At 43.4% G+C, this 243513-nt stretch overlaps 2 protein-coding genes and 1 pseudogene across 6 annotated transcripts; all 3 read left to right on the top strand.

The window, feature by feature from the left end:
• The first annotated feature begins 19442 nt into the window (after positions 1-19442).
• Positions 19443-71555, top strand: SEL1L (SEL1L adaptor subunit of SYVN1 ubiquitin ligase). Its single transcript, XM_059688883.1, has 21 exons — positions 19443-19625; positions 26020-26057; positions 27427-27658; positions 40088-40255; positions 42421-42526; positions 43324-43486; positions 46521-46574; positions 46667-46726; positions 48605-48686; positions 49265-49419; positions 50081-50137; positions 53657-53725; positions 55626-55703; positions 56651-56713; positions 58023-58110; positions 58423-58571; positions 59561-59726; positions 60281-60355; positions 61415-61587; positions 64419-64547; positions 67330-71555. Exons 1-21 carry the CDS (start codon positions 19556-19558, stop codon positions 67537-67539), a joined length of 2385 nt encoding a protein of 794 aa, XP_059544866.1. The 5' UTR covers positions 19443-19555; the 3' UTR covers positions 67540-71555.
• Positions 71556-91916: 20361 nt separating this feature from the next.
• STON2 (stonin 2) lies at positions 91917-228068 on the top strand. Of its 5 annotated transcripts, none has more exons than XM_059688892.1 (8): positions 91917-92064; positions 125643-125914; positions 127892-128170; positions 147365-147562; positions 171929-172108; positions 213310-215145; positions 220742-220944; positions 222722-228068. In XM_059688892.1, the coding sequence occupies exons 2-8, from the start codon at positions 125827-125829 to the stop codon at positions 222803-222805; spliced, it is 2868 nt and encodes a 955-aa protein (XP_059544875.1). In that variant the 5' UTR covers positions 91917-92064; positions 125643-125826; the 3' UTR covers positions 222806-228068. The 5 variants fall into 5 exon arrangements, with proteins under 5 accessions (XP_059544875.1, XP_059544893.1, XP_059544902.1 ...); XM_059688900.1 differs by having other exon boundaries at positions 91926-92064; positions 125658-125914; XM_059688910.1 differs by lacking the exon at positions 171929-172108.
• On the top strand, positions 165677-165803 carry LOC132224813 (small nucleolar RNA SNORA42/SNORA80 family; annotated as a pseudogene).
• Positions 228069-243513: the final 15445 nt, after the last annotated feature.

Raw genomic sequence — 243513 nt, forward strand, 5'->3', positions numbered from 1 at the left:
TCTAGTTTGACATTCCACTTCCAAAGCAATAAACTGCATATTTTGTAACTTTAAAATTATTTTCTAAATTGAACGAAATTAATTTAAAATATGCAACAAAGGTGATATTTGTAATAAAATACAAATAATTTAGAAAAAGGAAATGAAAAAGTTTTTATGACTATGAAAGTGGAAAATTCATGTATAGATACTTCCAAAACAAATTTTAGAAGGCCTATCTTCTAGCAAATCACAGATCAAGGTATTTTCTTAATTGAAGACAGATTATTAACAAATTGAGTACCCAACTGTTATTTTTAAGTTCTCTTTTATATATATATATATATATATATATATATATATATATATATATATATTATTGATTTTTTACAGAGAGGAAGAGAGAGGGATAGTCAGAAACATCAATGAGAGAGAAACATCGATCAGCTGCTTCCTGCACACCCCCAACTGGGGATGTGCCCGCAACCAAGGTACATGCCCTTGACCGGAATCGAACCTGGGACCTTTCAGTCCACAGGCCGACGCTCTATCCACTGAGCCAAACCGGTTAGAGCTTTAAGTTCTCTTAATAATGCTTCAGCATTGAAAAATTTAGAAGAAGATCCATAAATGCATCTAAATATTGCTTTAAGAAATAATTTAAATTATGATATAAAATAGCAACTTTATGATGAGATTATGATACATAATATCTATTCAATAAAAATAATTTATTACAGGCAACCCTATTACAATATTTGAGCATGCTATATAATTCGTGTGATTTGTTTCTGAATTTAAGTAATACTTTAAGTAAGAACTTTATTGGCAATTCAGATTGCTATAGCTTTAGCAAAGTGGTTTCCCCAAATTGGAATTAAAAAACTAAGAACTTCAATGACTCAAGAAAAATGATGTAATTTGTCAGAAATTTTGTGGAGAAAAAATCTGCCTAAATAACATAATTAGAGATATTGCTGAAATTAAGGCAAGAAAAATAAAGATCTTGGAATAAATGTGTAATTTGTTAATTCCATGTCTTTACGTTATGACTCACCCTAACATGACCATCAGCAGAACACCCAGGCATGTGCAATAATAATTAAATTCAGCTGTCTTTGATATTTGCCGACGACTTACAGTTACATAAGACTGTCGCTTTTTTGTGAAGGTATATTTGTGTTGGCAGGAGGATAGATCATAATTCAACAGTTTGCTTAACTTGTAAGGCTTGGTTTGTCAGAAGCATGATATATAGCCTTCCCTTTGTCCTTATGCCCTGAGCCCTGAAATGCTAAGGTCAGGCCTGGTGGATGTGTCTGCAGGTGTCCTTTGGTGGAAGAACACAAGCGTGGTACTCAGCATCCCCAGCAGAAAGCTTCCTTCCTCGCTACTTTTTTTTTTTTTTAATTTCAGGGAGGAAGGGAGAGGGAGAGAGAGAGAGAGAGAAACATCAGTGATGAAAGAGAATCATTGGTCAGCTGCCTCCTGCACACCCCACATTAGATATCGAGCCCGCAACTCGGGCATGTCCTCTGACCAGGAATCAAGCTGTGACCTCCTGGTTCATAGGTCAACACTCAAACACTGAGCCATTCCAGCTGGGCTTTCCTCACTACCTTGACATCTAGCTTGATATAAGTTCACAGTCTTCTCTGCAAGGCCATATCCTTCAGAGAATATTTATACATGAAACGGAGTCCAAACATTATTTTTTAATGTGCCCTGCACCGCAAATAATAAATTGCTTAGGAAATGACTGAAAAACACAAAATTGTTAATATTCAAAGTGACCGAGAGCTCCAGAGAGTGATTTCCTTCCTAAGAGTACGGTACGGAGATGGAAAGAGAGAATTTTACAGTAGAGAGAACTCACAAACATAACCTGAGCCAGGTGGTCAGGATCAACATCAACAGAGATAAATCATATTGATTGTGTGGACCCTGGATATGATGTGATGAGAAGGGTCCTTCACCTCTGTAGTCCTTCTCACAAAACCCATAACCCCAGTCTAATTATGAGAAAAACATCAAACAAATCCCAATTGAGGGACATTCTACAAAACAGCCTGCCAATACCGCCTCAAGATTGTCTATCTCATCCAAAACAAGGAATATCTGAGAGACTGTCGTTGCCAACGAAAGCCTAATGAGATATGATTCAATGCAATATGGTGTCCTGGACTGGATCCTGGAACAGAAAAAAGACATTAGGTAAAAACTAGGGGAAATTGGAAAGGTATGGAGTTGAAAGGTATGAGCCGTATCAATACTGGTTCATTTGCTGTGACAAATGTACCTTAGAAATGGAAGATGTTAACAATAGGGAAGCTGGATGTGGAGTCCGGTGTATGGGAACTCTGTACTGTATTTGCAACTTTTCTGCAAATCTAAAACTCTTCTAAGATTAAATGTTGCTATTTTTTAATGTCATAGAGCATGTAAGAAGGACAAAAAGACCTCAGATGAGGCCTCCTAGCTGGAGAGACCCTACAGAGAGGGAGGTTCTTGTGACACAATCACCCCAGGATTCACACTGTCCGAGGAGACACCTGGTCTTGGCACGGCAGGGCACTGATTCTGGAACCTTCCTGCTTCAGCCATCCTCATGCTGATGGGGAGCATAAGACATTTTTGGGACTAGCAATCTGAATTTGTTCCAGTAACCTGCCTTCTACTGCACACTCTTGCTGGCCGATAATTAAGTCCATTTGTGAACGAATGAAGGTGACGAGCAGCCGGACTCTGTACCTAAGTTAATCAATGTCCCTAATGCACATTCCTGAAGTCACTGCCCCTTCCTTAATTATCTGGCCTTGCAAGACCTATTTACCTAAATACTTCCAATGTACAAGGGCCATAAACCAAGGATGTAACAGCTTCACTAGAGGGAGGTCACCGGCGCATCCAGGATGAACATTAGCTACAATCTAAATTAACTGCTCCAACTGACTCGAGGAGGGCTGTGAGAATCCACCACAGAAGCTTGGTAGTTAGGAAACAAGAAACTCAGAAATATACAGTAGGTCCTCGGGTTACGTCTGGGATCCGTCCCTATGGCCCAAGGTAACGCGATTTTCGCCTTAAGTCGGAACCCACCTACATAAGCACCTACGTCACTCAGGTGGAGCACATACATAGCAGGAATGAAGTGAACCAGTAAAAGAATAAAAAATAAAAAATAAAAAAAATTAAAAGAAAGATAACAATTCCTGACCTTTACTTGTGGTAAATAAATAATAAAAAACATAAAGCACATATGTGCATACGTCGAAATGACAGAACTTTTTTTTAATAAATAATGGGAGATGGCAACGTAACCACAAAACAACATACGTTGAGTCCCACATAACCCGAGGACTGTCTGTGTAAAGAGAAAAATCTCATTGTCCAAGTGGTTCAGGTCTGGATCTTAGAGTCCCCTGACCCAGCAGCGCTGCTTTGAATACAGGCTTTTCCTGAAACCTCCGAGTGTCCAGCTGTCTTCTTCCACGCCAATTCTGTAACAGCGCCATAGACATACTTTGTAGGAAATAGCCATGCGTATGTCACCAAGAGCCATAACCCTGGGAACCTCAGGCTGCTTTCCCTATTAGCCACCTTGAGTGAATCAGTCACTGAGTGAAGGAGCTTCCTCCCGCACGCCCTGAGGGGAACCATGTCAACTGATGGCCACAAGGGGGCACGTGAGACCATCAAGAGCAGCAGGCAGAGCAGGAGGGGATGAGCAGTTTAGGACACAGACCTCGGAGGGTAGGTTTGAGTTCCCCTTCCCCTGGAAGGTAGCAGGCAACAGGAGAATCATGCATTGGATTTCAGGATCCTAAGTAAGGGTGACGGAGGAGATGCCAGGTGTGCATTTCCATACTCACAGCCGTGAATAAACTGCAATACAACTCATTTTATTTTTTTTTAATATATTTTATTGATTTTTTACAGAGAGGAAGGGAGAGAGATAGAGAGTTAGAAACATCGATGAGAGAGAAACATCGATCAGCTGCCTCCTGCACATCTCCTACTGGAGATGTGCCCGCAACCCAGGTACATGCCCTTGACCGGAATCGAACCTGGGACCTCTCAGTCCGCAAGCCGACGCTCTATCCACTGAGCCAAACCGGTTTCGGCCAATACAACTCATTTTAATTGTTGAATTTTGTGCCAGCCATCTCGCTGATGGCAGACAACTTAATTTAGTCTATTAGGGGTTAAGTTTTGTTCAGCCTAATAAAACAAATTTTGGGTGTTTTTTTGTTTGTTTTGGGGGGAGTAAAGTTTAAAACTGAACCAATCCAAGATCTACTCACCCTATTGGTTCTGTTTTCCTAGAGAATCCTAATTAATACACCCCAGTACCTCAGATTGGGGTGTATTTGGACACGGTCCCTTTAAAGAGATAATTAAGTTAAAATTAGGTCATTAAGTTGGTCCCTAATCCAACGTGTCTGGTATCTTTACACAAAGAGGAAATTAGAACACAAACACACACACAGAGGGAAGACCATATGAAGACACAGGGAGAAGGTGCCATCTCATCTATAGGCCAAGAAGGGAGTCCTCAGAAGGAACCAACCATGACGACACCTTGATCTCAGACCTCTAATCTTCAGAACTGTGAGAAAATTAATTTCTATGGTTGAAGCCACCCAATCTGTGGTACTGTGTTATGGCAGCCCTAGCAGACTAGTACAATGACACTGGTGTCCTCCAGAGCCACAGTCTTTCTTCATAAAGTTTAACACACCCAAAGTTGGAGATGCTGATCACAAAGGTAGAGCAGCTGTTTTACCCTAATGGGGTGACTCAGCAGATCAACAAGAGTGTGTGGGCCACACAAGTGTGTGAGTTGCTGCTTCTCTTGTGCCTTCCAAATCTCCCACAAAAATCTGGTGACCCTCCCTAATCCAGGAAACATACAGGAAAGGGAATGCAGTCCAGCCAGGACAGGTTGGCATATGACAAAACCAACATAATCACCCCACACAAAATTTAGCTCCTTCTACCATTTCCATTGCAACAGTGGTTCTAAAAAGGAACTTATTTTTCTTCCATATTTGACAATGTCTAGAGATTCACTTAATTGTCACAACTTTGGGAGTGTGGCATCTAGCAGGTAGAGATGAGGGGTGCTACTCAGCACTTTTTAATGCATGGGGCCCCACAACAAAGAATTATCCAGCCCCAAAATGTCAATGGTCCCAAGGTGTAGAAACCCTGCATTACAACAAATTTCAAGAATTCAAAATTGTAGCGGATGCAATGAAAGCTGAGCTGAAGAAAGGGTGTTCCAGACTTTTTTTTCTCTAGTTTGCAAAATAGCTTTCCTCTTCTCTGAAATTATGACATCTACCCAACATCCTGAAACTCAGGATCCCATCTCATACTCCAAGGAGTTATCAATATATTTTTTTAAACAATGTGACTTCTCCCTCAAAGGGAAATTTGGGTGCCAAGAGGTAAAGTAAAACAAACTTCACCTTGATATATATGAGTATATACCAAGAAATACTAAGGCCAAAAAAAAAAATCTGTAAGTATATAACAGAAAATATTTTTAGGGCTTACTTCTGACTATTGCAACTTTTGAGTTGCTTTCCTTGTTTGCTAATTTATATATCTTATTTTTTCCCCACTAAAAAATACTTTTAGTAAAGGGAAAAATATGTCTATGCAGAAACATGAAAATATCTTTACAAAATACTACAAGAGAATAAAGCACCAAAATTAGCTGTGTATACAGTAAATTCTCAACTTCGTCAATAGGTTCTTGAAATTGTCACTTTAAGTGAAATGAGGTATGATAGAGGCAATTTCACCATAAGCTAATTCACATAAACAAGAGTAAATTTCTGATGACATGTTTCTAGTCACAAAAGCATCACCAAACTTCTAAATAAAGAGCCAAAACACTTCTAATATTAAATATTAGAAGTGTTTAATAAATGTGAGCTATACATACATGTCAGAGAGATTAACAAAAGCAAGTAAGAGAATTATTTTCCATCCTGCTTACCCCAGTTCAGGGTCTCAGGTGGTCAGAGCCACTCCCGGCAGCTCAGGGCACGCCTTGGACAGGACACCCTTCGATTGCAGGGACATTCAACCCTGACCCACACTCACTCAGATGATGGAGACACTAATGAACCTAAGGTGCACATCTCTGTGTTGTGGGAGGAAACCAGAGTCCTCAGAGAAAACTCATGCAGACCTGGGGAGAACTGCAAACTCCACATCGACAGTGCCCCACCCCCAGCACCAGTTGTTTTCTGGTCAATGATACAACAAAACAACGTTAAGCAAAACAACGTTACTCAACAACCTTCTGTGTTGCATTGTATGCCTCCATTTTTTAAGTATTAAAAAAAAACAGGGGGTATAGGGAACAGTAACAAGAACAAATGATTAGAAAAAATACTTCAGCATGTTTGCCTCATTCAGGAAATCAAGTGATTGACAATGCGCTCGGTGGTCCTGCGGATCTGCCTCTAGCTTCAACAGTGCTTGGACGAAACAGACCCAGGACACCCCTTCTTCCCACCTCCCATGACCCTCCAACCTCTTTTCCAGTCAAAACCTTACAAACCATTTGCTCAGCCACCTACAACATCCTGGACCAGCCAAGAGCCAACACTTTTTTGGTTTTTGGTTTGAGGGGAGGGGGTGGTGTTGGTAGCGGGTAGCTGAGCTTTATATTACCCAGCAGCCAGGAGCTCCCAGATTCACCAGAATTACTCCACCCAGATAGAGGCCTGGTCAACCTGCATCTGCGGGCCTCCTGCACCTCCCTCCCTCTGGACCACTTGCCTGCGGATGGCCTGGGGCCACTTCTTCCTCGAGTTGGGGAGAAGCGGGAAAGCACCCGGCGTCTCTTGAAGATGCAAAACCAGCAGAGAGGAGGTGTCCTCTTCCAGGATGTGCAGAAGCCGTTCCAGGATGAGTGGGGCAAAGCCCGGGACGCCATGGACGCTCTGTGGTCACGGAGGAGATCCTGCGCCAGACCCCTGTGGACATGCAAGCCCCGGGGTCCGTCTGCGCAGATGCCCCTTCTAGGCCACTTCCTGCAGAAGCGCTTCGCGGGTAAGGAGGTGAAACTCGTCAAGAAGATGAGTGACACCTGTCTGACCGCCCTGGGCTGGGTGGGAGGTGAAACTCGTCAAGAAGATGAGTGACACCTGTCTGACTGCCCTGGGCTGGGTGGGAGGTGAAACTCGTCAAGAAGATGAGTGACACCTGTCTGACTGCCCTGGGCTGGGCGAGAGTCTCTTCCAAAGCTCACCCTGCCTGGTTTGGCTCGCTGGTTAAGCAGCGGTTCTCAACCTGTGGGTCGCGACCCCTTTGGCAGTCGAACGACCCTTTCACAGGGGTCGCCTAAGACCATCCTGCATATCAGACATTCACATTACAATTCATAACAGTAGCAACATTACAGTTATGAAGTAGCAACGAAAATAATTTTATGGTTGGGTCAAAAATGAGGAACTGTATTTAAAGGGCCAGAAGGTTGAGAACCACTGGGTTAAAACATAGGTCCACACACTGAAAGGTCGCTGGTTTGATTATCAATTACGGTCAAGGGCAAGGGCATGTACCTCGGTTGTAAGCTGATCCCCCACCATGGTGGGGGCACATGAGGGAGGCAACCAATCAATGTCTCTCTCACATCAATGTTTCTCTGTCTCTCCCTCTCCCTTCCACTCTCTCTAAAAACTATCCTTGGGTGAGGATTAACAATAAAGAAATAAATAAAATAAAAAGGCTCACCCTCAAGCATGACTAGGAGCCTGTGGAGCCCAAAGGCTTCTGAGGGGCCCCTGCACTCCCCAGTTCTGCCTGATCCTCTCCCTGCAGCCACTAGGCAACCTTTGAACCACCCTGGAGCCCTCTCCCATACAGTGGACCAAATAGATACAATAAAGCTTTTTTCAGGAAAAAAATAACAAACAAGAAGTAACTGGTTTTCCCTGTTGCTGCTTTTCCTAATTTTTAAAAATTAACACAACAGCCCTAGCTGGTTTGGCTCAGTGGATAGAGCGTCGGCCTGCAGACCAAAGGGTCCTGGGCTCGATTCCGGTCAAGGCCATGTACCTCAGTTGCAGGCTCCTCCCTGGCCTGGGCCCTGGTCGGGCGTGTGCAGGAGGCAACCAATTAATGTGTTTCTTTCATATTGATATTTCTCTCTGTCTTTCCCTCTCTCTTCTACTCTCTCTAAAAATCAATTTTAAAAAAAGTTTTTAAAAAAGTAGTAAGACATACACACACTGTATAGTCCCCTGGCCTAGAGCATGACTGGAACATGCGAATGTGATGGATGTCACTCCTATGATTAGATTACACTATACAGCAAAGGTGAAGGGATTTTTCATAGATATGAGGTCCCTAATCAGTTGGCTTTGAGTTCATAAAAAGGGAGACTATCCTGGCAGGGCCTGGCCTAATCAGATGAGCCCTTTAAAAGAAGGTTTATGGTCCAGAGATTCAGAGAAACAGACTCTCTCATCTGCTGGCCTTGAAGAAGCAATGTGTGTGCTGCCATGAGTTTTATGGCTTCAGGGAGACAAATTCTGCCAATATCCTTGTCAGCTTGGAAGGGGACTCCAGGCAACAGATACCTCAAATGCAGATTTGGGAGACCCTGGGCAGAGGTCTCAGCCACGCTGTGCCAGGACTCCTGACTCATGGAAACTGTAAGATTATAAATGTATGTTTTACGCTACTAACATTGTTGTAATTTTTAAGCATGAATAGAAAATAAATACAACCTACTAGGTTTCTAATGAAAAAAGTGTATTTTAATGAATAAACATTAGACTGGAAACCAAGAGATCTGGGTTTATATCACCACCATTATCTAGCTATATGATCTTAAACAAGTCACCTCAAGCATGGAGTTTTTGAAATATGTTCTATGAGAGATAAAGGGACCACAATTCTATGATTCTAAATCTTGCCACAATAAACTCTGAGTTACCGTGCTTCCCTCCTCCCCACCTCTGGCTTATCATGTAGTCTCATATTGCTAAAGAGGCCTGTTAGTTGTGTTGTCAAAGTCTTTTCATAATAGATTCTCTTTATAACAGTATTTATTCTGCAAAACATGGCACTTGCCTCACTACAACCCAATTATAATTTGGAATAAAATATGTAGCAAAATGCTTAAGATCAAATACATCCAGTCGAGGATAGCACAAAGGAACATTTTACGAAAAGGAAGAAAATCCAGCAAAAGAAGGATTAAACTCCATTTATGCTTCTTAGAATTTAGAATTGGGTTTTGAAAAGGAAGGTTATCAAAAAATAAGGGCAAGCAGTCCAGCCAGAGGAAAGATATAGGAATGTGCAGGGGCCTGCAAGCAGCTTTAGCTGTATCTGAAGCAGAAAATGTGTGCTATGGACTGAATTGTGTCACATTCAAACCTTCAAAAGCCACATGCTGAAGCCCTACCACCCAGCGTGATGGTATTTGGAGACAGAGCTTTGGGGAGGTGATTAGGTTTACAGGAGGTCAAGAGGGTAGCGTCCTCCTGGTGGGATTAGTCCCGTATAAGAAGAGACACCGGTGTGGCTCAGCTGGTTGAGCATTGTTCCATGCATCAAAAGGTCATGTGGGGGCCCTATCAGGAGTACACCAGTTGTTCAAGGCCACTCTGAGCAAGTGAAACAGGCATTTTAGGGGAATATAGGCAGATTTAGGGAATTTTTAGAATTAGGGTCCATGGAAAAACACAGGGCTACAGATGGGGAGAAGGTACATCTCCATAACACAAGGAAGCCAGGTGCAGGGAGCAGCAACAGTGGCATTTACATAAGACAAGGGAGCTGGAAGTAGCCAAAAAGGTCTATATTTACAAAATAAAGATGAAGAAAAAAAGCCAGAAAGAAAAGAACAATGAGGGAGGAGACATCACATGTCCCATGTGGTGTTTGACCTTTGAGTTCAGGAGTTACTATAGTAACCAGTTTAAAGGAATAGTGACCAATCAGAGGGGATATCAAGGCACCAGGGTCTGCAGCCTTTATAAGCCATAGAGAAAAGGAACTCAGTGGGACCCTTTTCCCCCTCCCCACATGGGAGTCCATTCTATGGGACTCTTTCCTTCTCCCCATGTGGGAGTCTGTACTTGTTCTTCAATAAATTTCCACCTTTGCTATACCACCTTCTGTCCGTGGATTCATTCTTCGACTCTGGTGGACAAAGAATTCGGGTTCCAGTCCAAAAATTCCGTTTCACAAGTATACAGTGATTGTATTGTATACACTGCACAGGCATACTTTTTTATAACCCAAATACTGATGTCACTCTTTGGCAAGAAGCCTCTTTTGTCTAAGTTGGTAAAAGGTGTGTTACTGACCAGCCAGTATGAGGCTGCTTTTATGTAGGGCTGGGCTGCTGTGTGTGCTATGGCTCCTATGTTTGCGGCTGCTTTATAAGCTACTTTGAAGAACTGTTTTGTCTAATGGCTGCTTGGTAGCAATGGCTACTTGGTCTGCAATAAATCCTCTTCTATACACCTATGATTTCTCATGTCTTTTCCGTCTAATACCCGGCATCCGAGAAGGACCTGTGCTCCACAGTTGGCGTAGTCAGGCAGGATCAAGGAGTAAGCACTCTGACACTTGGCTTCACAAAAAGGATTTAGGGGTAAGTGCCCCATCTGCCTCGCCAGAGATCAGTTCAATTCTCACTCAGGGCACATGCCCAGGTTTGGGACTCAATCCCCAATAGGAGGCATATAGGAGGCAGCCAACCAATGTGTCCCTCTCTCTTCCTCTCCCTTCCTCTCTCTAACAAATCAATAAAAACATTTTTGTAAAAAAAGGGTTCTCTCTCTCTTGCCTTCTGGTTCCCCATTACTCTATCTTGATCTGTGACCTGCACTTGCTCGCCATGTGGCCTTAAGTAGCCACATGACCAGGGCCATGCGGACCCTACACGCAATGGACAGCAGCTGGGAACACAAGCTAAGCCAGATGCTGGACTGGACTATGCTTTAACACAGAGCAGAAACCCTGTGCAGTGGCTTTCATTCTAGCTCTGCTGAAGACACAGCTGGCCTTTTTCTATGGCAGGGCAGAGGGAGATAGGACCTTGGAAACCCAGGAGTTTAATTCCACACAAATAAATATCATTCACTCTCCCATGGGGGTCTCAGGAAATTCTTTTCCCCGTGGCACTCCAAGAACTCCACTTCCACCAGTAACTGGTGGGGACACAGAAGGCACCCCACTGATAACAGTTCAACTACAGGTGTGTTCCTGGTGTTCTTCAGCCAGAGGGTATTGACAGTGCCCAAAAAGTATTTGTTTAAGAAGGAAGAAAGGAAGGATTATCCTATGAATACAGTCAAGCATGCATAATGACATTTCAGTCAATGACAGACCTGATATACAACGATCCCATAAGATGATAATGGAGCTGAAAAATTCCTATCACCTAGAGACTTCATAGCCGTTGTCAATTCTTAATGTCTTATCTCAATGCATTACTGTTTTGTGCAGTCTCAGTCTATCAATAAAACTACAAATGCCGAGGAGCACTCACCTGCTTCCCCATGCTTGAGCTTCCCACAGACATCTCCCCTTTCTAAACCATTGTTACTACTGGGCCAACCCTGTGGTTCTTATTACATTGCAAGACACCCTTCAGCAATAACATTGGGAGAGAAAAAAAAGTTTATTACTTATAGGCCCTGGAGAACACAAGGCACACCAGGGGGCACACAGTGAGGTGAGAGGGGGATAGGGGAAGAAAAAGAGAGAGAGAAAGAGAGAGAGAACATACCTGGGGTTCTACTTTTATTGGGGTCAACAGTGGTGTGTTATCAAACCCCAATATGTGAGTCCATTTGACTTCCTGCTTTGGCCAAAAGAAAGTGAATGAGCAGGAATTTCAGTGGAAGAAGTAAGTAGTGTTGAGAAGGCTAAAAAGCTAATTCCAATGTAACCCTGATGTTGGCGGGGGGGGGGGGGGTAGCAATCTGAACCTGTGCCAGCAATCTAATGTACATTCTCCATAGCCTATCATTAAGTCACTGCCCCTTTCTCCACAATCTGGTCTTATAAGACCTGTTACCTAAATGCTCACATTTTACAGAGGCCATAAACCATGAACAACACACAACCCCCGGAGGGAGTTATCAGCGCTGGTGCCAGGCCAGACCCTTAGATATGGTCTCAAGGCCCCCATCCTAACACACAGGGATTTTTGCAAAACCCACAAAAGGTCCGGAAGTCCAATCCATATCTGGGGGACAAAGAATCCAAAGGGGATAAAAGAAGAGCTTCCACCATATTGGTTGGCTCAGACTTTGAAGGCAACTCCTCTGAGACCAAAGCTGTGTAATTCCAATTCTCTAAGTGTCACTTGGGTTTCTCCGTTCTTCTACAACAGTTTATTTGTATTGATGTCAATCCAGAGTTCAGGTGAGCTCATGCTCTAAAAGACCCAGCTTCCAGAGGGAAGGTAACTTATACCTTATACAGGGCAAAATCACAAGACACCATGGATTTGGGGTTTGGTGTGTGTTAGGAGCTGATTAGTCAAAGGTGAGATAAAGGTAGCAAATCATTTCTTCAGCCCTGGGATCCCCTGCAATGTTTCCCTATCTGGTTTCATGGAGAGGTTAGTTGAGGGGAGTCATTAACCTTAGGGCTCAGGAGCTGAGACATAACTTAAGTCAAGACATATCTTTAGCCTGCCAGAGGCTCAAACCTTGTGACCCTTAGTCAGAACTGGGCTACTGTCTTCTGCTTCCTCAGGGGTTGCTGATTATCAAGGGGAAAGGCTAGGTTTGTGAAGTGTGCAGAGGAAAAATGACTTTTAAAATGAAGGCTATGAATCAAATAAAAATTATGAGGATCCTTGGTATAGGGACCCTAGGGTTTCATGTTAATTTAAAACATAAAAGAGAAAATTTAAAAGGTGGAAAGAGAAATAAATAAGTAGTTCAAATGGTCAGTTACAGAAATCAACCAAAAGCTCTAAAACAAAGAAGCCTATTTCCATAATAATAGGCAGTTGGGGGGAAAGAGTAGGGGGGGGGGTGTTTATTTAGTCTGTGCTGTGCCAGCATGGCCAAGGGTGAACCTGAGGAGGGGCAGTGAAGGATTAAAGAAGACAGACAAAGAGTACAGCTAGAGCTTGGCAGATCTCCCATGCCTGGATGAGGACACAGAAAGATCCAGCCTGCAAGCCAAGGTTTTATTTTATAGTGAGATCAAAACAAGGAAGTGGTCAACATGTTTACAATGTTCTTGTGAGTTTCACCTTGTTTTGGCAGCACTTGCTGCACCTCCCACAGCCCATTATCTACCTAGGAAGAAACTAGGGAGGGCTATAAGGTTAAGCTTAATTATGCTAAGAGGGCTCTGCCCTCCAAGTTGGGATTTGTTTGTGGCCCTGCCACAGGTCAATCTGAGGCTTGACCCTATAGCCACTCTCTACACTAGTTTGGTGGCTGGCAAACTGTTTACTTGAGATAGGCTTCCTTGAATCAGGTGCCCCTTTAAAATGGACACCAGCTTTGAAGTGGACGCCTCAGCAACCAATGCTTATCTCAGGCACTTGCATTACAAAAGGAAAGCCCAGGGTCAGGGTGTGCACTGCAATCACTCCTGTGTTTGTGGTGATGCTGGTGTAAACAAACCTACCTACTGTGCTGTCAGTCCTATAAAAGTGCAGTTACAGCAGCAGGCTATACCATCTCGGTTTGTGTCAGTGCACTCCATGATGTTGGCACAAGTATGAAATCGCCTAATGACACATTTCTCATTAAGTATCCCTGTCATTAAGCAGCACATGACTGTATCATGTTCCTAACCCAACATTCACACATTAAATGCATCGCCATCTACTCAGGAGTTAAGTATTTTAATTGAATGGGAGCTCCAAGCTATTTATTTCCACCTTATAAAGTTCACTTAATGAAATTCTTATTGGGATTTAGTTTAATCTAATTTCTCACCAGAATCTACAGTAGTTAACAAATCAATGGGGAGCAGGAAAAAGGGGAGACCAAAAGATGCCTGTCCATTTATTCAGGGTATGGAGGTGTCCTGGCTTTTCCTTTGCCTGATATGAATCAACTCCGCTCAGAAAGAATAGACACTTCCAAAGTAAATGTCACTTCAGGATAAAACTTGGTAAATAGAGCCTGAACACACACACACACACCACCTCTTTCATTCTCTTAGCTTCAGAGCTTAGGTGTTTTGTAGTTGTTGTTGTTGTTTTTAATATATTTTTATTGATTTCAGAGAGGAAGGAAGAGGGAGAGAGAGATAGAAACATCAATGATGAGAGAGAATCATGGATCGGCTGCCTTTTGCACACCCCCCATTGGGGTTCGAGTCCACAATCCAGGCATGTGCCCTTGACTGGAATCAAACCTGGGGCCCTTCAGTCTACAGGCCAATGCTCTATCCACTGAGCCAAACCAGCTAGGGCAGAGCATAGGTGTTTTAAGTACACTGCTCTACAACCTGAGACCTATACTCTGACCTTTATGGCACTTGATAATCATGGAAAGTGACAATAAACATTCAAAGCTTATTTATTTTTATAACTAAACTAGAGGCCCGGTGCACAAAATTTGTGCACTGGCGGGGGGGGAGGGTCCCTCAGCCCAGCCTGCCCCCTCTCACAGTCCAGGAGCCCTCAGGGGATGTCCTATTGACGGTTTAGGCCCGCTTGCCACAGCAGTCTGGCCTCCCTCTTCAGGAGGCAACTGGACTGATCAGGAGAAGGCACTACCCCCATTACTTCACTGCTGCTGCCACTGCTGGCCACCACATCCACCAAGGTGTTTTCATCAACACTGACTCCAGTCCCTTCACCACGAAACAATGACAACTTTCTTCAGGCATTTTCAAGATATCTCCTTCATAGGATTTCTTTCTTTCTTTTTTATTCTCACATGAGGATATTTTCCCATTGATATTGAGAGAGAGGGAAAGACAGAGAGAAACATCAATGTGAGAGGCACACTTCGATTGGTTGCCTCCTGCATGAGCCCTGACCTGGGCCCTGGCCAGGGAGGGGCCTGCAACCTAGGTACATGCCCTTGATCAGAATCGAACCCGACCCCCCCTTTGGATTTGTGTCTCCCCTCTGGCCCCAGCAGCCTAGCGCCACAGCCGCAGGGCTGGGGCTGGGGGCTGGCCACCCTGGGGGTTGTGTCTTGCCGGGCACTGGCCACCCTGTCTGTTCTTCTCTCAGGCTCTGGGCCTGCATCAGGCCCCTCCTCCTGAGCTGGTCATGACCATTACAGCGTCCCAGCCTAATTTGTATATTACCTCTTTAAATATATATAGATATGTACCTGGGATTACAGGTGATATGATGAGGTATAAAGCCATTGTCCAGTCCGGCTGTGGTGGCTCAGTGGTTGAGCATTGGTCTATGAACCAATAGGTCACAGTTTGATTCCTGGTCAGGGCATATGCCCAGGTCGCTGGCTCGATCCCTGATCTTGCAAGAGACAGCCAATGATTCTCTCTCATCGTTGATGTTTTTCTCTCTCTCTCCCTCTCCATTCCTCTCTGAAATCAATAAAAATATATTTTAAAAAAATAAAATAAAGCCATGTCCAGCCCTGCCCAGTATGCTAAGTGGTTAGAGCAGCCGTGGGCAAACTACGGCCCGCGGGTCGGATCTGGCCCGTTTGAAATGAATAAAACTAAAAAAAAAAAAAAAGACCGTACCCTTTTATGTAATGATGTTTACTTTCAATTTATATTAGTTCACACAAACACTCCATCCATGCTTTTGTTCTGGCCCTCTGGTCCAGTTTAAGAACCCATTGTGGCCCTCGAGTCAAAAAGTTTGCCCACCCCTGGATTAGAGCCTGGGCCCGCACACTGAAGGATCTTGCGTTCAACTACTGGTTAAGGGCATGTATCCAGGTTGCAGGTTTGATTCCCTGCCGCAGAGGCAGCCAATCTAGGTGTCTGTCTCACATCGATATTTCTCTTACTCTCTCTCTCTCATTTTCTCTCTCTCCCTCACTTCCCCATCTCCCTTCTTCCCTTCCACTCTCTCTAAAAATTAATGGGAAAATATCCTTGGATGAGGGGTAACAACAACAAAAAAGCCATTGTCCATTTATTCAAGGAGATCAGAATGTACATGTGAGATACCAGGTTCTATCTCACAATATGGTGCAAGGATTTATATTTTCATTTACCCATGGAATGGGAACACAAAAATAATGACTTTAATTCACTTCGTGAGTATCAAAGAAAGTATATTCTTCTCCAAGCTATGGTGTGTGTGTGTGTGGGGGGGGATATTTTACTCCTTGCCTCTCCCTAGTTTTACCCTGGCAGATATGTTGATACAAGCACTGGCAGCCTGCCCTCACTGCCAACTCAAATAGATCCCTAAGAATAGCACAGAAAAGGATATAGTGGACTAGAGTTAGCGACAAACACTCCATTCTCAGGAAAAGGCTCTCAGCATTGTCTCACCATCCTTACGTGAAGAGCAAGCTAGATTTAAGTCCTCAGCACTTTCAGGAGGGTCTCAATATTTACTGATTGCTTGATTCATTTCAGTGGAATAAGGTTACATCAGTGTTATCCACATAAAAGGCATTTATTATCTGGGCCTTATGCTGTGCTGTAATGCAGAGAAAACAGGTTTTCTGCAACTTGGTAATCTATGATAATGACTCAGAACACTGATATGGACAACTTAAACAGAGGACAGACAGCTGAGCAAATATTAAAGAAGTCTACGAATTAATAAATAATTTTACAGTTTGTGCTAGTAGAATGAGTACATAACTTTTACTGGGAATGTTGACAGGAAACCTTGAGGAGTGTATGCTGGATAAGGCTATGGAGAATTCACAACCTTTTTTTTTTTTTTTTACCAACTAATTGTCATGCAATATAGCAAGCTGATCAAATAAACCTGGCTTTCCACAATGTATTCAATACCTGCTTTGGAGACTTGAAATTTCCCCCAAAAGTCAAGGTCCTATAAGCAGTGTCAGAACAGGTATATCACTCATTGCTGGCTAAAGACAATAGCTCCAAACCTTTTTTTAAATTAAGGGGATGAAACTAATATTATTCATCTTAATAAAACTAACTTTTTCTTATTCTTTGTTCCTTTGCTTCAACCAAGCAATCAATGAGAAATAATATCTGTAGAACATTCTGTAATGAAGGAAGAACTTTTTTTCTGCATATGTCTTTTGAACCTCACAACAGACCTGGTGAAGAGGGTATTATTAACATACCCATTTTATAGATGAGGTACAGATGAGTGAAGTAAATTTTCTGCATAATTGGGGTACAAATGCTCCTTAATATTTCACTGTAAGACATTTTAAGATTAAACTTATAGTAGATAACAAGTACTTTGAATCTTATTATTCAAATGCTTTAGAGGTAAGACATATCTATCAATAAATAATTATCTAGTCCTAGTAGCTGACAATGCTATATACCTATATACGCTATTTACCTACCCAGTGCTATATACCTATACACAGGATTATATAATTGTCTCTGGGCTCAGTGAGCTTACAACCTATTTACGAAGCAAGCTTCTGAATGTCCTGTGGACACTTAGAAAAATGAAAATTAATGAGAATTGGCCTTGTTAGAGAAGGCTCAGTCAAGACTAAATGCAAGTGAAATTGGAAAGATGCCAAAATTGTGACTAAGAAGAAGAAGAAGTAAGGACAGTGGGGAGAAGGTCGGAGATCCCATGAGAAGGTGAGAGTGTGTTAATGAATGTGGAAATCTGGGGAGGGGAAGAAGAGTTTGCCTCCCCAAAATATGCCTTCTTGGGATATTTATTACTTTAAGCTGGTTATTTTTAAGAAAATAAAAGGACTCAGAAAGGACCTTTGAACCTCCCCCTTTACTTACCTAAACGAACTCAGAAAAACCTGCTTAAAGGAAGGGAGTGATTACCTTAGCATCATAATATGACCTAAGTGTGGCAGACAGGGGGAAGCCAAGCAAAGTCTGTTTGTTAGACTTCCCTCTGTGTCCTATCGGTTCTGGGTGGCCAGCAAGAATTACTTTATCTTGCCAAAACCGGTTTGGCTTAGTGGATAGAGCCTCCGCCTGCGGACTGAAAGGTCCCAGGTTCGATTCCGGTCAAGGGCATGTACCTGGGTTGCGGGCGCATCCCCGGTGGGAGATGTGCGGGAGGCAGCTGATCGATGTTTCTCTCTCATCGATGTTTCTCTCTCATCGGTGTTTCTGACTCTCTATCTCTCTCCCTTCCTCTCTGTGAAAAATCAATGAAATATATTTAAAAAAAAAAAGAATTACTTTATCTTATTTTTGCTCTTTCTCATCTACTTGTGAATTGCATACTTTCCCTTAGAAATTCCAGACCCCTGTCTCCCTCTTGGTAGTCCTGAATGGCATATAAGCCTCAACTGACCAACGTTTCCTGGGGTCCCATTACTCTTAGGGAACCCCTGTATGTACATATGTAATGAGTTTAGTTATTTTCTCCTGTTCATCTCTTTCATGCTAGATTATTAGACCAGCCAAAAAAAAATGTAGAAGTAAAAAAAAATTTTTTTCTCCGCTACACTAGAAAACAGTGAAACAGGCAGGGGTGGTTAATTTGTCCAGGTAGCATCTAGCATGGGGCCTTAAATACAAAGTGGGGGGGGGGGCACAAGTAGACTTACTTGTGAGTACGTTAAATACAGTTTATTCTTGTGTTATTATTTATTAATTATTGTATGGTTTTTTCATACAAACAACTGTTAACCTACTTTTGCCTCACCCTGTACATGGTACTTATTTATCTAAGTTTAAAAAATGCCTCTAATTCAGAGAGAGGAAAACGAAAATTTTATATTTTTATATATATATATATATATATATATATATATATATATATATATATATATATATATATATCCCTAATTCTTGTGTGTTTTTTCCTCAGGGCTGATATCACTATTCCAATTAAAATTTTTCAAATTAAACAAAGAGGAAGAGTTTAACACATTACATTGCATGTTTCTTGATATTTATTTTGGCTAACAAAAGAAAAAAAAGCCCGGGGGTTCAAGGCTTTGAGTTAGTGCCCAGCCCAGGTGTTAGCTAAATTCTTTTAATTCCAACAGCCACCTGCACTTTTAAAGCACACCCCACGGTGGACTACGCCTCCCGAGAGCACCCGACGAGAGAAGCCCATGAAGTGCATTGTGGCACTTGTAGTCTTCGGGGACTTCCCAGCCCCGGGATCCCGCTCTCATTCCGGGCTGGTTGAATCCGGGAGCTACCAATTAACTGGGGCCATGTCGGTGACGCCGTGGCCCAACCGGGAAAGCCGGTGTGGGAGCATCGCATAATGATTGGCCAATGCATGACCCCGTGGGCGGGGCAGGGAGGAGGGCGGGAAGACCGCGGCGATTGGGTGAGGAGCCCGTGGCGGCAGGCGGGGATTGGCTGCGCTCTAGGGCAGAGGGGCCTGGGAAGGGGTGGGGGCAGAGACGCGAGCAGGAAGAGCAGCGGCGAGGCGGCGGCGGCGGCAGAGTCGGTGGTGCCAGAGGCAAAAGCGACAGCTCCCGGGGGTGGCGGCAGCCCCGAGAGCAGGATGCGGGTCCGGATCGGGCTGACGCTGCTGCTCTGCGCGGTGCTGCTGGGCACGGCCTCGGCGTCGTCGGGTCAGTATCTGCCCCCTGGGTCGGAGGCCAGGAGCCACCGCCCCCCCGGCCTCCATCCCGGGCAGGGCCTTGGGGGCTGGAGCTGGAGACTCCACTGTCTCTGGTCTCACCTCGCAGCCACCTGTCAGCCGCTGTCGTTCCGTGGGCTTCAGTGGGCCTGAGCGAGAGAGGGTGGTTAGGGGACTAGAGAATGGGGGGTAAGAAGGGGCGGTCCCCGTGCCCACACCTCTTCTCCCTTAGCAAACTTTACAGGACTCCTCACGAATGAGGAAGTGACTCCCTGGGAGTGAGTGCCGCAGCTGGTTAGACCCACAGTGGCGTGGGAGCCCCCTGGAGCTTGCTCGGCGCTCGTGTGGACTGTGTGTGGCACCGGGTCTGACACTCCGGCTTGGGGATCTGTCTGTAAATGAGGTGTTTGACAACCTAGGCCAGCGGTTCTCAACCTGTGGGTCGCCTAAGACCATCCTGCATATAAGATATTTACATGACGAGTCATAACAGTAGCAACATTACAGTTATGAAGTAGCAACGAAAATAATTTTATGGTTGGGTCACAACATGAGGAACTGTATTTAAAGGGCCAGAAGGTTGAGAACCACTGCCCTAGGCAGAGCCAGGTTCCCCCAAACCAGGATGTTGGCAGTGGTGTATGTAGCCCCTGAGATGGTCCTCAGTCTCTTTGATTCATCACAAAAACCTTTGATATAATTGTGTTAATCCCCTCCCGCTTTTAAAGAAGTATTCCTAAGAAAGCGGTTTGGGTTTTTTTACCTCAGTGTCACAGTATTTGAGTTGTCCCATGTTTGTTGATAGTAGTTTTGTGATTTGTAAAAATAACAACAACAACAATAATAATAACGGTCCCTATACATCTATTTTTTTAAAAAATATATTTTATTGATTTTTTTACAGAGAGGAAGGGAGAGAGATAGAGAGTTAGAAACATCGATGAGAGAGAAACATCGATCAGCTGCCTCCTGCACATCTCCCACTGGGGATGTGCCCGCAACCCAGGTACATGCCCTTGACCAGAATGAACCTGGGACCCTTCAGTCCGCAGGCCGACGCTCTATCCACTGAGCCAAACCGGTTTCGGCAACATTTATAAAGCATAGCAACTAATTTTAACTTTTTAAAAAAATCCTCACCCGAGGATATGTTTTGATTGATCTTACAGAGAAGAAGGGAGAGAGAAAGAAACATGGATCGGTTGCCCCTCTTACACACCCTGGGAATAGAACCCGCAACCAACTGAGCCATCCAGCCAGGACCTAGTTTTAACTAGTATGTAGATACAGAAATTCCTGTGATTTTACAAATTAGCTGATTTCTACGCCGGTTCTAAAAATAATTATTTTTTTTCTTTTAGTACTTTAGTCTCTCTACATCTGGAAACTTCTGTTTTGAAAGTGTGTTTGGTAAAGAAACACTTAGTGTTTCTAAGTGTTGGGAAATAAATAATTAGTACAGTAAAGCTTGTGAATTTTAATCAGTTTTTGTTAACAAGACAGCTGTTCTGTGGCTTTAACATTTTTTTAGAACAAGGCAGGGTATAAATGTCAACTCTTTTTTTTCAACAGAAAATTCCCCAGATGGTTATTTGAATCCCCAAATTGTCTGCCCTAGTTGTATGTCAATGCCATAACGTCATTCTGCTTCTAAAATAGGAGGTCTAAAGCTGAAGTTCTATCCATAATGTGGTTTGAGATACCATTTCAAGAGCAACAAGCATATGCTAGTTACTCTACTGCCAACATCATGCTTTGAGGTCTGACTCCCCCACCTCCCCTTTCATCAATAGTTTAATGACCAAATGTTTAAAACTTGACATAATTCTTGAAGCACTGCTAGCAGTTATTTGATCGAAGGAAGTATGAAAAGAAACAACTGGTGTAGATGGTAGAGTACTTGATGGACCATGGACCACCTGTATCAGAATTGCTCTTAGAGGTTTGTTAAAAATGCAGTTTTATGTCTGGAACAGGTCAGGGTATCTGTAGTTTAACAAGCTTCACAAGTGATTCTTTACACTAAACTGTGAGAACTATTTAAAGAACATGGTATATATCCCTGTAATTCAGTTTGCAGAATTGGAAGAAAATTAAAGCATACAAACACTTTCCTGCATCTTCTTTTGACTAGATTTTATGTACTTAGAGTTTCATGTCCGTGGAGATGATTCTTGAAGTCAGTTAACCAACATTTGGGACTCTCAGTATGTTATAATAGAAAACTGTTAATACTGAAGTGCTAAATCTTTGGGTTGTGTTGATGTAAGTTCAAGAAATGTCTGCTGTGATTTCAGTCGTAGTTAAATTGTGCCAAAACATTTCTCTGGTAGAGGCAGTGAACTAAATAATATAGATGTGCATACTGACAGATAATAAAGGCAGTGCTGGGCTGATAGGAAGTGCAAATATCATAAAATACTTATGTGAGATAGAGTTTTATAAATTGAGTACATGGATTTTCAGTTGACGTTTTTTATTCATTAAATTGCTTATTTATATGGGATGTCAGCCTCAATTTTAGTTTAGATTTAAAGAGTTGTTTCTATTTAAAAATCTGGGTTTGGGTTATAATTTTGTGTTGATTTAAAAAGTGTGAATGTTAATAGTTACCCAGAAGAAGTTGCATTTATTAGCAGGTAGAATATGATGATCAGCCAACAAGAACTTTGATCCTATCACTGTCAGTAGCTATTATCTAATATCTTGTTTTAGAAGCATGTATAAAAATGATACTTTTATGGGGAATGTTTTATTTTCTCTGAATAAATAAATTTAAAGGAGGATATTGAAAAGATATTTCTCCTTTATTTTCTCAAGATAATAGAGAAAAGTACTGTAACTTTTCTCTATTAGAAATACATGTTTTTTTATTTTTGGCAGGAAGAGGCAAATGGTTTACTTTTCTCTATTTGGGCCAAACACCATTACAGCATCTTTTACATTAGGTCCATTACTAGGTATTTCAAGTAATAGTTGTATTAATATCATATATTCAAAGAATAGATTAGAGATTGCAGGGATGTTTCATTGTGCTTTTGTTCCTCAAAAATATTGTGAGTCAACAGGGCAGATGTTATTATTTTCTTTGGTACATTGAGGAAAAGGAGTCTGAGCAAGTTTGCCATGTTGATCCACATGGATAAAATCAATATATAATGAAGCCAGGTTTTGAACCCAGGTCTCCAGGCTTCAGAATAGGAGTAATTCAGAATCAGGAGTATCCTAGAATCCACACAGATTCAGTGGCAAAGCAGAAAACAGGATGTCTCTTTGCACCAAACTCTTAAGATTTTCTGTTTGAAGGTGTATCAGTGTAATTTACATGATGAATTGGAAAATGAATTTGTAATCATTACCTTTCCTGAAAGACTATCCATGGTACTTTGCAGTTTTGTTAGCTAATAAAATAAAAATGGAAATTGATCTTTTTCAAAGGAAGGTGTGCGATTACTAAAGTAATGCAAGCCATTATACTTTGGATGTGATAGTGTTGAGTGAGAAATCCATAACTCCTCGTTGAATCCTTCTGCATTTTTCCTGTTGCTTGATGTCTGTGTTCTGATAAAAGCATTGCTATTTTCGTTTTATTGATGCGTAATTTCAATGTCTTTAATTCTTACCTGATTTCTACACATCAGAAGTTTCAGGTTATAAGCAACTTCTTTAAATGTGTTACGTGAGTAGCTATATCAGTTTGAAAGAGAAAATAGCTTATGCTTTAAAACTACCATCTGGGGTAGCTTCTCCCACTTTAGTAAAGGAGAAAGAATTCTCTTATTTTCCAGTAACCTTAGTATCTATTCCTGTTTGTGAAGAGAAAAGAGAAAGAGAGAGAAGCATGATGCAATTCACATGAAATAACCCTGATGTCACAAGTTTCCATGTCTCTTGGAGTTCAGAAACACATGAATGCCTAACAGCTTGTAGTATCTCAAATGTATGTGTCTTAAAATTTATTTATAGGCATCTGTATTATTTAGTGATTAGGTGCATATGTGCCCTGTTGTGACAAGATACTAAATTTAGTGATTTAGCAGCGGTTCTCAACCTGTGGGTCACGACCATCGGAAAACACATATAGCATATCAGATATTTACATTACGATTCATAACAGTAGCAAAATTACAGTTATGAAGTAGCAATGAAAATAATTTTATGGTTGGGGGTCACCACAACATGAGAAACTGTATTACAGGGTCACGGCATTAGGAAGGTTGAGAACCACTGATTCAGTATTTAGGGATATACCATTTTTGCTCTTGATTTATTAACTAGTTAATGTTTGTGATTAATTAAATACATTCACACATACAACTTCAATATATAATAGAGATGAATTTTTTTCCCTTATCCAAAGATTTGTTGAGAATGGAAATTGAGCCATATGTTAGAACTTGGGCTTTGGGTGATAATTGTGAAGAAGTTAACATGCTGGATGATTATTAATTAACTAGAGGTTCGGTGCATTGGCCTGGCCTACGGGGATCGGGCCAAAACCGACTCTCCTACATCCCCTGAGGGGTCCCGGATTATGAGAGGGCGCAGGCCAGAGGGACCCCACTGTTTCGGTGCACGATAAGGTGGGGAGGGACCGTGGGAGGGCTCCAGGGCGTGTCTGGCCTGTCTCGCCCAGTCCCTATTGGCTGGACCCTAGCAGCAAGCTAACCTACCAGTTGGAGCATCTGCCCCCTGGTGGTCCGTACACATCATAGCGACTGGTCGAACGGTCAGACACTTAGCATATTAGGCTTTTATTATATAGGATTGACATCACTACCAAAATATATAGGCACTGTGGATTAAGACATGCTATACCCTCCCCCCACTCACCAGAACGAAAACATATGTGAAAGGTAATCTAAAAGCAGTGATATGAAAGAAGCTGTAACTTAAGCTTTTTTGAATTGACAGCACTTTTGTATATGACAAAACCTCACTAATAAACTTTTTTCAAATATTCAAAAGAAACCAATACTGTGAAATAGAGTTGTGTGTTTTGAACATAATTTTGAGTTGGTTATATTTCTTAAAGGTTAGCTCAGTGATAATACAAATTCCAAAACATGTTTTTGTTATATCTTAGAATTACAGGTTATGAATAATAAGACCATATGAAGTAAAGATAAGTGGCAACCATAACACAAAATTTTCTAGTAAAAATCACATGGTCTTAACATTTAGTCTACTGGTTAATTTCTCATATAACTTATGGAGCAGGCAAAACTGAAGCTCATTCCTACCTAAAATTACGTAATTTTAAGAGTAAAAAGGAAGCTTTGAGATCCTCTATTTGTTAACTGGCCACAAACACAAAGACCAAACATTTGCATATGGACATGGAGTTGTCAAATGTATTTGTATAAGAACAGGGCCTAGCCAGTTTTCTCAGTGGTTAGACTGTTGGCCCTTGGACTGAAGGGTTGAGGGTTCAATTCTAGTCAAGGGCACAGCGTCTTGGTTGCAGGCTCAATCCCCAGACCCCATATCTCTCTGTCTCTCCCCCTCCCTTCCACTATCTCTAAAAATAAAAATCAATGGGAAAAAAAATTATCCGATGAGGATTAACCATAAAAAAAAAAAAAAAAGAAAAGAACAGGAAAAAGAATAAGTGGCCAGAATAGAAGTAATACCAGGAAAACACAGAATAACAGAATAATAATAATAATAACAGAATAATAATAATTAATGTAATTGGGCAAAGCCAAAGCAGCAGACGTGAATTTGGAAAAAAGGTGTAATTAGTGGTTGGATTGTCTATTTAATATAAGCTATTGATTTCTTAATAAATATATCTTTTGTGAATGAATACATGATAGTATGATGCTACTTTTTACCTGTATCTGGTTATCTCTTCAATAAAATAGAACACAACTATCTCAGTATAGCAACTCTGCTGTCAAATAATAATAGTAGTTCTTAGGGTGCATCTTTAGTAGTCTTAGTGAACGAAAAGTGCTAATCAGCACTAACATAAGCTGGTGTAACTCCAGATTTCGAGCAGAGGAAAAGAATAGAATCCTGAACCACAAAATTAGAGACTAATTTTTATAAATTTAGTAACTCACTCTCGGTAGTAGTCTGAATATATACAGAAGAATGGTATCTGAAGTATCTGGTTTTGGTGTGGTAGTTGTTGGTCTTCCCACCTGTATAACAGATCAAACAAATGTCTTTCCTGGAAAAACTACCACCTCACCCCCTTTTTCTCCTTTCAGGTAATCTTTTCTGAACTGTTGTTGAATACAACCAGCTTTAGAGAATTCTAATTTTATTTATCCAGTGTCTGATTATTATTTGTTGTACTTATCAAATGCTTTCTTTTAATAATACCTGTGACTTCCCAACAAGAAAGATGACTAAGTTGTCTTAAAATTTCTTTACAGATGATGAAAGCAGCCAGGATGAATCCTTAGATTCCAAGGTATGTACTAACATTTGCATTGACTCATATTTGATGCCCGATTTAAAACAAAGGATATGAAATCTACATGTTTTGAGCAACAGAATTGGATTTAAAAAAAGAAAAAGAAAAGATAGCAGGTATCAATATAGTTCTAGTTCTTCGGTAAGAAAAAAACCACTGACCTGTGGGAGAGAAAATAATAAATATTTCCATTAAGAGTGTTGGTTATTAGGTTTAATTTCAACTTGAATGTTCCCACATGTGTGTTTGCTTGTGTATGTGTATGAGCCTTCAGGCTCTTATTGCTTAACTGGTAGCCCTGCGCACAAATCCGTGTGCCAGTAGTTCGCTGCTGCCCTCCAGTAGCTCTCTGTTCCCCCCCCCCCCGCCCCCGCCCCCTTCATAGCTTGCTGCCCTGCCCCCTCCCGTAGCGCTCCGCCTCCCGCTTGTAGCTCGCTGCCCCACCCTCCTGCTGATCCGTGATCCAGTCATTACGTGGTCGGTCGTTATGTAATGACCATTTGCATATTACATCTTTATTATGTAGGATGAGAGATTGATTTTATTTTTAATTTTTAGTTTTTAAAATTTTGAAGACTCTCTACCATTTATTTCTACTTATATCATTTTTTAAAAAATCTATTGAGTTATGCACTTAAAATGCTTGATTGAATGGATAAAGCTAATTATTATGTATCCAAGGAGACCAACCAGTTATAATCCCTGATCTCTAGATTAGAGGGAATATAGATAAGAAACAGGAAGTTATAGTCCAGTGCTATCATAAGGGGAAATATAAGATATGTTGGGAGCATGTATGGGAAGATCCTAACCCAGACTTTAGGAATTAAGAAAGGCTTCCCAGCCCAGGCCGGTATGGCTCATTTGGTTGGGTGTCATCCTGTGGTCCTGTGCACCGAAAGGTTTCTGGTTCACTTCCGGTTGGTGCACATGCCCAAGTTGCGGGCTCGATCCCCATGCAAGACTCTCTCCCTCCTTCCCTCCCTCCCTCCCTTAAAGAGGCTACTGGTATGTGTGTCTTTTTATGTTAGGTTTCCATTTTGCACAATCTACCCCTTGCCCACCTCAGCTCTTTGCCTTATCTGTGTTACTGTCACTTTAGCAGAAATACAGCAGCTATTTGCATCAGAAAAAAAAAAAAGGCTTCCTGGAAAAAGTAACATCTGAGTTGAAATTTGAAGAATCGGAGTTAGGCAGGTGATGCAGACAATGTGATGAACACCTACAAAAACCTATAGAGATGAGCAAGTATGGCACATTCAGGGAGCTGTAGGAGAGATATCGTCTGTATTATAAAAGTAATGGTCAGATTAGATTGAAGCAAATTTTGGTACTGTTGATAACTAAAAATATTTTCTGTTCTCAGACTTCTTTGCCATCAGATGAGCCGGTAAAGGACCACAGCACAGCAGGCAGAGTAGTCGCTGGTCAGATATTTCTTGATTCAGAAGAGTCAGAATTAGAATCACCAATTCAGGAGGAGGAAGATAGCCTCAGGAGCCAAGAAGGGGAAAGTGGCACCGAGGAAATCAGCTTTCTAGAATCTTCAAATCCAGAAAACAAAGATTATGAAGAACCAACGAAAGTACGGAAACCAGGTAGTCTGGACTTTTTCTTTGCTTTTGCCTAATTTAGGAAGGAGATGTCTGAAATTTTAAAGCTAGTGTAAAAACATGCAGAAATCTGTCTGGGTGTAGTGATTATTAACCACATATAATGTATAAAATTTAATTTTACAAGATTTTCACTATCAAAGCTAAGAGTTATTCACTTAACAGATTTGACCCACTTTACGTTGGCCAAATTCAACTGTCAAAATTGAATTTGTATTATATTTATTCTAACATTTATTTTTGGACCCCAGTATGTAATAATCTGTGAGAGTGGTACACACAATAGAAACTCAGGAAGGATTGTCTAACATGCTACTTTGGTTATTTTCAGAATTGTGTTAAGGATTTTTACTGCCGTACCTTTTCAGTCATCCTAAGTAATTTGATTTAGGTATTTATTCCTCTGTAATTGAAGCTTACATAAACTTTAATCCTCTTCTAACGTTCACCTTGACATCCTCTGTTTTTTAATTTAAAACATGATCTTTATCACAGCAGAGGTGTGTCCACTATGCCCTATCCCTCCACCCTTCTAGCATTTTGTTCAAAGATCACTGCTATACCCATTTATTACTCCATTGTTAGCCACTTTCAGGACTTGATTGAGATTTTTACCTTTTAAAAATATAATTTTTAATTACAAATATTCCATACTCATTAATAGAAAAACCAATCTAAAAAATTAAAAATACCTTAATCCCATCAACTAGAAATAACAGCTATTAACATCATGGAGAATTAATTACTCTTTCCAGCTTTTTTGTAGATGTGTGGTTTAAGACTAAATTGGATCAAAATGTACATGCTATTTTACTGCCTGCACTTTGCACTTAACAGTTTATCTTTACCATTTTCCCATATCATGTAAAACTTTGAAATAGGTTGTATATGTATATTTTGCTGGGAGATTATTTTAGATGTTTCTTGTGCACATCTATGAAAATTTCCTGAGAATTGGTTCTTAAAAGTGAATTTGATGGACTAAATGTAAAATTTTAAAAGACATTTGATACATATTACTAAATTCTTCAGAAAAATAAGTTGGTTTACTTCCTTTGAAACTACCTTTTATTCCAGTATCTAGGCCAGATGTCTATTACCATTTTTAAATTTGGGCCAACTATTACAGTTTAATTCATTCCTTTTTCTTGTTTATCTTTTCTTTAAATAATTTTTTATTTTTCAATTACAATTGACATACAACATTATAATAGTTTCAAGTGTACAACCCAGTGACTAGACATTATATAACTTACTAAGTCAGCAATCTTCAACCAATATGCTGGAAGAATTTTTTTAATGTGCAATATCTGATGTCTTTTCCCTTAGATAGTGAAATAAAAAAAATGACAACAGTCAACAAAAAAATAGCCATCCAGTATGAATGAATCAAAATTATACCTTTTTTTGGGTCAGATTGGCAAAAAATATATTTTTTGGTGTGACCCAGAATTTTAGTAATTAGTGCCACGAGATGAAAAAGATTGAAAATCTCGGTACTAAGTGGTCATCCCGATAAATCTTATATCAGTCTGACACTATACATAGTTATTACAATATTATTGACTATATTCACTATGTTGTACGTTACATCCCCATGACTATCCTGTAACTACCAATTTGTTCTTCTTAATCCCTTCACCTTTTTCACCAATCTTCCCAACCCCACTCCCATCTTGTAGCCATCAACATGTTCTTTGTATCTATGAGTCTGTTTCTGTTCTGCTTCTTCTTTTATTTTGTTTTTTAGATTCAATTGTTGATAAATATGCATTTATTGCCATTTTATTGTTCATATTTTTTATCTTTTTTTTTTCCTTCTCCCTCTTAAAGAAGACCTTTTAACATTTCATGTAATACTGGTTTGGTGGTGATGAACTTGATAGCTTTTTCTTGTCTGGGAAGTTCTTTATATATCCTTCAATTCTATGATAGTTTTGCTGAGTACAGTAATCTTGGTTGTAAGGTCCTTGCTTTTCATTTCATCACTTTGAATATTTCTTGCCAATCCCTTCTGGCCTGCAAAGTTTCTGTTGAAAAATCAGCTGACAGACATATAGGAACTCCCTTATAGCTAACTAACTGCTTTTCTCTTGCTGGCTTTAAGACTCTCTCTTTGGCTTTAACTTTTGTTATTTTAATTTTTATGTCTTGGTGTGGGCCTTTTTGGCTTTGTCTTATTTGGGACTCTATGCTTCCTGGAGACTTGTATGTCTATTTTCTTCAGGTTATAGAAATTTTCTGTAATTTTTTTTTTCTTACATAGGTTTTCAATTTCTTGCTCTCTTCTTCTGGCACCCCCAGGATGTGAATATCAGCTTGGGGACTGACAGGTCCTAGGTTCGATTCCAGAACAGGGCACATGCCCAGGTTGTGGGCTCGATCCCTGGTTGGAGTTTTGCAAGAGGCAGCCAATCAATGATTCTCTCTCATCATTCATGTTTCTAACTCTCTCTCCCTCTCCCTTCCTCTCTGAAATCAATAAAAATATATTTTAAAAAACAACCACCAAAAAAACCTTAAAAAAACTTTCCCTCATCAACTATTTGGTTACTCTGAAATATAGTCCATACAGGGAAAGCAGGATAAATGCTTGATTCTTTTCCTGGAAATATTTTCAAATAATAATTTGTGTCCTAGCAGCATCCAAAGGAAACCAGTGAGCATGTTTTTGTTTGTTTTGCTTTTGAGCATCATTACAAATTCATGGGTTTTATATACGGACTAGAGGCCCAGTGCACAAAAATTTGTGCACTCGGGCGGGGGGGGGGGGTCCCTCAGCCCGGCCTGTGCCCTCTTGCAGTCTGGGACCCCTCGGGAGATAACGACCTGCTGGCTTAATCCTGCTCCCGGGTGGCAGAGGGCAGGCCCAATCCCTAGGTGCAGCCCCTGGTTGGGCTCAGAGCAGGGCCGATTGGGGAGTTGGGGCGCCGCCCCCTGTCATGCACAGAGCAGGGCGGATTGGGAGGTTGCGACGCCACCCTCAGTCATGCTCAGGGTAGGGCCAATTGGGGGGTTGGGGCACCGCCCCCTGTCACACTCAAGGCAGGGTCAATGGGGAGGTTGCGGCGCCACCCCCTGTCACGCACAGAGCAGGGCCCATCAGGGGCGTTGGGACTCCATACCCTGTCACGCACAGAGCATGGCCCATCAGGGGGTTGGGGAGCTCCCCCCTGTCACACACAGAGCAGGGCCGATCAGGGGGTTGAGGAGCTCCACCCTGTCACTCACAGAGTAGGGCCGATAGGGGAGTTGGGGCACCGCCCCCTGTCACACACAGAGCAGGGCAGATAAGGGGGTTGGGGCACCGCCCTCTATCACCCACAGAGCAGGGCCGATCAGGGGGTTGGCGCGCTGCCACTGTCACACTCAGGGCAGGGCCGATGGGGAGGTTATGGCTCCACCCCGTCACACACAGAGCAGGGCCGATCAGGGGGTTGGGGCACTGCACCCTGTCACACACAGAGCCGCAGGGCGATCATGGGGTTGGGGAGCTCCCCCTATCAGGCACAGAGCAGGGCTGATCAGGGGGTTCGGGCGCCTTCCCCTGTCACGAACAGAGCAGGGCGGATAGGGAGGTTGTGGCCCTGCCCCATGTCACACACAGAGCTGCAGGGCGATCAGGGGGTTTGGGCGCTGCCCCCTGTCACGCTGATCCCGGTGCCAGGAGGCCTCTCGGCTCCACTGATCCCGGTGCTGGGAGGCATATTACCCTTTTACTACATAGATAGAGGCCTGGTGCACGGGTGGGGGCCGGCTGGTTTGCCCTGAACGGTGTCCCGGATCAGGGTGGGGGTCCCCACTGGGGTGCCTAGCCAGCCTGGGTGAGGAGATGATGGCTGTTTGCAGCTGGTCACACACCCTTCAGGGTGGGGGTCCCCACTGGGGTGCCTGGCCAGCCTGGGTGAGGGGCTGAGGGCTGTTTTCAGGCTGGCGGGTGACTGAAGCTCCCAACCGCTCCTTTTTTTCTTTTTTTTTTTTATTCTGGGCCAGCTTTAGCTTTGAGGCTTGGCTCCAGCTCTTAGGCCTCCGCTGCTGAAAGCAGGTTTCTGGACTTTATTTACCTTCTGTATTTGAAACAATGTTGCGATCCTGCTGGCTGAAGCCCGAAGGACTAAAGCAGGTTTCTGGGGTTTTGTTTAGCTTCTATATTTGTAACATAGTTGCTTAGAATTGCAGCTCAGAGGCCTGCAGCGGCAGGCAGGGAACATTGGAGTCCTCTGTCACTGAAGCAAGCAAGCCTCATGTTAGTTTCAAGCTGCCTGGCTGGCAGCTTGGCTGGCAGTTAATTTGCATATCGCCCTGATTAGCCAATGGGAAGGGTAGCGGTTGTACGCTAATTACCATGTTTCTCTTTTATTAGATAGGATGCTTCATTCTATTGACAAATTGGACTCATGGGAATCAGTTCAAACATGACTAAGATTTCAAAGATACAGTGATTACAACACATAGGCAACGTGTGCAGAAGTTCATGGCAGCCAGAGCTGCTCCCAGATCCTGTCTTGCCTCAATTAGGATGCACTCTGGCCCAGATTTCAACATGTGAGGCCTCTAAGTGATGTGTGTGGAGTGTGACTTCAGCTAAAGAGAGCTATTTCAGTTTTGAAACATCTCCAGTTTATTCTCTAGTAACTGCATAGCTTGTGTGAAATTTTCTAGGAAATCATGCCTTATAAATACATACATCTCAGGTTCATCTCAGTGAGCAGTCTTGACAGACCAGGTCTACCCTGCGAAAGCATTCCATAAGTAGGGACTCCTGGTGGTAAAAACCTCTAGTGTGCTTGTCAGAAGGTCTCTTGTTAGCAAGTTTCTAAGATGATTTGATTGTGACACCTTTCTGTTTCTCTGTTTCTTGGGCAGTAAAAGGAGAGAATGGGTTGCAGGTCTGCTGCTAGCCCTCTCTATCCATCAGGGTTTTTGCTTCTTCCTTTTGTTTGTGTCTCCTTTCCCTGATGCTGAATATCTTGGTACCTAATGACATTAATGTTATATTGCTTTATCCTAACATATATGTATCCATAATTATCTATAATAATAAAAGCGTAATATGCTAATTAGGACAGCCAAACGACCTTCTGGATGTAGCCACAGCTGTTGAGGGCTGAGCCCCCTTGCACGAATTTTGTGCATCAGGCCTCTAGTGTATATCCTATATAATAAAAAGCTAATATCGACCGAACAGCAGAACAACCAGTCGCTATGATGCGCACTGACCCCCAAGGGGCAGACGCTCAATGCAGGAGCTGCCCCCTGGTGGTCAGTGTGCTCCCACAAGGGGAGCGCCGCTCAGCCAGAAGCCCTGAGCCAGCTCACGGCTGACAAGCACAGCGGCAGTGGTGGGAACGTCTCCCACCTCCACAGCAGCACTAAAGATGTCTGACTGCCGTCAGTCAGACATCCCCCGAGGGCTCCTGGACTTCAAGAGGGCGTAGGCTGGGCTGAGGGACCGCCCCCTCCAGTACATGAATTTCATGTACCGGGCCTCTAGTATAGTTAATGACAGTGGCCACCTTACCACTAACAACAGGGACACTGAATGTAGTTTAAGATTCCTTTATGGTTCTTTTTGTTTTTAGTAAATATTTTACTAGATATTTGTAATAGGGTATTATTAAATCACTTGAATAACTTTGTGTAGTTATGCCAACAACTTTATAAAAACTTAGATTCACTTTGGCTTTTAAATATTTTGTTTTCTGTTATTTAGACTTGTTATTAATGTATTATTAATACATGAAAAGCTTATGTAACATAAATTGCATATGCATGGCTTTGTGTGGTTGCAGTCAGACTATATTGGAAGTGGGTATATGGCAATTGCTTCTAGACTTGCTTCCTTTGTCAGCCTCCCAACCATGTCACTGCCATATTGCTTCTCCTAAAGAAGTTCTGCTTCCTATCTGGTGTCCCTGCCTTCAACATCCCCACCCCCACTCCCCATTGTCTAATCTTTCTTCCTGTTGAGAAGCCTCCAGTGGCATTCTGCCACATGCAGAATAAATCCAGCTCCTTACCTGTACTAATGAGGCCTTCCATGATCAAGCCCCTCCTATCTCTCCAACTGCATCTTCTGCCACTCCTCTACTCACAGGATTCCAGCCACACTGCCTTCTTGCTGTGTTCTGAACATTTTAAGCTTATTCCCAATTATGTGGGGGATCTCCAAGACCGCAACCCCAGGCTTGATGATTCTCTAGAAAGACTCACAGGACTCAGTATATAGTGATATTTACAGCTGTGGTTTATTACAGCAAAAGAATACAAAGCAAAATCAGCAAAGGGAAAGGTGCATGGGGTGAAGTCTAGGGAAACCAGACACAGGCTTACAAGGGGCCTTTCCTAGGAGAGTCACACAGTACATGCTTAATTTCCCCAGCAACAAGTGACAACCCATGTGAAATGTTGTTTGCCAGGGAAGCTTGTTAGAGACCAAGTACCTGGAGTTCTTATTAGGGGCTGGTCACATAGGCACTCTGTGTCTAGTGTATGCCAATTGTCAGACTCCTAGAAGGAAAGCAGGTGTTCAGTGTAAATCGTATTGTTTGTATCGTTGGAGTGAGCCACTCTTAACAGTTAGGGTAGCGGGAATCCTTCAGAAAACTGTGCTCCCAGACATCAGCCAAGGGCCAGCCTTGTAAGCAGGCCTCTTCAAGATTGGAAATCTAGGCCTGCTATGTCAGATCTTCTCTGCACAGTCAGCCCCGTGGTATGGTCATTGGCCAAATTGTCTTCGCAGCAAAATTATTATCAATAAGACCCAGAAAGCGGAGCGAGGCCAACCTGCAGTAATAATTTCAGTTATGCCCTTCACAGGTCCTGGACTTAGCCACTTAACAGATCCCACTGATCATAAAGATGGCTTCCTCAGGTTTCTGTGTTAACCTTTTTACCTGGCCCTAAGCACCAGTTCAGGCCTAGCACAGCTCTGGCTGTAAGGTGAAGCTGACCAGGGCTTAGGCGGTGTCGTGGTGGTCAGGGTGCACGTACAGAAGCACTGTCCAAGAGGGCCATGAGAACGATTTGGTAATCGTTGGGACACACAAGCAGGACACACTTCAGGCAGTACAATGTGGCCTCCCATCCTTGGTGTCTTTTCCAAGGGTTTCCAGGACAAATAATTCAGTCCTTGGTTTCAGAGAGACTGCCAGTCAGTTCCAAAGGTTTTGTTGTCCAGGACACCAGGTCATACACCTCATGAGTGTGGACGACATCGGGAGGTTTTCATTTGGGGAGCGCAGGGGCTGGGCCACCTCCTGCTGCCTGCTTTGTAGTCAGCCCTGTGGCATGTGATCATGGGCTCAGCCGTCAGAACTCAGAGCGCTCTCCACAGCTGGGAAAGGTGTGCAGGCGCTTTCCTTTAGGAAAAGGGAGGGCTTCCCAGAAAAAGTTCTGAAAAACAAAGATCAGAATACCGTCTCCCCTCTCTTGTGCTTCTCCAGTGCAGGGGTTTAGGTTTATTTTCCTTGGTTGTTGCCTAATCATTGTTTCCATTCAGTAATCATAATTTCATATTTTTTCACAATCATCCCCTACTCTCATCCAGACCTTCCATCTGGAGGGGTAGTGTGCAAGAGGGGCCAAACACCTTCACAGAAAAACATTTTTGTACAACTGAACTAGAAAGACATCATGTTCAGGAATTGTTCAAGACAGAATCCTGAATTTTCAAAAAATTTCAAAATCAGTTTACATAACCTCCTTCCCCTTATCCAGTGAGCAGCCTAGAAAAGGTCAAGCCCTCTTTGAAATATGTTTTTATTGATTTCATAGAGAGGAAGGAAGAGGGAGAGAGGGATAGAAACATCAATGATGAGAGAGAATCATTGATCAGCTGCCTCCTGCATACCCCATACTGGGGATCGATCCTGCGACCCAGGCATGTGCCCTGACTGGGAATCGAACTGGGACCTCCTGGTACATGGGTCAGTGCTCATCTACTGATTAACACTGGCCAGGTAGGTCCCTTTCTGAGGCGAGCTGCATTGAATAATCCAATTCCACTAGGAGAAAGGTGAGGGAAGCAGAGTCAGGCAATCAGTTGATTGTTGCAAACAGGAGCCCATCAGGGGAGCCAGACACAAGGACCCCACCACAGTGAGACATGTTCCCGAGGAGGTCAGGAGCCTTTTCCCTGTCAGCAGTGAGTGGAGGGTCACAGCCCCTGAGAGGTATCCTCTCCCAACTTGCAGCTTTGGGCAAGTCACAGGTTAAGTCAGTCTCTGTCAGAATATACAGCTGGTCAGCAGCTTGATTTCAAATGGTCCCAGCAAAGAGCAAGCCCTTTCCTGTGGACATTTGTATGTGGCTCAGACAGTTTAGCCCAGCATTCTTGATTTCCTCTCGGTGTAGGCCCCACAGAGAGGGGACCTAATGTGCAGAGGTCACTGTCTGAGTTCTGTTTATGGAGCCCAGACCTGCTTTCAGTTCAGCTCATGCTGAGGCTGGAAGCTATACCAGACAGTATCAGCTTGTAGCTTAGAATCAAGCCCAGGCAGTTAGGATCTGTTAGTTAGGATTTTTTTTAAAAGCCAGAGGCTTTTCTACGGCAGCACCAAAGCCAAGATGCTGCAGGGCCGGAAAGTCCCTGTGGCAGCCAAGGCTTTCCTCTAGCCTTTTGTCGTGTCTTTCTTTGAGTCCAAATTGACCCACAAACCTGCACGTCTGTCTCTAAGGGTCAGACTTCTGCTTTCACAAGCACTCACTAGCAAACTGAATCTGCTTTTTAGAACTTCAAAAGTGTTTTTCCTTCTGTGGATCACCTCTCTTTCTTAAATGTGTCCCTCTTGCCAGAGGCTCCAATAAGCAGAAGTCTGTATCATCCATTGTGTGGGAGAGTGGAAATTTCCCCTCTTTTTCCTCATTGTTCTTCTGGCTGATCTAGTAATCAAATTGAGGATGAGACAAGTTAATAGGAGAAAATAATCACATTTATTATTTATGTACATACAGGGTTTTGTAAGAATCTGGGAAGGATGGGCAAATGGGGCAGTTGAGACTTACATATCGTTTTGAGCTAAGGAGAAGGAGGGCTAGGATAGCGGTTTGGACTTCAAAGGGAATGTAGGCAATTCACTGGTAGGTGGAAAGGAGCAAATATTTAATGAACAAATTCTTGTAGGGCTACCCAGAAATAGTGGGACAGGAAGGGGAGTCTAGCAGACTTTGCTGGGTTTCTCCCTGTCTGCCTCACTTAGTTCTTATTACGCTAAGGTGATCTTCCTTCCTGAAGCAGGAGTTTTTTAAATCTGAATTCCTTTAGGCAGGTAAGGGGTAGGGGGAGGGTAAAAGGCTCTTCTTGAGTCTTTTGTTTCTTAAAAATAACGGGCTTGCCCTAACTGGTTTGGTTCAGTAGATAGAGCGTTGGCCTGCAGACTGAAGGGTCCCAGGTTCGATTCCAGTCAAGGGCATGTACCTTGGTTGCGGGCACATCCCCAGTCGGGGGTATGCAGGAGGCAGCTGATCGATGTTTCACTCTCATTGATGTTTCTAACTCTCTATCCCTCTCCCTTCCTCTCTGTAAAAAATCAATAACATGTATTTTTAAAAAAATAACCAGCTTAAACGATATCTCAAAAAGTCATATTTTGGGCTAGCAAACTCTGCTCCTCCTCAATAGCTAAACCCATCAGTTACAGAAACTTGTCCTGTTTCCAATACTCAGTTTAAATTGCAACCCACTCACCAGTAGCAAACAGCATGGAAACTGTGTCCCTGACACGTTTTTTCCTGTGCAGCTTTCCCTGATCAGGATGATTCCTCTGGCATATATGGAATTACAAACATTTAACATTTTCTATCCATTTTTACCATACATTCAGATGTGATAGCCACAAAATACAATGCCACTGCAATTTCCCCCTTTCCCCCCGCCCCCCATCATTACAAATTTACTTAAAACTTTAGTATATGCTATGTTAGTTAGCATGACAGCTGCCAGGCAAGATCAGGCTGGAATGCAGGGGAGGAAGGGCAGTGGGGGAAGCTACTGCAGCTGCAGCTAGGCTGGGAGAAAACTGCTGGAATGTTACCTCCTTCCCCTTTTGTCTGGTTTACTTAAATTTGGCTCCAGGCCTAGGACCTAATTTAACTCCCTTCCCCTCACCACTACTCCCTACCCCCTGTTTTAATATTTTGACCCTTTCACCTTTGGGAATTTGGGAGAGAGTGGGTGGTCCTTTCTCCTTCTATCCAAAGAAGAGAACAAACCCAAGGGCATCACCACTTTAACCAGGATGGCCCAGAGCATCGGGGACCCAGCGAGCCTGCTCTCCTGGAGCTGGATCTGTTCTCAAGTTCCACAAGTAACTTTTGCCTCTCACACACATAGCGCTCAGCTACTGCTGCATGCCAGGGATGACTCCATAACCACAGGGGAACCCGAGGTTCATCATGCCCTGCCCTTATACTTCCTTTCCCAAACAACGCTCACACTGGATTTTAGTGAGTCAGGGTCATTCTCCCGAATGCCACGTCTGATGTCAACTAATGTTGTCCCCAAGACCATCCCTAGGTTCAGTGATTTGCTGGGAGGACTCAGCATATAGTTGTACTCAAGGCTGTGATTTATTATAGTGAAAGAATACAAAGCAAAGTCATCATGGGGCGAAGTCCAAAGGAAGTCAGGTGCAAGTTTCCAAGGAGAGCCTTTGGACCCACTTATGTCCCGTAGCACATGCGACAGCACGGGAAATGTCCTCATCAGAGACCCAGCACTTGGAGTATTTAATGGAGACTAATCATGTAATCACTCTCTGTCTAAGCATGTACCAAAGTTATAGACTTGAGAAGGAAAACAGATGTTGAGCATAAACCACATTGTTTTTCCAAACAGTTTAGATATAGTGAGTCACTTCGACCAGTTAAGGAGTGGGAACCTTTTATCTTAGTAAGGACAACCTTCTACTCACTTCCTAAAACCTAACCCTGGCAGCTTCCTTGCCTCTTCTCCTCTCATCTGCACATCTAATCAGTCACTAAGTCAGTGATGGCGAACCTATGACACGCTTGTCAGAGGTGATACGCAAACTCATTTTTTTGGTTGATTTTTCTTTGTTAAATGGCATTTAAACATATAAAATAAATATCAAAAATATAAATCTTTGTTTTACTATAGTTGCAAATATCAAAAAATTTCTGTATGTGACACGGCACCAGAGTTAAGTTAGGGTTTTTCAAAATGCTGACACGCGGAGCTCAAAAGGTTCGCCATCACTGCACTAGGTAGTACCATATCTACTTCCTTAGCATCACTTAGTATTTCCACTTCTTTCATTCCATGATCCTCTTTGGGCTTAGATGACTGTCACAACCTTGGATTGGTCACCCTATCCAACCCTCCCTTTATTCGATTATCCACTCTTTTAGTAAAATGAGCATGTCACTCTTACTTGAAACTCTAATGTGAGTTCCACTGTTCTCAGGATGAAGTTCAGACTCTTTAATAAGATTTGTCAGGACCTCCCTAGTCTGGCTTCTTCGTGCTTCTTTAGCTGCTTCTCTCATCTACTTTGGCACTCACACTGCATGTTCCAACTTCCTGAACTCTTTTTATTTTGTCTAATGTACCATGCTTATTTTCTTTAATTACCACACCTGTTCCCTCTGTCTATACTACTCCCCACCCTACCCTGCAGCCTTTCAACCACTCCCTCTGGGACAGTGGTCGCCAACTGGTGGTCCGCAAGGTCCGAAAGGTTGGCGACTGCTGTTCTGGGAGGTTCAGTGTACACTTTAGTTCCGGGGAGGGGAGGCTTTCCTTTCCATAACATTGATCACACTTTTGTTTAATGTCTCTCTTCCTTGTGAGGCAGTTAGTTCTGTAGAGCAGAGACCTCTGCTCCACCTCATTTCTGGCACCTAGGAGATCCTCAGAACTTATGGAACAAATTAAAGATATGGTCTCCACCCTTAAGCTCAAAGTCTAGTGGGAGCTAGAGTATGGTAAAGAAAGAGCCTCAATATGTATTATAAGAGCTCTAATAAAATGCTGGGGGATCATTTTCCTTGTATTACTTTATATTATTGAAGAAATTGACTTACAGCAGTCACATCGAAAAGAGGAGAGTTGTGCCAAGCACTGGAATTGATTCAGTTGCATTTGCCTCATTTTTTGCTCACTAGTTGGGCAGAAGTTGGGCAGTAGACTGCATTCTAAGGTTATTGTATCTCAAGACCTTCAGCAATCCTAAGCTAGTTACAGAGCTGGGTAGTCAGCTAGCCATGCTCACTAAGTTGACTCACCTTCAAGTCACCCCTAAACAGGATTCAAGGATTAGTGCTGACTTTTTGTATATTCCCCATTCCAAATCATGTATCTTCCTCTTTAAATTCTAGTAGCTGAAATTGACAGTGTTAAATCCATGAATACCACAGGTGCTGTTCATGTTTTGATTTTTCTTATCTTTCCAGCTTTGACCGCCATTGAAGGCACAGCACATGGAGAGCCCTGCCACTTCCCTTTTCTTTTCCTGGATAAGGAATATGATGAGTGTACGTCAGATGGGAGAGAAGATGGCAGACTGTGGTGTGCTACAACCTATGACTACAAGGCAGATGAAAAGTGGGGCTTTTGTGAAAGTAAGTGTTGATTTGTAGGAGAAATTTCCACATTGCTCCATGTCTTGGACAGCATCTTCAAGGCCTCTGCTAGCCATCTTTTTCCACCCTTGACAGACATGGTCAGTGTTGATAATGTGGTGATAGCCTTAAAGAACAGACTTTGGCACAGGAAGCATGCAGTGTACTTACTCATTTCCAGCCTGTCACTCAGGCAGCTTATCACACTGTCTTATTTAGAGAGGGTTTTCTGTTGAGCGATGACCTATGAACCAGGAGGTCATGATTTGATACCTGGATTGCTGGCTCTATCCCCAGTGGGGGACATGGAGGCAGCAAGCCAATCGATGATTCTCATCATTGATGTTTCTATCTCTCCTCCTCCCTTACTCTCTGAAATAAAAATAAATAAATAAATTTTAAAAGAAGAGTAGTTAGAAGAAAAATAATAACTTTTAAAAAACACTTTGAGCCCTGGCCTTTGTGGCTTACTTGATTGGGTGTCCTGTGCAATGAAAGGTTGCCAGTTAGATTCCCGGTCAGGGCACACGCATGGATTGCAGACTCGATCCCCAATAGGGGACGTGCAGGAGGCAGTCCATTGATTTTCCTTTCTTGCATTGATATTTCTCTCTCTCTCTCTCTCAAATCAATTTTAAAAAAAATCTTTTAGCCCTGGCTGGTTTGACTCCATGGATAGAGTGGTGGCCTGTGGACTGGGGGGTTGTGGGTTCGATTCCGGTTAGGAGCACATGCCTGGGTTGCGGGCTCGACTCCCGGTGGGGGGCATGTAGGAGGCAGCTGATCAGTGAGTCTCTCTCATCATTGATGTTATCTATCTCTCCCTCTCCCTTCCTCTCTGAAATCAATAAAAATATATTTTAAAAAATCTTTTAAAAACACTTGGAGTAAGATGTGCTGTGCTCAGTAACATTTAACAAATCATGTATGTTTCACCTTCCTGCATGTTAATGTCAGTATAAGGGGGCTGACCTCTAAAGGTATTTTTTCAGGAAAAACTTTGTAACTAATAAAGAACAGAAAATCTTAAACATATCTCCTTTGATTCCAAATAACACTTTCAAAATAATGGCTCTGGTAGATAATTAGGCACTTCTAGAAGATAACATCAAATATAGCCCATCTTGGGCAGTGGTCAGCAAACTCATTAGTCAGCAGAGCCAAATATCAACAGTACAACGATTGAAATTTCTTTTGAGAGCCAATTTTTTTAAACTCAAACTATATAGGTAGATACATTGTTATTAACTTAATTAGGGTACTCCTAAGGCTTAGGAAGAGCCACACTCAAGGGGCCAAAGAGCCACATGTGGCTCGCGAGCCACAGTTTGCCGACCACGGATCTTGGGTATAGGCCAGTATGATTAGGCACTTTGGTATAATATCATCAGATTTTTTATATATAAGAATTCCTGTTTCTATAAATATTGGTCCTAATGAAATACTCAGATATCTCTTAATGAGTTCTAGATTTCTGGTACAATACTATATTACAATAGCAAAATAATTTTTAGAAAAAAAATAAAAACAAAGTGTCCTTTGACTAAAATGGTGTTTTTCTGATTGTTTTTTAAAAATACATCTTTATTGATTTCAGAGAGGAAGGGAGAGGGAAAGAGAGTTAGAAACATCAGTGATTAGAGAGAGAATTATTGATTGGCTGCCTCCTGTACATCCCCTACTGGGGATCGAGCCCACAACCCAGGCATGTGCCCTTGACCAGAATCAAACCTGGGACCCTTCAGTCTGCAGGCTGACACTCTGTCCACTGAACCAAACCAGCTAAGGCTGACTATTGTTTTTTAATATGCTTCTGTCCTCCTGATTTTAGCTGTTTTGGCACATAATCATAATTTGCTACTGAAATTTCAGTTAAATTATATTAAAAGTTTTAGAATTACTAGCAGAAAAGTACCCTCCAAAAGCAGGTTGATACTGCTTTCTCTAAAAGAACGTGATGTAGACAAGTTGTGTGTTTTTTAAGTCTTATCTTTTGTCAGGTAAAGGCCACAGTTAAATTATGTGTCTTTGGAGTCAGCTTTGTAAAGAATGAAAGATCATTAATTGTGTTTGTAGTCTCAAAAGGCAGAATACATGCTGATGCTTGATAAATAATTGGTGTAGAATTAAAATCCATTTAAGTGCATCTAACATTTTGTTTCTAGCTGAAGAAGAGGCCACTAAAAGACGGCAAATGCAGGAAGCAGAAGTGATGTACCAGACTGGGATGAAAATCCTCAATGGAAGCAATAAGAAAAGCCAAAAAAGAGAGTAGGTAGCACTGCAAGTACATGCCTCCCCTAAGATAGGCCATTACAGAGATAAATAGCGAAGTATTTTTTTTTAAAGTGTTTTGCCAAAACAGAGGCTTTGTTAAGTTGCATTATAAGAAGTTTAATACCATATATGGACTTCAGTGGCATTGTTTTTTATCAGATATTAGCTTGTTAGATAAAAAGGTTGTAAATACTGATCCCAACAATGTACAATGAGCAGAATGGAAATAATGGACTAAAGTTGTTGTTTCTGAGAACCAAGAATACATATGCTATTCAGAATTTAAAATTACATAAAGCAAAAAAAGGAGTTATTGTCAGATGTTTGTTTTTTTCGTTTTTGCTTTATAATATTCTTGCAGACAAAGACTAGAACTTAAGAATTTACGCTTAGAAAGAACGTAAAACAAGTGACTGTCTTCTAATATTTTATGTCCCTTTTATTTCAGCAGGCTTATATTCTGTGCAAAGATTTTTTTTTTAAATTGCAGTGGCTATCACTGGATTATTTATGGGACACCATATTATTACAGTTCTTTCATTGCACATGTAGTTAATGTTTTCAGAAGTTTTGGGAATTACTATTAGTGTAATTAGACTATCCAAGATGTTCGGATGAGAGAGAAAACTGGTGTCTTACATAAAAACAAAGTAGCCAGGATGTTTTCTATACATAAGTAACATGACTATAGAATAAGGAAATTATTTATGTTGCATTTCAGTAGATTTTTAAAAAATGTAATAAAAGTTCCAAATTATTGCTAATGTGTTTTTAATTGTTTACATTTAAAGAGCATATCGGTATCTTCAAAAGGCAGCAAGCATGAACCATACCAAGGCCCTGGAGAGAGTGTCATATGCTCTTTTGTTTGGTGATTACCTGACACAGAACCTCCAGACAGCTAAAGAGATGTTTGAGAAGCTGACTGAGGAAGGCTCTCCCAAGGGGCAGACTGTAAGTGCACTTGCGTTGGAGAGTCTCCTCCCACACAGCACTTGTTTATTTTAACCGCAGTTTACTCTTTGTGCCCTGACTTCTTTTGAAAAATAAGAATAAAATATCTTGCCCAGCCAGTGTGGTTCAGTGGTTGCGCATCGACCTATGAACCAGGAGATCAGGGTTCGATTCCCGGTCAGGGCACGTGCCTGGGTTGCAGGCTCGATCCCCATTGTGGGGCGTGCAGAAGGCAGCTGGTCAATGATTCTCTCTCATCATTGATGTTTCTCTCTCTCTCTCTCCCTCTCCCTTCCTCTTTGAAATCAATTTTGAATAAAATATCTTTGAATATCAGTCTTTTTCCTTTGTCTGAGAACATTTATGGTCACTTAAGGCATCTTGCCACAATTATGCCTGTAGTTTTCCAGATTTGATCTGTAGTGAATGAAACATGAAGTAATTGGCTTTTACCTAAATTACTCACCAGTGCATTTCTTTCCAAACTTCAGCTGCTTCATCTCTTATTAATCTTGATGTTTTTAAGCATATACATTACAGAAGCAGTACAGGTCCATTATAAGAAACTAGAAATACAAACTAAAAATGCTAAGGAAGTCAATAATGCATATGTACAACTAGACATGAGCATTGGTAGTATGTTAATGCATGCACAGCCTTCTCGACCTTTTTCTTTGTGTATAGATACATACAAATTTTTGATTAAAATAAGATGTCATTGTCTACTGTCCCATAACATGCTCTTCTCAATTGTTAATCTTCACCTTTCCTTTCCAGTAAATTTCTACAACATATAATACCCGTAGCATATTCAGCTGGTATTGAACAGAACATTTCCTTTATATCAGTTTTGTCCAAACCTAACCCCGGACTATACCTTATATTTGGTTGTTATTTCTAACGTTACCATCCCCTTTCTTTTTTTTCTGTGTTAGGGCCCATTTTTCTGCAGAATGTCCTAACTCAGTTTACCCATTGACTTCTGCATGGTGTCCTTTAGTTTGTTTTTTCATCATCTATATTTCCTATAAACTGGCTATCACAGCTAAAGACTGATGAACTCAAGTAAAATATTTCTGGCTGGACTGCATTATGGGGATGTTCTGCATTCCATATTACATCACACCATTTGATACAAAATATCTGTTTGATTACCTATGGTAAGGTTGACAACTAGGATTTAGGGTGCCACCACATTTATTTAAAATGCCTTCAATAGCCCTGACCGGTTTTGCTCAGTGGATAGAGCATCAGCCTGTGGACTGAAGGGTCCCAGGTTCCATTCTGGTCAAGGGCATGTACCTTGGTTGCAGGCACATCCCCAGTAGGAGGTGTGCAGGAGGCAGCTGATCGATGTTTCTCTCTCCTCGATGTTTCTAACTCTCTATCCCTCTCCCTTCCTCTCTGTAAAAAAATCAATAAAATATATATTAAAAAAATAAATAAAATGCCTTCAATAATTCAGGTTTACTGAAGGTTTTAGATTTGCTTAGTCACAGAAGCCTGTTTTCAGACTATTTCAACATTAGCTTATACTTTGATGTTGTCAAGGCAAAGGATAGGACTTTACTAGTGCATTCTTTGATTGGTTGAATTTTTTTAGAAAATGGTGTGCTCTAGCATTGTAAAGTGACCTTCCTTGACCACTTCACCTTGACCTCTGGCTGCCTCTTTGTGTTCCTGGGATAGTGGATCTTGGCAATCTCTTATCCATTTCCAATGTGTGTGCACCTTTGCGTTGATGTAATGATGTAGGAGTTGTTCTGTCCTTATAATAGTTGTTCATCAAGATCAAGTAAAAGCCATATTTGTGTTCAACCTTGTTTTTCTAGTTAATAAGTTATTAAATTACTAGGGGCCCGGTGCACGAAATTCGTGCACTGGGTGTGTGTGGGGGGGGAGTGTTCCTCAGCCCAGCCTGCCCCCTCTCACATACTGGGAGCCCTCAGGCGTTGACCCCCATCACCCTCCAATCGCAGGATCGGCCCCTTGCCCAGGCCTGATGCCTCGGCCAGAGGCGTAGACCCCCATCACCCTCCGATCGCCTGATCGGCCCCTTGCCCAGGCCTGACGCCTCTGACAGAGGTGTCAGGCTTGGACAGGGGACCCCCATCTCCCTCTGATCGCTTGCTCCACCCCCCGCCCAAGCCTGACGCCTCTGACCCAGGCTTCAGGCCTGAGCAAGGGGACCATCACATCCCCCCAATCCCCGGCTCAGCCCCCCGCCCAGGCCTGATGCCTCGGCCAGAGGAGTTGACCCTCATCACCCTCCGATCACCAATCACCGGATTGGCCCCTTGACCAGGCCTGAGGCCTCTGGCCTAGGCATCCGGCCCGGGCAGCGGGGACCCGCAGCTGCAGCGGCCCCGCGATCGTGGGCTCTGCTTTAGGCCCAGGCAAGGGACCCCTAGCTCCCGGGACTGCCAGCTTCGACCGTGCCCAGCTCCCATCGCTGGCTCCACCCCTACTTCCTGCTATCTCTGGCCAGGGCGGAAAAGGCACCTGATTCTCCGATCATGGCTGGGGGGCAGGGCGCTTAGCTCCCCAGCTCTTAGCTCCCCCCTGGGTTTCCGATCACTGTCAGTGGCAGGGGGCTTCTTCCTGCTTTCCCTTTCGCCTCCCTGCATTGTGCCTACATATGCAAATTAACCGCCATCTTGTTGGCAGTTAACTGCCAATCTTAGTTGGCAGTTAACTGCCAATCATAGTTGGCAGTTAATTTGCATATAGCCCTGATTAGCCAATGAAAAGGGTATCGTCGTACGCCAATTACCATTTTTCTCTTTTATTAGATAGGATCTTTAATCTTCAAGCTAAATATTTTGACTTGTTTAAAGTTGTATTTCATTGTGTAATTTGTAAAACCTTAAATGCATTTCTGAGGCTCTTTAATTCCAGGTTGTACATACTTGCAACAATTTAAATTGTTTCCCATTTAAAGATTCGTTCATCTTTTCATAGTACATAAAACTATGTCTGTCTTGGATAAACTTCCACCAAAGGCAGAATTCTTACTTTTATCATTTTATTTCAGGCTCTTGGCTTTCTCTACGCCTCTGGACTTGGTGTTAATTCAAGTCAGGCAAAGGTAATATTATTAAAACTTTAATTTATATGACACTTTCAATTGAGTACATACATGTGCCTATGTTCAATTAAGTATCTTTTGTTCATTCACAGGCCCTTGTTTATTATACTTTTGGAGCTCTTGGGGGCAACCTAATAGCCCACATGATTTTGGTAAGTAAGACTTAAGTGGAAGAATGCTAACATTGAGTAGCAGAAGAATTATCTGATAAATGGCTCTTTTTTTAAGTTGGAATTGTTTGTCAGAGTCATTTTTTTAGATTAGTTGTCATAAATGTTATATTGAAATTGATGAAGGACTTACTATGTAAAGAACCTACAAAGTTCTTTAAACCTATAAAGTGGTCCTTTAAAGTTCATTACAGAGTACCTTTTATGTGCCATTTGATACCATTGATCATTTAAATGACTTAGTGGTGAAATAGAGAATTTTTCCACTAAATTTTTTACTGTGGTGTATTTAATCTGCCTTGTATTTCATAAACTGACTTTGGCTAAGTCACATGACCTACAACTCATATTACTATGTTTCAAATGAATATATAAATTCATTCTTACAAGAACATAAAGGATAGAGTAAGCAGAAATGAGACTGAAAGCAGAAAAAAACAGGAAAAAATATGGAAAAGAGTTTACAGCTTAGTCATTGATGAGCTATGATACTTAAAAAAGAAGGAAAATCTGTTTCTCTGGCCAGCTGGGTGGGTCCTAACTAATTTTACTCATACATTCCCAAAAATATTCATTGAGTACATGTTGTTGGGATACCAAAGATGATTAAAATACAATCCAACAAGCTTTTAATCAAGAAAGGGAGGCACAGGTAAGGAGACCATTATAGTACAGCACGAGAATGTCAAGGAATCACCTAGAAAGTGGCATTGGAAGGAAAGGGATTTAAGGAGGTACTTCTGAGGAAAGAAGCAGCTAACCCTGTTCTTGAAGGGTAAATTGTGGTGAGTGAACGTAAAAAGCAGAGGTATCCAGGCAGCGGTTCTCAACCTGTGGGTCACGACCATCGGAAAACACATATAGCATATCAGGTATTTACATTACGATTCATAACAGTAGCAAAATTACAGTTATGAAGTAGCAACGAAAATAATTTTATGGTTGGGGGTCTCCACAACATGAGGAACTGTATTAAAGGGTCGCGGCACTAGGAAGGTTGAGAACCACTGATAGAGGGACAGCAACAAGAGGGAATGTGGTGTTTGCAAGAAAACACAAGCACTTCAGTGTGGCCAGAGAGTAGAAAACCTACCAGTAGTTCACAACAGGGCAGGTGAATAGGAATCCCATAAGCAGCTGTATGTCATGCCAGGGAGCATGGACTTGGTCCTGTTTACATGGACTCTGTCTTGTTTACAAGGGTAAACTGCTGAGGGGGTTTAAGTGAAAAATACGGTTTGTTCTAATTATCAGTCGTCTCCAACAGCAGCTTCAGATTAAGAACATTAAATGTTATACATGCTATTATACAGTAATGCCCTAAGGATTGTTAAAGCTTGTAAAGTTATTTTGAGTCTGTGCTAAATGACTCCAGAGAGCTCTACTTTCTGTCCCTTGCTCTTTATTATTAGCTCTCTTCCCCTTATTCTGAAGTCATTTATTGCTGGGCTGCTTCTACTAGTCCCTTGACTTCCCTATTTTGCTCATTTGTTGCTTCTTCTTTGCTAATTTGGAAGAGTAACCCTTTTTTAAAATTGTGTATAAAATAAGAATAAAATCTGTTCCAAGCAAGACCTTAATTTTCTCCTATAGGTAAAATGTGCACACTGCATAAAGTTCATTGCATCAATTTTGATTGCTCTAGGAAATTTATTTTCTAGTTCTTAGTCATTTATAGTCTGCTTGTTGAAGTGGCTAAATAAATTGCCTCATGACCTAAAGCTCAGGAAAAATGGGGTGATGGTGTCCTTGGACCAGAAGACAACAGAATTGCATGCTGAGTATGGTTAGCTGTATTTATTCCAATGGATGCACTGAAGCACCTGAAACCGCCGTCTTCTCACTGAGGCTGTGTTGCAGGGCTACCGCTACTGGGCTGGCATCGGGGTCCTCCAGAGTTGTGAATCCGCGCTGACGCATTACCGTCTTGTGGCCAACCATGGTATCTATGTTTTTGCCTTTCACCTTACAAAACAAAAACCAATAAAACAATTAATTTTAAATACATCTATTTTTATTGCACTACTTGAAATGTCATGAATGGCTCTTTTCAAGTGGAATCGTCCTTACCCTAGTTCAGGGATGGGGAACCTTTTTTCTGCCAACGGCCATTTGGATATTTATAACATCATTCACAGGCCATACAAAATTATGAACTTAAAAATTAGCCTGCTATCTTTGGTCAAACTTTAGTTAACTCACTTCTAATACCTTGGCAGGGCCAGATCAAATGATTTTGCAGGCCTTACAAGGCCTGCAGGCTGGACATTCCCCGCCCCTACCCTAGTTGATTAAGAAGTACTTACCTTTTTTTAAATTTTGCTATCAACTCCACTTCTTCAGTATTTTGTGGAAAAAACTAAATTTACTTTAGATTGCTGTTTTATATCTATAAACTACTATAGGAACAGTTTCCTGTAACATAACATCTGTCAACAATTTGGCAACTTGAATTGTACTTCTCTCTGTGGGACACCTGCTGACTTTCATCCATGTCCTTACTTTATCCCCCTGTTTCAGTTGCTAGTGATATCTCGCTGACAGGAGGCTCAGTAGTGCAGAGAATACGGCTGCCAGATGAGGTGGAAAATCCAGGAATGAACAGTGGAATGCTAGAAGAAGATTTGATTCAGTATTACCAGTTCCTAGCTGAAAAGGGTGATGTACAAGCACAGGTATGTGTTTCAACATCTCATGTACTGTCTTAATGCATTGTGTATTACAGTCTCTGGGGCAAGCACTTATATCTGTAAGTAACATTTTTATTGCTCTTAGCAGTTACTAGCTACGTTATTATTAGCTATATACTCTCAAGACATTCCATTTGGACTCCTCTGGGATATGGACTAGGCATTCATGGTTCCTAAGAGCTGGCAGGGTGACTACTGTGCACCCCAGTTGAAAACTGCTGCTTGAGTGGAGCAGCATTACAGTGATGATGAAGGCTCTTCATGGAGTCGCCAAGGACCAAAACTGCCACATTCTCTATAAACAAAAAGGCTCCGGGGCATGTGGGATTTCAGTTGCTCTTCAGAACTGTTCATGTTTCCTTTGCTCATCTTAGATCATAATTTTCTCATATTAATTAATATTCTTGAGTATTTCCTTTAGAGTAGATTCATTGGTGGCAAATTCAGTTTTGGATTAAAAGCAGATATTTTTAGTGTTTAAAAATGTAGATTAAAGTAGCGTAATATCTTCAGGAGGTAAGGCTAAATCTTTGAATTTTTGTAATAAATAGAAACCTTTTTATGACCAAGTGTTTTCTTGTTGGTTTAATGGTAATCACACTCCAGATGCTACCCTTGACTTTTGCCCCATTTTTATCATTTTCAGGTCGGTCTGGGACAACTGCACCTGCACGGAGGGCGTGGAGTAGAACAGAACCATCAGGTAACTTTTCTGTTCCTGGGGCTTTGTACTTCCTGTTGTAGCAAGAAATAATTCTCCAGGTGTATTTCTGGCTAAGTCAGTGACAATATCAAGTTTGTGTTATTAAGACAGCCATCACAAATGAACCTTTGATATTTAACTAACCCCTGAGGAAGCTGAAGAATAAAAATGTGATTATACCTCATAGGGTTGGGGAATGTTTTATCAATTCTAAAATCTAGTTCTTAATAATGCCAAAAATATGTAAACAATGTATTTTTTTCTATAGATATGTGATTGAAGTATATCTTAAAACTCCCATTAGAAAATATTTTATAGAACTAAGGAAAATCCATTGTTGAGTTTATGAGAAATTAGGAGTACACAATGGTAATAGTCAGATCTATATCCAGTCATCAAATTTTGTCTGCTTTATGTCCTAAGTGTCACCATCTCTTCCCTTTTCTTCCATCGGGACACCTGTCACTTGTGTGAATTACCTACTGCTTAAATTTCCTGAGCAGTAGCCTGTCTTTGTGAACCAGACATCTGATCATATGGCTCCCTTGCTTAAAACTCTTGAGTGGTCCACAGTTTCTCGGAGCTTAAAGACCAAAACCTTTACATGGCCCCTTCGGCCCCATTCCCATCTCCGTTTACCTCACCAGCCCCTTGCTTTCTCAGTCATAGGCACGGGGATCTTTTCTCGAGTCTTTGAAAATATCATGAACCTCTCTGTCTCAGGGCTTCTGGAATGCTGGCCTATCTGGCTAGAGTAAATATTTCCCCACCCCTTTCTTCATATAGCTAATTCCTTGTCATCCTCCAGAGCTCAACTGCAATATCTTTTCTCCTAATGTCTCCTTGGGCCTCAGCCCCACTCCAGGAATAAGTCATGTACCACAGTTAGGATTCTGAAAATCTGTATTCCTTATGGCCCTTGTCCGTTGTAAAGTAGTTAATTATGTAAGTTAGTTAATTAAGTTGTTTCCTCTGCTAGAACATAAGGTCCAAAAGCATGGGCTGCATCTGCCTTATTTTCCAGTCTTTTCCCAGCACCTCACACTGCCTAGCACATTATAACTCCTCTATGAATGCTTGTCAGATTCAAAACACTTTGTTTTTCTCCCATGCCAGTTAAGTATTCTAGTGAAGGTTACTTCATGTACCCATGTCCCATCAACTTTAAGAATTAGATGTATCAACACAACTATGCCTAATATCTACTTTTAAAAATTCAGATGGCATTTTGACAGCTCTTACTGTCTTTGGGTCATTAAAATGTATGTCACTAGGCCAGTGCAGCATCAGATAAAATCTTAATAAAAACATTAAGTGAGAGGACAGAATTCTGGATAAGTTTGTTGCATACCTTTTGCACAACAAATTTTGAAATATTTTTGGTGTGTATGCCACTTACCTGTGAAGCAACTGCACAAATAAATTATTTTACAGGCTATGAAGAGGGAAGAAAAGGATTTCCCAGTACACGTTAATTCAACAAATATTTGCGTGCCTACTATGTGCCATTCACTGCTAGACATTTCAGATACAATGCTTCAGTCCTTAAGTCCTTACAGAGCTTCAAGTTTAGTAAAAGAATTCAATACGTTTTATTTTTTATTTATTTTTTGCATTTACTGCCTTTTAAATGATCACAGCAAAAATAGGTAATAAATTGTGATTGTTGTTACTAAGGAGAATTAAAGCACCCAATAACAGATTACTGAGTGGGAGGTGGCAGTTGTCTCTGAAGAGAGATGGGTGACATTTAAGTTGAGCCTGGAGGTAAAATTATTCCAGGCCAGAAAGAACAGTATGTACATAGGTCCTAAGGCAGGAAGGACAAGACTGGTATGCCCAGAGTGCAGAGAGCAAGAGGGAGCAGTACTGAGATAAGTAGTGCCTGATCATGACAGTATATTTTCTACAGAACTGCAGGGGACTGTAAGGACCAGCATGAAGAGATTTAAGAACAGTCACTTTGGCCAGACCGGTTTGGCTCAGTGGATAGAGCGTCGGCCTACGGACTGAAGGGTCCCAGGTTCGATTCCGGTCAAGGGCATGTACCTGGGTTGCGGGCACATCCCCAGTGGGGGGTGTGCAGGAGGCAGCTGATCGATGTTTCTCTCTCATCGATGTTTCTAACTCTCTATCTCTCTCCCTTCCTCTCTGTGAAAAATCAATAAAATACATTTAAAAAAAAAAAAAAAAGAACAGTCACTTTGGATAACCCCAGAATAAAAAGCAGGGAGGTCAGGGGAGTATTTTAGAAGTCAAGTGAGAGATAATGTAGCTTTGACTAGAATTTTGGTAATGGAGGGTAGAAGATAGATGGATTCAGGATGGATTTGGTGGTAACAGGACTTATTGATAAACTAGGGGCCCAGTGCACGAAATTCGTGCACTGGGTGTGTGTGTGGGGGGGAGTGTCCCTCAGCCCAGCCTGCCCCCTCTCACATACTGGGAGCCCTCAGGCGTTGACCCCCATCACCCTCCGATCGCCTGATCGGCCCCTTGCCCAGGCCTGACGCCTGTGCCAGAGGTGTCAGGCTTGGACAGGGGACCCCCATCTCCCCCTGATCACTGGCTCTGGCCCCCACCCAGGCCTGAGGCCTCTGGCCCAGGAATCATGCCTGGGCAGGGGACCCCCATCTCCCTCTGATCGCTTGGTCCACCCCCCGCCCAAGCCTGACACCTCTGACCCAGGCTTCAGGCCTGGGCAAGGGAACCATCATATCCCCCCAATCCCCGGCTCCGCCCCCCACCCAGGCCTGATGCCTGGGCCAGAGGAGTTGACCCTCATCACCCTCCGATCACCAATCACCGGATCGGCCCCTTGACCAGGCCTGAGGCCTCTGGCCTAGGCGTCCGGCCCGGGCAGCGGGGACCCGCAGCTGCAGCGGCCCCGCGATCGTGGGCTACACTTTAGGCCCAGGCAAGGGACCCCTAGCTCCTGGGACTGCCAGCTTCGACCGTGCCCAGCTCCCATCGCCGGCTCCACCCCTACTTCCTGCTATCACTGGCCAGGGCGGAAAAGGCGCCTGATTCTCCGATCATGGCTGGGGGGCAGGGCAAAGGCGGCCCCACGGCCGCCTTTGCCCTGCCCCCCAGCTCTTAGCTCCCCCCTGGGTTTCCGATCCCTGTCAGTGGCAGGGGGCTTCTTCCTGCTTTCCCTTTCGCCTCCCTGCATTGAGCCTACATATGCAAATTAACCGCCATCTTGTTGTCAGTTAACTGCCAATCTTAGTTGGCAGTTAACTGCCAATCATAGTTGGCAGTTAATTTGCATATAGCCCTGATTAGCCAATGAAAAGGGTATCGTCGTACGCCAATTACCATTTTTCTCTTTTATTAGATAGGATTAGATATGGTGGGGGGGTACCTTGGAGCAACCAATAGGTGTCATGTTGCCATTTACTTAAATTGAGATTCTGCCAGGCAACAAGATTTTTTAACTGTTCCTGAAATAACTATTTTGGTTAAAAACCAAGGGCAGATTCTATTAAAAACTATTTTTAATAAATTCTTTCCTCACAGAGAGCGTTTGACTACTTCAATTTAGCGGCGAATGCTGGCAACTCACATGCAATGGCCTTCTTGGGAAAGGTACTGTACGTCCCATTAATGTATTGTGTAATAGCAAGAGGTGTTTGCAGAGTGAGTACATCCTGTATTCAAGATCTACAATCTACCCAAAACAAACTGGAAATAACATTTCCAGGGCAAATTGTGTCTTGTCCTAAGGCATTTCCAATCTGAGGCAATTTCCTAGGTGACTTAAATGTAACAGCATTTGCTCTTCAGTATGTTAATTCTCCACTGAAATTAACCACCACTATCCAAGCTCCTACTTTTCATATATCATCTATAATAATATCTATAATAATAAAAGTGTAATATGCAAATTGACAGAATGGCCCAACAGCAGAACGACCGTCCAGACAGTTTTCCAGGTGAAGCTGGGGCTGCAAGGGCCGAGGCAGCCACCGAAGCTGTGAGGGCTGAGGCAGCCAGGGCTGCGAGGACCTGCTCTTGCACGAATTTCGTGATAGGGCCTCTAGTACATAATAATGAGGAATCGATGCTGTGCGGGTTTTTGCTAGTCTGTTATAAATACCTGTTAACTTCCATGCTGAATAGAGGCACTTAGATTTTGTTGGAATTTGTCTGCAGACCTTTTCATCATCTTAAATGAGACAGCCATTACCCACCTTTCAGTGCGGTCCTTTTCTCAAGAGGACATTTAAGTCTAGAGACTTAATGAGTAGATTCCATATGTCATAGCACAATCTATTAACTTCCTTTTTCATTATTTTGAAAGCTATTCTAGTGTAAACTAATCAGTATTTTCATCTATAACCAAATCCTAATGTTAGGAAGCTCAGATAGAATATATCTCAAAGGTTTTTCCAAATAAAAAAATCTAGTCAGTATTTGCCACAGGATCACAGTTAATTGGGGCCTAAGAATTTTACATTTAGATTTTAGACAATAGTGGTGTTCCTCACGAATCTTGTTAAGCATTTAAGAACTTTTCATTTGAGCCCTTTCAATCTTTGCTCTAATTACAAACTAACCCTATCTCAAAAATGATGTCTTTGTCATTAATGTGTATATGGATAAAAACAGTATTGGTCATTCTGTTCTTTCTCTTTGTCCTTTATCATGATCCCTGGGACTTTAATCATTTGGTGCTTGAAACCTTTTAGAATAACCATTTAGTTGTTTCTTTTCCTGAACTTTCACTACCTTCAATCTTAGCCTGGGGGAAGTAGTGGTAGAGGAGAACGGAAAAGACATTGCTGATAGCCTTCCTTTCCTCGTTCAATCACAGGTCCCAAGCAATGTGTCAACCCAGTTAACTGCACTGGGATAGAGTGAGAAAATAGATTCCTCTGGGGGTTAAAGATTTCTTCTCCTGAGATTGACCTATAAGTTGATTTATATATTTATGTATTTATATATTTACTAGAGGCCAGGTACACAAAATTTATGTATTTATATATTTACTAGAGGCCAGGTACACAAAATTTGTGCATGGGTAGGGTCCCTAGATCAGGGCCGATCTGTGGGGCAACCGGCAGGGTGATCAGGGGACCCGTGTTGGTACCCGCCGTGGCTGGCCTGGGGCCTGCGGGCTGGGGGCAGCTCCTGCGTTGAGCGTCTGCCCCTTGGTGGTCAGTACGTGTCATAGCCACCAGTTGTTCCACCAGTCATTCCACCTGTTCAGTTGATTTGCATATTAGGCTTTTATTATATAGGATCTTAAGTTCATGGAACAGATGGTCATAAGGTCAATCATAAATTTGATATGACAGAATGTATAATAGTATAAAATGTCTACTTTTCAGGTTTTGCTTTTAATTCTAAAATATCCTTTGGGGAATTTTAATTTTGTTAGAAGATTCCATGAGATCTAACAAAAACCAGAATGAGATGAGATAGGAGAACAATGTAATTGGAGAGAGAATTATGCCTCATAATAAAATTGGGGTCTGTTTTCCAGATGTACTCAGAGGGAAGTGATATTGTGCCTCAGAGTAATGAGACAGCCCTTCACTACTTTAAGAAAGCTGCTGACATGGTAAGACCTTGTGACTCAGTGCATTTAAATGTGTATCACATTACTGTTATTTTAATAAATAAGTTTATTATATTAAAAGATGAATCATGACTGTCATGCCATAAATTAGTGAAAGCATTTATGTAAATATGATTCATGTAAATGAATTGAATGAGGAAAAAAGTTCTCAATAAAAAGCAATTTTTTTAGGGACCAGATTATTATATATTAAGCCTCTCTCAAAATTTTACTGAGAAATGTCCTGATCAGGAAAATGTGATTTTAGTAATAGAATTGAAAGTTACATAATTCTTATCTGTGTTGCATCTTGAGGTTTAAAACTTACACAATTGGATAATTTTGATAATAACAGTACATAATTTAGGCATTCTCTGGTGCAAAGAAAGCAGCCTATGAATACTTAAGACCCTATATGCCTCCAGTGTGTACCATACACATATCTCTTTGCCAACTACAGTCTCAAAACAATGGTTATCTTTGGTTTTGGGCACTTCAATAATCATAAGGATTTCTTTGCTGCCTAATCCCAGTATTGCTGTTATTACATGGTTGTTGACTCTACCCCATGGAGTCTTCCTTCTTGTTTGAGGAGGAAGGTTACTAATTAAAAAACTACCCAAAAAAGTGACCTGTGTGTAGTCTTTAAAAGATGAAATATGTTAGTTATGTTTTATATCATAAATTTATGGAACAGATGGTCATAAGGTAAGTCGTGAAAATTTAATTCTAAATGAATTTACTATTTACTCTTTTTCAGAAAATTTAAAAAACCCCAAATACCTAAAAGTCAATATTATGTTTAGCTTGATGGGAAGGAGAAAATTTTATTTTGACTTGAAAAGTGCTAAGACGGGTTTTGCACATGCCTGTAAATTGTTTATTTTGCAGGCATTTAGTCTTGCCTACTTTGTAATTAATTCTTTCACACTGTTGTCTCTGGTTTGCAGGGCAATCCAGTTGGACAGAGTGGGCTTGGAATGGCTTACCTCTACGGGAGAGGAGTTCAAGTTGTAAGTTTCCCATCTAACATTCTGATTTTAACAAGGAGTCAGTTGGTGAGGTAGGGAAGTATTCCTTAACTAGCTCCCAGCCAGCCTAGGCAGGCCGCTTCATTATAACCAAACCTAAACTGTTTCCGGTTGTCCTTACCATCCTTCACTCTGTACTCACTGTACCTACTGCCTTGTTAGAATGGCTCGGACTCTGGCACCTTCTCCTGAAGCAGTTTCTCATCCTCCCACCAATGCTCTCTGCCCTGTCTACTCTTCCATCTCGCCTAGACTTGTACTTCTTCACTCAAGCCTAAGAAAATGCTCAGGTCTCTCCCATTTAGAGGAGAAAAGCTTTCTGTTCTACCCTTTGCCCTTCTAGCCACTACCTCTTTTCTCTGCAGCCCTTCGCTGCACAGCCAAGTTTTTCTAAAAAATGAACTATATGAGCTGCTACCGCTCACTCATTAGCTCAGAACAGTCAGGTTCTGCCTCATGAAACTGCTCAATACAAGTCACCCAGAAACCTCCTGAATGTCAACTCCACATTTTTTGGTTGTGTATCATTAGCACTTTCTTCCCTGGAGTTCTGTGACTGCAAGGGCTCTTGGTTTTCCTGAGCCATGGTTCTCATTCTTCTGTGCTACTTCCTGAGGTGGGATGCCCTGGAGTCTCCTTGCCATCCCCTTTTTCTGTGGGATATCTCTAAGCAATATGTTCTTTTTATTTGGGCCTGAAACTAAGAGCTAGGTTTGGGATTCTAATCTGTAGGCATTCCTTAGCATAAGAAACAGTAGTGTGATCTCGTTTTTATTCCTTCTAGTCATTTTAGGAAACTGAAGTTCCGTAGCGATCTTTGTTTCAGTTTATCTCTATGGATACATGATATTTGAAGTTTAATGATCGCATAGTGTTCATTATGAACACAGGGAAAGAACGAATAAGGAGAGAATGATTACCCTTATTTAATATTGGAAGAATTGAGGTTTTAAAAAGGATTGGTTGGTTAACAGAAAAGATACAACTGTTTCTTAAATCCTGTCCTTATGTTCCACTGGTGGTGTTTATGCTTTCCGAGAGCCAACATGCAAATTGTCTCACAAAAGCTCGATTTGCTTTTCTTCAACATCTTAAATATAATCCCCCTGTGACTTCAAGTCTATTATTATCTGCTATAAAAATTAGAAGGTATTTCTTTTAATGGCTCTTCAAGACTATTTTGTGTGCTTTATTAATTTTTTTAATAAATTAATCTTCTGACTTTCGAGTATGTCAGCCTTTTGAGGTTTCTCATCATGTGCTTGTGTGATGAGATGATCTTTTTTTACAGAATTATGATCTGGCACTGAAGTATTTCCAGAAAGCTGCTGAGCAAGGCTGGGTGGATGGGCAGCTACAGCTTGGCTCCATGTACTATAGTAAGTCACGGTGGGATTGATGAACACACCAAGATGTAAATCACCTTTTTCCACTAGACGTCACTATGATATGGAAATGAGAGTGTTGCATACTGGCTGATCCATGTTCTCCCAATTCAGTGATCTGTGCATCTTGCTTTTTATTGTGAATTATGTTGATATATATTACTGTACAGATCTGTGTTAATAGGATTCACATTTTTCCCGAGTAAGAATTCTGAATTTTATTTTGTTTTATCCTCTACTTCTCTGATGTTTCAGCTGAATCTTATCTGAGACTGTTCCTGACCTTTCCTGTGATTTTCCTTACAGATGGCATTGGAGTCAAGAGGGATTATAAACAGGCCTTGAAGTATTTTAACTTAGCTTCTCAGGGAGGCCATATCTTGGCTTTCTATAACCTAGCACAGATGCACGCCAGCGGCACAGGTGTGATGCGATCCTGCCACAATGCAGTGGAGGTGAGGGCTCTTCTACCAACTTCTGTACTGGAAATTAATTTTCCCAGTCGGAAGTCTACTGTTTTTGTTTGTTTGTTTGTTTGTTTGTTTGTTTGTTTAACATATTTTTATTTATCTTAGAGAGGAAGGGAGAGGAAGGAAGTGGGAGAGAGAGAAAGAAACATCAGTGATGAGAGAGAATCATTGATTGGCTGCCTCCTGCACGCCCCACATGGGATTGAGCCCACAACCCTGGCATGTGCCCTGACCAGGAATCGAACAGTGTCCTCCCGGTTTATAGGTTGACGCTCAACCACTGAGCCATGCCAGCTGGGCGGAAAGTCTACTGTTTTAATTGTTGTTTTCTTGTGTGATTTCTTCTAGAGTTGAAACAGATTCAGCCTACTGGTATACTGAGGGAAGACGGAGGGTCTGTGTGGGGCCATCACACTTATTTCATTTACCCTCCCTATTAGAATCAGTGTTAATAAGGGCAGATACTGTGTCTGCTGTCTCTATCACCTAAGACAGTATCTGAGACATAGCGTCAAAAAAGCATATGCTAGGATGCTAAATGAATGTTACAAAGGGGTGTGCTAATATCTCCTAATTGGCACTTTAGAGTGACATCAATACATGTTTACAAAGTTTCTAAAGCTCTCTCTGATCCAGTTTCCTTACTTGTAAAATGTAGCTGTTAATAGGACTCACCTTATAGAGTGGACTCCATGGGAGGGTTAAGTGAGTTAAGTTACGTATTATACATAAATCACTAGAACAGTGTCTGACCAGTGTCAGTGGTATATAATTGTTTGCTATTATTTGAATAAACTATTCTAAAGATTAAGTGAAAGCTTCAAATATATATCCCAGACTTTACATATATTCAGTAAAATTACCCAACATTGAAAGAGCATACATAACACTCACATGGCTAATCTGAAAAATGATTTTCTAGCTTATCTTTCTTATTCTTCTGTTGTTGTTTTTTTTCTTTCCTGTTCTCACAGTTGTTTAAGAATGTGTGTGAACGGGGCCGCTGGTCTGAGAGGCTTATGACTGCCTATAACAGCTATAAAGACGGCGACTACAACGCCGCCGTGATCCAGTACCTCCTGCTGGCCGAACAGGGCTATGAAGTGGCACAGAGCAACGCTGCCTTCATCCTTGACCAGAGTAAGGTTCATCTGAGTGCTACCTCGGGTTCAGAATGCAGGGACTCACATCAGGTTACCTGTCTAAAAGGAAAAGCCACAAAGAGCGTTCTTTGTTGCTGTAAACAGAACTTGTCCCTCTTGTTTAAGTTATTTTACTTCAGATCTCACATCCTTCTTAATTTTTCAGAATTGACAGTAGAAATAGATTTGACATTCATCATAAAATTGGCTGCTGCTTTCAGCAAATACATTTTCACAAAATAGCAGATATAAAATACTGTTTTTCCAGCTTATGTAGGTCCCCAGAGTGGCCCAGTACTCAGTCTCATTATTGGTTCTGTGGATAAAACGTGTTTCAGGATGTAATGTCCTAAATGCAGTGATTCCTTGGAACTCAGTATTTTATTCTAGTACTTATTTAATTTTAATACAATATATTTTCCATTTATTATTTGTTATATTCCAATCCTTATTTCAGTTATGCTCCACATACTCGTTCTAGCTTGAAAATGAAGCCTAAAAGTCTAGTGTCTTTCCCTAAATGCCTGCTTTGTGTTACCTCTTTCCCTGTAGGAGAAGCCACCATTGTAGGTGAGAATGAAACCTACCCCAGAGCTTTGCTCCACTGGAACAGGGCTGCCTCGCAAGGTGAGTGGTTGGTTCATCTTAAAGGATAAGAGTTTCACCCAGGAACCTCTCTTTATTTTGTTTTTTTGGTTTTTTTTGGGGGGGGGGGAGGGGGGTGTTTTTTTAAATCTCCCATAAAAATTAAGTCCTGTCATTCCTCGCCTTAAAATTAAGCAGATACTATTGCTTAACTTGTTAGCATCGTGATTGGTATTTATTCTTAAAATGGAAATTCTAGTCCCAGGGCTTCTAAACTGAATTGCAAGGCGTTTGTACTAGACGTTGAAGTCATGCTATGGTTTTCTCTCTGGTTTTTAGTTTGAAACCTGTATATTGTGTAAATGAAAATTGAATAGAATATTAGTCCAAACCCCAAAAGATTTTAACCTTTCTCCACTTTTCCATTTGACTGTTTTTTCTCTCTCACAAACTACTCTCCATGTTGTGTGCCTACCATCCCTTCTTCAAGCATAAACAAGGGTCCAGTTAAACGATTTTAAAATGTAAATGACATCATAGAATAGACCATGATCATTTAAAGAATATTATTGGAGCCTAGCTGGTTTGGCTCAGTGGATAGAGCATCAGCCTGTGGACTGAAGGGTCCCAAGTTCGATTCCAGTCAAGGGCACATGCCCAGGTTTTGGGCTTGGTCCCCACTAGGGGGCATGCAGGAGGCAAGCCCATCAGTGATTGATTCTCTCTCATCATTGAAGTTTCTCTCTCTCTCTCTCTTTCCCTCTTTCCCTCCCTCTCCCTCTCCCTCTCCCTCTCTCCCTCTCTGAAATCAATAAGAATATATTAAAAAATAATAATAATAATATTATTGGAGACATGGGGGGGTGTTGCCACCTACCTTGTTCTACCTCTCCTTGACTATTACAAAACCTTCTTCAGAAGAGTAATTCTATTTAAATTTTTACTGAATTTATAGCTTAGCTAAAGGGTTGGTTGTAAAATTTGTGTACTATAAATTAAAATTCTGTTTTATGTAATCAAGTTAATAGGAAGAGAAATAACAGTGTGATCTGTTTTAAATACTTTATTTATTGGCAGTTTTGCATTTAACTTTTGTTTAAGGCTATACTGTGGCTAGAATTAAGCTTGGAGACTACCATTTCTATGGATTTGGCACTGATGTGGATTACGAGACTGCATTTATTCATTATCGTCTAGCATCTGAGCAGCAACACAGCGCACAGGCTATGTTTAATCTGGGATATATGCATGAGAAAGGACTAGGCATTAAACAGGTGAGCGGTGCTTCAAATTAATGTTTGAATAATATAAACTGTGACTTGGGGAAAGGTCTGCATTTTTATAGAAAATAGGCTTTCTTTGGAATGTGCTCAGATTTTAGATACTAAGTTGTGAGGCAGTTTTGTAATATTTCACAAGATTGCCCCTGCATCTCTCATCTTCCAGCAAACACACATATTGATATCCACACTCTTCTATTTAGAATATTAAGGCAAAAACAGATTCATGAAAACAGAAAGGCAGTGCAGCTTCTACTGATAACTCCTCGTTTGAGAAACTGTCCACCCATAATCAGACAAATTCTATTGCTTCTAAATTTTTTTGAAATGAATTAAGATGGTTGCTATTGATAAACTTATTCCTGATTCTTTTTTCAATTAAAAAATGTTTTGTCGATATTATTTTATATTAGTTTCCATTGTACCACAGTGATTATACAATCACATACTTTACAAAGTGTTCCCCCTGATATTTCCAGTACCCATCTGGCAGTATACATAGTTATTAAAATATTATTGACTGTATTTCCTATGTTGTACTTTACATCCCATGACTGCTTTGTAACTGCCAATCTGTATTTCTCAGTTCCTTCACCTTTTGCACCCAGTCCTCCACCCCCTTCCCTTATTTCTGATTCTTAAACTTACCTAGTGAAGTCTAACTGTCTTTAGACCTTTAGTTTTGTCCATGTACCCTTAAAAATTTTGAAAAATTATATCTTGTGCATTTTTAAGTTGACATTTAAAATTTTTCATCATAGCCCTAACTGGTTTGGCTCAGCGTCGGCCTGCGGACTGAAAGGTCCCAGGTTTGATTCCGGTCAAGGGCATGTACCTTGGTTGCGGGCACATCCCCAGTAGGGAGTGTGCAGAAGGCAGCTGATCGACGTGTCTCTCTCATCGACGTTTCTAACTCTCTATCCCTCTCCCTTCCTCTCTGTAAAAAATCAATAAAATATATTTAAAAAAAATAAAATAAAATAAAATTTTTCATCATAGCCCAGCCAGTATTGCTCAGTGGTCTACACCTGTGAACCAGGAAGTCAGGGTTCGGTTCCTGTCAGGGCACATGCCATGTTGCTGGCTCAATCCCCAGTGGGGGGTGTGCAGGAGGCATCTGGTTGATGATTCTTTCTCATCATTGATGTTTCTCCCTTTCCCTTCCTCTCTGAAATTAATTAATTAATTAATTAATTAATTAAAATAAATTTTCATCGTAAGTTTCAAAGGGTCTAAGTTCTAGCTATTTTAAATAAGAACATTTTTTAAAAAATGTTTAAATTACTGTAAATAATTTGACATGCCCATTATTAATTTTTTAAAAATGTGTATTAAATTCTTTAATTGCATATTGCATCTTTTTCTTTTCTCCCTGAATTCATATTTTAGTCTAGTATTCCCATTGAAATGTTATGTAATTGTTGTGTTTGATGACTAATATAAAAATCACATGTGAGTTGTGACCTTTATAGAATACACCTAGGAATCAAGATGACTAAAGTCGTATAACTCTGATACTACTTTTATAATAGATTATAAAACAAGAACCTAATCCGTGTGCTTTTCTCATCTCATCATTTAATTTGTAATGTAATATGATGTATAGCTTATGTAAATTCTTACGAAAAAGAATGTGATAAAAGGCATCAGAGTGATGAGAGGGAACTCTAGGTTTCAACTTTTAAGAATAATTAATTATGTGTAAAAATAACAGTAAATCCATTCGTTTTTATAAGACATCATAATGACCTTTTCCTTGTTCTTATTTTTTAAATGAAAGAGACATTCCTGCTACTAAAAACTAATCAGCATCTCGTATAACTAGAAAAATATTAAGTATTAAATAAGACCAGGATTGGTTATAAATGAAATAAATAATTCAGGATATATTTGATAGCTTCAATTTAATTACCCTATTTACTCAAACACATATAGCCTGTATTATCACATAGTTTTATTCATGAACTTGAAAAATATGGCAGTTCAAAAAAATGTTAGTTATATATATTTTTAAAAATCAAAGACACTGACCATACTATTACAGTTAGCTGAAGGTGCCTTTCTTTTCAACTAATGACCCACCCCAGGTACATATAGGGAATAGCTGAAAGCAGTTGTTTATATTTAAATATATGGGGGAAAGTCTTCTTTAATGCTTAGCCTTTCTTTCCCATGTCTCGTGGAATTTTTTCCTAGGAGGATGATATTCTTTGACAGTAGTCAGGGTATAGAAGAAGTAAGTTTGGTAAATGAAAATTTCACAACTCCCACCATCCCATCCTACATATATCTGAATACTCCAACCTGTGCCAAAATTACCAGTGACTTGCTTTGCCCTTCACAGAAATATGTCTAAAACAGGGAGACACAGGATGTGCCTTAACGGTGTCCCTTGGGAAATCTTGACTGTCTACTCCAGTTTGAAGTTCACTGCTCCAAACTGAAACCTGGAGCTGGCTGAAGTTTTAAGTAGGAAAAAATTAACTTGCAACTCACAGGTCACCCTTGGAAGTGTCCAGATTAACAGTGTTATGTGTAGCTGTAAGACGGTGCAGCATTTAACTCTGAAAGTCTACACAGCAAGTGGATGTCAGGTTGGGAGGGGAGCGTGAATGAAGTCTTAAAATTTTCAATTAAAATTTTCCAAATTAAGCTGTTAGGTAATTAAAGAACTTTTATCCAATTACAACTTGGTTTTCTTTAGGTAAGGGAAATTTTAAAATGAAACTTGAAAGATAAAATAAATTTTCCTAATGTATAAACTAAAAAAACAATGATTCTTAATTTAGCAAGAAATGAATTTGGGTTTATCGCCTATCTTATAGGATATTCACCTTGCAAAGCGTTTTTATGACATGGCAGCCGAAGCCAGCCCAGATGCACAAGTACCAGTCTTCCTAGCGCTCTGCAAATTGGGCATCGTCTACTTCTTGCAGTACATACGGGAAGCCAATGTAAGTGGTCCACGCCTTTCAGTTAAACACAAATGATGTAACCTCAGTCCAGAGGCTTGTATTTTAAATGTTGGGGGAGAAGGGAGGAGTATCCTGGGAGTGTCTGGTCTCTTCCCTTCTTCCCCCAGGTGAAGTACCCGCTGTCCTCATCGGGAGGGTTGAATGTGGCCACAAAGCTGTTAATAGTTTTCAGGTAGCATCACAAGTGGTTCCCAGTGCTAACGCATTTTGCATTGATGCAGATGTTTTCTGGTTTGGGGAAAACTGAGACTGACCCATGGCGATTTGAAACAGTAGTTAACTAAACATTAAATCAGATGACTGCCTGCCTAGAAGTGACTCAGACCTCCCTAAGAAGAAGAGAATTTAGAAAAGGAGGAAGAAGAAGTAGAACCTGAGAACCTGCCCAGGCTATTGCACTTCAGATTCTTGTGATAGTGAAACATGTTAAAACCACCACCAGAATTTGTTCTCTAAAAGTGCCTTGAACTATTTAAATAAGCTGAAGGCAGAACCTAGAGAGGAGATGGGTTAGCCATTCTCTTCCAAGCTACTGACTTTAGTTAACAACACTTATGTGTTGCTCTTAGGTTCTCCAGTTTTGCATTTTGTTTCCAATACCTAGAGTTCCTCAAAATGGATTAACTAGTACAGCATTGAACTCTGAAAGTCTTCAAATATATGCAGAAACAAGGGCTATTTAACTTTAATTCATTCCAGGAAAGGATGGTGTTGAAATCTTTGGTTAACATCTTTCAGAACAGGTGGATACCTCATCTCAGCAGTGGATTCCAGAATAGAACCCTCCTGTGTTACAAAGATATAAATGTAGTCCGTGCTGCTCCAGCAGCTATAAAGAGAAGTTTGACTTCCCCCTCATGCAGCCCTAGCCCGTGCTACTGAGGGCTCCTGTGTATAGGGCTCCAGAGGACTGAGATGTTGAGCTCTGTCCTACCGATGTCTTACGCATTTGTAATGGCAAATTTATAATTGCTTGGTAGCCTGGGCCAGGGCTGAACCCCTTGCTAATTGACGGGATCTTCGTTCCTTCAGTTAAAAAGCTAACAGTGTGGTAGTGTGCTATTTCTCTGCCAGGACTATTCCAGACCCTGTCTCTCACAATTTTTAAGACTAATAAACTATTGATTACAGTCTAGGATTTGATTTTGCAATAAAATATATTCTTTCTTTTTAAAACAGAAATATAAAGACAATAAAATGCCCTATAATCCTACCATGTAGATATTCTACCTTAAAAAAAAAAATAAGTAATACTCTGCTGGTGTGGCTTAGTGATTGAGCGTCAACCTATGAACCAGGAGGTCATGGTTCGATTTCTGGCCAGGGTACATGCTTGGGTTGCAGGCGCAATCCCCAGGAGGGGGCATGCAGGAGTCAGCCAATCAGTGATTCTCTGTCACCACTGATGTTTCTATCTCTCTCTCCCTCTCCCTTCTTCTCTGAAATCAATAAAAATACATTTTTTTTAAGTAGTAAGTATTCATGGCAAGGAAGTTGAATAGTAAGATAAACACAAAATCTCCCGTCTCCATTCCCTCCCCAGGAAACACAGTTAATAGTTTCTTGTAATCTTTCCAAAAATATATAGTGCCTGTACCTCCAAATATATATTACTAGAGGCCCAGTGCATGAAATTTGTGCATGGGTAGGGTCACTAGACCTGACCAGCGATCAGGTCTATCAGGGCCTTTTAGCTGCCGGCCAGGGCCTCCCTTCCCCAGCTGCCGGCCGGGGCCTTCCTGTGTTCTGCGCCGTCCCCTGGTGGTCAGCGCACATCATAGCAAGCGGTCAAACTCCCGAGGGGACACTTTGCATATTAGCCTTTTATATATTTAGATGGGGACCTTTTAAATGTAATGTTATTTAAACACAAGGGATTATACTTGTCTACTTTCTTTGTGAATAAATGGCGGTCAGAAAATAAGAGGAATCACTTAAGTGACACTAGGACAATTAAAATACCATAGACTAGCACAGCCTGTGTGGTTCAGCAGTCGAGCATTGACCCAGGAACAAGGAGGCCATGGTTCAATTCCAGTCAGAGCACATGCCCGGGTTGCGGGCTTGATCCCCAGTAGGGGGCATGCAGGAGGCAGCTGATTGATGCTCTTTCTTTCTCTCATTAATGTTCCTATCTCTCTATCCCTCTCCCTTCCTCTTTCTCTCTCTAAAAAAATATATATATATCTATGTATATTCTCTATATATCATAGATTAAAACTATGACTTTTAAGTTCAAATTCAGGTGTTAAATATTTAGTTAAATCCTAACCAGAAAGCATTATTCATTCCTCTATGAAACATTTGCACTCTGCCATCTTCAGTTACCTGAGAGAAGGGATAACACAGCCCTGTGTCACTAGAGCAGAGCTTCTTAGCTGCTGTGCCCTGACTGCAAATGGGCTCCAGGCGCACTGAGACTGACAATTTTCCCTGACCCTCCCTCATCCCCAGTGCTCATCTCAGACATTTCCTGGGGGAAATGGTTGGGAATGAGTACATTAGGTTGCTGATGGAAGGAAACCCTGCCAGGCACTTCACATACTCAACTGTTAGGAAATAATAGCTGTTCCTGAGACACATTATTTTTTGAGTTTCAGTTCAAGGCTTTTAAAACCTTTTTTTATTAAAAATATTGTAAAATGTCCCTAAAACCAATTATTTTAATAAGTTCTGTATTTATCTCTAATTGGTGATATACTTTTCCTGATTTCTTTTCTGACATGTTAGTGAGCATAACGATTTTTCTATTCCCATTAAGATTCGAGATGTATTTACCCAAGTTGATATGGACCAGCTTTTGGGACCTGAGTGGGACCTTTACCTCATGACTATCATCGCGTTGCTGCTGGGAACAGTCATAGCTTACAGGCAGAGGCAGCACCAAGACATGCCCGGCCCCAGGCCCCCCGGGCCACGGCCAGCAGCACCACAGCAGGAGGCGCCACCCGAGCAGCAGCCGCCACAGTAACGACTGTGCCCAGCCTTGATCAATGACAACCGAGGGAATCGTTTGCAGAGAACACCTGCGTTTGATCTGGGACTCTGGCTCTGTGGCCACCTCCTGGAAGAGGCACAAGGAAGCATTGAATTCCTACAGCTGCTTAGAATCTGATGCCTTTATTTTCAGGGATAAGTAACTCTTACCTAAACTGAGTTGAATTTCAGTGCCGTTTGGAATAACAACTCTCAGTGGCTTTCCTTTTTTTGGTTTGTTCTGGAAACATACGTGAGACCCTCAAAGTAATGTCTACTGTATCCAGCTCTCTTGGGTCCTTTTGGTCATTCTCTCAATGTGCATAAGTTCTCCGATCAACCATCTTCAAGGTCTTGTGCATCGACACTAAAAACTAATGTGTGAAAAGGAAAACCCAGTTACTCACAAGTTTAACCTTAATATATTTGAAAGTCTGGAAATAGAACTTGCCTTTAACGTAAAAAAAAAGGCTTCAAAGTGTTTCAGAATGGCCATAGCAGAAACTTCTACCAATCCACATGCAAGTGCACGTATTCAGCACATTTGTTACTTTAAAAGGGAAGGAAGGGAGGTTTCTGACTGCTGGTGATTGTCATATTTTATACCACACTTCTCTCCTTCAGAGACTGAAAGGCCTTGTTAACAAGTGTTGTGTGTGAATTTCATTTCTTTGGAATGGAATATCTATAAAACATTGTGAACTGATTCCTTGAGCTAACACATGCATTTGCCCCACCTACTTAATGTAATTTGCTTGTTTTAAGTATGCAGAGCCTTGATCTGGAAGCCAGAGGATGGACTAAGTGGGAGAAATTAGAAAGCAATATTATAGAACCCTGCATGGGGTGCTAAGACCATAGACATCCTTCCCCAAAAGTTGACCCAATAGTTCCCAGGGCTTATTTAGTTTGCATTTCTTATTGCAAAGGAACAGGTCACCCTCCTGAATTCTCTTAAGTATGAAATACTGCGAAGGTACGGCATGTGTTGACTACCATGATAATACTAAGGCTGAGACAGGATCTAGGGTGCATGAAACTCAGTGGTCGAGGACTGCCAAAGCCCGTTCACACTGTTCAGGTGGATTTTCACTTCTGCCGTTTTATGTGACAGTAGAAAATCAGCCACTTTCTCAGCTGTCATATTCATCACCCTCCCACTGTGAACACTAGGAAAATAAGGCTATTCCTCTCGAGAATTGTCTGATTAAATTGTATAGGAAACAACAGTGAAGAAAACTTGCAAACTTCACATATCTTGCAAATGAAAAAATTAAACAGTTTGTATTTCTTTCCATTGTCTGAGACTACGTTTGCACCTGAGCAGGCTTTCTGGGCCTACTGACCTCAGTCTGTTTTCTTAACCTTTATACTCTTTCCATAACCCCTCACCTGCCAGAAAACTTGAAGAGTTTGTTATTGTAGAGTTGTAGGACTGGTTCCTGAAGTTGGGGTTGCATTTAGAACCAGATTTAATTAGTCAGTAATGAACATGAGGGCTTTTAATGTGATGATGTATGCTTTTTTGCTTAGAGTAGATTTTTACGAGACACCTGGCAAGCAAACTCTCCTCCGAGGTAATCGCCTTCAATTTTGAAGAGGTGATCACAGCGAGAACCCTGTGTCTAAAAGTATATCCAGAAGGCAGGAAATGTTACTCTCAAAAGTATAATGCCACTTTGGGTAGCTCTTGTGAATATTACGACTTGTTTGATCTCTTACACTTGGCGATTCGGGAGCAGTGGATAGGATATGGGGATGTCTTTACTGCCTCTGCCCCCACCCTTCAGAATCCCTATCAGCCACGCTTCATTTCAAAGGAACTGTTTTAATTGATTTAAAGTTTAACTTCCACTTTTTCCCCTCTACCACCCCCTACTTTCTCCTTTAGCAGCATTTTATCTCTCTCTCTACTTCCCTCCAATACTTTGGGAAAACATGTCCTATAACAGTGTGCACTACCAAAGCTAGATGGGGAAGGGCAGTCTGTTCTTCATGCAGTAACAGGCTTCCTGCCAGTTTGCCGCTCGCTGTGTCCTTTTTATTATTACCTAGAGGCCAATGCACGAAGTTCGTGTAAGAGCAGGCCTTCCTTTCCCCGTCTGGCGGCACCAGCTTCCCTCTGGCATCTGGGACCGGGGACCTGGGTTTCCCTTGCAGCCCTGGCTACATCCGTGTCCAGTCTAATTAGCATATTACACTTTTATTATTATAGATACTCCAGATACCCCTTTCTTGGCCTTTTCCACTTCCTGTTTTACCATGGGTCTTTTGCTACTGGAAATCCAAACGGTATACTTAAAATAAATTAGTTCCTATGGCTTGGTGATGTCAGTCCTTCTGACTGTCTCAAAGTACTCTGCTCCCTTCTCAAGGAACTGGTGTTTCTCCTAAAATAATGCTCAATACTTAACCTAATCAAATGGCATCCATTTGAATAAAATGACAGTAACTAAAGCTAGTTAATGTCAGTGACATTAAACTGACTCCGGGACTCAGGAGTTTTAACGGTAGCATTTAGAGTTAGCAGGTAGAGTGCGGCTTCATTTCTCCGCGGTAGCCCATCACTCCCGTCCCGTTTCCTAGTCTGTCTCTACTTAGGGCATCTCGCTCGTGCATGTGGTGGTTGCTCACTCGACTGTTTCAGAGTCTCCACATAATCCGTTTGCTTCCATTTTATGTTGCAAAGGTCGCATTGGTGTTTGGGTTTCTTTTTTCTTTTCTTTTTGCGTTTGGAGTTTTTCTGTCTATTTTCTGAGTGAGGCTTATCTTATTTTTTTTTTTTTTTTTTTGGTTACTATTCAGAGGCACAGAAAAATATTTCAAAACTCCTTTTTCAAAGTTCATTATTTAACACTTAAATGAGATTAACGTATTAATCTTAATACTCTTGATGATGTGTTACCCTTGTGCACATAAGATTAATTTGCGAGAGTTTTACTGCTGAGTTGTCTTATCTTCGTGCCATTGGGAAGTTGTAGAAGCTTTTGTGATCTGGTGGTGATCTGATGCTTTATTTAATTTAAGGGCTACTGTTGCCTCCAGAAAACTTAAGTATTTCATATAGGATTTTTTTTAATTTTTGGCTTTTTTCCCCCTTTGCTCCTCATGTTTGTTCTTCAAACCAGTGTGTTGGAGGTATACATGCAAACCTATAAATGAAGACCACAATTCTTGATGTGTGTGGCATGTATATTATTGGCTGGCTACATCTACAGAACACTTCCTGTCCAGAGGTTTGGACTGGCATTTCACATGCATATTTCAATAAAATGTTTCAGGTAAAACAGACCCTTTATCTGCCAGGAAGGGCAACATGGTACATTTGTCCCAATGACATCTCGTATTTGTTTTCAAAGTAAATGTAATACATGTTGCACAATATTAGGACTAGAGGTGTTCAAGAAATAAAGCAAAAGAAACATATTTTCATGAAGATATTTTTATCAGTCATTGCTCACAAATATAAATTAAAATACAAAATTTCTGAATACCACATTGTCTGAGGCACTCCCTGATTTTTAATGCGGAGCAGTCATTGAGAAGTAGCTAAATTTCTCCTTCTACTTGGTATTTCAAGAACTATACAGAATAGCCCACGTAAAAAAAGATTTGTGTTTTAAAGTGACTATTTGCACAAGATCTGATTTTGTGTGCATGAAAAGGACGTCTTGGTTATGTGCAACGAGTCATCTCACATGTGCTCTCTTTTCTATTTGGAATGACACGCAAGCTGACGCTATTCTCTGATTTATAAAAAGAAATCAGTGTTGAAATGATCAAGGTGCAACCACTTTCGATATTGAGAAGCTTTGAAAGACGGTAAGCTGGCATCAGAAGGAACACCATGGCAGACTCTTTTTGTAAATTTATTTTGTATTTAATTAAATACAGTATAAAGGCTGGTGAAGTGTAATATAATTGTGTAAACAAATCCTGTTAATAGAGAGATGTACAGATCCGTTTTGTACTGTACCTTGAACCTTGTGAAATAAAGATCCCACCTGGTTATCCTGTGTGCTGGAATGTGCCACGACAAAGCACCTTCCCCGTCGGCCTGTGCTTTAAACACCAGTGGCTCCATTTTTAATGAACCTTTTTGAAATTTCAGAAGCCTCTGGAAACATTTACTTGGGGAAGTTTGAACCCATCTTTCCTTTCAACTCCTGAAATTCAGGTTTCTATAAGTTGAGCCTTACCCAGGGGAGACTGCTGGGGTCCAACCCCAGCAGGTCCAGGGGTCCCCAAAGGTGTGGACGGAGTCGGCGAAGAAGGAATGACACGGAGACAGCGTTCAGTTGATCAGCAGCCTTGCCAGGATCTCTAGCCACAATCTCCAGCCAAGTTCTGTGTCCATGTTCTCTTGCTAGGTTCTCCAGCCAGGTTCGGTCACCAGGTTCTAGTCAGGTTCAGTCCAGGATCTTTTGCCATGTTCTCTCCAGTGAAGTTCTTCTGTCTGTAGGTTCTGTCTTCTGAGTTCTGACTTCTAAGTTGTGTGTGTTGCTGTCTTGTTACATCTGTATTTATACCAGTTGATTCAATCCTATCAATCTCTATTACAAAGGTTAGGGCGTTTCTTATCTCCATTCCAGGGAGTAAAGATTATGTAGCTTAAGCATGATTGTTCATAGTTAAAGTGATTAATTACCCGCCTGGCACTTAGTTGAGGGGTTTTATTCCCTCCCTAACTTCAGGGGAAAATCCCTACCTGGGGATTCAACCTTTCTCGGAGAGGTGACCTTGGTTAAAACACAGTGCCAAGAAGGTGAGCAAACATATTAAGAACAGTATGCCATATATGCCAGGTCCCTTGAAACAGCAAGGATGGACCGGCTCCCGGCAGGAGACCATGAATTTGCTAGGAAATGTTACCATTTTTTTCAGCCTATGATACATAGTAAGCATGATCCACTTTAATCCTGATGACAGGAAAACGTATCTTGAGTTTCTTTATGCATGACCTTGTCCCAGAAAGTTTTAAGAGGGTTTACAGTGCTGCATATCATACAAAGATAAAATTTATGTAGAATAAGCCATATGATCTAAGGGGAAACGAAAAAGAAAGTATTAAGGCAGGAGTGAACTTTGTACACAAAATGCACAGCAGAAGTAGGCTGACAAATCTGACCCTCACTTCCTAGACGCCAACTCAAAAAGGAAATTGAGCTAAAATGTTCCCACTTCGAAGCATCCGATCGTTGGCTAAGAAGTCTGATGATGCAGACTGTGGCAAGTGAGAAATTAGATCTCAGATTTCACTCCTGGGAGCACAGCCAGCCACCCCAGATGTCCTTGACTGACCTTGGCGAAAATAAAAGCTCTGGGGAAGTCAGAGCCCTAACATGAGCAGTTGGCTCATTCAACCCACAGTTGGGTGTGATGCTTAATTACCACTGAGCCCCTTTCTGACAAGTCGTGAAAATGAGTCCTCTGTCTTCATTGGATGTGACTTGATAAGAAACAGCCTCTCTAACTTTTTATAACCCTAACTTTGGTTATACTTGCCTTGAAATTTGCTTATACCAGGGGTGGGCAAACTTTTTGACTCGAGGACCACAATGGGTTCTTAAACTGGACCGGAGGGCCGGAACAAAAGCATGGATGGAGTGTTTGTGTGAACTAATATAAATTCAAAGTAAACATCATTACATAAAAGGGTATGGTCTTTTTTTTTTTTTTTTTTTAGTTTTATTCATTTCAAACGGGCCGTAGTTTGCCCATGGCTGGCTTATACTTGTTACAGCAAATACATAGATATATGCAAGTAAAAAATTAGAAGTAATTTCTGTAGAAGAAACTAGGAGGAAAAAAGAGAAGGAAGATTTTTCTTGCCTTCTCGATATTTGTCAAGTACTTGAATAGTCAAGTAAAAATAAAACAAGCTTTAGAATCTCCCAGTTCAAAAGGAAGTGCAGCGGTGATGGGTCTTGTACATTTCTTCCCGTGTCATTTCTGCCACGACTGTGGAAGCCAACAGCTTAAACAGCTTATGATTGGGTCCCGAAGATTCTACTAACCTTGTAATTTTTTGTTAGTATCACATTTTGAGCAAAACTCTGACATTCCTGGTGGCCAAATATTTTTCACCTGGATTAACTTCTTTTAAACATGACCTTAGTGTTAATGCCAAATTGTGTATTAAATCCCACATAATTTTCTCTCGTGTAAGTGGAGTAGAATGTGGCCAGTTAATTGACTTAGAAATTCATATAAATATGTTCAGTTGTTGCTCAATCCAGTTTCCTTTTACCTTCTCTCTACCTCGCGTAGAACTCCATTGACTAGCCTGTCGGAATTTCTCCTAAGCCTTGTAAGTATTACTGAAGAGATTCAAGTGTCCGAAACAAGGATTCTAACTTTGAAAATAAAGCCTGAGTCACTGAGTTTTGCATGATTCAAGATTTAAAGGTGAACAACAGAAACTGCCATTCTTGGAAACAGTTATATCAAGATGTGAAAGCACAGCTGTGAGTTTCAAAATTGGCACCTCTCGGTTTCCCCCGCTCTTCCCCACGCCCTTACCTATAATTTGTTTTTTCTTAGGGAAATTTGAGAGATTGATTTGTTTGCTCTGGATGAAATCTTCTGAAATGGGCAGAAACTAATCCTGGTTGTACAAGGGAGGAGGGGAAGAAGGAATCAGCTAGCTGGTCTTGTCCCCTTTGTCACTAGTCAAGCATTTACTTGAATTTTTCCGGTCTGCAGATCTCTGTTATCTTTTCTGGCATACTATTTGCCGCATCAGCAACCTTGGGAGTGAATAAATAGTCCGTTCCTTATGGAAATCCTCCGTCTTTGATTTGCTTCTAGATAACTTCTCTCTGAACATAACTCCTGCTATTAATTGTGGGTACACGAGGGAGTGACGTGGACCAGCATCAGCTCCAGCTGCAAGGAGGGTTGCTTTTAGCAAGGGCCTCCAGGACAGTTTCCTGATTTCACTGTTCAACAGCTTCTAATTTAACTCCAAATGCTAGCAACCCAAATTGTCTACAAATTTGACCCTAGACCTCCCGTCCCACATCTGTTTTCCTGAAATAGCTGAAGTAACAGAAAAGGTGAACAGATCTCATGGAGACATCTGGGCATCAGTTCTGCAAACTGCCTTCCGTCCCCTTTGGCCAGGCCCACTATCTCCCTCCATTCCCCCTTGGACTTGCCTAGCCCCTCATTAGATCAGGCCCACCTGCTATGCTCCCGCTGTATTTTTCCTTGACAGCACTTCCTGTCCTTGATTACTCACAATATTTGCTTCGTCTTGGTCTCCCTGTTGGTAAATCCTTTGAGGACGGTCGGACATCATGTCTGTGTTACTCACCAGTGTGTGCCCAGAGCTTGGCAGGATGCCTGACACACAAATCAATTCCTTTAAAGTTTGCATTCATGGGTGGACTTAGAAATTTATAAAAGACAGTTAAGACCCAGAGTCAGTTCTTGAGAAAAACCTACTTAACCACAGATATACTGGAACCGTTTATTATTGTGTAATTTCCCACATAAGGTAGGATTTCTCCTGCCAGCCCTTCCCCACCCTCTTCCCACACACTCAGGAGAAATCCCTGTGGGAAAACAGCTGGGAGGTGGGGGGTGTGTATGTGGGGGTGGGGGGGGGGAGTCAGTGCTCCGGGGAGTTGCTTTTAAGGCCTACGGAGGGCCTAGGAATGACAATTCCCACCCCCGACAGGCCCCTTGAAGTGACAAAGCCCTCTGCAATTTGAAAAGCAGGAAACGTTAGCACACGAGCCACCACTGAAAAGAAACCAAGACAACCTCTGAGTGGCTGTTCCACTCAGCACTGCCCGGAGGCTTATTATGTGGTAGCCCCTGTGCCAGGAAAGAGGGGGACTCTGACAGGGGTCAGGGTTCACTGGACGGCAAATGGACCGGGAGGGGCTGCTGGCTCAGCATCTGGGAAACGGGCCTTTCCACACACATCTTTCTTCATCCAGCAGACTGATGCTGTCATGGAAGCATAATGATGAAAATCGTCACAGAATTCGTTTTTTCCAAAAGTCTTACTTAGTAAATATTACTATTAAAAACTGACAACTGCCCAGCTGGCCTGGCTCAGTGGTTGAGTGTCGACCAGTGAACCAGGAGGTCACGGTTCAATTCCCGGTCAGGGCACATGCCTGGGTTGTGGGCTGGATCCCCAGTGGGGGGCATGCAGGAGGCAGCCGATCAATGATTCTCTCTCATCATTGATGTTTCTCTCTCTCTCCCTCTCTGAAGTCAATAAAAATGTTTAAAAGAAAAACAAAAACTGACAACTAAGACGTTTTAAATATCTCTTGCTTCCTTGGGACTTTGTGGCAGGGAGATCCATGCCTACCTGTATTCTACTTTCCTCCCCCAGGTGGCCTCCCTGGACTGGGTTTGTTCCTATACGGGGGCAGGCAGCAGAGAGGAGAATGGGAATCCACAGGCAGGCGGTCGGTCCCCTTTCACTCTGACCAGCATCGTTTCTCTCGAGGGTGGACAGTAAGTTGTACTGGGTTATAATAGAGACGCTCCAAGTTCCTTTGCTGGTGGTGGTTTAATAGCTAATCATTTTAAACCTGCGGAATCGTTTCCTCTAAAAATTAGGACTGTGTGTTACCACAAGTTCCACTAGAGGGCGCCAAAGGCCACCTCAGAGGAAAGGCCACAGTCAATTCGAGCTGTGAAACACACACAAGTGATATGTCCTCTGCCACCCACAGATGTTAGTCATTGTAGTGGGTTCAGTGGTGGCTCCCAACAAGGCATGTTCATGTTTTCATTTGTGTAGCTCCCTGTCACAAAATCCCAAGATAGCAAGATATATTGAAAACTTCTTGTCAGTTTTTAATAGTAATATTTACTAGATAAGACTTTTGAAGAAAACCTAAAGGAATTCTTTAAATGTGGCCTTATTGGGGGGAAAGCTAAGCATCTGGAGATGAGCTATTCTGAAGCATTGGAGTAGGCCCAATATCTAATGACAGGTGTCCTTAAAGGCAGAGGGAGATTTGACACAGACAGAAGAGTCCCAGTGAACACAGCGGCAGAGACTGGAGTGACGCAGCCACAGCCAACCAAGGCCCTGAGCCACCAGCAGGTGGAGGAAGCAGGAAGGAATCTCTCCCCAACTTCCCCCCCGCAGGGTGACGGTGGACCCCTGGCCCCAGAACTGAGAGAGAATCTATTCCTGTTCTTTGAAGTCACCAAGGGTGTGGTACTTTGTTGCCATACCCCTAGAAAATGAACAATCACCGCCATGCATTCTCAATGGGGGTAACATGGCCCATTGAATCAGAAAACTGATTCTTGGTTGGGGGGAGCGTGTGAAAAAGTCTTAGACAGTACAGTGGTTTGTCACCCTCCAAAGGACCACAGTACACAGACAGATACTCAATATACGTGTGGTACTAAATTTTTATTATGACAGGGGTGGGGAACCTTTCTTCTGCCAAGGGCCATTTGGATAGTTATAACATCATTCTGGGGCCATACAAAATTATCAATTTAAAAATTAGCCTGCTCTTCTTGGCCAAACATTTAATTAACTCACCCCTAATGCCTTGGCAGGGCCAGGCCAAATGATTTCTCAGGCCCTCCAGCTGGATGTTCCCTGACTTATGGGGGTAGAGAGGAAAAGTAGAATTAGAAGGGGGAAAATGAAAGGCTCCTTAAGGGGATGGAATTTTTTTAAATATATTTTATTGGTTTTTTTACAGAGAGGAAGAGGGAGGGATAGAGAGTTAAAAACATCAATGAGAGAGAAACATCATCGATCAGCTGCCTCCTGCACACCCCCCACTGGGGATATGCCCACAAGCAAGGTACATGCCCTTGACCGGAATCAAACCTGGGACCCTTCAGTCTGCAGGCTGACACTCTATCCACTGAGCCAAACTGGTTAGGGCTAGGGGATGGTATTTTTTAAAAGTTAAGAATCACCACCTACACTGCATATACATCAGTGCTACTCTCATGGACTCAGCATTAGTTTCACTCTTTATAAAAAATATTTTTTTTTTTTTTTATTTTGCATTAGGCTTTTATTACAAAAATTAATTCTCACTGAGAAATTCTTCCCGACTAGAAATTCATTACATTAAAAAGTAGAATTGGATAGGCATTATAGTTCTATGTTTTAAATTTTTAAAACTTTAGGATGAAAAGTGATATTCTTCAATTAAGAAAGTACACATTTAAATGAACTATCCTGTATTTTCTTTCTAAACAATAAAAACATATAATAATTATTTTACTCTTGGTTATAATTGTACATACAGTGGGGCCTTGACTTACAAGTGTCCCGACTAATGAGTTTTTCGAGATATGAGCCATCTCTCGGCCAGTTTTTTGCTTTGAGTTGCGAGCTAAAATTCAGGTTCGAGCCATTTTCAGATACCCCACCGCTAGTTGGCGCAGCAAACGTCACAGTGAACGCCACAACATCAGCCCAGCATCACATGTCAAAAAATATTTTTTTAAATTGATTTCAAAGAGGAAGGAAGAGGTAGAGATAGAAACATCAATGATGAAAGATGATCGTTGATTGGCTGCCTCCTGCATGCCCCCTACTGGGGATCAAGCCTGTAACCCAGGCATGTTCTCTGATGGGGAATCAAACCATGACCTCCTGGTTCAACCATTGAGCCACACCGGCCCGGCTGGTTTCACTCTTGACAGAACCTGTAGCTTCTGTCCAAAACCCACTGCCAGGGCATTTGGTGGTGATTAACTTGTATAGAAACATGAACCAAAACCCTCCAAAAAACCATGGAGGATCATTGCATTCTTTTCACAGGCCGCAGAAGCACTGCGAATATCGAGAGGCCCCATCTCCCATATCCACACTGACAGCAGTCAACAGTGGTGGCACCATTGTGTTGGTATTGTTGGTACTTCACCTAGAATTCACCAACATTGAATGTTTTAAAGCTTGCAAATACGATTTTTAAAAACAACTCAGTGCTGCCACCTTAGCTTTGGTGGAAGGGCCCAGAGCTCCCCTGGTTGATGTAGCCTGGCCAAGAGTGGGGGTGCAACCTGAGATCTGTGGGGGAAGGATGGGATGCGGCCTGTCCTTCTGAGGAGCTGGGGTTAGCGGGGGTTGTGGTGGGTCAGGAGCATGGGCTGTTAAGGAGGGAGGGCTCATAGGGCACCCTCTAGGGGGCTCTCCTGGGTGATGGAGGGCCCAGTCCAGCAAGCCAGCCTGCTGCAGTCCTGGTGAATGAGAGTGAAGGGGGTGTGACCTGGGGCTCCAGCCCCCAGAGGCTGAACCTCTAGTCCTGGTTCCAGCCTGAATGGGCACCAGTTGGAAGCCGTTTCACTTTCTTTACAATGGGCCCCTCTGTGCCCTCACCTAACAGCTCTTGCTGGTGCCCAAAACCCTTAGAGATGACCACACTGCAGTATAACATTTTAAAAAGACAGTTTTTATCAAATTAGTTGTCGGTTGTCAGTGTGTCTGTCTGAAAGTCAATAAAAAATCTTACAAAAATTAGCTCTTTCTCCCTAGAACCCAATTCTTTTTCATTCCAAGGACCTCTATGTAATAATTGTCATTTTTTTATGTACCCAGTTTAATGAACTAGGAAGGCCCCAAATGCATTTACCAGCGGCTTGCGATGACTCCAATGTCCACCAGGGGGCACTAGCGGACATGTTTTAAACCAGGAGTCTATAGGCCAGAACACAATTAGCTTGAGGATCTGTCTTCTAATAATTAACTTAGTTTGCTGACAGATCTCCCTGCACCACTAATATAAAGAATTTGAATAACTGTCCCGGAGAGATCTACGGGATGACAGAAAAGCATAGACCTTAGAGAATCTGAAGACACGATTCCAGTCGTGCCTCTGCGTGTGTTGGCTGGGCCTTCTTGGCAAATGATCGACCTCAAGTTGCAGTACCAGGCGTCACAATAACCCACACCCTGCCTTCCTCGCAGACTGAGCCACCCCATCAGGGTGATGATGTCTGTTTGCTTATTCATCATGTAAAGGGAGGAGGAGAACTTGTAATTCCATCAGTTCCCAAGTGTTGAGAGGCGGGGTCCCCTCTTTCCCAGGAGCCTGGTCAGTGCTGCCCTGGCCCTGCTGTGCCCGGCTCTCTCTCCCTCCGCTGCCCTGACGCACGAGGGCGCCCGAAGCCCACTTGACCAGATGCCCCGGGACCAGGGCCTTCCAGATCACAGCTTGGCCCCTGCGGAGCCGCAGTGAGCCACGGTGAGGTCACCCAGCACAGCTGAGAACTATTTCAAGGAAACAGGTGGCGGCTCTGGCCTGCGCCAGGGCGACCTCAGAGCCCAGCATAGATGCCTCTGTGGTGGGGAGACGGGAGTGCAGGGTGGCCCCTGTCCTCAGCAGCCTGCAGATATCACCTCCTTTCAGAAGGGCGGCCTCAGCCCTGGCGGCACTCAGTCCCCGGCAGCGTTAGAAGTCTTGTGCAGCGGGATAGGGTGGGGGCTGCACACCAGACCTGCACAATCGGACTCCCTAGATGGGGCTCAGGGGCCAGCATTTGAAAGCTTCCCGTGGATCGCACTGTGCAGGCAAGGTCAAGACCACCGGTCTCGCCCTAGCCGGCTTGGCTCAGTGGATAGAGCGTCAGCCTGCGGACTGAGGGGGTCCCAGGTTCGATTCCTGGTCAGGGCACATGCCTGGTTTGCGGGCTCCATCCCCAGTAGGGGGCGTGCAGGAGGCAGCTGATCAATGATTCTCTCTCATCATTGATGTTTCTATCTCTCTCTCCTTCTCCCTTCCTCTCTGAAATCAATAAAGAAATATATTTTTGTTTTAAAAAAAGGCCACCGGTCTCACCCTCGCAACTCGTCCCTGGACCAGCAGCGCCCCCTGGAAGTTGGATACAAATGCAGAATCTCAGGCCCCCTTGGTCCAGGGAGTAGAATTGCGTTTCACAGGATCCCAGGGTTCGGAAGCAGGGCTGTGCCAGGGCTGGGAGATAAGACCACGGGCTCGGGGGAAGGGGCGGGGGGGGGGGGGGCTTGCCAAGGGGTACATGCTAGCAAAGCCCCTGACTGCTGTGTGCGCCCGAGACCCCGGAACCTCTCTGAGCCTCATTATCCTCGCTGGTGTCTGAGAAAGATCATAAACACCCCTCTTGAATTGTCTTGATGACACCGCTGAGGTGCCTGGTCCTCAGCACTCAGCCACTGTAAGCTCCTGGTTTGCTAGAATCGAACTGTTTTTAATCCGGAAACACCACCTGCTCCTCTGTCCAGCCTGGGGTGAGCATGCCGGCCCTGCTTCTTGCCCAGCGCACCTCCCAGCCCTCCAGCTTCCCTCCAGGGGCTCAGGCAGGGGGAACACAGAGCCCTCGCTCAATCCAGACGGTCTCCGATTCCAGAGTTGTTTTTTTCTGGGGAAATCATGCGATTGCTCCATCGTTAGGAAAAGAAAAACAATAGAAGGGAGTCGGTTCTCGTGATGGCCATGGAAGCTGCAAATGTGGAGTGTTTCTGTGCCAGCTGGCCAGCAGAAGGCCTTGGGGGAGGGCGGGGCCAGGTCCCCTCCCGTCTGGGCGTCAGCATTGCTGATTAACCTCAGACTGAGGGCCTGGGAAGCTGTGTGAAGGCCTCCCCCGCTTCCAGGAATGAGACGGGGATAATGACAAGCGGTGGACAATAAGTGTAAGCAGCGCTGTGCTTTCAAGGGTCCACAGCTCCCTCCAACAATAGTACTGTTTTGTTTGATTTTTTTAAAAAGCCCTTTTCGTTCACTTAAACATTAATTGAGCATTTTCTAAATGCCAGGCATTGTGCTCTTATCTCATGTAATCCTTCAAGTTTCCCCTTGAGGCTGGCACTATCCTCACTTTGCAGGTGATAAAATAGGCCCAGAGTGATTTGGGTTGAAGGCCAAACAGCTGTTGAATGACGGAATTGGGATCCAGACAGAGCCTGTCCCAGGTCCAAACCTACTCTCATAGCTTCTCCCACCCCAGGGGCCCCGCCACAGCTCTCTCCAGTTAAAGATGGCCTTGCTGTTCTTGGTGTTTTTTCCCTCCTGATGGTGAGAGGGCCCATCTCCCTAAATCCTCCACTAAAACTTTTCATCTTCTGAGAGGGAGGCCATCGGTCCCACTGTGAACTCCAGTTCTATATTTGTCTGCAGACCATGAGAGTTTAAAATCATCTCCTGCACTCTCTGTCACCTTCCATCAAAGACACATTTGCTGAGGATGCCAGGGAATGCACCGATGAGGAAACGGCGAGGAGTCCTGTTTGAGGGACGGGCACGTGAGAGAAGGAGCCCTGGCCCATGGCAGTGGAGAACACGTGGTGGTTTTATCATGAATAGTGCTTAATTCCTAACACTGTGTGCCAGGCGCTGTCCTACACGCCTAATGCACACGAACTCATTCACTCCTCACAAGAACCCATTTTAGAAAGGAGGAAACTGAGGCACAGAGAGCCTTAGTGACTTGCCAAGGGTCTTACAGCATTTAAGTGACTGGACCAGGATTCAAACCCAGGCCTCCTGGCTCCTGAACCTGTGCTGTTACCCACCTGCTACGTCATCTCTCAAATGCCAGGAGCTCTAACCTATCACTGCAGCCTCTGGCAACTTCACTTTGAAAATGTTTTCTTCTCACTTGTTTCTAGTGCAGAGAGACCTGCAGCTCTGCTACAAATATCTATGTAGTAAACGAATCCTATATAATAAAAGGGCAATATGCAAATAGACCAAACTGCAGAACCAAACAACCAATCAAAGCATAATATGCTAATGATATGCTAAGGCTGCTCAACTGCTCACTATGACGTACATTGACCACCAGGGAGCAGATGCTCGACAGGTAGGTTAGCTTGCTACTGGGGTCAGGCCAATCAGGACTGAGTGAGATGGGCCCAACACAACCTGGAACCTTCCATGGTCCCTCCCCAGCCTGATTGTGCACTGGTGGAGTCCCTCAGCCAGGCCTGCACCCTCTCGCAATCCGGGACCCCTTGGGGGATGTCAGAGAGCCAGTTTCAGCCCAATCCCGCAGGCCACTCCCCTTGGGAAGGTGCCAGAGGCAAGGCTCATGGCTGGTGAGCTCTGCTGAGAGCCTCTCCCGATCGGGACTGGTTGGGCACAAGCCCATGACAGGCACAGTGGGGCCAGGATGAGCAGGAGTGGCAGGTAGGAGGTTGGACTGTGGTTTTGGCCTGATCCCTGCAGGCCACTCAGAGGGACCCCACCTGTGCACGTATTTGTGCACCGGGCCTCTAGTAATAATAATAATAATAATAATAAATATTAGTTATCAAATACCTGGTATATGCCAAGCACAGTGCTAAAGTCTTCATAGACACCTCCTCTTTCATTGCTCACCAAAACCTCTGATGCAGTGTATTATTACCCCCATGTTATAAATGTGGGTATGGGGCTCAGACATGGACCCAGGATCACAGCAGCTAGGAGTCAGCCCCAGGCCTTCCGACAACATTCCAATGGGGCTTTTTTATCTTGGGATATTGTTCCCCTTTCCTCTTCTTTTGTTTTCTTATCTGTCAAATGGACTAATAGAAATAACTAATTTATGTGTATAATTGTGTAGAGTAAAAGGATTCTCGGGTGTATGATCTCATTTGAATCTCACAGCAACCTGATCAAGGTAAGATAACACATCTTCCAACCAGATCTTCTCTAGGTTCTCAGCCCCCTGCCTGCCCTATTCCGCCACCTGTGGTCTCTATCCATTTGACAACACAGGCTCGCCCATCCCTCCTCTTCACAGCTGAGGACTGACCCGGGAGAGCGTGATGTCAGCTCTTCAGTGGAAGGAGAGGAAGGACGTGAACCAGGAGAGCCTGCTGGCATTGTGGAGCGAAGGGCTGGACAGCTCATGGGGAGGGGCGGGAGGGGGTGCTGGGGCAACTGCACAGAGTAGAGGACCTCTGGCCGGTGTGCTCGGCTGCTCCCTGCTCTGTGCTTCCCGTGAACCTTCTGCACATCTAAGCCACGCTTCGTAGAACAATTCCTGAGCCTCCTCACGAGGCGCTGAGCTGCTCAGTAACCCTGTGTTTCTTTTTACCCACAAAATGTTCTGGCACAAAATATCCATTTGACAACAAATGAGTCTTGCTCTGGGGACACCACATTACAGGGCAGTGATGGCGAACCTATGACACGCGTGTCAGAGGTGACACGCGAACTCATTTTTTTGGTTGATTTTTCTTTGTTAAATGGCATTTAAATATATAAAATAAATATCAAAAATATAAGTCTTTGTTTTACTATGGTTGCAAATATCAAAAAATTTCTATATGTGACACGGCACCAGAGTTAAGTTAGGGTTTTTCAAAATGCTGACACGCCGAGCTCAAAAGGTTCGCCATCACGATTATAGGAGAACATTTAGAACGCCATTACCTTCTACCAATTTCAAGTTCAGTGAAAGGTCACGGGAGGGAAAGATCAACATAAACGGGGGTGGGGGGGTGGACTGAAGGCATTAATGACATTAAGAGGATTGAGTTGGAAACAGGAAATCTGAATAAAGATTCTTGGACATCAATTCAGCATCTGATCAGCAAGATCTCCCACTTGGAAGTGTATATGATGTGTGAGAGGGGGATGTTGGAGGGGAGAAGGGAAGGAGCCAGGTCCTTGCAGGGAATTACTCTTGTTCCTTCTTCTTTTCAGCCTCATCAAGACCAACCCGTTGGGAGATTAAAAATGGTGGCAGAGTAGGAGAATGCTGCACGGACATGCTCCCAGGAACAAGCTGGAATTACAACTGAAATATGGAAAGGCTTCCTGAATAATCAATGGAAAACTCACAGGAGAGAACCCTGATACCTAAGGACCGACGGTGGAAACCGCATAGAGACTGGTAGGAGGGGCAGAGGTGCAACAGGGCCGGCCGGGCACCCACAAACGGCAACTGAAGTCCCAGAAAGATATCTCAGCTGTGGGGGGTGCCAATGAGAACTCTGGGATATAATCCAGAAGCTGGGCTCCCCAGCAGAGAGCACCAAACTGAGGAGGGTACCCACATAACATCTAGCTGTGAAAAGCAGTGGGGTGCTGTCTGCCAGGAGTGGCAGCTGAAAGTTCAGGCACCCTCTTAAAGGGCCAAGGCACAAAAATTCCCTGTGGAGCCATTGACCTTGTGCTCTGGCAAAGGGAGGGTGAAGTAGACTGGAGCTGTGAGAGCAGAACCCAGGACTGGGGACTCGGGGGATAGAGCTCAGAAGGCAGACACCCCAAGTTTCCTGGGCTGAGTCATTCCCTCACACAGCGGAGGACATCTTTCCCACACAGACATCTGCCCTGCCTGGGAAGAAGACAGTCGACACGCCTATCGGAAAACACCTTGCCTTGAGGCCACTTAAGAGATTAAAAGTAACAATTAGCCTCCAGGCAGAAGCAACTGCTCCACCCTGTTGAAAAAAACTCTCCCTACACCTGAGGACGATTGCCTGGAGCAATTCAAGTCAGAATGCTATTAGTCTGTAGACCAGTGGTTCTCAACCTTCCTAATGCCGCGACCCTTTAATACAGTTCCTCATGTTGTGGTGACCCCCAACCATAAAATTATTTTCGTTGCTACTTCATAACTGTAATTTTGCTACTGTTATGAATCGTAATGTAAATATCTGATATGCAGGATGTATTTTCAGTGTTACGAATTGAACATAATTAAAGCATAGTGATTAATCACAAAAACAATATGTAATTATATATGTGTTTTCCGATGGTCTTAGGTGACCCCTGTGAAAGGGTCGTTCAACCCCCAAAGGGGTCGCGACCCACAGGTTGAGAACCGCTTCTGTAGACAGAGGAGGTCTCTGGAGGCTTTAAGTCTTAGCCTGAAACATTTAATCAGAAACAACCTTTAACACTGTCCTGCACTAGTGATTGAGAGGTATAGAGGATCTACCTAAAACATAGTCACAAAACCAAACAGACAACCAAAATGAGGAAACAAAGAAACAATCCCCAAATGAAAGAACTAGGGAAAGAAGAGATAAATGAAGCAGAGATAAGAAATTTATCTGAAACAGAGTTCAGAATAATGATGTTAAAGATGCTCGACACAGGATACAAAATTAACCCCAAGAAATCTGAGGCATTTCTATACACCAATAGTGAACTTTCAGAAAGAGAGATTATAAAAACAATCCCGTTTACCATTGCACCAAAAAAATTAAGCTACCTAGGAATAAACTTAACTAAAGAGGTAAAAGACCTCTACTCAGAAAACTACAGAACATTGAAAAAAGACATAGAGGAAGACATAAACAGATGGAAGAACATACCGTGTTCATGGATTGGTAGAATCAACATCATTAAAATGTCCATACTACCCAAAGCAATCTATAAATTCAACGCACTTCCCATTAAAATACCAACGGCATACTTCAGAGATCTAGAACGAACTTTCCAAAAATTCATCTGGAATAAAAAAAGACCCCGAATAGCTGCAGCAATCCTGAAAAAGAACAAAGTAGGTGGGATCTCAATACCAGATATCAAGTTGTATTACAAAGCCACTGTTCTCAAAACTGCCTGGTACTGGCACAAGAATAGGCATATAGATCAATGGAATAGAATAGAGAGCCCAGAAATCGGCCTGAACCAATATGCTCAATTAATATTTGACAAAGGAGGCAAGAACATACAATGGAGCCAAGATAGTCTCTTCAATAAATGGTGTTGGGAAAATTGGACAGATATATGTAAGAAAATGAAACTAGACCACCAACTTACACCATACACAAAAATAAAGTCAAAATGGATAAAGGACTTAAATGTACGACAGGAAACCATAAAAATTCTAGAAGAATCCAAAGGCAACAAAATCTCAGACATATGCCGAAGCAATTTCTTCACTGATACAGCTCCTAGGGCACTTGAAACTAAAGAAAAAATGAACAAATGGGACTACATCAAAATAAAAAGCTTCTGCACAGCAAAAGAAACCATCAACAAAACAACGAGAAAACCCACTGTGTGGGAAAACATATTTGCCAATGACATATCTGATAAGGGCCTAATCTCCAAAATTTATAGGGAACTCATACAACTTAACAAAAGGAAGATAAACAATCCAATCAAAAAATGGGCAAAGGACCTAAATAGACACCTTTCAAAAGAGGACATTCAGAAAGCCAAGAGACATATGAAAACATGCTCAAAGTCACTAATCATCCGAGAGATGCAAATCAAAACAGCAATGAGGTACCATCTCACACCTGTCAGACTGGCTATGATCAACAAATCAACAAACGACAAGTGCTGGAGAGGATGTGGAGAAAAAGGAACACTTGTGCACTGCTGGTGGGAATGCAGACTGGTGCAGCCACTATGGAAGACAGTATGGAGTTTCCTTAAAAAACTGAAAATGGAACTCCCATTTGACCCTGTGATCCCACTTCTAGGAATATATCCCAAGAAACCAGAAACACCAATCAGAAAGGATATATGCACCCCTATGTTCATAGCAGCACAATTCACCATAGCTAAGATCTGGAAACAGCCTAAGTGCCTATCAGTAGATGAATGGATTAGAAAACTGTGGTACATCTACACGATGGAATACTATGCTGCTCTAAAAAGGAAGGAACTCTTACCATTTGCAACGTCATGGATGGAACTGGAGAGCATTATGCTAAGTGAAATAAGCCAGTCAATAAAGGAAAAATACCACATGATCTCACTCATTCATGGACAATGGAGACCATTATAAACTTTTGAACAATAATAGATACAGAGGCAGAGCTGCCTCAAACAGATTGTCAAACTGCAGCGGGAAGGCCGGGGAGGGTTGGGGGGCAGGAGGTAGGGGGGTAAGAGATCAACTAAAGGACTTGTATGCATGCATATAAGCATAACCAATGGACATAAGACACTGGGGGATAGGGGAGGCTAGGGGACTGTCTAGGGCGGGGGGATAAAATGGATACATATGTAATACCCTTTGTAATACTTTAAGCAATAAAAAAAAAAAATAAAAAAAAAAGATGCTCGACAGTGTGAAAAAAGATGTAGTAACTATGAAAAAAGAACAGTCTGAGATAAAGAATGACATAACACCAATAAAGAACACATTGGAAGGAATACAGATTAGGGGAAGCTGAGGCAAATCAGTGAATTAGAAAACAGAGTTGAAAATATTACTCAATTAGAGAACCAAAAAGAAAAAATAATTAAAAAACAGGAGGACAGCTTAAGGGAGCTGTGGGACAATATGAAACATAACAATATTAGAATAGTAGGTGTGCCAGAAGAGGCAGAAAGGGAGAAAGGAATAGCGAAGGTGTTTGAAGAAATAATGGTGTAAAACTTCTCTAACCTGCTAAAGGGAAAAGTCACACAAGTTCAGAAGGCAAAGAGAACCCCAAACAAGAAGAACCCAAACAGACCCACACCCAGACACATCATAATTAAAGTGACAAAAATTAAAGACAAAGAGAGAATCTTAAAGGCAGCAAGAGAAAAGAAAACTGTTACCCACAAAGGAGTCCCCATAAGGCAGACACCTGATTTCTCATCAGAAACTCTTCAGGCCAGAAGGGAATGGCACGAAGTACTCAAGGTTATGGAAAGCAAGGATCTGAGACCAAGATTACTATATCCAGCAAGGCTATCATTCAAAATAGACAGTCAAATAAAGAGCTTCCCAGACCAAAAAAGGCTAAAGGAGTTCATCACCACCAAGCCAGCATTACAAGAAATGCTAATAGGATTGCTGTAAGAGATTGCTAAATAGAAGAAACAGAGAGAGAAACCTAGCCATACAGAATTAAAATGGCTATAAATAAGTACCTCTCGACAATAAAAATGGATTAAACGCTCCAATCAAAAGGTGTAGGATAACTGAATGGGTACAAAAACATGACCCAATTCTATGCTGTCTACAAGAGCTCCACCTCAAAACAAAAGACACACACAGGATGAAAGTGAAGGGATGGAAAAAAATTTCCATGCAAATGGAAAAGACAAAAAAAAGCTGGAGTAGCAATACTCACATCCAACAAAATAGACTTTAAAATCATCATGCTAAGCAAAATAACCCAGTCGGAGAAAGATAAATATCATATGATCTCACTAATTTGTGGAATATAATGAACAACATAAACTGGTGAACAAAAATAGGAGCAGAGGGGGGAAAATATACTAGAATATAATAGAAGTAATCCTGTTATTTTCAGATCTTTAATATTTCCTACAACTTTTGTGATATCATACTATGTTAGTACAGTTTTAGTAATCTATATATATAAAACCCTAATATGCAAATAGACTGAACAGCGAACAACAGAACAACCCAACAAGCATCACTATGACATGTGCTGACCACCAGGGGGCGTGCACAGAACATGGCAGGCGTCGGCAGCAGGCGGCAGAGTGCGGAACCTGGTGGGCATTGGCTGAGGCAGGATGGTGGAGCAGGTGAGTGGGTGTGCCAGACCAAGGGAGGGCACCGGTTACTGTCATCGGGGTGAGCCTCTGGTGGTTACTGAAAATTCTTTGCTCCCATGCTCCATGCTCGCACCTGCTGCTGGTGCCCAGCACCGATCCCAATCGCTCAGTGCCATTAGTGGGTGTGAGCAGCAGCTGCTGGCCCCAATTGCCCCTGAGGGCTTCTCCACCTCCCCCTGCTCCTGAGGGGCGATTGGGGCAGCAGCCACTGCTCGCAGCCACTGCTCGCACCCGCTGCTGGCACTGGCCCCGTTTGCCATTTGCTCTGTGCTGTCAGCAAGTGGGAGTGGGGCTGCCAGCAGACAGGGGACTGGGGGTCATGGTGGGAGGGGGCAGGCGGGGGCTCAGAGGATGGGCTGAGACCCGCCCCTGTGCCCACCACAGCCTCGCAGCCCACAGTTCCTTTCAAGGTGCACGGATTTGTGCACTGGGCCCCTAGTATTATTATACTTAAAATCCTTTTAGTCTTGAAATATTAATGTCTATTGCATGTAATATTATTATATGTAAGATCATTTTTCTTGAATAATTGGCATTTATTGAATGTAACATTATTATATTTAAAATCGTTTTTCTTGAGATATTAATGTTTATTGCATGTAAAAAAATATTTTGAAATAACAGGATACTGAAACATTAAAAAGAAAAAAGACCAACCCTTTGGATTTTGGCCAACATTGTCTGCAATCCTTTCTCTTTCCAGAATTCCACGAAGTGCTGGGTCCATAAATATTTGTGGAATGGGAGCACCTTGCCATAAAGACATAAGTAAACACTGTGTTATTGACACAAGTTTATTAAGAGTTCATAGGAAGGAGAAGGGTGGGAGCAGTGAGATCGTATTGAAGAATTTCTAGTGGATTTAGGCTTGAGCTGGGCTGTGGGGCATAAAGACATAGACTGTCCCATTCCCATGCCCTGCAGTATTTTTTCAAGCTGCCAGTGAAGACAGCTGTAGTCTTCTAAGCAGCAAAAGCTACACTGTAGGTAGAGTAGCCACTAGCCACACTTGACTATTTAAATTTAAATACAATTTAAAATTCAGTTCTTCACTAATCGCATTGGTGTGGCTAATAGCCACATGGGCCTGGGGGCTTCCATATTGAATAGCTCAATTAAAGAGTATTTCCATCACCACAGACTCTTTCATGGGACAATGCAAATCTAAGGAGTAAATCCCCTCTGGGTTGCTGAAGATGAGAGCATGGGGGGGAGGGGGCAAGGCAACTTTTAAATGTTTTTCATAGGTTCTTCTGTTCCTCCACACTTTCATACTTTTAGCTTCTACTCTTTAGGATTTAACTAATGTGTCCTTCAATGACGGTTTCCACACTCTCAGAATGCAGGATGTGTGTATATTTACATTTTTTGAGAGAGAGAGAAAGAGAGAGGGAAAGAGGGAGAGAGAGAGAGAGAGAGAGAGAGAGAGAGAGAGAGAGAGAGAGAGAGGTTGTTCCACTTATTTATGCATTCATTGGTTGATTCTTATATGTGCCTGAGGGGAGATGGAACTCGAAACCTTGGTGTATGGGGATAATGTTCTAAACAACTGAGCTACCCAGCCAGGGCACCACAATAAATTAAAAGGAGTGTGTGTGGTGGGGGGGAGACCTATAGAAAAGTGGTTACATACTTGCTTTCAAGACATTAGTGCAACCAAAGTCAAATATGAACTGTGCTATTTATTTCTACTCATTGTCTACCCAGGTGTTTAGTGGGGATCCTTTTGTGAGGGGTGGACCAGAGTTCTGGTGGCACCCTGATTGATAATGGTTGTTTTTAGTCTTTAGAAAGGTTCGGGGCAGATGGGAGAAAATGCCAGGAGGAATAAAGACTATGGGAGAAGAAATGGAAGATGTGAACAATTTTTTAAAAAATATATATTTTAATGATTTTTTACAGAGGAAGGGAGAGGGATAGAGAGCTAGAAACACCAATGAGAGAGAAACATCGATCAGCTGCGTCCTGCACAACCCCCACTGGGGATGTGCCCGCAACCAAGGTACATGCCCTTGACCGGAATCGAACCCGGGACCTTCAGTCCGCAGGCTGACGCTCTTTCCACTGAGCCAAACCAGCCAGGGCAGGTGTGAACAATTTTAATTCCTGACAATCCCTCTCCACTCTCATTTGAACCTCTTCACGCAGTATGGAGTGACCGAGTGTGTCTTCCAGATGAAAATCTCTCCATCCTCAGAACTGAAATCGCTTGCCCACACGTTTTCCCGGACATGTGGACGTCCGTGGGACAGCTGTTTCCTGTATTTCTGAATTAAAATACGCAAAACACTTTGAAAAGTGCCCACAAATAACATGCGCCATAGAAACAGTAGCGTGGTTGTTACTGTTATCATCATTACCCAGCCTCATTTCCCCAGCAAGGTATAAGTTCCTTGTAGATGAAGATATCATCTTTCTTTCTCGCTGTTAAACATTTGGTAACGTGATCAGGACCTTGGAGAAGCCGCTTTGCGCCCCCAGATTGGACCACATAAAAGTCGTGTGTAATAGTCCGACCGGAGTCCCCAAGCCCAATTTGGTACCCACTGTTTACAAGCCTCTGCCGAGTCCTACGCCCTGTTTAGAGTCAAAGTATCAAAACGAACAGGTAGTCAAACCCCCAGGTAGCAGTGCAGCCGGAGGAGCAATGATACCCACGGCCCAGCATGGGCGCGGGGTGTGGGAGAGGCTCCATGGCGACCCCCACCCCCGACTGCCCCAGGCTACTCGCAGAGACGCTTTTCGCCTCTCCCGCGCCTGAGAGGCAGGACCCGCGCGGCGCGGAGGGCAGGACCGGGGGCTCGGCATCTGGATGGGGCTGCGAGTGCAGCCGGGATGCCAGGCTCCGGCGCCAGGGCGCTGGGAGTAGGTCGGGGCGGCGCGGGGCACCACCCACGGCTCTCGGCCGCCCAATCAGAGCGCGGCTCGGGAGCGCGCGGCAGCCAATCAGGAGCGGCGGGAGCGGCGCCAGGACCGCGAGCCAGCGGCGGCGCTGTGATCCGAGCGAGCTCGGTGGGAGCCGAGCGCTGGGAGGGGATCCCGGGCCAGCGCGGCCGGCTCGCTGCGGCCACCTTCCGCCGACACTCGGGACCCTGCGGGCGGCGTCACCGGTAATTGCGCCGCGCCCCGTGGAGGGAGGGCGAGCGTGCGGGCGAGGGGGCCCGCAGGTGGAGCGGGCAGGGGGCGGGCCGGCCGCGAGGTCCTAGCGCCGCGGTGCTTCCCGGGCCCCTAGCGCCCCGCGTCCGCCTCGGCAGGTGTCCCAGGGTCCCAGGGAGGCGCGGCATTTCCACGCGCCGCGAGCGTCCAGGAGTGGGAGGCGGGGAGGGGAGTCGGTCGAAGCGGGCGGAGGTGTGGGAGGAAGACCCCTGCGACCCCCGCATTCACACTCAGACACTGTTTGCCAGCGAGTGTCTTCCCCGACATCTGGGTCCCGGGACGGTTTCCTTGTCCCGACTGGGGAGGCGACAACAGGTGTCTCCGGAGACGGTGCCCCCCGCCGCACCCCCTCCTGGAATCCGGCTTTGGCGGTCCTCCCCAGCTTCGGGGCGTCCCGAGGCAGGACCCCAGCCAGGGCTCTCAGGCGCGCTGCCCGCTGGACAGCGCCCAGCGGCCTCCTGGACCCGCGGACCCCGCGTTTGGATGGAGTTTCCTCTGAGCGTTGCCAAGCAATTACGCGGACACCCGCCTCTGGCTGGATGAAGAGTTGACGATGAGAGTGTGTTTATGAGTGAGTGAGTGTACAGCGTCTGCGTGTGCGTGTGTGTGTGCGCGCGCGTACAGTGTGTGTGAGTGTACAGTGTGTGTGCGTGTGTGTGTGTGCACGCGCGCGCGTACAGTGTGTGTGAGTGTACAGTGTGTGTGTGTTTGTGTGGCTGGGCTGGAGATTTGAAGTTGGGAGTGTATTAGTGAGTGAGTGAGTATACAGTGTATGTGTGTGTGAGTGTACATTGTGTCTGTGTGAGTGTACAGTGTGTGTGTATGTGTGTGTGTGTGTGGCTGGGCTGGAGATTTGAAGATGGGAGTGTATTAGTGAGTGAGTGAGTGAGTGTACAGTGTGTGTGTCTGGCTGGGATGAAGGGTTGAAGATGGGAGTGTGTTTATGAGTGAGTGAGTGTACAGTGTGTGTGTGTATGTGTGTGTGTCAGCCCTTACTGAAAAGGGCCTGCGGGCTGTCAGTGAATCATTAACTGTGGTTTGGGCAGCTGCTGGCCCCTGCCTGTCTCTTCATGTCCGTCATGCCCTCTGTGCCTCACTCTCCTAATCTGTAAGGTGGCAATAATGACTGCACCTACATGATAGCGTTTGTTCTGAGGATTACATAAGGCAGCACCTGAAAAACATCGGGCACTGCACTTAAGTACTCAGTTATTGCTGGCTCTTATTTACTATACGGAGTGGATGGTCTTTTAAAGCGTAAATCAGAGGTGTCTAGACTGGCCCGGTGACCATTTGGAGCTCCAAATAGCTTTCTGCACTGGAAGGGGAACCATGCTATTAATGTTACTGATGGCATCATTGAAGGGCAGTGTATCCCTTGAGGGGACTCCATTGGAATGGTACGAGTTAAATGGAGTCCAACTAGTGTCTTAGAAAACCCTTGTAACACTTGAAAAAATTGGTATGAATGTTGTGTGAATAGTACTTTGTTGAATGCTTGTCTTTTATTAGTGTGGCTGATTTTGGGGGAGAAATTTGAAGTTTCTTATACTTTGTCCTCCTCCTTAAACAAACAAGGAGAGAGAGAGAGAGAGAGAGAGAGAGAGAGAGAGAGAGAGAGAGAGAGAGAGAACAAAGCCTAACCACAAAACAAAACTCCAGCAGCTCCTGGAAGTCTAAATTGCAGTTGCCACTTGAGGCGGTTTTCACATGTTTGACCTGGGTGGTCTGGTTCAGTTCTTTGCCACTGTGTCACTTTCCTTTTCTTCTTTAATCTGAAGAGTCAGAGAAACATTTGACGCCATTCATTTTTCTTTTTAAAACCTGAAATAACAGGATGTAACAAACCCTTTTGGAATTCTGAGCTCTCTGCTACTTACCTTCCTACCCTGTGACAAACCCAAAGGACCTTCCTTCGCAAAGCTTCCTAGGGCCATGTACTAAGTGGGAATCTTCTTGTCTTGCCACACCGAAGTACCCCCATAGCTTGAGACCTGGGAAAGGCACAGACAAAATGCCCCAGTTCTCCTAGGGCCGTGGTCGGCAAACTATGGCTCACGAGCCACATGCGGCTCTTTGGCCCCTTGAGTGTGGCTCTTCCTAAGCCTTAGGAGTACCCTAATTAAGTTAATAACAATGTACCTACCTATATAGTTTAAGTTTAAAAAATGTTGCTTTCAAAAGAAATTTCAATCATCGTACTGTTGATATTTGGCTCTGTTGACTAATGAGTTTGCCGACCACTGTCCTAGGGTTTCCTGGGCCTTTCCCAAGAGCCTTAAGAATAACTGCATCTTCTTAGAGAAAGTGATTATCTTCTCAGGGGGTAGGAAGCCCACTTCCAGATGCAGATTTTGCAAGTGTCAAATGAATTCAACAGCTCTTTCAGTTGTTGTTAAGGACTAGACTTTCACTCTCTCTACTAGAGTGGGAGGATCTGAACGCTTGCTGCGGGAGGAGGGAGAGAGGGATGGGGGGCAGGGGAAGATTGCTCAGGTCAGAGCCAAAGCTCCACCTGGTGAGAGATCTGTCTCTATGGCTGATGGCTGGGGGAAACCTGGGCAAGTTTGCTTTTCTGACCCAAAGTCTCCCATTCTGTGAAATGAGGACTCAATTTCTTTTGTCTTTCTCTCTCTCTCTCTCTTTCTTTCTTTCTTTCGAAGAAGAGTTGTTTTAATGAATGGAAAGGCCCTAACATAGATCCAGGGACACAGTTACAGGTCTGTAGCATCCAGAGGAGGTTCTAAAGGTAGGAGTGATCTTTTGTATCTGGGAAATAAAAAGATATTTGAGGGGCTAAAACCTGAACTGAGTATAGAATGCTGAGCCAATCTCTTATGCAGGCAGGAGGAAGGTGGGATTGGAAAGAAGGGTAGAGCCAAGGAGTGAAGACATTCCAGACCAAGAGGATATAGGAGATCAAAAGTACTCTAATAGTTTAGGCTGAATAGTGGCCCCCAAATCTCAGTGGCTTAAAACAGCCAGGTTCATTTCTCACTTATGCTGGATGTCCAGTGTACATCAGTTGTGGTTCCGCTTCTGATCTGTCTTCATTTTGGACCCACTGAGGCTTAAAAAATAGCTTCTTTCTGGGACAATCTGGATTTCACTTACGGGAAAGGGAAGAAAGAAAACATGACCGAACACATAGGGCACTGTGAGTCCGTCCAGACCTCACTTTAGCTCTCATGCTATTGGCCAAATAAGTCACATGGCCAAGCCTATAGTCAGTGGCCTGGGACAGTATAATCCCCCTGCAGGCAGTGAGGTGTGGCCAAGGAGGAAGGGAAGTGCAAAAGGCAACATAGCCGGGGGAGTGGCCCAGAGGCAGATGACCAAAAGGCCTGGGTCAGTGTCAGGGATTCGGACTGTATCCTATGGGCAGGGAGCAGCCACTGAGGATTTTAAGCCACTGAGGGTTTGACATCAGATTTTAAGGCCAAGTGTAAGCAGAAGATGCTGAGAGCCTGACCTAATACAGCAGCCTCAAATCTCGCTCATGGTTGACTTGACTTGACGTTCCACTATTAGAGAGTGATTTAGTTGGCACTTGAGTGGTTGGTCTTGTTTACGAGTCCTCTCCTAAAATGCACATGTTCTCTCATCTTAGAGTCATCCTATATAATAAAAGCATAGTATGCAAATTGTCCCCTCCATCGGGAGTTGTCTGGGAGTTTGACCAGGGGCCAGGCTGGCCGGGGTAAGGGAAGGAGTACCTGGCCGGCAGCCGCTAGGGACCCTACCAGTGCACGAATTTTGTCCACTGGGCCTCTAGTTATTTGATAAGATCATCTACAGCAGCAGTTCTCAAACTTCAGCATGCATCAGAATCACCTGGAGGGCTTGAGAAAATGCAGATGCCTGGGCCTCACCCCCAGAGTTCCAGAATCAGTAGGTCTGGAGAGGGGCCTGGGAGTGAACATTTCTGGGCATGCTCAGGTGATGCTGATACTGCTGGTCCAAAGGCCACACTTTGAAGACCACAGAATAAAAGGGTAAATTGAGACATGGTGGAGGGAGAGACCTGAACCGAGGGCCTTTGGGAGGGGAAAAGTCTGGAAGGTCTCAGCAATCTCCACAGGCACATTTGCTAAAGGCTGACTCCAGCCAGAGCAGTGGGGTCTGTAAGAGTGATAGTCTCTAGGTGCACATTAAATTGCAAATGCAATTCTCAGCTCGAGGAGATGAAACAGCTCAATTTTATAGACTTTGAGTACAAGGAGAGGAGAGTGCTGCTTTTATCCCCTCCCTTTGTCATTCTGCCCAACTCCCCATTCTGTCATAGACACACACCCTCTTGCCTGGCTCTGACCTCTCACTCAAGCCTGTCAGTGTAGTCCAATCCTGACCCATCCCATTTCTTGTCGTCCCCGTATTAATTTCTAGAGTTGGGTTAGCCCACCACTGGGTGTATTATTTGGCTGCATTTTAAGAAAGTCAGACCAAGAAATTTCTCACTTCACTTGAGGTCACCTTTGTAATGAAACCTGTGTATCATGTGATCATGCAAATTGTAACCAACCCTCCCCCTCACATCCCCCTCTCTCCTCCAGCCCCTCCCCCCAATGAGAAACCAAAATTGGCCTTGGTTTGGCTTTCACCAGTGGGTGGAGCAAGTTGCAACAATTCTCTTAACTGTGACTCACCACTTCTGTAATGAGAGAGCATTCCAAGAATGGACATTAAAGACAAAATATGTTGGTGTGTATAATATGACACAAGAAACAAAACATAGTGAGTGTTTGTTTTCTCCTTACTGTATGTTTCTCAATCCTGGATGTGGCCAAAGTTTGAACTCTACCAGGGTCCAGATAATTAGCGAAATGCCTGCCCAGCAGACACCGTATGAATGCATGAAATACTTTCAGGGTCAACATTATTTTGAGTGCTGGCTAGCAGGTTACAATGTTTGTTTCAAGGTGGGATGAATGTAAATTGGTCCATTGGGGTGTGGATAGGATACACTAGGAATTCTACACGTTAGATTTCCATAAAATAAGACATATCTTGGTGGTCCCAAGCTATAAAATGAAATCAGTGAGATTTGAAAAGACCCTTTTCTTGATTGAGATTTGACAGGAAAATGACACTTTAAAGGTGTGCTCTTGGAGACAGGAAAATTCCCTAGGATTCTGTGTGCCGCCGGAGTGGGGTGAGGAGGCTTGGAACCAACACCACCATCCTGGAGGCCTGAGATCAGATCTGTTCGTTTTCCTCTGGGTAATTTTGTATGATTTTTCCTCTCCTGCAGGCTGGGCCTTAGTGGTACCTTCTCTTGGTCAATTCTGCAGTGAACTACCATGGTTCCCTCCATCTCAGATCACCAGGAAACTTGGTCTGAAGTTTCAAAAGATATAGCAAATAAAACCCTAGACAGGAGTGAGAGCCCTTGAGGGAAAGGACCTACACTAGCCCGGAGGGATTTAAAATGCTGAACATATTCATTAGAAAATGTTACAGCCCGGCTGGTGTGGCTCAGTGGTTGAATGTTAACCTAAGAACCAGGAGGTCACCGTTTGATTCCCGGTCAGGGTACATGCCTTGGTTGTGGGCTAGATTCCTGGCAGGGGCAGCCTATCAACAATTCTCTCTCATTAATGATGTTTCTATCTTTCTCTCCCTCTCCCTTCCTCTCTCTGAAATCATTAAAAAGTTGTTACAATTTCTGTTGGGTAGCATTTATCTGGTAATTTGACACGTAAGAAATGTACATATCAAATCACCAGATAAATAGTATCCTCTCTATATGTTTACTAGAGGCCCGGTGCACGAATTCGTGCATGGGTGGGGCTCCAGCTGACCCCACATTAACCTGGACTTGTGCTCCCAGGTGGCCTCACTAACAGGTGAGAGATGGTCATTGTCCTTTGTGATACATAGTCGCAATGAGGAGTGTGAAGCTACTTTGCAGATTGTTAATGGCCCAGGAAAATCTTTGCAAGGTGGCTTCATGCAAAGGGCGTCGCGCATCTTCTGGGAGCAAGGCTCTGAGGACAAGGCTGTGAGGAATTCAGAGAAGTATAATGCTTAGTGTTCTGATACAGCCTCTAATCTGAGAGAAAAAGGCCATAATATTTATGCAAATAAGTAGCAGTTAAATAGCAGTGTGGCCAACAGTAGGCAAATAATCAAAGGACACGTCACTTTGTTATGAATTCAGAAATGGGGACTCTTTCTTAGATTGTGCTGGGCTGGCAAGGTTCATGGAGGTGCAGTCACACTGGATTGGAGGGAAGAGTAAGATTTAGGTGGAACAAAGGGTTGTGGGGAATGGACCTAAATTTACTGTGGCTCTGACGGTCAGCACAGGCTTGTCCCAGGTCTGTGAGGAGACATCTGGAAGGAAGGAGTCAAGGAGGAGAGAAGGGAAGTCTGAGCCCCCCCCCCCCCCCCCCCCCGCCAATTGTTGGTGTTTTTTTTTATTAGAGAGAAATGAAGGGAGAGAGAGAGAGAGAATAAGATAGAGAAAGGGATATGTGAGGGAGATACATCGATTGGTTCCCTCCCCCACATTCCCTGACTGGGCATCAAACCTGAGATCCTTTGGTGCATAGGTTATGCTCTAACTACCGAGCACACCGGCCAGGGCATGTCTGAGCTTCTTAAAGTCTTTCTTTTGTGACTGCCATCTGACCATCTAATTGGCATATTCTGCCTGCTTGCCTCACCTCCTGACCAATGAAGCCACTGAGTGATTCATTAGCAGATGAGCAACCCTGGACTCTAATTCGACCTTCCCATGTTCCTTTTATTAATAGGAGTGCACTTTGGAACCAATGGTGTCAGACCTCTTTGTAAATAAAATCTAATCCCACCATAAACTCTGTCAGACTGGCAGGCAGTAGGTCTCCTTCCACTTGCAAAATGACCTGGGAAGGTCAAGCACCTGGTTTAAAGTCTTGCAGGAAGCCTCTGGCACTTCTGTATCCCACCTCTCCTGACATTTGGTGATGCCCAGCTTAAGTGGCTTTGCGGGTCTCCATAGGGAGGGTGATGCTGAGAACTTGGAGCCCCTGGATTCTAGTTAGGATTTTCTCCCTTTACATTAGACCCCACGGAGGCCTTCCATTCTAAGTCCAGAAGGTCCTCGTTACTTTTAATTTGCAGGGGATATAATTACACCTGTCCCTTCAGGCTAAACCCTGGCTCCCCTTGAAAGAAGGTATCATTTTAGTGCTGTGGGTCTGTGCAAGCACACCATCTGAATGAAATGGCATTGGCAGCCCTTTTATGCCAAATGTCAGTTAACATAGAAGGGCTCTCAGTAGCTTTCAGTTGACCTGAACTGGGAAGTGAGACACTACATAGCTAATTACTTACAAAAAAAAAAGTGAGATGAAAACATTTTATTTCACCCTGTCACCGTGGCTCAGTGGTTGTGCATGGACCTATGAACCAGGAGGTCACAGTTCGATCCTAGTCTGGGCACATGCCTGGGTTGAGGGCTCGATCCCCTGTGGGGGGCATGCAGGAGGCAGCCAGTCAATGATTTTCTCTCATCATTGATGTTTCTATCTCTCTCTCCCTCTCCCTTCTTCTCTGAAATTATATATCCTATCTAATAAAAGAGAAACATGGTAATTAGCCGTACCTCCGCTACCCTTCCCATCGGCTAATCAGGGTGATATGAAAATTAACTGCCAGCCAAGATGGCGGCCGGCAGCCAGGCAACTTGAAGTGAACATGAGGCTTGCTTGCTTCAGTGACGGAGGACTCCAACGTTCCCCGCCTGCCGCTGCTGGCCTCTGAGCTTGCACTTTGAAACATTGTTACAAATATAGAAGCTAAACAAAACCCCAGAAACCTGCTTGCAGCCAGCCGGGACCTCAAAGCTGGAGTTGAAACAGTGTTTTGATTATAGAACCCAAACAAACCAGATACCTCCTTTCAGCAGCGGAGGCCTCAGAGCTGGAGCCAAGCCTCAGAGCTAAAGCTGGCCCAGAATAAAAAACAAAAGAAAAAAAGGAGCAGTTGGGAGCTTCAGTCACCCACCAGCCTGAAAACACCGCTCAGCTCCTCACCCAGACTGGCCAGGCACCCCAGTGGGGACCCCCACCCTGAAGGGTGTGTGACCAGCTGCAAACAGCCATCATCCCCTCACCCAGGCTGGCCAGGCACCCAAGCGGGACCCCCACCCTGATCCAGGACACCGTTCAGGGCAAACCAGCCGGCCCCCACCCGTGCACCAGGCCTCTATCCTATATAGTAAAAGGGTAATATGCCTCCTAGCACCAGGATCAGTGGAGCTGCTAGGCCTCCCGGCACCGGGATCAGCGTGACAAGGGGCAGCGCCCAAATCCCCTGATCACCCTGTGGCTCTGTGTGTGACAGGGGGCGGGGCCACAACCTCCCTATCTGCCCTGCTCTGTTTGTGACAGGGGAAGGCGCCCCAACTCCTTGATCAGCCCTGCTCTGTGCCTGATAGGGGGGAGCTCTCCAACCCCCTGATTGCCCTGCGGCTCTGTGTGTGACAGGGTGCGGCGCCCCAATCCCCTGATCTGCCCTGCTCTGTGTGTGACAGGGGCGGTGCCCCAACCCCCCAATCGGCCCTACCCTGAGCGTGACTGAGGATGGCATCGCAACCTCCCAATCCGCCCTGCTCTGTGCATGACAGGGGACGGTGCCCCAACTCCCCAATCAGCCCTGCTCTGAGCCCGACCAGGGGCTGCACCTAGGGATTGGGCCTGCCCTCTGCCACCCGGGAGCAGGCCTAAGCCAACAGGTCGTTATCTATCGAGGGGCCCCCGACTGTGAGAGGGCACAGGCCGGGCTGAGGGACTCCCCTTCCCCCCCGAGTGCACAAATTTTTGTGCACCGGGCCTCTAGTATAGATATATTTATTTATATTAGAGGCCTGGTGCATGAAATTCGTGCATGGTGGGTGGGGGGGGGGTCCCCTCAGCCCAGCCTGCACCCTCTCCAATCTGGGACCCTTGGGGGATGTCCTAAACCTCCAGTCGCACATCCCTCTCACAATCCTGGACTGCTGGCTCCTAATCGTTCACCTGCCTGCCTGATCACCCCTAACTGCCCCCTGCTGCCAGCCAGGTTACCCCCAACTGCCCCCCCCTCGCCGGCCTGTTCGCCCTGCACTGCCTTCCCTGCCAGCCTAATCGCCCCCAACTGCCCCCTCCCTGCTGGCCTGGTCGCTCCTAACTGCCCCCCGCCCCATCCCGCCAGCCTGGTCACCCCTTACTGCCCCCCCCGCTGGCCTGATTGCCCCCAACTGCCCCCCTGCTGATCTGGTCACTCCAAATTGCCCCCCCTGCCAGCCTGATTGCCCCTTATGCCCCCTCGCACCCTCCGCTGGCCTGGTCACCCCACACAGCATGCTGTTCAGTCTTTTGGTCGTCCCTCACTAATCCCCCTGCCAGCCTGGTCATAGGCAGCCATCTTGTGAGGGCGTGAGGGTTAATTTGCATATTACCGCTTTATTATATAGGATATACATATTAGTATATCCTATATAATAAAAGCCTAATATGCTAAGTGTCAGGTCGTTCGTTAGTCTGTTCAACCAATCAAAGCGTAATATGCTAATGATATGCTAAGGCCACTCAATTACTAGTAAGTAATGTGCACTGACCACCAGGGGGCAGATGCTCCGACCAGTAACTTAGCTTGCTGCTGGGGTCTGGCAGATCTATTGGGACTGAGTGAGATGGGCTGAACATGCCCTGGAGTCCTCCCATGGTCCCTCCCCAGCTGGCCAACTTCCTGCGTCCTTCCCCAGCCCCAATCGTGCACTGGTGGGGTTCCTCAGCCTGGCCTGTGCCCTCTCTCAATCTGGGTTACCTTGGGGGATGTCGGAGAACTGTTTTTGGCCTGATCCCACAGGCCAGACTGAAGGACCCCACTGATGCATGAATTTGTGCACCGGGCCTCCAGTATATATATATATATATTTAAAAAAGAAAACATTTTATTTCTCTGCTTTAGAAATGGATTGTATTTGTCTATCTTTCCTGAGTTGAGCTTTGAAAAGGGAAAAGTTATAATGTCAGGGTTAAGCAGAAATGGTGAACTTATTGAATTATACATTGTTTAAATGTTGTCCATTGTGTCAACCCATGGCCATCAACAATCCAGTTTTACTTGTGTATTTTCCTGCTACTGTCAAACATAAAGTATTAATTTTTTCTACATCATTCTTTGTCCCCACATTTCCCTCAACTTTAAACACTGAGCAGTTGAGGGTGTGAACAATTTTATTATTGAAATTATCAGTCACTATGAACAGCGATCATTCATCCAGATTTACTATATTCCAGGTCCTCTATACTACATTATCTCACTTAATGTCCACCTCAACTCCATAAGTCCAGGGACAATAGCATCTCACTTAACGGAGGAGACAGACAGAGGCTAGACTTACTAGTAAGTAATTTGTCAAAGTTTGTCGTAGACCTGGGCTTTGAAACTCTCGTCTAACCTCTTAGCTCTGTGTCCCTAGTCACTCCTGTACCTACTAACAGAAGGAAAAGTGCTCTAAAGCATTCACTGGCTCTCTGTCCACTCGGGCCACACCCAGGAGGTCCTGGTGGAGGGAAAACTGTCCTGTTTTGGCTGTCAGTTCACACCATCAACAGGGCTGTTGGAGCACACTTCCTTCTCTTCCTTGCCCTATCTCTTCTGCCTTGACTTTTTTTTTTTTTAATAAAGTATCACCTAAAAAGGTGGTGAGTTGGGAAGTGGGAATTTGTTTGCATAAACCCCACATGTCTCAGTCACTCACCAGCAGCCTAATTGGCATGTGGGGTCCATGCCCTCTGCAGCAGCCCGTCCACATGTGCCATCCAGCACACCCCGGGGCCCGGGCACTCAAGTGCTCTGCTGCTGGTTGGTGTTCAGTTCCCGATCCATAAGCAGGCTGTGGGGAGGCAGCTCCAGGGAATCAGAGTTATTTACTGTCAATATTAGACTCGGCTGGGAGGCTTGGCTAGTCCCAGCACAGTGCCCACGGGGCCAGGGGCTTTGATCACCTGTCATCTGGCTGCCCCTTTCCTGTGAAGAGGACAGAGAATGTCCATCTAGTCTTGGCCAGGCTCCTGGCAGGAGTGGGTCCTGGCCATAAGAAAGGAAGATCATATCTTAGGTTCATTTATTCACTTAAGGGGGAAGTATGTCTCATGGATGGAGCACACAGAATGGTTAAGATCTCGACTCGGGAGCCAGACTGTCTGGGTTGGAATTGTGTGGTCTTGGGCATTATTTAACCTCCCTGTGCCTCAGTTTCTTTACCTAAATAAATGGATAATAATAGTACCTACTTCATAAGGATCTTTCGAGGATTACGTGAGGTATTTAATTAAATGGGTTCGAAAGCCCTATGAGACCAATGTCTGGGAGAGAAGTGTTACATCGTGTTTGTCAAATAGTACATTAAAATAAAGTGGTAGGCGAACATTGCTTGTAGGTAGACAGTGTTATGACATGTAAAGCTCACCTAGTTACTATAGTAAACATTTTCTCGATGACTTCCATGCAAATGGAATCTTACTAACTCTACAAGGGGAAGTTGCCATTTTATTTACTAACTAGAGACTCGGGTCCCTCAGCTTGGCCTGCGCCCTCTCGCAATCCGGGACCCCTTGGGGAGGGTCTCTAGGCCTGGCTTTTCTTCCCCCAGCTGCCAGTAGCTGGCCCCGCCCCCGCTGCTGCTTGCCATCTGTGTGGTGCTGCCTCCCCCACCTCTCCCCCGGCCACTGGTTGCTTCCCTCTGTGGGCCACAGGGGTGGGGTGCAATCTCTTGGCTGGCTTGGGTCTCCCTCTGCCGGGTGATCGCTGGCTGGCCCTGCACACCTGCCACAGCATCGCTGCCAGTGGCCTGGGCCTCCCTCTGTGGGGCAACTGATGGTGGGGGCGGGGCAGATTGATTGCCTCACAGAGGGAGGCACTGCACACCCGCCACAGCACGGGCAGCTGGGTGGCCTGGGCCTCCCTCTTTGGCCTTCCTCTGTGGGGGGATTGTGGGGCGATGGTGCTCCCCCCACCACCACCAATCACATTGCACCTGCCTTGTTTGGCCTGGCCCAGTGCGTGTCATAGCATGATCGTCTGGAAGGTCATCAGGACTGTCGTTCTGCTGTTCCCTCGTTTGGTTGATTTGCATATTATGCTTTTATTATTATAGATTACAGGTGACATTCAATATTATATTCATTTCAGGTGCAGAGCATAGTGGTTAGACATTAATGTAAGTTACAAAGTCAAGTACCCACCTGGCACCATACATAGCTGTTACAATACGAGGGAATTTGCCATTTTAAAGAATCATATGACAAAAACGTTTGTAAACTGCCTTTTTGTGTCCAGCCAGTGTAGTTCAGTGGTTGAGTGTCGACCAATGAATCAGGAGGTCACCATTCTATTCCTGGTCAGGGCACATGCCTGGGTTGTGGGCTTGATCCCCAGTATCGGGGTGTGTGGGAGGCCGCAGCTCAATGATTCTCTCTCATCATTGATGTTTCTGTCTCTCCCTCTCCCTTCCTCTCTGAAATCAATAAAAATATACATATTTTTAAAAACCTGCCTTTTTGTAAAATGGACATGAGGAAAACAGGAGGAAGAAGAAGTCCAGGATGACTTGATATTTTTGACCAGGGCTACTGGGAGGGTGGAGCTGCCATCATCTTGGGTGGGGAAGGATTCCAGTGGAGCCATCTTTGGGGGAGGGAGAGTTGTGGTCCAAGTTTGGATGCGTTAATTTTGAGAGGCCTGATAGATGATGACGAAGGTGCTCAGTGGGCAGCCGGGGAGCTAGGTGGGAAATAGGGCTAGAAGCATCCCTGCGGTGGCCCTCATCATAGACATGATCTGCAGCTGTGAGGGAAGGAAAGTAGACGGAGAAGCGGAGGAGTCCTGGGCTGGACCAGAGCAGCCCAGCTCCTGTGGAAAAGTCAAGCCAGCCCTAGGTTGTTCTTCTCGCTTTGCAGGTGTAAAATGAAGTGTGGAGCTGTCGGTGCTGATCTTTGGTTAGCTATCATTTGACCTCTCTCATGTTTAGACTTCACTCAAGAGACCGGGATCCGATACCACCTGACTTCTTCCTAGCTCTCTGACCTTGGACAAGCTACTTACTCTCTGAGACTCAGTTTCCTTATCTTGAGGTGGGAACTGGTAATACAAATGCCCATTTCAGAGGTTTGAGGGCTTGGTGAGAGCAGCTGTGTTCATCATAGGATGCCGTTCTTGCCTTATCGCTGTGAAGTCGCCACAGCTCTTGTCAGTGTCTGCAAAGGGAGGAGCGGTGACAGCTCACACATTCTCGAGCCCTTTGAATTTTCCCTGAACTGGAAACCACATTTTATTTCAGCCCACACTGCTACTGTTTTCCTTCTTCTTATTAAAAATAAAGGACAAAGGTCAAGGAGATACTGTAATAAATCCCACATGCATACGCCAGCTACTTACACTTCCTCTGTAATTGAAACTCGACATCCAGAGATCAAGTCTGGCCCCTGTGTGTGGCCATTGGGACACGAATCACAGTTGTACAAGCTTTCAGAGACCTGAAAGCTGAAATGCAGAAAAATATGGGTACCCCCTGGTAATGACCATGTGCCCATATTACATACACCAGGATGCGCCAGGTAAGAGGGGCCTCATTCTTTTCTAATAAACTAACTGATCTTCCACCACTGCTTTAAATTCAAGTTTTACACTTGGTTGGAAAATGTATCTAAGACAGTTGGTTTCACTCAGCAAATAATGTGCTTCTGAATTTTTTTTTTTAAATCCCTCTCTCAAAGCTAAAGAAGAATCCAGAAATATGGACACTCAAATTCTGAAGTCTGTTTTCTCAATTCTCTAATTAGTACGTCTGCCATGTTTGCATTTATGGTTTAAGTGCTTTGAATTTGTGGCTTTTCTGTTTTGCAAGAGTTACTGTCAGGGAGAGGTCTACCAAAAGAAACACGACTATTAGTGGTGGCAGGGCCAAATATATGTAACGGTGTGGTTGGTTTCTCAATCCCTACGAGAATTTTTGGGAAGCTGTCTCCAGACGGAGGTGGTGATGTGAGGACTGAAAGCAAACATGAGAAATATACCCAAGCAGACAAATGAATAAGAAAGAGCTTCCAGTGAGTTTCTTTCAGGTCTTTCAGGTTGAGGAAGTAAAGAGAACTGGGGCATAAACTGTGGGAAATTTCCATCAACGGGGAAAAAACAATAGACTAACTAATCCTCAACCCCAAGGTGAGAGCCTGGGGAGTCACAAGGTCAAAGGATCCTGCCCCATTTGTCTGTGGTGACAGCCTCCCCCCCCCCCCACCGCCCCCTCTCCTTTCCTCCTCCCCCTTTCTATTCCCCCTGCCCCCTCCAAAGGAACGCCTCACCCTTAAGCAATAGCAATGTCCCTGGGAAGCTGAAAAGGTACATGCAAAGGGAATTTTTAGAAATCAAATAATTTCAAAAGCACACCAGTGGTTGTGCTTTTCTGTATTTTCCAAGTTTCCTTAGTGAGAGTGTATACCTTTTGTAATTCAAATATATATGCAAATACTATTAGAAAAATAAATTTAAAAGAAGGAAATACACTTAGATGTGTGGGGATGGGTGACTTGTCACCATTTAAAGGTGCTGAGTAGCTCAAATTAAAAAAAAAAAAGAGGATTATTTTGTCCTACAAGTTGTAACACTTCCTAACATATCTGCTCTCTAAATTTACAATCTATAAAGAAGTACCCAATGTCAACAGTGCCTGTCACTCATCAAAACCCAGGACCCTGCCCAGCCCGTGTGGCTCAGTAGTTGAGCATCGACCTATGAACCAGGAGGTCACAATTCGATTCCTGGTCAGGTCACATGCCTGGATTTCGGGCTTCATCCCCAGTGTGGGGCTGCAGGAGACAGCTGACCAGTGATTCTCTCATCACTGATGTTTCTCTCTCTCTCTCCCTCTCCCTTCCTCTCTGGAATCAATAAAAATATATTACAAAAAAACAAAACAAAAATCAAGGACCCTGCTCTACGAAAGCAGAGTAAGACCTCAGTCAACACATACTTATTCGACGCTCACGCTGTGCCAAGCCCACCCAGTAAGTCCCTGTTCCTGGCCCTTGTTTCTGGCAGTTGGAGACACCCTCGTGCCCGGCCTTCAGTCGGCAGCCACGAACTCAGGATGTTTCTTGTTTGTGAGGGGCCGGCTTCACAGCTGCAGCCCTGAGGCCCACGGTGGTGTTGCAGTGTCTGCTGGGTGGTTTGGGTTGTGCGTGTGTGTGTGTGTTTTGTTGGGAGAGGATGGCGGAGGGATTCTTAGAAAAGGGGAGGAGATACCCTCTGCAGCTCTGGAAACGGAAATGAGGAATTATCAGCTCGGGGTCAGCAGAAGCCACAGCGCCTGGCTTCCTTCAGCTCCGCTCCTCTGGGTTGGCTCTGTTTTGTTTTGAAAGGTCTGAAAGTGACAGGAGCTAGATAAATTGTTCTAGGGGGGAGCTTTCAGCAGGGAGTCCAGAGGTCCCCAGGGGATTCACGGAGAGACTTTGGGAATGGCATCTGTGAAGCACTTAAAATGATTGTAAATACTGTGGCCTGTATGTGTATTTTCCCAGAGAAGAGCTCTCTGGCTTAAATTATATCCCAAAGAATCCAGAAATTCATACATGTTAAAATAATATTCAGAACCAGCTCTACCCGGCTGATGTGGCTCAGTGGTAGAGCGACGACCTATGCACCAGGAGGTTAGGGCACATGCCTGGGTTTCGGGCTTGACCCCTAGTAGGGGGCATGCAGGAGGCAGCTGATCAATGATTCTCTCTGATCATTGATGTTTCTCTCTCTCCCTTTCCCTCTCCCTCTCCCTCTCTGAAATCAATAAAAAAAATATATATATTTTTAAAAAGAACCAGCCCTAGCCATTTTGGCTCAGTGGATAGAATATTGGCCTGTGGACGGAAGGGTCCCAGGTTTGATTCTGGTCAAGGGCACGCACCTCAGTTGCGGGCTCGATCCCCAGCCCTGGTCAGGGAGCACGTGCAGAGGCAACCAATCCATGTGTCTCTCTCACATCGATGTTTCTCTCTCTGTGTCTCTCCCTCTCCCTTCCACTCTCTAAAAATCAAGGGACATATATCCTCAGGTGAGGATTAACAAACAAACAAACAAAGAACCAGTTCTGGGGGAGGTGTTCAATTTGGAGTTGTGCATCTAGGCCTTGGCCCTAACCGGAGAACTCTTCCTGATGGAGGTCGTGTGTATGTAGTGGAAGTATCTGTGTAAATGTGTAAACCATCTAGGGCACCCACAGAAGTCCGTGTTGCAGGAGGATGAAGAAGGTTTCACTTCTCCAAGTGCTGGAAACCCAGAAATGCACAATCCCTGCACTTCTAACGCTTCCTATTCTCCTTTCTCCCAGTTGTCCTTGAGCCTAGGCAGGACTCCTGTAACTCTGGATTACCTGAGCAGTTCACTGTTGAACTGAACACTAGTACCTCTTCTACCTGGTCTTCCACTGGTTCTAAGCAAACCAGGTTGATTTTCCCTGCAATGGAAGGTTGAGTTTGGCCCAGGTCTCCATGGTGATGACAAGAGAAGCATTTCTGCTGAACTTCTGAGCATCTGTTTATCCTGTGCCCAACATGTTAATGTTGACTCTCTCACACTCGGTTCTTCTTTCTCCTCATGGTAAACATTCCCTCTAGTCCAAACTCACGTCTACTAATAACCTGTCAATCTGTATTAGCGACACTCATCTCTCTTCTTCTGAGCTCTTTATCTATCTGTTTAACAGGGCCCGCAGACACTTCTCACAGGCCCATCAACACGCTCATCATATCACTACCCCACCTCAAGCATTCTCCCCCTTGAAGTTCTTATCTTGGTGAATGGCTTTAACATCTATCCAGTTTTCCAAGGATCTTTTTCATCCACCCACCACATCACTACTCCCTCGATCTCGATGAGCCCCAAATAGTCTATATCCCCAGTCTTGATGGTCTTACATCTTAAATAGTTCATTAAAAAAATCCTTCCTCTTTACCCCTCATCTTGTGGTGCCTGATCACTATATTTAGTAGCAGGTCTTCCCACCTTCCAGTCCCCTTCCTCATTGCTTCCAGAATGGTCCTTCTAGAATGCATGTTATTTTTTGTCCAGTTGGCTTGGCTCAGTGGTTGAGTGTCAGCCTATGAACCAGGAGGTCATGGTTTGAATCCTGGTCAGGGATTCTCTCTCATCATCATATCTCTCTCTCTCTCTCTCTCTCTCTCTCTCTCTCTCTCTCTCTCTTCCTCTCTGAAATCAATAAGCATATATTTAAAAACATAAAATAAAATGCATGTTATTTCCTTACTTAAAATTATTTAATTGATCTCCTTAATTCAGTCTTTAACACAAAACTCAACCTTCTTGGCATAGCCAGAGAAGGTCCTGCCTGACCTGACTCCTAACCATCCTAAACTCCTTCTGGCTCATTGCTTCAGTCAAACTGAATTACCTATAGTTCAGAAAACACAACGTGCTTTCATTCATCTCCTAATCTTTGTATGAACATATTACATTTTGTTACAGCTGTTTTGCTTGGGGGCTTTATAAAAAAACTACTATACTTCTCAGTCATGTACAAAACAAACACCCTTTTTCTAGCTCCGCATCACCCCATCTCGTCCTCCTCCTCCGTTCTTAAGAGGAACTCTGTATCTCAGGCCATCTGTGAACTTGAACCTCTTTCTTAGCCTGGTCTTCCCTTTATACCTTATCTCTAGATAAACCTTCCCCTTACCTCTAGTTCAGCCGTGGGCAAACTACGGCCTGCGGGCCGGATCTGGCCCGTTTGAAATGAATAAAACTAAAAAAAAAAAAAAAAAAAGTGTACCCTTTTATGTAATGATGTTTACTTTGAATTTATATTAGTTCACACAAACACTCCATCCATGCTTTTGTTCCGGCCCTCCGGTCCAGTTTAAGAACCCATTGTGGCCCTCAAGTCAAAAAGTTTGCCCACCCCTGCTCTAGTTCCTACCCTATCTTTAACACATACTCCAGGGCTGTTGGGGTCTGTGATGGTTGATGTTTAAGAATGGGGTTAGGTGGTGGGCAGGTCTGGGGATGGATGAAAAAGTCAGGCAAGTCTGTTGTGCACACTTTCTGGTAAGAAACAATGGTTTTGCATATTAACTGTTTAAACACGGCTAAGTAAAATGACACCCTCTAATTGACCCTATTGTATTGTCTTGTTTTGTCTTATAGATGTCATACTGCCAGCTTAGAATGCCCTTTTTCCCTGTCCCAAACTAATTTCTGTTCACCTTTCAAGCCCCTGCCCAGATATCACCTTTGCTGACCCCAGGATTGGGCTAGATGTCACTCCTCTGTGCCAGTGGCACTGCGGGGTTTCTCTGGGGAAGCGGGGTCACACTGTATTGGGATTGTCTGTTTATTTGCTTGTCTCCCTCAAGGCAGGGTCTGGGTCTGGGTCTGGTCCTCTTTCTAGTCCTGGAATTTCACCAGAACATGCCTACCAATGGGAGATGTTCAATAAATGCATGATAAAAAGCTTTTATGGAAGTAGTGTCTACTGCTAGGTATTTTATTTTGTTGGAGAATGTGTGAAGACCACATAGCATTTGAGACAAGTGAAATCTGCTTTTCCTCCTTTGGGTATTTTCAATATATTTGCAAATAAGTGTGCCTATTGCCGAAACCGGTTTGGCTCAGTGGATAGAGCGTCGGCCTGCGGACTGAAGGGTCCCAGGTTCGATTCCGGTCAGGGGCATGTACCTGGGTTGCGGGCATATCCCCAGTGGGAGGTGTGCAGGAGGCAGCTGATCGATGTTTCTCTCTCATCGATGTTTCTAACTCTCTATCTCTCTCCCTTTCTCTCTGTAAAAAAATCAATAAAATATATTTAAAAAAAAATAAGTGTGCCTATCAATTCCAAACCAATAAATTTGTGGACACAAAAGCAAAAGGATTTGCGATTTTTCTGTGGTCATTCTGAGAATTTGTGACAGGAAGATCCCAGGAAATAGCCTCTTGCCCCTCCTCTCAAGTGAGTTTCAACATTTGCCAGGTGAATAGAAAAGTCCTTCCTCCATGGAAGCTTGTAATGAGGATTAACTCTGTGTATGCTGGTCATTTTTTGCCTTCTTTTAACCCTTTGCAGTCGTATTAAATTTGGACATGGGTGCGTACTGGTCGGAATTAATTTCCATTGAAAGAGCAGTGATACATAACATGCACAATTATGAAGGACAAATAAGATTTATTAATTCCTTTTTGGGACTACGTCACTACTAGTAGAATCACTACGAGTGTTATCACTTTCTACGTCAGAGTCAGTATTCAAGGTGCCAAAATAAAGCTCTTCATCGTTACTTTCAGATTCACAATACACTTCTTTTCGGTAACTTTCTTTTTGCCATTTTGGAGTATTATTTTGAAATATCTTAACAAGGGAGAATGCCTAATTACAGTTAAACGTAACCTGTAAAGCTTTATTTGAAATTCTGCGAAGTATCTCCGAAGCTTGTCGATTTCTTCACTCTCAAAAGGCGACTGACTCGCCACGGTGTTTTGCATGGCGAGTGTGGAACGACCGCGTTTGTTTATATTGAGTTTCGATATCTCCGATTTGTCGGGGCAATGTTTTGGTTCGTGACAAGGTCGCTTAGACACTTAAGAGCTTTCAGAGAAATTATGAACTGATACATGAATGAATACAGTTGAGATTCGTACGGTTCCTTGCTGTGGTGGCTGAGAGCAGACATACGACTGGAACGGTAAAAAAGCTTTGGTGGCTGAGAGTAGACAAACGACCGCAAAGGGTTAAAAGCTGTACTAATAGCTGCTCTACTCTATTCCACGAATTCTTGTTGCTTTCCTCCTGTGTAGCTGGCCCTGACCTTGAGAAGGGCATGGACATCCCTCAAGGAGCTAACACTCCAGTTAACATTCTTAAGGGTCAGCACTGACCACCCAAGCCCCCAAAATGTCTACCTTGAAATTCTCTCTTGCTTTCATGACCCTGGAGGCCTCTGGTTTTTCTGTTTCTCCTTCTGGCTCTCTCACTTTGGGACCCCCTATTTTTTCTTCTCATCTCCCCCCTTTCCCATATGTAGGCATGCTCCAAGAGTCAGCCATCTTCTTTAATCTATCTTTTCACTTTCTCTCTTGATAACCTATTCATTCTCTTGGCTTTATATCCCCACCCCCCTCCATTTTTACCTCTAATTAGATCCCAAATCTACATATACTACATCCACCCTCTTTCCTCCAATCCTTGAATCTCAGCATTTCCCAAATTAAAACTCATGTTTTATCCCCACGCCCAATTAAGTCCACATTTCTAGTGTCCTTAGGATGTTTATTGGGACCATCTCTGCCCTCTATCCAGCCCTCCTTCTCCTAATCACCCCAGCTTAATTGCTGTTTCCTATCCCTGTTGTTTCTTTTATTCTGATGAAGAAAGAACAGGCTCAAGGATTCTTATGGCGATAGGTGTTTATTTTCACCTTCTTTCCCAGTCAAGTTTTTCCCTGAACGGTTGACATTTTCCTGCTTTTTTCTTAAGCGCGGGTGGTGAGGTGGGAGGGTGTGTGTTGTTGCGGGGCTGCTGGGTTGCACAGCTCCAAGAGCAGCATTCAGATAAAGGGGCACACCCCCATTCCATCGGTGTGAGTGGCGCCCCCTGGAGTTGTGCAGCAGGTGCTGTGGGAGTGTTGGTGCAAGCCGATGGAGTGTGGGTAAGGGTTACTGGGAGTGAGGCACTGAAGACTGGCGTGGCAGGGAAAGAGTTAAGGGGAGTTGGCAGTTCAACCCAGGAGGAAAGTTCTATTTCTTTGAAAGAAGGAAGGACAGGGAAATTGTTTTTCTCTTTCTCATCTGCCTGGGAGAATAAAGCTCTGTGTTCTCCAGACAAATCTACGTTGAGCTAATTTTATATTAGAGCTACCCCCCACCCCCACCCCCAAGCTTGAGATATGTGGCCTCGAGATCTGTTAATTTCCTTGTTATTCTTGATAGAGGGAGCATTGGAAGGAGCCTCTAAAATGAGTTGTCACGTTCCTGCAGCTGTACTGATAAGTTTGGATGGCCGCGGGCTCTCTTGTCACCATTGGACTCCTTTACATGTGGTTTCTATATGGTTTCTGTGTGGTTTGTATACGGTTTCACAGTGCCGGTCACACTGCTGCCGCCATTTACTGAAACAGCCCAGACGACTTGGATATATCAGCAGTGGGACCCCTTGGCTGGTACCTGTAACAGTGATGTCCGCTGTCCAGGGACCCTCAGAGCACCCAGCCAGGCACGCTGCTGCCTTCAGCTGCACTGGCTGTGCAGTGCACTCTACACAGACACTGTTCACATGGATGACCCTACAGATGGGCGCCCAAAGCTGTCCAGTGTGGTGTCCCTGCCTCCAGGACCTTCTCTCACAAGGCTTTTCCAACCAACTAATGCCTGGCATCCTGCTGGCCAGGCCTTTTGCTGCCTCAGACTGAAGCTCACACAACTACTTCCTTTTTACCCCCAAATTTCTAAGATCTCCCCCTTTCTTCCACTTTCACTTCCTGAATGCCATGACCACAGGAATGAAATCAGCAAGTTCTTGCCTTGTTTCTTTTACCAGGCTAACTCCTACTCATTCTTTTTTTAGTAGAAGTAATAATGGTAATAGTGTTAACAGAGCACTTATTCTTCACTGTGCTAAAAGTCTTCCATGCAGCATTTTTCTCATCCTCACAGGAATCTCCGACACTATTAGGTGAAATTCATGTTTGGAGAGTTTAGGAGACATTCCTGTAGTTACAGGTAACAATGGTGAGGGTCTTGGCCGCCTGACTGCAGAGCTTGGTGCTCTGAATCAGTGTGCTGTTCATTTTCCTAAGACCCAGCTTATCTATAGCCTCCTCCAGGAAGCCTCCCTGGGCTCTTCTACCCGGCCCCTGGTTCATCCTCTATAGTAACCTACGTTGTCATTTAAGTTCAGGGCCTCTTAGAGGTGGGAGAGATTGATGTCCCCTCCCTTTTCTGTTAGTTGATTGAATGACTGAGTCAACGAATTGTTTGAGAACAGTCTCCAAAGTCAGAATGGTTTTGGTTGGACTCCCAGCACTACCACTTAATAGTTCTCTGACTTGGATCAAGTTACTTAACCTCTCTGGTCTCAGCTTTTGTTGTCTTTAAAATGGTGGTGTGACTAATAGCACCTACCTCAGAAGGTTGATGGGAGAAGCAAAGGAGATGATGTGCCTCATTATGGAATGACAAAGTGTGCCTCCACGTGCGTAGTGCTGGGAGCCCAGGGAGGGGAAGGAGGGAGGCCTGTGGATATCATCGTTAATAAAGCAAGAGCTATTCCAGCTGCTTCCCCTCCTCGAGCCTTTACCTCCCTGACCAATCAGAGATAGTGATTCCCAGGAGCGTCCGCAGAGCACCCAACTGTTCGGAGGGCCCCATCCCTTTCCACATTCTGCTGCTTGGTTGACAGCAATGTGCAGACTTTGTTTTTTCGAATAATGCTCTGCAGTCCACAGAGCACTCTCACCCACATTATCTCATTTAATAATTATTCAGAGTTGTAAAATTGCCTGTAGTTTCAGGAAATTCCCGCCCTTGTTGTGGTATGACTGGTACCTTCCCCTCTCCTGCGGACAGTTATCACCTAGGATATTTGCGCCTGCCTATACTGAGTTCTTTAGCAGCATATTCAAACATTTTTTTTCAAGTCTAGAATTCAAAGATTCTCATTTCAAACTCTTCTTGTTTCCAAGTGAGTGGCCTTGTTGGTTCAGGACCTCTGCCTCGGATTGCAGGGCAGAACGTGACAGCACTCGCTAACCAGGCATCTCTTCTCTTTTTGGTCCATTTGAAGTCAATAGGGTTCTAGGACTTGAATGGAGCCTCATAGTGAGTGCTGCCTCCACATGCACCAGGCGCCTGTGTGAGAGCATCGGCCATTCCCTTTTTTGCTACATAGCTGACCAGATTCATTCTGTAGAATGATGACTTCCCAATTTGCATCTCCAGCCTTGAGTGCCAGATTCCCATGTCCAGATGCTTAGTTGACATTGCACTTGGATGTCTCAGAAGCATCCTTATTTAAAAGCATCATATTTAAAAAGAAACGCTGAAAAGAAGGAAAGAAAAAAGAAAAGTTAAGAAGAAACGCTTATTTTACTCCTAAATTTTGACTTGTTTCCTCTACCCCAGTCAATGGCAGTATTGTCTACTCCGTCATCGCTCTTCCACCTTTGCCCTCCCTCCATATGGTATCATCCATTCAGTAGATCCTGCAGACCATACCACTAAAATATATTTTAGCTACCTCCTCTTCTCCGTCTCTATTGCCCCATCCTGATTCCAGACACTGTCATCTTCTTTCTGAAAGAAATAAACTATTTTAATTTTTAATGTTTCTAATATTTTAAATTACAATGTAGTAAGTAATATTCATTGTATGATTTTTAAAATTTGTCTATTTCTCAAGCCCTAATATCAGCAGTAAGAATTTTTAATATTTTGGCAACAAGTTTTAAAGGTCACAGAACATTCATATTTTTTCCTTTGATTATGAAGATTGCTTTACATAACTTCAGCTTGCATAGTTTTTTTAGAGAATAATTTTTAAAAATTTAGTTAAAATGCATATAATATAAAACTTACCATTTTAACCATTTTTAAGTGCACAGTTCAGTGGCATTAAATACATTCACATTGTTGTGCAACCATCACTACCATTCATCTCCAGAGGACTGGTTGACTCTTTGTTGGCCTCCTGATGCTCAAAGGAAAGATACCCAGAATTATTCTTCAACATTTTGCACTAAAAATGATCACCCTTCCAGCCCTGCCCCAGGTCTCTGGAAAGGCCAGCTAATTTTGCAGTGGCCTAAGTAATAAGCAAGGCAGAATAAGAAATTAAACCTTCCAGAGAGAGAATTCCATACAAAATATGTCCGAAAGTGCTACATATATAATTGTGTTGTTGTTGGTTTTTTTTTACTATTTTCATTATTTTTTTTATTTACTCTGTACTATGGGTAATAGTTGATTTAATTGAAGTTCAGTCTCTTATCTATAGAGGAAAAATTATTTAAAGAAGGCTTTGTCTAGGCCTCCAGATATTGAGTTATAGAGTAAATTCTCCCATTTTAAACTACTATCCTGGCACCGCATGGGTGTGTGTTCTGCGTAGAGTATCACGAGGCTGAAGTTAAAGGTTGGCCACGATGTCCTCACCTGGAACTCAGGATCTCCTCCAAGCTTATGCCTGTTGTTGGCAGAATTCAGTTCCTTGTGGTTGTAGGATTGTAGTTCCCCTTTTCTTGCTGGCTATTGGTTACCACTCTCAGCTCCTAGGGGGCTACCCTTACCCTCCATTTTCTCCTCCTTCGTCTCAGTAGTGGAGAGCCTTCCTCTCACACTTTGAATTTCTCTGATTTTCTCTTCTGCTACCAGCCAAAGAGAACGTTGCTTTTCATTGGCTCAATGATCAGGTTAGGCTCACCTGGATAGTCATCTTATCTTAATGTCAATTGATTAGTAACCTTAATTGCATCTGCAAAATTCCTTTTGCCATACATTATGATGGCAACAGTAACACCAGGGTGTAGAGATCATGGGGGTCATTGTAGAATTCTGCTTGCCACAATTTCTCTCTCCTATTTTATTAGAGTTGCATTCACCTGCCTGTAGAAAACTTGATTTTAATACCTTAAACAAAAAATTTTCACACATAATAAATATAGAGATGCGTGATCGTTGATATTAGTTCAGTGGCTCAGTGACATCAAGGCCAGTGACTCTGATTCTCTTAGCCTTTCCTCCTGGCTGTAGTATGATTAATGTAGCTCCAGCCATCATGACCATATTCAGGATAGGAAGGAAGAGAAAGTGAGAAGCATTAGGGATGCATGAGCAATACCTGTGAAACAAAACAAAGACAAAAAAACATTTCTCAAAACTTTATTTTCTCATCATACTTCTGTTTATGTTTCATTGCCCCAAACCTGGCCAAGTGCCTATCCTGAGGTACAAGGGAGGCTGGGAAAGCAGGAATAGGAATTACTGACTGACTCAACCGATGATACATCTTCTGGTGCCAGATGATGATAGGAAATGAATGCTGGTGTTACAGCTAACACATTTGTTATACCTGTTTTCTGGAAGGCAGAATGTGGCATAATAGAATGGAGACTTGTGATCCTGTCCCAAATCTATCATGGTTAAGCTGTGACCTTAGACTGGTCAAGCAACCTCTCTGAGCCAGTTCCCTTATATATCAGGTGAGATAAATGTCTGCTTTACTTATCTCAGGGCTATTATAAAAATGAATTGAAATAATCCATGACACCCTAGCTGGTTTGGCCCAGTGGATAGAGCGTTGGCCTGTGGACTGAATGGTCCTGGGTTCGATTCCAGTCAAGGGCACATGCTCGGGTTGTGGGCTCAATCCCCAGTGGGGGGCATGCAGAGGCAGCCGATCAATGATTCTCTCTCATCACTGATGTTTCTATCTCTCTCTCCCTTCCTCTCTGAAATCAATAAAAAATATATTTATAAAAGATAATCCATGACCTTTTTTGCAAACTGGAAATATAGGCTAACTATAATTTTGTTAAGTATTTGGAATAAAAATAAGAATGTATTTCATTGATTCTAAGAATTATATGGATGTATATACATATTTTAAAATACTTTATAATCTCTGAAATTAGATGCATTTTACAATCTATGGCATCTTCACTTGAATAAAATATAACATTTTGTTAAGCTTCTTGGAAAGTCTTAGGGTTATGCCCTGGAAATATGGCCATCATTGGGACTCATAGCCTTCTGTAGTCTCCTAGGAAATTGACAGTCTCGTGATGGAACATTCAAAGTAATACACTCATGACTCTAAAATATAGATGGAAAGAAATGATCCACACCAACTCTACCTTTATACAAGCACAATGTTAGTATCCCTATTCCAGATATGGAGCTGAAGAAGTCAGCCAAGATGAGTTTACCAAGATGGACTAAGCCAGTGACTCCTAAGAGTTCAAGGTACTGGAAAGTGTTGTGTTCTGCAGATTTTAAAGCTTGACCTCCTACCACGGTCATTCACTGAACATGACACACCACTGTTCAGGTACCTGGGGATATCCTTCTGGGTCACTGCCTCAGGAATGCACCAAAGATCAGAGAGCCAGTTTTTCAAGCCAAGTGTGACTTAGATCCTGGACTCCGAATGTGGGGCCATGGAACTGATGAATAGCACAGCCACCAGGATTTTACAAATTATAACCTTGGGATGGATAACAAATATATATACATATATATATATATATATATATATATATATATATATATATATGTTTATTTATACGTATATGTATTTATACAAATACACACAAATAATGTGACTTTAGAGGGATACAAGAACAGACATCTAGGGATAGGGGATGATGGTATGTGTGATTGAAAGAGAGAAATAGGAGAGAGTTACTTTATAGAGAATCATGGGTATATATTGATTATAGTTAAAATATGACATTCCTTTTGAAGTTCTTTCTCATATATATTTGACTTGAGGCTGGAGTGTTCATTCTAGAAAAAGAGTGGTCAGTCTGTTTCTAAAGAAAGGAATATTTAAACATAAAAATTATAAAAATATAGGAAAAGCAAACAGCCAGGGCCACTCAGTATTTCCCTTTCAGGAATATCAAAGCACCTGTTAATTGAAGTGTGTGTGTGTGTGTGTGTGTGTGTGTGTGTGTGTGTTGTGTGTCCGAGTGTGGGTGCACATGTGTGCTCATTGAGAGTGTGTATCTGTTCTCCAGTGAGCTGTGCTCGGGTTCTATTGACATGAACTCTGATGTTCACAGGAGATAAGAATTTGGAAGAAAAAGGAAGAGGAGGGGGGGGAAAAAAAGGAAGAGGAGCAGTATTCCAAACCCTTTATCTGATGAAGGCCTTTGCCATAGGGTAATCGGCGCCTTCCTGGCTTCTGTTTATTCTGGGAAGTTATGAAGCAAGTAGCACGGTTACTTTGACTTCCTGATTAAACTTTTATGATTTCTCTAGCCCACTGTGACAGAGGTCTCAGAATATAAAACCGTGCTTGATATTTTGTGTCCTTGTAACATGCACAATTCTGAGTACATAGTAGATGCTCAGTAAGTTTGTTGAATGTCTTGTTTTGAAGAAAGCTCTAAAGAAATACGTAGAATCCATGCATTCTCATTTTTCCCATTCTTCCTTTTTTTTTTCAGTTTTCCTTTTGACATTTAGATGCTTGTTCTTGATCAGAAAAGAGCTAAGGCCTTACTTAGGGGTTTGGAATTGGCATTGAGATCTAATTTTAGATCTAGTTTAAGATGTTTCTGCATAAACCCCAAACAGACAGCTGGACAGTGTTTGCCAGTAGCCTCACAACCCAATAAGTGGATGCAGAAAATTTTAAAGGAACTGAATACATGTGGCAAAGAGATATAAGGCAAAGATGGCTAAATTCTCAGATTTAAATAACCCCTTTGGATCACTAACCAAACAAGAGTTATGTAGTGGTATTATAGAGCATAATACAAAATAAAGCTCTGTCCCAGTTCTGAAGGGATGGAATTAATCCATCTAGCTACATGAAGCCCTCCTTTCCTTCTCAGATGATATGATTTATTAAAGTTCTATAAAACTCCTAATTGATATTTCCAGGATATCAGTATAAAAATCACCCTAATTTGGATGATCTAAACTGACCTTTTTTTTTAAAAAAAATGAGCATAATTCAGAAAGGAATGTTTCAGGGAAGGGCTTCCAATTCTGGCTGTAACTGGCAACAAACCAGTCCTTCTGCAGTAAAGAGTCACAAACCTGGATGAAATAATGTATGAGATAACTCTTTCCAGGTATTGGTCAACAGAAAGCACAATATTTTGATCCTGAGAGAAGGAAAACTCATGAGGTGAGTCTGATGGTCACAATCTTGGCCCTCTTCCAAGGAAGAGTTTTCTGGTTGGAGGTAGTATGTTGGAGTCTACTCTGTCACAGCAGTCCTGTTGAAACAAAGAAACAGAGATCAGAGCATGGGGCAATTGAAGCATCTGGAATCTGCAGAGCAGGGCACTAGAAAGGAGAGAGTTGCATGGGAAAGGGGGGACAGAAGTGAGTCTGGGTGTGCCCAGGGAATCCTTGGCTGGGCTGGAGTGCACATGTACAGATTGAAACCATATGAAATTTGCCAAAAGTGTTGTCTTCAGGATTGAAAATGGGCTTTTCATAAATCCATCCAACAAAGTAGAAGACCAAGCCTACGAAAGATCAGAGTGAGCAGGCAGATTGACTACTGGTAAAAACCAGGTCTCTTCAGGGAAAGATCAAATGCAGAAAGCCTTCAGGGTATCATTAGCTATGATTAGGTATGCACAGAAATCGTAAAATATTACTCATATTAAAAAAAAGTCAACAGAAACTAATCCCCAAATTTCTCAGAGGTTGGATTTGGCAGACAAAGCATTTAAAGCAGCTATTATCAATATGTTAAAAGAACTAAAGGAAGATATTGTCATAATGAGTGAATATATAGGCATTTCAACAGAGAAATAGAAACTATAAAAGAATCAAAAGAAAATTCTAGAATGGAAAAGTTGAATAACTGAGAAGAAAACTTTACAAGATGAGCTTAACAGGAGAATGAAGATGATAGAAGGAAGAATAAATGATTTTGAAGACAGACAAACAGGAAAAGAGATAGAGAAAGGAGGAGAAAACCATTGATGTGAGAGCAAGACATTGAATGGTTGCCTCCTGCATGCCTCCTACCAGGGATTGAACCTGCAGCCTGGGCATGTGCCCTGACTGGGAATCGAACTGGCAACCTTTCATTGCATGGTATGATGCCCAGCCAAGTGAGTTGCACGATCCAGAGCCTCAGTAGTCTTTTAAAGCCCTTACTCTTTGCTGTTAGTGTTTTGATGGGTAACCTATCAATAGTTTAGAAAGACTACTGTGTGATTGTTTTATGTTGCTGTCGTACCTCCCTGCAATCTACTGTAAGATACTTGAGGCTTGTGATGCTGTCCTGCTTGTCCTTGAACCTTCAGGCCAGGGGTCCTCAAACTTTTTAAACAGGGGGCCAGTTCACTGTCCCTCGGAACGTTGGAGGGCTGGACTTTAGTTTAAAAAAAAACTATGAACAAATTCCTATGCACACTGCACATATCTTATTTTGAAGGAAAAAAACAAAACGGGAACAAATACAATATTTGCATTTGCATGTGGCCCGCGGGCCGTAGTGTGAGGACCCCTGCTTCAGGCCCTGAATGGGCCCAGCACAGAGTACCCAAGATATGCTCCTGCTGATGCTGCCTCCTGTCCTTTGGGATACACTGAGGTCCTGTTGTGGCCGATAGCTTCCATCATCAAGAGTCTGAGGAAAGTTAATCTCCCCAAGCTTGAGTCACTCTTGAACTTTCAGTAGCTTCCCATCTCCCACTGAGCTCTTCTTCTCAGCCGTTAAGGCCACCAATCCTTTGTCTCCACATTTCCTCAGTAGACAGCTCAGCTCTCATCAGACTGACCTTCACATTGGCCCCAAAACAAGCCCCACAAAGGTCTGAATTGTAATCGTCACTTATGCTGACCCTCTGTCCCAAGGATGTCCTCACTCTTCCCTCACAAAAGTCCAGAACCAGGGATGTCCTTCAAGTCCAAGAAATCAGCCCAGCGCCTTATGCTTCCAGCCCTTGCAGATCTCTCTGTGGCTAAACAGCATTTCCCGTATATCCTCCAATAGGCAGTTCTTCCTGGATTTGCTTGTGTTTGCTCTTCTGTGTAGCTTCATCTCCCCAGCTAATGTGCAGACTGCATGCAGGTCACTGTCTCAAAGGGTGCCAGTTGCATTTCTGGACACACTGGGCTCATGAATTCCTATAACAAATCTATTTCTATGACTCCCAATCCTATGAGCCAACTGGTTTTCTTCTCCACCCCCAAATTTTAGTGTGTAAGGGATGCTGAGAAATAAGCTTCTCTCCGAAATGGCCACCTGGAGACTTCAATGAAATATGTCATGTCTCTCGGTCAATGCTGCTGCTGGTACTGAGTCACTGCTCATTTGTGGTGATGATCCTAAGCCTCACTTTGTGATTCATGTTCTAAAAATGGGGTGAGGTTTTCGCAGAGAAACCAATCCCAGTGTGAACTTACCCTCACAATTATTGGGTTCCTCTGTGGTTGCCAGCTGCTAGCACAGCACTCCTCAAGGTATGGTGTCTGATGGCTTATTGGATGATGTGGCTGTATCTTGGCAAATACCTGGAATCCATTTCACGGGGTTATGACGGGGGGTTCTCTGTAATAGATTTGTTCTGCCAGGTATGGGACTTCTCATTATCTAACCAGCCTATACCTGGGTCTGAGATTCCCGAGTATGGGGTAGGTAGATCCTTGGGGCTCTTCTTTCATTCTGGTTCCTCAGCCAGCATGCACCTATATCTATAAAGAGTAGGCTGAGTGCTTGACTCCCCTTAGCATCTAGGACAGCGGTTCTCAACCTTCCTAATGCCGCGACCCTTTAATACAGTTCCTCATGTTGTGGTGACCCCCAACCACAAAATTATTTTCGTTGCTACTTCATAACTGTCATTTTGCTACTGTTGTGAATTGTAACGTAAATATCTGATATGCAGGATGTATTTTCATTGTTACAAATTGAACATAATTAAAGCATAGTGATTAATCACAAAAACAATATGTAATTATGTATGTGTTTTCCGATAGTCTTAGGCGACCCCTGTGAAAGGGTCATTCGACCCCCAAAGGGGTCGCGACCCACAGCTTGAGAACCGCTGATCTAGGAGACCTGCTCTAAAAATGACTGAAACGGGAAATCACTAAAACCAGAATGTGTTAATGACAGAAATGGGGTGGTTTCATGAAATTTGTATGCTAGTCCCAAGACTTCCACTAATGACCTGTGTGACTTTGGGCGAGTCATTTAGCAATAGCAGTGATGGCTGGAATGGGGCCTGGCACATAGTAGGCTCTCTGTGAGGTCCTCTGCTATTATCATTGTTATAGAGGGTAATTATTCCCAGTACTAAGTACTGGTGTATATTATCTTACTTAATCCTTAAAATTATTGAGTTTTGTTATTCTTGCTGTCCCAGGGTGACCTGAGGACTGAAGTCCGGACAATTTTAACTCCTAGGCCCATGCTTTCAATCTCCATTGCTACACCTAATTTCCTTAGGCTTCAGTTTTCTCATCTGTAAAACTTGAGAGCTGGACTATCGGTCTTTAAATCCTCCGAGCTCTAAGATTTCCAAGTATTTTCCCCATAACCTTCTTTTTTCCCCCACAACCCTTTCCCACCCACAGTCTCATACTGTAAATCTCAGTAAATTCATTATCACGAGACCTACAGGATGTTTTCCCCACTGAGCTGTAACATTGCATGTGTCAGCATGTGGACATGTGTTGTGGCTCTTTTGTTGTTCTTGGACCTGGTTTACATGTTGCTGCTGTTGGGAGAGGAGGCATCTGACTCTTCAATTTTACTGTTTTATCTTGGCCTGCAGCCATCTCCACATTGAGTTACTCGAGCATTTGACTGGGCCAGAGAAAGGCTTCATGGGAGAAGCCTGTGCAATCAGCTCTTGGGTGCTGGGCTCTATGTGGTTCTTTGGGAGACCTGGTTTGCAGCACTGCATTCTCCAGACGGTTTGCACATGTCTGGTCCGTGGCTGGTAAGGATCTTAGGAGAGCGACTTGGGAGAGAGATTTCTGGGCCTTGCGTTTTCTGTGCAGCTTGGGTGCCCTAGCGGGTTTCCACATGAGGAGTTTCACAGATCATTTCATCATGGTTCCATCGTAATTGATGTTTGTAAATTGTTTCAGTTGAGTGGTAGTTTTTTTTTATATTCTCTAGTCCTTTTTTTGTGTCTGTGACCCAAAGATTAGAGTGTTTTGGCATTGAAAGACCTGGGTTCAAGGGTCATATCTAACACACCTGCTTGTTATGGCCTCTGCTGGATCATTCTTTGGGTGACATTTATGGTGGGGGTGGGGTGGAGAATTAACTTGTCAGTGTCTTGGGATATAAGAATTCTTTCACTTAAAAGCCTGGAGAAAACATCTTAGGAGCTTAGAAACAAAACAAGGACCTGGAAATAAAAAAAACCTGTTGGATAAATCACTTATTTAATGCAGATTTCTTCATCTATAAAATAATGATATTAATACCTGTCTTACCCTACTAAAGTGACTATTGAATCAAATGAATTATGGTGTGAAAATACGTTTCTGAAAATTATAAATTCTATACAAACATTAGTTGTTTTTAGGAAGCATCATACAACAAAACTAATTGTTTTAATTACAAAAAAAACCCCAAAGCTGTTAATGTTTTTATGCTGATTTTCCACAGCACAGATTACTTACTGCATGTAATAACCTATAATAAAATTTTCTTTTTATTGTGAACCACTTAGAAGGCTATGAGTTCAACTCTTCTAGACTAAAATGAATACTGTGAGTAGTGAGTTAGTAAGAACTAATATTGTACGAGGTGGATAGTAGCTCTTTTGCAGAAACACATTAATTTTGCATTAATTCAGATTTTATTAAGTCATCATAAAAGTAAGAGCAAGGTTAAATTTTTGTAAGGGCAGTAATACTACAAACAAAATTACAAGTCTGTAAAGTATCCTTCTATATACTTAGAATGTAATTGCAGTAAAAGTAAAGGCTAGGCTTTTATGTACTAATTCACATCGGCCTAGAATCAGAACGTGTTTAACGCACATTTTACACTAAAGCAAATATGTCCTACCCCCTTACTCCAAATGAACAAAATAACTCCATTTCTTCTTTTTTTTTTTTTTTTTGATTGGTAAACCATGCTTGGATATACCATCTGGAGATTGTTGGGTTTCTGCCAACGTTTTAACTCAGGCTTGCCAAGAGCTACCTGCCTAAGGCAAGAAACCTCACTGATTTAATAGGAAAGAGCATGCTTTTACTTCACCATTTGGTAAAAGAATGTGAAAGTACTTTGGGCAATATTAATATTTGTTTTACAATGATGGCATTATATTATAGTTAGAATGTTTCCATACTAAAATAATTGGGGAAACTGGGGGATCTAATTGCTTAAATTTGTGTGATTATTTACAAGTCTGATATAGAGGCACATGCAGAGATCTTGATGCTAAAGGCAAATATTTCCCTGTGAGAAGTGGGAGCAAGACAGGGGCACAGAAAAGTAAGGCCAGTGGGCACCATCCAGACCTCCTTCTGGGTAGTGTTGAAAGCCCTAGACCTGCCTGGCTGGCATGGCTCAGTGGTTAAGCATCATCCTATGAACCAGGAGGTCAGGGTCGATTCCTGGTCAGGGCACATGCCCGGGTTGCAGGCTCAATCCCCAGTGTGGAGTGTGCAGGAGGCAGCAGATGAATGATTCTCTCATCATTGAGTTTTTTTCTCTCTCTCCCTCTCCTTTCTGCTCTGAAATCAAATATATATATATATTAAAAAGGCCCTAGACCTGAGTAGATTGGGTATAATGTGATGGTATCCTTTTAAACTATTATTTTTTTAAAAACAGATTTCTTCTTGGCAGATTAACCAAAGACAATCTGTCTACATTCTGAGTGCTGCCACCTACAAGATCACCGTAACAGACTCCTAGGCCGAAGTCCACCCCGCTACCTTACCCTTACCCTACCCCAGACACGACTCTGGGGTCTGCCTGAGGCCAGCAGTGTGAAGATGACCAGCACCTTCCTAGCATGACGACCTTGGACCATGTGATCGCTACCCAGCAGTCAGAGTGGGTCTCCTTCAATGAGGATCCACTCTTTCCCGTCCCTTCTGAGGGTAAGCGGTGCTTTCATTTCCTAAGGGAAAGGATTAAAAAGAACCACACCTGCTTGCTATGGCTTTCACTTGATTATTCTTTGGGTGGAATCTTCATATGGAAAAAAGAGCCAGTCTGTCACTTTCCTGAGATGCAGGTTCTTCTGGTTAGGAATCTGGAGGAAGCATCTTAGGAACCTTGGGTTCCCACACAAGGGCCTGGAAACAGCACAAGTATCGGCTGCTTTCTTCCAAGTAGCATAAACTTTCTATTTACAATGTACTTTATACTCAGCCCTTTGGGTTGTTACTCCCAGCAGCAACTTGGATTTTCTCAAATTTTAAAGTGTAGCTGTTAAGAGTGACAGGCTGTAGAGGCAGATTGCTTGGGCTCAAATCCTGGCTCCATCACAGATGAGTGACATGCCCTTGGATAGACTTTTTATTCAACATCTCTGTGTGGCAGCCTATGTGCAGCACAGATAACCACAGTACTTATCTCACGGTGGTTGTGAGGAGTAAATGAATTAATGTATGTGCCTGGCTCATGGAAAAGCTCTGTAGTTGTCACCCATGATCATGATGAAGATGGCCAACCTGGCTTCTAGGGAACTGGTGCCAAGGCACGAAGTTCAAGGTAGGGTACAGGAGATGGTTGCAGAGCCATGTCAGCTGGTTCTGTTCTATTGTAACTGCCTCTGCTAAACCTGCCTCTGCTAAACCGAAACCAGCCCGCTTCATTCACAGCACTTGGCAAGTGTGAGTTCCGAGGTGTGCCTTCATTATGAGTCCTGGAGGTGTGGCTAGTCGGCACTGAATTGTGCTAAACGTGTGAAATACTCACACTGGATTTCAAAGACCTAGTAAAAGTTAAATTTTTCATTAACAACTTTTATATCAATTACATGTTGGAATTATAAATTTTCAACATACTGGGTTGAAATATATATATTAAAAGTAGTTTTGCCAGTTTCTTCTTACTTTTTTTAATGTGGCTACTAGAACTAAAATTACATATGTGGCTTATTTATTTATTTATTTATTTGACTATGATAATCTAAAGGCTTTATTAGTTTGTTTGCTAGTTTGAGTTTTTAAAAAGTTTTTATACACTGCCTGGCCGGTGTTGCTTAGTGGTTGACCATCGACCTATGAACCAGGAGGCCATGTTTTAATTCCTGGTCAGGGCATGTGCCCTGGTTGTGGATTCAATCCCTAGTGTGGGAGCAGGGGGGTAGGGGGAGAGAATGCAGGAGGCAGCCAGTCAATGATTCTCTCTCATCATGGATGTTTCTATCTCTCCCTTTTCCTTCCTCTCTAAAATCAAAAAAAATATATTTTTAAAAAGTTTTTACACAGTAAAATGGACCACTTTTTATATACAGTTGATGAATTTTCCATGTATAGATGTGTGTAACTACCACCACAACCAGAGTATAGTTCTTTAAAAAAAAAACAACACAATTATTTGAAGGCTGTTAAATGTTTCAGGACCAATAAAGTGAAACAAATTGAGGGAAAAGCTTCTGCAGTGTTTAGTTATCACTGGTGCAGGATTTGCACCTGGTAGCCTGCAAGTGTGTAATTAGGACTGTGTGGAGTTTGAGGTTTAAATTGAAGTGTCTTTAGCCCAGACAGGAGTTCTCCAGGTCAGCCACACTCTCTACTAGTCCCTATTGCCTTTTGCTTTTCTCCTTCGACTCAGTTATATTTCTTGCTTGGCCTCTGTGGGCATTTTTAGTTGTGACCCTCAAGAATTGGTGTAGATGCTGAGATAAGAACAGTGAACAAGACTACCCCAATCTCAGCCTGGTCATGCTGAGGTTATAGTTTTGAAAACATTGCTAGGAAAACACTCCTTTGGCATAGAGGCAGATGGGCATGACTGCTGCTTTACCCTCACTCACTGTAATGGTGAGTCCTGTGATCACCCCTTGCCTATCCTTTGTTTTTCCGTCCTTGCACGTGAAGTGATGTGCTGTCTGGTGTCTGTTTCAGGGGCCACCGAAGGGCACCTCCCGGGACGGTCATCATCCTCAGACCAGTCCGAGAGCTCCTCCGGGGAGAACCACGTGGCGGATGGAGGCTCTCAGGACCTGTCCCACTCGGAGCAGGATGACTCCTCCGAGAAGATGGGCCTCATCTCTGAAGCGGCCTCTCCTCCTGGAAGCCCTGGGCAGCCCCCACCTGACCTGGCCTCGGCCATCAGCAACTGGGTTCAATTTGAAGATGACACACCCTGGACCAGCACTTCACCACCTCCTCCTAAAGAAACAGGTGGGACAGGTGGGAGGCCAGGAAGGGATCCGGCTCAGGTCTGTGCTCCTCGGGGATGCTTCTCCTTGAGAGTGTAGAAGGCTGCCAGGTCTCCTTGACCTGCTCCCAAGCCTGAAGCACTGGCCACAGAGGGGAGAGCAGGCAGAGGTCTCATCTGGCTTAATTCTACAAACCATGTTTTGTGTTTGTTTTTAAAAATATATTTTTATTGATTTCAGAGAGGAAGGGAGAGTGAGAGAGATTTAGAAACATCAATGATGAGAGAAAATCATTGATCGGCTGCCTCCCGTATGCCCCACACTGGGGATCAAGCCCGCAGCCTGGGCATGTGCCCCGACCGGGAATCAAACCGTAATCTCCTGGTTCATAGGTTAATGGCTCAACCACTGAGCCATGTTGGCTGGTCTGCAAACTGTTTTTGTTATCACCAGCATATGGAAGGATTTCTGTGTTCTGGGCCATTTTCAGCCTTTCGCTCTTGTCCCTTGCTATTGACCTGTCTGGGAGGTATGCATATTTCTTTATCTATTAGGGATTAGAATTGCATTTACGCTGTACCTAAATTGTCAACTCCTTACGCATAGAAATGAATGTCTCTGAGTGTGAACCACCAACCATCTCTAATAGAATCACCAGTTAAATGTGGATATTTTTGTGTCCCAAACCTCTTGAATCCAAATCTTCAAGGGGGCACTGTCTTTAGTGCTAAGTACCTGATATTGTGGGATTTCAATGGCCGGAAGCTGCACTGGAGAGCTTGGCGAAGCCAGAGGAGTTGCTAGTCCTCACCTAGTAACCTGGTTGCAAGGGTAACTGGATAACCGTGGGGGGCTGTGTTCATTTTCTATTTACAACTGTAACAAATTACCACCAACCTAGTGGCTTAAACAGCACAGTGTTATTATTTTACAGTTCTGTAGCTCAGAGGACCAACCTGGATGCCACTCGGCTAAAATCCAGGTGTTGTCAGGCCAGCATTCCTTTCAGGAGGCTCTCAGGCAGAATGGGTTTCCTTGCACTTTCCAGCTTCCAGCAGCGGGTCACATTCCTTGACATGTGCCCCAGGCTCCATCTCAGGAGCTAGCAGTGCTGCATCTCTCTGTGCCTTTGTTCTGTGCACATCTCTCTAATTGACTCCTGCCTCCCCCTGCATTTGAAAGGCCCTTGTGATTACCTTGGGCCCCCCAGAATCATCCTGGATAATTTCCCCATCTCAAAGTTCCTTTTGCTGTATAAGGTGCCCTACTCACAGGTTCCGGGTAATAGGTGTGGACATCATTTGTGGGGGGCATTATTTTGTCTGCCACAGAGAAGAGCAAAAAAGCAAGGCTGATAATTTTTTCTGTTGATAAGTTAAATGTTTTGCTCATTTCAGTTTTTTAAAAACTCCTTTGTTTTTCAGACATGCCTTTAACACCAGTAAAAACAATTTTAGGAAAAGATGAAGTGTAATTCTGCCATATAATAAACACTTCCACTTTTACTTACCGATTTGCCCATTACTGTATGCGTTTTCCTATTTAAGCGTCAGATTTCTCTTGTTGGTGAGAAAGCCTCTGCCCTAAGAGCAGCAAGGATGAAGTGACAGGTCCAGACAGGCTTCCCGGTATAGCTGGAGGGAGGCAGTAACCTTTTCTAACACCTGACACTGGCGAGACAATGGGCTGATGAAGCACTTATATATGTGGCGAAAGTTACTGAGTGCTGGGCAGTGAATCAATACACAGTATGTTTCTTATTTTTAGTAAGATAACGCGTACTGAGTGCTTACTCTCCCAGGCACTACACTCAATGCTTTGTACTCCTCACCACAATCATGTGAGGAAGGTATTAACATTATATTCATATTACACACGAGGAGACTGATGAGACAGTGGTTTTGGAAGTTGCCCAAGGCTTTTCTGGGAAGTGTCAGAAGAAAGCTTCCGACGCCAGGCAGGCAGGCCCCAGGATCTCAGAACAGCCTAGGCATGTTCAGTGGTATGTTCCGTGGATCTGCCTGCCCAGCTGTAGTTTCCTCCGCTCCCTCATTCCTGGGAGGCTAGGGGGTGAGGGAGGGATGGGGTGGTATTTCTCCACTCGTTTGCCCTAAAATGGTCGTTGATTACATTCATGGCATTCAGATTCTTTCACATCTTGTTCATTCATACCTGGTCTTTAGCCTTAAATATGGCTCAGAACTATTTATATGACAGATGAGTCCATTTGCTTCCATTCTTCACCACTTATTTTTGCAAACTAACTGGGGATAACCATAACTATGTTGCCCCCATTTGACTGAGGATCCCAGCCTGTAACGGATGACGTTATGGATAGTGTTGAAAGCTTATGGCCCTGGCTGGGTGCTCAACTGGTTCAAGTGTGTTTCATGCATCAAAAATGTTGTGAGTTCGATTCCCAGTCAGGGCACATACCTGGTTGTGGGTTCAATCCCTGGTCAGGGCGAGTACAGGAGGCAACTGATTGATGTTTCTGTCTCTATCTCTCTCTTCCTTCCTCTTTCTCTAAAATAAATTTAAAAAAGCATATCCTCAGGTGAGGATTAAAAAAACAAAACAAAATAAAAACCTTATCCTTTAAGGCAGCAGTTCTCAAAGTGTAGTCTATAGATCCAGAAGGATTCCGAAGACCCTTTCAGGAATCAGAGTGGAGTCAGAGTGATTTTTATAATAACTCTAAGATGTTATTTACCTTTTTCACTGTATTGGTATTGGCATTGATGGTACAAAATTAATGGTGAGGGAAACTTCTGGCACTGTGTACTTACTTTAAAAAGTCAATCTCACTTAATATCCTTGATGAAGTAGTACAAATTCTTAATTTTATTAAATGATGATTCTTAAGTATATCTCTTTAATATTACCTGTGACAGGTTGGGAAATATGCATAAAATACTTCTTCTCCATATCAAAGTATAATGGTTGTCTTAAAGAAAATATTAAATGTTGGTGAGAAAAATGGTTACCTACAAAAATAATTGGGTTTTAAAATTTTTCAATTAAAGAAATAAATTTAAAAAGTTAAAATTGTCTTTAAATGTTTATAATTAAAACTAGAGGCCCTGGTTTTTGTGCACTGGAGCGGGGGAGAGAGGTGTCCCTCAGCCCGGCCTGCACCCTTTCTAATCTGGGACCCGTTGGAGGATGTCTGACTGCCAGTTTAGGCCTGCCTTCCCCTGCCTGCCTGATTGCCCCTAATGGCTTGCTCCCCTGCTGGCCTGATCGCCCCTAACTGCCTCTGCCTCAGCCCCTGCCACCGTAGCTTTGTCTGGAAGGAAGCTGGACGTCCGGAAGATGTCCAGTTAACCCCGTTTAACTAGCATATTACTCTTTTATTAGTATAGATAATGCAAAAAAGTCCTTGAATAAAATATTAATATTTTAAAAACAGATCCCCCAATACTTACATGACTGCCACACACATCTCATCCTAATCCCAGCACTAGTTGTAATAAGACATGTTTTGTAGGTCTCCCTTCATTTGCTTTTAGTTCTCCCCCAGAACTCTTACTCAGTTTTTCCCCAAATCAATAGCGCCCACCTGAAAAAACTAGGGCGGGGGGTGGGGAGGGGGTGGGCAGCTTATATAGAATGAGTGACTGTCTGGTGTTTTTTAGTCTAATCTGACAATATAGAAACGAACTATCAGTTTCCCATTTACCCATCCTAAAAATGCTTCTCTTAGCTTATGAATTTCCATCAATCAGATCCTGGATCTATAATGGCTAAGCTTCAGTATATCAAGTAAAAATTATGTTGGTATGGATAACACATGAATGAATTGGAATTGAGTAAGCAAGATATTTGACCTGTTGTATTTAAACATGCAGAAATTGAATCTATGGAGAATGGTGGAATATGTAGGTGTGTCTCCATACATAGCAGGTAGTGAAGTTCAGCCAGAAAAAAGGGCTCCATGGGAACTGAGTTTTGGCTTCAGCCATTTTCCCAGTCACCTAAGTATCAATAGAACAAACAGACTCTTTCCTATAAGATAGTTGCAATTTCTTTCCATTTCATTCCTCGTGTCCCATTTGCCTGTATTAAATGCCCAGCACTTCTGATAAGACAGAGGTCTCTGTGTCAGGAGAAAGGGAAAATGTATGTCTTGGATCTGTCCCTTGCAGCTTCTCTATGAATATCCTTATATGAGAAGATTATGATCTTGGCCTAAGAGAAATAGATGGGAGGACCAAAAAAAGAGAATAAATGGGACCAATTAGGGCTGTTCCTAGTCTGGATTTCCAGAAGCAGACAGTGGAGACTTACTTAGCCAGCTGTGCCAAGCCTTAACATCTGGCTTGCAAAGAGAAGTTAGGAAAGAAAGAAAACACACACACACAGTAGCAGGTGAAGAAATGTTTTTCTGGGATGCTCCTCTTCTTCCCCCAGTTCCCATGCCTTCACTCTTTCCAATTTTTCGGGCAGATGAAGCGCGCGCACACACACACACACACACACACACACACACACACAAAGAATTTATCCTTTAAGCTGTGCCACCTAAGAATAAAGGCTGGGGAGGATTGGATTTCAGCCTGGAATGGGAATGTACTCTTGGCCCTAATTAAAATGCAAGGAGGCTGTAGGCATGGTGGAGTTAGGGACAAAGAGACTGTCATTAGTGGTAAATCTCTTATTTTTGTGGCATTTAAATACCAGAAGCTGAGCTGGTAGCTTAGGGAAGCCAGGGAGGTGCTAGTCCTCACCCTGGTGACCTGGCTACTTAGTTTATTGTTCACTGAAGCATACCAAGGTCAATTGTATAACCTGGAACCACAGCTGGTGGGGAAAACAACTCCAGAAATGCTTACATCCATCAAGGGAACAAGTTTTTTTGGATTTCAACTAGGGCAGGATTTGCAGTGAATTAAGTGCCATTGTGGTTGGTCTGGGGAAAAAGATACAGATCTCCCTTAGAAAAAAAACATTAATAAAAGCAGTTGAGTGGCAAAGCCCTTCTGTAACCATATGTATAGGAAAGACGACTGGCATCAACTCCTTGGACCTGAGGATACTAGGGTGAGAGGGCACATAAAATCATGCATCTTGAATCATTTGTAAAAATTGTTTCCTCCATTCCCTGACATTTGGTGTAGGCCAACTTTGGGATTCATATCTCTTTGGCTTAAGAAGACCACTTTGGCTCAGACTATGTTGATAAATATTATCTTTAGAAAGATTTTTATTAGAGTTTTAAATGTCTGATACTTAAGACTTAAAACAGCCACAAGAATACTGTTCACATCTCCAATGTGAAGATGCCATATGATCTATCTGCATTACATGGTGAAAAATATAGAGAAATGTAACTGAAAACTCATTTGCTGAATCTTGAACTAAATTCATAGCTATTATGTTAAACCCTGAGCAGAAGGAAAGTGTTTTGAAAAATGAGCTTCTGGTGAATCTGTTCAAGTAAAAATGGGATCTTTATATTATTATCTAAAAAATATTTTGAAATGAACTTCAACTCAGGTAGTGTTTTATTCACACTGGGGCCTTTAGCTATAGTGTGTCTGAGTTTTCCTAGTTGCAAAAAGTTTTCCTAGCTTAGTATTTTGCCTTCTCTGGCTTTAAAATTCCACTGCACACCAGGAAGACTGTAGTGGCCATTCTTTACAAAGATTCTTTCAGAGCAAAGACTGATTTTAAGCATTATGCAAGTGTGTGTGTGTGTGTGTGTGTGTGTGTGTGTGTGTGTGTATGTGCACGCGCACGCACACGCACGTGTGCTTAGACTATGTTTGCAAATGCATGCAGACAAATTGACTGGAAGAGCAAAGTTCATCCTCAAAATTTTAAAAAATTAAGGAGTTATTATCAGCATGAGGCTTCCTGTTCACTTGTCACGCTTTGCACTGACCTTCCTCTGCGGACATGGCCATTTGGTAGCAAGGCCAAGGCTGAATTGGACCCATTATGCAGATCCTGCAGGATATGCATAGTTACAAACATAAAAAAAAAACACAACCTTTTATTTCCGGAACATTTGTCCCTCAGCCCAAGCCATATACTTGTATTCCCTTGTTCTTCAAATGTTTGCCCCAAAGACTTGGGCTAAAGGCCTTCCCATTGTGTCTGGAGAAGCTCATTATCTGGGACCAGAGAAAGAGCCACTTGTTTGGGGAGGACCAGGGATGATGTCAGCCGTTCAAGAGGGAGGCAGGGGGACAGCTGAGAGACTTAATCCCGGGGAAGTCTAGCCCAGCCCAGCGGGTAAATTCTATTATGTTTTTCATTCTGCCCCTGGGGGTGAGTGGTGGGTGGGGGTGGAATAAGATCCCAGACCTTGGTGACTGTAGCTGTGGCCCACTGCATTTGGCATGCATATGTATATCCCTCCTCAACAGAGAAGGTCTTCTTTTCCTTTAATACCTTGAATTGTTCTTCTCCACTTTTTAATGTAATTCGTGACCTTTCTGGAATCCATCTCAGACAGGGATGTCCTCAGGAATGAGTTTTAACAGAGCCCTTCTTCCTCAGGGCCCTCTCCACTGGGCTCCACACTGCTCTAATCGCCACCCCTCTTGCTGTTTCCAGCAAGCTCTTTTCTGTTCTTGCTGTTCCCTGCATCCCTTAGAGCTCATCCACATTTTCACTCAGAGCTCTGCTCAAGCGTTTCCCCCCCAGCTTTTCCCGCTTTAAATGTGTACACCCCGTGTCTCTACCCAAAATTAGGTTATATATTTGTTTCTTTGGTTATTGTCTCTCTTCCCCAGTAGAGGGAAGGGACTTTGTCTACTTCATTCACACTCTGTCCCAGATTATGGTGCATGGAACTTAGTCGGTGCTCACTTAGCATTTGTTGAATTAATGAATGAAAAGTGAAAGATGTACTATATGAAACCTGCTATGGAATGACTAAGTGCCTTCTGTTTATGGGGGCAATGGGCTGTTAGGTTGAAGGACAGCTTCCTCAATAAAGTGAAAATTTTTTGAACTAGGCCAGTCTCTTCCTCATCATGCCCTTTTCTTATTAGCTGACTATTATTTGATTTCCCATTGTTTTACACACAATGAATATACATACATACATACATACATATAAACATGCCACATGCATGTACACAGACTCATAGCATACACATAAAGTAACATACACATACGTGTACACACATATGTACATATATACAGAGTGGGGCAAAGCAGGTTTACAGTTGTTTGTATGGAAAATAATACAATAATTTATAAATAATAATAGAAGAATAAACTATTCCTCAAACTCACAACTGTGAACCTACTTTTGCCCCACCCCATATGTGTACAAATACACGTATACTTTTCCTGGGGGCTGCCTTAAAAAACACACTTAAAATTATCCATTATATTTTTGTTGGATTTGAAGGTACCATCATGTCATGGGGGAAAGGGGGTCTCTCAATGATGGCTTTTTACAACTACCTAAAAGGGACCTTGAAATATTTCACTAGAATGTCAATATTATCCTTTTCCAGAGACTGTGCTAGCTCACCCAGGTGGGCCTTGTGGCTGTCTGACCCCCTGTGTGGGACACAACACAGTACACTAGGCAAGCACGCATTCATTAACTCGCTCATTCATGCAATAAAATTTAGGTGCTGGGAAAGCAATTATGAGAAAGTTGGCCACAGTCCCTGCTCTCTCCAAGCTGAGGCTGCCGAATGGTTGGGCAATCTGTTACCAATGAAGCCTTGTGGGGTGAGAGGAGTCCCTCCGAGCCAGTCCTGGGACAGCCGCTCCTCGTTGCCAGCTGTGAAATCGCAGGGGAGTCACACAGAAAGACCACGATTTGATCTGTTTTGGACTCATGGATAGGCATGTTTATAGCGTTGGAAATATCATATAGCTCTAGTGAGTAGACATCAAAGTGTAAATAAAGGACATGACATCAAAATGCATGTAAGTATTAAAAATGTTCATCTACCCAGGATCCCAAAGGATAAAGAGAAAGAGAAATAATGTATTTGCTGTGTTGGTGAAGCTGGCAACTTGTACATTTATTATTCATTCAACCAATGGTGCCTTGAGCCCCCACTGTGAGCCAGTCACTGTTCAAGTCACTGGGGATAAGAGGACTTTTCCTGCCTCGTGGAGCATTGCATTCGGTTGGGGGAGCCATTCCAGAAACACCGCAAAGAAGTAGACAATGTAAGTGTGTTAGGTAATGTGGGAAGTGGGAAGGAGAAACAAATGAGGCCCAAAAGGGGCTGCGTGAGGGACAGTGTGAAATCTTACAGAAGGCCAGGGAGTGTCTCTCTCTGTGCTGCAACTTTTGAGTGAAGGCTTTAGAGAAGTGAAGGAGCAACCTTGCAGAAATTGGGGAAGGAGGCTTCCAGGCGGAAGAAACTGCAAGTGAGGAAGGAACTAACTACAAGTGACCAGTCTCTGAGGGACACCGTGTTCCTGGGGTGTGACTGCAGTGGAGGGAACCGGGGGTGCGGGGCGGGGGGGGGGGCGGTGGTGTGTGAAGAGAAGGAGACAGGCAGAGAGTCCTGGGACTCAGACCATGCAGCTCCTCAGAAGGCACGGTGAGGACTTGCACGTTTACTGTGGGTGAGATGGGGAACTAGTGGAGGGTTCGGAGCACAGGTGTGGGTAAAATTTGACTTAAGTTTGAACAGATAATCCTATTAAGACTGTGGCTGAGGCCCTAACTGGTTTTGCTCAGTGGATAGAGTGTCAGCCCAAAGAATGAAGGGTTCTGGGTTCCATTCTGGTCAAGGGCATGTACCTTGGTTGTGGACTCGATCCCCAGGAGGGGGCATGCAGGAGGCAGCTGATCGATGTTTCTAACTCTCTATCCTTCTCCCTTCCTTTCTGTAAAATCAATATTTTACAGAAAGAAGAAAAGAAAGATGTGGCTAGGACAAGTGAAGAAGCAGAAAGAAGAGGTGCGAGGTATCTGCAATGAGCCAGGCAGGAGAGGATGGTGGCTGGCACCAGGCTGGTAGCTGGGAGATGGTGGGCAGGGATAGGATTTCAGACATGTTCTGGAGGTGGGACTAGTGCAAGTTGTGATGGACCGAATGTGAGAAGACTTAGGGATGACTGCAAGGTTTCAGTCTTGAGAACCTGAAAGGATGAAGGAGCTGGTGTGGAGGGGATCACAGGAACGCAGTTTTGGACACGGAAAGTTAGATCCAAGTGGAGACTTCAAGTAGATTTGACATAAGGATTTTGTCTGGAAATGATAACAGCTACCACTGAATTCTGTTTGAGTACTTCTTTTGTGCCAAGCACTTCTCCAGGTTTTTTGTCATTATTAACCTAATCCCCTTCTGAGGTGGGTACTATTTATAGCCGCATTTTACAGGTTAACATGCAGAAGAACAGACGGATTAAGTAACTTGCCCCAGGCTATAGGGCCAGATTCAAGATCCTTGTACATACCTCTAAGAGAGGGAGAGGCAGATTTCTATCTTTCATCATTTTTTTTCTTGCAGGATGGGTGGGGCTGGGATCACTGGGATGAGGGCAGCCTGCTGCTACCAAAGGCCCACCCCGGGGAGAAGAGTTCAGGCTCAGTACTTCACTCTTTTGTGGCCTGAGGGCATTCAGCTCAGAACCTAAATAAAATGATTCACCCAAGATTTCTAAGTGGATAATTAAAGTACATTAGACCAAATGAGAACAGTCTGTGAGATGTAGGCACGGTGCCTCTCCCAGCTGCATTATTCTATGTTTCTCTTTCAAGGGAAATATTAAAATGTTATCTAAGAAATGTAAAGATCTAATGTGAAAATGTAAATAATTGGAATAGCTTTCTTTCTAAGTCATTGGAGTCTTTTGATATGTGGTTTTAATAAACCTTAACTATTTTAAGGAACATATTTTAAATGTATATTAAATTTTTATTTTTTAATAAAAGGAACCTACTTTAAATGTATATTAAATTATAAAGATCAATAGTTCAACCCATCACCTAGTTTAATAAATAGAATGTTGTCATCACCCAGAGGCCCTTGGGTTTCCCTATGATCATTTCTTCTAAACATCCTCTTCCCTCCCTCCGCATCACCACTTTTCTGTTTTGGGGTTTGTGTTAATAATCACATTACTTAAGATTTTTAACAGCTATACTACCTACACATGTATTAAGAATGACATAATTGAATTTCACCTGTTTTGAACTTTATATAAATGGAATAATACTGTATGTATTATTTCATGGTTTGCTTTTTTAACACAACAGTCTGTGAGATTTTTCCATGTTTTTACCTGTAATGATAGTTCTTTTAGTTTTTATTGCTATGAATTCCATTATATTAATATCCCACAGTTCATTTTTCTGTTCTATTATTGGTGGATATTTGAGTTGTTTCTCCTTTTCTGGGAATTAAGAATGTGCTTCTTGGAGCATTTCCTTTGTGTGTGTTTTTTTCTGGAAAGATTCTAAACATAAATCCTGATGAACATGTGTAAGTGGTTCTCTTGTATAAGAAAGTTGGAGGGGCCCTAGCTGGTTTGGCTCAGTGGATAGAGTGTTGGCCCAGGGACCAAAGGGTCCCAGGTTCGATTCCAGTCAAGGGCCCGTACCTTGGTTGCAGGCTTCTCCCTTACTTGGGCCCTGGCCAGGGTTCATGCAAGAGGCAAGCAATTGATATGTTTCTCTCACATTGATATTTCTCTCTGTTTTTCTCTCACTCTCCCCCCCCCCAAAAAAAAAAAAAAATCATCGGGAGAGGATTAACAGCAACAACAACAAAAAGTTGATTACTGTGCTGCAGGGTATGTTTATCTTCAACTTATTCAGATAACACCAATTTATCTCCCGTCAGTCATCCTATATAATAAAAGGCTAATATGCAAAGTGTCCCCTCGGGAGTTCGACCAAGAGACTGGGAGTTTGATTGCTTGCTATGACGTATGCTGAACACCAGGGGGCGGGGCAGAACATGGCGGGTGACCAGCGGCAGCAGCGGGGTGCTGAGGGAGCGAGGGAAGGAGGAGGTGGGGAAGCTGGGAGGCAGAGAACCTGATGGGCCCTGATCTCTGGCCAGGCCTAGGGACCCTACCTGTGCACGAATTTCGTGCACCGGGCCTCTAGTATAGATAAAAGAGGCTTCAGCCTCACTTGCTCACTTATACTTGGAATTGTCATTTTTATCTTTGTCATGGGGAGGTAAGGAGATAGGAAAGGGAGGTAAGGAGAATAGTATTTCATGTGGTTTTAATTTGCATTTCTTAGATTACTAATGAGGTTGAGCATTTATTTTTTTCCATTTGGATTTTTTCATAAGATGCCTATTCAAGTATATTCTTGTTGGGGCTTCTCCCTTTTTTCTTGCTGATTTCTAGGAGTTTCTTGTGGATTTAATGAATGGCAGATATTACCTCCTACCCTGTGGGTGGTCTTTTCCGCTGTCTTTATGGTGCCTTTTTTGTTCTTGTTAATCCTCACCCATTTTTTCTACTGACTTTTTTTTTAGAGAAAGTGGGAGGGAGAGACCGAAGAAGGGGAAAGAAAGAGAAAGGGGGGAGAGAGAGAGAGAGAGAGAGAGAGAGAGAGAGAGAGAGAGAGAGAGAGAGAGAGAGAGAGAGAGAGAGAGAAAGAGAGAAAGAGAGAGAGAGAGAAAGACATCGATGTGAGACACATGGATTGATTGCCTCATGCATGAACCCTATCAGGGCCCAGGATCTAACCTGCAACCCAGGTACATGCCCTTGACCAGGAATTGAATCTTCGACCACAGAGCCACACCCACCAAGGCTATGGTGCCTTTTGGTGAAAACAAGTTCTTAATTTTAATGATATGACTCTTTTTTTTATGCTTAGTGCTTTCTGTGCCTTGTAAAGAAAATCCCTATCCTGAAGTCATGAGCATATTTAGCTTTATGTCTTCTAAAATATTTCTTTTGTAGCCTTCCACACTTCGACTTTCAGTCCACTTAGAATTGATTTCTCTGTATAGTGTGAAGTAGGAATCAAAATTTTTTTCATATACCATTCCCCCAATATTATTTCTATTATTTTATTTATTTTAAATATGTATATTTTTAAAATTCTATTTCATTCATACCTAATAGCATGACGCTGCTCATTAATATGAGGGGGGGGGGGGGACCATGCTAGGATTTTGATTGAGGATGCAATAAATCTATAAATCAATTTGAGAAGAATTAACATCTTCACAACATTAAATTTTTCAATCCCTAAATATAGTATATTTCTCCATTTAGGTCTTCTCTATGGTCTATTAATAAACTTTAGAATTATCTCCTGAGGACTTGCACATCTTTTTTTTTTTTTTAATTAAATCTTTATTGTTCATTTTATTACAGTTGTACCTCTTTTTTCCCTCCATAGCTCCCCTCCACCCAGTTCCCCTCCCACCCTCCACCCTCACCCCCCCCACCCCCCCACCCCCGCCACACTGTCCTCATTCATAGGTGCACAATTTTTGTCCAGTCTCTTCCCGCATCCCCCACACCCCTTCCCCCCCCCCCAAGAATAGTCAGTCCACTCCCTTTCTATGCCCCTGATTCTATTATAATCACCAGTTTATTCTGTTCATCAGATTATTTATTCACTTGATTTTTAGATTCACTTGTTGATAGATGTGTATTTGTTGTTCATAATTTGTATCTTTACCTTTTTCTTCTTCTTCCTCTTCTTAAAGGATACCTTTCAGCATTTCATATAATACTGGTTTAGTGGTGATGAACCCCTTTAGCTTTTCCTTATCTGTGAAGCTCTTTATCTGGCCTTCAATTCTGAATGATAGCTTTGCTGGATAAAGTAATCTTGGTTGTAGGTTCTTGTTATTCATCACTTTTTTTTTTTTAATTAAATCTTTATTGTTCAGATTATTACATTTGTTCCTCTTTTTTCCCCCAAACCCCCCTCCACCCAGTTCCCACCCCACCCTCCGCCCTCACTCCCCACCCACTGTCCTCATTCATAGGTGCGCAATTTTTGTCCAGTCTCTTCCCGCATCCCCCACACCCCTTTCCCCCCCAAGAATAGTCAGTCCATTCCCTTTCTATGCCCCTGATTCTATTATAATCACCAGTTCATTCTGTTCATCAGGTTATGTATTCCCTTGATTTTTAGATTCACTTGCTGATAGATGCATATTTGTTGTTCATACTTTGTATCTTGACCTTTTTCTTCTTCTTCCTCTTCTTAAAGGATAATTTTCAGCATTTCATATAATACTGGTTTGGTGGTGATGAACTCCTTTAGCTTTTTCTTATCTGTGAAGCTCTTTATCTGACCTTCAATTCTGAATGATAGCTTTGCTGGATAAAGTAATCTTGGTTGTAGGTTCTTGGCATTCATCACTTTGAATATTTCTTGCCACTCCCTTCTGGCCTGCAAAGTTTCTGTTGAGAAATCAGCTGACTGTCGTATGGGTACTCCCTTGTATGTAACTAACTTTCTTTCTCTTGCTGCTTTTAAGAGTCTCTCTTTGGTTTTTGCTCTTGGCATTTTAATTATGTGTCTTGGTGTGGTCCTCTTTGGATTCCTCTTGTTTGGGGTTCTCTCCGCTTCCTGGACTTGTAAGTCTATTTCTTTCACCAGGTAGGGGAAGTTTTCTGTCATTATTTCTTCAAATAGGTTTTCAATATCTTGCTCTCTCTCTTCTTCTGGCACCCCTATAATTCGGATGTTAGTACGCTTGAAGTTGTCCCAGAGGCTCCTTACACTATTTTCGTATATTTGGATTCTTTTTTCATTTTGCTTTTCCGGTTGAGTGTTTTTTGCTTCTTCGCATTTCAAATCTTTGACTTGATTCTTGCGATCCTCTGGTCTGCTGTTGGGAGTCTGTATAATATTCTTTATTTCAGTCAATGTATGCTTAGTTTCTAGTTGGTCCTTTATCACAACATCAAGGGTTTCACTAGATTTCTTGAGGATCTCACTACATTTATCGGCGGTCTCACCAGTCTTTTCGAGGGCCTTACTAAATTTATTGGTGGCTTCTAGACAGTTCTTGAGACACCTTAAAAGTGTGGCTTTGAACTCTATATCCAGCAGTTTGCTTTCCTCCATTTCTGTCATTTGTCTCCTCCTTCTTTGTCTCCGCATTTTTTATGCTTTCTTGGTGCACCCCCTTGTCTCATCATTTTGAATATTTGTTGCCACTCCCTTCTGGCCTGCAAAGTTTCTGTTAAGAAATCAGCTGACAGTCGTATGGGTAATCCCTTATAGGTAACTGAATTTCTTTCTCTTGCTGCTTTTAAGATTCTCTCTTTGTCTTTTGCTCTTGGCATTTTAATTATGATGTATCTTGGTGTGGTTCTCTTTGGATTCCTTTTGTTTGGGGTTCTCTGTGCTTCCTGGACTTGTAAGTCTATTTCTTTGACCAGGTAGGGGAAGTTTTCTGTCATTATTTCTTCAAATAGGTTTTCAATATCTTGCTCTCTCTCTTCTTCTGGCACCCCTATAATTCGGATGTTGGTACGCTTGAAGCTGTCCCAGAGGCTCCTTACACTATATTTGTATTTTTGGATTCTTTTTTCATTTTGCTTTTCCGGTCGGGTGTTTTTTGCTTCTTCGTATTTCAAATCTTGGACTTGATTCTTGCGCTCCTCTGGTCTGCTGTTGGGAGTCTGTATAATATTCTTTATTTCAGTCAGTGTATGCTTAATTTCTAGTTGGTTCTTTATCACAACCTCGAGGGTCTCACTAGATTTCTTGAGGGTCTCATTAAGTTTATTGGTGGTTTCTAGAAAACTCTTGATAACCTTAAAAGTATGGTTTTGAACTCTATATCCAGTAGTTTGCTTTCCTCCATTTCTGTCATTTGTGACTTGTTTCTTTGTCTCGGCATTTTTTATGCTTCGCTGTGTCGATAGAGTGGCTTTCTGTGCTAAGTGTCCTATAGGGCCCAGTGGCTCAGCCTCCCCAATTACCTGAGGTAGACACTCTTGGTGCACCCCCTCGTGGGCTTTGTGCACAGTCTTGTTGTAGTTAAGTCTTGATTGTTGTAGGTATCACTGGGAGGGATTGACCTCCAGGCCAATTGGCCATGAGAATCAGCTGTTTCTGCAGTGGGAGAACTTCTGTGCTAGAGACACCCCTCCGGGATAAGACTTGCTTCAGTGCGCTTTGGTGCTCACTGAGTCTGCCCCCTGAGTGTGTCCTTTATGGATCCGAGGAGCTGCAATCTGGATAGTCCCACTCTGACCACTGGGCACACTTTCTCCTGGATCTCTAAGGAGGTGCTATTCTAGCCTCTGCCTGAGGCTACCCAGCAGAAGCCAGCTGTGAAGCAATGCAAGTTGCCGTGGGGCCTTGGGCCAGCTGCAGTTTGTTAAGTAATTTTCAGATTGCAAAGGGCCAGGCCTTTCATATGCAAAAGCCTCCGTGCACGGCTTGGGTGGGGCGGGGTCCCAGGGGATCAACAGGGCAGAGCGAGCAGTTATGGCTGCGCTCAGTCCTGCCCTCAGAGGCCCTGCTTCTCAGTGTCCAGTCAATTGCTGCTAGCACCTCCGAGAGAAAGCTGCCCTCAAGTTCCAACTGATGCCAGACAGTCCCGTTTCTCCCATATGAGTCTGGGTCCCCAGAGACTCACCCGGAACTGGAGCTCAGAGCTTGAGACTCCCTCCCGATTGAAAAAGACAACCGTGTCCTCAGCCGCCAGCCCTCTACGCATGCACCTCCGCATCTTTGTATTTTACTTCCGCACCGCACCTCCTCTGAGTCTCGGTATGCTTTTCTCTTTCCATCTAGTTGTAGAATATCCACTCAGCCAGCCTTCCTGTGGTTCTGGATGATGTCCGTTCCATCTTTTAGTTGTATTTTTGAAGTGGTTGTGCGAGGCAGCAATCTCCAGTGTTTACCTATGCCTCTATCTTGTTTTCTCTTTGCACATCTTTTGTTAGATTTATTACTATACCCTTCATAGTTTTAGTTGCTATTATAAATGCTATTTTGTTTCATTTTCTAAACATTTCTTGCTGTTTTTCAGAAATACAATTCATTTATATATACATATTAGTACCTTATTAGAATTATTACTCTGGTAATTTATCAGTAGGGTCTTTTGGTTATTTTATGTGCACAAAAATATTATCTGCATATAATGAAAGTTTTGGGTTGCTCTTTATTTTACTCCTCCTCACTTCCTGCCTTATTGCACAGGCTCTGCCCACAAATATGATATTGAATTGAAGGGAATAGGCACCGTCATCTTGATCTGGATTTTCTTTTTTTAAAATATGTTTTTATTTATTTCAGAGAGAGGAAGGGAGAGGGAGAGAGAGAGATAGAAACATCATTGATGAGAGAGAATCATCGATTGGCTGCCTCCTGAACACCCCCTACTGATGTGTCTTCTGTAAACAGCAATTTGGATTTCATTTGTTTAGTCAGCTTGACGGTCTTCCTTTTAGTTGGAATATTTATTTCATTTATATTTATTATCAAATACTGATACGTTTTCTTTCTGTCATCTTATGTTTCTTTCTCATTTTTTTTCTTTCTCTAAGATTAATTGACAGCCACTGAATTGGTTTCTCTTGTTGGGAAAGCGGTCATCAGCCTAATCATTACTTTGAAAGTAACCTAAAATCTTCTCTTTGTCTTTGTTCTTATATAGCTTTTTAAAAAAAAATCCTTACCCCAGGATATGTTTATTGATGAGAGATAGATAGATAGATAGATATCAATGTGAGAGAGAAACATCAATCAGTGGCCTCCCGAATCAAACCCTTTGGTGCACAGGATGAGGCTCCAACCAGCTGAGCCACCTGGCCAGGGCTTATAAAGTTTTGATGTCTACTAGTGGAATTGTTTTGGTTACCCTGCTTGTGATACCTTGGGATTTCTAATCGGACAAGTAAAATTTTTAATAAATTCTGGGAAATTCTTAGCCAGCATTTTTCCAAATGTTGCCACGGCAAACACGAGAAGATTTAATATTTAAACCCCTGAACAAAGGAGTCCTCGTGGCTCTCTCTCTTGCTGCTTGAGCCTGACTTCTGGCTTGCAGGGCTCTCATGCCCTACCTTCGCCCACGTGGCCCACAGCCATGTGGACTCCACACCTGGATGGACTGAATCTAACCTGGTGCTACATCGAACCCCATACCCCCATGGAATGGAAACTCTGGACACTGGTCCTATTTCAGCTCCACTAAAGCCCCAGCTCCACCTTTTTCAGGACTGGGTTAAGGGCATGGGACTTTACCAACCCGAGGAACGTAAGTCCCATTCCTGAGACTGAGAAATTCGGTAAGTCGAAATTGAAGAAGATGCAAAAGCAAGAGAAAAATCCACCACCTTCGAAATACTAAATGACTGAGCAGGAGAAGCAAGCGGGCGAATCGTGATGAGGCACACACTGCCACTAGTATTGTATGTGCCACAAGCATTGCCTTCTTGTTTTACTTCTTTTTGCCGTTTAACTTTGTAAGATGCAAAGAGCTTGGGTCAGTTTAAAGGATTGTGCTGCCCCATTTCACACCAGAGAACTGCTGACAACAAAGACCTCACCTGCCTCTCTCTCCCATCGGCCTGTCTGGCTGGCGTCGAAGGAAAAGAAATTGTGTGTTGGTGGAGGAAGAAGCTGGGTGGGACAACAGTGAAATCTGGCCTAAAAACCGACCTGGTCCAAGGTGTCCGGCAGGCTGTAAAATGCAGTTTAATCAGAGTGCCTTTTTTGTTGTTGCTCAAATGCTTTTAATTATTAGAATGCCCATTTTTTAAATATGCTAATAAAAAGTTTTAAAACTTGGGGGGAAAAAGGTGTGTTCACCTAGATACACAGAAATAATGGATAGGGCTTTCTTAAGGCAAAAGTAAGCTTTTCACTAAAGTTATATTCCTGGGGTGTGACTACCCACCGTGACCTGCCCAGTTAGGAATTTATGATCATCTCACCCTGTGAGATTACTTTCCATGGAGCCCCTTTTTTCCCGTCCACAGCGGTGTTGAACCATGACAGAGAAAAGAGCTACATGTTTTATAAATGCCTAAGAGAATACGGAATGAACATTCGCTGTAGTTTTGTATTTATACTATACCACAAATAGTACTATTTATTCTTTCTCCCCTTTTAAAATCTCAATTTACTCTTACTATTTTTTAACCCAACTCTGTATGTTTAATCCATCCAGGAGAACTGACTCTGGGTTAGCTACTTCACCTCCGAGTCCCTTTTCTACCCTACAAAATAAGGCCACTGCCTATTTCTCAGGATTGAATGGGGATGAGGCACTTGTAAAGGTGGCTGACATTTCATGGGTACTCAGTAAACCCTTATTTCTTTTTTAATCTTCCTTTCTCATCCATACTCTTGTCAACACTTGTTTTCAGTACTTCTCAGTAAATTTGCTATAAGAGTCTTTTGCAACACCATGGGGAAACCTAGTGGAAGCCAATGAACTAGACAAACTAGGAACATTTGAAAACTTGATTTTTACTTTATTATTTTTTGTTGTCAATATTGCAGATGTCTCCCATTTCTCCCCCTTCTTTCCCCCTCCACCCAATCCCTGCCACACCCCAGGCCTTCCCCACACTATTGCCTGTGTCCATGGGTTATGCATATATGGTCTTAGAAAACGTAACTTCTAAAAACGAGACTTTATAAAGTGATTTTGAAAGGCTGAATTTGGTGCTCAGGGCTAAGGAGATAAAGCCAAGCCCCGTGCATTTTCCCCTTAGAGACATTTTTCATTGTATCGCATGCCGGCAGCCCCGGTAAATGTCCAATTGCGCATGTAACGATGTGCAGCATCGCCAGTTACAGTCCAACTAAGGCATGCAGGGGCCTATCACATTCATATGTAAATACATATATACTCCATATCCACTCTTATCCCTTGACCCGATGTAGACCTAATTTTGCAGTGTAAGTTGGTGAGTTTTCTGGAGTTCGTTGGCCTGCCACTAAAAATGGACAAAATGTAAGGGTAAGGGTAAAACTGTAAGACTCGTGCAGTTTGGGTTTGAATGAAGCTGAAATCTAAGTTTATAAATAAAAGTAGACCCTAAAGTCACTCATATTCTTTAGTAAAATTTTGTGTTTTGTTTTGAGGGTCATGAGACCTCAGTGGTATCGATTTTGACACTGACTCACAGTGGGGTCTCAATTGCTTTTCCCTGCTCGGTATCATGAGTGGTACTTCCAACATACTTCCTTGCCTTGTGCAGCTGTTGAGATTTCATAGGGTCTGAGCAACATCGAAGTAAGACAAGCTCTGAAGGAAAACAAAGAACAGTTATTTAAAGTGTATGCTTTTGGTTTGTGGTCTGTCCCCAGGCCTACCATTGACCTTGCCCTGCTGGACATGCCCTTCCTTCAACTCGCTGGGGAGATGCCCTCTGACCTCCGAGAGCAGCTGGACCACACACTCTGAAGACACCAGTAGTCCTAGTTGCTGCCCCTCATACACAGACCTGCAGCTAATCAATGCGGAGGAGCAGATGAGTGGCAGGGCATCTAGGGCCGACTCTACAGGTAAGGTGGAGCACCAAGCCACAGGGCTTTGCAAATCACTATCAGTGACCTGTAGCCCCTCTTCAAATCTCTGTAGCCAGCTTTGTTTGCAGAATGAGGTCAGGCTTAACCATCCAGTCAAAAAGCTAGACTCCTGAGTGATTCAAAATTACATTAGAAGAAAAGAAAACATACACAGATTGGCTGATTGGTTAGAAGATGATAAATGTTGGGAAACCATTTGACAGTGTCTTCTTTGTTATTATTTATTGTTTGAAGTATTACATATGTCTTCTTTTCCCCCCATGGACCTCTACTGGGTTGCTCTCACTCTCCAGCACATGCCCTCACTCTCCTACTGTCTGTGACCATTGGTTTTGCTTATATACATGCATACAATTCCTTTGGTTGATCTCTTACCCTCACCCCTCAGCCTTCCCTCTGAGGTTTAATGGTCTGTTTGATGCTTCTCTGTCTCTGAATCTATTTTTGTTCATCAGTTTATGTTGTTCATTATATTCCACAAATGAGTGCGATCATGTGATATTTATCTTTCTCTGACTGGCTTATTTTGCTTAGCATAATGCTCTCCAGGTCCATCCATGCTGTTGTGAATGGTAAGAGTTCTTTCTCTTTTACAGCAGCATAGTATTCCATTGTGTAGATGTACCACAGTTTTTTTAATCCACTCATCTGCTGATGGGCACTTAGGCTGTTTCCAAATCTTAACTAAGGTAAATTGTGCTGCTATGAATATAGGGGCACATATATTCTTTCTGATTTCTGTTTCTGATTTCTTGGTATATAGTCCTAGAAGTGGGATCACTGGGTCAAATGGGAGTTTCATTTTTAATTTTTTGAGGAAACTCCATACTGTCTTCCACAGTGGCTGTACCAGTCTGCATTCCCAGCAGCAGTGCATGAGGGTTCCTTTTTCTCCGCATCCTCGCCAGCCCTTGTTGTTTGTTGATTTGTTCATGATAGCCATCTTTTGAGACAGCATGAATGGACCTGGAGATTATCATGCCAAGTGAAATAAGCCAGTCAATTCAATGAGTTTGGCATTACTCTGGTACTGTAACCAAAGAAACAAGGTCCCACTTCCTCTTAGCTCCAGCACCAGGGTGAGGCTTTGGGGGATACAGACACATACTAGCAGGAACTGGATTATCTGGTTCAGGGCAGGAACTCGGGGGTGGCTTTTTCCCAGATGGAGGTGCTTGCAGGGATCATAGTTCCTATGCTGGGACCTTCCCGGTCGCAGTGCTGACTCAACAGTATGTCTTAATGTGTTATTTTCCTGATGGTTTGGTACAAGTACTGTTCTCTGTCAATTTTTCTTCTCCTGGGATAACAACTATTGGTAATATTCACAAAATTGAATCTTGCATCTTACCACCCGCACATCTTCCCTCTTCAGCAAAAGGGAGGTAGATTTAAGCAGAGAAAAAGTAAACGTTATATGAAGTGGAATGAGAATCAGGACTCAGCCACTGTGTCTAGACTACGAATCATTTTGCAGTTATGTTTACTCTGTTGGGCCTGAGTTGAACTATGCACATCAGCATGCAGCATCCTGGGGTCTCATTGATTAAATTTCCAGTAGGTGTAGGATGGAATGCTGGCTGGCTCCGTGGGTGGAATTTGGCCTGTCAGCAAGTGCCATACTACATGTTAGGGTTAGGATGGCACTGGAAACATGTGGTGTGTTCTTGGTGTTTTGGCTGTTGGGCCCAAGAGATTGTTTTCCTTTGAAAGGGGTGAAGTTACTGGTAGTTTCTCTGTGGATGAAATTACCCAGTATGTCCAATAATGTTTTTCTTTCTCAAATGTTGTTTAGGAATTTGTCTCTGAATCATTTTTCAAACTTGGGTAACATTTGCCCTCATGCTGTGTACTATTGGGGGTTCTACAAAGAGAAAGGGTTCAAACATGCCCAGCTGGCGTGGCTCAGTGGTTGAGCATTGACCTTTGAACTGGGAGATCATGGTTCGATTCCCAATGAGGTCACATGCTAGGGTTGTGGGCTTGATCCCCAGTGTGGAGTGTGCAGGAGGCAGCTGATCAAGGATTTTCTCTCATTAATGTTTCTATCTCTCTATCCCTTCCTTGCTCAAATCAATCAATAACTATATATATACACATAACTATATATATATATATATATATATATATATATATATATATATATACACACACACACACACATACACACACACACACACACTAGAGGCCCGATGCATGAAGATTCGTGCAAGAATAGGCCTTCCTTCCCCTGGCTGCCGGCACCGCCTTCACTCTGGCTGGAGCCACCTTTCCGCCTTCCGACGCTGCCCAGAGGCCTGGAGCGGCTGGGGCAGTGTGGAATGCCTGCGTCGTCACCATAGTGATGATGCAAGCGTCCCGCTCCACCCCCAGCCACTTGGCACCTCTGTATGCAAATTAACCTGCCATCTTTGTTGGGTTAATTTGCATCTTCACTCCTGATTGGCTGGTGGGCGTCACAAAGGTATGGTCAATTTGCACCTTGCTCTTTTATTAGTGTAGATATCCTATATAATGTCTGTAATATGCAAATTGACTGTCACACCCTCACAAGATGGCTACCTATGACAAGGCCCGCAGGGGTGTTAGTGAATGTAGTTTGGTATTTGATAATATTGCAAAGAATTCTAGTTTAACACTCTCTCTCTTTTCATATGCTACAGTTCTTTCTAGCATTTTGTTTTCACAGACACTCCCTCAGTTCTGCTTGATCCCCATGGTTGATGATGAGGTCAGTGGCTAATGATCCGATCAGTGGCTGAAATATGCCCCCACACCCCCATCTCCCACGTGGGGAGCATTTCCTGGTGGCAGGGCACTGTCAGGAGCTGAGGCTGTGCTTCTCCTCCTCGCTTCTCCGTGCTCCTGACCTCCTTGCCAAGCCTTCCCGCAGAGGACGCAGATGATGTATTGGTTCAGGGTACACAGACTCTGGAGTGATCCGCAAGGAGCAGTTTCTGCCCTTGCCTGCCCCAGGGATCTCATTAGGTGAGAGAGGTGGAAGACGGGCTCCTCGCTGCAGGAAAAGTCAGCATGTTTCTATTCAGGCTCTTTTTTCAGTGGCCTCTCTACTTGGGTGAAAATTGCTTTAATACCTGAGGTTCCAGTGATGAAATCAGAGCCCTAGCCTGAACTGGACATTATTACTCTGTCTCCCAAGCTTTAATGGTCTCCAGTTATTTTTAGCATCTTTTCTAACAGTGTTACAATGGGCACTGAGAAAGCCTCTTCCCTGTTGTTTCAGTCAGGGTCCTGGCAGGAAGCAGATGGAGTCCTTGGAGGGGTTTATCTGAAAAGAGTGTAATGAGAGGACTGCTTACAGAGGCAGCAAGAGTTAGAATCATGGAAGAGGGGCTGCCCCACAGGGTCCAGAAACCCAAACACACATGGACTAGCAAAGTTGACTTGGATATTCAGGCTGTTGCTAAAGTGTTGGGAAACCAGAAAAAAATATTTTGACAAACTTCCCTGGATTTACAAAGCCAGCCTTACTTTGTCTCAGGCTCTGTTGTACCTCTGGCTATAGAAGGGACAGAGCCACTACCAGGGACTTGGCGAGGTGGGGAGAGTGGGGGATAAATACCCAGATTTGTGCTGGTGCTTCCCATCAGCAGGTCCAGCTGGAAGCCAAAGGGCCAGGAGACCTGGCGAGGCAGCCCACAGAGATCAGCCACCAGGCCAAAGAGCAGGTGACGACAAGTTTCAGTGGGTTTGGGGTCATGGGTGGTGGCGAGCAAATAGAGAATCGGCAACACTTCTCTAATCCAACAGGAACTAAATGGCCCATAGGCTGGGGTTGCTCCATAGCCACAGATGCAAAACCAGGACTAAAGAGTGATGAGTGATGCTCTCAGTTCTCTCCCGTGGCTACAGGGAGGCTGGAGGTATGGTCTTGGGGCAACCACCCTCTCCTCAATAGAATAGTCACAGCCAGGACTCACTGTGTGCCAGGTGTGTGCTATCTCTGGCCTTTACAACAATCCTGCAAGGCAGGTGTCATCCTCCCCATTTCCTAGTTGATGCTGAGTCTTTGGAAGGTTAAGAAACTGGTCTAATAGAATGTGACTAAGAAATGGACAACCCTGGCTTTCAATCCAAGTTCCAAAGCCTTTTCCAGTGGTTCCCAAATCTGGTGGTGCCCCCAGAATTATCATGGTTATCAGTTTGCTGTGTTACCTTTCAGACCTTTAGAGATAGGTTTTATAGAGGATATGTGTGTGTGTGCGTGTGTGCGTGTGTGTGTGTGTGTGTATAGTTGTTGTTGCCTTAGGTTTATTTTTAACCTAAGTAGGATCAAAAGGATTTTAAATACTGGTATATGAGTAGCAGGAAAGCTTAAAGAATAAACTGTTTCCTTATCAGATATGAGTGTTTGCAGATAACTGCTGTGTGCCCACAGTACTGTGTTATGTGAACAAGTTTCTAGGCACTGCATTGTGGAAAGAGATACCCAATTCTTTAGTAAGGCAAGGTTCCACGTGGACCCAGGTGCTAGGGAGCGCCCCATCTGTTTATGATGGAACATCATTCTTTGTATCTCACCTCCACCTGTTCCTCCAGGCCCAGAGGTGGCCAGCGGTGTCTCCAGGGCCCTGGGAAAGGGAGAGGCCCTGAGGTGGGTGACCGGGAGAGCCCTCCCCCAGGCAGAGTGGACAGTCTGGATGCAGCCGCAGCTGTGGGAACCCCATGTGGCTCTTCCTGAACACGCTGACCTGTGTGACCAGGGTTGAGCCCTGGCTTTGAAAAGCCTTTAACCCATCCTGGATACCAGGATAGAAGGCGGGTAAGGACAAACAAGGTTTAGGAGAATGACCATGTGCTTCAAAACCTCTGGCATTTATTCACCTGCCCAGCGGTAGGGAATTTATAAATGCTGTCAGTTGAGCTCTTGAGAGCTTCAGAGAAATCCGGCACCAGGTCTGTGGCAGTGGCTCTGGGAGAGCTGTCCTTTGAGGCTAGACGGCTCCATCAGGGTAAGCTGCACCCCCCTGAGGCTATGGAGCAGATCTCATCTGTCTGTCTCCTCCGGGCAACCCTCTCTCCAGAGCTGATTCCTCATCTGTGAAACGGAGCTGAGCATCCCTGCCCAGGTAGGGCGACATGCGTGGGCGCAGGTGCTTCGTACAGAGCAAAGTGCTGTAGGACTAGAAGAAAATCCCCGACTGAATAGCTCTGGGCCTCATTTCCCTGTGATATGGGGAAGGAGGATAGTTACTGCCTACCCCTTTCTTGTCCCAAAGAGGTCTGTCACCCACACGTGTGGTGGGATGGGGGTCCCAGAAGGGCTTTGCAGCTCTCAGCAGCGAGCCACAGGTCAATGCAGAGGCCTGTGGGGGCTTCAGTGTGATTGGTCTCTGTGCTAACAGCTTGGGGGCCTTTGGGGAGAACCGCCTTAGGGAGACCTGTCATTTATCTGTCCCCCCCACACCCCCTCCCCATGCTTGGGGGAAGGAAGTAGGGGGTGAAGAGTTGCTCCCTCAGCCCAGGTGTCCTGGGCTTTCTCTGGTAGCAACGTGTGAGGAAGCCACCAGGCAGGTGCTCCGTGATTCATCTCCTGTGTGGAGAGGGATTACAGAGGCCCTGCCCAGCCTGTTTATCTTGGCTCATTGCTCTGAGCTGTTGCTACTCATGGGGCACAGGGAGCCACAGCCTCCTCCCTGTCATGGAGGCAGGAATTCTGCAGGCAGTTGGCAGCCCCACAGGGCCATCCGGATCCCAGCATAATTGTGGAGGAAAAGACTCTGTGATCAGCCCCCACTTTTTTTCTCATTTCTCACCAAGGGGATAATTAGGAGGAGGCAGGCAAACAAATCCCCTCTCCTTGGCTAAACCACAGGTGTGGGGCAGAGCTGGGAGCAGTGCTGATATTTGCTCTGGGGTTCAGCTCCCCAGGGCCAATGGCAGGAGGACTGGGAATACGCAAAATTCCTAATGATTCTCGTTTCGTCTTTCACCCCCTATCTCCCAGGGTCCCCTTTCTCTAGATGACAGGCACATCCTGTCATACTGACAGCCGAGTAGCTCTGTGATGCTGCTAGTTTTATACGGGTGGGTAAACAGCAAGAGGATGGAGGGAACAAAGATAAGCCTCTGCCTTTGAAGCCATTGCAACCAGGAAAGAGAGAGCACAGAAATGTTTGCAGTAGCTCAAGCACCTGCTAAGTGGTGGGCTTCCATTTGGGTTTTTTTTTAAGCATAAGAAAAGTGTAGATTTAAGTGTGGGATTAGAATGCTCAGGCTTACATGCATTAGCTAGGAATGACAAGACTGGGTGAAGCACATAGCAGGTGTTTAATAATTGTCTGGTGAATGGATCCACGAATGAACGCAGTGAAGGTGCAGGTGGTGAGTCATCTGCATCGCAGACATCTATGTCTCATTGGGTTAAGAGTCCAGCATTCCTCCCAAGTGTGTCCCATGGAGCAGCCCAAGAAAAGCCCGGATGATGGGGGCCAGTGCATTAGATCATACTGTGTCCCCTCTGTTAGAGATTCATAGTATCAATCAGCTTATTAAGGATTTTGAAAAGCCCTGAAATTATATGTATGTATGTATGTATGTATATGTAGACTTTATACATATACATACATATACGTGTATACATATATTTATATGTGTATATATGTAAATATATGTATATATGTAAATTTAGTCCTTCTTTAACCCATACTGCCTATCTGGTCTCCTGGTTCAGAAACTCAAACACACATCAATTGGCCAAATTGACTTGGAAGTGCAGGCCATTGCTAAAGTGTTGGGAAACCAGAAAAAGATATTTTGCCAAACTTTCCTAGATGTGCAAAGCTAGCCTTACTTTGTCTCAGGCTCTGTTATACCTCTGGGCCTTTTCTCTTTTTTTTTAATTCTAGATTCAGCAGACCTAAGACTACATTTTCCCAAACTTTGTTTGACTCTAAACCCTTAGGGTCTTGAAAACAAATATAGACCAAATGTTCTTGATTTATTTTCATTTAATTGATCACAGTGGAATTCTGCCAGAGCAGTAGGATATCCCCAGGGGTTTTGGACTCATTTTTTTCCATCAGAAACAAGTGTTTAAGCTGGGTAGAAAGACATGGACTTGAGAACCCAATTTTTGCAAGAAGAACTTTTTAGACTCTCAGAAGGTTTCTCCTGTCATTCATTACTGGTGAAGGGTGATGATATGAGAGCATCGCTCGGGCTGCATGCCTCTTTACAAGGTGTAGCATGTGTCTCTCCATTCCTGTTGTAATCCTACTGCAGCTGGAAGAGCATTAGACAGAATCCGGGGCCCACATTTCCAAGTAAACTGCAATTAGCATGTGCAGGATGGGTTACAGGGGATTTTTGATGGTCTTAACATTTGTTTTTGTGTTGTTGTGGGTTTTTTTGGTTAATCCTCACCTGAGGATATTTTTCCATTGATTTTTAGACAGAGTGGAAGGGTTGGGGGTGGGGGAGAAACATCAATGTGAGAGTGACACATCGATTGGTTGCCTTCTGCACATGCCCTGACCAGAGCTGGGGATCAAACCTATAACCCGTGTATGTGCCTTTGACTGGGAATCGAACCCAAGACCCTTTGGTGCACAGACATTCTAACCACTGACCCATTGCTGGCCAGAGCAAGGCACTTTTGTATTTTATGATTATTTTTAACTTTGAATATATTTTGCTTAAGAGACAAAAATAAGTTAACTTATTCAAAAAATTCTTTCTCCCAGGTACATTCCTGAGTAGGTTCTCTCCTGAATTTTACTCTAGGTCAGTGGTTCTCAACCTTGGCTGCACATTAGAATCACCTGGGAATCTTTTTAAAATCCTGATTTCTGGGCCTCATCCTCTGGAAATTCTCTTTCTTTGTTACTAATGTTGTGGCCCCACCCCATAACAAAGAAACAAAATTTCTGGAGGATGAGGCCCAGAAATCAGGATTTTAAAAAGATTCCCAGGAGGTTCTAATGTGCAGCCAAGGTTGAGAACCACTGCTCGAAGTTGTGGTCCCTGTACCATCTGTTCAACCTTTGAGAGGTGTGTTCTTTGCATGGAATTCATCTCCCCATCAAACTCAGGGCCTCCGGGGCAACAGTGGGGTTTTCCAGTTTGCATTATCCCTACAGTCTGGTCTCCAGCACCATGCCTGGGCCCAAGGAGGTGTCCAATGAACATTTTTAGTTATATTTCCTCTTTTGATCACATTATATCAGTATTATGCCCTTGCCTCTCACCTCAGAAAAAAAGAAAAGCTTGCCTCAAAATACCTTAATCCCAAGGATTTAAGTCTGGAAAGAGAGTTGAGAAAAGTAGAAAAGAGTTCCTTTGGTCATAATTTTTAATTATTCTGCTGAATGTTTTAAATGTAGGTCATCAAATTCCCCTGTGAAGGATGGGGTTTCCCACTTTAAGTAGCTTCCCAGGTGAGCTATCCAACATCACTGCTTTAAGTGAGATTAGGAATTGCTCACTGAAGCTCTCGTGCAAACCATTCAAGACTCAGCAAACCAGGCTTCAGAAAGAATTCTGAGCTGTGCTTTTTTCTCAGTAAAAGAAGTTAACTCTGACTCAACAAAATATCAGCTGGCAGAGATGCTCAAACCGTAGTGCCTTGCAGAGTCCTCTCCCAAGTACTTAATGTCACTGGCCCTGAAACTTCTGGAAATAGATGTCTTCTTACTTGGTTTAGGATCACAGTGATTGGTTTGGAGTCACAGACCTTTAAAGTTAGAATAAATTTAAGAGATTATTTAGTAGGATTTCTCCATTTTCCAGGTGAGAAAGCCACGGCTTAGAGACTTTTAGCCGCAGAGCCAGGCCTTATAATTCCGTTTCCCTCACCCAGTGTGTGAATCACTTAAAAACCTGAGAGATTGGCCAGGCACAACTGGTTATTTTTCATTTCCTTCTCTTTGAACATTTTCATCTTCTCCTTCCACCACACCCCCACCCAGCCCTCAATTAAACAATAGAGCCTCTTTCTTGAGGATTCAGTTCACTTATGAAAGTCAAAAGCAGTGGAACCAAAGGAGATGGAAACCCTCAGAGCCAAGAAAACATTTTTAAAAATATATATATTTTTATTGATTTCAGAGGTGAAGGGAGAGGAAGAGGGCGATAGAAACATCAATGATAAGAGGGAATCCCTGATCGGCTGCCTCCTGCACGTTGGACTGAGCCCACAAGCCAGGCATGTGACCTTGACTGGAATTGAACCTGGGACCCTTCGGTCTGCAGGTTGACACTCTATCCACTGAGCCAAACCAGCTAGGGCAAGAAAACATTTTTTCCCCCCTTAATAGTAAGTTTGACACATTATTGAGATGTGGTCCTAGAAAGTCTCTTGACTGAAGCTCATGTGTTTGAGATCAGACATTTCCTTTCCTGGTCCCGAAGCCTGTGAGGCAAGGTCTGGGTCTTTCTAATTCCCTTTGGGGGCTCTTACAGTGATCCGCAGTCCATCTTCCTGGCATCTCTTCTCACCCACCTTCCTTTACCTCAGGGGCATCTCTTCCTTCCTTTCTCGACTACTTAGGCAACTACTTAGAGCTTTAAAAAAACTCCTCCTTGCCAAACCGGTTTGGCTCAGTGGATAGAGCATTGGCCTGTGGACTGAGAGGTCCCAAGTTCATTCCCAGTGGGAGGTGTGTGGGAGGCGGCTGGTCAATGTTTGTCTCTCATCGATATTTCTGGCTCTCGGTCCCTCTCCTTTCCTCTCTGTAAAAAATCAATAATATATATATATTTTAAAAAGCTCCTCCTTAATGTTAGAGTAGTTTTTCATGTTTGTTTCCAGGGAGAGAATGAGATCACAGCATGCCCTTGGGTCAGGTGAGGAAACAGGTCACGCGGCTGTAAAAGGGCAGCTGCCTGGTAGAATTCACATCTGCCATGAGTCTCAAGGACAAGTTCACGTTACCACCTTGGGGTTCATCTGGAAACACAAATCAGTGCTCTATGCAGGTTGCAAACATCAATGAGAGGTCAGCCCTTTCCAATGTTAGCACAATGGGCACTCCGCCGCCTCTTTTGCGGTGAAATGGACACCTGACTTTTCCTTAGTCTCATGTGGAGTGCTGTGTGTATTAGTTTACTAGCGCTGCCCTAACAAAGAACCACAGACTGGGTTAAACGACAGAAATTTATTTCCTCACAATCCTAGAGACTGGAAGTCCTAGACCTAGATCAAGGTATGTGAGCAAAGTTGGTTTCTTTGGAGGCCTCTCTCCTGTTTATTCACCTGGTCTTATTGCCTTGTGTGTCTCTGTGTCATGATCGCTTCCTCTGATGACAGTCATGCTGGGTTGGGCACATCCTAATGACCTCCTTTTAACTTCACTACCTCTCTAGAGACCCTGTTTCCAAATATAGTCACATACGGAGGCACTTGGGGTGAAGACACGACATGTAAATTTTGAGGCTACACAATTCAGCCCATAATACTAGACAAACACCACTTAAAGCCCCCCTCCTTCCCTGCACAGAATAGCCTCGTTGACACTAAACCATCTGTATCATTTTTCTGGAGGCATCGTCAGCGTGCCACTGGTGTAGAGACTGGATCTGGGTCTGACACTCCACATTCAGCCTACTTCCCACAGCTAGAGTCAGGAGAAAGGAGTTGTTCGTGCTTGATAAACCCCTCGGCCAGTCTGTTCACCTGCTTATCTGCACAGTGGCCTGCTGGCTTACCAGGGGGCTGGTTTATCCTCCCGGACTCACTGGCTTACATAACCGTTCAAAAGTCACAAGAGAAGAAATGCAAAGAAGTGATGCAAAAAGGTGATCAATCCCCATAATCAGCTGTGCAGATTAAGCAATTAGGCATATTAGCTCAATGGAGTTTAAAGGAATTAGACTGTGCAGTGTTGGTTGGAGAGTTAGGAATTTGCATGCAAGGGCTGTGGAAAGACATTTCTAGAGGTCATTGCGGCCATCGGTGCCAGTTTAAATGTCACACGCTTAGACTGTTGCCTTATCCCCAGGAAATAATTAGACACATGCCTGTGCGTGCAATGTAGCACTGTTTATATTAGCAAAAGCAAACAAACAAAACCAAAATGTCCAACCAAATATCAATTAAACTGGAATGCTATGCAGCCATGGCAAGTGCTCCCAATATATTGTGAATTGAAAAAGGTAGGTTGCAGAATAGCATGTATAATAGTTTTGCTATATTGGCCTACATATAGTTTTGTTACATTAGTATGTATGTGTGTATATATACGTACATACATTTCTGTTCCTAAATATATAGAAAAAAATTTTGATAGACTGTATCCCAAACAGCTAATATTGATTATCTTGGGGTCGTAGACTTTCATTCCTTACTCCATTTATTTCTATAGGATATGAATTATTTATAATAATCATGGGATCCCTCTGAAACTCAGAAAAAAATAAGAATGAAAATATTTCTATTTAGAATGAAATATGTTACATATGTTACTGGAGCTATTTTAAAATATTCTTTCATGCAGATGTGTTGTTTGTGGGATGGCCTATTTAAGGGGTGGCTGCTGGCTATTTTGCTGTGGGTGGAGCGGGCTAGGCTTTTCTCTGAGAAAGAGCCACATGCTTGTATTTAACCTTGCACCAAACAATGCTAGGTGCCCATTCTCTGCAGGAAGTGGTGTGGTATAATGGAAAGCTCTAGTAATCTGAGTTAGACGGACCAAGGTCAGACACCAGCTCTGCTACTCCCTGCTCTGTGATATTTGGCAAATTTTTTAACCTCAACGACCTTTAGTTTCCTCAACTGTAGAACGGAAATAATAAGGATCACCCTGAGCTTGCACGTTTGTTTCCAGGGTTCTATGAGACCAGGTACACGAAGTCCTGGAATATAATAAGGAGTAGCCATTAGGATGAGAGCAATATAATGTAGTTTTCATATTTTAGAGCTAGGATTTAGTCTATGGGAAGAAAAATTTTTAAAGTTGTGGAAAAAGAGCTAAATCAAACCCAGAAGAAGTTCTATTTTATGTCCTTGGCCAATTTTTATAAACCACCTTTACAGAAAGGCAATGTCTTTCATTCTTTTAATTTTCAGTGACTGAAGGGTGGGCTCACTCGATGTGCTTTGTGAAACCACTTGTGTCTAAGGTATTTTTCTGCAGAATTGGAATCAGGAGGACAATTTTTCCTTGAGGAGAGTGGGGAGGGGGACCAGGGTAGGGGGAGGTAGCAACTGCCAGGTTCACTTTCACAAATTGGCCTCCCCCTCCTCTTCACGATTGGGTTGTTTGTACAAATTGGTCGCCTCAAGCAACACATTATTAGTTTGAGCCAGAATGTATCCCTGGAGACTTACTGTTTCCCCTTTGCCAAGTAATTGTCCTCTTCCCGCAGAGGATGCTGGGATTGTGGGGGCATTTTCCACACTGTCATATTTCAATCTGGTTCCCCCACCTTCCACTGAGCGCCTGCTATTTGCAAGGCACTGTGTCATTTTACTGCACATAGAAAGCAACCAGTTGTGGGCTCGTAATCTGTATTTTCCACCCCTGGATTTTTCCCTCCTTCCTTCCACCCTCAGTACTGGCGTCTGAGGAAAGAAAATAATATCAGTGGTCAAAATATTCACTGTCCCTCCCTATGCTGTGGGCCCCCAGACAACAGGATGATATTCCTGCCCCGTGGACATCAGGCTTGGCCATGTTGACTCACTTTCGGGTCAGTGACATGCAGGTGGAAGTGACACTTCCCAGCATCAGTTTCCATGTGTTTCCACCACATGCCTTTTCCCCTTTGTCTAGGTTCCCCACACTGCCCACCTGCTGCCCTCAGACCCTTGCTTGGACCCTGTGCAGGTGCTCCTCTGGTTTCATGCGCCCACTCCTCACTCCTGGATCCCAGTCCACGTACCCAGACTCCAGAGTCCTCTGCACAGACTGCGCAGCCTGCTTCCAGGCCCTCCTGGATGTATGCATCTGAATGCAGCCCACACTGCTCGGGGTGCCCCAAGGCCTGCAGGGCTGGGAATTGAGCTTGGACGGTGGACAGTGCAGCCTTCACAGTGCAGGATGGAGCGGGGTGGGTGAGGGAGCGGAAAGGGAGCCGGCCTCAGGCCAGAGGCCACTTCACCCTGCATGGGGATGTTAATGCCTGGAGCTCCACAGAGTCCAAGAATTTGCAATACCATGTTAACCTTCTGAGTTGTTATGAACATATATTGGCCAAGGAGGAGAGGACATACTTTATTTCACGGTTTTTAGCTTGGTCTACACTTTTAAATACTTAGACATACATTGTGTGAGCCTACACCTGGAGTCTTAGGACAGTGCCCACGCAGGCTGGAGATTGTTGTCCTGGATGGGGGTTCCTCTTTCAGCCTGGGCCCTGGAGTGATGTAGAACAGAGCCAGAGCTAATTCTCCAGGGATGTAATGGGAGAAAGAAATCTTGTCATTGTCAGCCATCGAGATGCTGGGGTTATCTGGTCCTGTGGCATAATTTATTTAGATTGGTGTCACCCATTCTGCAAGGAAGAGGTGACATTCATTGAAAGTATCTGACTTCACCCACTTTAAACATGGGATCGCTGGGGTGTTTGTTATTGAATGCACGGTAGCGCTGCCCAGAAGAGAGTAGAAGAAATCCCAAGAACTGCCTGGAATTGCGTGAGTGGGTGCATCTGCACCTCTTCAGTGCACAGTGAGGCCCGTTTCCCAGCGGTGACGGTTGGGGTCATCAACACGTCTGTCTGGCTTCACTCCCCTTGATCCTCCGGAAATAGAATTCAGGACCACATCTTGGGAAAATAAACATTAAGTGAGAAAACATAAAAAAAAAAAGTCTTTAACACAAAGAAATTAAATCTTTATTTTTAAAAATGCATCCATTATATTTGAATTTACATTTTAATGTATCCACCACCCATCCATCTCCCAGGCCTTCCCAGATCACCCCATTTAACGTAGGGCCAATTGTGCCCGATTGACTCTCTCTACCCTGCTTTATTTTTCTCTGTTGCACTTAACCCCACTTGATAACAGCAGTCTGTTCCTGAGTGTTTGTTCATTGATTGCCCACCCGAACTCCATGTGCACAGGACTTTCTGAGTGTCACTAGTGTATCACCAACTGCCTGGAACATAGTATAGTAGGTGCTCAATAATTATCTGCTGAGCCAGTGAACAGTCACCACCAGATTACACTATGTATCTGTGGCTGTGCCTTGAGGGTAAAAGCCATGTCAATGTCTGGTTCATATTAGATCTTCTCAAACACATTGGCTGCCATAGTATATAGTAAATATTTGGCTGAAAAACAAAAGGCAGCAGTAAGGAGAAAATTCCTCAAGGTTCATGTGACCCCACTTCAGTTTCAGCCCTAGTTGGTTTGGCTTGGTGGATGGAGCATCAGCCTGTGGAATGAAGGGTCTTGGGTTCGATTCCAGTCAAGAGCACATGCCTGGGTTGAGGACTCGATACCCAGTAGGGGGCATGCAGGAGGCAGCCGACCAATGATTCTCTCTCATCACTGATGCTTCTCTCTCTCTCTCCCGCTCCCTTCCTCTCTGAAATCAATTAAAAATATATATGAAAAACAAACAAATAAAAAATAACACTTCAGTTTCAACCTAAGGTTATTGAGCAACTATAACTGCCAGGCACCATCAGATACTTTTATATATGTTGTCTCCTCTCAAGCTCACTTGATTTTCACATTCTCACACTAATATTCCAGTTAGACCCTTGGGACTAGGACTTGAAACCTTGCGAAAATTCCAACAGCCACCTCCTTTCTTGTCACTAATATAGCCCCTACCCCTCCTGACCCATGGTCTCCCTCAGCCCTGCTATCGCCGACCATCCATCTGAGGTCACAGCCCCTCTGCCCCACTCACGAATTCATTCACTCACTCCATCCTGAGCCATCTTGTATCTTTTAAACCTTTGTAGATGGTGAGAAAGTAGTTCTTCCTTCTCTGCCTTGACATTCAGCCTCGTATAATTCCTTGTCCTAAAACAGCCTGTCTTCTCCTCTTCTCTCTGTGGCCCTAATCTCCTGAACTTTGGAAGGACCAGCATAATCTCCTTTCCCCTTGGTTCCTTTTATGCCATTGTTGAGATGCCCTCACTCCACTTCTTTTTCCCTTTCTTTTCTTTTTTTTTTTTTTTTTTAATCCTCACCCGAGGATATTTTTTCCATTGATTTTCAGACAGAGTTATTCGGGAGGGAGGAGGGGAAGAGGGAGAGAGAGAGAGAGAGAGAGATCAATTTGTTGTCTCCGGCACACACCGGGATTGAACCTGCAACTGAGGTATGTGCTCTTGACTGGGGATCGAACCCAAGACCCTTTGGTCCAAGGACCGATGCTCTAACCACTAAGCAAAATCAGCCAGGGCCACATTCCCCATTTTTAAATAACCCCCCAGTGTTATTTATGCCCTTCTGCCCAGGTCATGTATGTTGCATTGCTGGCTTTGGCCCTTGACGTGAGTCCTTTCCAAGCCCATCTTCCCCTTCATGGTATCTCCAGTGCTCTCACTACAACAGCTGCTGCTGGAACGACTCTCAGTTTGAAGGGTGTGCTCTCCGGGAAGGCAGCCCATCCCATGTGCAAGCAGTGTTCCTATCTACGCACTGGTCCCTCAGCAGCTGCCCAGCTTGAGCAGTGGCTCCCTAATCTTCAGCCGTTTGTCCTTGCACAAGACACTTAACTTTTCTGAGCTTCAGTATCCTCATCTGCAAAATTAGAGCGATCATAGTAATAATTTCATAGAGTTGTGGAGATGAATAAAAATATATTTTATGCTCTTAGAAAATTGCTTGATATTATGGATGTGCTTACTAAAATGTCAGCTCTTCCAGGAAAATAATAATAATTATTATTATTATCACCATATCTTGGATCCATAAAGAATAAATCTAATCTTTTTTCCATATGACAGTTTCTTCTCTATTTGAAAAGAGCTAGCCATGGTCAGTGGCTGGTTGGAACATCGTCCAGTGCACTAAAAAGGGTTGCGGGTTAGATTCCTGGTCAGGGCACATACCTAGGTTAAGGGTTACATTCCCGGTTGGGCGGTGTATGGGAGGCAACCAATCAATGTTTCTCTCACATCGATGTTTCTCTCTCTCTCTCAATCAATAAGAAACATATCCTTGGGTGAGGATTTTAAAAAAGAAAAAAGGAGCTAAACATCTTCAGTCCAAAAGACAGTTTACTGGTAAACTCTTTACTTGAACAGTTTGCAGTTCAGCTGGTTCTAAGATGACAAAATCATTTCAAGGCACTGAAGTAGGGTTACTATACTCAAGACCATTTGGAGACCTCAACAGTAAAATATTTTTAATATCTGTATAATGATGACTGCTTCCCTGGAATCTCTATCCCCAAAAGAGAGATTTTATAAAGCAGAAATAAAAACAGTCTAACAAGGCAACGGTTCAATTTTCTTTGCTAATTTCAAAACTAGTGCTTAGTTAGGATGTATTTAAAGTGCATTCTTTGGTCATGTATGTGCTATATACTTGAACATTTTAAAGTATGTGAATGTGACTTTTTTCAGAACCATCCCAAATCTGTAAAGCCAGCTGGATATCCTCATTTGCAAATAAGCCCATAACTCTGAGGCCGGGGAGGATCTGGCCTAAAGAGTGCCGCCCACCAGTGGCAGCCACACAGCGAGAGTGTGGCCTCCACCAACCTCCCCTGCCCCCACCTTGTGGTGACACCCAGGAACTTGGGAGTTTGGTTTTGTCAGGCCTGTGGGCAGGGAGAATTCCCTCCCCTACGCTAAGGGGGCTATAACCCCATATACATGTTTATGACCCATTTTATTGCTGACTTTTTGTTTCAAAGGAGGATCTGCTGTGTGGAGAAGAAAAATCAGACAGCCGGCCTTGAGTTTGCTCCCCGGCAGATGACAGGCCAAATCTTTATTACCCTGTTGAGGAATGGAGGTGGGCGGGCCTCCCTTCCCCTTCCCAGTGTCTGGCAGCGGTGAGGCAAGGAGGTGGGCTCCTGGGAGCCTTTTGTTTGGTTTCCAGGGCTCTAACCCCAGTTAGCTGCTCTGCACCAAGAGGAGGGAGAGTGCAGCTTTTAAGCCTAGTTTGGTGGCTTCAAGGGAGTTCTCTTTTTCTCTTCTGTCCAAGGCTACAGATATGCATAGAGGCTGGCTTTGTCGAATCATTTGAGGGTCTTTGTCAAAATTCATTGCCTGTATTGGTGAGCAATGCTTGCAGCTGTGGGAGAGAAATGGCTAGGAACTAACCATTTTCCTTGAGCTCTCTCTGTCTCCTCCCTCCCAATTGTGTTGAACTGTGGTCATGTAGAAAGTCTGTGCTGAGTCAACAAGACATGAGATCCAATCCTAGCTCTGTCTTTTCCAGGCAGTTTCCCCACTGCTGAAACAGGGCTAGTACTACCTGGTAGAGCCTCTGAATGGAATCAATAGAAGAGCAGCTATAAAGAAGTTTGCACAGTGTCTGACGATGTCTATCCACATTTTCAAAGATGTATGGGTCGAATTCCCCTTGTTGCTTCCAGCGTGTATCCAAAGCACCAGTGGCAGTCAGGCAGGGACAATAGAATTCTAGAAGTCACCGAGAAGGCTTTCGTTTGCTGCAGCCTTTGGGTGGCGTACACCTGCCAGCGCGCAGCACACACACATCTGCTCCCAGGTGCCGGTGCCTCCCCTTGGATCTTGGCCACACATGCAGGCTTTGCCCTGCAGTCTTGGTGGTGCCATTTCAGGGTGAACCAATAGGAAATGATGAAGCAGACCCTAAATGAGTGCAGGACTCTTAGTCATCGTCTCTTCTGCTTCCTTCCTTGCCCTAAGATAACCATTAGGCAGCTTGTTATGGCTTGCTTTCCAGAAAGGTCGAGAGAGGTCCATTGCATAGTTCTGCCTGTAAGGCAGGCCAATCTTGGGGCACAGTGGGTTTTTGAATAGGGGCTAACAGATGGTATGAAAGGAGGCAATTCCTGCCCTGGGGGAGCTAATCTGGGAAAATAAAACCAGCATCCCTGAAATAATTAGGCACCAATCATGTCCTAGGGACCCATTGTTGGAGTGCAGTGTGGGTGAAGATAAATGAGAGGGCGGGCACTGTCTCCCTAGGTACCGAGTGCAATGGTGAACAACGTTAGACTAAAATAAGTGCAATTTAGGGCATGTCCGTCCCCCTGGGCCTCTCATAGTGCCCCACGCCAGAGCAAACTGTGGCCTTGAACTATTGCCTGGCCTCGGCCCACAGGCAGCAGGCACTGAAGTGGGTTACCCAGTGGAAAACAAACAAACAAATAATTAAATGCATGTGGCAGCTTTCCCTACATTTTTAAAAAAAATTCTATCAGAGTTTTAATTTTAAGCATTTCAGTATAAAACATTATTAGAACATTAAAAGACACTTTAAGAAAGAAAAATAAAAGCCATGTCTAATCCCACATCGCTAACACACTTAATTTATCAAAGATGATAGCTCATTCTTAGCCTCTTCAGTGTCCAGCCCAGTGCCTAGTACCCAAAGGGGGCTCCGTGAATGTGAGGCCAACACCACTCGTTACTGTTAGAAATATCCAGACAACAGCTTTGTAAAGGGGGTGTCATACCAGCAGCTCTTGCATCCCAGTTCTCTGCTGCATTATTGCACTGACTTCTCAGTGGGAGGGGGGTGTAGGCTCAGCATGGTTAGGCAACTAGGGCACTGCTTAGAAGCATCTCCAGTAGACCACTGAGCCTTCCAGAGACACAATAAGGATGGAGAGATGGGTGCCCAGGATGGATTGCTTTCCCCACTGTGCCTGGATTGTGTTCAAGTTTCTCCTTCACACCCCTGGAAGAGGATGTTAAAATGTCATCCTGCCCCCTCCCCCTACCCCCCCCCCCCCCCTGCATCCCTGCCACATTCCACAGAGAGCTCATTTCAAAGGTATCAGTGCCAAACAAGCCTGAACCTTCTGCTTCCCTGCTTTTCAGGTGAAGCAGGCTTACGTGCTGGTACTTGCACAGCTTTGAAGAGTCAGTCCCAGGCCTAGCTGATGTCAGACAGATGAAAGCTGATTCAGCTTCTCCTGTCTAGGTTTCCCTCCTCCTTTCCTCTTTCCCATCAAACAGTTGAGCCACAGGAAGGCTGATTGGTCCATACTTTTGCTCTGGGTTCACTGTATATGTTAGTTACCTGGGGCTGTTGTAACACGTTACCACAACCTGGGTGGCCTAAAACAAGAGAAATTGATTCTCTCACAGCTTTGGAGGCTAGAATCCATCCCTTCCTCTTCTAGTGTCTGGCATTTACTGGCAATCCTTGGCATCTCTTGGTTTACGGCAGCACATTTCCAATCTCTGACTCCATTTTCACTCTGTCTTCTCTGTGTATCTGTGTCTCCCTGTCCCTTCTCCCAAGTACACCAGTAGTTGGATTTAGAGCTCACCCTGATCCAGTATGACCCCATCTGAACTACAGTGCATTTGCAAAGACTCCAAAAAAAGTCACAGTCATAGGCTCTGATAAGGACTTCAGCCTATCTTTTGGGGGGTGGGGGAGGGGGTATAGTTCAACCCACTGCAGTAGGTGAGCCCTGAATGCACCTCAGGCCATGTCAGATGTAATAACAGCACTGATTTAGTTTTCTTTGGAGAAATGGATGTATTTTCAGGTCTCTGGTGATGTAATTGAGTTGATCCTGTGTCCCTCACTTGCCCCAATCTTGTGTGTTACCAACAGTACTGTTTTCAAAATAGCCAATTAACTTGGGGGCAAATAATGAGCTTTTTCATCCAACAGACTGACGTATTTCAGAGGGAAGGGGAGGGCATGAAAAGATTAGCCAGAGAAATAATATTCATGTATGCATAACCCATGGACACAGACAATTGTGTGGTGAGGGCCTGGGGAGAGAGTGAGAGTGGGGTGAAAGGCATCAATGGGGGGAAAAGGGAGACATCTGTAATACTTTCAACAATAACGATACACTTTAAAAAATAATGAGCCTTTAAATTCCTACTTATGATTAAATGTAAATTCATGAGCAGATACTTAGTTTTGTTTATTTTTATATCCCCAGCATATTGAAATATTAAAGCCATTGTTGGCTTGGGACTATGTAAAGCTAATTGGCCCTATGCTTATTCACCTAACATTTATTGAGCAACTGCTGTTTGCAAGGCACTGTGCTAGGTAGGTATGGGAGAAATAGTGGTAAAACTTGTAGTAACTATTAATTTATTGAGAATCTACTATTATTTTTTTTTTTTGGACACCAGAAAATGTTCTTTGCATAATTTATCATGAGTCCTTACAAAAGCCATAAGGTAAGTATTATTATCCCCATTTTATAGAGAAAACTAGGGGTAAAAATGTTAAAAACTTTTACCAAAGTCACAGAGCTCACAAGTGACAGAATACAGAATCAAGGTTAGATATGAATGATATACTGTGGACCAATCCTGCTCCATCCTTTGATTAAAGGTTTCTGAATAATGTTTCTTTGCTTTTCTCCCAGAAATCTAATGGTGTAGTGTGTATTTTTTTTAATGAAACCAAATCATCTTTTTGTATAATAGATTTTTAATGAAATATGTAGATAGAAAGGAACTGATGATATATCTATCATCTACCATAACTCCTTGTGGCCAAAAACACAAATGGAAAATATATGCTTTCATTTAGGCAAATGTAAAACCTTTAATCATAATAGCACCCTGATTAATAAATGAAGAAGTAATGGGAGAATGTGACCATTTTCCAGTCTCTATGGACTGATACCTAAGCACTGACTATATTAGTTGGCTGCTAAGACACAAAATTAGAGGTAGTCAAGTATGAGTTGCCTCCTCAAGGAAAACCACCTGTCAACTACTATTCTATTCAAAACTCAAATCTGAATTTGATCAAACCTCCAGATCTTGCTATGAATTCATAATAAATCATGCCATGATTAAAATGTGGATTATGGGACAAGCTATATGACAAAAGAATCAAGTTATTAACAAATAAATTGCAAGGAAAAAGTAAAGCTGGAAAACAACTTTAGATGAATAAAGGCAACATTTATCAATTAATTGCAGGATTGATTTGAACAGAGTGCAAAAATTTTTTTTAGGCATTTGGAGAAAATTTTATACTGACTGGATATTGGATAAGATTTAAGTAATTATAGTTCCTTTTGGTTTTGTTTATAAGCAGAGTTCTTATCCCTTAGAAATACATGTAGAAATGGTTATGGATAAAATGGTGCGATACTGAGAATTTTCTTCAAAACATTCCCGAGTGGGTAGGGATAGAGGTAAAATAAGGTTTGATTGAATTGCTCATTGTTGAAGCTGGTGATGTGTACCTTTCTCTCACTTAAAAAAAAATTTTTTTATTGTGTGTGTGTGTGTGTGTGTGTGTGTGTTTTGTTTTTTATTGATTTCAGAGAGGAAGGGAGAGGGAGAGATAGAAACATCAATGATGAGAGAATCATGGATCAACTGTCTCCTGCACACCCCTCACTGGGGTTCAAGCCCACAACCAAGGCAGGTGCCCTGACCAGGAATCGAACCCTGATCTCCTGGTTCATAGGTTGATGCTCAACCACTAAGCCATGCCGGCGGGGCAACTTTTCTCTCACTTTTATATGCATTTGAAATTTTCCATCACCAAACGTTTAAAATTAGTTTCATAAATATATGAACAGGAACTAGTTCAGAAGATCTGATAGAGCAAGAGGAATGGAGGAAAAGGTTTGTGTCCAAAGAAGGCTGGGGGGAAAGAGAATGAGAGGGGGGAAGGGAGAGGAAGAGCAGGTGAAAACATCCACATGAAAATAAGCTGGTCCATTTTCTACTGGAATAGTGCTCTCGAACTAGTCAGTGTTCTGATGGACCTGTTCTGAGAGCAGCGGCTGAGCAGGCCAAGGCTGGGGGATCATGAACGACAGAAATAACCTGGTTCCTCTGTTAAATCAGTTCTCAGGCTCCAGCTGGCATGTCTTGAGAGCCAGGAGCTGTGCCGGTCACTACCTGCTATTTGTGCGGTACTCTGCTGTTTATAAATGTTCTACCACCTCCTTTTAGCTAATCTTCCATGCTCACTCCAGAGACTAGGAAGCTGGAACTCCCACCTGTGGCTCGACTGGAGCATCCACAGCAGAACTGGGACCCAGGCCCTGCCTTGGGCGCCGCTGACCACTGCTGTGCCTTCCCTACTCCTGACCGCAGAAGAGCCTTTTTATCTTTTAAACATGTGCGCACATCAGAGCAGGGCTGCACTATTTATGCCAGGTGTGGAATTCTTTCTGGATGGATGGTCCTTGTGAGTGTGAGAAGAAGAAGCAAATACATTGGGCATGAAGATTATGCTAAATTAGAGGGCAGGGCAGGGGACAAACACCTCCAAATGAATAAATACTTCAGTCCCAGTTGTGTTATTTTTTAAAGGGTATGCATATATGCTTTATATGCATAAACATTCCTTAAGCAGATACATGAAAAATTTTAACGGTGCTTACCTTTGGGGAAGGGAACTGGTTGTTAGAATAGGTAGACTTTGACTTATAAGTTCAGAAAACTTTAAAAAAAAAGACCATAAAAAAGGAATGTGTCTTAGTTTTTTTCAGGCTGCTATGAAAAAATACCACAGACTGGGTGGCTTATAAACAGAAGAGATTTATTTTTCGTAGTTATGGAGGCTGGAAATCTGAGATCAGGGTGTGAACATGGTCAGATAGGGGTCCTCTTTCTGGTGTATCCTCACATGGTGGAAGGGACCAGGCAGCTCTGTGGGGTATCCTTTATTAGGGCACTAATCCCTTTCACCAGGGCTCCACCCTCAAGCCCCACTTCTTGACACCATCACATTGGGCATTAGGACTCCAACATGTAAATTTTGGGAGAACACAAACATGTAGACCCAGCAGAGAGAAAAATACAGGAACCCATCTCTTTAACAGTGCTTCCCAAACCCCAAAGATCTATTCCTTCTAAACAAAAAAGCTCTGGGGAAGGAAATATGGCACTCTGTAAGTCCCAAGCTGGGAAGTTCACAATGTATATTAGCATAGTAAAGGTCCTGAGAAGCTACAGTAAAGAAATCTGTATAATGCATTTTTTCTTACCTCTATTGTATCTATTATCCTGCAGCATTATATTCTATAGCAGGGGTCCTCAAACTACGGCCCACGGGCCACATGCAAATACAAATATTGTATTTGTTACCGTTTTGTTTTTTTACTTCAAAATAAGATATGTGCAATGTGCATAGGAATTTGTTCATAGTTTTTCTTTTTAACTATAGTCCGGCCCTCCAACGGTCTGAGGGTCAGTGAACTGGCCCCCTGTTTAAAAAGTTTGAGGACCCCTGTTCTATAGCATATCATTTTGCAACCGGTATACATATTTAAGAAAAGCTAACCTAGCCTTAGGTCAAATGCAAATGAATACTTCTTCAGGGATGTTGGAAGACTTGCCTGGGGTTATGGGGCCTCAAACCTGGGTCTTAGATTCAGGCAAACTGAGGCCCGGATCTTGGATCTTCCACTCACTGGCTGGCTGAGCCCTCAGCAGGTTGCCTAACCTCTGGGTCTCAGTGTGCCCACTCACAGGTGAAAGAGAAGCAATGATGCCTCCCTCCTATGGGTATTTCCAGGACTAAATGAGAGAAGAACCTGGTCCTGAGTGGTACTAAGAGGTGTTAGTTCCTTCTCCTCACTCTCCACTCCATTGGCCCATCTCCTTCTATAACACTGCCGTGCCTATTTGCAAACACCACACTTACCAAAACAGATTACCCCCAGATCCCTCCATTTATGCAAAGCTTTATTTTAGGCTTTATCAAAGGCCAGGCTATGAGGTGGCAAGATTTTTTTTTTATTTTTATTTTTTGCATTTTCAATGGGAATCCATTTCTAAACTCTTGATTTCCAGATACCTATTTCAAGAATGTGCTTCTTATGCAAGGCAAAGAATCCTGTTTCTCCACAATTCAGAGCCCAAAAGACAGCGAAATTCATTGAATCCCATCCAGCTTTGCCTGCTCCGGGCCATTCCAAGCCCTTGCACCAAGGGAGCCCCTTCCCTGTGCTTCCCAGGCCACATTCATGCTTGAGCACAGTGGAAACCGATTTCGGAGTTGCATCTTAAAGTGTGTGTGCTAAAGCATCGCCTTTTCAAAGTAACCTTTGCATTAAGCCCTGGAATCTAATTACTCAAGTGTTATTTGCCTCCCCAAAGTACCCATGCCTGTGCAGGTTGTTTAAAGTTCAGGAAGTATTAACAAAAGGAGTCAGAAGCAAGATCTAGAGCCCTGCCTCTGAGGAAGCTCCCTGTCTGCGCCTTGCCTCTCCCTCCTCCTGGGTGTGCCCGCCTGCCTGGGAAGGCCAGTGAGTAACCTGCACATTTTTTTTTTCCATCTTGGCCCTTCCCACCCAGACGAGAGGACGGAGTGGCAGACAGGCAGGCAGACGGCGGTGAGTCCTGTTCAGGCATGCACGGAGCATACCTCTACCCGCACCCACGTCCTGGACCCCTCGCCACCCTCACCCCACTCCAGGAGGAGCCCGAGCCCTTGTGAGGGTCCAGAGGGTCCGGAGGGGACCTCCACTCCCAATGGTAAGGCTGCCAGCAGAGGGACCACTTCATTCATTTTCTTTGCTTTGGGGTTGGCTTTTCTTTTCTATTGTGTTTAGACGGGAGAGTTTCTGATGGAATTGAAGGGTTTTGTTTGGTTGATTTGTTAGTTCTCAGTCATCCCAAGACAAAGAAGTGTCCTTTCCCAGCAGGATTTATTAGAACTTGTAATCTGATAGCCTGGCCTTGAAACAAAACTTAATGTACTAATTACCTCTGGTTAGTACAACTTACCCTTTTGGCCCTGTAGGGGGGAAAGAAATTAAAGACTACATTGCTTATAAAATACGTTTTGAAGAATGAAAAGTGCTAAGGAGTGTGGGCATATTATGGGCACCTCTGACTAATTGAAAAGTAGCCCAAGTTGTTATCATAGCTTTAATATAGACCACGATGACGTTTTGCCTCAAAACAAACCAAACAAGTAAACAGAAAACCCTTTTTAAAAGATTTTCGTGTTGAATGAAAGATGCCAATGGAGGGTTTGAGTAAAAGAGTTTAAAGGTACGTTGATCTAATTAAATATAGATGAACATGGAAGTATTGAATTAAATCTGTGGTGCTCTGTGACGAAAACAGATGCTCAATGTGGGAGTCATGTGGGATTTAAGGGAGAAAACAGAGATCTTTGTATGGTGTGTCGAGAATTCTTTGAGGGGAGGGTTGGAAGGCACATGGAGGAGGCTGGGGAGCAGGTTTGTTGTGGGGGGTTGTTGCCAGGCCTTCTCCCTCAACTGTTGTGGGTGAGAGAGTAATTCATAGTCATCAAGTGCTGCATTGTTAATATCAGGCTTCTAATTTCAATATTTATTCCAAACGCAGGCTATGGATTGCATGAGCATAGAAGCAATACAACTTATTCCAAACACAGGCTATGGATTGCATGGGCATGTGAAGGAATACAACTTATTCTAAACACAAACTATTGCCAAGAGGTTATGGTTCGATTCCCGGTTAAGGCACATGCCCAGGTTGTGGGCTCGATCTCCAGTGTGTGTGTGTGTGTGTGTGTGTGTGTGTGTGTGTGTGTGTGCACACGCGTGCGTGCAGGAGGCAGCAGATCAATGATTCTCTCTCATCATTGATGTTTTATGTCTCTCTCCCTCTCCCTTCCTCTCTGAAATCAATAAAAATATTTTTTTTAAAAAATAAACGCAAACTATTAGATTGTATGGGCAGATGAAAGAATACAACTTATTCCAAACACAGGCTAAGGATTGCATGGGCATGGTGCCTCTGGTGCTGGCCGAGCCCAAACTTTCATACCTGGGGAGAGCTCAAGAAAAAGGCTGATGGAAAGAGAAGGCTATGGTCACGCTAATTTGATACTATACTAGTAGTCCATCTGAGACGGCCCTGTTCTTTGAACAGACTCGAGGAATTACGTCCTGATAACATTAGAGTATGAAGATGCTGAGCTAAGGGGTTTTATAGGAGAATGGTGCAGGGAACTGCCCAGGCCAGAGGCACTCCCATGACACATGTGGAAGTTTGGCCTGTGCCCAGGTATCTCTACGAATGCAGCAGTTTCTTTCTTGGCACCGCTGTGTGGGCAACTTAAGGATTCTCTGTAAGGAGCAACCTACATTTACATTATCTTGTTTTTAGACGAGAAAAAAAACAACAGCCTTAAAAATTGGTGTACCAAAAAAAGGTAGGAAGGGCACAGGCAGACCCTTAGAGTGCATACCCCTCTGCTAAGTTTTAGGAAAGTAGAGTATGTTTTCTTGTTGAAATCAATAACTCTTCGTCATTGCCATTATAATGTTTCTGTGATAATAATGCCAGTTCTCGGCTTCCTTATAGCTTAGGTTTCCCTTTGGCTAATAAATCTAAAGCATAGAGTGACTGCAGCCAGATCAGCAAGCTCTTTAGAAGATGATCCAAGAATGCCACTTATTTTGTTGCCGAGTGAGCAAGAAGGGGGTGGGAACCATTATGATGATTTTACCGGAGATTCGAGGTTTAAATTTGTGACTCTTTTCAGTTATGATTGAAAAGCAAATGGATGCCACTCCAAGCCACCCATGGGCGTAACAATACTGGTAACCATCTGGCCCCCATAGGCATATGCACTTTGGATACTATGCATTAGGGTCTAGAAACATCGTCATCCCTCCCATACCCACTTCTCTCCCAGACTCAGTGCTCAGGGACAGAATCCAGTGTAGAGGAGAGTGGGTAGTGTTTGCTAATTTTTAAAAATAAGTTTTTATTGATTTTAGAGATAGAGGAAAGGAGAGGGATAGAGAGATAGAAACATGGATGAGAGAGACATCTATTGGCCTCCTCCTTCAGACACCCTACCGGGGATTAAGCCCTAATCCTGTCAGGTGCCCTGACTGGGAATTGGGCCATGACCTCCTGGTTCATAGGTCGATGCTCAACCACTGAGACACACCGGCCCGGCAGCCGTGTTTGCTATTGATGGCCTATTCTGCACAGTTTCAGAATTTCCTAGGGTTTCTTCATAAACTAAATTGAATGTGATTTCTTCTTGAATCTGGCTTTTCTGAGGCATCTTCATGGTGAATCTAGCATTTCTTTTTCTTTCATCATGTTTTCATGCACTCCTTTTGTTTAGTCTTTTAAGCAGTGACCCTACCAGACAGATTGAAAACCGGCTTTACAAATGGGAACCAAACTGGGTACTTCCGACAACCTTGCCTTTGAGCAGCATAGGCTTTCTTTCTCCTCCCACTCTCTGTATCCCAGTCCAGCCTCGGCCACTTCTCTACCATCCTATGTTTTCTGGAATTCATTTTTCTACCACCCCCTGCTGTCCCAGACCTCACAAGTAGGTGTTTAGAGAACTGAGTGGAGCTAACCAAAAGGTCATGGTGATGTTTTTTTAAAACTAGAAAGCAGCACCCTGGTTGTAGGGATGCCATAATAACTATGGCTGCACCACAGCCAGGCTGCACCGCAGGGCCTGGGTCAGGGAAGACAGCTGTGAGTTCAGCCACCGTAGTTTTAGTGCTTTTCCTAAGTGGTCACAGTCAGGGCAAGGGTGAGCGAACTAGGGATATGGAGTGAAGAGGGCTTAGGTACAGCTGGTGGCTACAGTATAATTAGCCCCAGACTGTAATCTTCAGTGAGCTCCAGTTTCCTGCTCCTGGGGCTTTTTGCTGCTCTGGGATGTTCTCTTTTCCCTGTAATATTTCTTACGACCCATTGGTGCTCCTCCTGTGATGCCTCGGATCCTTTGGAGGATGTAGCCCTGATCCTCCAGCCACATTTCATCTGTTGGTACATCCCAAGCCAGGAAGAGACATCACAGAGACACTTGCCCTGAACAATCCCCATGAGGATGGCGTGTCATCCACACCACCTTTAAAACCCCCGGAGGATAGTATAAAATAGTGCTGGGCCCTGGCCAGTTTGCTCAGTGGAGAGAGTGTCGGCCTGCAGCCCAAAGGGTCCTGGGTTTGATTCCAGTCAAGGGCACGTACCTCGGTTGCAGGCTCCTACCTGCAGGGCCCTGGGCGGCATGCAGGAGGCAACCAATCGATGTGCTTCTCTTACATCATTGTTTCTGTCTTTCTCCCTCCCTTCCACTTTCTCTAAAAGATCAATGGAAAAATATCCTTGGGTGAGGATTAATAAAAATAAGTAAGTAAATAAATAATAAATAGCGCTGAGACAGATTCCTTTTGCTTTAATTTGAGACCAAGATCTTGAAGATTAAGTAAGATGCGTTTGTGTGCAGGCAGTAGAAATGAGGAATAGCTGATGCAATTTCAATCTGGGGATTTTATAGTATTTGAGATTAGAGCGAAAAGTTTGGCCTATACTTAGAAACCACATTTGGCTGCAGGTGATCTTTTTCTCTCATTACATTAGGTGTGTAATAAATTGGTTGCCAAAATGACCCTAGTGATTCCCCTCTTTAATCTAGTTCCTTGTGATGTGGTTTTGTAGCTCTTTTTATCAGGTAGAGTCTGGCCCAGCTGGTATAGCTCAGTGGTTGAGCATTGACCTATGAACCAGAAGGTCACAGTTTGATTCCTGGTCAGGACACATGCCTGGGTCAGGGGCTCGATTCCCCAGTAGGGGGCGTGCAGGAGACAGCCAATCAATTCTCATTGATGTTTCTATCATCTCTCCCTTTCCCTTCCTCTCTGAAATCAATTAAAACAGCAACAACAAAAAGAAGTAGAGTCTGTTTCCCCAGCTCCTGAACCTGAGCTTGGCCTTGTAACTTAATTTGGCCAGTAGAATGTGCAGAAGTAAAGGTATGCATTATACTGGACCCCAGCCTACATCTTAAGAGGCCTCGAATACTTCTGCCTATTCCCTCAGAATCCAGCCCAGTCACCATACAGATACTCCTGGACTTGCTGTGTCCCAGAGACTCTTGTCACCCTAGGTGATAACAATCTTATACCAGACAGGTGTGTGAGTGAGGCAATCCTAGACCAGCCAGCTGACCTCACACTTGAGTGGGCCCAGCAGAGCTCAGACAGACTGATCCAGATCCACAGACTTGTGAGCATCATAAGTGCTTATCCTTTTAAGATACTTGTTTTGGAATAGTTTGTTATGCTAACAATAACTAATGGGTACACGTGGTCACCTGGAGATGGTCCTTCTGTGTTCGCTTTTGGGTCTATTAATGTCATCATAAATGCTTAGCACAACTCAGCATGAGACTCAGTCACTGGACGGAGGGATTCTATTGTGGGGATACAATTCTTGTGATCATCAGCATTACTTTGAGACCTTTTAACAACCCAGACACCTGGGCCTTGTGCCAGAATATTCAACTAAATATAGATGAGAACTAGGAATCTATAATTTAGAAAGTTCTGGTGATTGATTACTCTGGCCTTGTGGCTCAGTTGGTTCAGTGTCATCCCATGCACCAAAAGGTCGCAGGATAGATTCTGGATTGGGGCACATGTCTGGTTGCGGGCTCAGTCCCCAGTTGGGGCCATGCAGGAGGCAGTCAATTGATGTTTCTCACATCAATGTTTCCCTCTCCTTTCCTCTCTCTCTAAAACCAATAAAGACTTTTTTTTTTAAGAAAAGAAAGTTCTGGTGATTGGCTAGGATTGAAAACCAATAATCCAGTGCTCTTGTCAGTCCCTTTCATTACTAAAAGTTGCAATGATTCTAGTTCATTTTTACTTAAGTAACAACAGTGAGGTGGTTCAGAGTTCATTTCTGACTTGGGATACTTCCAGCTGCATAAGTAAACTTTGTAATCACCTTTGGACTAAAGCACATTGACCTGGTCCTAGTTGGGAAAAAAATTCACAGGTGCAGATTGATGGCTGGAACTATGTATTGCTTATCATTGTATCCCCTGGGAATTAGAACATTTATTCATGGTCTCCATGAATAAGTCTTGGGCACTGGGGATGTAATAGGATCCAGCATTGAGGACTGTATAGTCTAATGGCAGGGAAAAAATCAGAGATCCATTACTATTGTGTTAAGAAAACAAAGCAAACAGTGTTTTGACCTTTAAAGTGCAGGTGGATTTTTACTATAGTAGGTCTATCAGCTGTTGCTACAAAAATGCTGCATTACAGACAACCACAAACTCTTAGTGGCATCCAATCATATGCTTTTATTAACTCCTATGTCTGCAGGTTGGTGTGGGAAGAACCAGCTGATTTGGCTGGGCTTACCTGGGGTTTCCTCCTCATGTCCCTCATCCTCCTTCTGGGACCAGCTGTCAGCGTAGGCATGTTCTCATGGCTGTGTAGAGACACAAGAGCACAAGCCACCAGGAGCAAGCTCATTTCAAGCTTCTGGTGATGTCTTCAATCTATTAACCTCCTGTTGGTCAAAACAAGTTGCATGGCCAAGCCCATTGTCAAAGGGCAGGGAAATTTATATTTGCCGAGATAAACTCTCTGCAAAAAAAAGTCATGTGGCATTGGGCATGGACACTGAGAGAGGTGAGGATTTAGGGCCGTGAAGGTAAGCCTCCGCAGTGGGAGAGGACATGTGAGGGAGCTTCACTTTCTCCTGTTGAGAAATGCTGGTGAAGTCATAGCTGGGTCCCAGGGTAACCAAGAGGCAGAAAGTGTCCATCATATGGAACCAGCCTATTCCTTGTCATGTGCAAGAAGCGTCAGACTCTTGGCTACTAGGATCTAGCCAATGGAATTTTAAAGGGAAAAGATTCCTGCAAGTAGTTCTAGGTCCTTTTCTTTGTCTCTGTGGTGCAGTTTGCAAGCTGATTCCTATTATTTTGCAAGAGTCTCTTGTGCTATTCCCTCTCCAGTGGTCTCGTCACTGACTGCCTAGCCCTCTTTTATCTCATCAATAATACAGACAGTGGAACATTGTTCTAAAAAGCAATGAAATTCTGATATAGCACAACACAGATGAGCCTTGAACACATCATTCTAAGTGAAGTAAGCTAGACACAAAAGGATAAATATTGTATAATTCTGATTAAATGAGGTACCTAGAGTGGTCAAATTCATAGAAACAGAAAGTAGATGGTGATTACAGAAACTGGGGGGAGTAGAGAATGAGGAGCTATTGTTTACGGGTATGGAGTTTCAGTTTGGGAAGATGAAAAAGTTCCTGCAGGTGGGTGGATGATGGTGATAATTGAACAATAATGTGAATGTATTTAATGCCACACATAAAAATGATTAAAGTGGTAAATTTTGTTATCTATATTTTACCACAATAGAGATTATTTTCTGTTCAAAAAGAAATATAAATTAAATTAAGCTAATCTAATAAAATTAAATATTCACATTATTTTGAAATTGCTTTGTCCATTTAACCTAGAAAGTTAATTAACTTCATGATATAGGACATTTAAATGCCATGCTCTATTCTGGGCTTAAAAGCATCGATGGATATTTAGAACCTAATAAATGTGAACCTTACCTGATGCCTGTGTCAAGGAAATCATTTTTAACAGTCCTGAATGAGTTAGATATTCCAAAGATAGCTCAGGAAATATGATACCAAAACCCCTTTAGAACCTAGTAAAATAATCTCCATCAAAGATAGATAAATAATATGTTTATCTTTGTGTCTAGAGAGTCTAGGAAATATTATTGTTGATGCCATGAGAGTCACTTGTAGGGGTTCAAATGAGAACTAAGCTCCTATTATCCAATTAAATTCCCTCAAACTATATTAATGTAGAAACTTATTATGAATGTATACATAGCCTACATTTTCTAAAATGCATTTTTTATATATTTTTTATTGATTTTTTTTTTTTTTTTTTTTACAGAGAGGAAGGGAGAGGGATAGAGAGTTAGAAACATCGATGAGAGAGAAACATCGATCAGCTACCCCAAACTTGGTAGGCACAGAGTAGCGTTCTATTGGCACTGGCATCTCAAGAGAATGACTCCATTTCCACCCTCACCCCATCCTCTGCAATGTAAAGGCCATGGGCCACTGGGCTCGGTTGCCCACTGCCCACTTCCAGGAGGGGCATTATTTAGAGTAGAATCTTTACTTCAGATTATGCAACATCCCCATGCTATCACTACTTCTTTCTGGGGCAAAAAGTTTTCATTTAATCTAAACATTTGGGATCGTTTCCCAAACCTTAGCCCAACGATGCTGTGGTTAAAAGAGATTTTGGTGAATATCTCTTGGCCTGTCTTTCCCCGATTTGTTTTGTGAAAGGCTTGTAGCCTATGCCTCTGATTCAGATAAGAAACCAGTTTTCTAAAATATGATTGAGGTTCTCAGATAGTCTCCAGGGTAAAAACTGCGTTATACAGGGTTTTACTGAGAATACTAATGCATACTTTATTACAGGCCACTGATTTATAAACACTGCTGTGGATGACTGTGCCTTTGGAACTGTGTGATGTATCAAATGTACGTGGGAGGAAACGGGGGTACAGAGGATTATGTAACTGCCCTGAGACCACGTCTACTGGCCAACCAAGATTAGCAACCTGTCCTTTTGGTGTTTCAGCTTTTGTCTGGCAATCTTATTGATGCTGTCTTCTTTCACAAAAGGCCCATGAGGATATCATTACCTACTGAGTTTATTCTCCTAAGAAACCCTGCCCTCCTAGTATTTATGCTCCATGGGGAACAAGGAAGCCTGGCTGGGAGGTGTTCAATAATAATGAGATTTCCCCACTGCAGTGTTAGAGGAAGTAAGCTGGATTAAAGGTACTTTCTAAGTGGCATTTCTTGAGTTTACTATCTTGGCCACAGAAATAAATTGGGGTGGGGACTGTTTAGAAGACCTCCTCCTGGTTGAGCTTCTTTTTGTGTATTTTCTGAGCCCTCCCTGCCATTTCTGTTGTATGGTGACTGTTCAGCAATTGGTTCTCTGACAAACAGTGTTATTTCTATTTTATGTGGGAAACTGATTTGATTAAATAACTCATTTGAACTAATGCTTTGTAGGAGGCATAAGTGGAGCCAGCATTTCTATGGTATTTTTGTTGTCAAATTCATACATGCAAACAAGCAAATAATTGCAGTGGCCCCAGATATATAGGGTCTTCTATAATTAACAAATAAGCTGGTTATCTTGGATAGGTTGTTTCTATTCTGGTGATGGCTTTGCTGAAAACCTCATGGGTTTCCCATACAACACTGATGCTGCATAATATATTGTTCTTTTAGCAATGACTTAATCTCCTACCCCTCCTCTTGCTCAATGCCTAGGGCCAAGTCTGCATTGTTTAGCACTGGAAACCTAGGAGCCAGCCGGCATAACAGAATCTAAATTAATAGCTGTTGGGCGAAAGAAGGAGTGAGTGAATGATAAGACTACATCAGATTCTAGCTCCTAAGAAAAATTTAGGACTTTTTCCCCCTAGGTGCTTCTGCCTTGAGAAAGGGCAGTGAAGGGTTAATGTTCTCCTTGGAGCTGGAGGGATTTGGATATGGATCTCGCAGAGCTGCTCGTTCACATCACATTCTTTCTGCTACTATAGCAACAGGTTGAGAATTTTGCCGGCACTGCCTACGTTGGAAATGCCTGTGTGCAGGCGACTCCATTGTCTGGGGGGACAACTGCTTTTTTCTGTGATGTTTCAATGGAGCAGCCAACACAAAGCAGGGGCTAAGAATCACGGAGAGACAGAGAGAGATCTTGTTTTGATTGGAGGGACATTTCCAACCTTTTGTCCCCTGAAGAGGTGTGAGGCTGGGAAGGAATTGAGGTTTAATCCTTCTACAATAGCATCTTTTTCTCCCTTCTTAATGAGGCCTCTCTTCTGAGAGACACCCCCTGGCAGCACTTAGAAAACTTTCACTCACTACCATTGCTTAATTGAGTGATAGTTAGGCGCCTGGATTACTGCCTGGGTTCACCTCTTAAGTGTGGAGATGCCCAATGGGTCAGAATGTAGGTTTCTCCCTCTGCATTCAGCAGCTCTTCTAATCAACTCTGTACCTGCGTTGCTTACTGAGAAGGAAGGACAACTCACCAAGAGTGAGCAATGGAGGTATTCATTTTTACTGGGTGGAGCAGTGTCGTAAAGGGAGGAAAGAGAATGAGGAAGCTGTTCAGAAAAGTTGCTTAGGAGGTATTAACTTCCCAGGATGCTGCACGGGCTCTTTAAAAATGCCCGGCCTAGCCCTAGCTGGTTTGGCTCAGTGGATGGAGTGTTGGCCTGCGGACTGAGGGGTCCCAGGTTCGATTCCGGTCAAGGGCATGTGCTTGGTTGCGGGCACATCCCAATGGTGGGTGTGCAGGAGGCAGCTGATGGATGTTTCTCTCTCATCAATGTTTCTAACTCTCTATCCTTTTCCCTTCCTCTCTGTAGAAATCAATAAAATATATTTAAAATAAAAATAAAAATGCCCAGCCTAGCCCTAGCTGGTTTGGCTCAGCAGATAGAGCATCAATCTGTGGACCAAAGGGTTCCAGGTTCAATTCTGGTCAAGGGCACATGCCCAGGTTGCGGGCTCAATCCCCAGTAGGGGGTGTGCAGGAGGCAGCCAATCAGTGATTCTCATCATTGATGTTTCTATCTCTCTCTCCCTCTCCCTTCCCCTCTGAAATCAATTTTTTTTTAAAAAATGCCCAGCCTGTTACTAAGGGCTCCTTCCTGTGTAGTCTCAGGTGTGGTGACTGTCAGAGCTTAGGGCTAATCGTAGTTCTTGCTGGGCTAATGGATGAAATCAGTGGGCATTCAGTATCACTTTGGTTGACCTCACATGGCCACCTTACCGGCATGCTTCTGCATGTTGTTTTTATTTTGCATACAGATGGGGAAATCTGCCTGGTTCACTCTTTGTTCCTGGTTTACAAATACATTTTGATAAAAAGTACTTGAACATGTTGAATCATTTTTCAGAAGCAGCACTGTATTAAAAGTTTAATTTTAAAAACCTTTTATCCCCAACCCACTGCATACTGTTAGAATATGGGATAAGCCCTTGATCTTGTGTGGGCTAAAAAAAAAGTAATAGTTTCCTCCACTCCTTCTAAATTCTTCTAGCTGGGCTATTACATTAACAGAGACAGATTAATAAGAGAAAATAAAATTATAATACATGTGCATGGGGAATTCACATATGCATGAAGAGTAAAAAGACAGACCTGGCCAGTTTGGCTCAGTGGATAGAGTGTCAGCCCGAGGACTGAAGGGTCCCGGATTCGATTCCAGTCAAGAGTCTGTACCTCGGTTGCAGGTTCGATCCTCAGCCCTAGTTGGGGCACATGCAGGAGGCAACCAATCCATGTGTCTCTCTCACATCAACATTTCTCTCTGTCTCTCCCCCTCCCTTTCACTCTCTCCTAAAAAAAAAAAAAAGGTACAAAGATAGTGAGGCAACCTTGGGTATATATGACATTTTGGACAAAGGAGAAAAGGTTGAGTGGGGACTGGGTATAAGATTTCAGAAGGGAGAATGGGTGGTTTACAGGTAGTTGAGGAAGAGCTGAATACACATGGCAGGCAAATTGTTGGTAGGAAACTCAGAAACAATGGGACACAGGGGGGGTACCTAGCTAAGGGGCACCTGCCCATAATCCTCTTGTTTACCACACTTAATTCAAATTTGGCTAAGGTGAAATCCTAACTCAGTGGTTCTCAACCTTCTGGCCCTTTAAGTACAGTTCCTCATGTTGTGACCCAACCATAAAATTATTTTCGTTGCTACTTCATGACTGTAATGTTGCTACTGTTTTGAATCGTAATGTAAATATCTGATATGCAGAATGGTCTTAGGCGACCCCTGTGAAAGGGTTGTTCGACCACCAAAGGGGTCGCGACCCACAGGTTGAGAACCGCTGCTCCTTCCTGAAGCAGGTTTCTCAGTCTGAATCTCTTGGGCAGGAAAGTTTCTGAGTCTTGTTTCTTAATAACCATCTTAAACTCGATATCCCAAAAGGCAGCTTCAGGGTGATAAAACTTTGGTTCCCTTCAATCTTGATGTTTCCAGAGTCCTGTCATCATTGCCTTTAAGTCTGTTTTGGCCACAGAAACTGCCTTTCTAGTTGTATCGTCCAAAGCGTGCTTTCAAGAGCTCTGGGCTGGGAGCCGGAACGGCCTTGTGCAGCTCATGCAGGGACTTTAATCCCATTAGTTGTAAAATGAAAGATTCAGATGACATTTCTAGGGTTTCTTTTACACCTCTCCCCCACACACGAAAAGTGGTACTCCAGTTATTTTAAAGTAGAAAAGCCTGTGCTTTGCTGAATGTTTTACAAGTGTAACTCCCTTAACTCCTACTCATACTCAGATCTTTGCTTCAGTGTCTCCTCCTCCAGGAAGCCTACTATGACCCCCAGGCTAGATGAGGATTCCAGCCTACATTTTCTGATAAGTGTGTTCTTTCTTTCATCGCAGTTTGTAATGATCTATTTCTTGGTGTGTGTTTTTAAAATTGATTTGAGAGAGAGAGAGAGAGAGAGAGAGAGAGAGAGAGAGAGAGAGAGAAGGGAGAGGGAGAGAGAAACATTGATGTGAGAGCAAAACATCAATTGGCTGCCTCCTGCATACCCCCCAGTGGGGATCAAGCCCACAACCCTGGGCATGTGCCCTGATTGGGAATCAAACTGGTGACCTCTCAGTGCATGGGCTGACGCTCAACCAATGGGCCACACCAGCCAGGGCTATTTCTTGGAGTTGTTTTTTATTTTTTTTTTATAAATTTTTATTGATTTCAGAGAGAGGCATGGAGAGGGAGAGAGATAGAAACATCAATGATGAGAGAGAATCATTGATTGGCTGCCTCCTGCATGCCCCACACTGGGGATCGAGCCCACAACCCAGGCATGTGCTCTGACCGGGAATCAAACCATGACCTCCTGGTTCATAGGTCGACGCTCAATCACTCAGCCACGCCGGCCAGGCTCTTGGAGTTTTTAAAAATCCATTTTCTCTCATGCCCACAAGACTGAGGACTATGTGAGGCAAATGCCCAAACTGTTCACCATTGATTCTGCATATTGAAGGCATGCCATAAAGCTGTGTTGAATGAAGGTGCTGCATTAGGCTTAATGGAAGGCGCAAAGATGGCTATATCTCAGTCTCTGCTTTCAAGGATCTTAAAATTCATATTCCCTATTTCTCTTCTCCTACCATCTCACCTCACACCCAAAATATGCTGGAAGAAATTAAAACCAAAACCCTGGATTCTGGTCACTGATCTGATCATGAGATAGGTTTGTGGAGGGCAAGAAAGCAACTTTTCTCCCACCTTTCTAAGTTCTTCTGGCTGGGCTGATAATCATGAGACCGATTAACAGAAAATGTCCAAATTTTACTATGGATATGCAGGCAGGGGTGCCATAAGAATATGAGATCTGAAGACACATTGGACAGTTGAGGTTCATATGCCATTTTGGACAAAGGAGGGTCGGGGGCAGGGATCTGGGCTTTCAAAGAGAAGGCAGATACTTTACAGGTAGACCAGAAAGAACAAATGCCGTGATAAACAAAGTCTTGCTGGATAACCAGGAAACAGTGGGACCCAGGGAAGTTCAACAGGCAGGTTCTGCTAGATTCTCCCCATCTGCCATCTTTAGTTTATTTTATGATGCTGAGGTGAAGCTCCCTTCCTTTAAGCAGGTTTTACTATCTGAATTCCTTTCAGCAGGTAAGGGGGAGGATCAGAAGTTCTTTCTGAGTGTTTGGTTTCTTAATAACTAGCTTAAAGTCAATATTCCAAAAGTCATATTTTGGGGTGGCAAAACTTGGGCCTCTGTCAGGTTTTAATTTTCCTTGATTGGACTGATTAGTCTTTTGTGGCAGAATCCATGAACTGAAGCAAGGAAGGATAGAAGGACAGAAGGTAGTGTATAGAATGGATGTGGTGGACTGAAAATAAAGGAAAGTGCCCAGTTGACGTGGCTCAGTGGTTGAGTGTCAACCTATGAACCAGGAGGTCACAGTTCAATTCCTGGTTGGGGGCACATGCCTGGGTTGCAGGCTCGATCCCCAGTAGGGGGTGTACAGGAGGCAGCCAATCAATGATTCTCTTTCATCATTGATGTTTCTATTTCTCTCTCCCTTCCTCTCTGAAATCAATAAATATCTTTTTTAAAAAAAGAAAACATAGGAAAGAAAGAAGGAGGAAGAGGGGAAGGAGGAGACCAGGACAACAAGAGGAGTGAAAGCATGGGGCTCTGTCTTTTTAAATAATTTGCCTGTAAGGGTTTTTCTCTTTTGACTGCCAGGCTTTACAAGCAAGGGCATGTTTCTTATAAAGCAATCTTACCCAAAGTGTTGAATAATGACACAAAGAGTTTGCTTCCAAAAGATGATTGATTACATGCACACAAAAAGTTAACCAGACTGGACTCCGGAAATGTCTTTGCTTTAAAAGCTAGAAAAACACCAATTTCCAAAATAATTGTCAGGTTCCTGTAAATCAGTATAGTATGATCAATATAGACAAATGCATCAAGAAACCAGAGCTAGGCAGTACACATCTAAACTGTGGAGGGGCCATTTGATTTAAACACCAAACCCAATCTAGATACTAGGAAGGAGCAGCAAGAATTCCTTAGGTAGGAGGTATGGTGGCTGTTTATCCTGGTCTCACTGAGTTTGTAACTTGCAGGAAACGTGATTTAGGGGAGTTTTACTAACTAAGTTGCAGTAGAAAGTATGAAATCTCAAACTTCCAGAAGCCAGTGCAGCCTCAGTTTATCTTGAAAACAGGAATAGGGGTCTGAGCAGGTGTGACAGGTGAAGTTCCTCTTCTGACCCCTCTCCCTAGGAGGGTGTCATAGCCTGCTGTGGTGCTTGGTCTACTAGTATGTGGGAGCTTAAACCCCAGCCAGAATGTATCTCACCCAAAGCCATTTCAGAAAAAGAAGAATGACTAAAACAATCACATAATCTCCTTCCTCTATGAGGAGGAAGGAATTTTAGACAAGAATGCAAGGTGTGCCTTGAGCTTTGTGCATACACTGCCACAAATTCAACACACACACACAATACACATGCACACACACACACACACACACACACACACACTCACTCTGCTTACTCACCTACTTAGATGGAGATAATATGGTATGCCATGTTGACCAAAGGCCAGGAAATAACTGTGTTGGGTTTTTTCAAGTAGCGAAACCAGAAGGCTCATATGTCTCACTGGGTAATGTTAATTGGTCACTCCTTTATTGATTAAAACCTAGACAACAAAGATAATATATGAGAATATGGTGCTTTCTTACCTGATGTACCCTGGCTAGTTCCAGAGAAGGTCAGCGATAAATAGTCTCTTGGATTCCTAGGGGTGCACCTCTTTCTAGACCTGTCAGGAGTAAATACCATTTTGCCAAATTCTTTCCAGAGCAAATCCCTTTGTTTTCACTGGTAAAGCCTCTTAAATCTCAGCTCTGCCACTTATGACTGTACAGCTCAGGCATGTTATTTAACCTCTCTGTGCCTCATTGCCTTCCTCTTTCTGTACAATTAATAATACCTTGCTCTTAGGATTCTTATGAGAAGTAAGTAAGGTCACCTCAGAAAAGTTTTTTGCATGATGCCTGGCACATAATATGAATTAAAAAATTGTTTTTGCTTTTAATATAATAAAGAGGCATCTCAGCCTTTTCCTTTCTCCTTTGCCCCTCCTGAATTAGAAACACCCCTTGGCGTTTGGTCCTTCTCAGTATCAGGGTTCTGTCCTGATGCTAAGGAGAGGAGAGCCGAGCAGAGCTGGTTGGACAAGAATGGGGCGATGAAGGCTATGCCCTATTCTTCTACTCGCTCCTACTCCATCGCTCTTTCCCGTTTACCTGCCGATAACTGGATACAAAACTAGGTGCAATACAAAAAGGAGTACAAATTTAGCTCTATCTTCCAGGAAGTGGGAATCTAAGTTCCAGTGGGAATAATTTTTTCCTGTTCTCCAAGTCCTAAACATGCACTTGCCGTTCAGCTCAAATCGTAGCTCAAACCTACCACTTGAACCAATGCCTAACACAGAGCAGGCGCTCCGGGGATATCAGTTAACTTGACCGTGAAGACAGGTAGTCATCGAAACATACAGCGCTTAGAGGAAAACACTTAAAAAATCAAAGAGCAAGTCCAGAATCAAACTTTCTGAGCCATCCAATCTCTCATGACTTTCAGGCTTGAGGGGGAAGGATGTGAATCACTGAACCTGGAAAGAAGGCACAGGGGAAGGAAACGGGAGATTTCCTGTCCATCTCCACTGTGAACGAACTGTCAACACAATGCAGCCGAATAGCATGGCCAGGACCCTGGGCTCTGTAGCCCTGGTTTCCTGGCCCTCCAAAGAGGGTGATCATCACATATTAAATGAAGCGATATATCTATCTAGCACATGGCTTTATGTCCTGGCATGTGGTAAGTACTCAATAAATATTAGCTGTGATTAGCTCAGGAATAACACCTGGATGCTGGGCCATTTGGAGGCCAATTAGACTTCCCAGTTCTACAGAACTTAAACTTGAACACTGCCCTGATGCTGCCATTGCTCACCTGTTGACCACATGAGCAGGAGGAGGTACTCCGTCTGTCTGCAGCCCTACTTAGTCTTGACGGTTCATAAGTTGGAATTAAATGACCCATTTTGAGGGTTCTCAGATATTTTTCTATTGTTACTATAGATGGTGAGAAAGACAGCATATACGACAAGCAGGCACATCACATGACTTCAGGATGATACTGTAACATCTTTCCCTTTGGCATGAGTTCATAGTTTATCATTTCTTTCAATTGTGTCTCATCAAAGCAATGTCACATTCTTCATTCTGGTCAGAGTAGGGTGGGTCACACTGTTTTCTTTCATAAGAAAAAAGCAGAAGAATGGATATGAAGTACAGGGTTTTAAAGACAGGACAAACTCAAGATCACCTAATGTAACCCTTCACTTTACAGAGTGGAAATTGAGGTCCACGGTTATTCAATGAATTCTCCAAGTGGCATAAGGATGGGTCTTTCAGCCCTAAATCAGGGTACTGAATATATGGTGTTTTGCTTTATTGACCTTCCAAAGTGACCTTGGATGTAAAACAATTGGAGAGTCAGTGTTTTGAAATGTAAGGGTCGTCATCTGTGTGGAGGATTCTAAAACTAGATAACAACACCTTTGACCCAGTCTCTTCCTGTCTTTGGCACATTCTCTCTGACTCTCCATAGGAAATACACATCTGTCTATTATGTGAGAGAGGCAACAATAGCAGAATGAACAGCTCCTGATTTTCTGCTCCCCCACAAACTCTGTTACTCTGTGCTCTTAGAGACAGAGTCATGGTCAAAACAGATGCAGAAAGAATATTTCACAGTGGAACCACATTCTCTAGCAACTTCAAGAAAGGTGAGGTCTGCAAAGGAGCTGGATATTTATGAATAGATTTTCTCAAGGACAATTGATTAAGTGATTTTTTTATTCTCTTAACCAAGTAAAATTGTGAGATATATGTAGATCAACAAGAATTTATAATGTATTTTGAGAAAATATACATTCAAGATGTGCAGTTGGTCCAACCCAGATTCAACAAACTCTAGAATTAGCCAGGCTTGACTAAATTTTTCTCTAAATCTAGAAATTAATAGTTCAGATCCAATATTTGGCATCTCCTTTTTTGCTTGAAGCCACGTACAATAACTTATTTATCAAGCAACTGCTGTATGCCAGACACTATAGTGAATGCTTTTCATGAAATCTCATTAATTTGCATAAGTACTGTAAGGTAGGTGTGATTTTGCTTATTTTATTGATAAGGACACTTAAGCTCAGGATTCAGATTTTTGGGTGTTTGATGACCCATTTCTGTTCCCACAGAAGCAGGGCAGGACATTCAAGATGTGCAGTTTTAGGCAAACACCAAGGAGAGTTTGTTAATCCATTTGCTGACCCAAATAAAGCTTTTCTATCAGAAGACCAGCCTGTTGTACCTGGCTGGCACTGCCCCAGAAACCAGCCTTTCTGAGTTTTAAAATTCCAGATTTTGCCTATTGAAGCAGCCTGTCTGTCCCTAATCCTCCCACAGTCCCTCGGTGTAGAGTCTATGGATGAAACATGTCCTTGAGAATTTATTTTTCCTCCTTCAGTTCCTTCATATTTCATTACACCAAAAGCTACCCTCTCTTCATGGCTCATTCCACCTCCCACAAGTTACTAGGGATGGACTCAGAATAGCATAATTGGCTGGGATTTGTCCAACACCAAGAGGCATACCTGTGAATAAATGCCCCAACTCAGTACATAGATTCTGTGATTGTGTTTTGTGTGCTGAGAGGCCTTTAAAAAATAATTTTTGATTGAACTGGATCAGCTCAATCCTGAGACGGTGTAAGTCATGACACTCACTAATGACTATGACAGTGCCTAGAGCTTATAAACTTGTGTTTGTGATGTGCTTTTAGAACCTTACATTCCAGAGTCAAAAGTTATTCTCCTTCTTTAGTTATAGTAATGAAAGCTAAAGATAGAAAGCTTCAAATACATCTACCAACCACACCGATCAGATAGACTTAGTCCCTCCTTCTGCATAAAGACACTGAGGCTCAAATTGGCCATCTTGTGTCTAAGAGCAGACACTAGCAAGTGTCAGAATCCAGATTTCTCTTACTCCAAAGTCCAAGCTCTGAACAGCGATGCTATATTTTTCCTTTTAGAAAAAGAGAAAATAAATTTATAGAAATGTACTCACCACCTTTGATTACAAGTGAGTTTTGACTTGAAATATAAACCCAGTCGACATCAGGAATGAAGATTTGCCACCACTTAGGTCAAGACAACACTGCAGGTTCTGAAAACATTTCCAAAAGATGTAATCCAGACGCCTAACATTACACCTAACTGCAGCAGTGCAATATGAGCATGGCACACCAGCTTACATTCATTTGGAACTATAACTTCTATTGTTGTTTTTTAAGTCTCTCTTGGTAGTGTTGGCCTGCACTCATATTTTGTGAAGCATGAAGAGTCTGAAAGAGCGATTGTTGAGATGAATCTTCAGATACCATTCCAGATAGAACACTCAGTGTTTCTATAGATTGGCACTTCCTCCCCCCATGCTGACTATTCAGGATAAATTTGAGTTTTAGAGGTATTCCTTATTTAAATTATATTCCACCCAAAGTATTGTTTGCTTCTCTATTTAAATTATTGGTGCTCATTGTTGGCCCTGCCAGCTAAAGAAGATGGTAGTTACCATGCTTAGGCACAGCGGCAGAGCTGCCTTTGCTTGATAATTTGTTATGGGGTTCATGCCCTATTGTACCTTTTGATTGTCTGCTTTATTGCAGAATGCCCACTTTTAGCTAAATTTCCCCTTCTTCGTTTCCCTAAGAGTCCATGAGTTAAAAATGAGTCAATGAAAAAAAAAAAAAAATGAGTCAATGAGTTGTTTTTACTAATGTGGTGAATGTCAAGGCAGAGTGAACTCTGGGTGTCAGGAAGCTCATAGTTTTTTAAAGCTATACTGAAATCATGAAAGGAAGAGGATTGAGTTTTGAGAAGGTGGAGTTTCTCGTCTTTACAGTGTGACTGATCATGCAGACCCTAGAGTAACAATGCCTGGGTTTGAATTCTGACCTCATCCCTTCTTCACAGTGTGACCTTGGGCAAGTGATTTAATGTCTCTGTGCCTCAGTTTTGTCATCTATAAAGAGATAATAGTAGTACCTATCTCATTGGATTGTTGAAAGTTTAAATAAGATAATCCAGATAAAGTGCTTAAAACAGTGTCAGATACACAGAAAGTAGAAAATAAGTGCTTAGCCCTGGCCGGAATGATCAATGGTTAGAGCATCGGCCCATACACTGAAGTGTGTGGGGCTCGATTCCTGGTCAAGAGCATGTACCTGGGTTTCAGGTTTGATCCCTGGCCCGGTTGGGGCGTGTGCAGGAGGCAACCAATCGATGTGTCTCTCTCACATCTGTTTCTCTCTTCTTCAGTCCCTCTGAAAAAGAAAATCAATGGAAAAACTATCCTCAGGTGAGGATTAACAAACAAAACAAAAAAAGAAAAGAAGTGTTTAGGCACATATATTTTGGAGTAATTGCTCCATACTAGATGTACTCAGTGGTTCTCAACCTTCTGGCCCTTTAAATACAGTTCCTCATGTTGTGACCCAACCATAAAATTATTTTCATTGCTACTTCATAACTGTAATGTTGCTACTGTTATGAATCATAATGTAAATATCTGATATGCAGGATGGTCTTAGGCGACCCCTGTGAAAGGGTCGTTCGACCACCAAAGGGGTCGTGACCCACAGGTTGAAGAACCGCTGTAGAATGTAAAAAAGTATAATACTCTGGCCCCAAGGAACTTATAATCATAACTAGAGGCCTGTTGTATGGATTCGTGCACTGGTGGGGTCCCTCAGCCTGGCCTGCACCCTCTTGCAATCCAGGACCCCTTAGGGGATGTCGGAGGCCTGGTGCATGGATTCGGTCCAATCTCTGCAGGCCAGGCTGAGGGACCCCACCTGTGCATGAATCCCTCTGAGATTCATCAGTCTGTTCTATGTTCCCATGCCTGTGCGTTGAGCGTCTGCCCTTGGTGGTCAGTGTACATCATCATAGCTACCAGTTGAATGGTCGAACGGTCGCTTAGTCTTTTGTATATATAGACTAGTAGCCCTGCGCACGAATTCATGCACCAGTAGCTTGCTGCCGCACTCCTGTAGCTCCCCTCACCCGCCCCCTCTCATAGCTTGCTGCCCTGCCCCCTCCTGTAGCTCTCCGCTGCCTGCTTGTAGCTCGCTGCCCCACCCTCCTGCTGATCCGTGATCCAGTTGTTATGTGGTTGGTCGTTATGTACGACCATTTGCATATTACATCTTTATTATATAAGATTAGAAAGATAAGATATGGAACAAACAAACAAAAACAAATAGTTGACCCTATAAGAAAGTATTGGGAAATTCTAAATAGGTGGTACAGAGAAGAAAAACCTATGAATTCAATGGGAGGAGAGATTACTAGAGATTAGAGTGTTCTGGGCACAACTCACAGAGTAGTGAGAATAGTGGCTGCCGAAGGACGAGAGAGTGACTGATGAGAAAGGAGCACAAGGGGACTTGTTCCCCAATCTGGGTGCTGGTTACTAAACGTGCTCAATTTGTGAAGATGTATGGAGCTGTACTCTGATGATATGTGCACTGCTCTGAATGTGAATTATGCTTCAAGTAGATGAAAGGGGCATTGGTTTGGGAGTGTGGTTGAAATCTGACCTTAAGCAAGTTATTTAACCTTGGTAAATTTTATTAATTTATAGAAAACTGATCCCTCCCATAGGGTTGTCATGAGGATTCATGAGAGCAATGTATGCAGAACAACTAGTCCAGGATGAGACACTAGAATATTTCATGCACCTGATCTGCACCCTGGGGTGGAAGGTAACACATTGGTCAGACCTTTCCTGCGTTAAGACTTGGAGCTTCTATCTAAGGTTGGTTGCTTTGTTGGGGGAGTGACCTCCTGTCATGACTGGTGTTGTGAATGGGACCTGTGACACTATTTCAGTGTGATGGCTCAGTGACTCAACCCTTAGGACAAAGGGCACTTCTGCTTATCAGAGCCACTGCTTGACAATTGTCCCCAGCACCACTGTGGGTTTCCTTTTCCTGTGTTTAGTCATAGCCACACCTGCAAGTCAGAGTGCAGCACCAAAGCCAGATGTGCACTCAGTACATGTTTACTGGGTGTCTGCCGGATGCCAGGTGTTATGTTAGACTCCGATGGAGCACAGAATGATGACTAAAAACCAGGTAAGAAGTAAAACATAGGCCTTGCCTGTACAAAGCGTATAGTCAACAAGGTATTTATATTTCTTCTGAAAGCTACTTTTTCAACCCTTTCTCCCCTCTTTCTCTCTTCTGATAGCCTCTATCCAGCCAGTACATATTCTCTCATATTCTCATTCTCTCCCTCTCTCTCACCCTTCACTGAACTCCATTCCATGTAAGCAGGCTAAAAGTCATTTCGCATGGCCTCTAGCCAACAAAAGCAATCAACTCATAGCATATATCTTCTCCTTGGCTCTGCTGAAACTATAGATGACTATGCCTTACATTAATTATGATAACAAATAACCATTTATTAGGTGTCTGTTACATGCGAGGCACCATGCCAGGCAATTGTCTACATTATGTGTAACTCTCACAACATCCCTGCTGGGCGTCATTGTTCCATTTCATAGGTGGGGGACCTGAGGCTTGGAGAGCTTATGTCATTTGCCCACATCACCCACCGTCTGTCTGTGGCACCGTGCAAGCCTGCAGTCTCTCTGTGTGCCATGCTCCTTGTAGAGCTGTTTGCACTGATGATTAGATAATGTAAACACCCTTCTGCATCATCTGTTCACCAGTCAACTGTGCACGTAGAAACTCTGTGGTTAGGAGAGTGGTCACCCTTGCTGAAATTATTCTAATTTGACTGGAAATTTCAATAAAGAGCCAGTCAGCCTTGCAAAACTCTGAGCTCTTGTTTTGTAAAGGCTTCAGTAGTCAGCCCCAATAACTGTGCCATCAGAAGGAATACTGAGCCTGTTTTGTTATCTATATTAAAATCTTGAATGCAGGCGCCTCAAGAAGAGCCTTTTCGTGGAGAAAGTTCTGCCATTTCGCTCCTACCTGCCTGGGCGGTCTCTGTCAGATGAATTTGATACTGACTGCTAGCCTCTGTTCTGGAAATCTGTAGGCCGATAGGGGAATCTATTGAAGATTCATGTGAGTGTTGCTGTGAGCTGGGCACGGTGGAGGCTGCTGATGAAGTGCATGATCTGAGTGGTTTGTACAAGGAGGCACAGTGTAGAGGGGTATGGTTCCCACAAGTCCAAATGCCTTTAGGTCCTGGCCTCCAAGCTTCTATAAGCCACTCAGACAGAGACAGCGGACTCTACTTAATCCACAGCCTCATGGTATAGATTGGGGCTCAAGTCAAGTTCAAGTGAGGAGGGAAATCAAAAGCCAGCAAATCACAATGGCTTTAGGTCTAGTCTTAAGCTTCCCAGCCTCAGGAAGTTAATCATATTCTTGTTTTGAGAGGTGAGGCTTTGTGGAGACAGACACAAATGTACAATAGGAGATGTATGTTGGCAATAAGACTAAGGGAGGCCAGTTATTTGTTCAAACACTAAAAGCTACTATAAATTAAGTTTCTTCTGTACCTGTTTCAGTCTTTACAGGTACTATTTCCTTTTCTCACAGCAACCCTTCATGTTGTTGGATAGTTACTCACATTCCACAAATGTGAATACTGAGGCTGCCTCCCGACCAACTGTATTTAGTTTCAGATCTTGAACTCCTCCTATTCTCCCTCAGTGCCTGAAGGCATTCTGTCTGCTGTGACATTATCAATTGAGATGCCACTTGAACTTCAATCAACGCAGCCAGGATTTTCAGTCATTTCACTTTGTATATACCTGCAAGAGCTCTTTCTGTTGTATCCTCATTGCTTTTACTGCATTGTAATTGGTTGCATAGCTGCTTGTTTCTCCTGCTAGACTCTGAACTTAAAGGAGGTGACAGTGACTTATTCATTCTTTTATATGTTAGGTCTGTCACAGTACCTGGCAGTGTTGTGTAGTGAAAGAACTGGATTTAAAGCTTGTGTCTAGTTTTGTTGACGTTATATCTACAACACATGGGACACTGTCTGTTGGTAAACAGTATATGCTCAGTAACTATTGAATGAATTAATAAATGAATGAAAATAATCTTGGGCCGAAACCGGTTTGGCTCAGTGGATAGAGCGTCGGCCTGCGGACTGGGGGGTCCCGGGTTCGATTCCGGCCAAGGGCATGTGCCTTGGTTGCGGGCATATCCCCAGTGGGAGATGTGCAGGAGGCGGCTGATCGATGTTTCTCTCTCGTCTATGTTTCTAGCTCTCTATCTCTCTCCTTTCCTCTCTGTAAAAAATCAATAAAATATATTTAAAAAAAGAAAATAATCTTGGATATTATTATTTCTCTTCAAATCTTTTTTCATTAAAACTGAGGAATAATAGTATCTACTTTATAGGGTTGGTATGAGATTAAATGACTGAAATGAAACCAGGTGAGCAATGGTGTGATAGTGACTTTGGAGATTCAGATAGTGGTGTTAAGGCTCATCATGTTGCTGCATGTCTAGCTAGTTCACTTGTATTTATCTCTATAGTAGTACTCTCTTATATGCATATGATGCAATATGCTTATCTGTTCTATTGATGGATATTTGGGGTGTTTCCAGTTCTTTGCTTTTGTGAATAAAGCTGCTATGAACATTCTTCAACAAGTCTATTTGTGGATGTATTTTTCATTTCTCTTGGGCACAGACATATGAGTAGAATTGCTGGGTCATAAGTTAGTGAGTGTTTAAATTTATTAAGGCTGCCAAGCCATTTTGAAAAGTGACTTTATCAACAATATAGAGTTCCAATTTTTCTGCATCCTGTGACACTTGATATTTTATTACACTTTCTAATTTTAGCCCTTCTAGTGGGGGTGTAGTATTTCACTGTAGCTTAATTTATACGCTTCCCTAGTGTCTAATGATGTTGAGTACCTTTTCATGTGCTACATGGTCATTGACATAGCTACTTTTATGAATGGCTTTTTTTATTGGGTTCTTTTAATTATTGATTTGTGGGAATTCTTTATATATTCTGGACACAAGTCTTTTATCAGTAGTGTGTGTTTTAACTTTTTTAATTATGTCATGATAAATCTTTTGATGAAGTGCAATTTATTATATTTTTTTCTATCATGGTTGTGCTTTTGGTGTCCCAAGAAATTATTGCCTACCCCAAGGTCATGAAGAAAATTTTCTGTGTTTTCTTCTAGTAGTTTTATAGTTTGGGCTTTCATATGACCCCTCTCTGGTTAATTTTCACACATATATATGTGGAGAGAAAGGTTAAGATCTCTTTAAAACAATTTTTTATGTATGTCCAGTTGCTCCAGCACATTTAAAAATATATATATATTTTATTGATTTCACAGAGGAAGGGAAAGGGAGAGAGAGATAGAAACATCAATGATGAAAGAGAATCATCAATTGGCTGCCTCCTGCATGCCCCCCACTGGGGATTGAGCCCACAACCTGGGCATGTGCCCTGACTGGGAATCGAACCATGATCTCCTGGATCATGGGTTGACGCTCAACCACTGAGCCACGCCAGCCAGGCTTCCAGCACATTTTATTGAGAAGAACTTTCCTCTCCCATTGAATTACATGGCTCCTTTGTCAAAACTGAAATGACTGCATATGTATGACTCTACTTCTAGTCTCTACATTCTGTCCCATTAAACTATTTGTCTCTCCTAGTATACTGTCTTAATTACTGAATCTATATAGTAACCTATATAGTAAATCTTGAAATTTAGTAATATAAGTCCTACAACATTTTTCTTCTTCAAGATTGTCTTGGCTATTGACAGCCTTTGCTAGAAATTGACAACTTATCTATTTCTACATAAAAAGTCTGGGCATTGCCCTGGCTGGTGTGGCTCAGTTGGTTGAGCATCATCCCATGCTCCTAGAGGTCATGTCACAGCACATGACCGGGTTCCAGGCTTGATCCTCCAGGGCAGCTGATCGACATTTCTCTCCCTCTCCCTTCCTCTCTCTCTAAAAAATCAATAAAAACATGTTTTTAAAAAGTCTGGAAATTTTGATTGAAATTATATTGACTCTACAAATTAATGTCATAAAAATTTTCATCTTACCATGTTGAGTTTTCAAATCCATGAATGTGAAATCTCTCCATTATTTATGCCTTCTTTAATTTCTCTCAGCAACGTTGTGTAGATTACAGTGCAGAAGTCTTACATATTTTTATCAAATTTACGTCTGTATATTTGATATTGTTATGCTATTGTAAATCATAATTTTTAAAATTTTATTTTTCAATTATTTTTTACGAGTATTTAAGTATCTAAGTTTTCAAATAATGACTTTGCATCCTGAGACCTTGAGCCTTCACTCATTAGTACTATAATTTTGTTGAGATCTTTGGATTTGCTCAGCACTCAATCATGCCACATGTGAATAAAGGAAAGTTTACCTCTTTTGTTTGCTTTTCATATTCTATTCTTAACTTGATGCAGTGCCTAAGGACTCCAGTATGATATTGAATAGAGTGGTAAGATTGAGGAAAAGTGTTCAATATTTCACCATTGTGATGTTAGCTGAGTTTTTTTTTATATATATATACATGCTCTTTATCAGGTTGAGTAAGTTCTGTTCCATTCTTGGTGATACCAAACCCAGGTTCTGCTGCCTGCCACTAAAAAACCAATAACCAAGAGACAGGGACTGGTGGAAGGGAAATTGGTTTATTCAAGAGCTGGTAGATTGAGAAGATGGTGACTCATGTCCCAAAGACACGCTTAACATCTCAGTGCAGGCAGAGGTTTGTATAAGGAGGGAGATGGAAACCAGAACAAAGAGATCAAGGGAGGGAGTTGAAAACTTCTCTATGTGCAGAACAACACAGTCTATTTATTCTAATAAGTACCTCAAAACTGGTCTGATGTGTGTCAGGTTGATGGTCAGCAAATCTCCCAGGGCTGGAATGACTGATGGGTGGAGTCTGCATCTTTTGAAATTAGTTACTAGAGTTCTTATACAAAGGTGCTGTTTAACTACAAGTTGCATGTTAGTCAGAGTCAGCATTTACAGAAACAATGTCAAAAGAATGGAGAGGTGGGTTACATTAGTGTTTTGAGAGTTTTTATCACTAATGGATGTTGAATTTTACCAGATATATTCTCTTCATTTATTGAGATGGTCTCACAGTATCCTATACTAATAAAAGAGAAAAATGGAAATTGGCGTACAACCGATACCTTTTTCATTGGCTAATCAGCAAGATATGCAAATTAACTGTCAGCCAAGATGGCGGCTGGCAGCCAGGCAGCTGAGAATAGGAGGCTTGGTTGCCCCAGCGATGGAGAAAGTCAAGGATCCCCGCAGCTGCGGGGCTCTGAGCTCCTGAAGCAACAACTCCAAAAGATACAATGTTTCAATTATAGAAGCTAAAAGATGGCGGTTAATTTGCATACTCAGGCTCCAAGCAGAGCGAAGCCAAACAGCCCTGAAGCAGCAGGGCAGAGAGGCCTCAGGGCCTGGGATCAGCAGAGTCCAGAGGCCTTCCGGCCCCGTGATCAGCGGAGACGGAGGCCCCGGGATCAGCGGAGCCGAGAGGCCTCCCGGCCCCGGTGATCAGCGGAGCCGAGAGGCCTCCCGGCCCCGGTGATCAGCGGAGCCGAGAGGCCTCCCGGCCCCGGTGATCAGCGGAGCCGAGAGGCCTCCCGGCCCCGGTGATCAGCGGAGCCGAGAGGCCTCCCGGCCCCTGCGATCAGCGGAGTCCAGAGGCCTCCCAGGCCCGGTGATCAGCCGAGAGGCCTCCCAGCCCCGGTGTTCAGCGGAGTCCAGAGGCCTCCCGGCCTGGTGATCAGCGGAGTCCAGAGGCCCCGCGATCAGCAGAGCCGAGAGGCCTCCTGGCCCCGGTGATCAGCGGAGCCGAGAGGCCTCCTGGCCCCGGTGATCAGCGGAGCCGAGAGGCCTCCCGGCCCCGGTGATCAGCGGAGCCGAGAGGCCTCCCGGCCCCGGTGATCAGCGGAGTCCAGAGGCCTCCCTGCCCCATGATCAGCGGAGACGGAGGCCCCGCGATCAGCGGAGCAGAGAGGCCTCCCGCCCCGGTGATCAGCGGAGCCGAGAGGCCTCCCGGCCCCGGTGATCAGCGGAGCCGAGAGGCCTCCCTGCCCCGTGATCAGTGGAGCCGAGAAGCCTCCCGCCCCGGTGATCAGCGGAGCCGAGAGGCCTCCGGGCCAGGGATCAGGGGAGCCGAGAGGCGTCCTGGCCCTGGGATCAGCGGAGCAGCGAGGCTTCCCAGCACCGGGATCAGTGTGACAAGGTGCAGAGCCCCAACCCTCTGATCGGCCCTGCTCTGTGCATGACAGGAGTGGCACTGCAACCTCCCTATGGACCCTGCCTTGAGTGTGACAGGGGGTGGTGCCCCAACCCCCCAATTGGCCCTATCCTGAGCATGACTGAGGGTGGCATCCAACCTCCCAATCCGCCCTGCTCTGTGCATGACAGGAGGCGGGGCCCCAACTCCCCAATGGGCCCTGCTCTGAGCCCGACCAGGGGTTACACCTAGGATTAGGCCTGCCCTCTGCCACCCGGGAGCAGGCCTAAACCAGCAGGTCCTTATCTCCTGATGGGTCCCAGACTGTGAGAGGGCACAGGCCAGGCTGAGGGACCTCCTCTCCCAACCCCGAGTGCACAAATTTTTGTGCACCGGGCCTCTAGTATTCTTATAAAACTCATTATTCTTTGTATGTTTGGATGACTTCCATAATATTCCTGGTAGGTGCAGAGGAGTTGCCTGAGAGGAAGAAGTCCAGCATGTATTTAAAGTGACCACCAGACCCTAGTAGCATGCACAGTTTAATGTCACATGACACCCATTTGATTACTGCAGTCAACTTATGAATACTTTCAGCTGTTGTTCTCTTTAGTTTCTCCATCATCAACCTTCATAACAGCACAGATATTTCTTGTTTTAATGGTAAAGGAGGAACTTTGTGTGCTTTTTATTACTTCTTTCATTTGTCTGTATTTTCTACATTTTCTTCAGTGAATGGATTACTTACGTTAAAACAGTTCTTAAACTTCTATATAATTATGCTAGGGGCCCAGTGCATGTAATTTGTGCACGGCCGGGGGCGGGGGGGTGTCCCTCAACCTGGCCTGCACCCTCTCCAATCTGGGACCTCTTGGACATCCTTCTCACAATCCGGGACCACTGGCTCCTAACCACTCGCCTACCTGCCTGCCTGATTGCCCCTAACCACTTCTGCCTGCCAGCCTGATCACCCCCTAACCACTCCCCTGCTGGCCTGACCGCCCAAAACTGCCCTCCCTTGCCAACCTGATTGCTCCCGACTGCCCTCCCCTGCCGGCCTGCTTGCCCACAACTGCCCTCCCCTGCCACGACCCGCCGCCTCCACCGGGACCCACCTCCTCTACGCAAGGTGGCAGAGACGCTGGGACTGGCCTCGTCTGTGCCACGAAGAGCCTCATGACCCCCAGGCTTCACTGTGCTAAGTGGCTGCCAGGCCCTGCCTTCACTGTGCACGTGGCCATCTTGTGGCAGCCATCTTGTGATATCACACGAGGGCGTGATGCTACCTAGGCTTTTACTATATAGGATTATAAATTAGTAGACTTTAGGCCCATTCCTATCAGATCTTTTTGAAATTATATCCAAGTCACCTTTGATTCCATTTGGGTGTTTCCTAAATGTCTTAAAGTAACACATTCATAAACCATTTAATGGTGTCTGATTAAACTCTTCTTTGTTGATCCTCCTATCATTTAATTTCAGAAGATACTTATTTTTCCCTCTCTCCCATCTTTGGGTTCCTAAATAAAGTTCTCAGCACAGTTCAGTTCAAGAGGACTTTACATAGCTTCTCTTCTCTAGGAGCTTACTGCCCAGAGTGAGAAAATAAACACAAAGCGATCATTCCTACGTGTGCTGAGCTAGAGGTATAGATGAGGGACTTCAGTCCTGCTTAGGAGTTTAATGACTCCAACAGATAGGGTCTGAGTCCAGGAGACTTTGCTCACAGGGAACTCTTTCTAATCTTGGCTTTTAATTTCTGGCATTGTTGTCCACCTGAAACAGTTGAAGCCTTCAAGGCCTGGAGCTGGAGAAGCCTTCTTCAGACTAGACTGAGACTGGCAGCGCTAGGATGTGGACGAGGGACCAGAGGTGGGCTGTTATTATTTCCAGGGGCTGTGCTTTGCTTTGCTGGAACAGGAAGTCATTATCCGGAGAGCCACAAATCCTTGAGAGTTCATTAACACTTCAGGAAAGGGAAGTGTCACTTGCCTGCCAGCAGTTAGGTCAGCTTTATCACTGGAGCTGTGGAGCCCCACAAGGAGCCATTCAAAGTCACTGTCTTGTCAAAATAATCACTTTTTTTCTTTCTAATCACAGGTTCCTGATACAGGGAATGTTTTCTGCTTTTTCTCAATACTTTATCTGCCTACCAGTGAATATCAGTTATTTTCATTGCCTATGTTAACTATTAAAATTAAAACTTTAATGCTAAGGAAAGAAAAACCTTCAAAATGAAGAAATAAGTGCCCTCTTTCTCTTCATCCACAATAATAAAAGAGAAAAATGGTAATTGGCGTACGATGATACCCTTTTCATTGGCTAATCAGGGCTATATGCAAATTAACTGCCAACTAAGATTGGCAGTTAACTGCCAACTAAGATTGGCAGTTAACTGCCAACAAGATGGCGGTTAATTTGCATATGTAGGCACAATGCAGGGAGGCGAAAGGGAAAGCAGGAAGAAGCCCCCTGCCACTGACAGTGATCGGAAACCCAGGGGGGAGCTAAGAGCTGGGGGGCAGGGCAAAGGCGGCCCTGGGGCCGCCTTTGCCCTGCCCCCTAGCCATGATCGGAGAATCAGGTGCCTTTTCCGCCCTGGCCAGTGATAGCAGGAAGTAGGGGTGGAGCCAGCGATGGGAGCTGGGCATGGTCGAAGCTGGCAGTCCCAGGAGCTAGGGGCCCCTTGCCTGGGCCTAAAGCGGAGCCCACGATCGCGGGGCCGCTGCAGCTGTGGGTCCCCGCTGCCAGGGCCAGATGCCTCAGCCAGAGGCGTCCTGCAGGGGCAGGGGCGGAGCCCGCGCGATCGCGGCGCCCCCCACTGCCACTGCAAGTCCCCGCTGCCCGGGCCAGCCGCCTAGGCCAGAGGCCTCAGGCCTGGGCAAGGGGCCGATCCTGTGATTGGAGGGTGATGGGGGTCAACGCCTGAGGGCTCCCAGTATGTGAGAGGGGGCAGGCTGGGCTGAGGGACACTCCCCCCACACACACACCCAGTGCACGAATTTCGTGCACCAGGCCCCTAGTCAATAATAATTAAAATAATTTGAACTGTGTAGCATGCCATCTTTTACAAATGGCATTCACGTGTCTCATTTGGCCCTCACAGCCATGTGGTGGATAGACCAGATTAGTGTTATCCATTTCAAAAATGAGGAAACCAAGGCTTAGCAATCAAGTAACTAGCTCAAGAGTAGATAGTCCTAAAGACATCCAGCTGAAGTCTCAATGCTGCGTATACCAGAGCAGTCCAGCTGAGGGTTGGGAATTGTTACCTCCTGGGTTCACATTCTATTTCCACCACTTACTAGTCTGTGACTTTGGTCAGGTCACCTTTCCTCTATGCCCCAGTGTCCCCAGCGGTAAAATAGTTTTAATAGTAGTACTTACCCATGCAAGTGTCCCCAGGATCAAATGAGATGGTTTCAGAGCAGCTCTAGGCAGAGCACCTGGCCTAAGATCACAATGGTGAGCGCAGCTGTTGTCTCCGACAGACGTGGAAGTGGTGTGGGTCATTATCCCTATTCCACCTGCCCCTCCTGCTCTAAAGCCTGACATCTGCTCCCAAAGTCACCAGAGTACTCCAGGCACACCCCAAAAGTCACCAAGGGCTCTGTGGGCTTAGAGAATCCAATGCCAAATTAAATACTTTAAAGATAGCTTTTCCAGGCTGAATTTTGCCCTGATTCTGAAGACTGTGTGTGGTTATCTCTCGTACACACCCTTTAGCCCTTTTCATCGTAACCAGAAATCTTAAGCTTTTAGATATTGTAGTTACATTCTTCCTCTCGAAATATTTTTGGGACTATTTATTCTTCATTGGCTAACAGTTTTTATCAAATTCATGCTGACTAGTGTATTTGCCACAGTCTGCTCATGAAGATAGGATGGAAATTCCTATGCTATAGTGCATGCTCTTGAAAAGTCTTTGAGGAAGCAAACCTCTGTGTTTAATGTGCAGCCTGCCCTATAATGTAACTGAGGTTCTTGCTTAGAGGTGGCAGACGATTCCGCCTTTATGTCCTTTGCTTGACTTCTCTCATATATGCAAAGAAGAAGAGGCAAATAACCATACGTTAAAATGAGCTGTGTGTCCAGCTGCAGAGGACGCACAGTGTGACCCCCTAGGAAATGCCTTCAATGTAGGCCATAAAGGTTACAGTTTTTAAAGACTGGAAGACAGCATCTTTGTCAACATTTCACATATTGTCACATGTGTGTCACAGCCGGGCAAGAAACTTTAGATTTGAAAATAGAAGTTCTGATCTCCTTATATCTGTCTAATGACATCCCTGACTTTAAGTGTCAAGAGGAGTCAAATTTACTTAATGAAACAAATCATCAGCATTGGCCATCCTTTATCCGGTGACACACTTTCTTATTACTTTTCACATATCCTGCACAGCTCCACTGAGACGGCCAGACATTGCTCATATGACTGAAATTAACATGTTCATGCTCTGCCCTCCAGAACCTATTAGCATACACAATGCTCAAACCAACAGCTCCGTCAGGTACTGTCAACCAGCCTCTACTGGTGTTTCCTGTCTTCATACTGCCTCTTTTGAATGTGGCCCCATGAAAATTCTCATTTTAAGGATATTAAGCAGTGGACCAGTTAAATTCAATGTCCATTAGTGGTCTCATTTATCCTCACAACAACCCTATGATGTGGGTACTGTTGTTATTTACCTTAAGAACTGAGAAATACTAGGGTTTAGAGAGGGTTAAGTAACATGCCAAGATCTCACAGTTTTCTAATGGCAGGGCCAGGTCAGCCTGACTCCAGAGCCCAAGCTTTTCCCTCTGCTGCCTGTAGTGGCACAAAACAGGCAGTGGAGAGCAGCCTGGTGATAGGAACTCAATCCAGCATTAGTGCAAACCACTTTTAGGCTAGCCTTTCCCTCGTGGGACTTGTGTCCACCCAAGAGACACTAGTGTATGTAGGCTGGACACTGTGGGTGCTCTAGCAAGACAGGGAAAGTACTGAGCATATGAATCATCTGGAAATAGCTTTTTACTCTGTTTGTCTGTAGATTCCTTATTTTATGAGATTTCTGAAAAATTTGAGAGGTTCGGGAGTACAGATAGAGCTCTGCCTGCTAGGATAAATTTATTGTTGTGTGAGAAATTAGTTTTCCTGTTTTTCTAAGAGATTATTTTAGCTTGATATGTTTATAGTTTATAAAATTGCACCTACCATTAGTCTGTAAGAATGTCTCCTTTGATCTTGGTAACTAACAGGGAACTGGACAAATACTGAAATGAAATCAAATTACCAACTCCTAATTCAATTGCGAAGAAGTGGCTTACTGTGAGCTGGGGCTGTTTGGTTATTTTGTTGTTGTCATTGCTGGAAAGTTCACATAAAGTACAATGGGTTTGGGATAATATAGATGAAAGGGAATCAATGGAAGAGATCCTTTTTAGCTTGCAGGAATTGCCCTTACCTTTCTGAAACTAGACAACCAATTTCACTACTTGAGCCAATTAAGCAGAGACAGGGTTGAATCACATATGAGTGTTTATTCCAATAGTGCTGGCAGTATGGGAGAGCAGCAAGTCACCCACAAAAATCTGTATTCCCCTCCCCCTCCATAAGCCAGCTGCTTATATTGGGTAGAAAGACAAAGATTACATGGAAACTTAGAAATACAGGCATAGGAAAGTAGGCAAGGTATAATAGTTACAGATTACAGGCCATAGAGGCTGGGGTGGGGATGCAGAGGTAGGGAAAGGGCGGGCACCTCCAGTACTAGATTGTTTCAGCAACAAGGTTGTTAATCTTTCCATAATGATAAGCAGTTCTCGGGAAAGGAGGATGGACTGCATTCTGATGTTGGCTCCCAGCCAGGTTAGAATGTGTTTTCTCTAATCAGAACAGAACAATCATGGTTCATAGAGCATGATTAATATTTCTTACTAGAGGCCCGGTGCATGACATTAGTGCAGGGTGTGTGTGTGTGTGTGGGGGGGGTGTCCCTCAGCCTGGCCTGCGCCCTCCCACCACCGCTGCTATGTTTGCCAGCTGTGAGCCCAGCTTCTGGCTGAGCAGTGCTCCTCCTGTGGGAGGGCACTGACCACCAGGGGGAAGCTCCTGCATTGAGCGTCTGCTCCCTGGTGGTCATTGCGCGTTATAGCGATCGGTCATTCTGCCATTCGGTCGATTTGCATATTAGCCTTTTATTATATAGGATAACTATAGCTAGTCCTTGCTATTCTATTTCTACCCCTAACATGTCTATGGATACTCTTAGCCCAACTGATTGTGTACCCTGCCCCCAACAGATCTTTTGAGTTTCTCCTGGAAGCTATATTATAGCCTAGCATAGTTAGCAAATGCAAGATAAACAGGCTTGATACAGACTCAGTTAGAATGCCTGCCCCCTCCTCATCCCCAGTACACATGTACACATGTGTGAGAGCCCCAGTTCCATTTCTCTGCCCCCTGACAAAATTTGCAGAATCAACTTTAAAGAGTTAGCAGTTCCCATTGCTAAGGTTCAAAATGATCAGATTTTGAGTCTGATCTACAGTAGAATGGCTCTACGATGTAACTGTTTCAGGACTGTGAAGGGAAAGAAGGCATTGCTTGGTGTACATAAAGTATATAAACCCATCAGGGTAAGACACTACCAAGCAGATGAGACTAATAAGATTCCCAAGCTTCTCCCCTAGAATAAGTGGGCATGGTCCATGCTGTGGTGCAGGAGGATGAGCTATACAGTGGAAATCATACTTACAGGTGTCCATGAGGAGGAGGAGTCCCAGCTCTGCAGGGGCATATGCTGATTGGTGGGGCATTAGTACCAGTTAAAATTAGACACATGTATTGAAGGGAGCAGAGAGGGAGATGACAGAGTCATTGGTGAGACTCAAACCTTTAGGTTGATTTCATTTGGTCTCTTTGACATCCTCTCTGAGGCATCACTGTTTTCTCTTATTCCATGACCAGGATGATAACCAAGATGTTATTCTTGGGTGCTTCCTAATCCTTAGTAAATTTGGTCCTTTTCTTGTCTCTACGTATTGCAGTTAAGAGATAGCAAAGGCCCTGGCCAGGTAGCTCAGTTGGTTAGAGCATCATACCAATATACCAAGGTTGTGGGTTTGATCCCCAGTCAGGGCACATACAAGAATGAACCAATGAATGCATAAGTAAGTGAAAAAAAGTTTCTCTCTCTCTCTCTCTCTCTCTCTCTCTCTCTCTCTCTCAAATAAATAACTTTAAAAGAAAATGAGAGAGATGGTAAATGTAGTGGGGTATCTTTACCTTCCTTGAAAGTTAGGATTTGAGGATCATTTGACAAAGCCTGAAACCTGATTTTTGCCTGCTTGTCCAAGAGTGATGAAGCTCTTAGCAATTGAGATCTCTGACCAAATGTAACAGCCAGGTTCTGCCCCTTCTTATCCTACTTTGGAGTGCACTTATTCACTGTAGTCCTTCACTAAAGTCCAGGATCTTGACTATCCCCCTTAGGAGTGCAGGGGTTCCTTGGATCTTACAAGCATCCTGGATTGTTCTTGGCGTGTGTGAAGACCAGGTGAATAGTGAGTGAGGATGTAGAGCAGCAATTCCCAATGTGGGGCACATGCCCCACAGGAGAGCAGTTTGATTTTCAAAGGGGGGCAGTTCGAGAATGAGTTATTAACAGTGCATTTTTTTAATGTCTTATGGTTCTAGGGGCCTCATATACAGTATATAAATATACTAGTATATTGTGACATATTTATGCATTTCAGTTCTTTATTGTATGTTTTAAAATGTTATTTGCTGTTTTTTCATATCACTTCATATTATTATTAATTTTTAACAACAATTTCTTAGTGATTTCTTCCTCAGTACTTCAGCTATCCTTTCATTCTTTTCTTTTTCTCTATCATGGGTGCCATGTTCTTTGGAAGCTTCTTTAGACCAAGATAATGGCCTTCTAGGCTTCCTCCACATGAATAGGAGTTCACTTTTTAAATAATAAGAATTATATGTCATGGGGGGAGGGCATCAGGATTTTAGAGATGCTTAGGTGGGATGTGGCCAAAAAAAGGTTGGGAACCACTGATGTAGAGTTACACACAAGTGAGACTTTCCCTATGGCAGTGGGACAGGCAGCCCTGATGAGTCACCTGTCCTGGTCACAGTAAGAGCATGGGCACTGGAGGCCTGCCACTGTTGCTGAGACCTTGCCCAGTATTCCTCCAGGCAGTCCTTTTCCTGGTCCCCAGTCCTGGCACATAAAAATTATGTCTGAATCAGATGGAGACCCCTTAATCCCCTTGGTACTACTATATGTTTTCCTTACAGTAACTTCTGAATGCTACTCCTCTTCTAAGTTCCTAAACCAAGAGAGCCCTTTCCACTTCTTGTCACAGAAGAATTTGATGGTTTATCAAGCAGAGTTTCACAGCCCATCCCATCATGCCCAGATTCTAAAAGTCCTCTTTGTTCCATCCTCTTTGGGCTCAGAAATGGGTGAGGCTGGGAGGGAAATGCAGAGGACTTTTGCTATGGCAATAACAAATCAATAAAATACAGCTTAGGTTCTCAGCTGGCCTCAGTATCAATGAAGTCTTTGATACACCCTGTTACATAAAATATTAAGAGATTAATTTATTAAATGGAATGCTAACTTTTCAATTTACTGTAGATATTGCAGTCTGGCCCTAACCCTGCCTATGACCTCTGCTGGGAAGCTGTGGTTGGCTCCACTAGACAACAGTGAGACATTATAGTGGGATCTCTGCGCTGGTAAGCTGGAGAACAGAGCCTTCATCTAATACAGCATGAGGAGCTGATATCAGAAAGACAACGTAAGCCAGGGAACCAGTAAGGCAGTTGAGTGGAAGTGTAGTTGTTAGAGGAAGAAGCCAAAAGCAGGGACCCAAGGGTTGAGTATTGGGGAAGGCATGGGGAAGTGGGCAATGGTAAATCAGAGGCAGATGCTTAGAACCTGAGAGAACAGGTTGATCAGGAACACACAACATATTGGGGATGTTCCTGGGCCATTCATCAAACTTAAAGTCGAGTGCTTGCTTTTCTGGATGGGAGGGGGGGGGGATGGGAGAGAGAGAGAGAGAGAGAATATTGGTTCATCCCCAGCCCATCTTGATTAGCGGGAAGTGATTAGCAAACTGGACCAGTCATTTGGAGAAGGTGCTGAGTACTGTTTCGGAGATCCCCCTAGCAAATACAAACCAGAATGTAGTGTCAAATGTTCTTGATAGGGATTCTGTCAAGTAGTGGTAAGTGGTAGTTCGGTGAATTGGCTTCTTCACTTGGGGGTATCTCTGACCATGTAACTTTGCCAGCATCAAAGCATCCTCTCTCCATGACAATGCTAGGACAGAGGAATAGACTCTGACCCTCTGGTTCTTTTTTTTTTTTTTTTACCAGTGTGTTTGTGATGATAACTAAGTTCCAGTTTATTTTACTCAGGTTAGACGCTGCCTTGATAAGGTTAGATGACTAACTCCTTTCTCTCACCCACACACATTCATATATCAGGGGGTGACATTCCTGATCCTATGCCCAAAAGCTTCTCTGTATAAGTGGATGTTAATCCTTGTTTAGCTGAGTTCTTTTCTTCACTGAAGAACGCTCCTAAAAAGTTGTGTCAAGATAACTCTTGCCGATCTAAAAGGTAATGGGAAAAAATTAACCAGATTTTAGCTTAACGATCAAGCATTAAGAAAATAGTTAATGATTAAACGTAGGACTTGCTTTTTAATCTCACCTTGGGCAGTTTCCTTAAACTCACGGAGGCCCAGTCTTCTCAGCAAAATGAACAGATCAAGGTCTATTTCTAAAATCTCTTCAAGCCCCCCAATTCTGTGATTTGTGTTCCTCTCTTCACTTTACATATGACACATATTTAAGTGCCCACGGTGCGTCTGAGGCTGGTCATACAGTTTTAACTATATGCTCTTGTATAACAGTGACTGCTATCTCATGTTGAGAAAACTGTGATAATCTAAGAATATTTCTTCTTGCCACTGCTAATGAATTCCAGTGAACAGCTCCCAATAAGATTTTTGCATTTGCCATTGCATTAACAACAAATTATGCTACCTAATTAGGGGAAAAAGATGGCAGAGTGTCTGCTGGATTTAAAATCTCATAGAAACGGTTATTTTTTCTCCCCATAGTTTTTACATATTCTTCAGTTTGGTGGCTTTGATTACCATTGTAATCATTTCATTTAATCTTCTGGGAACTGAAAATAGACTGTGGTCTAACATGAAAAGAATCCACCATTTCTCTTTGGTTTGCATCAATTAAGACGCTAATCAGAAAGCTCTTAGGTCCTGCAAACGCCCCCTGTGGTTAAAAAAAGAACCTAACCTTCATCTGTGGCTTTTGTTTGGCAGCAGCCCAGTTCATCATAACAGCAATTTGAAAGTAGCAAGTGGAAGAGATATTACCAGTAATTAAAATAATGCTGGATTTTTGGTTTTGGTTTTATTTTAATGAGTCAATAAAATAGAATTGTGGGTGATAGTTAATTTAGTTCTTAAAATAATTAGTTTTTGCTGATTTATTACTGGAGAAATTTGCTCGCTTCCTCTACCATTGTTTCCAGTATCAGCCACACCAGGTTGTGGGTTCGATCCCTAATCGGGGCATCTATGGGAGGCAACCCATCGATGTTTCTCTTTCATGTCGATGTTTCTTTCTCCCCCCACCCCACCCCCGCTTTCTCTAAAATCAATAAAAACATATTTTAAAAAATGAAAGAAAGAAATTTATTGTAAGAAAATTACCTTCACTGGAAACAAAGGCCTTTTCCTCCCCTTCTTTTTTGGCTTGGGAAAGGAAGATGAGAAATACTATTTTGGGGACAAGATTCCCAACAGACGGGAATCCTTTGGCAGTTTAGGCAGAAAGCGGGCCTCCAAAGGAAAAGGACTTTAGCCTGTTTTAAATCAGGGAGTGGTGATGAGCTCCAAGGCGGAAAGGATGTCCCTGATATCCCACCCGGAAAGGGTGGGTCAGTGCCAGACAGGGTGGGTGGGAACTCAGCATTACAGAGACTCCATAGAGCCGATTCATTAGAAATTGATGGGTTTCGAGATTCACTCCCTTCCCAGCTCTGTAGGGAAGATCAGTTATAGTTTCAAGGAAGTGATTATATTTTACTCAGGGCCACAATGTTCCCTTAGTAGTAGTAATGCATAAAATGTAAATTCTAAAACCTGGGTTGTTTCCTGACCCCTTTCCCTTTATTTTCCAGAAAATAAGTCACATAGGCATCTATAAAAGTGGGTTAATGATTAATTTGATGGATAGTGTCTTTAATTTTAAAATACTTTGAAACCCTTTTGTGATGCTGTGCATATAGAAAATATTTTTTGATCTGTATATTTCTAGGGTGAATGTGGATATATACCTATTCATGCTCATGTATGTAGCCTACATTTTCAAACTGACATTTTCAGTAGAGGGAATTGCTGTTTGTTTGAATAAATATCCTTGGAAAGATGGATGGCAAGCCAGGCTTCCCATCCATGTGTAATTACATTTGCAATTATGGGTGGCATTTCTGATTTGTTATGGTTGGATATGATAGTCATGAAGGTTGAGCGAGGCATTTAGAAAACTCAACTATCTAACTGGAGAATTTGAGTATCCATTTCTCTCTGATTCCCAATTCCTGGCAGTAGAAACACTGGGTGGAATAGTGGCAGAGATCCCTGTACACATTCCTCTAGAGCAGGGGTGGGTAACCTTTCTTCTGCCAAGGGCCATTTGGATATTTATAACATACTAGAGGCCCAGTGCATGAAAATTCATGCACTCGCGGGGGCGGGGGGGTCCCTTAGCCAGGCCTGTGCCCTCTCACAGTCTAGGACCCCTCAAGAGATGTCCGCCTGCCAGCTTAGGCCCACTCCTCAGGGGATTGGGCCTAAGCTGGCAGTCAGACATCCCTCTGGCAGCCTGGGAGCCCTCTGGGGATGTCCGACTGATGGCTTAGGCCTCCTCCCCGGAGGATCAGGCCTAAGCCATCAGTTGGACATCTTTAACACTGCCGTGGAGGCTGGAGAGACTCCCGCCACTGCTGCTGCGCTGGCCAGCCATGAGCTGACTTCTGTCTGAGCGGTGCTCCCACTGTGGGAGCACACTGACCACCAGGGAGCAGCTCCTGTGTTGAGCGTCTGCCCCCTGGTGGTCTGTGCTCATCATAGCGACCAGTTGTTCTGCTGTTTGGTCAATTTGCATATTATTATTATTTTATTATATAGGTTTCTCGAGCCATACAAAATTATCAACTTCAAAATTTGCCTGTTCTGTTTGGTCACACATTTAATTAACTTACCCCTAAAGCCTTGGCAGGACCAGACCAAATGATTTCATGGGCCTTATATGGCCAGTGGGCTGGACATTCCCTATCCCTGCTCTAGAGGACAGAGAGAATAGAACTTCTCCAAAGCAGAGTTTCTGTTCTCATTCATTCAATTATCAAACTTTAACTGAGTATCTACTATATGCCAAACACACAGATTTGTTTTCTGTGTTATTCCTTCATCTGAATCCGCTCCTCCTTGCTAAAGGCCTCATTTCCTCCTCCCTTCCCACAGCAGACACAGGGGTAAAAGCTATTTTGAAGGTTTGGATCTTTCCTGCATGAAAACTCAAGTCCTATATTTCCCTTGAATGCCCTGCTAGGGTGGAGCTTTATTTGCAAACACCTTTTTTTTTCTTTCTTTCTTGAAGTAAAACCCTAAGATAGAAAAGTATTTTAGAGAAAAAAGAAGAGATTATATCATAAGCATTTTCTCATGTGACTACATACTTGTAAACATTTTAATGGTATTATTTCATTGTGTGCCTCAATTCTTAACATTCATCCAAAATGTGGTTCACAGTTTGGGTTTGTCTCCTTAAGGCATTGTTTATGAACATTTGTAAGGCCCGTCAAAGTGCTAATCCACTTCCACAGAGTTTGTAGCATCTTACAGTCTCACTAAAGGTCTGTTTACTGCTCATATCATATCCCCCTCACTGAATACTAAAAATTTTAAATCTTCACTGCTTATTTGAATTTGCATTTTTAGTATTACTATTGACATTGGACATTTTTACTTGCTTATTAGACATTTTTAGTTTCTCTTTCCCAAGTTGTCTGTGTATGTCCTTTGTCTATTTTTCTATTGAACTTTTTGTACTTATTTGCTTGTGTGAACTTTTTTCATATTAAGGATATTAACATTTTGTCTTCAATGTTTATTGATCACATTTGGGCAGAAATCTCTCCAATTATATTATTTGCAATCATATTATCACTTAGAGCAGATAACTTGTTTTATTCAATGAAATCAGCTTTATACCATTTTATGTGGGAGATGGTTTTCAGTGTTTAAAAATTAAGAATACAAACTTTTGCCATAGCTGGTCTGGCTCAATGGATTGAGCGTCAGTCTGCGGACTGAAGGGTCCCAGGTTCGATTCCAGTCAAGGGCACGTGCCTGGGTTGTGGGCTCAATCCCTAGTAGGAGGCATGCAGGACACAGTCAATCAATGATTCTCTCTCATCATTGATGTTTCTATCTCTCTCTTCTCCCTTCCTCTCTGAAATCAATAAAAATTTATTTTAAAAAAAGAATACAAACTTCAGAGCAAAGAAAACATCTATCCTAGAAACTCATAAAAGTGAGAATGTATAAGAGTTCAATTGCAAGGGAACTTGGTCCTACCAGTGCATCTGTATCAATAGACTCATTTGTATTCTTACTGTATTGGACATAAGGCCCCCCTTGTGTGCTTATTACAAAATTATGAGATGTGTGCCCAGACTAAGCACTTGAGACAGGTAATGAACTGCTTTGGAATTTATTGAATTCCAGATAAAATTCTAGTCATCCCTCATTCTCATACCTCAATTTCCCATACTTCTAGGTGCCCTGGATAGCAGCCCTCATGTGTTTTCCTTTTCTTTCAGACAACTCGTCCTCACTCCAGGAAGATGAAGAGGTAGACATGGAGGCCATCAGCTGGCAGGCCAGCAGTCCTGTCATGAATGGGCATGCTGCCACTCCGGTGACTTCTGCTCGTTTCCCCAGCTGGGTCACTTTTGATGACAATGAAGTCAGCTGCCCTTTGCCACCCATCGCCTCTCCTCTGAAGTCAAACACACCATCTATTGCCTCTGTGACCCCAGATGTATCTTATTACTCAACCGGCTCATTTAAGAAGAGGGAACGTCCCAAGAGCACATTGATAAACTTCTCCAAAGTTCAGAAGCTGGACGTTTCCTCCTTAAACCATCCACCTCCCATAGCCGAGGCTCCACCTTGGAGGGCCACCAACCCTTTCCTGAATGAGACTCTCCAGGATGTACAACCCTCCCCAATCAACCCTTTCAGTGCTTTCTTTGAGGAGCAGGAGAGACGCTCCCAAACCAATTCCACATCTAGTACCACAGGCAAAAGCCAGAGGGATTCTCTCATTGTCATCTACCAGGATGCCATCAGTTTTGATGACTCAAGCAAAAACCAGTCACACTCTGATGCTGTTGAAAAACTCAAACAACTCCAAATTGACGACCCCGATCACTTGGGCAGTGCGACACTGCCTGATGATGACCCAGTAGCCTGGCTCGAACTCGACCCCCCGCCTGGTGCAGCACCTTCCCAGCCCAGGGATGGGTGGCCAATGATGCTAAGGATCCCTGAGAAGAAAAACATCATGTCCTCCAGACACTGGGGGCCCATCTACATCAGACTAACAGATACTGGTTACCTGCAGCTGTATTATGAGCAGGGCCTAGAGAAGCCATTCCGAGAGTTCAAGCTGGAGATCTGCCATGAGATTTCAGAACCCCGGCTCCAAAACTATGATGAAAATGGCAGGATCCACAGCCTGCGGATAGACCGCGTCACGTACAAGGAAAAGAAGAAATACCAGCCCAAACCTGCTGTCGCCCACACAGCCGAGAGGGAACAAGTGATTAAACTGGGCACCACCAATTACGATGACTTCCTGAGCTTCATCCGCGCGGTTCAGGACCGTCTCATGGACCTGCCCGTGTTGTCCATGGACTTGAGCACAGTCGGCTTGAACTACCTGGAAGAGGAGATTACCGTAGATGTCAGAGATGAATTCTCTGCCCTCGTGAGCAAAGGGGACAACCAGGTTCTCCAGCACCACGTCTTGACACGGATCCACATCCTGAGTTTCCTCTCGGGGCTGGCAGAGTGCCGCTTGGGCCTCAACGACGTCCTGGTCAAGGGGAACGAAGTCGTTTCCCGGCAAGACATCATGCCGACCACCACCACCAAGTGGATCAAGCTCCACGAGTGCCGTTTCCATGGGTGTGTGGACGAGGATGTGTTCAACAGCTCCCGGGTTATCCTGTTCAACCCTTTGGACGCCTGCCGCTTCGAGCTGATGCGGTTCAGGACAGTGTTTGCCGAGAAGACCTTGCCTTTCACGCTCCGGACGGCCGCGAGCATCAACGGGGCGGAGGTGGAGGTGCAGAGCTGGCTGAGGATGTCCACCGGCTTCTCCTCTAACTGTGACCCCCTCACTCAGGTTCCCTGTGAGAATGTGATGGTTCGGTACCCTGTGCCCAGTGAGTGGGTGAAAAACTTCCGCAGGGAGAGCGTCCTGGGGGAAAAGTCTCTGAAAGCCAAGGTCAACCGGGGGGCCAGCTTTGGCTCCACGAGTGTGTCTGGCTCCGAGCCTGTCATGAGAGTGACTCTGGGGACTGCTAAGTACGAACATGCCTTCAACTCCATCGTGTGGAGGATAAACCGGCTGCCTGACAAGAATTCAGGTAAGTGGAGGGTTCTCGTCTGTGAAAACCACTGCCCGGTTGCCAAGGCAGCAGGATCAGCATTCCACATCCTATTTCCCTGTGAAGTGCTGAGTTTTGGTGTGTGATGGGGATGGGGACGGATGGGGAGTGAGACAAGAAAAGCAAAAATATTTGAGCAAAGTAAGTAACAAACACTTCGCTCCATCATTTCACCTCCTGAATGGTCACACGTCTTCCATAAAGCTCTGCATTATTCTCCACTGAGCTGCTAAGTGGCTTTCCAGGGCAGCTATGAATTTATATTCCTTTCTGACTCATTAAAACATTATCTATGCTGCTGGAAGCTATCCATTGCCAGATCCTAGAAGGCTTCTGGGTTCTGAAGAGATGCCTTTTAAACTATGCCTTGGTACAGATAAAAGGGCCGGTTCATTACGGCTGATCATATGTGCAGTACAGGTGAGGAGTATATTTTTATCCCAGCCATCCCGTGAAAGGCCTGTCAATCATAACATCTTGAGCTCAGAGTTGGGATCTGGGAAACGGGAAGAGGAGAAATGGCCTCTGATCAGACAGAAGATCCAGCCAGAATATGACGGTCCAAAAGGCTGAAATTCTACCACACAAAAAGTAAAGGAAGGAATGTGTGATTTAAACAAAGAGATAAAGCCGACCAGCCCTTAGCGGGCCTGCTCACAGCTGTCAGGGATGGTTTTGTGCTTGCGTGAGCCCAGGAGGTAATGACTTTCCTCGTGGTTCCAGTGAGATTCAGCGAAACCACAAAACTAGGGAGCAATCAAGCCAGCTCTATATCCTTACTTATGAGAGTAAGTCTGGGTGACCCCAGTGGCAGGCAGTGCGCCCATGATCCTGTGCTCTTTTAAACCACTTCTCTTCTTGTTTATAATAAACTTGGCTCATCTGATCACAAAAGTGGGTATCCTAGCCGAGCAAAGAGAATAAGATTTGGGGGAACTCTTGATTGGAATGTCTTTCTCTTGTGAAGATATTCTTTCCATTCTCACCATGAAATCCTAACAGTGTTCTGTGTCTTCATTTCCTGTTCTGTGCGGAGAGGCTGTTATCATACTCTAAATATAATACGATGGGGTGGCAAGAAGCAATGGGATCTGGTCAACTCTCCAGGCATCCCGAGCCGTGCAGGCTGTGTCAGACACTGGGCGTAGCAGGGCAGACCAGGGAGACAATTGGACCTCTGTGTCTGGGGCTGGATTTGCCACCCTCTATTTCTAAACTGACAGAACTTTTAAGATAAAGTCTTCCTCTTTGTGCTTGTTAATTCATCCTCCCTGAAAGATCCCTGTATTCTGGCGAGAGCACTGTGGTTTCTACCTCAGCCACAGGCCCCTCTGAATTAGTGGAGGAAAGGAGAAAGCCTGAATTCTCTGCCACAGAGGCTTGGGAAAAGAACTCAGGAGACAGGGAGAAAATTACTATTTAACCTGCTAGACACTTGACATGGGGAAGAACAAGGCTTCCTGAGTACGTTTATTGGGATTTTTAGCTCTTGAGTGTACTATTAGGCATGGACTCAGATAACTTTATTTTGGGACTATTGGGTTTTTCAAGGTGGAAGGGATGTTGGGGACAACTTACTCAAACTTGTCATTCTGCATAGGAGAAGATTAAGGGCCTGGAGGTGACATGACTCGTCTGAAGTCACAAAGCCACATCTGGGCTCTTTTCCCAACACCACAGCTGCTTCTTCGTAAACGACACCAAATAGACCCAAACTTGAAATAATTTCTACTGTGGGGGCTGAGATTTGCAGTTTTCCCAATGTGTACGCACATCTACCATTTGTTTCAAGCTTCTTTCTCTCAATTATTTGAAAGCATTACCTGAGGGATTTGGGGTTATAAGCTGCAAAGACTGGCTGGCTGCTTTAAGGAAATGGAAGCTGTTGGAAGGATCTGGGCAGCTCAGAATTGAAGGAAGGACAGCTCTTGATAGGAGGAACTATGGTGTCTCCTCAGGCTGCAGCCACTGGGACTGATCGCAAGCCAGTTTCTGTCCTTGTGCCACTTGGCTCGAGTCAAGGAGGACAGTGCATTTTGACCGACAAGCCCACCAAGATGACACAGTGCTGGGGAAGATTATTTCCCAAAAAAGGGGAGAGGGTGCGTGGGGGATTGTCACCAGAAGAAAAGAGAATGGATCCAGGACAGGGGAAAATAGGTCTTCAGCAAACACTTTCCTAATGCTTCCCAGTGGGCAGTGTTCAGTAGGCTCAAGGCCAAGTAAATACAGCTTACATAGTACATATGTATTTCCAGATGACTGTAACCTTATTTGTAAAAGATTTTTGAAATCAGGAAGACATAGGGATATTTGGGAATGTTTCTCACTGAAATTCCCTCCTCCCCCCATCCCAGTTACTGCTTTTGCTGTCATGGTTATATAGATTTAGAAGTGAAACCCCCCAAAAGGGACTCTTGTAAAACTGCTGGCCACTTCTGGATCAGTTTAGGAAATGGATAGCACCCTTTCCTGGAAACTGGAGGTGTACAGGATCTGAACGCCAGTGACACTGCAGGTTCTCACCGTTGCTGGTACTCGCTGCGCCCAGCCCCTGTCCTCCCCATCCCATGCCAAGAAACCAGAGAATTGATGATCTATTAGTAGTTGGAGTTCTTCTGTCCTGGTCTTCAGACAGCCTTGGGAAGGTGCCTTTTATAGATTATTTTTCATAATCCTCACCCTCCATTTACAGTGAAGGAAGCCTAAATCTCTGCACACCCATTCCCACCTGCAGTGGCCCTGCATCCCCAGCCCCAGCGGCCAGGGCAGGCAGAGCACAGGCAGCATGGGCCAGCAGGGCAGCACCTCTGGCTTTGCTGGCAGCCCACGCCTCAGCCACAGCAGGTGTGTCCCAATCCCAGCCCTCAAAAGACTTCACTAGCCGCCACTGGGTGCCAGCCCAACCATGTGTATGTGCAGCCCCCATCTCTCTGCATTCTACAGGACCCCTCCCACTCTATTCCCAAGTTTTTCTTAATCCTAGAAGGCACTGGAACAAAGCACCAATCCTGCTGCTTTCCCGGATTCTCCACCAGGAAACAAAACATTCTGTCCTGCCCAGGTAGCTTTCTTTGCTGGAATTCAGCTCTCATAAGACCAAGTGAAGAGAAAACAAACCCAATATGAGTCCCCACTTATGGCAAATAGAAATCTGAATTGTAATGTTAAATGTTCTCAAATCCATCCAGGAAGATGACATGATGCATGGGCTCATTAGCTCATAACCATAAATTAAACCACACTAGCTTTCAAAATTGTACTTCCCTATCTGTCCACCAGCCCTACACATCCATTAGTTGATGCTGGGAATCAAGAAAGAATGTTGCTCTTAGAGAGTTAGCTGTGAATACACTTTGGTGGGGTGACAGAAGAGGGTAGGTTTTGTGGACAGTAATGATTTCTCGATACTCAAAATGTGTAAATAAGGGTCATTATGTAAAACTGTTCTTCAGGTTGTTATTGAATGAAATTAGAAACTCCTCTATATACTTTGAAGTGATTTAAATCTATAGCAGTACATTGAGAGAAGTTTAAGCATAATTTAGAGTCAGATCTGTTTTATTCCCAGTACTACAACTTAATGACTCTGTGACCTCAGACAATTTACTTAACCCTCTCAGAGAAATCTCATTTTCCTCATCTATAAAATAGGGTTATTAATACCTAACCCATTAAGAATGAAATTAGAAAATGCTTTTAAGTGGTTAGCACAGTCTCTGGCCTATAATAAATGCTCAATATATGATAGCTATATAATTACATCTGTGGCACACAATTTTTTTAAAAAAATGAATGTCTTTTTAAATACTATAATTTTTACTATTACGTGTATCTTAAATTCCTTTCCTAAAACCAGTGCAAATTTTTCAATTAATTTCCTAAAGTTTTACTCTTTAGAAAGAACCAGTGAAACATTTCATATTTGTGAAACAGAGCAAAACAAATACTTCACTCTGTAATGTTTTCCTTGGAGAGAGGGTGTGTGGAGGGCCTCGCTTACTGAGATTAAAAAGTCCCTCCCAGACCAATAAAGGAACTTGGAATTGTTTATTTGGGAAAACTCCGATAACTAAGGGCTGTTTCTGTTAGGTAATGAAATCAAAGCCGTGTAACATCGTTTCTCTGTCGCAAGTTGCTGTGTGTGGGTTCTTATAGCTGACTTCCCCTGCAGACATTGTCACCCCGTAGACCTTGTCACCCCAAAGACCTGGTCTTGAGATTTGGAAACAAGAGGTTATGACTCAGACAGCGTGGTTAGAACAATTTGGGGTCAGACGGCTGGGCTCAGTCAGGTCTCAGCTCTGCTTCTTTGCAGTAGAATATATTATGACCTCCAGATTCTGTTACGAAGAGACTGTGAGAGAATCTGCAGAATGGAAAACATTCAGCACAAAACATTCAACAAATGTCCTGCTGCATCTGATGAATGATGACGACCACAGAGCTTCATGAGTGACAGTCACAGAAATAAGCTCTAACCCTTTCCCCTCAAATACCTAGTAATAATTCTCCATGAAAATCCAACCTTGAGTTTACTACAAGTATGGTAGAATGAGCCAGAGATGTATAGAATCAAAGAACAGGAAGGTCTATGCCTAGCATTGTCCAGTCCACCCTTTCCTGCCACTGCTCCCCCACCCCCACCCCCCACCGCCCCACGCCCACCTACCCAGCTGCCCTACTTTACAGATGAAGAACTGAGGCCTGGAGAGAATAAAGGACTCGGGTGCAGGATCTCTGCTCCTTAGCGGGAGAGCTGGACGTCAAATCCAGGGATGCTTGCTGACTCTTAGTCTGTGTGCTCTCCGGTGTTTGCTGCGCTTCCCTAATATAAATGTGCTTATGAAGGCGCTGTCATTTTCATATGTCATTCACCCACAAAAGCAGGCCAAAAACATTTTTTTTAAATATGAAATGCTATTAAGAAAATTCAATTTATCTTTCAAAGGAAATCGATTTTGCTCCAGGTGGCTGTCACTGGTGTTTTATTAGGTGCTAAGTGCCCAGCCCTTTTATTCCTCTCTGCCAATCTACAGCCCCCATTTCCTAGTGTTTGTGCTGTGCTCACATGTCACCCTGACGTGAGCAGGCAGAATGACCTCTGCTTCTCAGCCATGGTTCCATTGCTAGGATACCAGGCTACTGTCATCAGATAGTGTTGTATCAGAGGGTTGGAGCAATTTCTGCAGAGGCAAAGCCTCTGCTCACAGCTGGCCCCTCCGAAAGACTTCCAGGCCTCCTTTGTTGTTTTGTGTGTGTGTTTAAATCCTCACCTGAGATATGTTGTTGTTGTTTTTTAATTGATTTTAGAGAGAAAGGAAGGGGATGAGAGAAACAATCATTGATGTGAGAGAGAAAACATCGATCCCTTACACACCCGGACTGGGGATCAAACCTGCAACCTGGGTATGTGCCCTAACCAGGAATGCAACCTTCCAGTGTACAGGACCATGCTCCAACCAGCTGAGCCACACTGGCCAGGCCTCCAGCCCTCCATTGTTACTGAGGTGGCTCTTCTTCCACTTCCTCCGCAAAGAACCTGATCTGTAGATTCTTTATCTTTGTTTCATAGCTTCTGGTCACCCACACTGTTTCTTCTGCCACCTTGAACTTGGCTCGGACCGGGAAGTGCCTTCCAGATTTGCCAATCACGTGACTGTCGAGTTCAGCATGCCCACCACTTCGGCCTCCAAAGCTGCTGTAAGATCCATCTCTGTGGAAGACAAGACTGACGTCAGGAAGTGGGTCAATTATTCCGCACACTACAGCTACCAGGTAGCCCGGGAGGCATCTGGCTGATGTTCCCCCCCTCTCCCCTCCCCGCCCCCTCATTCCTTTTAGCAGTGCCTGCGCGGGGTGCAGTGTTCTCTTACCTCCTTGGAGGCGGCTCGCCATGGTACATAGCCATGGGCGAGTCTGCTCTGATGTAAAGGAACAATCTCTCTAGTGGGCAAGAGGAAGGTTGGGAAAAAAATAAGGAAGCTAATAAAAGAGGAGACTATAATGTCATCATAAACAACAACATAAAAAAGAGGACTGGGATAAAGGGATTTTATTATCCATTCATAATGTAATTTATGTTGCAGAGTAATGAATTTGGAAGTCAAGAGGAGTGTCGGGAAAGTGCTAGTCCAAGGCATACATTGCAGCTACAGGAGTTGATGACGTGGGTCTGAGTAAAGTTAGGACATTCATGACCTGGTCACTGGGCTGTCACAGGACAGAACTCAAAAGCCCAACCAGCTTCTAGAGTAGTAACAGGATCAGGCTGTGGAAGGAGGACAGACACCAAGCTGGGGTGTGCTGACACGAATGGTGACTATATCCAGGGGAGTTAGTGATACAGTGGGAGGACATTAATGCCAGGGATGGGAAATGGGGGCTTTTGAAGAAGGATTTCGCAAAGTGGCTTAATAATTTTCTATTCATAATAACATCCTTAGAAATATGGTGATTTGTTGGTTTTTAATTGCCTCCTTAGTTGTGTGGTCTACCTAAAAGAACACATACTCCATCTTGTGGCCAGAAAAAAAAACAGCACTTTCCTCAGACATGCGATTTTCAACCTTTGTCATCTCATGGCACACAAACTAATTATTAAAATTCTGTGGCACACCAAAAAATATATTATTTTACAGATCTGAGAAAAAATATATATAATTTTGATTCATTCATACCAGACAGCTATTTTTGTGTTGGCTGTTGTCATTGTTTTATTTGACAGTCTAAGGGAAAGGAGGTCAGTGCCCGACTAAGTAGTCAGGTACTGCATGTTTTATAAATTCTTGCAGCAAATCGCTGCCCTAGTCAACTGTCCTGTCTTGACTTTTTCCCCTCGTCATAAATGTCCACTTTGGTGTTGAGGGAAGCAGCTTTGATTATGAAGCTTCCTAGCTTGAAGGATCCCCTGCCTGGCTTACCCAAGGCTCCAGTTAAAGTGTGTCGCTTTCAAGGCAAGATTAATTTCTGATTCCTTGACAATTACAGCTACAGTGTTTTGCTGACAATATGGGTAGAACTGAAAACACTGCAATACTTATCAGCTTGGAAACTTTTTTAGAGAGATACCGTAACAGAGAGTGTAAACAGCCAATTGCAAAGGAACCCATTCATTTATCAACGTCTGTGCTTGCCTGCTATATGCCTACATTACTGGGATGCAGTAGTGACTAGGGCCAGCCCTTGTCCTATGGAGCCCATGGTGCGGTGTAGAAGGTACAGTGGGAATACGCGCCGGGGAGTGCCTCACTCTACCAAAAGAATCAAGAATAGCTTCACAGAAGAGATGACCTTTGAGCAGCTGTGCAAGACAAAGAATAAGAATCTTCCAGGTGGACAGTGAGGGAGAGGGAATCCCACACCAAGTGAAGAGTCTGTGCAAAGAGAGAATCATCATAGACACAGGGCAAATGGCACCAGGGAACCCCAAAACATGACAAAATCACAAGGACTCTCAAGGAATCTAAACCCAGTGAGGTATTCTCTCTTGGTTTATTTATTTCTTGGGATGTTTTCTCTTCTGATATTTCTCTCCAACTTTTATTCCTGACAGGTGGAGATTGAGCAAAAAAAGAGTTTGAAGCCAGACTTTGAAGGAGAGGAAGTGGAAAACCCCAAGGAGTGTGGGGTCCAGTGACGAAGCCTCACTGAGAGGCTGTGACCTGAGAGTCCCAATAGGACATCTTCCCGAATAGCTGAAGTTCAAGTCAGTACCTACATGACTACCCCATGCTGGGAGCAGTGTATCGGACCTTCCTGTCTGTAGTTGCCTATATGTGAACAGGAGACCCGAGGCTGCTGCTGCGGAGAGGCTCTGACTGCCTGAAGCAGCCGGTTCACCTGGCTTGGAGCTTCCTCATTAAGCCGCCTCTGCCTCTGCTTATCTCACAGCACTTGGGTGTGGTTTGTTGTGACTAGGAGAGTCAGGAAAAGAACCTCCGCGTCAGTGTCGGCATGATTTCCTTCTGGTGTTCTTCTGTCATTTACATGAATTTCTGGAAAACACGGTCTTGAGAGGTTAATTAAGAACCCATCTCTGTCACTCCCTCTAGAAAAGGTTCAGAAAAGTACAAAAACAAATTTTGGGTTTCCTAGTCCTTTCGCAGGTGTCTCCATTCTTTGTATATGAACACTATGCAGCAGATGTTTTCGAGATTCTAGACTGTTTTGAATGAAACACTTTTTCCATCTCTCTAAGGTTTTGGTCACAGGATGGGAAAAAGGCACAGGAAGATACTCTTTTATTCTGTGATTAGCCCCACATTCTGCAAAGGGTGGCTGTTGAAAGGAAAGCAAAATTGAGCTTATTTTTCTTCATTCTGGGGAAAAGGGACATTCATTGTAAGGTTATATTCAATTCAGGAGACAGCTTCAATCTCAGTGAATTCCCAAATTCACATTGAAAAATATAGGCCATTTCTGATTTCTGAAACAAGTGGATATATGTGCTATACCTCAGGCATTTGGGAGCTCTTTTTATACCTCATAGCCAATAGAGAGCACATGTCTCTGTAACTCGGACTTTTCAGGAAACGTATGCTGAAGAGATCATTTCAAAGCTGTTTTAAAACTAAGCTTGTATGAGCTTTTCCCAGAAATTCAGAGTTTGACAAGCACAGTATTGTAATAGATCTAAAAGGCAGAAGACTCTAGGGTAGAGGTGGTGGGAAAGTCATACTTTTTAAACATAGATTTTAAGAGTCTGGGACGCTCAGTCTTCTTTGCCTTCATCCGTTCCGGCTCACGTTCTGCACCTCTGCTTCTTATTTGTACATTGGTGTTTTCTTACCACACAAGAAGCTACATCAGCCATCCCGAAGGGGATACCTGCTCAACAATTCAAAGGCAGCCTGTCTCTGTCTTTCTGTATATCCATGAAGAATGGAGGAGGGGGACAGAGAGCACATTGATCAGATTTGTAGATGACACAGAAATAGACATATATCTAGTCTGTTGACCAGGAGATTCAGGATTAACTTGTTCAATGAATAGTCATTGAATTCTAACTATGTACTGACACTAGGATATAGGAATCATTATAATTTTTTGAAATACCTGAGCATAAGACTGAAATTAAAAAGATGAAATTGAAGCATTAATGAAAAAATATATTTTGAGTTTTCTTAAATGCAACCCTCTAAGAACAGCATGGTATATGTGTTGTGTATTTGTGGATGTGTGTGTATAGTGTGTGTGTGTGTGTGTGTGTGTGTGTGTGTGTGTGTGTGTGTTGATGGGAAGGGTGTTGGAAAGTCATGGTTTCACAGCAGTTCATGTAGAAATGTTTTCTTATGGAAATAGGAGTTCAGTTTTGAATCAGGAGTATGTTGTGGCTATTCATAAAGCTATTTCATTCAACCTGTGGTAATAGAAGTCCGGGGAGCCCTGCAAGCTGCACTGGTAAGACCACATCTGGATGGAGGGTTGGGTTCAATTCTGGGTACTATATTTTGAGAGAGACATTAATACATTGATTGCGTCCAGAGACAGGTGGCCAGGGTTGTGAAGGGTCTGATTATACAAGGAACAGGGGAATAGATCCCTGAAGAACAGAAGGTATAGCGGGAAAGGAAGTGCAAAAAAGGAGGAAATGATATAATAGGTGCATTGAAATTTCTGTTGAGTTATAAAATAGGAGATACTTAGACTTATTCTGTGTAGCTTCAAAGGGCAAAAATAGGAACAAAGGGAAACTTGATACATGACAGATGTTTGCTTCAAATATAAGAAAGTTTTCTAATAAGAGTTGCTTTAAAGAGGAATGGACTCAATAGCAAAATTTCCTGTTGCTGCAAATGCTCAGGCAAAAGTTAAAATAATGATCTATCCCAGATGCTTCAAAAGGTTCTCTTACATTGGATTTGAGCTGATGACTAAGATCCCTTCTACATATAGTAGTAATAGGGCTCTCTGACTCTAGGAGTGGTTTTTCATGCTCTTTGAAATATAGCGGGGTCCCCCAGTGAGTGGTGTCAAGTGAGGGTTCCCCAGTATTTCCCTTCCCCTCTTGTACTAAAGGCACATGAGATTCCTAATAGAAACATCAAGGTGAATTGAAGACTTAGCAAGGTGAAGGTCATTCCGGCACCTTCCTTACCCAAGGTTAACATCCACACGCCCTCTCAAGAGCTCTGCCTCACCTATTAGCATCACATGTGTATTGCTTGTTGGACCTTGTATCCCCACTTGCTCAATTCTGATTGCTTCATGCTTTCACCTGGACTTTTTTTTTTTTAACCAAGGGCTGGGAAAATCCCTTCCATGCTGTCTTTAGATTCAGCAAGCAAGTTATTATTAATATTTAAAAACCTACCACTTTGATTTCATAAAATTTGTTTTTCCTCTACTATTTTGGGGAAACTGATTAAAGGTAGCCTTTAGGGGCTTGGGGAATATAATACTATATATTTCCAGACCTAGTGTTTTGCTAGTCACCTACACAGAAAACACAGTTGGGCAAATTACCCTTTTGAAACAAAAACATCGTTTTATTTTTTATTGATTTCAGAGAGAGGAAGGGAGAAGGAGAGAGAGGAAAAAACATCAATGATGAGAGAATCATTGATTGGCTGCCTTCTGCACACCCCACACTGGGGATTGAGCCTGCAATCCAGGCATGTGCCCTGACCAGGAATTGAACCATGACCTCCTGGTTCATCAGTGGATGCTCAAACACTGAGCCACACCAGTCAGGCTCTTCTGAGTTCTAAAGATGTTTTCAAAACATCACTAAGGTCTAAGTGCCATTTCCCTACAAATCACCATTTCTTCATTATGCTCTTTAAAAATGAAACTTGCTTTGGATATTATGACTCATATTTATGTATTTAAGGAATTAAAAGTGAATGAGACATATGAGGCAGTCATAAACATAGAAAAGTAAGTGTGTGTATCAATAATGTTTTCCCATGTATTAGCTAAAGCAAGAAAACGGAATTGTTACATTTCTTCTGGTGTGCCTTAGTAAATCTGATTGAGAGTCTAGTTCTTGGTTTTTATTTTAAGAATTGAAAAAAAAAATCTCTGACCTTGCAATTCCAGGCCTTGTAAAGACACTATTCATAGTGATATGTTCAGTAGTGCCTGGAGAGAGGCAGATAACAATTGTATGTCATGAAAAGCTATTTAAGAACAGACTCCAAAAAATAGATTTTCAGTATGAAGAGATATTCATATTGAATATGAATGAGAATAGAGAGAGATGACAAATATAGCACTGGCCATCAAACCTCAAATTCCTGGACTTGAGGCTATCCCTGAAAAGTAAGGAGCCCTAAGAAAAATAACAGATTGCATAGCAGGGATACACAATAAAATTAGTTCAAGTCAACAAGTATTTATCAAGTGTCTACTTTGGTCAAGGTGCTGTGCTAGCAGCCAGCTTCCCTAAAGGGAGCTACAGCCAAACACAAGGACACTGAGGATTGCTGGTGTAAACTCATTGGTGGGATTAAAATTGGGGTTTCTATGAATCTTTAAAGGACATTGTCGTGGATTGCATGAATTGCATGTTCAGTGACTTGCAATTTTCCCAATTGGGCTTCAGTAACCTCCGTTAAGAAAGTGAGGAAGCTGGACTCATTGTTCCCTCAGGTCCTTTCCAGTTTTATGGATTATTTCACAAAATACCCTTTGGTGCCATTGTCAGTGATACTTCATGTCAACAGGCCTCTTCACATAGTCTTAAGAGCCAAGACATTTAAACTTTGAAGATTGGAAAAGTCAGCTGGCCCATCTTTTTCCTTTTCATGTCTCTATCCTTTACCATCTGCCCATACGATAGAAACACAGGAAACGCTGCAATCCTCTATTTTGTAGTTGCCTTCAAAGAAATAGATAAATATGGAGGATCAAAGGATGGTGAAGATCAACAGGAACACTGCTTGGGAAGGTCCACTGGGATCACCCAGCACAATGTATGAGTGTGAGGAAGAGCAGAGAGCTCTCCAAAATGGATGTTGTATTTGGGTACTACTTACAGTAGAAGTAGGTCTAACCCTCCAAAGTACTGAGGTACGTTAGGATGATCAGCGATTTATATAGGTATATCCTTTTATACAAAAGACTGAAGAAATTGAGGGAGGAAAAACCATTCAGTAAACATCTTAGGACTATGTCATACAGTTATGGCAAAATGAGATGAAAGGGTCAGTCCTCCCTATCCACACTGTCTCCTAGGAACATAAAAATGTAGCTTTTGAATTTTTTCAAACATGTACAAACTACAAAATAGCATCTCTTCTGTGGTATGTGTTAGTATGATTTTAATTTCTTGTACTTATATTTGGTCAAATGGAATGGCTCCATTCGAACTGGACAGAGCAAGAAATTCCCGCATCCTCTGCCTCTGATCAAACTCTCAATGCTAGTTTTGGATGCCATCTAGCCACACTGTGACTGAAGCCTTAAGTACTGTGTGCTTCAAGATCAGCGACCCCACTTGGTTCTAGGGAAGCAGATGTGCAGATCCCGACAGCAACCTGTTGGACCAAAGTGTTTAAGGGTTTTAAAGTATTGGGGTGACAGAAGAGATGACTATGAACTCCTCTGACCCTAAGCCAACATTCATTTAACTTTTGTGTCCAACTGCCAACAGAGCCTGGAGAAATTTTCACTATGTTCAGGAAATTAGACAGTGTTTTAGCCAGAGAATGATAAAAGTGCACCCCTCCTCACCCTGCATTTTTATAATGTCCATAGTGAATTTCAATGTGTCAAGATGGATGAATCCAAGATCCAGTGAATGATTCAGCTGATCCAAGGCTTGTATTTTCCTTCATTTGTCATCTATCTTCATTTGATGAAACTTTTTTGTACTATTGTGATTAATTTTATGTAAAATTGCTTTACTTAAAAAAAAATGTGCCTATGTAATAAAGTCTACACACTGGCTAACTCTGTAGAGGTGAGATTTTGTTTTTAATTGTTCTGCTGATTGTGATCTGTAATACCTTTTTGAACTATGAAAATGAGCTATTAATAAACATTTCTAAGCAAAATCTGTCACTGTACAAGATTTGATGAGATTAGACATAAAGAAAAATGTTTATTAAAAAAAGGCCCATCACCCAATTAACATGATTAGTGACCATAAGTTGACAAGTTAACAAGTGGCCTGTTTAATTATCCTAGTTAGGTTTATCACATATGTAATTTACTCAGTTCAAGATGTATTTATTGCATCCCATTTTTCTCTCTTGAACAGAACACACAATGTTATGGCCTGGTTAGTATGACATCAATTGATATTAGGTACATAAAAGGGTTCATAGCCAAATAAGAGCATAAAATTTTATAAGTTGGGGATTCTGAAGAGTATTCTACTCTTTCTCCCTATTCTTCCATTCCTATAAATATTTCTCTCTTTTCCGTGTCCAGCACTGCTAGAGAGCGATCCGATTTCTGAGTAGGGGCAGCTGGGGATTGAGAAAATGAAAGAAAGAGACAGACACAGAGATAGAAAGAAAAAGCTGGGGCTGGGTGGGACAGCTGTCCTCTGATGGAGAGACAGTGACCCAGAGCCAATACAGTGCATTTATTTTATACTGCAAAATACCAGAAAGTTTTACTAAAGCCCAAGACAAAGGAGATTATGTACATTCTTGTGGCTTTTTTGTAATCGTCACTTCTGGGTGGGCCCAGATGATTGTATTTGTTCCTGGTGCTTGTCTGGATTTAGATAATGAAACCCACTCCCTGGCACCTGAGCTGAAGGTCAGGCTGACAACACACCTGCCTCTGGCAAGGTATGTTTCCAGGGCATGGCTCTGCCGGGTACCACTGGATTCAGATGACTATCAGCTCAGGAGCCTTTCCCAGGTGCTCTCTACACATTTCTATCTGCCCAAACTCCACTTGAACAAGTTTTGAAGCCTCCTTGCCTAGGTCCCACATTGTCACAAGGTTTTAGCCTTCTATGGTCCCCTTTCCCTTTAATAGCCAAGTGGAGCGATGTATTCAAGTAACTGTTGGGAGCCAAGCTTGCTCCCTAATGTTCCTCAGGATTTGGGGGAGGGAAGTTGAGAATGATAAGAAGTGAAGATGAGAAGTAAATGTCCTCAGTGTCCCTTCAAACTCCTCCCAGCATCTCCTTGATTAACTCCAACTAACTGCTCTTGATTCCTCCATGCTGCAGAGTTTTATGTATTCCTAAAGCAGACCAATATGAGCTAATATTTATGTCATGCTTCTACTTTGGGCAACTGCTTATTCTAAGTACTTTAGATGCATTACCTTATTTAATGAAAGCAGCCCCCTCTCTCCATTCTGCAAAGTACTAATAACTCAAGGCTGGTGGTACAACCAATGTTTACTAAGGATTAACAATCAATGGTGAGTATTTACAGCACCAAACAGGAAAGAACTTAAAACTACATATCAGACATCCTTGCTCCTAAAGTTCATTGCCCATCCTCCACAGCAGGAACCTTTATTAAGCATCTTTCTCCCTTGGCTCTACCCTGAGTAAATGGAGCCAACGCCTCAAGTCCCCAAAGTACTGTCTCTCCAACTGCCAAGGGAAAACCGAAAGCTTTTCTTAAAATCCCATGTTAAGTGGGGATTAAGTTCTAAAGTCAACACTCTTGAAAATCACTTAAATTGCCCATAAAATAAAGTAGACTAAGGCATAAGTCTTCTTTAATGAAAGTTGCTCTATGACCCCAAATTAATTTTTCAGTTTCTTCATTAAGGATACTGACAGGGTCATCACCACCCAGAATCCTAGCCACCTGAATAATGTATCCCAGTTCATGGTCAAATGCATCACACAATGATTCCCTGAGTTTTACCAGCTTGAATGGACAGTTTCAGGCATGTCAGTATTCTTTATCTGCCTCACAAACCCACTGAGTGGGATGGCAGATTAAATGACTTGAATAGAAGCATATTGAGTCTTCACTATACTTCACTCTATTGTGCAAAGCAAATTTTAGTTCCACTCCATTGCATCCTGTCATGGACCCTAACCCTAACTTTCCAAACCAAATAAGAAGTTTTAGATCTTCAAAAAAGAGCTAATAAGTTTTTCCTTAGAGGTCTCAAAAGTTACAGATAATATTTTCACATGGAATTGACATCAACACACCTGTACTTTCCTCCCCCAACATGGTCTGGGTCAACAGAAGGGACTAAGATAAAAATCTATTCACCTGTCAGGAGCAAACCCCAGGCTTATGACATCTTTTCTCTTCTCTCATCTCCTTTTTCCTCTTCTCCCTTCTCCTCCCTTCTCTTCTTTCCACCAACAGGCATGGAGTCCTGAGAGCCTAGACTGACCTGGTGGCAGTGGCTGAGAAAGGAACATATCTCAGAGGCTGAACAATTTCCAATTATTTCTTCCCAAGTTGGACTCTGAACAAACCACTGCTGCATATTTCGTCTGCTGCCTTTACCACATGTGAGCTGCCTTTAAATATTTTATATTTATTAGATTTATCCTCATAAAAAGCATTAGGTGACTAAGAGAATTGGCTTTCTCAGTGTGTGGCAAAAATGGACTAAAAGCAATATGAATCAGCAAACGTAAATCAACATGCAATCAAATGTGACTGAAATTCAATCTGTATTTTAGTAAAAATTTCTAGCAATCCCTTGATTGCAACCTTCCCTTCTACCTCTGAGCCTCTGTAACCTGGAAAATAGTCTCTCTACTTTTCTTCCTCTTCACAACTCAGAGATTATTGCTGCCAGGAATGCTTCAAGAACATTTAATTCTGAATCCCCAGACAATACAAAATCTACCCTCTTTTACTCTCTTAATACACATCTAATAAGGGAATAACAATTGCAGTGAAAAAGAAAGGCTCAAAGCAAAGGGGGAAGATACAAGTGAGAAAGAATCAACAATTTAGAAATACTGAACCTGGTTGTGTTTATCCTGCAAGCCAGCAAGTGGGCTATCAGAACCTCAGTGGTTTTTGTGTTGTTGTTGTTGTTGTTTTAAATGTATTTATTTTGCTATAAAAATACCAAATAACAAGCTTATAATACCAACTTATACTCCTGAGATTTTTTAAATTATGAATTTAAAGCATTCTCGAGACATCAATTTTAAGGCTCATTTGGGAAAAGCTAACAAGAAAGTCTATATGATTTGTTAAGAAAAACATATAAAGGGGGGAAAAACCCCACTGCATAAACAAAGAAAAAGTAAGCAAAACATCATAACACTTCATAAAGGTGAACACTCACTTCTAAGGGAATGAATAGACCTGGTCTCTACTCAACGTCTGTGACCCCTTTTCACAAAAATTTCAGGGATGAGATTCCTACTCGCAGGGAGGCAATGCTTTTCTTCGGGGATGTTTCCTTTGGCAAGGCAGCACCATCAAGTGGGGGCTGGAACTTTGAAGCCAATGCTCCTTATCTCTAAACCCAGACCTGAGTTCTTTGTGCTCTGAGACTTCTTTTTATAAACCATTTCATGCTTCAATAATAGCAAAGCTAATCTAATCCCCTTCCCAACCCCGTGCTGTCTCTGGAATCCCACCTAGGGTGGGGGTGGGGGTAGGGGAGGAGGAGAACTAAATACAGCAGTAACTAACGTATCCCAAATCCTCTAGATCTTGGCAGTACTGTTTTCCAGTACTTGTTTCAGATTAGAAGTGTTTTTAATGTGCCCTGGGAGATGTGGAAACAGCACCTCCAAAAGTTCGCCTTTTGAACAATAAACATCATCATCATAGCAATTTTTTGATCCTCCTACATGGTCTCTCTTCTTAACACACTGTGTTTCTACTAACTAAACATAATGAGGAGTTGGATGAGATCAGGCAGTTTACGGTAAGGGCCACAGGGAGGGAAGATGGTAGGTAAGGAAGAAATAAACCAGATGGTCAGGATGTGAGCAAGATAGGTGGAATGTACCATACAGCTGTAGAGCTTCCCTTCCCCCTGAACCCAAGACCAGGGAACTAAAAGCAGGGACATTAGAGCAAAAGGAGATTGGCTGGTGCTTTTTTTTTTTTTTTTTAAGAGCCAATAGAATGCAAGAGCAGGAAAATTTAAACCCCTAGACTAATGAGCTCCTGCGGCAACCCGTTCAAGTCCCCTTCCTAAACTTTGCTTATCTCTTGGTCTATGAAACTCATTCTTTGATTTCATGAGACCACAAACCTGGACTCAAATGGAATTTTGGTATCATTTTGGGGGGCTCGTCTGGGATATTGGAAACTGACACCTTCACTTAGTTCTTTCACTTTTATTTTGGAGGTATAATTGCGGGACCCTGTGGGCCAGTTCAAAGTGATTAGTGCAGCTGCTGGATTTCAGACTCAGGGGATAGGTTTCTCGGGGGCAATGGGTCTAATCCCTCTCTATCAGGGAGACTATTGGACCAGTCTGAACCCATTCCTCTCTTCTATCTTTCATTCATCCTGCCCGAAGCCAGGAGGAGGGTGGACTCCTGAGTTCCTTGGGTCCCAACTCAGTTGGGTCCACTCGATGTCTTCAGAGCCTCCCTCCCCTAGGACCCTGGCTAGGCATGAGTGGACGACCAACCCCTGTGGCCATGGCCTCCTCAGCCTGACCTTATCAACCCGACCTCATCAACCCAGACTTTTTCTTGACTACCCTCCAGGACTATGTAGGGTTGCAGGGAATCTGTTGTTTCAGGAGACCACCACTCCTTTGCCCCTGGTGTTCCCTAAATTTAGCCTTCACCATTCTCGGGAGACCCATATCCAATATTTCCCATCCACTTGGTCAGCCCTCTTCAGACCCCCTTCAATATAGCACCAGGTGCAGGTTTTCCAACATTTCTCTTCTTACTGTTTTCTCTCTCTGTGTGTGTGGGTGCCACACAGTGTGGGCACAGGTCAAGCATTTAAAAGCCTTTAGGGCACTTGCCACTAGAAGACTCCCATGACAGGATGAGTCAGTCGGTCATGGACCGGGAGTTTGCATTAGGCACCTCACCGACTGCAAGACAATGTCCGTGCACCCAGAAACACTGTAAAATCACACAAGGCCTTTCCCTGCGGTTTTTTTCCTGTCAGGTTACTAGTTCTAGTGGAGATGTTATGGCAGAAAGCACGGGAGAATGATCAGCCAGCACTCTGAGGGAGGAAAGTTTAACCTTTATTTTGCAGATCTGCTAGTCCAGGGGAATTCCGGATCCAAAGCCTGAACTGAATTCGTGGGGAGGCTCTGACCTATATGTCTCCTCCTGTGATGGGCCCCTGAGGGTCCTCACAGCTCCACCCAAGTCAGCTGTGGTGGGGCCCTGGGGTTAGGCTCTGCAGCTCCACCCAAGTCAGTCAGAATGGGGAAGTAAGACTACAGTTTTAACCAGATACTGAAATAGGTTGCAAGCCCCCCCCCCCATTATCCTTTTTAGTGGGAGTGCACTGACCACCAGGGGACAGCTCCTGTGTTGAGCATCACTTAGGCTTTTATATATATACTAGAGGCCCGGTGCACAAAAATTTGTGCACTCGGGGAGGGAGGGGGGGTCCCTCAGCCTGGCCTGTGCCCTCTCCCAGTCTGGGAACCCTCGGGAGATAACGACCTGCTGGCTTAGGCCTGCTCCCGGGTGGCAGAGGGCAGGCCCAATCCCTAGGTGCAGCCCCTGGTCGGGCTCAGAGCAGGGCCGATTGGGGAGTTGGGGCACCGCCCCATGTCATGCACAGAGCAGGGAGGATCAGGAGGTTGCGATGCCACCCTCAGTCATGCTCAGGGTAGGGCCGATTGGGGGATTGGGGCACCGCCCCCTGTCACACTCAAGGCAGGGTCGATGGGGAGGTTGCGGCGCAACCCCCTGTCACGCACAGAGCAGGGCCAATCAGGGGGTTGGGGCGCTGCCCCCTGTCACTCACAGAGCAGAGCCCATCAGAGGGGTTGGGGCGCCGCCACTCTCACACTCAGGGCAGGGCCGAAGGGGAGGTTATGGCTCTATCCCGTCACACACAGAGCAGGACCCGTTGGGGGGGGCGGGGGGGGGGGGGGAGGGGGTTGGGGCACCACACCCTGTCACACACAGAGCAGGGCCGATCAGGGGGTTGGGGCACTGCACCCTGTCACACACAGAGCCGCAGAGCGATCAGGGGTTTGGGCAGCTCCCCCCTATCAGGCACAGAGCAGGGCTGATCAGGGGGTTGGGGCGCCTTCCCCTGTCCTGAACAGAGCAGGGCGGATAGGGAGGTTGTGGCCCCGCCCCCTGTCGCACACAGAGCCGCAGGGCGATCAGGGGGTTCAGGGGGTTTGGGCACTGCCCCCTATCACACTGATGCCAGTGCCGGGAGGCCTCGCGGCTCCGCTGATCCCCGTGCACTGGGTGTGTGTGTGGGGGGAGTGTCCCTCAGCCCAGCCTGCCCCCTCTCACATACTGGGAGCCCTCAGGCGTTGACCCCCATCACCCTCCAATCGCAGGATCGGCCCCTTGCCCAGGCCTGATGCCTCTGGCCTAGGCGTTCGGCCCGGGCAGCGGGGACCCGCAGCTGCAGCGGCCCCACGATCGTGGGCTTCGCTTTAGGCCCAGGCAAGGGACCCCTAGCTCCTGGGACTGCCAGCTTCGACCGTGCCCAGCTCCCATCGCTGGCTCCACCCCTACTTCCTGCTATCACTGGCCAGGGCGGAAAAGGCACCTGATTCTCCGATCATGGCTGGGGGGCAGGGCAAAGGCGGCCCCAGGGCCGCCTTTGCCCTGCCCCCCAGCTCTTAGCTCCCCCCTGGGTTTCCGATCACTGTCAGTGGCAGGGGGCTTCTTCCTGCTTTCCCTTTGGCCTCCCTGCATTGTGCCTACATATGCAAATTAACCGCCATCTTGTTGGCAGTTAACTGCCATCTCAGTTGGTAGTTAATTTGCATATAGCCCTGATTAGCCAATGAAAAGGGTAGCTCGTACGCCAATTACCATTTTTCTCTTTTATTAGTGTTGATATAGACTAGAGGCCCGGTGCACAAAAATTTGTGTACTCAGGGGGGTCCCTCAGCCCGGCCTGTGCCCTCTCACAGTCTGGGACCCCTCGGGAGATGGCCACCTGCTGGCTTAGGCCCGCTCCCTGGGTGATTGGGCCTAAGCTGGCAGTCAGACATCCCTCTGGCAGCCCAGGAGCCCTCAGGGGATGTCCACTTGCCAGCAGGGAGCAGGCCTAAACTGCAGTTGGACATCCTTAGCACTGCTGAGGAGGCGGGAGAGGCTACCACCACCACCGTTGTACTGGCAACCATCAGCCTGGCTTGTGGCTGAGCAGAGCTCCCCCTGTGGGAGCACACTGACCACCAGGGGACAGCTCCTGCATTGAGTGTAGCAGAGGTATGGTCAATTTGCATGCTTCTCTTTTAAATATATATATATATATATATACTTGCTATACCACTATATCTGATGGCTGTTTGCAGGTTGGCCAGGGGGCAGCTCCTGCATTGAGCGTCTGTCCCCTGGTGGTCAGTGTGTGTCATAGTGATCAGTTATTCCCAGTCATTCTGCTGTTAGGGTCAATTTGAATATTACCCTTTTATTATATAGGATAGAGGCCTGGTGCATGGGGGGATGGGGGGCGGCTGGTTTGCCCTGAAGGGTGTCCTGGATCAGGGTGGGGGTCCTGCTGGGGTGCCTGGCCAACCTGGGTGAGGGGCTGAGAGCTGTTTTCAGACTGGCCAAGCCCCCCAGCGGGGACCCTCACCCCATGAGGGTGTGGCCAGCCTGGGTGAGGGGCTGATGGCTGTTTGCAGGCTGGCCATGACCCCCAGCCACCCAAGCTCCCAGTGGAGGCTGGCTGGAAGCAGGTATCTGGGATTTATCTTCTATAATTGAAACTTTGTTGCCTTGAGTGGAGGCTACAGCTGGCCGGGGCAGGCGGGAAGCTTGGCTTCCTCCATCGCCAGGGCAACCAAGCCTCCTGCTCGCTCCAGCTCCCTGGCTGCCAGCCGCCATCTTGGTTGGGTTAATTTGCATATAGTCACTCTGATTGGCTATGGGCGTGGCTGGTGGGTGTGGCTTGTGAGTGTAGCAGAGGTTCGGTCGATTTGCATGCTTCTCTTTTTAATATATATATACTTGCTATACCACTATATCTATCAATATACATTGCCTCTTCTAATTTATTGTGCAGCAACATTGGCACACGCCCAATTTAATTTATTTTTCTATCTACACAAGAATTTAAATATATATATTTTATTGACTTCAGAGAGTAAGGGAGAGGAAGAGAGAGAGAAACATCAATGATGAGAGAGAGCCATTGATCAGCTGTCTCCTGCATGCCCCACACCGGGGATTGAGCCTGCAACCCAGGCATGTGCCCTGATTGGGAATTGAACCGTTACCTTCTAGTTCATAGGTCAATGCTCAACCATTGAACCATGTCATCTGGGCAAGTGTGTTTAAAATGTGTCCATAAAAGTCAATCTAAGGAAAGCTTACTGTTTACTTTTCAGTTATTATTAGAAATGAAGGTTTCTAAGAGTTAAGGATTTTAATTAATTGGAAAGAAATTATATGGTTTTGGTAACAGAATGTATACGGTGTGGAGATATATTTTGAAGGAAAAAGAAAAGTGAATTGTTCTAAAGCTGGTTGTTTCTGAATAGGTAAGAAGGTTTGTGAAAGTTACAGGAAGGTTTGTGCAAGTTATAGAAGGTTTGTAAAGAAAAATGTTAAAATGACACAGGCCAGTAAGCCAGGAAAGGAGAATAAGGAAACTGATACAAAAAAATTAAACAGAAGTCTGCAGCCATCTACTAAATCCTATCTTCCCTAAACCAGGGACACTTAAGAATAAATGATTTGCATTTTTCCTCCCCAACCAGAGGGTAAATAACTTAAACTACCCTACTCAGGGAGACAGCAGAAATCCAATTTGTGTCATTTGCTGACCACACCCAAGGGAAAATGAAATTAAGAGAATAAACCTCATTTTGGTGTATCAGCATAAAGCTGATGAGTTCTATTAAGGTTCTCTCAGTTTTTAAAATCCTCTGCCCAGCATGTGCTTTCCTGATTAATAAATTTAATTAAGTAAATAAATTTAAAGATCAAAAGTAAGCCAATACAGTTAGAATTTGATTCTTTCCCACTTTGTTAAAAGGACAAGGATTTTCCTCTTGGTTTCCAGATACAAGGAGACTTGTTTTTTAAAGCAATTTGGTGAAGTATATATTTTTCTCCCTACCTTATCCCTCCAAAATTTGGCAATTCTTAATAAGTAAGTCATGGAAATGCATTTCTTTGTGTAACTGGACAATCAATGGGTCCGTGCTGCCTGTCACTACTTGAGCCAATTAAGCAGAGACAGGGTTAAATCATATATGAGCCTTTATTCCAATATTGCCGGCAGTATGGGAGAGCAGCAGGTCAACCACAAAAATCTGCTCTGCAGCCTCCCATAAGCCAGCTGCTTATATAGCGTAAGATAAAGATTACATGGGGAAGTAGGGAGTACAGACATGGGGAAGTAGGAGGCTCGGGTGGGACTCCATTGTTTGGGCAACAAGGTTTTAATCTTTCCAAGATAACAGGCAGGCCTTGAATGAGAATAGTTCCAAGGTTGATTCCCAGGTCCAAGGTTGACTCCCAGGTCCTGGGGGCATACAACTCCTATCCAGGTCAGAATGTCCTTTCTTTAACCAACACAAGGTAATCATGGTTAACAGAGCATGATTAACAATTCCCATAACCATAGCTAATCCCCAATATTCTATTTTTGCCTCTAATATTTGCATGAATTTATTTATTTATTTATTTTATTTGCATGAATTTAATAAGACCAGTTTCCAATTGTGGTTTTATTAACCAAGACCTTGACTGGAATGTCATGTCTAAGAGAGACATATTTGGACTCTGGATGTCACCAGAAAATTTGAAGGAATGAAAACTGAGTTTGAAGCCAATAAGAGCTCCTTGGAGAAAGCCTGGTACCTTGCTAGGTCACATGGTTCATGGCAGTCTTTCCAGATAAGGAAGGAACGAAGGTTACTTTCCTGAGAGATGACAGGGAACCTCAAGACATTTTTGGAACCTCAAGAATTTGAGGAATTCACCCAAGACTACAGGTATTGGTTGAGCATCATCCCATGCACCAAAAGGTCACCGGTTCAATTCCCAGGTTTTGGGTTTGATTCCTGGTTGGAGTGCATGTGGATGGCAACCAATCAATGTTTCTCTCTCACATTAATGTTTCTCCCTCTGTGAGTCTCTGTCTCTCTCTCTTCCCGCCCCCCACCTTCCTCTCTCTCTCTCTAATATAATTTTTTAGAAAAGTAGGTAATATTACTGCCATTTTACAGATGAAGCAACTTGTTTAGGGTCAAAGCAAAAACAGGCATCTTGGTTTATCTGACTCCAAAGCTCACACTCTTGGGTACTTGCTATACCACTATATCTACCAATATACATCGCCTCTTCTAATTTATTGTGCAACATTGGCACAGGCCCAATTTAATTTATTTTTCTATCTACACAATGGGAGTTATACCACTGACACATTGGGTAAAAAAAAAAAATTAATGTTCTACCTTCCCAATGTTCTACCCCTAAAAATGGTCATCCTTAATTTTCTTGTTTTATGAAAGCTTTTGCAACCCTATATAATAAAAGGCTAATATGCAAATCCACCAAATGGTGGAACAACTGGTTGTGATGACATGCACAGACCACCAGGAGTGCAGATGCTCAACGCAGGAGCTGCCCCCTGGTGGTCAGTGCGTTCTTGCAGGGGGAGTGCCTCTCGGCCGGAAGTCGGGCTCACGGCTGGCACAGCGGTGGTGCAGGCCTAAGCTGGCAGTCGTACATCCCCTGAGGGCTCCCAGACTGCGAGAGGGCACAGGCCGGGCTGAGGGACCCCACCCCTCCAGTGCACAAATTTTGTGCACCAGGCCTCTAGTATAATTATAAAGCTAGACAGAAATGTTTTGATTATAGAAAATCTTGCTAGAAAATGGCTGTTCTTGCCAAATTCAATAATTGAGTGCTATTTGGAATGGGAAATAGATTATTTTCAACTGATGTAGAAACAGAGAAACCAGTTAATTAAATGATTTAATAAATGCTTTTGATGATGCTTTTATGAAGGCAATTACATTTAACCAGGGCAAAGTCTTGGTTTCACCTCTCAATTTTGTATATGCTCTAGAGCTTCTTCTTGCAAATGAAGTTTGATACAGTATATAATTAATATATATATTTGACAAACTTAGGGAGCACATAATTTGATTTAAAAGTTTATATTCTCCTGGATTGATAGCTTCTTATTTCTAAGACAGTTGGAAAGGCCCTTGAACTTGTATCTCCAAAATTTCACAAATAGCAATTAGATTTTGGGCAAGTCCCTGCTTAAATTGAGTCTGTTTCTTATTCACAATAAAGGCATAATATTGCTTAACTCATTTGACTATTATAATCTCCAAAGGAGATACCATTTCATTAATGCTTTAAAGTAAATCTATTATTGTTGCTATTGTTTCTCAACTTTGCAGTTAATACAAAGTGCCTAATTCCTCACTTTAAAAACAAATTCCATTTTTTTCCTGCTTAAATATCCATTCTTCTTGCCTACTGGCTCTCTCATTACTTTGAAGAACCATTCTACAACATTCCAGTGCCTTGTTCTCAAGAAGGTATTTGAATTGCACTCCTTGATTTTCTCACAGAAACCTTTGTTTAAACAAAGACTAACCTTTGGTATTTATGCAGACTCCTTATTTTCATTCTGGTCTGGAATCTATAATTTTTCTGCTCCCTCACTTTTTATAATTTCTACCAGAGGAAGGTGTGTTATGAGGAGAAATGAAATTTGTTCATGTAGCCCTGTCTGGTATGGCTAGTTGGATGGGTGTTATCCCATGCATCAAAAGGTTGCTGGTTTGATTTCAGGTCAGGGCACATGCCCGGGTTTCAGGCTCGATTTCTGGTAGGAGGCAGCTGATCGATGTCTCACTCTCACATCAATGTTCCCGTCCTCCCTTTTCCTTCCTCTCTCTCTCTCAAAATCAACAAAAATATTTTTGAAAAATTGGCTCATCTAGTTTTAGTTTCAGTAATAATTCTCTAAGATGTAGTTTGTAGTTTAACCACAGATATAATTTACCTTCTGTGATGTACTTTATTAGAAAGTTGTCTATGTAGAATTATCTGTAGTATCAGAAACCTCAATCAAGGTAAAGGAACATGAGTAAGTAGATAAAGTTGCCAAGTAAATCAAAGATAATTTGACCACTAGAAGAACATTTTAATACTATTCTGAGCCATTCTGAGCCAGCACCTTAATTTTCACCATTTTTAACTGGTGAAAATCACAGCTGTTCAATTTGTAAATCAAGATAAGGCATATGTAGTTGAAAGCTAAGAATCCGAGAAAGAGGAAACCCATGTAATTAAACACAGTGTTTAATATTAATTACATTTATAACACTACCAGGCCTTCTTGGGAATACTCTCTTTGACTAGAAGACAAGCTGTGTGGATAAAGAACCATTACTGATTGTAAAATAAGACTTCGTTGGGTTTATTCTTAATTTTTTAATAGAATAATTTAATTCAATAACTTTAATTTCATCAAATAGCCAATAAGTATTGCAATTTAATTATCTCATAATTGTCATCTTTGTTTTGAAGTTTGTTTGAATTAGGATCCAAATAAGTTTCCCACATAGATTGATAGGTCTCTTAAGTGTCTTTTGATCTGTAGATTCTCTCTCCCTACATTCATTTGTTGAAGAAATTGGATCATTTGTCCTACCACTTCCCAGGGTCTGGATTTTGTTGATTGCATTCTTGATATGTAGCTTACCATGTTCCTGCATCCTCTGTATTTTTTGTAAGTTAGTTGGATCTAGAAGTTTGATCACATTCAGGGTTTATATTTTTGGGTGGTGGTGTAGGGGTATGACTAGCTTATAGGTAATAGCATGGTCTTCATCAGGAAGCTCATAATATCTGTTTGTTTCCTTTTCTATGATGTTGGCAGATATCAGTGCTTAAAGCCTTCATCTCTTAATTCATCAGAGGTTGCAAAATGTTGATATTCTTTCATTCCTTATTCACTTATTTTTATTTACTTTTAAAAAATATATTTTATTGATTTTTTACAGAGAGGAAGGGAGAGGGATAGAGAGCTAGACACATCGATGAGAAAGAAACATCAATCATCTGCCTCCTGCACAAACCACACTGGGGATGTGCCCGCAACCAAGGCACATGCCCTTGACCGGAATCGAACCTGGGACCCTTCAGTCTGCAGGCCGACGCTCTCTCCACTGAGCCAAACTGACTACGGCTATTCACTTATTTTTATTATTTTATTTTTTTAATATATCTTATTGATTTTTTACAGAGAGGGAGAGGGATAGAAAGTTAGAAACATCGATCAGCTGCCTCCTGTACACCCCCTACTGGGAATGTGCCCGCAACCAAGGTACATGCCTTTGACTGGAATCAAACCTGGGACCCTTCAGTTCGCAGGCCGATGCTCTATCCACTGAGCCAAACCAGTTAGGGCTATTCACTTATTTTAAAAAAATATGTTTTTATTGATTTCAGTGAGGAAGGGAGAGGGAGAGATAGAAACATCAATGATGAGAATCATTGATCAGCTGCCTCCTGCACACCTTTTTCACTAATTAACTGCCATATTTTTTCCAAGAGAAACTTCCTCTCATCTACTGTATTAATTTCCTGAGAGTGTTGTAATAAATAACCACAAACATTGAGACTTAAAAACAACAGAAATTTATCTCACAGTTCTGGTGGCCAGAGGTCCAAAATTAAGGGGTTCACATGGGAGAATCTGTTTTCTTTTTTGAACTTCTGGAGGCTGCTGGCATTCCTTGTGGAGGCATCGCTCCAATTTCTACCACTCTGGATACATTTCCTGTTCCTCTTGTTTGTTCACCTCTGTGTGTCCGTTATAAGGACAACTTGTCATTGGATTTAGGGCCTACCAGTGTATATTCCAGTATGAGCTCATCACAAAATCCTTAACTTCATTACACTACCAAAGACCCACATAAGGTAATATTCACAGGTTCAGGGGGTTAGCACATGGACATATATTTTGGGGGCCATTATTCAACTCACTACATCTACTATTTGGTACTTGGTGGTTCAGTTCATGTAGGAAAGTCTGCATATGTGCTTGATTATTTTTTTTTTTTATTTACCAATCTTCAAAATAAGGAGTTATTTCCTTAATGTCCTCTAATAGTGATCAAATTGAATTTTCATGTTTTGTTTTTTAGCTTCATTATAAAGTAATATTTGATTTGGGTTCAACTTGCTGCGAGTACCCTCCTATTGATATTCGAAAGTGTCTCATCTTGCTTGGCCAGCATTGCTCAGTGGTTTAGTGTTGACCTATGAACCAGGAGGTCACAGTTCAAGGCACATGCCCAGGTTGTGGCCTTGATCCCCAGTGTAGGGTGTGCAGAAGGCAGCCAATCAATGATTCTAATTCATCATTGATGTTTCTCTCTCCCTCTCTGAAATTAATACAAACTCATATTTCTTAAAAATCCTAAAATATTTTCATAGCTGCCTCAAGAGTAGATCTTAATCCTTCACATAGAGAAATGCCTTCATATATGTAGGTAGATTTTCTTCTTTCTTAACATTGTTGCCTAAATAGTCATTTGGACAATAAACATTTAAATGTTTGGATACATAAGGGTTGGTGTTTCTTTTGTTTATAGTATATTAAAATGTAAGCATTGATTTCCTCCCTTCTTTTGTTTGGCAGTTACCCAGTGTTTAGGCAGAATATTAAGAGAAAGAAGTAACTTTTTAATCTGAAAACATTTTGAAGAAAAAAGAGAATTCATCACAAAGAAAGAGCACTGTTATGTATTTATCTGTTTAAGTATATGACTGTTACAAAGCATGAATTCACAAACTGAAAACCCAGTATAAATGTTTCATATGGTTCAAGGACTTGCTAAAATTAGAAGGGTTAGTTAAGCTTTTGGGCAGAAAGAAGAAAAAGTTCAAATAAAAACTACTTAAATATGATTCTCAATCCAGTCTTACATGGGAGTTTTCTGTTCACAAATTCTCAGTTTTCTTAAAGGGCTGTAGCCTCCAAATTACTCAGATCCACTATTTTGGCGCAAGATCAGAAAATGTCTTTTTCTGAAACTAAACTGACTGGCACACATATTTTGGTTGAAAACATATTATCATTAAGTGAGGACTGAAAAACAATGAATGGGAATAGAATCCATAATGGTTACTTAGATGCCAGGCATACTGGGGAAGAGATCTGGGCAAATATGAATCAAGCACATAAGCAATGTTGCAATTTACAGTGTGTGGAGAGGCCAACTCAGACAGGGCCTTGAGGGAGTCTGAAGGTCTTCAGGAGGCCAGCACTGGGTTTTCTGCCTTTTTAATCCAATAACTATATTCCATTATTT

The sequence above is a fragment of the Myotis daubentonii genome, chromosome 1 (genome assembly GCF_963259705.1).
Source record: "Myotis daubentonii chromosome 1, mMyoDau2.1, whole genome shotgun sequence".
NCBI classification, from domain to species: domain Eukaryota; kingdom Metazoa; phylum Chordata; class Mammalia; order Chiroptera; family Vespertilionidae; genus Myotis; species Myotis daubentonii.

Coding starts and splice junctions, on each gene's coding strand:
- SEL1L (XM_059688883.1), top strand. CDS start 19,556: ATGCGGGTCCGGATCGGGCTGACGCTGCTGCTCTGCGCGGTGCTGCTG. Junction 50,138..53,656: donor GAGTAGAACAGAACCATCAG/GTAACTTTTCTG, acceptor CTTTCCTCACAG/AGAGCGTTTGACTACTTCAA. Junction 53,726..55,625: donor CAATGGCCTTCTTGGGAAAG/GTACTGTACGTC, acceptor TCTGTTTTCCAG/ATGTACTCAGAGGGAAGTGA.
- STON2 (XM_059688892.1), top strand. CDS start 125,827: ATGACGACCTTGGACCATGTGATCGCTACCCAGCAGTCAGAGTGGGTC. Junction 215,146..220,741: donor GCTGCCTGACAAGAATTCAG/GTAAGTGGAGGG, acceptor TTTGTTTCATAG/CTTCTGGTCACCCACACTGT. Junction 220,945..222,721: donor CCGCACACTACAGCTACCAG/GTAGCCCGGGAG, acceptor TATTCCTGACAG/GTGGAGATTGAGCAAAAAAA.